General features: G+C 45.5%; 2 protein-coding genes across 5 annotated transcripts; one reads left to right on the top strand and one right to left on the bottom strand.

The window, feature by feature from the left end:
• The first annotated feature begins 22,601 nt into the window (after positions 1–22,601).
• Positions 22,602–37,990, top strand: ARFGAP2 (ADP ribosylation factor GTPase activating protein 2). Of its 2 annotated transcripts, XM_050955358.1 has the most exons (17): positions 22,602–22,719; positions 23,293–23,411; positions 25,905–25,977; positions 26,568–26,699; positions 26,784–26,864; positions 27,706–27,808; positions 28,528–28,584; positions 29,274–29,318; positions 30,079–30,131; positions 30,648–30,784; positions 31,366–31,497; positions 32,019–32,147; positions 32,234–32,365; positions 34,263–34,389; positions 34,545–34,638; positions 34,814–34,932; positions 35,514–37,990. In XM_050955358.1, exons 1-17 carry the CDS (start codon positions 22,648–22,650, stop codon positions 35,532–35,534), a joined length of 1,626 nt encoding a protein of 541 aa, XP_050811315.1. In that variant the 5' UTR covers positions 22,602–22,647; the 3' UTR covers positions 35,535–37,990. The 2 variants fall into 2 exon arrangements, with proteins under 2 accessions (XP_050811315.1, XP_050811314.1); XM_050955357.1 differs by lacking the exon at positions 29,274–29,318 and having other exon boundaries at positions 22,603–22,719.
• A 7,772-nt stretch (positions 37,991–45,762) lies between these two features.
• CSTPP1 (centriolar satellite-associated tubulin polyglutamylase complex regulator 1) lies at positions 45,763–206,462 on the bottom strand. Of its 3 annotated transcripts, XR_007774680.1 has the most exons (10): positions 206,300–206,430; positions 174,591–174,693; positions 144,404–144,534; positions 67,630–67,714; positions 58,424–58,509; positions 56,585–56,780; positions 54,653–54,762; positions 48,212–48,275; positions 47,154–47,442; positions 45,763–46,078 (listed from the first exon to the last, which is right to left on the bottom strand). XR_007774680.1 is itself a non-coding variant. In XM_050955455.1 (9 exons), the coding sequence occupies exons 1-9, from the start codon at positions 206,343–206,345 to the stop codon at positions 47,277–47,279; spliced, it is 987 nt and encodes a 328-aa protein (XP_050811412.1). In that variant the 5' UTR covers positions 206,346–206,430; the 3' UTR covers positions 45,763–47,276. The 3 variants fall into 3 exon arrangements, 2 of the variants coding, with proteins under 2 accessions (XP_050811412.1, XP_050811413.1); XM_050955455.1 differs by having other exon boundaries at positions 45,763–47,442; XM_050955456.1 differs by lacking the exon at positions 174,591–174,693 and having other exon boundaries at positions 45,763–47,442; positions 206,300–206,462.
• Positions 206,463–222,532: the final 16,070 nt, after the last annotated feature.

The raw sequence follows: 222,532 nt of genomic DNA, 5'->3' as shown, positions 1-222,532 counted from the left end.
GGGGGTGCTCTGGGCTCCTGCAGGGTAAGTGGAGCCAACCAAGATCTTGAGGTTCAACTGAGTTTCCCATCCTAGTCAATATTTATGCCAGACAGCTGGGGGGATGCTGAAGTGTCACAAAATATGTCCCGCGTGTCATCAGACCAAGGATGGTACACTCTCTACTTTCCTACTATCTGGCTGGGACTGGGAAGTGGATGATGTACCTTTTTGGAGCCTCTGACAAGATGAAGTTGACGTAGGGGAGAGGAGGCTTGCTACCTACCCCACTCAAGTTCATGGCACTTTTAGTTTGAAGTGGGTTTTTGGATCCTTGATAACTGTAGCTCAAACTACCTTTTCTGTCTGTAAAGGTACTTATGAGCACTTCTCACATGGCCGAGACCCTCTCCCACATCCTTCAGACCCCTGACTTGCAACTGGATGACTGTATTGCACTCTACATGGGGTTCAGTGCTTGCAGACCATTTAGAAGCAATATATGGTATAGAATGCACCTACCTGCTTCACAACAGAAGCTACCTTACCCCAGTTCCACTAGCTTCCCAACTATTTCCAGGTGCCATTCAGTGATGGTGATTTATAAAGCCTTTTATGGCCTGGGTAGTCTCTCCATCTTTGTTCCACTGGGGCAACTGAGATCAGCTCGGGGTCTGAAGTTCATGGTGTTAGCATTCAGATATCATGTGGCTAGCCTAGGGTCCTCGATTTTGGCCTACATGTGACCTAATAAATGTAACAGGAGACATTTGAAGTGCAAAACTAAAGGCGAGATTGGAATTAATTTTTCACTGTAAGATTTCAGTCCTGGGCAAGTGAATATCACTGGGATACAGAGGCAAGATTGTAAAAACAGCACTTAGAATTTCACTGAGGAAGGTAACTGCACTTACACACGAGGTGCTTGGCCCATGAAAAGTTGAGAAGATACCTGCCAGAGTCAGAATAACTAATGACAAACTTGGGCCAAACATGAAAGCGAGAACTGGAAAACAGGCACGATGCATTCTGGTAACCCAGATGTTATACAGGCCAACAAAAAAGTTCTAAAGTCTTAGACTAGAAAAAGAGCACTAAGACATTCAGAGGAGAACCAACAGCCAGGTTCACTTCTTTAACTGTAGAGACAGAAAGCAGGGTCAGCACAGAGTTTTGAGTCTGCCTAAGGAGTTACCAAAAACACAAGTAGTAAAATGTCTGCTGTGATGGTAGAAGCCAAATTCTTCATCACAATGGATGTATTGACAGGGTTTAGGAGATAGCCCTGGCCACAAAGCTTTGATATTTGCATTTCCAGTGCATCATTAGGTTGCCTTTTGGGATATACACCTCTATCCCCATATAACGGGGTCCTCTGGAGACAAATCTTACCATGCTATAGGTGAGAGCACGTTATATCGAACTTGCTTTGGCCCCCCTGCTCCTTGTCCCCTGACTGCCCCCTCCAGAGACCCCTGTCCCTAATCATGCCCAGGACCCCACCCCAACCCCCCTGCTCCCTGACTTCTATCCACACACACCCCCCCCCACCTCCTGACAGGTACTCACCGGCAGCAGCAGGAAGCGGAGCAGCCCAGCTCACTCCACTCCACCAGCTCCCAGCTGTGGCGCTCTGCTTCCTGCCACCAGTGAGTGCGTGGAAGTTGGGGAAAGGACGTCCCCCCGTATCACCTGTGGCAGGAAGCGGAGCACCACGACCTAGGCCCACTCTGCTTTCCTTGCCCCAGCCCCAGCCGTGTCACTCAGGGGGGGCAGGGGTGTGTTGAGGGAAAGGTCCCGCACTCACTGGTAGTGGCAGGAAGTGGAGCAGCCCGGCCCCAGCCCGCTGCACTCCACCAGCTCCCAGCCGTGGCTCTCTGCTTCCCACCACAGGTGAGTACAGGGGGCGTCCTTTCCCCAACCTCCCTATGTTCACTGGCAGGAAACGGAGTGCTGAAGCTAGGAGCTGACACCCTGATCCGCCGGAGCGCAGCATTACTGCATTGTATGCGAACCTGTGTTATATTGGGTCACGTTGTAAAGGGGTAGAGGTGTATTTGGCACCAGGAGGTATTTCTCTGCATTGTGCCAGGTTCAGGAAGGTGTCTCAGGAGTGAAAATGTACATTGATGCCATCATAATCTGGAGCAGCACCATTCCTGAACTTCAGGAACAACTCTAGAGGGGACTGGAAACCATAAGAAGTAACAACCTTCAAGTGAATGAGGCTTAAGTGTCCATTTTAAGTTACTGAAATTGAGCAGACTCGTAAGATTCAAGCACTAGTCAATATGCAGAGACCCAAAGCTAAAGGAATTCTGAGACTGCAAGGCATGTTTATTTAGCTCAGTAAGCTTGTACCTACCTATGCAGCTCAAACAACTTCCAGTAAAATCGCTTCAGAGATAAACAGAATAGATTTGGATGGCAGAGTGTGTCAGAATTCAAGCCTAGCATAGAGCACTACTCTAGCAATGCTTTGACTCACAGGAAGAGTCTCTAAAGAGATTTCAAAAAGAGTGGGACTGATGGCTCCCTACAAGGAGCATGCTTGGCAGAAAATGTCCCACTGAAAAGATGCTAGGCCTTGCCGATCACCATAGAGTTTGACTAGAGAGAGTTATGAATCCTCAAGCTGAAATGGAGCATAAACCACTGATTATGGCCTACAGAAGGACATGGAGAGGTGTAAGCAGGGATGCAGCCATTCCTTTACCATGAGCCTGAAGTTCCAGCTAGGGCATCGCTTAGTAAATTGCATGTGCTCCCTTCACTGACCCGCAGCCAGATGACCTAGAACAAATAGTGATAGTACACATGAACAGGATAGAACAGGGGTTGGCAACCTCTCAGAAGTGATGTGCCGAGTCTTCATTTATTCACTCTAATTTAAGGTTTCGCGTGCCACTAATACATTAACATTTTTAGAAGGTCTCTTTCTATAAGTCTATAATATATAACTAAACTATTGTTGTATGTAAAGTAAATAAGGTTTTTAAATGTTTAAGAAGCTTCATTTAAAATTAAATAATTAAAAAATAATACATTGGAGATATACCTATCTCCTCGAACTGGAAGGGACCTCGAAAGGTCATCAAGTTCAGCCCCTGCCTTCACTAGCAGGACCAAGTACTTATTTTTGCCCCAGATCCTTACATAGCCTCCTCAAGGATTAAACTCACAACCCTGGATTTAGCAGGCCAATTCTCAAACTACTGAGCTATCCCTCCCCCCAAATTAAAATGCAGAGCCTCCCCAGACCCAGGCAGTGTGAGTGCCACTGAAAATCAGCTCGTGTGCCGCCTTTGGCACACATGCCATAGGCTGCCTACTCCTGGGACAGAAGTATCCTAAACAGGAACATGAGATGAGCTAGAGGGAAAACAGGCCAAGTATAAAACCCTACAAAACAATACATGTATGTAATAAATGGAGAAATCTAGTCTTCCCACCTATATATTCCTAACGTATATAACAGTTTTCATAACCATTCACAGAAAAGGACAAATACGCCTTCCCACAGTGACAAGGAAATATTGGGAAGAACATAGGAAGGGCAATTTCAAATGACAGTCCACAATTCTCCTTTTTAAAAATTGTATTCTGGCCAGGGATGAAGAGTGACATTGAAAAAATGGTGACTGTATGTGAAAGATGGTGGGAGGTACCGAGAAGCAAAGCTGAAATAACCTGATACAGAATGAACAACTTGCACCTCCAGAGGACAAAGTCTGAACAGGTTTTGTTTGTCCTGAGAAAACATGACTACTTGATCATAATGGACTGATTGCAACTTTTCAGTAATATCAACACTTAAATACACCACAGCTTGTGTGACCAGATCCAGAAAATCAAGTTTGCACACTGGGAATTCCATAAAATGCCAAGGACTGTATTAATGGACAAGAGGCCCACACATTAAGAATGAGGAGGTTTTGGATCTTGCTGGAATCTGTACTTTGGCATGACAGAGTATGAGATTCTTATAAACAAATGGATTAACAGAATATAGAGCCTAAGTAGTGAAGAATTTAATTAAAAACAAACCAACCCTACTTAATACATCTGCTGGTGATTGCCCCATAGTGCAGAACTCTGTACAAATAGCTGTGTGTATACTTGTTTACCAGACTGATACAATTACAGCCTGACAAACTTCTGATGTTGTCAGAGATCTGACAAATCAAAATGGATACAAAACTATAATGGAGCCAAATGCCCTTTGCCATAATTGGTTAATGTGGTTTGGGGTTCTTAAACCAGAAATCGTTTTAGGAATCTGTCTAAAACAGATACAGAAACCTGTTGAAAGGTTCAGAGTTAAATGCTTGGATGATGTTAAACTATAGCCCTGTTTGTGTTAAAACTTGTCCCATTCCTCCACTGAATGGAAAATGAGCTTTAATGTTAAGATTCAATCAGGGACTGTGAAGCTTCCATAGGCCCTATCCCAATCCACACTGTCACACCATGTGGTTGCATGTGATACTCTGGGAGAGCCAAAAAGCTAACCAGGAACTAGTTGCTGACACTGAGATTTTGAATACAGCAAAATTAAACAACAACACACCACCATGGTACTAACTACATTATTTCTTAAATAAATTGTATTTTTCTATGCAAGTGTTTTTATATTACCTATGCCCCCAGGCACCACAGGATGTAAGTGCCTTCCACATGAAATCAATAACAATAGCGAAGCCCTTCTGGGAAAGCCTACCTTGAGTTAGCAGTGAAGGCTTCTGTATGCTGGGAAGGAGAAACCAGTGCCTGGCTATCCTGGCTGGTATAGGAGGGCCTGTGAGCCTGCTTGGCAGAAGTAGTAGAAGAGGGTATGATGATGATGATGATCACGTCTCTTTCAATAGCTCCACAATAAAGCAGCAGCTGACTTAGCTACCACCTGAGCTGGTCCATCTATTACTGTGGCCCATGCAGCAGCCCCATAGTATCTGGGGTGAGAGAGGTTACTGTGAAACCCAGAACCAGCTGGGAAAATTGTTTCCATCTATGGGTGGGGGTTGATAGGGGTAATTAACATACACCAATCATCCTATGGATAATGGATAACCCAGGTCCTTCATAGCACTTGGTGCTGTTGCTTGTTGCAGATAGGATTTAAATTTACAACCTCCCCATCTCTTTCCCCCCCACACACTTTGTGTACTTGTTCTTTTGTAGATATGTCAAAGTTGATGAGCAGCAGATGAGCACTTTCCTGTGGATCTGTAGCAGCCCCAACTGGGGCCCTATGGAGCACCTGCTGCAGCTGGTTTCTGTGTGGTAGGGTTGCTTGGCACTAGGACTGTCGCACTGCAACAGGTGTGAGAGCGTGGAAACCTGACCAGCACCCCAGTGAACTGTTGCAACAAGCCATATCTACCCCTCACCCTCTGCATTTCTGCTATTTATTGACCTAGCCCAAGGCCATAGCCACTCAGTGCTGGATGGTGGCTTTCTCTGACTGAAGGTCAGGCTGTGTTATTAACTAGGGCTGCCTCAGCTCTGTTGCTCAGGCAATTAGACTCTGCCCATGTGCAGAGGGCAGCAGAAATCAAATGACCTGGTAGCCAGGTTAATGGGCCGAAGCTGTGCAGGTGAAGTTCTTTTTTGCCAATGGCAACAGCAGCCCCAGAGCAGGCTGTAACTGGATGATGATAGGCTGATCAGAGGCACTTCATGGAAGGGACTGTACCAAAGCTGCAACTAAAGCCACTGGGTAAGATCAGTGTAGCTGGATAGAAAAATCCATGGAGGGAGTGGTGAGGAGAGTTGGCAAGGGATGAACCAACCGAAAATGGGATCGGAAAGATCGAAAACAGCACAAGAATGACCTGACTTAATAAAATGAGGGGGAAAACCTGCAAACTGGGTTTAAAGACACCTCCCAAAAGATGTAACTAGAGCCTGTGAGCGAAGGAACAACTCCAAACCTAGTGCAGTGCTGCCATTAGGGTGAGGGCTGGAGGACAGTCATGCAGGGAGACTCTCCATATTTGTACTAGGCCACCCAGGCTCCCAGGGAGAGACTAAGCAGAGGATGAATGGAAATGGTGTATTCAGAACAGGCACTTGCTGTGGGGAAGGAGACAGTGAGAGGAAATCAGGTATTTAGCATGATGTGTCTTTAAGACAGGTCTCTGGTCTAAGCAAGGTCCCTAATGAGATTTTCCTGGCCAATTTCACAACGGTTAGCCTTCTTGACCTCCTTGCTGCTTTCAGTACCATCAACTGCATCCTCTTTCAACTTTGGCTGGCCTCTACTGATTGTCCCCTGATCTCTGCTTGCTTCACTGCACCATCCTTTTCCTCACAGCATCTCTCACTGGGTTTGCAGATTCATGTCTCCCTCTATGCAAGCCTTCATTTCAGCCTGTCTTGCACTCAGTAGGTTAGAACTGAGCTCCCGCTCTTTCCCTTTTCCACTAGCAACATTCCTATCCCATCATTCTCCTTTTCACTTGGGCCTATAAACTGCTCTCTTCAATAGCTCTCTCTCCCTGCACATCTAGGCTGAATCCAAAATCTGCCACTCCTTCCTCCAAGATCTTGCTGCATCCCACTCCTTGAAACGCTCATTCCAGCCCTTGTCATCTCCCACCTTGATGAGTGTAACTTCTTCATTGCTGGATTCTCTGCCAGCCCCCGTACAAGTGGCCATTTACTGCTTTCACCTCCTTAGCTGTGTGTTACACTCCTACCCTCTAGTGCCTGCCCAGCCTATGGCTGGGGATCCTGCCTTCTTCCTTATTTGGAAAGTGCCTCACACACTGTGGCTGCTACTAGAAAGTGGAGTAGAGGGTAGATTTGGAGAACTTGAAAGGATGGGGTAGGGGAGCTCAGATAGGTCTCTTGCCTCTGCTAAAAGATTTGGAAGGACTGAGTTTGAAAAGAGATGATAGTGCTGTGGTTAGGCCTCTGGACAGACACTCAGGAGATCTGAGTTTCACTTCTGGCTCTACCACAGTGCATGTGACCTTGATCAAGTTACTTATTCCCTGAGTTGTAGTTCCGTATCGGTACACAGAGATCACTTTACTTCCTGAGCTCCTGGGGCAAGGGGTATTGTGAAGCTCAAAAACTAGGGTGATGAGGATCACTGAAGTGCTAGGCAACCATATTGCTCTGGAGCTGCTATACAGGCTATAGGAACAGAGTATCCATTCTGTTTCAAGGAAAGAATCTCTTTACCTTCTCTCACAACAACCGTCTTCTCCCTCTAAGGCAGTTGGTTTGACTTTGGCCTGTTGCTCCAGTTCTGCAATTAAAACCCCTGAACAAAGGAAGGTTGATACAAAAATTGCATTTAAAACACTGTCAGTTTCTCAAGGTCTTGTTAAACTCTGCTGCTCAGAATTCATAGCCTAAATAGGATCTGGGCTGTGAGCCCAGCCCGCCTCTCCTGCAGCTCAGACTGGCCTTTCTCCCCAAAGTCCAGTCAACTGCTCTTCAAGGAGCATGAAACCATTGTTTGAGTCCAGGTGTCTGACAGGACCAGTTCCTCCATTGGCTGCTGGCATTGCCCTGGCTCTGCTCACTGTTAGCTTCCTTGGAGCAACTTACCCAAATGGACTGTCCCAACTCTGGTCCCTGTGCTGCCCCCAACTGTACTGAATGCAGCTCCAAGAAGATTCGCACAAGACCCTGGAGGATAGTGACATAGTGATTGGAAACGAGCATGTTGCTTTCAAAGAGATGATCATGAAGAGATGGGAAAAGGCCTCGCTCCTCACTCACATCTGCCAAGATGGCCAGCTCTAGCACCAAGCCCCAGCTTCTGTGCTGCCTGGAGTCTCTCAAGAACCATGTGGAAAGGCCAAAAATCTTCTTTGCCCTGCGGATCACCCTTTGAACAGACTCTGCAGGGAGGAACTGCCTTCCCTTGTTCTTCACACACATTAGGGCACTGCCTGCAGGCTCCACCCCAGAAGGGGACATCAGGGCTGCTCGACACTCAGCGCAGGTGAGGAGCGGCAGGAGTTTCCGCACTACAAAACATGAAACATAGGTGGTTGTGTCTTCCTCTAACCATGAAAGGAGGGATGGAGATAAGTCTATGGCATTGGTATCCTGTCTGGAACCTGGGCACCAATGATTCAGCCAGACTTGCCCCTTTCCCACTAGCCAGGAGGCCTGCAGTTGGAGGCTGGCCCGTCTGCTCAAGGACATGTCCAGCAGATTGAGTGTATTGTGTCGCAGCCCAGCAAGACCCTTGCACAGGATATGTCTGTATGCAGATTGGAAAGCCTGTGCTGTGGTAATCCCTCTCTCCTCACAACCCTGCCGAATGGCTCCCCAGCACCACTCCAAAGGGTCCAAGCTCCACCAGCCGGTGAGCAAATATGGCACAGGCCTGTCCTCTGCCTCCAGATAAGTTTTTGCCATCCACTGCAAGCTGCGCAGGTTTATCAGGAAGCCCAGAAAGCCCCAGCGATGTCTGCTCAGCCCTAGCAGCTCCCCAGTGCCATTGCGCAGCTTGCGCAGCAGGTTCTCATACTCGTTGCAAAGGTTACTGAGGGAGTCATAACTGGCGAGGGACAGCGGCGCTTTGGGACCCTTAGCGTGGACGCTCCGACTGCTGCACACATCAAACACTGCACTGAGCAGGGTGATAAAGTGCGATGTGGTTTCGTGCCCCAGAAATTGGGACAAGCCTAGGCTGGCTGCAAAGTGCAGGGCCTGGGCCGTGCTCTCACTGAACAGCTGTGCAGCACCGTTCCCCCACACCCGCTGCCCAGATAGGCTGACCCCACTAAGCTTGTGGGCAGCCCGGAGCACCTCCTGCTCCTGCAGAACCCCTAGGTGCAGGACATAGTCCCAGCAGATGGCCTTGCTGCACACCTGGAGGCTGCCATATACCTGCAGCGTGTTGTGAACCAGTGTGAGCAGATGGCAGGGGTCAAAGAAATATGCGATTTCCAGTGCAGGGTTGGCAGGGTGGAAAAATGTTGACTTCACAGAGACTCCATCCACCAGCACCCCCAGCCGCCTGGCTGTGTCCACATTGGGGGCCGTGGCATCTGAAGTAACAGAGACCACCTGCAGGCCAATGCTGTACAGTTTGAGGATACAGTGACGCAAGAGCTGGGACTGCACGTCACCAGTGAGCGTGGCAAGGAGGAAATAGCCGAGAGGAGCTATCCAATGCCCTTGGAATCCTACTGCCACAAGCATGAGGGCTTCTCCTGCTGCTGGCACCTCATCTGCATCATAATTCCCAGCACCAAAGTCCACGAGCCCCTGCATGCTGTTGGTGTGCTGGTCATACTGGATTCTCCTCTCCAATGACATCGCACCAATGAGCAGAGAACAGGACTGGAAGTCTTTGTCCCCTGCCTGTGATCTCTCTGCCAATTCACTAAAGACTTGCTGGCTGAACCCTGGCCTGTAGTCTGGGTTTGAGAGCCACCTGCAACAGAGAACACAGAGGATGGTTACCCAAGAGGGAAGCTGCAAAAGCCCCATACTGTGATAGGAACAGGACGTTCATTGGCAAGTAATATAACTTTCAGAGAATACGAAAGGTGAGGATGCAGCCACACACCTGGAGGGGATTCTTCCCATGGGATCTGTGAGGGAAGAGACACAAGCTGGTGTTTAAGCTAAACTCCCCCACCCTTGTCATCCCCACTGAGGACAAGAGAAGCAGAGGCAGCCTGAGGCTAAGCTCCCTTCCGTCTCTCACTGGTATTCAGACAACATGCATGCTCCTCTCTCATAAGCCTCTTTCAGTTAACCCTCCTTGGGTTCTCCTCATCTGTCCTGCCCTCTAATCCCAGAACTGTCTTTCTGGTTTGTTTGCTCTTTTTTCTTCCCATTTTCTTCTCGGGTGTGGAGCTGAGAACTGCACTTCGTGTTCTGGCTGCCCCAAGACTAGGGAGAGCAGCACTGTTACCACTTTAGTATTACATGCCATTTGCCTAGAGACACATCTGAATGCTACTGCACAGTACCCCAAACTTCTTATTCTCCATCCCATCCCATCGGCTCTTCAGACTAGTCACCCCTCCTTCTCTTCCCCCAGTTTACACCTGTGTCCTCTCCCCTCCCTGGGTGTAAGGGTGTCTCAGACTGATGCATCTTTGCGTCTTCAGCTCTCGCTGTCCCAGCCCCTTCAGCTGTTTGCTCCCCCTGTTTCCTATGTGTCTGCATCAGGGTTGTCAGTAAATCTGATACCACGCCAGCCTCTAGGTGGCTGGCTAGAAAGCCTGTCTCTGATCCCTGCTGTTTCCACTCTTTGCTCCCCTCACCACTTTGTGGTTCTCTATTAATCTCTGTGTGAAGCTGCACTGGTCCCTCTCTCTCTTGTGGCTCATTAATGGCACTGGAGGCTGACAATCCCTCTTCTCATTAAGCCCAGTATTTGCCTGTTATTGGCCACATCACCCAAATGTTTACATGTCAGCTCCCTGATCCTCAGCCTGGGACAGGGGTGGGCAAACTATGGCCCGTGGGCCACATCTGGCCCTCCAGATGTTTTAATCTAGCCCTCGAGCTCCCACCAGGGAGCAGGGTCCAGGGCTTGTCCCACTCTAGCCAGGGAGCAGGGTCAGGAGCTTGCCTCTCTCTGTGAGGTTTCCAGAAACAGCAGCATGTTCTCCCTCTAGCTCCTACACATAGGGGCAGCCAGAGGGCTCCACATAGTGTCCCTGCCCAAAGCAACGCCCCCGCAGCTCCCACTAGCCAGGAACCATGGCCAATGGGAGCTGCCAGGATGGCACCTGCAGATGAGGCAGCGTGCAGAGACGCCTGGCTGCGTCTCTAGGTAGGAGCCAGAGGGGGAACATGCTGCTGCTTCTGGGAGCTGCTTGAGGTACGTGCCGCCCAGATCCTGCCCTCCTCCCTTGCCCCACCCCTGATCCCCCTCCCATCCTCCAAACCCCTCAGTCTCAGCCTGGAGCCCCCTCCTGCACCTCCAACCCCCCTGCCCCAGTCCGGAGCTCCCTCTCGCACCCTGAACTCTTTTCTGGCCCCACCTCAGAGCCCATGCCCCCAGCTGGATCCTTCATTCCCTTCTGCACCCCAATCCCAATTTTGTGAGCATTCATGGCCTGCCATACAATTTCCATGCCCAGATGCGGCCCTTGGGCCAAAAAGTTTGCCCACCCCTGGCCTAGGGCCAATGTCTAAGTAACTGACTGGCAGGTTCCTGCTTCTCCCTTCTTGTCCTTCTTGGACACTGAAACAATGGTCCTCTGGCCTCCAGCCCTGCTCCCTGGAATAAGTGAAGGTTGCTCTCATAGCTCCTGCACTTTCTTCTCTTGATTTTGTATGTGTTGCCTAGTGCTGTGGTTTGGCTTGATCTGCCACACTCTCCCATGAGGCCTGAAAGAGAATCCAGGCCCCTCTGCAAGACAGCAGGGTTCAGTTCCGAAACATTGCCTCTTGTAACTGTGCTGAGAGGTGCTGGGACCTCCCTTGCTCAACAGCCTCTCGTAATTATGTCTTCCTAGCAGGCTCTGTTTATCAGAGACAGAGCTCAAGAATGAGACTCTATAGGCCTGTGCCCAGTGCTGGTGGAGATTTCCTAATAGCATTTGTCCAACAGCGGAGGGTATGATGCATGTAGGAGAGACGCACGCATGCAAGGTGATGGGTTCTGGCAGCTGGAAAGTCCTTGCCACGCACTCATAGGCCTTGGCTGAGAACAGATGAAGCGAGACGGCAAAGTTGCGCATGGTGGCCGGGTAGCTCCCACGCTGGGTTCCTTCATAGCACAAGTCAAGCTGCAGGTCTGCTAGAGCAAAGAGATAGGTATTGGGGATGGGGTAGAGAGTATGGTGAAAGCCCCTGGGCTGGGGCTTATTTTGTGGGAAAGACCTGCAGAGAGTAGGTACCCTTCTCTGCTGCAGATTGTGGCAGAGAGCAGGCATGGGGCCCTTTCCCTGAGGTATACTTAGCGTTCTAGTAGGTACAAGGCCCTAGAGCTCCAAAGGGATGAGGGGCAAAGTGGGTACAAAAACCCCACCCCTGGGTTTGCTGCCATCAAGGGGGGAGGGACAATATCTAACTGTCTATAGGAGAAGAAATGTGCTGTTCACAGGCCAGGAGCAGCTTGTACTCCCCGAGGCCAGAGTCAGGTCTCACCCCCTTCACTGTGCTGACTCCCATGTCAGGCTGAGGCTCTGACGCAGGACAAAACACATGGTCTCTGAAAGGGCAGCAAGGTCCTCATCAGTATTCCCAACCCCTCTGTTCCCGTCCCCCTTGTGTACCAGTAAACTGGGCTCTCAGCATGTGCTCCGTGTCCTCGCAGAGCAGGTGTTGCTCCCGCAGGCTCTCCAAAACACTCTGCAGCTCCAGCCGATAGTAGGTGAGGCGCCGCTGAGCTAAATCCTGCTCCCGCTCGCTCCCTAGCACAGGGCTTGGGGAGAGAGGAGATTTTGTTCTGCCCTCCATCAGGCTGTACTGGTGCTCAGCATGGATGAGCTCCACCTGCAAGGACACAGAGGACCTTCAGTCACCCTTCCAACGACCTAAATGTCCTGAATTCCTGCTGGCTCAGCTCCTGGCCCTCCCACCCCAGCCACTGTGAGAGCCAAGGACATTTTTACACGGTGTGATAAGTTAATTTTTAAATTCATCATCGTTGGCCGCTGTGGTCTTCTCCCCTCCCCAGCTTCCTGTCAGAGGCCAGCCTGAGTGCTGAGATCTATGAAGCCTGAGAGGCAGGAAGCATTCCTCTTACTGCCATCTGTGCCTCAGTCATACAAAACTACTCCCAGCTTCCCTTGTCACAGGCAATAAGTACTGTCTTAACTGTAGTCTGTAGGCCCCATGGGATGGGACCTCTGGGCTTACCACTTTGGCTTGAGCTGGAGAGACATCTGCTGGTGAAACAGTCTCACTAGCCCCTACTGATGGTACATTGGCACCCATGGCTTTAAGGGATCTGGGTGGACATTGCCCTCTGGGTGATTTCTGTGTGGAGCAGAAGTTCAGATCATTCAAGCAGCAATAAATTCATGACTAAAATGTGTGACCCATGTGCAGGGAACAGGCTCAGGGTACATAGCTGACACAGATCTTAAGTGGCACAGGCAGGAGCAACAGCCCTGGAAGACTCAGTCATTGAGGAGGCCAGTGCAGATGAGGGACTCAGCCAACAGGGCCACAACCCCAGTGCTATTAATGGAAGCAGCAAAGAGTCCTGTGACACCTTATAGATTAACAGACGTATTGGAGCATGAGCTTTCGTGGGTGAATACCCACTTCGTTGGATGCATGCTTTTACAGATCCAGACTAACATGGCTACCCCTCTGATACTCGAGTGCTATTAACAATACTCTGCACTGCCTGGAACACATTAATTCAGCTTCCCAGCCCCCTGGAGATATTTATTACCCCCATTTTACAAACAGAGAAACTGAGGCTCAGAGAGGGAACAAGACTTGCCCAAGGGATCCCATGCTGAGTGACTGGCAGAGCTAGGAACAGATCTTATAGGTCTCTACTCACCTAGTCCTCTCCTTCAGTCATAGAACCATACTCCCTCCTTTAACCCGTAAATTCCATCAGCTGCCCTGGCCCAGGTTCTGGCTACACCTAAAGAGTGATGTAGAAACTCCAGAGGCCTGTGAGCTGCTGGAAGGACAGGAGCAGTGCTGAAGATGCTTTTGCCTGCCAGCAGGGCTAAGAATGGTTAACAGGGAGACCAGAAATGATTGCTTGATCACCCAATCATCCCCCTCCACAATCGTTCATTCTCCCCACAGACATCGGACATAGCCTGTTCTAGGATCTTTACAGCGCTCAGCCCCCTGTTCCCTGATCTACTGATCATTCCCCTAATAGCCAGCCTAAAACTTACACACAGAAACATTCTCTTCTTAAATGAAACAACAGCCTGAAGCTAGAATAAAACACTGGAGAGGCTCAGAGGCTGCTCCTGCCCCCTACTAGTCTCCTTCCAAAAATAAACAAACTTCTCTCTTGTGGCTTTCTTTCTCCAATGCTCCTAGCCATTCTCTGTTCTCTTTCTTTGTTGCCATTCTCTGTTTTCTTTCTCTTCCCTAAACTGCAATGGCTTTTTCCACAGGCAGTTGCTCTAGGGCTATGGAGAACAGTGGCATATCAAGAGCTATCTGCTCACTCTGTTTAGCTGGAGAAAATCCTCTGGCTAAGTGTTTTTCCTTCTCCTCCTCTTCTCATTGTATGGCCATGCTTTCTCTCTCCCTCTTCTATCACTGCAGCCAGATTCTGGCCTGGCTGAAGCCACCCACTCCCTTGCCTTGGGGTCATTTACTGAGTTCCATCCTGTGCTTGCTGCTGTACAAACAGGAAGGAGACAAGCCCTGCCCACACAAGCTCATAGGAACTCAGTCTTTGATTAATACAGCTGGGACCCAGAGAAGCCATACAGTGAAGGTACAAACTGTGGGCAGTGCTGGGTTCGTGTAACTATGGCTCAAGTATTCTCTAGAGGCATCTGGGTGGGGAAGTTGAAAGGAGCTGGAACCACAAGAGTCCCTTCAAAGGAGGGGAACATCACTGATGTCCAAACCTAGGTAGGGGAAATGATACTAATAAATTTTCTTGGGCTGGGCACCAGTGTTCATAGGGATGGATACTACCAGGACTAGCTGCATCAAAGCCAGAAATGGAGCTGTCCCTTTCCTCACCAGTGGGCCAGCAGAGCTGGGGCTAGGAAACTTGGTAAGGCTAATCCCAGAGAAAGGATTTGTCCACTTGCAAGGACTCCTGGGAAATCTCTAGTGACTACAAAAATGCTGTCTGAAGACCAGCAAGTGGGGTAGCTTCTCAGAGCAGACAGCTCCACAAACAGCCACCTGAACCTCTGAGTGGATAACTTGGGGAAACCACCTAGCTAGCTAGTGACATGTTCTAGGCAGCTAAGCCATTCAGGTTTGGGTTTGAGAGGTTTAGTTACTGTCCCTCTCATTTTAATGTACTATTCCTGTTTCTAGCAATCCTGTGATATCCATGGGCTGGAACCACCTATACCAGGGGTCAGCAACCTTTCAAAAGTGATGTGCCGAGTCTTCATTTATTCACTCTAATTTAAGGATTGGTGTGCCAGTAATACATTTTAACGTTTTTAGAAGGTCTCTTTCTATGTCTATAATATATAACTAAACTATGGTTGCATGTAAAGTAAATAAGATTTTAAAAGTGTTTAAGAAACTTCATTTAAAATTAAATTAAAATGCAGAGCCCCTCGGACCGGTGGCCAGAACCCGGGCAGTGTGAGTGCCACTGAAAACCAGCTTGTGTGCCACAGGTTGCCTACCCCTGACCTATACCAAAAGACAAGATCTAGCCATGGAGCAGAACTGTTCTTATCCCGGATGTGACACTAACTTGCTGGGTGGCTTTGGCTAACAGAGACTTCCTGTCTCTGCACCTTCAGTTTGCCAGCCGTAGGATGGGTTGGTGCTGACCCCTCTCCTGGGGGTGTGAGGGCTTGTTACCGTTTGTAAAGTGCTTTGAAGATACAAAGTGCAAGGCTTGCATTAATATTGTTTCTGTCCCCTAGTCCCAGGATAGACCCCTTGGGCACTACCCATTCCATACTGTGTCCCATGGAGAGTTGCTCCTTACTGAGGTGTTTTTCGTTGTTTACTGAATCCACAGTAGCCCCTTTCCTGTGTATCCTCTCTGACACCTGGTTCAGTAATGGCACAAGAGGCCAGCATCTCTGGTTGGCAGGGCATGTCTCTAATCAGCACAGGAAGTCTGGTTATTGGCCATCTCCTGAATGTTCCTTTCTCGACACCCTGATTCTCAGCCCAGTGTACACTTCCGCCTACTGGGTTCCTGCTTCTCCCTGCCCATCCCTCTCAGGAATAAATGTTGTTTTTCCCAGGCAGGCTGCCCCCACTCACTGAAACACATGAAGGTTATCCTTGGAGATTCTCCATTTTTCTCTCTTGGGCCAGGCCCTGTAAATTTGGGGTAGATTCTGTTCCCATTGCTCCACTTCCACCTTTGCTCTTGGCCTCTGAAACTGTTGTCTCTGATTATTTCCCTGCTTCCTGCACAGGATTCTTGGATTTCCTCTTTACTATTCATCTTTATATTGGAATCTCAGCTCAAACTCCTATTTACAGCAGGACCTTTTATGCCGGGAAATGCCCTCAACCACACAGCAAGCATCAAGAACAAACCTTGTCACCTTTTGCTTGTTTTCCTTCATGTAATGGACGCCGTGTCAGGCCATTGCTTCCTGAGCGGGGCTGGGAAACAGCAAGAAGAACTGAGATTAGGAGGCTAGAACTGGCTCCTGATCTGCTTTAATAGCAGTTCAGAAAGGAGTGGGGCTCTAAACACAGAACAGGGGCAGAAACCAGATGCAAGGCAGAGGGACCTGGAAGTCAGGGGGTGAGGGACAAGCTGCTGGGTTGGAGCTCCAAAACCTGGCATTGAGGGACTGATCATCTGACCAGTCTGAGATGTGAAAGAAATAACTACAGGAAACAGAACTGCCCAGTACTTATGTGACAGCGGTCACTTCCAGAGAAGAGTCTCAGGCAGGAGATCTTTTCACCACCAGGGAACAAAAAAGCTGAATATTCCTACTGCCAGCGACTCACTATTCCTGCTGCTTTCATGGAAAACCTATAGATAGGATCAGAAGGTATCATCCTGAGCAGAGAAAACTCTGTCAAGAGCTGGGCCAGCAACAGGGACAGGAAGGCTTGCAAGGAACTTGATGGAGAGAGACTGCGAAGTTGTTCCTGTTGGAACCTAGAGGCCCCGTTACTGCAGCACAGCCCATGTGACTGCACAATAAATCTAGGCTAGCCAAAAAGAGATTCAAGCCTGTAGTGCCTCCTTCCAAGCTCTCCTTGGGAATGCGACATATGAAGTGGCAAAGTACGGAACTGACTCACTGACCTCTGATGCTGTTTCAGCCCCTAGGTTGTTCTGCTTCAGTGAGCTCAGGAGGGATCAGTGCAGTGTCGTTTTAAGCTGAGTTAGGAACACACAAATTGTCATACTGGATCAGACCCCAGGTCCATCTAGTCCAGTATCCTCTGTCTGATAGTAGCCAGCACCAGATGCTTCTGAGGAAGGTAATCGCTAGTTCCAAAGGTGACTGCCCAGCAGAAGGGAAAGTACTGAATGTGTTACATCCAGTTTCCTATAGCTGTTCTGGTCCCTATTCACTATCAGGTATTAAGTGATCTGAAACATCCTTTGCAGTTTGGCTCATGACCACCTGAAAGAGATCACTCCCTCTGACCCCAGAAGCTGAGACCAGCTGGGGTGCTTTTTTGCTGATCTAAAGGTTTGAACACCTAGGGGCTGCTGGCTGGGTATTCTCACTGGGGCACAGGGGGGCTCTCAACTCTGGAATTTACTTTCCTCTGGTCTGGCAAAACCTGGAGGTGTTGGCCTTCATAACACACTTCTCCTAGGTTTTTGATCCAGGGTCTGGGGTTTGGAGGTTAACAGTAGGTGAAGCCATCACTGCCGAGAGAGGTCATACATGTACAGTGCTAATTTTGTTCAGAGGCCATAGTTCGCATGCTGGGTAAGAGGATACTTCATTGACTTGGTCTTTGGTGCTTCCCTCACTATGTTGCAAAATGCCCATTATGTGTGGGCTACAGGGACAGAGAGTCAAGGGCAGTAGCTCCCTTCTATGCCATTTATCTTAAATAACTTCATCATTATAATCTGATCTCTAAACATAGACCACCTGTGGAATGGAAGAGTCAGTAGGAGTAATGGAACAGAGAGCATCCCCCTACATCCACAATCATTGATGAATGGCCACAGCAAGAAGAAGAGACACATTGTAATAGTGTGAGGTCAGCCCTCTTGTGACAGAATGAAAAACACTTTGAGAAGAAACTCAACAAAATGACACTCTTACTTACTTATGCAGAGATCTGTGAAATAGTTCTCAAAGGATAATGTGCTGAGGATGGAAGACTGGTTGGTGCTTCATAAAAAAGGGTAATAAACATCAGGGTCTCAAGCTGCGAGGAGAGTACTGCCAGAAGTTTTATCTGGAGCAGATACGTCCAGTCACAGACCTACACTGGGAGACAGTACTGGGGAAGTGATATTGGTGAGCACAGCCTAGGGGAGGGAATGGATGGAAGGCCAAGTCTGAATCTGCAGTGAGGTATGGGGCTACATATTCAGAGACATCTTTCTCATCATACTTTGTCCTTCTCTAGCCTCATTCAACTGAGGATCTCCACACACTTCCTCTCTATCCCCAGCACATAGGGAAATATCACTTTTCCTGTGTTACAGACAGGGAAACCATGCCTCACAGACCTTGCTCAAGGTACCACAGAAGTCAGCAGCAGGATCTGCAACAGAAGCCAGAGCCAGCTTTAGGCCGATTCGCCCGATTCCCAAGAATCGGGTCCCACGCCTACAAGGGCCCTGCAAGGTAAGGAAGGACCCTCTGCTGAAGCGCTGCCAGAAACAGCGGCAACTGATTGAGCTGCCGCCAAATTGCCGGTATCTTCGGCGGCAGCTCAATCGCTACCGCTGTCTTTGGCAGCATTTCAGCAGCAGCTCTTTCAAATTGGGCCCTGCATGTCCCAAAGCCAGCCCTGCCACAAGTCCTAACCTTTAATATCATACAGTCCATCTTTTCTTCATACCATGACATTGATCAGAGAGGAAATAATCATGCTACATATGCCTTTGGTGCCAGGCAGGCAGAATAAGTGATACCATCTCTTACTCTAAAACTGGACAACATCCTGGAGGACTATATAGGCTGCAGGGAACACTCCTGTCCTTGGGCAAGAGGGCAGATTTGTTGGGGACCTACTACGGCTTTGCCATTTCTGACTTAGTTTACAAATATGAAGGAGAGATGCTGTAGCCACAAACAGCAATCATCAGCAGGATTGAACCTAGGACCATCAGCACCCAAAGCACAAACACCTACCATATGAGCTAAAGCAGAAACTCTGTTAACTGGGGGTACCAGTCCCTGGAATAGCCATGATTTCATTCACATTAAGGCCCACTATGCCAGAGGCTGTCTGGGCAAGGGCTGTTGCTGGATGTTGGTCTGTGAAGGGCTACATGCACATACAGCTCCTCTCTAAGGTGGCTGGCTCTGTGATCACCACCAGGCCCTCTCCTCTCCACAGTACCTTAAAGGAGAACACAGATGGGATCACACCAGCTTTCAGCCGCTTCTGCCCTCCGTAAAGCTCAAACTCATCCTGGGTGAAGTGCTGTGAGCAGAGGCAGGCTCCAGCACCTGGGATCCACAGCCTCCTGGAGCCAGGCTCGATGCGCTTCACAGCCAACATCCACCTCTTCCTCAGCTCATGGGCTTTGGGGAAGCTGCAGAGAGACAGGTGAACTTCTCAGTCCTGTTATGTTACCATGGGAATGTGTGAGACACGGCACACGACAGACATCATCCTGGTTCCCATGCCCAGGCCTGCCCCATGGCACCCGCCATCCATCCCAGTCCCCATGCCCAGGCCTGCCCCGTGGCACCCACTGTCCTGCTGGCCATAGAGCCATAGGTTAGGGTTACCATACATCCATATTTTCCCGGACATGTCCGGCTTTTTGGTTCTTAAATCGCCATCCGGGAGAAATTTTTAAATATCTAAAAACATCTGCGATTTTGCCACTATTATTTTTACCCAAAGAAAAGTTGATCATTCGAGAAAGAGAGTGAATGTTGATCACTCAAGAGAGTACCCGCTTTTCCCCCCTAGCCTCTAGCGCTTGCACCATGAAACAGCTGTTTCGCGTGGCTGGGAGGGAGGGGGGAGGAAGGGGAACACAGTGCACTCAAGGGAGCAGGCGGGGCTGGGATTTGGGGAAGGGGTCCAATGGGGCAGGGAGGGGGCAGAGTTGGGGCGCAGACTTTGGGGAAGGGGTTGGAATGGGGTCGGAGAAGGGGCAGGGAAGGGGTGGAGTTGGAGCACGGGGCCACGAGCATCCACCGGCGCCAGGGAAAGTTGGTGCCTAGCCCTATGGTTCCAGACAGGTATGATCATTTTTCCATAGTGGCGATAGTGCAACAACTCAATAATTTCAGTGTCTTTTCTGAGTTTGTACCGTGCACAGTAGTGTTTCCTCAAGAGCTCTTTATTTGATATTTTATTTTACTACCCCCAAACACAATGCCAAAACGAAAGTGTAAATTCTCTGCAGAACTAAAGACGAAATTCCCGTGTTTTCAAAGTGGTAGAGAAGAATGGGAAGCTGAGTGCTTGGCATGTAGACTTGGTACTTAGGTCTCTGTGAAAAATAAAGGTGCTAATGATTTACAAACTCATGTGGACTCAGACAAGCACAAAAAAGCAGTTTGAGGAGAGAGCTCATCAACAAAATTGACAGATTATTTTGTAAAACCAGGCAGCAAATCAGAGGATGCTGTTACTGCAGCAGAGGGTGTTTTTGCATTTCACACTGTTGTGCAATCCATTGACTTAAAGCTATTATGATGCTTATCTGTCTCACTGAAGAAGATATTCCCTGATTCTGAAGTAGCACAGAAATTTTCGAGTGCTAGAACCAAGACAGAAGCAATTGTTATCTCTGGGCTTGCACTGCATTCTCTTGATGTTGTTCTGAAAACATTTGAAGAAAATGACATAGCTTACTGTGGAGTTGCTACAGATGGAAGCAATCATGGTTCAGTGAAAATATTTCCAGTAATTATTCAGTATTTTGACTGGAAGAATGGTGGTTTGCAATCAAAATTGATTGAGGTCCAGAACACACCTAATGAGACGGACAACATGATTGCTCACTACGTAAAAGAAACGCTTGAAAAAAATGGTTTCTTCGAGAAGTGTATTGCATTTACAGGTGACAACTGCAATACAATGTTTGGAGGACCCGGCGTGATGAAGATGGAAAGAATGTGTCTGCAATCTTAAAGAAGTTGTTGCAGAAGCGAACATTAATTGGTTTGGGTTGCCCAGCACACATTTTGAACAACTGTGTTCACCATGCAGCAGAAAGAAGGTTGACGCTGAGAACATTATTTTTTAAATTTACCAGTACTTTCATATCTATACTGTCCAAACTGAGTGGTTGAAGGAGTACTGTGAGTTTGTTGATGTTGAATACCAAAAGCTGCTTTCTCATAGCAAGACACGATGGCTGTCATTATTTCCAGGCATTACAAGGCTGATACAGATGTTTCCGGCCTTGAAGTCATTCTTTCTGTCACAGGACAAACCACCCACAGTGCTTAAGACATTTTTTGAGTATGAATTAAGTGAGATTTGCCTCTGGCACATGCATTCACTCATGAGTGTATTCCAAACTTAATCCAAGAAATCAAAAGGGAAAGCAATTCTGTCATGGAAGTGCTGAAAAGTCTGAACATGGTTCATACTATCCTTCTTGAATGCAAGACTCACAACTTAATGTCCCTGAAAGTTAAGGGACTATTGGCACAAAAGCTCATGGAAGGAATTGATGAAGAGTGTGACAAATTCTGCGCTGAAGTAGATAATATGTACAGCAGATCCTTGGAGTATTTGGAGAAGTGCCTTAGACCCCTGCAAGACTTCTCTTGTTTCAGGTGGATTATTCTGAGTGAAACACCGAATTGGAGTGATGTGGAACCTTGTATCAAGTACCTGATAGATAAGGGGGTGCAAATTGATGACATAAAGTGTTTTGATCAGGTCAGCAACCTGAAGAAGTTTACAGAAAATTGCAACAGCGATGAAGAGTTCAGTAATTACTTGCCAGCACACCAGAAGTGGACCAAATATTTTGAGAAATCCAAAAACACTGAGTGTCATTTAGTTAAAGATTGCACAGTTCTTCACTATTCCTTCTCACAATGCAAATGTAGAGCGAATTTTTTCACTGATGCAAAACCAGTGGACAAAGGAACAACCTGAATACTGAGTCTCTGAAAGGAATTCTATTTGTACAGTACAACTTCAGACAAACTTCTTGTAAACACTTTCATGCCTTCTTAAAAAGCATTCAACCTCTGCTGAGAAAAATGCGATCTACAGAGAAGTGTGTGTGGACACAAGAGGAGAAAGAAAACTGAAGAGCTGGTGAAAGGAAAGGACTCACTACATATAAAGAAGTACAGCTAACTTTAAATAAGTAAACCTCACTTTTGTGGCCACATCACTAGTTCTTATATATACTCAATATAGACAACATGTAGCACACAGCAGATGTAACAGTATAACAACACATTAATACAACACGCGTTAGAAGATACTGGTGCAAATAGCCCCTCCATAGAGCGTCCTCGTTTTTGAATGGTCAAACACGGTAACGCTACCATGGGTACAACCATGCGGGCAACTAGCCCTAACCCTCCCTTCAGGAGCCGAAGCCAGACTCCGCCCCCCGATACTAGCCCCGCCCTCAGGGATGCGAGCCCCGTGAGGCCCCGCCCCCAGGGAGACCAGCCCCCTCCCAGCGGCATGAGGCCCCGCTCCCGCTCCCGCTCCCACCTGTGGAAGGAGAGTCCCCGGGCGCGGTTCTCCCGGGTGTCCCGGTTCGGACAGTTTATGGCGGAACAGGCCTTGGGCATCGTCCGGCAGAGCCCCGGGGGGATCGAAATCCGCACACCGCCCTGACTACTCTGCCTCGGGTGTCATGGCGGCGGTGGAGGTTGTGGTTGGCCCCGGTAGGGACCCGTCGTCAGTTCCGCCCCGCGCGGATTGGACCCGGCGGGGACCCGTCACCCCGGTCTTTTCTGGGAAGGAGAGACCATGGCGGCGGAGCCGAGCAAGGTGGAGATTCAGACTCTGTTCAAGCGGCTGCGGGCGGCGCCGGCCAATAAGGTACCGGAGCGGGGCCGGGCCCCATCCGTGGCTGGGTCCTCCCGGTCGGGACTGGGCCCCCGAAGCCGCTTCCTGCCTCTCCTGCTTCCGGTGGAGCTGCGGGGCCCGGCTCGGCCCCTGCCGGCTTGCGGGGTGGTCCCCGGGTTGTGCCCCAGCCCGGCCTCGGGTGTCTGCGGCCTGGCAGCGAGACAGGCCCGTTCTCCCCTGGGCTGCCCGGCCCCTCTGCCAGGGCAGGGGCAGCTTCCCGGGTGGCTGGTGGCCAGGGAGCTGAACCGTGGTGCTGGGGGCGGGCGGGGCTTTGATCCGCTGGAAATGCCCCAGCGTCCCAGGGACGTCACAGCCGGGGCGGTGTGAACGGGGAAGGGAAGAGGGTGGTGGAGGCTGCCCAGCTGCAGGGGACGCTTTTTATTTTAGCATTTAATTTGCCGGCTCTTCTGCTGCTGCTGCTTTCGTGCGGAAACGGGGATACAGCCCCAGCCAGCTCAGACCTCCCTGTGGCTCCTCAGTCTGATGCTAGGGCCACCTCTCAGACCCTCTGTGACTTCCTTACTCTTCACTCTGATTTCCCCTTAGGCCTGCTTTGACTGTGGTGCTAAGAATCCAAGCTGGGCCAGTATTTCCTATGGCGTATTTCTGTGCATTGACTGCTCTGGAGTCCACAGGTCACTGGGCGTGCACCTAAGCTTTATCAGGTTTGTATGTTTAGCACAAGAGTTGAAAGGGGGTGGGGATGCATTATGGGGAAGGGAGAGATGTTTTGATCTGCAGATCAAGGATGCATTCACTCATAGCATTTGCTTACCTTATCATTATTGGAATTAGCTGAGGTTTGTTTAGCAGGAGGACTTCTGTCAAGCAGGAGGCACTTTATTCTCAAAAGCGCACATTTTTCTGTATAGTTTGCTGAATGTGTAACACTTTAAATTTGGCTCCTAGTTCTTTTAACATATGAAGAAACTCAGTGAAATAGTCCTTAGAGCACCAATGTGTTATGTGCATTACCCTCAAAGGAAGAGCATCTGGAGTATTCTGAGTAAGAGCTGGAATACTAGCAAAGAACTTCACCCTTTTCAGCGATATTAGTAAGAGGGGAAATGAAGGATGAAATTAGAGCTAAGATGATAAATGCCTGACTGAAATGGATAGACATAAGTGGTGTAGTTTGTGACAGGGAGATACCAGTAAGATTAAAAGAGAAAGTCTAAAAAAAAAATGGAGGCTGTCCAGTTTTAATGTATAGTGCTCGTGGAGCAGCATAGAAGAAAAATGAGCAAATGATCTGTTCCACAGAAAAGCAAATGTTGAGGTGGATGAGTGGTGTAAGGAAGAAAGGCCATGTCAGGAATGTATGTGTGAGAGACTTACTCAAAGTGAGACCCATAAACAAAAGAATGAGGGAGTGCAGGCTCAGATGGTTTGGTCCTGTAAAGTCCAGTCTTGACAACTATGTGGATAAAAGAGTCCAGCAAAATAAGGCCAGCCTAAAGGGTGGAGGGATGTCATAAAGGAAGAAGATGTATTGGCATGTGGTGTGATAGAGGCTGAGACACTGGACACAACTCCCAGGGCACTTTGGAGGGAGAGTGCTCATAGCGCAGACCCCATTTGATGGCATTAGGTCAAGGAAGAAGAAGAGTAAGAGATGGTGATGTACTGGACCTATCCAGACCAACCCCCGCGAAGTAGGTCATCACTGAACATTATCTGGTGTTTTGTCCATGTCTCAAATGATAGGACTTCCAACCTTTCCATTGCACAGATTGTTCCTCAGTCTCACAGGTCATGCTATCTTGGTGTTTCTCATGGTATTTAAGCTTCTTAAGACAGCGACTGTCTTTTTGTTGGGTCTGTACAGTGCCTAGTGCAATGGGGTCCTGGTCTATAACTGGGGTCTCTAGGCATGATTGTAATAGAAATTACTATTTATTAGTCCAAGTTTTCCCACTTCTTCCTGGTACTCTCTCTGCTGTTTACACCCTTTGGATGTTTACAGACTGGTCTCTCCTTAAGTCATTTCTTAACTAAAGTAGACAGATTTAGCTCTTCATCTTTGTCATAACTGAGACCATCAGCCCTTGGATCACTGTATTGCTCTTTTCTGATCTGCATCCGGTTTACCTTTTTGGCACTTGGATGCCAGAACAGAAGGTCATATTTCAGGCACAGGTGCACATGCACCAGAGCCATGGAAGAAAGCTGTTCTCTCCCTGCTCACTGATATGAAACTTCTGCAACCTTTTTGGCTTGCTATAGTGAGTGACCCTTCTGTTAAACTTGCCATCTACTGTCTCCCTGAGAATTTCTACTTTCTAGGTTTCTCTCTCCATTTAGTATCTGTTCCAGCATGTGCTCCTCCAGATGTGTATTAGCATCACTTTCAGAGCAGAGTCTTGTTTTGTTGTTTTCTGTCCATGTTTATAACCTTCCTAGATCTGTTTTTGTTGCTCCTACGTACTACCAACACAAGTGTCCTAAACTTGTACCTGTTTCACTGGGTCCCAGGCTAATGTCCAGATGCTCAGTGCATTATCATTGCACTCTCCAAAACTTGTATGCTCTGCCCTTCAGGAGGACTTAACAGTCATTTGTTATGATGGTTGAATAAGTGCCCTGTTGTGAGATCCACACCTCTATGATACCTGACTTTCTTCCAATCAGGGCCAGGGCTGTAGCTGGTGTCTCTTTGCATACTGTTCTAGCATAGGATGAGAGTGTGGATCTCGCTCTTCATTCTACTACTAATGTTTCTGCAAGTATGCAATGCCCTTTTATTTTGAGTAGTGCCTTTGATATGGCTTGTAAGCCCACCCCTGTGCTTTAAAACATAATGGGGTGGGCTGAATATATGCGTCTTCCGTGGTGTGGTAGGATCAATTCCTGGAGAACAGGAGATGCTGGCTGGGATCCCCCTCTGAGTGCAATGCCATTGGGAGACATTTTTACATGGGCATTATATATCCAGTGTGGGGAGCAAGCCAGTGAGATCAATGACCATTACAAACTCCTCTTAACTCCAGTTACTGGGTGGGAAGTGAAATAGAAAGGCTACAGAGATCCCACATGCTCCAGAATGGTGTGACTAAATTGCAGTGAGATGTCAGGCTCTGGCTCTGCTGGCTGATAACATGCTTCTGAATCCAGGACACTTACACCTTCTTGATATAGCTGATTTTGTTCTTGTACAGGTCTACAGAGCTGGATTCAAACTGGAGCTGGTTCCAGCTGAGGTGTATGCAAGTGGGCAGCAATGCCAATGCGGTGAGGAACCTCTATAGGCATTTTGTTTGATTTCTGTTTCGGCTGTGAGCATTCTCTGCTTCCTGTGTGCCCAGCTCCTCCTGGCATGGCTTTCTTGGTGCTTGGGTACTATTCTCCTCTCACTCTCTCTGGATACCTGCAGGAGAAGAGAGGCACTTTCATTTTCCATCTCCACTTAAGGGGTCAGAACAGTAACCCTGGTAGAGATTAGACTCCTGATATATAGGTCTGTCATTTTCCTAGATCTCCCTTACATGAGATCTGAAGGGTTTTTTAAAGATAAGGGAGTTCTGCTCAGGAAGAGCCTAGAAGCCCTGCCCCATGCTGTGATTCAGAAGCACTCCTCCCTGGGAAGGGCTGGTAGTGGGTTCTTGAATCTCTGGATCCTGGAAGAGCAGGATCCAGGTGAAGGCGGAGTTGAACAGTAGCTGGTATATTTCTAGGGAAAAGCACTTTACTCCCCCTACACCCCTCATTCTCTGGGAAGTTCCCTGCTCTTGTTACTGCTGCTGTCAAGTTGGTTACTGATGTCTGATGCTTGTGGGAGTTTGACTTGGCTGTCTGTAGACTGATTATCCCCTTTTCCTCAGACTGCCTTCTTCCGCCAACATGGCTGCACCACCACAGATGCCAATGCCAAGTATAATAGCAGAGCTGCCCAGATGTACAGGGAGAAGATCCGGCAGCTGGCGAGTGCTGCCATGGCCAAGTATGGCACCAGTGTAAGTGCTGACCAGCCTGTACCACAGTGGGAAAGAAGCATGATGCTGATTGCTGAGTCATATGTGATGTGGTCTTCCTTTCAGCTCCTGGTAGATGGACTGAGTGGAACCCCAGGCCATTCACCTGAGAAGAACGATGCTGACTTCTTCATGGAGCACACACAGGTGAGACAGATCAGCTAGATATCACTGTCCCTGTTGAAAGCTGCTTTGTCAACTTGCCAGGAGCCTGCTTTCACACCTGGTTTGTATGAAAAAGGCTGATTGCAACTGGCCTTGGTAAAAATATGGAGCTGCAGCCTGTGAAGACTGCAGTTCCCAACCTACAGCATGGTTCAGGAGTGGAGTATTGCAGACTGGAACCTCTGCCTGCTGCCACTCTGCATTGTAGGTGCACCACTGGGGAACTCTATCAGCTCCTTTTGGCCTATAGGCCTTGTTTTGGCTACCCCTTTATTACGTAGACTCTTTTTTAGACTGTTATGCCAAGTACAGGTAGCCAGCAGGAGCTTGTATACAAATCATCCCTGCTGTTTGGAGGCCCAGGTCTGTTAGATTTGGGTCACTGCTCATAGTGGGTGGAGTAAAATGGGAACAGACCTGAAGGAATGTAGGATAATCAGCATAGACGAGTCTTCTACCCTCCCTCGGGGAGCCAAGTGGGGGTTATCCCCTGAAATATGGGCAGTCCTTCATCTCAGTCGAAATTGTGATGGCATCCCTGGTTTATCTATCTCTTGAATGAGACCTCTTGTCTCTCCAACCCCACTGCATCCAGCTCAGCTCCATTCTCCCTCACTGGTGATTTCTTGGAACTCCTGAGGAAATGCTGACTGGCCCCTAACGTCACCACTGTCTCTGGAGAAACTATGATATGTGCATGGGTACATGTTATCCTCTTTTGATCTATAACTGGGTGGAGTCACTATTCACCTGGGGTGGGATTGGTAACTGTACTGGGTCATTATCCCTTTGAGACTCATTGTAGCATGTTTCAACCTTTAAGCTTTCCAGTACCTGGGATGTGGCAGAAGCTGCTCAGAATCTAGCATTGTCCTCACTGGAGTCTGAGAGCGCAGCAAAGCCATTGGCAACCGGCGAGATGCCACGTGAGTTCACTGCTAAACAACTTTTCTCTTCCAGCAAAGAATCTCATTGGGCTGGGGTTGAAAAGGCTTAGATTCTCCCTTGCTCCCTGCATGGGCAATGAGTGGAGGTTCCATGCAACATTGTTTTGGAGTTCTGGTGAAATGGATCTGTCTGGGAAACCCATTCTGCTCCCAGATCAGAGAGATTATGCAGTTCTTTGCTCTTCTTGCAGCATGTGCATGGAAACAGGATCTTTATGACTTTGGGTTTGCCTGACATTTTTTCTTGGTGCCCATGTGCAGATCTCAGAATCATTTCTACTGCAGCCTTCTTCACTGTCCCTCGCAATAGATGGGGTCTGCATATGGGGTGCATGGAGCAGGTGAACACAGAGTTACAGAGATTCTGTTTCTAGGTAGATGTTGCAGGGAGGGAAGGGATTTGGAAGAAGTGCTGCTCTTTGAAAGAGCTTCATATATTTCCCTGTAAGCTGGCGCTCCATGGTTTCTTGACTCACTTAATGAAGAAATTTTAGAAGGAGTAACTTGCTGAATGAAGACCCTATGTCAGCTGCTGTGAAGAGTCATCTGTGCTCTGCAGATGTTGCAGCTTTCTTAGAAACATCTGGAATGCATCTATTAGGATAGGGGTACTGTGAGCCCCGTGTCAGGCGGGAGAGGGTGTAAATCTGTAATCTTCTTTCCTCACTATAGTCTGACTGCTCATCTTGTCTCCATAGAGTCCAACCAAGGCCCATCTATTGACCTGTTGAGTGTTTCTCCTAAAGCTCCTCTGGGTAAGTGAGAGAGTCTTCTGGTTTGTCCTCTCCCTGTTACCCTGTCCCTGGGAGTGAGTCATTCTTGTTTGGCTCTAGCTGGCTCTGGGCCTGGCACAGTAGCTGTCTTTGCAGGTTTTCTCTAGTGAGATCAGTAGAGCTGGAACTGGCTTGAGCCCATTCTTAGTTCTATAATAGAAATTTATCCTCCTGTGGAGTCTGCCCTCAGGGATCTGTTGTTGGCTTTCCAATCACATTGTGCTCTTGGCGCTCATTAAGTTACCCAGAGGGCCAGACTCTGCAGCCATTGATTCCACTCTATGAACTGGAGACTTCCTGCCCCATTCACCCTCCCCTTCCAAATTTAAACATGCATCTCATTCCCAACAGTTTGCTCCAATTGTAGGGTTTAGCACAGATGACTAGAGCTTGACTGCCCAAGAGACACTCTCATAATTTTCTAGGAACCCAGTGACAGCATATAACTGGCATACAATCAGCTCACTTCAGCCTCCTCTTCAGTATGGAGGTGTGGCTGACGGGCGGCAGGTCTCATGATACTGTCCTCCATCTGGCTCTGTAGTGTGTGGCCATAGCCTGCATTTCCCTATTAGGAAATGTGTGCTCCTGGCCGCACTGTGCCCAGGCCTGATGTAAACCTTAGTCCAAGAGTAAACCTTTCATTCCCCGTGTTTGTTTTTCTCCCTCAGACGCGTCCATGTGTCTGTCTGCACAAGGGTCTGCTCCTGCCAGAGGTAACTGGCTAACAAATAGCCTGCACTGGCTGCTTATGGCACCTCTGCCTGCCCTCTTCTTTGATTCTGCCTTCAGCCCTAACGTTGGATTCCTGGGCAGCAGAGTTTATCCAAATTTCTGCCTCCGAAGTGGCAGATTCCAGATGGAAGGAAGTGTGTGAGGGAAGCTGCTGGCTGCCTCTCTGCCCTGCTAGGCTTTAGGACCCAACTAGCCTCCCCAGGCACAGTGGGTCAGTGCCCCCTCCAGATGTCTCCCTGCAGCCAGGGGCACAGCTATGCTTCCTGTTGCTTGGACTCTTCTGGCTTTCTGGATGACTCTCCCTAAAGGCATCTGTAGTGGGCACCGACCCCTCTTCCCCCCACCTCTCCCTTTCCTTTCTGAGACACTGCTGGAGCTCTCCCAACAGACAGATCGAGTCTTTGTCCATTGACCCCACCTTCACCACCAAATACAGGACACCAGCTGCATGACATGTCACTTACTGGTGCAGCCAGAACTTCCCTCAGAGTGACATGCCTCCCATCCAGGCCCAGCCTGTGTGCCTGGAGCTTCTCATTCTTCATGGTGGTCTCACTGCTTCATTCTTGGCTGGGTGGAGTCGCCTGGGCTGTGCTGTGAAACTGCATGATGTGCCCTGGACTTTGTTGCAGCTAGGCTGTGGATTTTTGTGTGTGGGCTGCTGCCCGGGCTGTTATGTACTAATCCTAGCTTGTTGAGTGCTTTCACTCCTGCTCACTCACTCCTTCCTTCCTGTTCCAGAACTAAAATCTTCCCTCATCGGAAAGAAGAAGCCAGGCACTGCCAAGAAAGGGGTACGTCTGAGCCCCTGTTACAGGGGGCTATCCCTTGCACCTTATGCATCCCTGCTCTCCTTCTGCTGGTCCCGGCTTGTTCGCTGGCACCTTGCTTTGCTACCCTTATTGAGGCTCCCTCTGAACCTGGCCCTCCTTCTGAGGTGTCTGATGCCTGCTGATGAAACTTTTTCATTCTGCGTGATTAGCGAGTTGATGATACTCTGCTCTACTGGTTCTTCCTCCCCCCGCACACTCAATGCTTTGCTAAGATGAAGGCAGTGAAACTATCAAGCCTTGTATTGTGAGTTCCATGGCTGGGCCCAGAATGCACCTGGCTAATCCCGTACTGCACTGCACAGGTAGTTCAGTTCACCCTTTATGAGTGCTCTCCCTCTCCTCTGAAACATCAGTCGCTTGCTGCTATGTGGTGTGGGGCACTGAACCAGAAAAGCTGAAGGCCTGATGTGCTGGGTATTTCTGAAGGGCCCTGGACGTCTTAGGGAGAAATTCTCACTCTGGGTCTGTTTTATCCAGCTGGGTGCAAAAAAGGGGCTAGGAGCCCAGAAAGTGAGCAGCCAGAGCTTCAGTGAGATAGAGCGACAAGCCCAGGTGGCTGAGAAGCTGAGGGAGCAGCAGTCGGTGGAGTCGAGGAAACAAGCTGAGGAGTCCATGTGAGTGTCAAGCCACAGTTGTGGGCTGAATACTTGTTTGCTAGGGCATTGAAATTGGCATGAGGTTGATGCTCTCTACCCTGAGAATTCTTAGCCTGTAGATGCTGAACAAGCAGCAAGATAGCTCCCTGGGCAGGAGCAGGAGGTCATCTGAAGTAGTTGTTGTCCCTCCAGGAAGGCAGAAGCAGCATTGCTGTGACTGTATTTGATTCAGTGCCTCTGAAAGGGGTTTGGGTGGGTAGGTGTGGCAGTTCCCCGGTGCTCCATTGATTCTGGCTCTGTTCCACTAATGCCATTTTTGGGCCTGATCCAAAGACTGGGCTGGGATCAGGACCTGCTATCTGTGCTCATAGACTTTGTACACTAATTAAAAACATGTCTCTTATAAGAAAGTGAACACGATATGAAATCCTAGTGTAGATCAAGCTACGCTGAAAAAACTACAGCATGCCCTTTCTGTGCTAGGATTTTACAATTTGATCATTTTGTTGCATAAACCTACTGTTTTTCCACCCCACCTCTCCACAGTATCCACCTTGGGGGAGAGGTGACCTTGTATCCACTACTGTTGTTTCCCTTAGAGTTACTTCAATGCGACTGGCCTATCAGGAGTTGCAGATCGATCGGAAGAAGGAGGAAAAGAAACTTCAGAACCTGGAAGGGAAGAAACGCGAACAAGCTGAGAGACTGGGCATGGGATTGGTGTCCAGAAGGTATTTATTTTGGGGTTGCTTGGGGTGGTACTTTGCTGCAGGAAAGACTATCTGGGGATGCTTTGCTCTGGCTTAGACTTGTGCGGGAGCCTGCTGCCATCTTAACAGATAAGTGTTTGAATTTTGATTCAGAATGCCTGTGTGATGAGCCATGTCTGGAATCACTTCCATCCCTGGAGAGGATGAGGCAGGCCCTGCACTCTACTCAAAGCCTATAGGTCTCTGACCCCTGGGCCTCGTTGGTGGCATTTGCCATCCTGCATCATCACTGGGTTATAGGGAGGTGAAATAACACTTGGTATCTCAGTCCAGCAGACTTCTAGATGGAGATGAATTTGTCCAGTTGCATCATGGGATAGTGCTGGAGCCAGGCTCTACTGGCTCAGGAGTCTTAGCACCCTCATCTTCTCAGGGTTGGCCAGTTCCAGTTGAAGCAAGATGCTGTAGGGTTGCTTGGATGCTGTCACCCCCTGATTGGGGGTTCCTGAGGCTTGAGCCTTGACTCCTTGCCTTGTTGTTAGTTCTGTCTCTCACTCCGTGCTGTCTGAGATGCAAGTGATTGAGCAGGAGACACCAGTGGCTGTGAAATCTTCTCGCTCCCAGCTGGACTTGTTTGAAGATACCGGAGGTTTCACATCTGGACCCCCCAAGTAAGGCTGAGCCTCATTGTGGTCTTTGGCTTAGTCCTGGATTTCCTATGGCTGACCTAGCTGAGTCCCTTGTACTTGGTCCCTAGGTACAAAGATAATCCCTTCTCACTGGGAGATGCCTTCGGCTCGCGATGGGAAACAGATTCCTCCTGGGGTGTTGACAAAGGGGAGGAGGAGGCCGCAGTGACCATCTCCAGCATCCGGCCCATTGGAGAGAGGTAATGGGCACCACCTTGCTGCTGCTGGAGCTCAGACTCTGGATACAAGGGGCGGGCCTTGCAGTGAGGTGGAACTAGGCTTAAACCCGAGCCCCACAAGCCTCTCCCATGCCTCGCGCTATGAGCAGGATCTATGGAAACCTCATCTCCATGGGTACAGCAACCAAAAACAAAATAGAGCCCTTGGTGTGTCACACAGAGGAGTCCCTTGGGCTAGTCACTGAGACAGGAAGTACCTAGTATCTACATTGGCTCCTTCGTGAAAGGGACTCTGGCCTTTGACTCTCCTAACAGGGAAGCCCATGGCCTGGTGACACAATGGGAACTCTTGTACTGATCTCAAGGACCAAAAGACTAAAAGGTGTTTTATAAACTTCCACTGTCCATCATTAGAACAGTGATGCTTAAGTTTGGGGGTTCTTTCTACAGTGGGCTTGGTTCCTTGGCAAACACCCCAAAGCATTCATTCCGGCGTTGAAAGTTCAGGGATCAAATCCAAGGAATTATAACAGAAACATTTACAGTGAAACTGGAATTGCAAAACAAACTTAATTAAATCTATTAAAATATTTTTTTGGAGGCAAAATATCAGAGCCTCTTATTTTCAAAACAACCTTTTTTGATGAAAAAGAAAGGGTTAGTTGTACTCTGTCCTGTGGTATAAAGGCTGTTTGCTTCTCTTTTTTTCTAACAGACACAAGGTAGAGGAAAGAGGGAATAGAAAAAGTAGGAGAAATACAGCTGTTGTTGATGTTTTTTTGGAATACTTGATGGCTGGTCAATTATGAATACGTGCTTTGGCTGTTTGGCTGACCACAGTACCTGTTGCTTGGACGCCAGTTTGTTCTGGTCAGGGATGTCTCCTGGTTGGGTCTTGTTTCCTTAGACTGGACAAGATTATGGTCATCTCATCTTGCTGTGCTGATGCAGTGCAGTTGATTTCAGGATTTGATGAGAGGGAGAGGGAGAGAAAGAAAAGAAAATAGGAGGAAGGAAGAGGGGTCAGAAAACATGCCAGGAAAGCAGGCAGCACGCAATCTTACCTAATTGCCAGCACTGCATAGGCTGGAATTCCCACTGATGGGCTGAGGACTGGATGTCATGATGGTATGATTTTCAGGACTCACAAGTGAAAAACAAAGTTCCTTGAACAAGAGCAAAGCCTAATGGCCTTCCTCTTACGAAGAAAGTCTTTCAGTTTGGTCTGCTCCTTCTGTCACAGGATCAGGGAAGATAAGACGAGACAAGCTGGGGATGTAAGGTGGGACAGGAGAACGATTTGTTTATTTTCAAGGTCTCTTTTCAAGAACCCCAAAAAAGGGGGAAGACTTGATGGCATAGTTCTTTCCCCCCCCCCCCCTCATTATTTTGTCCACCAATCAGGCCTAGTGTTCACCATGCCAATTTTAGTTCATTAACTTTGGGATCCACATCTTCTGTTTTTACCAACCATGGTTTCAACAGTCCTTGAACCATATCAGCAGGCCCTTTTTCGTTTGCACTAATCCAGTTTCTCTGTATGGTTCTCTTGCACTTGTTTAATAACATTCATTATTGAAAACATAACATATTTTCCATGATTTATTTTCAAACAGGCAGAAAGTTATGGGTTATTCTGGCATTTATTTATGAACGTACCCATACTTTTTATATTTGAGCTACAATTGGGATAAATGTTTATGGCTACTAATCACAACAGGACCTGATGACTGCCAGGCAAACTCAGCTTTGCTAAACTGCCCTCCAGAAGCAGGGGGATCAGCAGTGGCTCTTGCCTGTGGCTTTGTAGGTTTGCTTTGAGCAATGTGGGTGTCAGCGGAGTGGACCTGATAAGCTGCCTTCCTTGCTGTGAGCGCAAAGGTTTAGTGAGGTCTCTCTCCTGTCTCGTCTCCCTCAGACCCACCAACAGGAGGGAGGCAGAGAGCAGGACATCTGCAGTGGAATCAAATGAAGCTCGGCAGAAGTTTGCCGGGGCCAAAGCCATCTCCTCAGATATGTTCTTTGGACGGGAAGCAGATGCTGAGGTAAGTGCCACACTTACCCCCGCCCCTGCCTTTCCTGCTGTACTTGGACTGGTACTTGTCCCCTGGCCTGACCCTCTCCCATCCTGTCTCAAGCCCTGGTTTTATCCCTTTTTGTTGTAGCTGAGTCTGAGTCTTCTGCTTTCTCCTTGATGCAGTATGAAGCCAGGTCTCGATTGCAGCAGCTCTCTGGCAGCAGTGCCATCAGCTCCGCAGACCTCTTTGGGGAGGCTGAGAACACGCACTCAGCAGGTTTGTTAGTACCTAGCGAAGGGAGGGGAGCAAGCAGACAATGGCAGACTCCTGGATCTAAGCCTAGAAGGGTCATGGTTGAGGGGCTGCTATGGAGCTGAATAAGTAGGGCCTGCTGGGAGGGGGCTATTCTTGCCCTCAGGCCCAACCCACCCCTTTTGCTGGCTCTTGGCAGGTGGTGTGTCAATTGGGAACGTGCTGCCTGCAGCTGACATCACCCAGTTCAAGCAAGGAGTAAAATCTGTTGCTGGCAAGATGGCCGTTCTAGCCAACGGTGTGATGAACTCTCTCCAGGTGAGGCAGGGGGTTCCTCACTGTGGCCAGGGGTTGGGATCTGAGTGTCCTACCTACTGGGTATGTTCAAATGAACAGCAGGGTAAATTAGTTGAATTTGCACCCTGTGGATTTCGGCCTCCTAGGTCTTGCCTCATCTGTAGGGAGCTGCCTTCCCTTGTCCCCTGCTTGGGCTGTGCATATGGACAGTGGGTTTGCAGGGATCAGTTTCTGTGCAGGCATTTTCATGCTACAGTTAATGACAGCTGCCCTCCAGTAGCTGAGATCATTCCATGCCACTGTAGTAATCCGTTTTGGGGCTGATTTCAGAGCACCTTCTTGTGCTGATGAAGACTTCCCTTTATAGCCCTAAGGTCGCCGTCCCCACATAGTGCATCCCTGGGCAGAGTCCTTCAGGGTGGGGCTGCTTTCCTCTGACCTGTCCTTTGGGCTGGCATCCCAAATGTTTGTGATTAGCTCCATGCTGGTCTGTCTCTCAAGTCCCTAGGAATGTTAAACATCTCAGTGTGTCCCTATCTCCATCTGTCTCCTCATAATGTGAGTGGTTGGGACAGTGACTTAAGGTGTGTTTCCTTCCTCAGGATCGCTATGGCTCATATTGATGACCCAGGGACTGCAGCTCAGACAAATGCCAGCGAGAGGCACCAGTCTCACCTTGAGTTGCTTGGAGTTATGCTGCAGGATTCTGTTTTAGTTTGTCTGGAGCGGGGTGGGTGAAGTCAACAGAAACAGAAGAGGATGAGGAGATGCCTATGCCCAACATCCTTTCCAAATAGCTCTGGAGTCTCATCTGTATTAGAAACTAATAAGCCCTCAAACCAAACCTTCTGCCGCTAGGGTGGGAGGCCTTGTCTCAGAAACCCCACATTGCTGTGAGACAGGAGGTGCAGGTAGCTCCAGCCCGCACTGGCCCATAGCTTGTTGTCTCAGCAAGTGACTCTGTTTAGAGAGTTCCCACTTGCCCTGTCATCAGGTCCACAAGGAAATGACCCTCATGTGTCTTGCTCAGTGCTGTCACCCCTTCTCCATACATAGGCTAGTATGGCTGGGGAGGGAAGCTCTATTCAGTCACCACATGGCAGGAGCAGTGGGAAATAGCAGTAAATGTTGTTGTGAAAATAACATTGTGTTTTCATAGGACCTGCAGGAATCTGTTTTGGTAGCCTAGTAAGTGGGAGCCATCTCCCTTCTGTAAATTAAGTCACACTTGCTGATGTTTCTGTAAATCAGCATAGATAGAATAACCCCAGCAAAACAATAACTTAATCTTGTTACATCAGGAGGCCAGGCTTAGGCCTGGACTCCACAGGAAGCTGAGCATTGCAGAGGTATCTACAGGCTAGGTGTAAAAACCCATGATGTCTTGTTTCCCAGGCACACCTCTTGTTCAACTTCTTCCAGCTAAGCGGAGGCTGTGATAGGGATGCCAGTTTTGGTTGGACATGTTCCTAGAGTTTTCATCACATGACATTATCTTTAATTAAAGACTAACCTTTAATTTCTGGAGACTCCAGGACAATACTGGAGGGTTGGCAACCCTAGGCTGTGCTTGCTTTGCTTGAGGAACAGATCAGAGCCTCTTGGGGGGGGGGGGGGGGTGAGGTGGCCTGGGGCACAGAGAGGAATTGTATAATGTCTAGTGTCAAAGCACCTTGCCTTTTGATGACTCTCTGCTCCTCACCAGGAAGTGTCAACTATGTTAATACCCACAGGTCTCCCCTAGAAGGGGTCCTTGAGGGCTGGGATGAAGGCACTTCGCAATGAAAAATGGGCTCAACACTCTTACACATGAAAACTAAAATTCTGTGTGGAAATGGAGGCAGTAGCCATTTGTTCTACTGGCCCAACTTCCACTCAGAGTAATTCAGCCAGCATAGCTGTACCCAAGGCCAAGTCCCCCAGGTGTGCCGGGCCTCCTAGACTGGTTTGCACTGACTTATGCTTGAATTTCATGCCCCAGCCCCCTCTCTGGTTCCACTTGTTCTGTGCACACAGAGATGGAACAGCACGAGCTGGACTCTGTTCCTCCCAGCACAATGGTTCTGGGCCTTTTCCTTTTTGAAGTCACTTTAGCTGAGTAACTCTCTCTGTGGGTAGAAGAAGCAAAGAGCATTCCCCCTTTCCTTTCCCTCCCAACAATGCTGCTTTGATGCCCAAGTAGCAGGGGCGTGGCACCAACCAGGAGCATAGTGCAGAGTATGCTGAACCTCTGTGTGCAGCACACCTACCTGGAGCTTCCCCAGGCTGAGTTCCTTCACGCTGTACTACTGAAGGGCAGGATCTCTTCATTTTGCTGAATTCTCCCCTAATTTTAACATGAGAATTAAGTTATGGTTCAATGCAGTTGTTTGGTTTTTTTTTCCCCCTGAGTACTTGCTGGCAGAGGAATAGCTACGGATGGTCCTCACGTGCAGACTCCCCTATGAGTCTGTCAACCTGCAAGGTGTAGCAGCACAGTGGTTGCAGGTTGGACCTAATTTCCTAGTAGGGCAGTGACTGTTTCCCTCTCACATTCTAATGTGTGTTTGGTGCCTAGGTCCTACAGTGATGGGGAGATTCACTGGAGCGGGGAAAGCTCTAGCCATCTGACTTAAAAAACCCAGCAGGTCTTACCCACCCTCCTTCCTGTGGTTGTTCATTGTACAGTGCAGACACCCGAATTTAACTTGTACAGCTGCAGGATCTAAGCATCTGCCTGCCTTGCCTTCCTACAGTTCTCTCCTATCCCCTGTGCACCTCCTCCAGATCCTGCTCACTGGGCTCTGAAATATGCACTGATGCTTAGATTTTAACTATTAAAATTGTCTTGGAGCAAAGCAGTGGCAGCCTCTCCAGCTACTCCCTGTCTGAGGGAGAGGATGGCAAAGGCTGGTGCTATGGCCTGGTGCTCCTTCTGCTCTGAGATGGGAAGGGATTTCTCTTCTCTGGACTGTTCATATTATTTAGGAGATAATGGTATTAATGAGCTGTTTATGTCTGGGCTCAGGGCTCAGCCATATGAGGGGAAGTGAAGTGGAACACTTTTCCCCTCAACTAAATAAAATCTAACATCTGTGTGTTCTCTGGCTCATCTCTTTCTAGAAAGGGCCTGGGGTGCTGGGTAGGTTTGTACAGGGAGGTGTGAGAGGGTGCAGGCTTGAGCACATGTGGGCAGCTCCCGCTTCTGTAACATGGGCTATATGAGGGATGCTCTGTACGGGGCTAGGACTGTGTTCTGTTTTGGGTTCTCAGATCACTAACTCATCTGATTCTTTCCTGCTGGGCTATGCAGCTTACTGGAATGAGGCAGCAGTGAGTGGAGAAGTGGGTGGTGGGTACAGCAATCCACTTACTAGCAACGTTCCACCCTTGCTTTGGAGCTGAAGCTGGCTTGTTTGTTGTAGGGCCTGGCCAGGCGAGGCCAGCCCCGCCCCTGTGTGTTACACACTAGTGTAAGTGGCAGCTGGACCTGGCTCAGGCTCTGAGAGTAAACTGCAAGTAAACATCAAGCCACCAGCTGGGGAAAGTGATGCCCTGCTGTTCGGGATTCCTGGAGAAACTAAGCTTAGTTTAGTCTTAGAGCTAAGAGCTTAGAGCTAAGATTGAGAGTTTAGAACAGTATCTTAGAATAAACTATATTAAAGGGATGTTGTAATTATCTCAAAACCAAGTGTGTTAAACCCTGGAACGTCAGAGTTAGGTTTTAAGTTTAACCACTACATTAATTTCCTGAGTTTATAATTCTTTAGGTTGGGATGATTATAATATTCCTCTAATGTAGTTTAGGGTAAATTACTGATCTGTGCTCAACCTTAAATTTATTTTATTGTAGCTTTTGGTTGGGAGAAGGGGTATTGACTGAGCTTGTGAAGTCTTGGTGTTGAGTGTATTTCTATGTTTAGATGTAATATGGTAATTCTTTTGGATGCTGTATTTGATCACTTCCAAAATGTCAGGGACTATTTTAGCTATCCATCTGCAGACCTCTGCTGATTTTGGTGAGAATCAGTAAAGTGGAAGGGGCAAAAGGGGACAGGGGAGATGCATGGAACTCCTGGCATCTTGACTAGTAGGGCCATTTAGCTTCATCCAGGTGTCTAATTGTCTACACATACTAGGAGCATTTCAACACATTCCATCATACTAATATCCCCATCACATCACTGTCTATCCTCTTTGAAAGAGAATGTAGGATAAGAATTTGAGGGGTGGAGGAGAATAGGGGCCTGGGGTACTGTGAAGTGATGGGGTGTAGAGCCCCTGGGGTGGGGTTGAAGGGAGTTCCTGAAATAGAGGGAGATGGGAGGATGGCATGCAGGGAGCTTGGGAGGAAAATGGAATGATGCAAGGAGCTGCTGATGTGTGCAATGAGCTTGGCCTATAGAAGCTATGACATGAGCCAGCCTGGTGTAATATGTGACCACTGAACAAACTCAATGTTACCATGTGCTATTTCTAATCAATAGAAAATATGAAGTCAAAATTAAAAATGATTTAAGGCTAACTTTTATAGCTAGATTCATTGGCACCCTCTGGAGGCAACACAGCAGCTGATTCAATTAATCTGGGTTTACAGCTGCTTTGGTTTGCCAGAGCAACGCAAATCATCTGGACTCTTTACGCCCCTTTTCCCTTCCTTGCTGTCCTCTCGATTCCCACTGTTTCTCACACCTTACACTCCTATGTGTGAACACCAGTTTTCTCCTCTCTTTGCCATCTCCCATATTACCCTGTGCACATGCCTACCTCAACTTCCCCCTCTCTCCTGCCCTATCTGTTAAGGGATCAGCTGCAGTGTGTAACTTTTGAAAAAATATTTCGGCTCGGTGTCTATATTTGCTGCTGTTCTCAGTAAAGGTCATCATGCAGAAGTGTCTTGTTTCAAAATGGCTGCCAGCAGTGGGACTGAAGCCACAGCTAACATCAAGGAACGTTTTGTTTGAGAACAATGAGTGACCCTTCTCAAAATGGCTACCAGCTGAGAGCCACTGTGGCTCAGGCCTCTACGAACAATGGGAGATGGCAGTCATTTTGAAAAAAGGGCAGTTCTTTGGAATTCTGATGGAGACCATTGTATGCTTCTCTGCCAAAGGAGAAACTTTCAGCTATGAAGAATAATATTAATCCTAAAAGAAAATATTCAAATTCAGCTGTGGTTCAAGATTTCAGTGAGTTTTAATTATAGGGATAGTTGTAGAGTCTGTTACTCTGTCATTATTGGGGGCAAAAAGTTTTGATCGCTAAATTTCTGAAGGACCCATTTTTAATTAAGTTTAATTCCTAAGCTAATTGAGAGTTTTACTTGTAAATTCTCAGGAAGTTCATTCCTTACTCAGACTGCTGTACTTTTTGGAGGGATGTTCTGTATCTTGCATACATAACAAAAAGACTGAATCCCTTTTGAGTTGAATTTTGCACTTAAACTGAACTATAGATTTGTTACTGAGTTATCTATAATTCAGTAGGGAAAAGATCTACCCGAGGTGTTAATGCTCCTTTTGCTGCCAGTGCAGAGGTTTCAAGTTATACTGTCACTCTGAAGCTTAGGTCTGAACTCTCTGGAGGTCTTCAATCTCTAGGTTTGTGACTCTGGTTTCTTTTTTTGTTTTTTGTCTTTTTTAATACAAACTCTGGGTTTCAGCAACATTAAGTTTCTTCCTTAGGTCACCAGGACATCAAATGAATGTGTTAATGTTAACAGTGTGACCGGAGGGCTTTCTATTGAGTTGTAGGAGAGGTGGGGAGCAGAATCCATTGTAGTACATGAGAAAAAACCCTAAGTCTCTCCTGTCTTTAACTAATTTGCTTTGCCTCATTTGGCCTCGGACACCAATTCTACCCCTCCCTGCCATGTTCAGTTCTTACTGGGCACTATACCCCATGCCCTTGTAGAACATATCTCCACGCAAGTGTGGAGGAGGAAGTCACTCTCTGCTTCCACCTCAGCCAGCAGGAGAGCGTAGCTGGTGCAGCATTGGCCTGTAAGAAAAGCATGCCAGAGACACAGCCTGAAGTGGCCTGGGTGACCTGATAACTAAAGTTCAAGGGGGAGGAAGTTGGTAGAGCAAACTTCTAGGCCAGAGATAGAAGAGGAGATATCTGGGCCTAAACTAAAGGAATCAGCAGTGAAGCCCCCACAAGGCTCCCCTTAATTCCATATCTTCTTAATAAGAGATGCTGCTGCTCCTTAAGTTGTAACAGGAGGCAGGCAGAAGAATCAGCATGGTCAGACAGTGTACCTGGCAGTCTCTGCAAAGTAACTAGGGTGGGGAGAGTCAGAAAAATCCCCTGAAACAGCTACACAAAGTAGGAGTTAGGCTGATACTTCAGAGCCAATTTCAGGGCCTTGCAGTGCTGAGGCAATTCTGAGTACTGGTTTGGGGGGGTGAGTGTAGCAGGTGTCAGGCTTATGGCTCTTGGCACATTGGATGAGGTAGGGTCTGAGGTGCCACTGGAGGTTGTAGGTGGGCTCTGCTGTGCTAACCAAGGTCCAATCAAAGTCTGGCATGTGGCTGACAAACCAGCTTTGGGAAAAGGCAGAGGCCCAAGTGGCTGGTCCAGGCCCCCTTGAGAGGGGCAGGAGGTTGGCAGGGGAGGACGGGCGGCTCTGGGGACTGGGAGGCCCGTGGCCAATCAGCAGGGAACAGGCCCGCTGGGGCCCAGCGTCAGGGAAGGTGGTGACGTGATGTGGGAGAAGCCCTGGCCTGGGCTCACTTCCTCTCCGCGGGCCATTACTGGGGGTCCCGGCACCTCCAGCCAGGGGCGCCCCGAGCCGAGCCGAGCCCGGAGCGGAGCTTTTGTTCCCTCCCTACGTGCCCGCCCGGCCCCCAGCTCCCCGTCGGCCCTTGCCGCGCTGCCCGGGGCCGGGGGAGAGGCGCACGCGCGAACGCAGCGTCAGGCTGCTGCGGCAGCTGCCCCATCCCTGCGCATGCGCAGGTGTGACTGTGGCGCCGCGTGAGCCGGGAGGGGGACGGGGCGCGCTGCTCTGGGGCTGCGCCCAGGACGCACCAGAGCCCAGTAACTGCGGCAAGTGGACGAGGAATTCTTGGCGCCCGGTAGCGCCACAGCTGTGAGCTGGCGCCCGGCCCATCGGCGTCTACTGAGCTGTGGCTAAGGGAGCCCCTGCGCTCCCCTGGCTCAGCTGACTCGGGCTGTGGCGCCAAGAGTGCAGGGTACTCATGGGGGTCAGAGCCTAGGCTCCAGCCCACGCCTCGATAGCTACACTGCAGCTTTAGAGCCCCCAGCCTGGGCCAGCCCTGGCAGAGCCACAGTCTTTGACTGCAGTACAGCTGTATCGTGGGGTTGCGGAATGTGTGTGTTGCGGGTGGCTACACTGCAAGGAGAGGCCAGGGTTCAAACTCAGGTGCAAACCTAATTTCCCCCAATCCATCTGCACACAGATCATGCTAACTCAGGGCTTGGACTACATGGCATTCATGTACCCTGCAGATTTTTTTTCCATATAGAATACAGTAACTCCTCACTTAATGGGCCTAGTTATGTTCTTGAAAATGCAACTTTAAGCAAAATGATGTTAAGTGAATCCAATTTCCCCATCAGAATGAATGTCAATAATGGGGGTTAGGGTCCAGGGATTTTTTTTCGCCAGACAAAAGACATTATATACATATACAGTATACACTTTAAATCATTTAAGTAATTTAATACTGTACTCACCAATGATGATTGTGAAGCTTGGTTGAGGCAGGAGCATAGCAGGGTTGGGGTACGGAGTCTTGCCTGCTCCCTGGCTGGAATGCCAGGCTGGTGGAGCAGGGCAAGTCTCCCCATGTTGTGACCCTGCTCCCCTTGACTCCCCCAAGCCATTGCACTGCTTCTGAGGGGTGCAGGAAATGTTTCTGTATTGTAGTTTAAATTAATTATTACTCAAAGTTCTATATTAATATGCCTAGTAAGGAATTTGTCAAAAACATGTCCTGAATCTTTTGTTGGTGTCTATATTGTTACAGACATACTTGCTGACAGGTATTTTGAAATAAATTACCAAAATAATTGAAACAGGTGTGACTGTTTTGTTATTTTGACAAAATAAGCAGAATTTTAAAATACTGAGCACAAATTTAAAAAAAAAAAATCTTGGCACAGAATTCTCCCAGGAGTAGCTTGGAATCAGGGTTGGAGGGTCCAAGCCTGAGTCAAGTGGAGACCTAGGCTTTATGCCCTATTGCTTTGCCCACTGGCCTAGTGTTCTGGGAGTTAGCCAAAACTATCCCACAAACCCACAGGCTTCCTTCCTTTGTTCTCAAGTTTGGTGGCCAGTCCAGGTTTTCTTCACACTGCACCATGAGTGAACGGTTAGAGCAGCCACATTTTGGGAGGGACTAGAAAGTCTGGGATATGGGTGGTTGGACCAGGCAATCCCCATAATGCAGTATAGACATTGGAGTCACAGGCTGGGACTCAGGGTTCAATAATTCCTAACCTGGAGTTACAAATGAATAGAGATGCTCAAGCCTCAGGTTAACAAACTCTGTGTCTGATAACTTCAGTTGTACTAGCCTTGGACTTACATTGCTATGTAGACATAACCCCTAGTGCATGAGTTCAGGGTGGGCTGCATCTACACTGCAAAGCAAAATGCTTGATCCCTGGATCCTGGCTTGACTCAGGCTTGGACGCCTCCATTCCCATGGGGTCCTGGGATGCTGGCTCTGAGCCCTGGCTTAGTATTTGCATGTAGCTGGAAAGGGGAGGTTAGGCTTGGGCTTGAGTTTGAACCATGGATTTATACTGAAGTGTAAACATGCCCTAAAAAAAAAATCCCATGGCTCTTCATTGATCTTCTTCCCTTCTGTGGTAGTGGGGGTCAGAATGCCCAGGACGTGTATTTGAAGACTTTGGCATCTGCCTCACACTGACCCTGTTGATGAAACAATGCTGAATCTCTCCTCCTCCTGGCCTGAGACATCTCCTTCACCCCCCGCACCTGCACCCCCTGCTAAGGATGCAGCTCATGCTGTGTGAAGTGATTCATCAGAGTGCTGAAAAGAGGCAAACATTCAGGTCTTCCTGGGTATTGCAACAATTGCTCTGTATGCACCCTATACGAGAACCAGTAAGTCAGGTTATTTGAAGCAAAGCAGAACCTGGGCCTGAGTTGAAAGAGACAGCTGGATTTTGGCTGTGTGGTTACTAGAGACCTAAGCTTGTGGATTAGCCTCAGTGGTACCACTAGAGTCAGGGTGTCCATGCCACCAAGGCTGATTGGGTGCTAGTACTGAATAACAGTTACTACACTGTCCTCTGGGGAGGTCTAGTCCCTGTCACAGCTCACTAAAGCAGTGGTTTCTGGAAGGTTTCTGGGAACGCAGGGGAATTGTGGGAAAAGGGATCAAACGCTAGGGAAGCTCCCATAATTCCCAGAAGAAAGCACATTAAGCCCTAATATACTGTCACCATTTCTTAGAGCATCCCCCCACCCCCAAAAAGGAGGCTAGAGTGAATGCTGAGCTCAAGCGTGGTGAGCAAAGTTTCCTTAGGAGCTGCTGAAAAGCAGTCATGCAGTATCTGAGGCAGCTGTGGTCAGGCAGTGCAGAGTGTTCTGGCAGGCCCCGTGGAGCGACATACCAGCAGCTAATGGTGGTTTTGCTGGAATGGCTAATACATCATAATACAGGCTCAAAATTAGTCTTTCGTTAGTGAGCGCTGAATAGAAACACATTGTAGACCCATGCATAACATGAAAAAAAAGGATAAGGGGCAGATTCATCCCTGCAGTAGTGCTAGGGCCACTGTAGGGACAGAGGGAGGTTGCTTGTGCTCTTGCCATAGAGTAATGATGAATCAGGCCCTATATGTGTCCATATCAATGACGCAGCCGCCTTTAACTCTGTAGCTACCAAAGGCTACATCTACACTACAGCATAAAATCGAAATTACTAAAACCGGTTTTATAAAACCGATATTATAAAATCGATTTTATGCGTCCACACTGGGCACATTAATTCGGTGGTGTGCGTCCATGGTCCTAGGCTACCATCGATTTCCGGAGCGGTGCACTCTGGGTAGCTACATTAAAGGAATGAGACCAATAACTTCGATTTCCATCCACACTAACCCTAAATCGATATAGTAATATCGATTTTAGGGTTACTCCTCTCGTTGGGGAGGAGTACAGAAATCGATTTTAAGAGCCCTTAAAATCGATTTAAAGTGCCTTGTAGTGTGGACGGGTACAGAATTAAATCGATTTAACGCTGTTTAAATCGATTTAACTGTGTAGTGTGGACCAGGCCAGAGTTGAGCTAACAGAAATTATACATTAAAACCAATCTATCGGTCAGAGTTAAGGTTCTTGTGATGAACAATGCAACTCTTTGTGCTGGATAAGAATCATGTGTTTATTATATAGGAAGTGTAAAACCCTTAATTACTCATGTCTTCCTTGCTTTTAACTGTGTGCGGTTTATACGTGGTTGGTAAGTACATTGTTCTCAGAAACTACCTGGTTTTTTAAACAAGGTTTTGGTATTCAGAAGTATGTTTATTGAGCGCTATCAGTGCATTTCATCCAGTACAGAATATAGCGAAAGACATGGGCCTTCTCTAGTATCGAGTTGACACAGAGAGAATAGTCCAAAGACTGTTCACACTGCACAGCCAGGGAATGTGGACACCCTCCCATATTTTCTGCTCTCCTTGGGAACATGATCTCCACATGCGTTGGCTCCTTTATTGCCACTTTGCAGGTTATACACTATCACTTAGGTTAGCTGGGTGTTCTGACACCTTCCTCCATTCAGCAAACACCATGCTGTGAGCTGCAACAGCTAATGTGTTTGAGGGTGCTGACTCCTTCAGAGATGACACAGCAAAGTGGGAGCCCCAGACTTAGTATTCACCTTGCACTAAGTGCTTTATTCCCTGGATGGTGTAGTTACTCAAAGACAGACAGGACTGTTACAGCAGTTTAAATAAAATAAATTACAATACATAAATACCCTACCTACCAGCTCTTCTCAGCTGGGGCAGGTGCAGGGGCACAGGCAGGGGAGGATTTGAGCAAGCTTATTTTTATAACAGATTGCTGTAGGGCCAAGTCCATTCTGGTTCCATTAAGTGGAGCCTAACTCTTGGCTGCGTAGCATTGCCCAATTTAGCTCCAAACCTCAGATGAACTGCTCCAGGTGTTCTGCACCTCACAAACCTAGGGGAGGGGGAAAGACTCCCTGAGAATCAGGAGAGTGAAACCCCGGGGAGACAACTGGCCTGTGGGGCAGACCAAGGCAAACTATGAAACGCCAAACTCTGCTCCCCCCATTTAGGCCTCCAGGGCAGTGGAGACCAAACTGCTACAGTTCCATAATAGTCTGATTATCCAGTAATAATGCATACGGGAGGGGGATTATTTCCTGTAGGGGCAGAATTCAAGTGATGTTGACGCCACTGCTGCTATATTAATGCCTGCACTCTCACTACCGGTAACTGAGATTTAGTGAAGATAACTCTCACCCTTGCTTTCCCCCTACCCCCAACACTCCATCCTATCTAACACAGCAGCTAGGACACTATGTTTGTGGACCACAAGGTCTGTGGCCAGGGAATTTATATGCTGTGTTCTTCTCCTTAGATGATGTAATTATAGAGAGGGTGGTCCCAGGGAGACAGAATCTAGAGAGAGTCCTTCGAGAGGATAAACTAATACAACAGATGAGCCATACATCTATATTACCAACTACAACATGAGTACTACAATGGTGTAGTACTTGTTAACTGAAACTTTGTGTCCTTTTACTTTGGCATCTCTTGGACACTCCTCTGAGGAGAAAACACAGATGGTGTGAAGAGGACAACAGCTAGGTCTTTTCTAATTTTAGGAACTTCTCTCACTGTTCTAGCACAGGTGCAGCTCTGCCAGGAGTAATTATAGTAAAAGCACTAGTGTAGACCAGCTTCTAATCACCAGATTGTCTACACCAGGTCTGAGGAGTTACACAACAAAACACCCACTGTTGCTAGCACCTGTCCAACTGCACCAGAGTGAGATCAACAGTAGGAGAATTTCCTACCACTCTTTGAGTAGAGGAAGATTGAGTGGAGAGGTCTTCCAGGAGCATTCTTCCACTGGTTTGTCTGATTTGCCAGCAGAGGGCAGCATAACTCTAAAACTGGAAGTGGCCCCTGGATGAGAGCTGCCTCAGCTAATTAGGAGATAGGAGAATGGTTTTGTTTTGACTGGGATGGGATTGGTGGTCCTGGTAATGGTGTGGATGTACCTGTACCTAGATGCAGGTGCAGAATGGGTGGGCCCCATCTTCAGAAGCAATGCCCATCACTTTTCAGCATCTGGAATGAGGTGCTGTTCCCCCACATCCCCATCAGTCTAGGGGGAGCCAGGAGGAGGATTAGTTCTCAGAGGATTCTGTCTCGTCGGTGGAGCCATCGCTCTCTATATTCACTTTCTGGCGGTGGTGGAGAGGTTTCCAGGGGGAGCGGCGGGTAGGTAGGTTGGCAATATCCCCACTGGAGCCGGCTGGAGTGGAGATGGATAGCCCTGAAACCTGAGATAGTCTGAAAGAGAAATGACAAACCCCAGGTGGCCTAGATTGTCATATTCACCCCTTACCCAGCAGCTGGTCTGGAGCAAGCCCGGGATAGGATCACAGATCCAGAGCTGATCTCACAGAACTAGTCCTCTAACATGAAGAGGGATGCTTACAGCAGACCAGGGAATACTCTGCAGTGGCACCTGGCAGATGGACCCTGTCTGGGTTTTGATTTTGTGACTCCTTCCTCATGTTTCAATAGGTCAACCTCTTGGTCTAGGTGTCCCTAAATCTCTGTCAGAAGCTGGGACTGGATGGCAGGGGATGGATTACTGAATAATTGCTCTGTTCTGTTCATTTCCTCTGAAGCATCTGGCATGGGCCACTATCAGAAGACAGGATACTGGGCTAGATGGACCACTGGTCTGACCCAGTATGGCCATTCTTAGGTCCCTCTCCCCAAGTCACAGCCTATACTACCCCAACTGTCCTGCTATTTTCACCACTGCATAAGACTTGATCCTCCACAATAAAAGGTCCTTTGCTTGGGGTTCTCCACTGCCTCTGTGTCTCCCTGCAGACAGGTCTCTTCTCTGCATGTGAAGACCATCCCAACAACTTAGTCTGCTACACCTAGGAACACTCCACAAAAGGGCCTTTGCTGCCTATGCTGAAGGACTGCTCCACTGTCATACGGCAGGGTGAGAGGAAAGGGGACAGCTCCCAAACCCAGGCTTCCATCATGTTGCCTTAGATCTGCCACCTTCCTTCCCATTCTGGACAACTGCACTTACAGTTTCTCCAATTCCTGATCCATGGGAGGGTCGAGAAGCAGGTCTCCTTTATCTGGCAGAGCCCCTGGAAAACAGCAGCAACAAAACACTCAATGCAGAGTGTGGCCAGGTGGGAACAGGCTCCATGCACAACAGAGTTCAAGGACTCTATGGCACAGAGCTATTCAGTATCAGATCTACAGAAGAGAGGAGGCCCTCCTTCCCACCTGGTCCATAGTTGTATACTGTTCAGCCCAGCTCAGACCGAATGTAAGGTGTTGTCTGCCTAAGGCATGGGAATTTTTGTGACCTGTGCATGGCACACTCCACTGATGCGGCACAGCAGCCTTTTTCACAGTACAGCCATGTGTCAAATGTGTTTGCACAGTCACACTCACCAGGCTGCCTGACTGTACTGGTATCAGAGCATTCTGAGAAAATCCATGCAGCTACCCCAAAGTGCAGCAGCAGGGGACAGAATACCCAGAGGACATGCAAAGAGAGCAGGACTAGCAGTACATGGGGCAATGGACTCTGGGATGTCCTACCACACAGAGAGCTGAAGAAAAGGGGACCAGCCAAACAACTTACACAGGCATGATTGGGGGTCTCAGTCACTCTGCAAAATAACAGTACAAGAGCCTGGTCCACTGACAAATGCAGCACACAGTTAGCAGCTATGGTCACTATCAGGGCTGGCGCTTCCATTTAGGCGACCTAGGCAATCGCCTAGGGCGCCAGGATTATTCGGGGGCGGCATTTTGCCGGGGGGGGGGGGGAGGCAGCAGGCGGCTCCGGTTGACCTGCCGCAGGCATTCCTGCAGATGGTCCGCTGGTCCCGCGGCTCTGGTGGACCTCCCGCAGGCACGCCTGTGGCAGCTCCACCAGAGCTGCGGGAGCAGCGCGCCGGGTGGTGAAATGGCCATGCACCTAGGGCGCTAAAAACACTGGCGCCGGTCCTGGTCACTATCAGAGCATTGACCTTGTTCTGTGGTCACAACCCGGCTTCGGAGCAAAGTATGCCACTGACTGGTTACACACTCAATTAGCAGTTACAGCATACAGACAGGGCTGAATCTGAGCCGCTGAGATTTTCATAGATTCATAGACTCTAGGAATGGAAGGGACCTTGAGAGGTCATCGAGTCCAGTCCCCTGCCCTCATGGCAGGACCAAATATTGTCTAGACCATCCCTGATAGACATTTATCTAACCTACTCTTAAATATCTCCAGAGAAGGAGATTCCACAACCTCCCTAGGCAATTTATTCCAGTGTTTAACTACCCTGACAGTTAGGAACTTTTTCCTAATGTCCAACCTAAATCTCCCTTGCAGCAGTTTAAGCCCATTGCTTCTTGTTCTATCATTAGAGGCTAAGGTGAACAAGTTTTCTCCCTCCTCCTGATGACATCCTTTTAGATATCTGAAAACTGCTATCATGTCCCCTCTCAGTCTTCTCTTTTCCAAACTAAATAAACCCAATTCTTTCAGCCTTCCTTCGTAGGTCATGTTCTCAAGACCTTTAATCATTCTTGTTGCTCTTCTCTGGACCTTCTCCAATTTCTCCACATCTTTCTTGAAATGCGGTGCCCAGAACTGGACACAATACTCCAGTTGAGGCCTAACCTGCGCAGAGTAGACCGGAAGAATGACTTCTCGTGTCTTGTTTACAACACCTGTTAATGCATCCCAGAATCATGTTTGCTTTTTTCGCAACAGTATCACACTGTTGACTCATATTTAGCTTGTGGTCCACTATGACTCCTAGATCTCTTTCTGCCATACTCCTTCCTAGACAGTCTCTTCTCATTCTGTATGTGTGAAACTGATGGTTCCTTCCTAAGTGGAGCACTTTGCATTTGTCTGTATTGAACTTCATCTGGTTTACCTCAGACCATTTCTCCAATTTGTCCAGATCATTTTGAATTTTGACCCTGTCCTCCAAAGCAGTTGCAGTCCCTCCCAGTTTGGTATCGTCTGCAAACTTAATAAACGTACTTTCAATGCCAACATCTAAGTTGTTGATGAAGATATTGAACAGAGCCAGTCCCAAAACAGACCCCTGCGGAAACCCACTTGTTATACCTTTCCAGCAGGATTGGGTGCCATTAATAACTACTCTCTGAGTACGGTTATCCAGCCAGTTATGCACCCACCTTATAGTAACCCCATCTAAATTGTATTTGCCAAGTTTATCGATAAGGATATCATGCGAGCTAGGAGAGCAGATTTGTTGGTGCTTGTGGCAGCTTTTAGCTCAGGCCTGGGGCTAAACCATTCCGCACCCCGGAGCGCACCTCTAGTACATTCCCAGGGATAGGAAGGCTGTCAGGCCCAACCCTGGTTTTCTATGAGGTCTGAGAAACTGCAGATAAGTGGATGAGCCACACTCTGTCAGCAATTGGCCAGGGTGTGAGAGGGATGGGCCCAGTAGGATGGGTCAGAGATCATCTCCCCCATTTCTCACTGTAAGACCAGGATATAGACTAGAGCATGTTAACTAGGGCTGATATATCCCTACGCAGGATGAGGGACGTGCAGTGTGGTCAGGTGACTCTGCCTGTTGATGCTTCAGGGTTCACACTTAGGCCATGTCTACATCTAAAATTTTGCAGCGCTGGTTGTTACAGCTGTATTAGTACAGCTGTATAGGGCCAGCGCTGCAGAGTGGCCACACTTACAGCAACCAGCGCTGCAAGTGGTGTTAGATGTGGCCACACTGCAGCGCTGTTGGGCGGCTTCAAGGGGTTTCGGGGAACGCGAGAGCAAACCAGGAAAGGAGACCAGCTTCGCCGCGGTTTGCTCTCGCGTTCCGCGAACCACCCTGCAAACCGCAGGGAAGGAGACCTGCTTGCTCGGGTTCGGGGAACGCGAGAGCAAACCGGGAAAGGAGACCAGCTTCGCCGCGGTTTGCTCTCGCGTTCCGCGAACCACCGTGCAAACCGCAGGGAAGGAGACCTGCTTGCTCGGGTTCGGGGAACGCGAGAGCAAACCGGGAAAGGAGACCAGCTTCGCCGCGGTTTGCTCTCGCGTTCCGCGAACCACCCTGCAAACCGCAGGGAAGGAGACCTGCTTGCTCGGGTTCGGGGAACGCGAGAGCAAACCGGGAAAGGAGACCAGCTTCGCCGCGGTTTGCTCTCACGTTCCGCGAACCACCGTGCAAACCGCAGGGAAGGAGACCTGCTTGTTCGGGGAACGCGAGAGCAAACCGCGGCGAAGCTGGTCTCCTTCCCCGGTTTGCTCTCGCGTTCCCCGAACCGCCGAGCAAGCAGGTCTCCTTCCCTGCGGTTTGCAGGGTGGTTCGCGGAACGCGAGAGCAAACCGCGGCGAAGCTGGTCTCCTTCCCCGGTTTGCTCTCGCGTTCCCGGAACCACCCTGCAAACCGCAGGGAAGGAGACCTGCTTGCTCGGGGTTCGGGGAACGCGAGAGCAAGCCGGGGAAGGAGACCAGCTTGATTACCAGAGGCTTCCTCAGGTATGCTGGGATACCTGCTTATTCCACGGAGGTCAAGAAAAGCGCTGGTAAGTGTCTATACTTGATTACCAGCGCTGGATCACCAGCGCTGGATCCTCTACACCCGAGACAAAACGGGAGTACGGCCAGCGCTGCAAACAGGGAGTTGCAGCGCTGGTGGTGCCCTGCAGATGTGTACACCTCCTAAGTTGCAGCGCTGTAACTCCCTCACCAGCGCTGCAACTTTCTGATGTAGACAAGCCCAAAGTTACTGGGAAGGAGGGCAGGAGCCTGTTAGGAAGTCCTCTCTTCTAAATCTGTGGCTAACTCCCCCCATACACAGATCCAGGAAGGGTGTGGGCCAGGCCAACACAAAGAGGATAGGAACTGCCTTGCCCTGGCCAGGATACTGCCACAGAAAAACCCCAGGTATAAACAAGGCTTCAGAACAATTGCAGAGCTGGACCAATGGCTCAGTGGGGAGTGCTCTGCTGTGCATGAAACCTAGAGAAGCCACTGTCAGTGTCTTTGGGGTAAATGCTTTATACTAGGATGTGGGAGATCTGGATTTGGTTAATGGCCTTGGTTTCTTGTTCCCCTGGGAGGTAGGACCTGGGGATTCATGCACTCCTATGCAGGAGCCCTGAGAGAGGCATTCAGCTACTGCAGTGATAGGCCCCAAATAAGAACCCACACCAACAGACACCTGACTCTCAACTTATTCCAGTTTTGGGTCCGCCACAACCACCAGAGAAGCCAGATGCTCTAGTGTGCCTGTCACCATGACCGAGAAGCCCAGGAGTGCTCCAACCTGCTGCTTGCTATGGGCTTAATTAGAAGAATAAGTCAGATAAAGCCTGGGCTTGTTTCTGCATTTGCAGAATGTGTAGTGAGGTCTCTGGGGCACTTGAATTACTTGGACGCGTTGGTAAATAACACTCAAAGGGGTTCATGAATCAATATTGACACTGGAGTTAGGCGGCAGATTCCAATTTGCCTGACAAACTCATCAGTGGTGCCCCAGCCAGAATAAACCACTCTAATCCCCATCCCTATTCTACTAGCCAGGCATCCTGTGAGGCCCCAGTGAGACTAAAGAACACAGGGCCCTGATTGAAAGCTCCTTTGCCTCTGAAGCTCTTACCTGGAACTGCCCTTGCTGCAGGGCATTGGGGAGCCTGCGATCCCCGGCAGCCCAAAGACTATTCAAATCATTCCCAAGAAAGCTTAAAAGAGAGTAGGAGAAGAATCCTTCCTTGCCAAGATGCTGCACCTGTTAGACTTGTGGCTGCTACACCTCCCGTGAGAGGCCTCAGCAGGAGGCTGGCAGGGGGCCAGGGGCCAGGAGCCAGGGCTGTGTTAATGGAAAGGAAAACCCACAGACTTTGAACATGGTACAATGGAAGCTGTGGGCAGGGATTTCTCAGCCCATCTGTTTTCTTTCCACCTTGCTGGAAGTGGATTTCATAGAGCTAAGGGAAAAAAGGCTTGCTTGGTGCAATCACCTTCTCCAGTGAATACACTGCTTTCTAATTCTGTTTGCAGAGGGGATTGCTGGGTTGTATTCATGTCCCTTTGATATATAATCTCTGTGTTGCTGGGTAAACAGCCCTGCCTGAGAAGAATATTCACAGCTCAAATAGTCTATAGAGGGCGGAGGCTCAATGAGGGAGAAGACAATTCTGCTCTCTGCCAAGACACACACCTGTGAGAAGGAGCAGGCATTTCAGGCAAGGGAAGCTACTTTCCTCTGAGGCTCGTCTCTGAAGTATGGGGACTACTGGAGACTCAGCCCTAGAACTAGAGGGAGAAACTGTCCAATAGGATGGAAGTCCCGTTGATTGGGTCTCACCATGTGAAGGCTAAGAGGTGAGAGCCCCAGGCATCCAGATATTCCTCCTAGGCCCTGAGACAGCCCTGGGATTACAGATTCAGCCCTGCTAAACTCAGCCAACAAGTGAGCTCTCTGTTCGCTTTTGCAGGAAGGGAAGGGGAAGCACAAGCAAGGCACAGGAGCTCTGCATGGAATAAAGGGTTTGAAATCTATACAAATGAGGCATAGGCAAGGAGCAGTCCAGTTCCCCTGCTCTTGGATAACACTGACCTCTGCAACAGAGGAATGGGTCTGAGCTGGGAGAGCCAATGTGCTCTTCACCACCCGGGGCTGACATTTTACAGCCAACCCCCTTCTTCCCCGGGGTTCTAACCCAGTCTGGGGCAGAATTCTCCAGCAGCTTCACATCTGTTCACAATGGGAGGATATGACAACCTTAAATATGACCCTGAATAAGCCAACCAGTTCAGTTTTCCTTGTGCCTTTTTCTGATATTAAATTCAATGTATTTTACACTGGCCCCAGATTTTCAATATGGCACAGGTTTTTGTACTGACAACTGCCTTTGAGGGGTTATTTGGGAAAGCTGCAGGCTTAGGCAGTTGGGGTGGGAGACAGTTGGGAAGGTCTGGGAGATAGTTCGGTCTTTGGCCCCAAGGAGGTATTGGGGATGAGGATGCATTTTTTTCTTCCTTTTCACTTGTAGTCAAGGACGAAGATCATTTAAAATTTGGGGAAAAGGGGACCTGAACTCAGTTCCCCACCCTGGCAACTTCTGAGAGCAATGAGCTGTCTTACTTGCCCCTTAACGCAATACCCATGCCTTCCACATTAATGGATAAACACATTAAATAAGATGGACATTTCTGTTAAAATGATCAGCAAGTAAACAGTTAACAATATTGCTATTATAGGTGTCAATGTCAACATCTCAAATCTCAATACCTCCCTAGACCTATTGTTTCAGGCACTCTGCAGACTCAGACAGATGTTGCTGCATCGGACTATGTTTTCATTTGTTTCATAAGGTTTCATTTGTGACCACAAGAGAGGGAGACCTTTATTTTCAAAGACAATTTAAAATCTGCTGCATGATTCTACAGCAAATTCCACAAAAAATGCAGAACCAGGAAAAACCTAGGGCCATATCCACAGGGCTCTGTTCCTCCCCTTACCTAGGGCTCTGTTGATCCCATGATGCTTTGCAAGAGCCATAAGGAATCCATAGAAGGTCAGTCTCTGTACACTGCTCAGCACCTCTTTGACAAGGGCAGATGGGGGACAGCTAGATAGGGAAGAAGAAAGAGGAAAATAAAACCTGGCATGAGTCATAGAACATCATCATACTTCTAATTCCCTGATGTCTGACCACCCTGAAGCAGCCCTAACTGTGCTCCCTGACTGTGTCCTCCTGGAATGGATTGGGGGGGAGTAAACCCACTTCTACCTGTTGCCTTTTGCTAAGCAAGACTTTCAAGCTAGGGTAGATCCCCCAAATCAGCCATAATTTCCTCCAGTCCAAGGACAGGAGAAAGCCTTCTGGCAGGGCACTCCATCTACCTGGACATGTAGGAACCTGAGCAGATGAGGCTACAGAAATCTGTATCTGTAAGGCCTGGTGTTCTTCTATGCTGTGCTGAAGGAAATATAGTCGTGTAGACTGGGCACCAGACTGTGACTCTGGTGATATGGGTCTACTGCTTCCTCTGATATACTCCCTTGGGCAAGTCACTTGTTTGTTCTGTCTCTGAACTTCTCATCAGTACAATGGGCTAATTATAGTCCCAAGCTCCTGGGGCTGTTGTGAGAATAACTTCATTAATGTGCCTGGGTGCTCAGATACCAAGACAACGGGTACCACTCAAATACTTTCCATAACTAAAGCATTCTTCTAACAGCATCTTTGTGAGATGTGGCCCCTCCCTGCAGTGCTAGTTTGCTGCTGGAGCAGTACGCTTGAAAGCCTTTTGCTTCCCCACAAGCTGCCTGGTGTTATACTTAGGACCCAACCAAATTCACGGTCCATTTTGGTCAATTTCACAGTTATAGGATTTTAAAAATTATAAATTTAATTATTTCAGCTATTTAAATCTGAAGTTTCATGGTGTTGTAATGGTAGGGGTCTTGACCCAAAAAGGAGTTGTGAGGGGGTCAAAAGATTATTGTAGAGGAGGTTGTAATACCACTACCCTTACTTCTGCACTGCTGCTGGCGGTGGTGCTGCCTTCAGAGCTGGGCAGCTGGAGAGTGACGGCTGTTGGCTGGGAGCCCAGCTCTGAAGGCAGAGCTGCCACTAGTAGCTGCACAGAAGTAAAGATGGTTTGGTATGGTATTGCCACTCTTATGTCTGTGCTGCTGGTGGGACACTGCCTTCAGAGTTGGGCGCCCGGCTAACAGCTGCCACTCTCCGGCTGCCCAGCTCCGAAGGCAGCACAGAAGTAAGGGTGTCAATACTGCAATCGCCTTAAAATAACCTTGTGACCCACACCCCCTGCAACTTCCTTTTGGGTCAGGACCCCCAATTTGAGAAATGCTGGTTTCCCCTGTGAAATCTGTATAGTATAGGGTAAAAGTGCACAAAAGACCAGATTTCATGGGGGGAGACCAAATTTCATAGTCCATGACGTGTTTTTCATGGCAGTGAATTTGGTAGGGCCCTAGTTACACTGTACACTGCATCTTAGTGACTAGCTACTGCACCTATACAAACCTCTGCAAACTACTCTGATGCTAAGAGGCCTTTCCTACCACTTCTACCTCCAGGAAGTCAACAGTGTTTTGCTCATTCCCTATTATGAACACACTTTGCCCACTGAGCCTCTTCCATAGGCAAGGAGGTCAGGGCAGAAGAACAATCTCCAAAGGAAAGCATAGCCCCAATGGGAACCATTTACCTCGATGATCAGCTAACCCCCTCAGTGCTGATGTATGTGAAATAATTTCTCTTTCTTTGTTAGGCCTGTTACACAGAGTTCTCTCCCTTCACACCCACTGAAGGAGACTTAGAAGGGTTCATAGCTGATGCAAAGCCCTGTAGTTCCTCAGAGCTCCACCCTTCCTGAGATAATCTTCCAGGTACTGGCTGTGAGTCTGCCCCCACTTCTTACCTGTATTTTGACCTATCACACAGGGACTCTAGGCAGTGGTAGAACAGAGATGCCTCCACCCCATCAAGTGGGCTGCACTCACTCGGAGCCAGGCGTGAACGGTGCTGCCCAGAGGATGATGTTGGCACAATCACAGTGTTCGGATTCTTACCAGTCAACAGATCTTGATAAATGGCAGCAACACTATCTAGGAACTCTGCAAAGCAGGAGGATGGCTTAGCACTCAAGACTATGATAGAATTGACAGTTAGAACATTCACTTGATCTACCAGGTTCTGGCCAGAGCTGGGACTAAACTGTCATCTGCAGCTGTATGTAAGACCAGTATGACCTGAACAAATGTACAGCACTGAGGCATCCTGCCTGTTTACATCACATACCATACAGGCCCATGTGCTGCACAAAGGCATCTTCCATATAAACTGCAAGTGTGAAAAGCTGCAAGGGAACATACCCGAAGTTACTACAGGTAGCCACCCACTCTAATGTAGTTCATCTAAGGAGGAAAGGAAGCTACATGTGGGTAAAAAAGTAGGGTGTGGGAGCTAATGTTAATGCCACCCTGCCAAATTAGTTTCTAAACCACAAAAATCTCCACTCCCCTTCCATTTCCACTGAATGAAACATCACCCAAGTTAGGAACTGAATGTTAGGAATTGCAGTAGGAGCCGAGGGAGCGGGTTAGCCAGGCTCCAGTCTGCATCCCAGCCTGCCTCAGCACAGCTCCAAAGTAAATACTACATGGGATCTAAAAGAAAGGCCAGGATGGGCCAGAGCTAGAGCTGGCAGAAAGTGCTTTCCTCAGGCTCCCAGTTCTGCCCACTGTTTACTGCAAGAATCTAATTTTAAACAAGTTTGTTTATGGATGTGGTCAACAGTTTACAAATCTAGATTCCGCTTGGAGTGGTTTGCATGTGTGTGGGTTGATGGGAGAGTGTGTGCGAGTGAGTATGTGCACGGTGTGCATGTGCTAACAAAAATGGGGTGGTATGTTTTGGGTGTGTGTATGAAATGCACGTGTGAATGAGACTAAGACCATGTGTGTGTGGGGGCAATGGGGTGATTTCTGAGGCTGTGTTGAGGCTCTGTAGCTCACTGTGGAAATATCTGCTGTATCAAGGGAAGTTTTTCCAACCACATGCCATTTCTCAGACTTTTCCTATCCTTGACTCAGGACACTCCAAACCTATTTCAGTCCACCCGTCACAAAACTAGTACCCTGAGCTGCTTCACCTTGATGACATGGTCATGGATAATGCTGGGCTTCACAGAGGGAATTCACAGCAGGAAAGACCTCATCAGTAAGTATGCAGAGAAATAGTCTTGAAAAGGCAGATGTTTGTACTATGGACAGGGGCTGAATCTAACCGCACAGCTTGGAATATAGGAATTGCCATACTGCATTAGACTAGCAGGCCATCTAGTTCAGTATCCTGTCTCCAGCAGGGGCCAGTACCAGCTACTTCAGAAAAAGAAGTCCTGCAGTAGACAGTTATATGAAAATCTGCCCCCTAAGTCCGAATAGTTAGAGGTTGACATATGGCCCAAGGCTTAACAGTTTATATCCCTCATAAGGATCTTTTAAATATATACATATTTACCGTTATAACTCTCCATATTAACGTATAATTTCCTTTTGAATCCTGCCAAGCTCCTGACTTCAGTGATATTGTGTGTCAATGAGTTCCCCAGGCTGCGTGTGTGTTTTGTGTGAAAAGTATTTCCTTTTATTAGTTTTGAAAGAGTGCAAGAGACACTTGGGGGCTGAGAAGCTGCAACAGAAAGAGACAAGCTAGGGCAGATGGTGGAGGCACCAGCCTCCCAGCAAACTGGACTCACCTGAGTAGTAAAATTGTATCTGGAAGGCAAAGAGGAAATCAGAAAAAGACATCAAACAGTCCATGGCGTCATCCATGAGCACAATCCTGGGAGCAAGAGGAGGAGAGAGAGAACTCAGCAAACACAAGGTGACAACACTCTGCAACTTGCTCCTTTTTCTTATAATGGGTCAGAAAGTTCAGACCTTGGAAGAGGATGGTCCCTCAAGGGGAGCTTCCCAAACCCAGTGGGAAGAAGCCCATTAAGGGAAGTTGGGAACTCCCAGATCTGTGTGCATCACCAGGGGTGTCAGATGAGGAAAGCTTGGTAACTCAGACTCAGGGGAAGGCTCCTGTCTATTACTGCTAGTAGCTCAGCTTCCATGATTGTGAACAGGGCCTTTGTCTCAGAATGCAGAACAAATACCAAGCAGCAATTGATTCAAATTGCATAACAGGATGATGGGCTAATATGGAGACTCCTTTACACATCCAGGGCCTGATTCTCCTTTGACTTACACCAATGTTACACCAGTGTAACTTCATTGTCCTTAGTTCAGTTACTCCTGATTTATTCTATTTCAGATCAGAACCAGGCCTGCAATTTTTGTAAACCTGTGTGATTGCCAATATGCATTCCACCATGTCCATTTTCCATTCCAGGGTGAAGATGAAAACGATGAGAGACTCCTACTCCCAGGCCAAGCAAATCCCATTTCTATAAAAAGGGAAGTAGCATGCTGTGCACCTGGCACAAGGAGCCTCCTTACTGCACTATGTCTGAAAACTTCCTGCCCTCCCTCCCTCAGGTATGAGGTTGTTTCTCCCTGAATGTCATCATGACAGGTCTCTTGGAGACTGACCCCTCTTTGGGCAGGGACAATATCTTCTTTCTTTCTGCAAAGCACCAGGCACAGATATGGAGCTATATACACCACGTGTTGCATCATACATCATAAATACAGGCAATATCAACCAAGGCCATGGAGGCTGTAAGGATGGGGCTGAAATGGCAGCAAAGTAAACTCCTTTTAGGGACACCTCTGTTCAGGGGAAACTCTGGATTCCAGAGCCATGCAAGAACAAAGGCCAGCAGGGGCTCAGAGGTGAAACCCCAGGAACAATACTCTTACCACTGCTGCTATGCGAGGAGAAAGAGGCCAGACTCTGAAGGTGGGAAGGTAGAGGCGGGAGTCTGACAAAGAGAGAGGAACCAGCAAAGAAAGAGGAGAGAAAGCTAAGCTCCGATACCCAGGTCGGCCTGGGAGTCCTCAGTGTGCACTAAGGGGCTCGGGGAAGAAGCTCTAGGAAGCTGTGTGGGAGGTTGAGTTTAAAGAGCTATAGGACCCGTCTGTGCAAGAGGCTTCCCTCCCTGCCACTTGGACCCGCTCAATTCACTGTGGCATAACAAGCATGCATGCAGAACAGCTTGAATTAATTACCTCAAAGAAGAAACACTGGGGCTAAGAGGGTCCCCAGGAGAAAAGTCACTGTTTAAAACAAAACCCTTTGAAGATGTCAAAGTGCTTCTAATTTATTTATTATGTCCCAGAAACCTCCTCCTGTCTAGAGCAGCAGTAGCTTCAGTTCTTAATTCTCACTAATAAGCATGTTCCCGAGATTGTCAGTGGCCACATCAAGGAGATGGCTTTGAAGCTGGCAGGCAGAGCATCTTCATCTCCCAGGCAATGCAGCTCAGCCACTGGCATTTCAAACCACTCTTCAAGCACTGGAAACGCTACAGGCCACATCACTTAGAAGTGGGACTCCCTCCCTTCACATCCTGATCTTCATGCCAGACAACCTCAACACCCCGACACCAACGCTTTTGCTAATACAATTCTCCTTCCTGCACAAGGTGGGCAATGGTAGGAGTATGCTATGCACATTTTCTGTGGAGAGGGGATACCACATCACCTCTGTGACATCCAACTCATTTCACTTGTGAAATCTAAAGCTGCAGTGTCAGTGCCTGAGCCCGTGCAGCAGCAAGACTCTCTCCCCGACTTACAGAAGTGCAGCAGGGAGTTGGTATTAGTTTGGGAATTTGCTGAGATGTTTGTGGCTGTTAAATAAGGACACAAAGCCAGGATATAAAATTCTGCTGCCTGAATCTGAAGAGGGAAGTGTCTGACTGGAAGCAGGTGCACTCTGGTGCTGGGTTACTGACTCCAGTTGTCCATGGTGTCTGCAATCCAGAGAGACCGAGAAATGTGTAAATCCAATACAATCACTTTACTGGCCTGCAGCCCTGCTATGTCCCCAAACAACCAGCTGACTGCACAGCTGGGAAGCTAGGAAAGAACCATCAGCAACATGTCTGCGCATCTCTCCTAAAGTGCTTGGTGAGACGAGAATCTCAGCCACAAAGGGTCTGTAACCCAGGCAGCATGCCCTGAATTTGGAGCCAGGTCTGACAGTCTGAAAAAGGGACTCCTGGGAGCTCTATTGGGGGTTATTTTGGGGGAGATTCTTCATTCTCTCTTTCTGTTGTTTGAACTGGACTGTAAGCTCCTCAGGGCTTTTTACATGTGTGAGTGGTACTTTGCACACTTTAGAGAACTCAGGTCCAGATCCTCAGATTTTAGGTGCCTAATTCCCATTGATTTTCATGGATATTAGGAGCCTAAATACCTTTGTGGATCTGGCCCTCAGTGAATCATAATAATCACAATAATGAAGATCAAGGGAACAAACTCTTTGGAAAGGGATGAAGAAAAGTGCCTCCAACTGAGGGACCTTGTGATGGGTGTACCAGGCTATCAAGGTTCAAGTGGGTTTGTTGGGTAGGAGGGCCTTGTTACTCTGCCAATGAAGGAACTCTCTGACCTGCTGATTGTGGTTAGGATCTCAGAAGCCCAGTCCAGCCAGTGAGGCCCCAGGAAGGGCTCTAGCCCAGACTAGTGGGAAGGAAGATTCCTCTCAGTTTTGACTGTGCACTTATCTTTGCTGCTATTAAAGACTAACAGACACAGTGGGTTGGTCTACATTGTAGAGTAAGCCCAGGGTTTGAACTCAGGCTCAAGCCTAACACCTCCCTTCCATCTACACAAAATTGGGTTAACTCAGGGCTTGGACCCAACATTCCAGGACACCCTGGGGGCAGAGGGTCTCAGCCCAAGTCAAACTGGGACCCAGAATTCAGGCCCTGTTGCTTTACAGTGTAAATGTAGCCCCACTGGACTCGTGCCCTGGGAGTCTGCCCAAAGTATACCACAATCACCTTCCTTTGTCCTCTGGACAGTCTTGGAAGGGTGCTAAGAAGTCTAAGATATGGGTGGTTGGGACTCAGGCCCACATAATGCAGTGTAGATGCCGGAGCCCCAGCTTGGGACCCAGGATTCAACAATTCCTAACCTGGGATTCAAATTAATGTAGATCCTCAAGTCCTAAGTTAACAAACTCAAGGTTTGCTAACTTGAGTTCTAATAACCCTGGGCTTAAACTGCAGTGCAGACATACCAAATTTGCCTAAGGCAGAGGGGGCTTGGGTCTCATGGGGTTAGATTTGCTTTCTGCTGTTAAGACCTTAAAATACACAGAGCATCCTAAAATATCAAAAACCAAAATGGAGAGGTTTTTTTTAAATTAAGCATAGGATCTGATGCCTCTCTTTTGAGAAGGGAAGTGTGGGCTCAGATACAGTCCCTGGCTCATGATCTCAAACAAGAAAATCTCTCTTCTTCACACCTTTCTCCAAGTCAAAGACTCTGCAAACTAGACAACACCTCTGAAGACAAAATCCTTTAACTTGTCAGTGGCTAATGCCCTGCTGAACACGAGCGCATCCAAGGCATCTGACTAAGGTATATAGCCACTAGTGTGGTTCTGCCTTGGATGTGCCAGAGGCATATGCACTGCATCTCGAACAGAGGAACTGTGTTCCTTGTGTTTTGATGCCAATAAAACCTGTATTGTTGTTGCCTCTGTTCTTCTGTCCTGACCTCTTTCCTTTCCAATGTTTGTTATCAGTGCATAGCAACAGCTCCTGGAAGAGCAGAGCATGCAGTGCCATGAGATCATCTCAGCCATACAGCTATGAGGTTACCATGAGAATGTTCTCTTACTAACAGTGCCTATGATTTCACAGTCCCCAGCTTTAACAATGAATGCTGTTACTGCCACCACCACTGCTGTATTCACTCCTCTTCTCAAAGCAAAGCAATCACAGAGCTGTCTGGGTGCTCAGACTGAAAGGGGCCAATCTCACAGGTCTGTCCGTGACACCCACACCCTGCAAGGAACCAATCAAATGGGACAGGAGAAATAATCCACTGAAATTTGTATGCAGTGTAGTTGTAGATATGTTGGTCCCAGGATATTAGAGAGAAGGTAGGTGAGGTAATATCTTTTATTAGACCAACTTCTGTTGGTGAAAGAGACAAGCTTATTTAGCTGCGACACTCTGAATTAGTTTTCCAGACCTGAAGAAGAGTCCCATGTAAGCTGAAAAGCTTCACTTTCTCACCAACAGAAGTTGGTCCAATAAAAGATAATGCCTCATCCACCTTGTCCCACTGAAATTTGTCTTTTTAAACCGTAGAAGCTAAAGGGCAGAGTGGGTAGAGCAACATAACTAGAGGGGAATTCAGACAGAGACTGAAAAAAGGGATGCAGATGTGGAGGAAAGAGCAAGTTGGTTTTAGATTTAAAACAAGTTTTATTGCACTCACTTAACTAGATTATCGTGTAACAACAAACTAATAATAATAATGTGTGTCAGGAAGGAAGTGAGGTCATCCCCACCTGAGCCTGGGTGCCTCAGCCAGAGATCTCATTTCTCCTGCACACCTGTTACAAAACCCCAGCCTGTCTGTGTCTAAGACATACACACAACAGTGCAGTTATGGGAAGCCTGCCCCTGAATGGGGCCTCTAGTTTACAACAGCCTTGCGGATTAAATTCCTTTTCGCAAACATCATAACATGTAGACGCACTGAAATCTCACTTTTATGCCCTGTCCCAAATCTCTGCTCAGCTCAGCTGGAATCTGTGGAATACAGGCCCATGCATAGGACAGTGCTTTTGTACCTCCATGAAAGGCAACGGCAGCAGATATGTCCTTGCTCTACAGTTAGTGCTCCATCATGGTCTAATGCTGGAGGCCAGAGACTTACATTCAGGGGAGCCAGGAAAACCAGGATTCCTCACCAATGAGCCAGAGGGAGCAGTGCTGCTCTACTTCTAGTTTTAACTGGACCTAACACAGCATTAACTGCACTTCAGTTGTGACAGCAGCACCCTGGGAGCCAGCGAGGCACTCAAAGGAGCCCAGCAATGTGGAAATATTGGCAGATGAGAATACACATCTCTTGCTTCCTCGCGTTCTCTCTCTCTCTTTTTTTTTGGGGGGGGGGCGGGGAATATATATTTTTCATGGGAATATGATGCTGGTGAAGGCACTAGACCAGGGGTAGGCAACCTATGGCACACGTGCTCGGCACACAAGCTAATTTTCAATGGCACTCACACTGCCCTGGTCCTGGCCCCCAGTTTGGGGCCTCTGCATTTTAATTTAATTTTAAATGAAGCTTCTTAAACATTTTAAAAAATCTTATTTACTTTACATACAACAATAGTTTAGTTATATATTATAGACTTATAGAAAGAGACCTTCTAAAAATATTAAAATGTATTAGTGGCACGCGAAACCTTAAATTAGAATGAATAAATGAAGACTCGGCACACTGCTTCTGAAAGTATCAGAGGGGTAGCCGTGTTAGTCTGGATCTGTAAAAGCAGCAAAGAATCCTGTGGCACCTTACAGACTAACAGATGTTTTGGAGCATGAGCTTTCGTGGGTGGATACCCACTTCGTCAGATGCATGTAGTGGAAATTTCCAGGGGCTGGTATATATATGCAAGCAAGAAGCAAGCTAGAGATGTCGAGGTTAGTTCAATCAGGGAGGATGAGGCCCTGTTCTAGCAGTTGAGGTATGAAAACCAAGGGAGGAGAAACTGGTTTTGTAGTTGGCAAGCCATTCACAGTCTTTGTTTAATTCTGAGCTAATGGTGTCAAATTTGCAGATGAATTGAAGCTCAGCAGTTTCTCTTTGAAGTCTGGTCCTGAAGTTTTTTTGCTGCAGGATGGCCACCTTAAGATCTGCTATTGTGTGGCCAGGGAGGCTGAAGTGTTCTCCTACAGGTTTTTGTATATTGTCATTCCTAATATCTGATTTGTGTCCATTTATCCTTTTCCGTAAAGACTGTCCAGTTTGGCCGATGTACATAGCAGGGGGGCATTGGTGGCATATGATGGCATATATTACATTGGTGGACGTGCAGGTGAATGAACCGGTGATGGTGGGGCTGATCTGGTTAGGTCCTGTGATGGTGTCACTGGTGTAGATATGTGGGCAGAGTTGGCATCGAGGTTTGTTGCATGAATTGGTTCCTGAGTTAGAGTTACTATGGTGCGGTGTGCCGTTACTGGTGAGAATATGCTTCAGGTTGGCAGGTTGTCTGTGGGCGAGGACTGGCCTGCCACCCAAGGCCTGTGAAAGTGTGGGATCATTGTCCAGGATGGGTTGTAGATCCCTGATGATGCGTTGGAGGGGTTTTAGCTGGGGACTGTATGTGATGGTTTTAGCTGGGGACTGTATGTGATGGCCAGTGGAGTCCTGTTGGTTTGGTTTCTTTCTTGGGTTTGTCTTGCAGTAGGAGGCTTCTGGGTACATGTCTGGCTCTGTTGATCTGTTTCCTTATTTCCTCGTGCGGGTATTGTAGTTTTGAGAATGCTTGGTGGAGATTTTGTAGGTGTTGGTCTCTGTCTGAGGGGTTAGAGCAGATGCGGTTGTACGTCATTGCTTGGCTGTAGACAATGGATCGTGTGGTGTGCCCGGGATGGAAGCTGGAGGCATGAAGGTAGGCATAGCGGTCGGTAGGTTTTTGGTATAGGGTGGTGTTACTGTGACCATCACTTACTTGCTTCGTGGTGTCTAGGAAGTAGACCTCCCATGTAGATTGGTCCAGGCTGAGGTTGATGGTGGGGTGGAAGCTGTTGAAATCATGGTGGAATTTTTCCAGAGTCTCTTTCCCATGGTTCCAGATGATGAAGATTTCATCAATGTAGTGTAGGTAGAAAAGGGGCGTGAGTGGACAAGAGCTGAGGAAGCATTGTTCCAGGTCAGCCATAAAAACGTTGGCATATTGTGGGGCCATGCGGGTGCTCATAGTGGTGCCACTGATCTGGAGATATATATTGTCATCAAATTTGAAATAGTTGTGTGTGAGGATAAAGGCACAGAGCTCAGCAACCAGTTGTGCTGTGGCATCATCAGGGATACAGTTCCTGACAGCTTGTATTCCATCTGTGTGGGATGTTTGTGTAGAGAGCCTCTACATCCATGGTGGCTAGGATGGTGTTTTCTGGAAGGTCACCAATGCATTGTAGTTTCCTCAGGAAATCAGTGGTGTCACGGAGATAGCTGGGAGTGCTGGTGGCATAGGGTCTGAGCAGAGAGTCTACATATCCAGACAGTCCTTCAGTGAGAGTGCCAATGCCAGAGATGATGGGGCGTCCAGGATTTCCGGGTTTGTGGGTCTTGGGTAGTAGATAGAATAACCCTGGTTGGAGCTCTAAGGTATGTTGATTTATTCCAGTGTTAGTGTAGGGAGTGTCCTGAGTGTTCCTAACACCAGAATGTAATATGTAATATTATGTAATATACGTCATCATATGCCAGCAATGCCCCTCTGCTATGTACATCGGCCAAACTGGACAGTCTTTACGGAAAAGGATAAATGGACACAAATCAGATATTAGGAATGACAATATACAAAAAACTGTAGGAGAACACTTCAACCTCCCTGGCCACACAATAGCAGATCTTAAGGTGGCCATCCTGCAGCAAAAAAACTTCAGGACCAGACTTCAAAGAGAAACTGCTGAGCTTCAGTTCATCTGCAAATTTGACACCATCAGCTCAGGATTAAACAAAGACTGTGAATGGCTTGCCAACTACAAAACCAGTTTCTCCTCCCTTGGTTTTCACACCTCAACTGCTAGAACAGGGCCTCATCCTCCCTGATTGAACTAACCTCGTCATCTCTAGCTTGCTTCTTGCTTGCATATATATACCTGCCCCTGGAAATTTCCACTACATGCATCTGACAAAGTGGGTATTCACCCACGAAAGCTCATGCTCCAAAACGTCTGTTAGTCTATAAGGTGCCACAGGATTCTTTGCTGCTTCTGAAAGGTTGCCAAACCCTGCACTAGACTGACACGTAGAGATTGAACACTTCTTCATCCACAGACCAGAAAGAACACAGGCAGCAGCCAATGTCCTGCCAGTGTGCCTATACGCTGACCTGGAAGGGCAGGGAAGAGAGTTCAGCCTCCCTGACCTCTCTCTGTTACAAGCAAAGAGACCATTTATTTCTTTGACCTTATTGTTAACATGTAGATATGCTCACTGGGATCTGGACTGACACCCCCTCCCCATCTCACCTAGAAAGGCCAGATGGTTAATAATGAATAATATGGTCTGGATTGGAACCAGTGAATGAGAAGTGGAGGGCTTCATATCATGTTACCAATGTCCCGAGACATCTGCCCCCTTTAAATCTTGTCTAGGGTCTGAAAATAAATTGTTTTAAAACAGATTGGCTAACATGTTTCTAACTAACATGATTTTAAACAATATTGCAGAAAGGGTTTAGTATAATGTGTAGCTGGTTGTGATCAACCTTAGAAGGGGTAGAAACACATTTTAAAAGATGTTAAATACAATAATGTTTAAAATCGTGTTAGTTAAAATATGTTAGCTACCACTGCTTTATACACAACTTATTTTCTGAGTGTAGACAAAGTCAGAGACTGCAGTGTTGATATATTAGCATCATGCTGGTTTTTCGTTCCCAGCATATCCTAACAAACCACTTCTATTTGCTAAGGAAAGCTCCCCTTCTCAATCACAAATCTTGGTTCCTCTCGCCCTAAAAGCATTCCGACCTTATCTCTAAGGGTAGGTCTACACTGTAGCTGAAGGTGTAATTTCCGTCTTGGGCAGATGTACACATGCTAGCTTAGATACAGCAAGTGCGCTAAAAGTAGCAGTGTAGCTGCTGCTATCGTGTGTACTTCTAGTTGAGCTAGAAATTATACCTCCAGCTGCAGTGGAGACATACTCTAAATGTCCTTACTCACATTTTAACCCTTTCAGCACCAGGGACTAAAGCCATTGTAGGGCTGATCTACCTATCAAGAGAGAAATGAAGACCCACCTTGCTGCCTTCTGAGTAAGTTCCATTGGGAAGTCAGGGCAGAGCAGCTGCAGCAGACAGTGGTACTCCTTCGCTGTCAGCAAATCTGCAGCAGAAATAGACAGGAGAGCATCAGAATTATTTCTGAGATTGTTCCTTCCCTTCCCGCCCTCCATGCCCAGGCAATATGTCTGCTCTTATTCTCTTCAGGAGTCAAGATTGATAAGGTTGGTATTCAGGACAAAGGAACTGCCATTATTTTTGTAGAGATGCCTTTTAGATGGAGAGTCCAGCAAAGCAGGCAGTCAGGAAGAGGCATGGCAAAAGGAGAGAGCTACTGAAGTGAATCCAGCAGACAGAACTGGTAACAGGTAGAAAGTAATTCAGGGAGAAAAGGGGTAATAAAGCAGGGGAAGCTCAAGTGTCAACTCAAGTTCATTTAATTAGCTGGAAAAGAGAACCATTTCAAAGCTACTTAAATTTGCTGAAATTCATTGGCACGGCAACATTCACCACAACATGCCTGAAAACCATCCACAGAACATCTGGTAGCAGTATGGAGGGCTATGGAGTATAAACCCACAAACATTATTATTTTGGCATCCAATAATGCAGCTGGATAGCTTCTTTAGGAATAGCAAGTACAAATCTGGTCACTGTATTATAGGACACACAAAGCAGAGATCCAAAATATACAAGAAGGGCAACCAAATGATTCATGTTTTAGGGAGCTGCTTTGAAAGACACTGGTCAAAAATGGTCTCTGTGGTTCAGCAGGAGGAGATTGAGAGAGGTGAATCTCAAGGAGGTTTATAGGATCCCAAGGGAATGGAAACACAGTGATGTCAAAAAGCTCTACATGATTGTATGTTCACAGTCCAAAAGTCTGTGGACTAAAGTTAAGGAGCGGACTAGCTGAACAACAGCAATTTTACAGTATTTCCACTTACAGAAGTATGCAAAGTATGGAAGAAAGAGCCAGTGGTAGAATTAGAGCCAAGCAGCAGTCAGGAAGGGAATCCAAAGGGCAAAGGCATGAGCACTGTAGTACAGGGCTTGGGCTCTTTTACCACAGTTAGCTGTTAGCTCTCTGTAGCCCACAAAACTTCTGATCCAAATATTCAGCTGATGCATTTTCTAATAAATGGCCTCTCCCTTATCCCTGATGATGGCCCCAAGCTCCCTCATCAAAGGTTCCGGAAAGCCTGACAGCCTCACAAGACAAGAGAGACAAAGGGAAAATTCTACTGATTCTCTGGACATCAAAGAGGCAGATGTGGTTTCACTGTAGTGCCTCAGGCAGCTAAATGGATATTTTCCTATATTCAAGAATGACTAAAGACACATTCCTGGGGGACTCTCAGCAAAATCAGATCCCAACCTTTTCCCTTAGCTCCCCCTTACTGGGGGTGGGGGTTTGTCCTAACAGATTTCCCATTTTTCTTCTCAATTTAAGAATCTCTTTCTTGCTGAGAAAGGCTGGCTGATGCCATCAAAACTCCTCTGCATCCACTAATTAGGGTTACTAGAGAGTCGTGTTAGGTGCTGACTTTTCCCAGGGGCATAACATGCAGTGCTCCAAGGGAATATAGACCTTCCTGTGTAGCACCTGAGAAATGGCACCTGCTTCAGCTTCCTTCCACAAAGCAGCTCCTCTAGGTTCAAATACAGACACTTTCTGTTTGTGACTGGGTAGGCCACTGGGTTTGATGCCACAGTTGCACCGTCACAGTTGACGTGGTGTTGGGCCCCAATCACACCGGTGGGACCTGGGCGAGGAGCTAAATGGTCCCTCCATACCGGAGGCATCCTCTTCCAGCAACCACAGAGGAGCCATCAATACCTAGGTGTGCCTGCTAACGGTTGCCGTCGGAGACCAGTGACCGGAGCAGGATGAGTGGTGTGGGTACTGGGGCGAATGGTAGCGGCATCTGGGAGACCGGAGCCTGCATGGGGATCATTCCCATGTGGCAGGTGACGGGGATCTTCAATAGGAAGCCAGCCGGTAGGAGGACAAGCGGAGCCAGTAACACGGAGACTGATGTCAATCTCTAGGTGAACCACGCCTGGGTGGCAGCGACCGCAATCATGGTGCCAGTGACTGGGGATAAACCCCAGAGGATCTGGGCTGTGGCTCCGGGGATTTGGGTCCCTGGGGTGAGGAGCACTGTCTCGTCTCAGAGGATTGTTGGCGATCCACTATCTCCCCAGGAGTCACAGTGGCTGGCTTGCCCTCTGGGGGAGCCTTTGCCGCATCCTGCTACTTCTGTTGTGTTGATGGCACCATTTGAGGCCTCTGCTTTCTCTGCGCCGGGGAGGCCTGGGCAGGTGCCAGTGCCGGCAGGAGCTTGTGTCCCATACCAATCTCTTGAGTCATAGAATCATAGAATATTAGGGTTGTGTCCCATACCAATCTCTTGAGTCATAGAATCATAGAATATTAGGGTTGGCAGAGACCTCAGGAGGTCATCTAGTCCAATCCCTTGCTTAAAGCAGGACTAACACCAACTAAATCAGACAAGCTAAGGCTTTGTCAAGCCGGGCCTTAAGCACCTCTAAGGATGGAGAGTCTACCACCTCCCTGGGTAACCCATTTCAGTGGTTCACCACCCTCCTAGTGAAATAGTGTTTCCTAATATCGAACCTAGATCTCCCGCACTGCAACTTGAGACCATTGCTTCTTGTTCAGTCATCTACCTCCACTGAGAACAGCCTAGCTCCATCCTCTTTGGAACCCCCCTTCAGGTAGTTAAAGGCTGCTATCAAATCCCCCCTCACTCTTCTCTTCTGCAGACTAAATAATGCAAGTTCCCTCAGGCTCTCCTTGTAAGTCATGTGACCCAGCCCCCTAATCATTTTCATTGCCCTCCACTGGATTCTCTCCAATTTGTCCACATCCCTTCTGTAGTGGGCGGGGGGGGGGGTGACACCAAAACTGGATGCAATACTCCAGGTGCCGAATAGAGGGGAATAATCACTTCCCTCAATCTGCTGGCAATGCTCCTACTAATACAGTCCAATATGCCGTTGGCCTTCTTGGCAACGACGGCACACTGCTGACTCATATGCAGCTTCTTATCCACTGTAATCCCCAGGTCCTTTTTTGCAGAACTGCTGCTTAGCCAGTCGGTCCCCAGCCTGTAGCAGTGCATGGGATTCTTCCTTTCTAAGTGCAGGACTCTGCACTTGTCTTTGTTGAACCACATCAGATTTCTTTTGGCCCAATCCTCCAATTTGTCTAGGTCACTCTGGACCCTATCCCTACCCTCCAGCGTATCTACCTCTCCCCCCATTGTAGTGTCATCTGCGAACTTACTGAGGGTGCAATTAATCCCATTATCCAGATAATTAATAAAGACGTTGAACAAAACTGGCCCCAGGACCGACCCCCTGGGGCACTCCGCTTGATACAGGCTGCCAACTAGACAGCAGGCCGTTGATCACTATCTGCTGAGCCCGACAATCTAGCCAGCTTTCTATTCACCTTATAGTCTATTCATCCAATTCATACTTTTTTAACTTGCTGGCAAAAATACTGTGGGAGACCGTATCAAAAGCTTTGTTTAAGTCAAAATATATCACCACTGTCCAGCACTTTCCCCATATCCACAGTGCCAGTATCTCATCATAGAAGGTAATCAGGTTGGTCAGGCATGACTTGTCCTTGGTGAATCCATGTTGACTGTTCCTGATCACCTTCCTCTCCTCCAAGTGCTTCAGAACGGATTCCTTGAGGACCTGCTCCATGATTCTTCAGGAGCCTGAAGTGAGGCTGACCAGTCTGTAGTTCCCCAGGTTCTCTTTCTCCCCTTTTTAAAATATGGGCACTATATTTGCCTTTTTCCAATAGTCTGGGACCTCCCCCAATCGCTACAAATTTTCAGAGATAATGGCCAATGGCTCTGCAATCACATCAGCCAACTCCCTCAGCACCCTTGGATGCATTAGATCTGGACCCATGAACTTGTGCACGTCCAGCTTTTCTAAATAGTCCTTAATCTGTTCTTTCACCACTGAGGGCTGCTCACCTCCTCCCCATACTGTGTTGCCCAGTCCAGCAGTCTGGGAGCTGACCTTGTCTGTGAAGACCGAGGCAAAAAAAGCATTGAGTACTTCAGCTTTTTCCACATCATCTGTCACTATATTGCCTCCCCCATTCAGAAAGGGTCCCACACTTTCCCTGACCTCCTTCTTGTTGCTAACACACCTGTAGAAACCCTTCTTGTTACTATTTACATCCCTTGCTAGCTGCAACTCCAATTATGCTTTGGCCTTCCTGATTACACCCCTGCATGCTCAAGCAATATTTTTATACTCCTCCCTAGTCATCTGTCCAAGTTTCCACTTCTTGTAAGCCTCTTTTTTGTGTTAAACTCACCGAAGATTTCACCGTTAAGCCAAGCTGGTTGCCTGCCATATTTGCTATTCTTTCTGCACTTTGGGATGGTTTGTTCCTGCACCCTCAATAAGGCTTCTTTAAAATACACCCAGCATTCCTGGACTCCTTGCCCCCTCATATTAGCTTCCCAGGGGATCCTGCCCATCAATTACCTAAGGGAGTCAAAGTCTGCTTTTCTGAAGTTCAGGGTCCGTTTTTGGCTACTTTCCTTTCTTACTTTTGTCAGGATCCTGAACTCAACCATCTCATGGTCACTGCTGCCTAAGTTGCCACCCACTTCTACTTCTTCTACCAATTCTTCACTTTTTGTAAGCAGCAGGTCAAAAGGAGCATGGCCCCTAGTCAGTTCCTCCAGCACTTGTACTAGGAAGTTATCCCCAACGCTCTCCAAAAACTTCCTGGATTGTCTGTGCATTGCTGCATTGCTCTCCCAGTGATGTCAGGGTGATTGAAGTCCTCCATTAGAACCAGGGCCTGTGATCTGGAAACTTCAGTTAGTTTTCTGAAGAAAGCCTCATCTACCTCATCCTTCTGATCGGGTGGTCTATAGCATGCACCCACCACAACATCATCCTTACTGCGCTCACCTCTAAACTTAACCCAAAGACTCTCAACAGGCTTTTCTCCAGTTTCAAACTGGAGCTCTGAGCAATCATACCGCTCTCTTACATACAATGCAACTCCTCCACCTTTCCTCCCACACCTGTGCTTACTGAACAGTTTATACCCATCCATGACAGTGCTCCAGTCATGTGAACTGCCCCACCAAGTTTCTGTTATTCCAATCACATCATAGTTCCTTGATTATTCCAGGACTTCCAATTCTCCACGCATTCACCTCCACAATTCAACGGTCCCTACCTGGGCCTTTTCCTTCAACAGGAGTCAACGATGGACCTTCCAAGGGGCTCAGATCCCCAACAGGAGAAGTGTGCACTTGCGGCTCCTGTGTGGCCAGGCGGACCGAACTAGGTCCCTGGCCCAAAGACCCTTGGGCCTTTTTGCCTGGTGCTGGGGAGCTGTGCTTCGACACCTAGGCACCAGAGATGTTGATTGGTGCCGGGTGGAGCCTGATGCTAGGGGTGTGCTATGCACCAATGCTGAGGTGCTCACCGATTCTTGGTGGGAGGGCTTGGAAGCTGGGCAAAGGCTGACTCCATAAGAAGGGCTCCGAGTTGGATATCCCACTCCTTCTGAGTTCGTAGCCAAAAGTTTTTACAAATACGGCACTTCTCTTTGATGTGCAATTCGCCCAAGCACTTGAGACAACTGCCGTGGAGATCGTTAACAGGCATAGGCCTATTATAGTCCATGGACGGCTTGAACCCAGGGGACTTGGGCATGTCCTGCTTGGGGCAAAGTCCCACTGGGGACTCTAACTCTAACTACAACTATAAGTAACTATCAAGAACCCTATGTACAAAGCCCTAAGGCTGAACAGCTCTTCATGAGGACAGAAAACTGCTAACCACTTGCAAGGCAAGGGAGATAGGTGCTCTGACTAACCACCACAGTCGGTAAGGAATTGAGAGGGTGTAGAGCCAGCGGCACCTGATATACCGTGGCATGAGCATGGCACTCCAGAGGGTGCCACTGCCGACCCTAAAGATACCACTATGGCAAAAGTCGACCGTGCATGTGGGAGCACGCACACCTAGAATGGAATTGACATGAGCAAGCACTTGAAGAAGATCTAGTTCATTCTCCTTCCTCAGTGACCAGGCCAGGAATGGTTTCTAGAAACTATTCTTCTAGGCTTGATCCAGTCTAGTTTTAAATGACTCTAGCAAAGGAGTTCCCACCACTTCTCTGGAAAGACTATTCCACAATCTAAACAGATTGCACTATCTGGAAGCTTTACCTAATATTCAACCTGAATTTCCTTTGTTTAGTTTCAAATTCCTCTCATTTACACTGTCTTATATCACTCTATATATTTTCTTTTGCTCTCTGACGTTCCTCCCTTTCACATATTAGTAGGCCATTATTATAACTCCGTCCTCTATCTATACACACCTTAGGTTAGCCAAGCTATTAGTTCTTTTAATCTCTCCTCCAAAATCTCTCTTTCTGGCCCCCTAATCATTCTGAACTCTGTTCAGTTTTTGGTACTGAGGTGCCAGGAAAGGAACACAGTATTTAAGATCTGTTCACAGCAGACATGTACATATACATAGAGAGGATAGCCTGTCAGCCTTGGATAGGATACTTCTCCCCATGCAGGCCAAAAATCTCCACTGGGGAGTCAGAGCAAAGCATCCCCATTTTGTAAATTCTGTATTTTTTAACAATGTTTTTCTCAATAGTTCAAGGAATGATAGCAGCAGCAGCAGATTTCCTGCACAGCATCAATGATCCCCAGCCGAGGCAGCCTGAGGAACTGACTGAGCACTACTTATGCCTCAAGTGAACCCTCTAACTTGCAGGAGTGAACCTTCTCCAGATTTTTAATATGTTCATAATTTCTGCACCTTTTTCTCTTTAAAGCCTGATGTTGAGTGACAGCAGTTTCATCATTTCTGCATCAGGAAACCATCAAGAACAGTGTAGAACAATTGTAAATCTTTGCTCAGAAAAACTCTGGGAACATGCTGGCAAAGAAACTGCACTAGAAGAGATCAGCGCCATTCTTAGAGATGCCTATTCCCAATGAGAATAAATTATTGTTTCAGTCTAGGAGCAAGTGGCCCATCTAGGTCAGGGCTGCATGCAATGAAGAGAGCAGAGAAACTCAGGTGTCTGACAAGGAAAAAGACTTAATTCCCTGTTATGCCAGGGGAGCGAGCACTGCAAACCCCGTGATCAAAGTGGGGATCAGTCTGAGCAGACCCTTTTGGAATGCAATGCAGCTCAGCACTGGTACATCTCAAGGGACTGACTAACAGAGCATATCAATTTCACTGACTTAGATGGATATTCGCTACACAGGAAAGGAATCACCACAGGCCTTAAGAGGTGTCTGCAGTTTGCTGTGATGACTGTTTTCGTATTCACTGTAATGGGGTCACTGAGTACCATGCGGAAAAATGACACTTGCCCATGCACCCATCCTGTCTGCCAAGAGCCATTCAGAATAAACAAGGGCAGTTCTGGTCCACGACCACATTGCTCCTTCCTGTCTCCAGGGCACAAAGGCTCAAATCCAGGCCACAGCTGAGTAAATAGTCTTCATTGCTGTGCTGTGTGGAAAGACAAAGAAGATGGAAGGAAGGACGGAAGGTAATAGTCAGAATGAATGAAAACTGGAATCCCCAAGGGCCACTTTTGGTTGGTACCACAAAGTACTGTATCTGAAATTCCAGTAACAAACAAACTACATCATGGTCTTCAGACATATTCAGTCTACCATATCCCCCAAACTGATATGGCCTCTGAAATCCCAGATACCCAGGGAGAGAACAAGAGATACTGAACTTTGTGTGCTAACCGTATTTAGTTACAATGGAACACAACAACATTCCAGGGCTGCAGAACCAGGGAAAGCAAGGGGGGCCAGTGATCCCACAACGGAAATATTGTGGGTCTTTGGCCTCATGTAAATCTGCGCATACCCAAGGTGGGAGGGGAAGAGATGAAAGCATGAACAGAGAAGCTTTGCATGCTGGGAGAGTTTCTGCAGGCCAACTTTCTGTAGTACCATCAGTGTTGTTAACTCCAGACTCTTAAAAGTCATGCATCAAGCTCCAAAAAATTATGAGACTGGCTTAAAGATAATGAAATATTAAAATAATAATTTGGGGGGGGTTGCCTTCTGAATCTTTAGGGTGCACTTAAGTCATGTTTTCAGCTTTTTTTCACAGCCACGAATGCTAGAAACTTTGTTTTCTAATGAAAGATGAGATAGTCTTGTAATCAGCTGCCTCCAGAACCTGGGGCTTCAAGAAAAGCATCAATATCATAATAAATGAATGAGAGATGGTAACACTGGCAACTCCACGTGACACATTTGGCCTGTGGGCTACTCTTTGGACACATCTGGCTCACAGGAAGGCTGCAGCATGGCCTCCCCAGCCTTCTGTACATTTACACACAAACAACAATCTGAAAACCAAAAATTCTAGGAGATTCCATGCCTTAAACTTAAAAAGCAAAACATATTTGTGTTTTTAAAAAAGCTTTAATTTGAAAAAAGGTTAATATTAATCCTCCCTCCATGCTTTATTATTTATAAAGTTTGTGTTGAAATATTTTATGAGCTATTAGATGATAGAACTGTTTCTGTTAGATGTGGGGTTTTTTCAATAAGAACTCTGAAGAAAATAAAATCATACAAGTGTTCCTTCCTTGACTAATCTGCTTTTTCCACTGACAAGAACAGTTATAAAATAAATAGAAGCCAGGGCCAGAATGTGCATTTGTCTTACTTTAAAAATTGATCCTCCTCCTTTTCCAAACAAACAAAAACAGTAACAGCAGCTCACACACTTATTCCCACTATTGAGACTGAAGGTTACACAAAAGACAAACTAAAAAATGAAGAATAAACATCCACAGTTCTGCCTGAAAGTGTGTATGTGTGTATGTGTGAGTGCATATAAACACAAGGGTCCACTCTGAACTTGATGCTCACGCACAACTCCGACAATGGTTGGAAAGTAGACCTAAGAGCCTAGGGAAATGAAAAGGAAAACTGAAAAAGGGAGAGTCAAAGAGATCCCCAACTCTGGCTACATTTGAGTTATGGTTGATGGAAAGATGTTAGCAGTCCAACACTATCCTGCAGTATTTCCAGAGCCGAGACAGGAGTCTCTGTGCAGAACATTGCGATGTCATGCCAGCAGCCCTCTTTGCAAGCCACAGAACAAAACAATTCCCAGTTGCTGCTGGCAGTTGTGCAGCAGCTGAACACGGTGGAGCACTGTTTCTGGTCCCAGGAAACAAGCACTGACTAGTGGGATCACATCATTGTGCAGCTATGGGATGACAAGCAGTAGCTGCAGAACTTTCGCATGCAGAAGGTCACTTTCCAGAAACTTTATGCAGAGCTTTCCCCAGCCCTGAAGCACAGCAACACTAAAATGAGACCTGCTCTGAGAGTGGAGAAGTGAGTGGTGATCACTCTGTGGAAGCTTGCAATGCCAGACTGCTACTGGTCAGTGAGGAATCAATTCGGAGTTGGTAAATCCACCCGTGGAGCTGTTGTGATCCAAGTGTGCAGGGCCATTAATTGACTTCTGCTAAGAAGGGCAGTGACTCTGGGAAATATGCAGGACATAGTGGATGGTTTTGCCATGATGGGGTTCCTTATCTGGGGGGGAGAGGGGAGAATAGCTGGCACGTATATCTCTATCTTGGCACCAGACCACCTACCAAAGACTAAATAAATCATCAGGGATACTTTTCAATGGTATTGTAAGCACTGGTGGATTGCAGGGGATGTTTCACCGACATCAACATGGATGGTCAGGAAAAGTTGCATGATGTGCATGTCTATAGGAACACAGGTCTGTTCAGAGAGCTGCAAGCAGGGACTTTCTTTCCAGATAGCAAAATAACCACTGACAATGTTGAAATGCCAATAGTGACCCTGGGAGACCCAGCCTACCCCTTGCACCCATGGCTTATGAAGCTGTACACTGGCCACCTGGACAGAAGTAAGGGCCGGTTCAACCATAGCCTGAGCAAGTGCAAAATGATGGTGGAATGTGCCTTTGAATGTTTAAAGGGGCACTGGCGCAGTTTGCTGAGTAGGTTAGACCTCAGCGAAAGCAATATTCCCATTGCTGGATGCTGTGTGCCCCATAATATCCATAAGGCAAAGGGAGACAAGTTTCCACACGGGTGGGGTGTGGAGGCAGATAGGTTGTCAGCTAATTTTGAGCAGCCAGATACCAGGGTAATAAGAGCCCAGCAAGGAGCTCTGTGTCTCTGGGAGGTTTTGAAAACCCATTTCGGTAATGAGCCTCAGCAAAGTGTGCTGGTTATCTGAGTTGTGCCTTTCTATACCATCCCCTCCATTGCATCAATTTCCTTGGATAACGCGCCCCCCCCCCCCCATGGCCTCATGATTGGAATAAATAAAGAGCATTTCATTCTCAAAACGTTGACTTTTATTGCACAAACATAAAGCAACTGAAAGAACAGGAAAATAGTTTAACCTTGCACAAACAGTGTGATAAAATTGGGATGGGAGAAACCAAGTCAGCTTGTCTGAAAGCACAGTAGTCTTGCCCATCATAGGTTTCTGAATGGCCGCCTTTTGTTCTTAGTACCCTCTCCGTGTGTTGAGCGGAAGGGATACTGAACTCCCCAACCCTAACCCCCGCCTCCTGGAACATTTCAGGGGAGGGAGATTGGGAACAGGGTGATGCTTGCAGGCAGTTCTGCAGGGACTGCAGAGGGAATCTAGCCTCAAGCTTCTTTTCTTGAAGCTCAGCCAGATGCCTCAATATGTCTGATTAGTCCTTCATAATCTGCAGCATCTCATCCTGGGTGGCATGCTTATGCTCTTCAGATACTCTCCTGCTCTCCATTCCATGACCAGTTTTTCAGATAATGAAATCCTCCAGGGTATTTGCTCCATGTCAGCTGTCCCAGAGGCATTCATTATCTCACTGAACATGTCATCACACATTCTTTTTTTCCATCTTCTAATCTGCGAAAGCCTCTCTGCCAGTGTGGAGGATGTGCTGAAGGCCAAGCTCTCCACTGCAAGGCATTCAAAGCACAAGGCAACCATTGTCAGTGAATACCCTGGGTCTGGTGCAAAGTTGCTATTTAAAAAACACTCCTCTTATTACACTCAACTGCAAGACAGAACATATTCATAATCCCTAGCTAGTCAACAAAATGGTTTGCTGTTCCAGCCATGGTGAGTATGGCCCAGTGGCATGGGCAATGGGCCTTGTGATGCAATTTGTGGGAAACCCGTGTCAGGAGCACAGGTGGACAATGCCCCCTCCCCTTGGCAACGTGTTGCTTTGAGACCAGGGACCAGTGTTAAGTCTCCCAAATCGCGATCTTTGTCCGAGGTGGCTCTAGGGGACAGGGAAGACAGTATGCAGCCACAAAATAACGCAGGAAGACCCCCCTTAAAGTTGCTGGTAATAGTTGCCCTGGACTTGCAGAATCTGAGGTCAACACCAGTCCCTGCCAACCAAACCACTGGCATGTTAGGGACAGCGTGGTTGAGGAACCTGGAAGTCACCATGTATGGTGGATCACAAGCTCTACTGTTTGCAGTCCGAACACTTGTAATGAAAACTTCCACTATCTCCCCTAGATGACCCTATGTGATATCAGTCTCCTGAGGGTAACAGAGGCAGCAAGGGAATAAATGCTGCAAGCGTCTGGGTACAGACCCAGTCCTTATGTTGCTATGCTGTGTACTGCAATGAGCCAGCAGAGTTAATACTGGAGTTGCGTGGGAAAGTGTCCTATTGTGGTGGAAGAAATAAAGCAGCCCTCCCCAGACACCTTCTGCAAAGGACTGCAGGGTATCTCCATGAAAGTTTCCTAGAGCTTGCCATGGAGAATTCCCAGGCCATCCCTGTACACATAAACAGTCTTTACCAATGGACACCCTCTGCATAGCTGGAGCAGCCACTAGGAAGCAGATACCCACTGCACCTCACTTTTTCTTCAGATTAAACATCAAATATAAGAGCATGTAACCCCTACAGTTTGACTGGAATTGCATACTCACCAGAGGTGCTTTCCCAGGCATTACGCTCGGCCACTATGCTGTCCTGCGACCGACTGGGCTCTAGGGTTAAAAATAGTTCCTGGCTCTCATAGATAATGAATCCACTGTTCATCTGTATCCCACTTTCCTCTTCCTCCTCTTTCTCATCCAGAATGTCCTCCTCATTGTTGCCTGAGGTGGCTCAGGACTCAAACTCCTGGGAGGTATCCATGCTGCATTTGGGGGTAATGGTGGAGTCGCCAGCAAGAATTGCATACATCTCATTATAGAAGTGGCATGTCTGTGGTGCAGACCCAGAACTGTTCACCTCTCTTGTCTTCTGCTATGCCTACCGAAGTTCTTTGATTTTCACGCAGCACTGCTGCATATCCCTGCTGCAGCCCTTTTCCCCCATGCACTGTGCAATCTTTTCATAGATGCCTACGTTTCTTTAGCTGGATCAGAGCTGTGCCTGCACAGACTCTTCTCCACACAGACCAATAAGTTCCACCACCTCCTGTGTACTCCAGGCTGGACCACGTTTGGGGCATTGAGTTGCCACAATCAGCTGGTCTGGCGAGCTCTCTATGCTGATCAAACAGGAAATGGCAATCCAAAAGTTCCCAGGGCTTTAACAGGGGAGGAGCTGTTTCCTGTGTACTTGGCTGCTGTGCAGCAGAGTTGAAAACGATTTCCAGAGTGGTCACAACAGAGAATTGTGGGACACCTCCTGGAGGCTAACTTAGTCGATTTACACAACGCTGCATTTACACTGCCTCTCTGACAACCAATCAACACTGAATTAAGTGCTATGCCTTTTGCAGAGGTGGAGTAATTAAGTCGACATTACAGGTGAGTTAGGTCTGCAGAAAAGATCTGATAGTGTAGACACATACATTATTAGGTCGACATAAGACATCTTCCATTGACCTAAGTTTGTAGTATAGAGCAGGCCTGAGAAGTAGTTCAAAGATCTGCACCGTAACAAGTGGGCTGGGTGCAACAGCCTAACAATCATTACGGGCAACTGTGTGATACAACTCCTCCAGTCCTCAAAACTTAACCCGCTAGTCTGAGATACTGCCTTTGGCCTACAGAGCAAACCTGCAATTCAGGGGTCTTTAAAGGGCACATTAGACAGAACAATATCTTCCTTTCTAACATTAAGGATGAGTGTGAGTTAAAGTTTACCAAAGCCAGGAAACTGCAAGTTAAGGGTAGGGCTGTCACATCATTCTGACTCACCCTGTTGTGCCTAGGTGTTGCATCACAATCTGCAGCACTAATAATATGACTGTTGCCTGACAGTACTAGTCACGGACATGGTGCAGTTTTCTGGCTTTGCTAGGATTTTGCATCAGAACTTTAATGTTATTTGTTTACAGTTTTCTGGGGATTGTTTAATCCTTGTATCAGAATAATTGCCAGGAATACGCCAATAATAACAGATGCCTGTTTATTCTTAGATAAACATCAGTTCAAGCCAAGATATGAATGTGGACATCTCTCTTTGAAGGCAGCTCCTGCACATAGGGTGCTCTTCATCTTTCTCCCATATGCTGAGGCTGCTGGAAATGACCCCTCTAGTTAAAAGAACATTTTCCACCAATGGATAAGCAGTACATCCAAACTATCCAAGTGGCCTAATTTTCCAGTGACATGGTTTTGCCAGTCCAATAGTCAGTGAAGATCTGGAGTGAAGTATGTCACCTCCACTGAAAAATGCATGATAGGACCAAATGTTTAAAACACATTTTATCTATTCAAGTCTCATTCAGTCACCTCCATACCTTCTTCTATGTACCTATTAATGGTATGACCTCTCTGGGCTCATCTGCAAGGCCCCTATGCTATCCATATTTAAGTTCCTCTTAATTATTCACTTCTGCTGTTCTGCCTACAGTGATTCAAGTTAACTTGTATTTTTAAATTGCTTATTATTATTCCTTTTCCCCTGACCTCTGTCTGCTTGATTGTCTTAAGCCTGTGAGCTCCTCAAAGTAAGGAACATCCTCCTTGGGTGCTTATTAGAACATGCTTAACACATAGTGGACATTATCACTAATAAAATAAATAATAATAATTATTACTATTTTATCATCTCTGAAAAATCACAGACTACCAAAATATAATCTTAATCTACTTCATGCACAGATTTATAGAGTTAAAGATAGAAGGGACCATTAGATTATCCAGTCTGACCTCTAGTATAACACAGGCCATTAAGTTTCACTCATTTACCCCATATTGCAGCAGATATCTTGTGTTTGACTAAAGCATAACATGAGTTTGGTTAACGCATGTCTTCCAGAATGCATCCAATCTTGAATAGAAGACATCAAGTGATGGAGAATCCACCATTTCCCCTGGTAGTTTGTTCCAATGGCTAATCACCCTCACTGTTAAAAAATTGTGTCTAATTTCTCATTTGAATTTCTCTGGCTTCCAGCCATTTATTCTTGTTCTGTCTTTCTCCACTAGATTAAAGAGCTCATCATTACTGAATATTTTCTCCCATGAAGGTATTTATACACTGTAATCAGTTCACCTCTTAATCTTCTTTTTGATAAAGAGATTACGCTCTTTAAACTTGTCACTGTAGGCATCTTTTCCAGCCACCAAATCATTTTTGTGGCTCTTTTCTGCACCCTCTCCAACTTTTCAACATCCTTTTTAAAACGTGGATACCAGAACTGTACACAATATTCCAGTTACAGTCTCACCAATGCTGTATACAGAGGTAAAATCACTCTCTACTTCTGCTGTAAATATGGTGTTGACTAGAAGCATATTCTTTTCATTCACCATAGTATCTGAGTATTGGCCAAACAGAATTAAAAAGGTTGTGGCAGACCAACTACAACAGCATCCAATATCCTCAAACTCTTTGGATCCCACCCAGACCTGTTTTAGACCCGAGCATGGCATGTAAACAGCATTAAGTGCAGTGATTCACTTTTAGTGTAGTTCCACACATTTCTCTCAGTGCAATCCCAAAGGGTGGTGCTGGATGACTGCTCCTCTTGTCCAAGGACTTTCATTTGAAGAGTCATACAGGGTTGAATCCATGCTTTGGATACTTTGAGATTGATTCACTGCAATAAAATCTATCAGGGCCCAAACATGAAAGCTACTTAGAAGTCTTGGCTAGTACAGAATGAGGATCCTCACCTTCTGGATAAGGAGGACCACTAAGAGCTGATTACATCTATGTGCTGCATTCTGCACTGTCTTCCAGATCCCTTCTGGGTGACATTCAAGATGCTGATTATGACCTAAATGGCCCAGGTCCTTGTTACATGAGAGATAGCCTACACATTTTTGTGCACCTCTGTTCATCTGGAACACTTGTTATCTGACCCAAGGGTGAACACTCTTGCAGGAGATGGAGGCCAACTATATGACTAAGTCTGAACCTGACCACTTTTAGAATGAACTGAAAAATATATCTGTACAGCTTTCCCACTAGCCATGGGCACTGAAATACCAGGCACCTAGGCTATTGGCCACGTTTCTCCATCTCACTTTTAAACAACTTCAGTGCTGAAGCAGGGAAGGGAGAGAAATGTAGTCTATGTACTTCATATGGGCCTCTAAATCAATAGTCAATGGCACTACTCACACGCGTGAATGTTGAAGAATCTGTCCCTATATTCAGGAAATTATATTTACTCTTACTACAAACCTTTGTAAAGTGCATTCAGATATTATGGCCCTGGTCACCTTTGTATACAGGTGTAAAAAAATGGTAAGAAAGAAAACTACACTCAAACCAAAGGAATTGAAAGTAGAACTGGATGGGGTACTGAATGGAGGAAGCTGAGATAGGGTACATGACAAAACTGATGGAGGAATCATTAGTTATCTAGGAGCAAAGACTATGGAGCATGTAAGCTATGTAGAGAATACTTGAAGCCCATTACAATATCAATGAGCTAGGGTAATGATTATAAATGACTACACACAGCAGAATTAGCATGAGTGCACAGCAGCATGAATACATTCAGACAGAAAATAAAACAAAACAAGGATCCACGCAAAACTACCCCTTCTAAGAGAATGTTTTTTGGCTGAGATTCTTTAATCTCTCTCTTGCTTTCAACTCTTATGATATTACAGTAAGTACAGTTTTGCCCTAACAATAAAGAGGAGTAAATGAGTTTTCTTTCTGCATTTCAGAAGAGTAGGTACATTCTTTACTATAATTTTATTTAGTTTTTGCAGTGAATGTCTGTGCTAATGAAAGTGAAGTGTGTCGTACTGCTTCAAGCTTCAGAGGAGAATACAGGCAGATACTCTGGACTTTCCTTTGCGTTAAACCTTGAGCACAGAAGAACCTCAGATATTAGCTGATGAAGGCAATATAAAAACCTGGACAGAACAGACTGCCTCCTACTCTGAGAGTGGAAAGGAATGTGCTCTCTAGGATATTTTCTTGTTGCTCCAGATAGCCTTCCTAGAGAAAGCAGAGGCCATCTACTGCAGTGAAAATGTGGAGATGGATGTCCTCTACCCCCATAGTCCTTGCTACTGCAGCCTGTAAACAGATAGTATTCAGTAGTTTAATCTCCCGTCACATGATGAGGTGAAGATACTGAACTGAAATGAAGGGCATGTCTACACTGAGATATTAGGTCGATTTTATAGAAGTCGATCTTTAGTAACCGATTTTATACAGTTGATCGTGAGTGTCCCCACTAAGCGCATTAGGTCAGCAGAGTGCATCCTCAATACTGTGACTAGCATTGATTTATGGAGTGGTGCATTGTGAGTAGCTATCCCAAGTCCCTGCTGCCCGTTGGTATTCTGGGTTAAGCTCCCAATGCCTGATGGGGCAAAAACACTGTTGCAGGTGGTTTTGGGTACATGTCATCAGTCTCCCCACTCCCTCCTTGAAAGCAACGGCAAAGAATCATTTCATGCCTTTTTTCCTGGGTTATCTGTGCAGATGGTATAGCATGGCAAGCATGGAGCCTGCTCAGCTTCACACTGCTTTTGAGAGCATTGTAAACACCTTGTGCATTATCCTGCAGAATGTGCAGAGCCTAGCTAGGAGCCACCAGCATGAGGAAGATTATGAGGAGGACATGGACACAGACATTCCTGAAAGCACAGGATGTGGCAATTAGGACATCATGGCGGCATTGGGGTTTGTTGATACAGTGGAACGCCGATTCTGGGCCTGGCGAACAAGCACAGACTGGTGGGACCGCATAGTGTTGCAAGTATGGGATAATTCCCAGTGGCTGCGAAACTTTCGCATGCGTAAGGCCACTTTCATGGAACTTTGTGAGTTGCTTTCCCCTGCCCTGAAGCGCAAGAATACCAAGATTAGACCTGCCCTGTCAGTTGAGAAGTGAGTGGTGATAGCCCCGTGGAAGCTTGCAACACTTGACTGCTACCAGTCAATCGGTAATCAATTCGGAGTAGGCAAATCTACTGTGGGGGCTGCTGTGATCCAAGTAGTCAGGGCAATCAATACCCTTCTGCTAAGAAAGATAGTGACTCTGGGAAATGTGCAGGTCATCCTAAGTGAGATAATTTGCACTTGTCTTTATTGAATTTCATTTTGTTGAATTCAGATCAGTTCTCCAATTTGTCAAGGACATTTTGAGTTTTAAACCTGTCATCCAGAGTGCTTGCAACACTTCTCAGCTTGATGTCAACTACAGATTTTATAAGCATACTCTCTACTCCTTTATCAAAGTTATTAATGAAAATATTGAATAGTTAGAACATAAGAACATAAGAATGGCCCTACTGGGTCAGACCAAAGGTCGGTCTAGCCCAGTATCCTGTCTTCTAACAGTGGCCAATGCTAGGTTCCCCAGAGGAGATGAACAGAACGGGTAATCAGCAAGTGATCCATCCCCTGTCGCCCATTCCCAGCTTCTGGTAAACAAAAGCTAGGGACACTATCCCTGCACATCGTGGCTAATGGCCACAGATGGAACTATCCTCCATGAACGTATCTAGTTCTTTTTTGAACCCTGTTATAGTGTTGGCCTTCACAACATCCTCTGGCAAAGAGTTCCACAGGTTGACTGTGAATTGTGAGAGGAAATACTTCATTCTGTTTGTTTTAAACCTGCTGCCTATTAATTTCATTTGATGACCCCCTAGTTTTTGTGTTATGAGAAGTAAACAACACTTCCTTATTTACTTTCTCCACACCAGTCATGATTTTATAGACCTCTATCATATCCTCCCTTAGTTGTCTTTTTTCCAAGCTGAAAAGTCCCAATCTTATTAATCTCTCCTCATATGGAAGCTGTTCCATACTCCTAATAATTTTTGTTGCCTTTCTCGGAACCTTTTCCAATTTCAATATAACTTTTTTGAGATGGGACGATCACATCTGCCTGCAGTATTCAAGATCTGGGAGTACCATGTATTTATAAAGAGGCAATATGATATTTTCTGTCTTATTATCTATCCCTTTCTTAATGATTCCCAACATTCTGTTAGCTTTTTTGACTGCCACTGCACATTGAGTGGATGTTTTCAGAGAACTATCCACAATGATGCCAAAATCTCTTGAGTGGTAACAGCTAATTTAGATCCCATCATTTTATATGTATAATACCAGATCCAGGACTGACCCCTGAGAGGAATACTAGATGAGCCCTCCGAATTTGACAGCAAACTATTGATAAGTACTCTTTCTTTCAACCACTTGTGCATCCACCTAACAATAATTCCTAGACCACATTTCCCTAGTTTGCTTATGAGAATGTCATGCAGAACTGTGTCAAAAACCTTACTAAAAGCAAGGTATATCACATCTACTGCTTCCTTCTATCCATGAGGATCTATCCACTATCCACTCTATCAAAAAAGGAAATTAAGTTTGTTTAGCATGATTTGTTCTTGGAAAATCCATGCTGACTATTCCATATAACTCTATTATCCTCCAGGTGCATACAAACTGACTGTTTAATAATTTGTTCCAATATCTTTCCAGGTATTGAAGTTAGGCTGACTGGTCTATAATTCCCTGTGTTCTCCTTGGTCTCCTTTTTAAAGATAGTGTTCGTAACAGATATTTGACCCTGAAAGGATGGAGAAAATATGTCCCCCCACCGACCACCATGAGCTTTGAACAGTTCAATGAACAATTAGAACTGAAAGGAGACTGCAAAGCTATTCAGCTGTTTCAGAGATACAGAAGTGATTTTCTGGGCTGGCACATTCAGCTATAGGTTCTGATTTCCTAGACCAATGGAATGCTGAGACCCAGGGTGATAGGCACAGGGAGCCCTGAGGGCCTAGGCTGGTGGGCAATGAACACTGAGATAACAGTGTTGCAGTCTGAGGCTGGCATTAAGGCTGCCAGGTTATCTGTACTACATGAAACATATTTGGAAAGTCATTGTCTGTTTAATTACATGTTTATCAGGAGAAAAACAGATCTTCTCATTATTTACTTCACTTTCCTTTTAGAAGGAAGCTTTCTGGGGTTTGTCAATGAATAAACAAAGAGATGGAGAGGCGAGTAGGGAGAAAGCCTGTGTATACAGCCTGTTTTCAATCTGTATACACAGCTGTGACTGTCTTGGATTCAACTAGGACAGCCTTTTGCTGTGTGGAGCCCAAAATACAAGCAGATGAGCTATCTTCATAGCCAAATGGTTAAAGCACTCATCCTGGATGTGGGAGTCTAGATTCAAATCCACCCTTTCTGAGTCAGAGTAGGGACTTGAACCCAAGTCTCCCACATCACAGAAAAGTGCCTGCTCTAGCGTGGTATAAAGTATTCTTAGGTAGCACTGTCTTTCAATGTCACCTGTTAAAGCTGCTAAAAGACAACTATTAACTAGAGCAGGGACTGGAACCCAGGTCTCGGAGGTGAGTGTACTAACTACTAGCTTCTGGAGCTGGTCTGAGGACAGAGAAGCAGCATCATGGTTTGTTGTTTTTTGCCTGTTTGTTTTTTCAAGAAAGGGCTGAACTCACTTAGACACTTAACTCTAGGAGAGTGTTCATGGCTGTGAATCCCCTGTGGAGATAGGTATCTTGATTTAGGTTGGTGTGACGCATGACCAGAGAGAGTTAAGCATCCTGAAGGATGAATGACAAATTCAACCCCTAGAGACATATGGGGAGATAATGTTTGTGTTTTTGTGTATTTACATATATATTGGTAGTGGTTAACAATATAATCAACAGTTCCTGTCTATGCTGTATTCAGTTAAGTCAGAGATCAAAAGAACATCTTAACATTTAAATGAACTGTAAACACAGGATGTGGCTGTATTCATCTCTCTTTGAAATGTATAGCAAATCATCTGCGAATGGTGGAAGCACAGGCAATTGCCTTATGTTAATCTGTGTGAATAACTGCCGGGCCATGCTTAGGAAGTAAACCTACTTCAAAGATGCCCTTATTTCCTATTGTTTACCCAGAACTGTATGGTCACGTGGATGCTAGAACATTGTATAAAAGACCCTTTGGTCCTGATCCTGTCATCTCAGGTCTGCTTAAACTTCATCAGGGGAAGCTTGAGTCACAAGACTGAGATCCCACTTAAGCTGGAACACCCTGAATATGATATTGAACATTGGACTATAACCTATGACTAAATTCTAAAAGAACTCTATGCAACTACAAAGCTCACCATCTCTGCTATGAATCTGAACCTCAAGAATTGAACTCATGTCTGTATGTATATTGATCTTTTAACCATAATCTCTCTCTTTTCTTTTTTAATAATTTTAGTTTAGTTAATAAGAATTGGCTGTAAGCATGTATTTGGGTAAGATCTGGGATATTCATTAACCTGGGAGATAATGTGTCTGATCCTTTGGGATTGGTAGAACTTTTGCATATGATGAATAAGATTTGCATTAATCCTCATTGCATCTGACTTGGGTGTCTAAGTGGAGGCCTGAGACTGGGTTACTTTAAGGGAACTGTGTTGACGACTTCTGGGTAACCAGTAAGGTAATAAAGAAACTGTTTTATGCTGGCTTGGTAAATCTAAAGGTATTGGAATATCCGCCAGCTTTGGGGATTGTCTGCCCCATTCTTTGCAGTTCATCCTAATTGAGTGACCTCAGCTGGCTCCCCTCAGGACTCCAGTCACACTTGAATTTAGCATATAACGCCTTTTGAGGGGCAAAACTTACGTCCCATTCCTTTCCTCAGAATTTCCTACTGGTTAGCTTAAACAGCACCAACTCACTGCGCTGGCTTTTATGAATCCCATTCTTAGATCCTCTTTCCTCATGCACAGTATAGGGAGCCTGGGTGCTTAACTCAGGAATGAGGATTCCACTAGTTAGCAGGACACCTAAAATTAAGTGTTGCAATATTGAGCCTAAGTCCAGTGGAAGACAGGTAGATACCGGGTCAGCAGGTATATGGTAGGCTGGTTTATTGTTGTCCCTCTGGAATGTACATTGGCCAAACCGGACAGTCTCTACGTAAAAGAATAAATGGACACAAATCAAACATCAAGAATTATAACATTCAACAACCAGTTGGAGAGCAAATCAATCTCCCTGGCCACTCGATTACAGACCTAAAAGTTGCAATATTACAACAACAAAACTCCAAAAACAGTCTCCAACGAGAGACTGCTGATTTGGAATTAATACGCAAATTGGACACCATCAAACTGGGCTTGAATAAAGACTGAGAGTGGATGGGCCATTACCCAAAGTAAAACTATTTCCCATGCTTATCTCCTCTCTCCCTCCCCCCAACCCAGTTCCTTACATCTCCTTGTCAATTGCTGGTATTTATTACCACTACAAATAGTTCTTTTTCTCTCCTGCTGATAATAGCTCACCTTAACTGATCACCCTCCTTATAGTGTATATGGTAACACCCATTGTTTCATGTTCACTGTGTGTGTGTATATATTTTCCACTACATGCATCTGATGAAGTGGGTTGTAGCCCACAAAAGCTTATGCTCAAATAAATTTGTTAGTCTCTAAGGTGCCACAAGTACTCCTGTTCTTTTTGTGGATACAGACTAACACGGCTGCTACTTTGAAACCTTGCTAAAATCTGTTTTCCCTGAAATACTTTAGTTCTAAATAAACACTATTTTGCTGTAAGGAGGCTGTTTGGTCACTGATTATCACTGCCATCACTCTCAGAGGGAACAGAACTGCAGGACCTGAGCTTAAATCAGACCTACTGAGGTAGTCCTGTTTAGTACTGGCTGACTGTGATCCAGGGCCTGATCTGAGAGTAGGAGAACTGTTCAATCCTCCCCTGAGCCAGAGGAAGCTAGAGGTTTTAGCCCTGAGAGGGGGGATGCACTCAGCAGGACTAGGAGGGGTGAGATGTGCAGTTAGCCCAGAATCTTATTCACCCTTAGTGCCTACCCAAACTCTGCTGCCTTGCACATAGGGGGTAGAGGATGAATCTCCTCCTCTTCTGACAAAAGACGGTTACTCACCTTTGTAACTGTTGTTCTTCGAGATGTGTTGCTCACATCCATTCCAGTTAGGTGTGCGCGCCGCGCGTGCACGTTCGTCGGAAACTTTTTACCCTAGCAACTCCAGTGGGCCGGCAGGTCGCCCCCTGGAGTGGCGCCGCCATGGCGCCCAATATATATCTCTGCCGGCCCACCCGCTCCTCGGTTCCTTCTTGCCGGCTACTCCGACAGTGGGGAAGGAGGGCGGGTGTGGAATGGATGTGAGCAACACATCTCGAAGAACAACAGTTACAAAGGTGAGTAACCGTCTTTTCTTCTTCGAGTGATTGCTCACATCCATTCCAGTTAGGTGAATCCCAAGCCATACCTAGGCGGTGGGGTCGGAGCGAGAAGTCGCGGCATGGAGCACTGCAGATCTGAAGGCCGCATCCTCTCTTGACTGCTGGACCAGGGCGCAGTGGGAAGCAAAGGTGTGGACCGATGACCAGGTCGCTGCCCGACAGATTTCCTGGATGGGCACACGGGCGAGGAAAGCCAGCGACGACGCCTGCGCCCTGGTAGAATGCGCAGTCACACGGCCCGTAGGGACATGGGCCAAGTCATAGCAGGTCCTGATGCAGGACGTTACCCAAGAGGACAACCTCTGGGAGGAGATAGGAAGCCCTTTCATGCGGTCCGCTACTGCCACGAAAAGCTGGGGGGATTTGCGGAAGGGCTTGGTCCTCTCCACGTAGAACGCGAGAGCCCTACGGACATCAAGCGAGTGGAGCTGCTGCTCCCTGCCTGAGGAGTGAGGTTTCGGGAAAAAAACCGGGAGGAATATCTCTTGGTTGACGTGGAAGGCTGAGACCACCTTGGGGAGAAAAGCAGGGTGTGGTCTCAGCTGCACCTTGTCCTTGTGGAAGACTGTATATGGGGGGTCTACCACAAGAGCCCGGAGTTCCGACACCCGTCTAGCTGAGGTGATAGCTACTAGAAAGGCCGTCTTCCAAGAGAGGTAAAGCAGGGAGCAAGTAGCTAACGGCTCAAAGGGGGGCCCCATGAGCCGGGACAACACCAGGTTAAGATCCCAGGTTGGAGCAGGGGGACGGACGTTAGGGTATAAACGTTCCAGCCCCTTAAGGAATCTAGACACCGTCGGGTGAGAAAAAACAGAGCGACCATCCGCACCCGGGTGAAAGGTGGAGATAGCTGCTAGGTGGACTCGCAACGACGATATGGCCAGACCTTGCCCTTTGAGGGACCAAATGTAGTCTAAGATGTCGGCTACCGAAACTCCAATAGGGCGGAGATTTCTCTCCACGCACCAACAGGAGAAGCGCTTCCATTTGGCCAAATATGTCGCTCTTGTGGACGGCTTCCTGCTGCCCAAGAGCACCTCCCTCACCGGCGTGGAACAGCGCAGCTCAGAGCCAGTCAGCCACGCAGGAGCCACGCCGCTAGGTGCAGCGACTGCAGGTCCGGGTGACAGAGGGTCCCGTGCTCCTGGGTAATCAGGTCCGGATGAAGGGGCAGGGGAACTGGGTCGGCTATGGTCAGGTCCAGCAGCATGGAGTACCAGTGCTGTCTGGGCCATGCCGGGGCTACCATGATCACGTGAGCCCTGTCCCTGCGCACCTTCAGAAGGACCCTGTGGACCAAAGGGAATGGGGGAAACGCATAGTACAGGTGGGTCGACCACTGGATGAGGAAGGCATCCGCTATCGACCCGGGCTCCCTGCCCTGAAAGGAGCAGAACGCTTGGCACTTCCTGTTTCCCTTGGACGCGAAGAGGTCCACACGGGGATAACCCCACCTCCGGAAGATGGAGAGGGCGACGTCTGGGCGAAGGGACCACTCGTGGGACAGGAAGGATCTGCTCAATCGATCCGCCAGCGTGTTCCGTACTCCGGGGAGGAAGGAAGCCATGAGGTGAATGGAGTGGGCTACACAAAAGTCCCAGAGTCGTATCGCCTCGTGGCACAGGGAGGAGGATCTGGTGCCGCCCTGCTTGTTGATATAATACATGGTTGTCGTGTTGTCGGTGAACACCGCGACACAGCGACCCTGAAGCTGATGACAGAACGTTTGACAAGCAAGACGGACCGCTCTCAACTCCCGCATGTTGATGTGTAGCCCCACCTCCTCCTGGGACCACAGGCCCTGCGTCCTCAGGGTCCCTAGGTGGGCCCCCCAGCCGAGATCTGAGGCATCCGTTGTTAGGGACACCGAGGGCTGAGGTGGGTGGAAGGGGAGACCCGCACATAACACCGACTGGTCTAGCCACCAGCCGAGGGAATCTAATACCCTCTGGGGGATTGTGATTAACATATCTAGCGGCTGTCTTGTCGGCCTGTAATGACTGATGAGCCACAACTGGAGAGGCCTCATGCGGAGCCGAGCGTAGTCGGTCACAAAAGTACAAGCCGCCATGTGGCCTAACAGGGTTAGACATGTCCTCACTGACGTTAAGGGGTCTGTCCGCAGCCGTTGCACGATCGCCGACAAGGCCTGGAACCGCTGCAATGGCAGCAAGGCCCTGCCTACAGTGGCGTCCAGGACGGCCCCGATGAATTCCACCCTTTGTGTGGGAACCAGGGTGGACTTGTCTGTGTTTACCAAGAGGCCCAGAGTGGCGAACATGTCGGTGATCACGCGGACATGGCTGCAGACTTGTTGTTCCGACGTGCCCCGAATCAACCAATCGTCCAGATACGGAAACACGTGGATACGACTGCGCCGAAGCTGCGCCACCACAACTGCCATGCATTTCGTAAACACCCTCGGGGCCGTGGACAAGCCAAATGGGAGGACTGCAAATTGATAATGAAGAGACCCCACAACGAAGCGAAGGAAACGTCTGTGACGTGGCCAGATGGCAATGTGAAAATACGCGTCCTGCATGTCGAGGGCGGCGTACCAGTCTCCCGGATCCAGGGATGGGATAATGGTCCCCAAGGATACCATGCGGAACTTCAACTTCACCAGGTACTTGTTGAGCTCTCGCAGGTCGAGGATAGGCCTGAGGGCCCCCTTGGCCTTGGGGATCAGGAAGTAGCGGGAATAAAACCCCTTGCCTTTCTCGTTCTCCGGCACCGCCTCTATAGCTCCTTTCCCGAGGAGCGTCTGCACCTCCTGCCGAAGGAATTGCTCGTGAGAGGGGTCCCTGAAGAGGGACGAGGAAGGGGGGCGGGGAGGAGGAAATGAAACAAACTGCAGGCGGTATCCCGACTGCACCGTGCGTAAGACCCAGCGGTCTGATGTTATTAGGGACCACGCTGGGAGGAAAAACGAAAGGCGGTTGGAAAACGGGGGGGAAGGATCCATTGGGGAAACTGTTACTGCGCCCTCGGGCGCACCTTCAAAATGAAGGCTTAGGTCCAGGCGGGGGCTTAGAGGAGCCTTGGTTCTGCCCCCCTTGGTTCCCCGAGTGCCTGCGCCTTCCGTTCCTGCCACGGCGCCTGTTAAGGTCCTGCCGCTGGCGGAACTGGGAATACGGCCTGCGCTGTTGTTGTTGTTGCTGCGGCCGGAAGGGTCTGCGTTGCGTCACTGGTGTGTGCATCCCGAGTGACCGCATGATAACTCGGTTGTCTTTCAGACTCTTGAGTCTGGGGTCTGTCTTGTCCGAGAATAAGCCTTGGCCTTCGAAAGGAAGGTCCTGTACAGTGTGCTGGAGCTCCGGCGGAAGGCCAGAAACCTGCAGCCAGGAGAGGCGACGCATTGTTACCCCCGACGCGAGGGTACGGGCAGCCGAGTCCGCAGCGTCCAAAGAGGCTTGCAAGGACGTGCGTGCGACCTTCTTGCCTTCCTCCAAGATGGCCGTAAACTCTTGGCGAGCATCTTGTGGCAGCAGCTCCTTGAATTTATCTGCTGCCACCCAGGAGTTGAAGGCGTATCTGCTCAGCAGGGCCTGCTGGTTGGAGACCCTGAGCTGCAGCGCCCCAGCCGAGTACACCTTACGGCCGAGGAGGTCCATCCGCCTGGCCTCCCTGGATTTGGGGGCTGGAGCCTCCTGGCCGTGACGCTCTTTATCGTTTACCGATTGGACCACCAGGGAACACGGAGTCGGGTGCACGTGGAGGTACTCGTAGCCCTTAGAAGGAGCCATGTACTTCCTCTCGACGCCCTTCGCAGTGGGAGGAATGGAGGCCGGAGACTGCCAGATGGTGTTGGCGTTGGCCTGGATGGTTCGTACGAACGGCAGGGCGACTCTGGTGGGAGCGTCTGCCGAGAGGATGGTCACAATTGGATCCTCTATCTCCGAGACCTCCTCGGCTTGCAGACTCAGATTTTGAGCTACTCGCCTGAGGTCCTGGTGCGCCCTGAGGTCCAGCGGGGGGGGGGCTGTTGGAGGAGGTCCCAGCCACCGCTTCATCCGGGGAGGAGGATGAGGAGACCCCCGGCAAGAGAGTGTCTAACGGCGGGTCTCCTTCGGCCCTCGCCTCTACCTCAGGAGCCAAAGCGGAGTCTTGATGCTTGGACCCTTCCTCCCCATCCGGGGAGGGAGGGGGGCGAGACAACGAGGCTTCAGGTGCCCTGCGCTCCGCAGTCGCCGGCCTAGCAGGGAGCTGTTGGGGGCCCTGGGCCTGATGATATGCCCAGGGTGTCCAGAATCCCCATTGTTGCGGGCCTTGGTCCTGCTGTGGCGGATCGCTGAACAGCGCCGCCTGCCGGTCGGTGCCCAGCGCATACCCACTGTCCGTTAGCGAAGATACGGACGGCTGTCTAGAGGGCCATGGCGGGGCGGACCCTGGATGGTAAGGGTCTGCGCGGGCCGGCACGGACGATCGTCTCGGTGCCGGGGACCGGTGCCGGGAGTCATATCGGTGCCGGGACCGGGACCGGGTTCTGTCACGGTGCCGGGATCTGGACCGGCACCGGGCGCCGCTTCGGTGCCGGGATCGGGACCTGCCACCAGCTCGGTGCCGGGAGGTCGACCGGGACCGGGACCTGCCACCAGCTCGGTGCCGGGAGGTCGACCGGTGCGGCGAATGATGTCTGGATCGGCTCCTGGAATCGCGGTGCCGGTATTGGCGGCTGGAGACCGACCGCGATCGTCTTGATGTCGACCGGCGCCGTGAGTGCGACCGGTACCGCTGAGGGGAGCGGTGCCGGGACTGCGAGCGGCGGCGGGATCTGGAGCGACCGTGGCGTCGGGACCTGGATCGAGAACGTGAGTCCCGAGACGGTGCCGACATCATAGGCTTGCCTCTGGACACGACCCGCACCGGAGGTACCGGGGGTGGCAGCTGAGTGGGCTCAGTCATGGCTATGAGGTCCCGTGCCGAGGCGAAGGTCTCTGGTGTGGATGGCACCACTATCTCAACCCCAGATGTCATGGGGGAGCTTGGCGGCACCGGACTCGACGGACCCGCCGGGCCCGGAGTCGACGGTGCTGGCGGCGCCGCGGCCGATGTTGTGGCCGGGCGCTCCAGTCGGGTCTGCCTGGCCGGAGTAATAGACTTCGACGGCCTAGGCTCTGTCCCCGGTGCCGGAGAAGGTCGGTGCCGGGGAGTCTTCTCGGTGCCGGTGCGATCCGGTGCCGGCGCCGAGATCACGGCCTGCGAAGCCGCCGGGTCAAGTGCCGCTTCCATAAGGAGAGTTCGGAGCCTTTGATCCCTCTCCTTCTTTGTCCTTGGCTTAAAAGCCTTGCAGATGCGGCACTTGTCGGATCTGTGCGATTCCCCCAGGCACTTCAGGCACGCGTCGTGGGGATCGCTGGTAGGCATGGGCTTCTTGCAGGCCGCACACTGCTTGAAGCCCGGCGAACCAGGCATGAGCCCGGTGCCGGGTGCCGGGAAGGGCTAAGCCCCCGGCGAAGAACTATTTACAAACTACTTAACTACTACTATCTACACTTAACAATCTAATTAACAACTACAATAGTGCTAGAGATAACGATAGAGAACAAGGAGAGCTAGGGACGTGGAGGACAGCTATGCCGCGCTCCACAGTTCCAACGACCGACACGGCGGTAAGAAGGAACTGAGGAGCGGGTGGGCCGGCAGAGATATATATTGGGCGCCATGGCGGCGCCACTCCAGGGGGCGACCTGCCGGCCCACTGGAGTTGCTAGGGTAAAAAGTTTCCGACGAACGTGCACGCACGGCGCGCACACCTAACTGGAATGGATGTGAGCAATCACTCGAAGAAGAACTTGTTCATGCATATTGCGTGTACATTCCTTTTTACCCCTCTGCGCCCCAGCCAGAATTGGAGCAAGACCTATATGGCTGAGCAGGGTAGAGATTGGAATTTATATCCCCTTACTCCATTGCATGGCTACATAGGACCAGAGCACAACCTTGACCTAGTTTTTTAAAGTAAAGTTTTTTTAAAAAGAAACTCTCCTAAAGCAATGGAGCCTAGGTCAACTCCTGGCTCGTCAGTGTTCTCATGATTCATTGGCTCTGTGAATGACAATCTCATGGACTATTAAATGGGTCTAGACTAAACTTATTTTATGAATTCCCAACTCTTATATGAGAAACAGGCCTCTCTAGGAACTGGGCAGTTTGATTAGCTACCCTCCATTAACTAGGATACATCATCTGTAGAAGGCAAGCAGTGAGAGATGTGTTTACACAGATATTCTAATGCGGGCATGAGGGAAGATGCACTGACTGCCTTACAAAGGTCCTGACTGTGCCAGTCTTGATTATAACTGCATGAGATTATGATTTATCCAACTGTTACCAAAACTTTTAATCAAAGCAACACACTTTCCAGAAAGTGTTGTTTTGCAAGAGGTCTATGTTTCACAGCACACCAAAGGCATGAGTGAATCCATTGTAGCCACAGGCCTGACTATGTGTTATTGCCAGTAAAGTCTGAGACATCCATGGGGCATAACCACACAGGCAGACATAATAGTGAATCCATTTCAGTTGCAATTTAAATATCGTGGTGTGTTTTTTTTTTAAATCAATAAACTTCCAACTTTGAAATAAATGCTTTTGGGTGTTCTAAGAAATTAAGTAAACTAAGGTCGCTGTAAGAACCCCAGACCTCTTTGTATCGCTGTTTTTATGTTGGACAGTAAAGGAGTTTAACACCTTTAACTCTTTTGACCTTTGAAATACAACTATATACTCAGGGCACCTCCCCACCACCTGTGCACCTGCAGCTATACTGCCATTTTTAACATAATAGCTCAATCAGACTAACATAGGCAGGCCTACCTGAGCTGGAAATTACACCTCCTCTAGCTCCAATGTAGACACACACTGAGAAGCTGCCTCTTGCCCTGTACTGTGCCACTGCAGTTGCAATCAGCATAAGTGCTTTTGCTATCAGTCCCTAGATTTAAACATCCGAAACCAGGCTGTTCTAGAAGAAACCTTGGCAGTGGAATTTGCTTTTCCCACTGGTGTGGCTCAGCCCAAGTCTGATGCCCTTGAGCACACAGTGTAAGATACATCTCTTTTCTTAGGCTTTTGTCTGTGGGTATATTTAGACATTTTGGGATGGTGTAAATATGGCTACAGCCTTAGTCCCAAAAAAGCTCTTTTCCCACAACTTAGGAAATGCGAAGAGACCATAAAGTTGCCTTAACCAGCAGCTGAGGATTTCCACAGTTTGAGCTTGTGTAAAATACATGGTACATTTTGACCAAAATCCTCCATATTCCTGTTGTAAATTTTAACATACAGCTGATACTTGGATGAAAATATAGACAGCGATATTCCTGAGAGGTCCAGTGAGTGATGGCCTTTTGATTTTTTTGTAATGGGTTCTTGAAATATTACACTGTTCTAGTAGTTTTGGGAAGAACAGCGGATCCATAAATTGACAAGAAGATAGTTAAAAAATCCTGTATGATGTGAACTAAAACTGATAACACCTTGGAACATATATAAAGTGCAGTGAAAGTCTCCAGTTTCTGAAATCAATTTGATTCTAGATTGCACCTAGAGCCAGTATGCTGTCTTTCTGCTTTGTATCCTGCTTTCCGAGTGTGATCAGTAGCACCTAGACAAGACAAATTCAGTTTGAGCTGTCCATAATTTGCTAACTTTGTAGACAGCAGATACAAGGTTTATGACAATACCATGACCCCCCTGCAACTCCCTTTTGGGTCAGGACTGAGGCCTGGTCTACACTACGCGTTTAAACCGATTTTAGCAGCGTTAAACCGATTTAACGCCGCACCCGTCCACACAACGAGGCCATTTATATCAATATAAAGGGCTCTTTACATCAGTTTCTGTACTCCTCCCCGACAAGAGGAGTAGCGCTAAAATCGGTATTACCATATCGGATGTGGCCGCAAATCGATGGTATTGGCCTCCGGGCGGTCTCCCACAGTGCACCACTGTGACTGCTCTGGACAGCAATCTGAACTCGGATGCACTGGCCAGGTAGACAGGAAAAGCCCAGCGAACTTTTGAATTTCATTTCCTGTTTGGCCAGTGTGGAGCTCTGATCAGCACAGGTAACCACACAGAGCTCATCAGCACAAGTAGCAATGCAGTCTCCTGAGAATCGAAAAAGAGCTTCAGCATGGAGCGCACGGGAGGTACTGGATCTGATCGCTATATGGGGAGAGGATTCAGTGCTAACAGAACTCCATTCCAAAAGACGAAATGAAAAAATATTTGAAAAAATTTCCAAGGCTATGATGAAAAAAGGCCACACCAGGGACTCAGTGCAGTGCAGAGTGAAAGTTAAGGAGCTCAGACAAGCCTACCAGAAAACCAAAGAAGCAAACGGAAGGTACGGGGCAGGGCCGAAAACATGCTGATTCTACGCTGAGCTGCATGTAATTTTAGGGGGCTGCGCCACCACTACCCCACCCCTGTCCGTGGATTCCGAGGTGGGGGTTGTAATCTCAACTATGGCTGAGGTTTCTGGGCAAGGCAGCCTTGTTCCGTCCACCATGGTAGGACACTTTACCACGCCATGCATGTAGCAAGTAGTCTGGTATCATTGCATGACAAAGCATAGCTGCGTATGGTCCCGGTGATTGCTGGCATTCAAGAAACATCCGTTCTTTATCTCGCTCTGTTATCTTCAGCAGAGTGATATCGTTCATGGTAACCTGGTTGAAATTCAGGAATTTAATTAAGGGGACAGAGATGGCCATTTTCCTACTGGGCTGTTGCTTAAAAGAAATCCTTCCTTGCACATAGCCAAGCGGGGAGAGGGGAGGAAGGATAGCGCTGAGCTTTTTTGCGTTTGGCTAACAGGAACCTTCCCAGCTACCAGCCACGCGGTGAGGAGGGAAAGGGGGGTGATTAGCAGTGATCTTCCACGATACCAGCCATGTGATGGGGGGAAGGGTAAAGCAATCATCCTAGAGAATTGGATGGGGGGGTTGGCTTCTGCTGCTGCATGCTAACAGGAAAGAAACATCAGAGGGCACTGTGTATATGAAGGCTGGAGAAGCCGAAAGACAATGGCTTAGCATGGGCGCATGCAAGCTGAATTCTGATGCCCGGACCTGCGTCTGTGAGATCTGTATCACCAGAGTCGCAAGCACTCAATATTAAGATGCAAAATGCAACCTTGTAGTGAAATCACATGTGCTATGTAAGGTGAATAGTGTTGTTCACTGTGAAAGAGTATAACCATTGTTCTGTAAAATGTATCTTTTTAAATACTTCTCTCCCTTTTTTCCCTCCCTCATGCAGCTGCACATTTTTCAAGTCTCCCTACACCATCCCGAAGGCTATCTCAGGTAAGGCGGAGGAAAAAGAAGGCGCGAGACAAAATGTACTTGGAAATCATGGAAGTAACCCGCAATGAAAGAGCTCATCTGAATGAGTGGAAGGACGTGGTAGCAAAGTACAGGAAAGATGCCAGCGAACGTGAGGACAGGAGGGACCAATGTGAGGATAGGAGGGACGAACCAGAGGATAGGAGAGACGCTCGAGATGAGAGGTGGCGACAGGAAGATCAGCGGTATAGGCAGGAAGATCAGCGGTGGCGGGATGCAACTCTGTGGCTGCTGCGTGATCAAACTGACATGCTCTGGAATCTGGTGGAGCTTCAGGAACAGCAGCAGGATCACAGAGTGCCACTGCAGCCCCTGTATAACCACCCTCACCCCTCAGCATGTTCCACATCCTCCTCACCCAGACGTGTAAGAACGTATGAGGGGAAGGCTTCATGCACCCGCCCACTCCACCCCCGTGGACAGTCCAATCAAAAGGCTGTCATTACATTGAAATGTGTTTAATGGCCTTTTCCTTCCCTCCTATCTTCCTCCCAAACCACACCTGGGATACCTTGTCAGTTCTCTGCCTCTTTTTATAATGACTTTTTAATAATGAATACATGATTTTTAAACGATAGTAACTTTATTTCCTTAAGCAAGCTGTAATCAAATGGGGAGGGTGGGTTGCTTACAGGGAAGGAGTCAATAAAAGGGGGGGGGTTCATGAAGGGGAAACAAACACAGCAGTCACACTGTACCCTGGCCCATGATGAAACTCGTTTTCAAAGCTTCTCTGATGCACACCGCTTCCTGGTTTGCTCTTCTAATCGCCCTGGTGTCTGGCTGCGCGTAATCAGTGGCCAGGTGATTTGCCTCAGCCTCCCACCCCGCCATAAAGGTCTCCTCCTTACTCTCACAGAGATTGTGGCGCACACAGCAAGCAGCAATATCAAAGGGGACATTGGTTTGGTTGAGGTCTGATCGAGTCAGTAATGTGCGCCAGCGCGCCTTTAAACGGGCAAATGCATATTCTACCACCATTCTGCACTTGCTTAGCCTGTAGTTGAACAGCTCCTGACCACTGTCCAGGCTGCCTGTGTGCGGCTTCATGAGCCATGGCATCAGGTAGGCTGGATCACCCAGGATAACTACAGGAATTTCAATATCCCCAACTGTTATTTTATGGTCTGGGAAGTAATTCCCTTGCTGCAGTAGTTTAAACAGAGCAGTGCTTCTGAAGACGCAAGCATCATGAACCCTTCCTGGCCATCCCACGTGGATGTTGGTGAAATGTCCCTTGTGATCCACCAGTGCTTGAAGCACCACTGAAAAGTACCCCTTGCGGTTTATGTACTGGGTGCCCTGGTGCTCTGGTGCCAAGATAGGGATATGGGTTCCATCTATTGCCCCCCCCACAGTTAGGGAATCCCATTGCAGCAAAGCCATCCACTATGACCTGCACGTTTCCCAGAGTCAAAACCTTTTGTATCAGCAGCTTAATGATTGCTTTGGCTACTTGCATCACAGCAGCCCCCACAGTAGATTTTCCCACTCCAAATTGATGCCCGACTGACCGGTAGCTGTCTGGCGTTGCAAGCTTCCAGAGGGCTATTGCCACTTGCTTCTCCACTGTGAGGGCTGCTCTCATCTTGGTATTATGGCATTTCAGGGCAGGAGAAAGCAACTCACAAAGTTCCATGAAAGTGCCCTTACGCATGCGAAAGTTTCGCAGCCACTGCGAATCGTCCCAAACCCGCAAAACTATGCGGTCCCACCAGTCTGTACTTGTTTCCTGGGCCCAAAATTGGCATTCAATGGCTAGAACCTGCCCCATTACCAGCAGGATTTCCAAAGCGCAGGGGCCCGCGGTTTGAGATAATTCTATGTCCATGTCCTCATCACTCTCGTTGCCGTGCTGCCGTAGCCGCTGCCTCCTCCTCGCCTTGCTTTGCAGGTCCTGGTTCAGCATAGACTGCAGGAGAATGCGCAAGGTGTTTACAACGTCCACGATTGCGGTATTGATCTGAGCAGGGTCCATGCTTGCTGTGCTATGGCGTTTGCACAGTTCACCCAGGAAAAAAGGCGCGAAATAGTTGTCTGCTGCTTTCACGAAGGGAGGAGTGAGGCTGTACCCAGAACCACCTGCGACAATGATTTTTGCCCCATCAGGCACTGGGCTCTCAACCCACAATTCCAAGGGATGGGGGAGACTGCGGGAACTATGGGATAGCTACGGGATAGCTAACCACAGTGCAACGCTCCAGAAATCGACGCTAGCCTTGGACCATGGACGCACACCATCGAATTAATGTGGTTAGTGTGGCTGCGTGCACTCGACTTTATACAATCTGTTTACAAAACCGGTTTATGTAAAATCGGAATAATCCTGTAGTGTAGACATACCCTGAGAAATGGGGAAAAACTTGCTTTCCCTCCAAAGGGAAAAACTCCTTATTGAATGAGTGCCCTATGCCTCCTATTACATAGCCAACTTGTGAATGAATTCAGGATCTTCTTAATTAAGGGTAAAGGAATTATTATCTTTGTATCATTCTTTTTAATAATCCACAACAAATGACTTTCTCTATCTTTTGTAGTAACTTGAATTTGAGAATGTTTTTATTAAATAAATAGGAACACCACTGGCCCTAAGCAAAAAATCATTAGATCCAACTAGCCACACCCTGCCTCTCTAGAGTGCTCGGCTTTCTGACTGGGAGAGGCACGTCCCTTCAGAAGTGCCATGTCTACTTTAAAGTTTTCATTTGGAAAAATGAGTCAAAATTTTATTTTGCGTAACAGCATTATTTATTCCTTTGAAGTTTAGAGGGTTTTTGTTTTGTTTTGTTTTAAAGAATTGCTTATGATTATCAGGGAGTTGAAAAAAGGCAATTAATTTTGAAATTACCAGATCCATGTATCTCATGGGGTCCAACAGGGGTTCTTCCAGGGTTCAACACTAGTCAACATTTTCATTAATGACTTGGATAAAGGAGTGGAGAGTATGCTTCAAAAAGTTTATGAATGACACCAATATTATAATAACCTATAACTAACCATTTGCCAATAATCAATACTCAATTGATAACCAGTAATACATTTTAATTGAGAATATATGTTTAGTTAGAGAGGTTTTCTCAAATGTGGATTAGCTTAATACCAAACTTGGCTAAATCAGCTTGACTGGATTTACTGATTATTAGTTAGCAAAGATAGCACCCAGAGAGGCAACTAGCCACAGCTGTTAAAAAATCTTTCCTTGTCATTGTCCCTGGCAGCCTGTGTCCAGTCTACTGATGGTCTCCTCCCATTCCACAAATGCTTAGTACAATTATAACTTCTTACCCCTTCTTGTTTACATGACAACACTTATCTACCTCCTCTTTTTGGTACTTGTCATAAACAGATAAGTAAGAGTTAATAGAACAAAAGTGCTTCATATCTCTTTTGCCTTGAAAGGGTTAACAAGAACAGTGAGCCTGGCTGTCACCTGACCAGAGGACCAATCAGGGGACAGGATACTTTCAAATCTTGAAGGAGGGAAGTTTGTGCATGTGCTGTTAGAATTTGGTTGTTGTTCACTCTGGGTTCTCAGAGGGACTGGACGTGCAACCAGGTTTCTCTCCAATCTCTCCAATACAGGCTCTTATAAGATCAGAATAGTGAGTACTAGATAGATAAGGCGAGCTAAGCTTATGTTTGTTTTCTTTATTTGCAAATGTGTACTTGGCTGGGAGGAGTTCAAATTTGTATTTTGCTGAAAGGATATTAATTTGTACTTGAATACTTAGGCTGGGAGGGTATTCCCAGTGTCTATAGCTGAAAGACTAACATATTCCATCTTAAATTTACAAAGATAATTTTTACTGTTTTTTCCTTCTTTAATTAAAAAGCTTTTCTTGTTTAAGAACCTGATTGTTTTTTATTCTGGTGAGACCCCAGGGGCCTGGGTCTGGATTCATCAGGGAACTGGTGGGGAGAAAGGAGGGAAGAGGGAGAGAGAGGCTAATTTCTCTGTTTTAGATTCAAGGAGTTTGAATCACAGTGATCTTCCAGGGTAACCCAGGGAGGGGAAGCCTGGGAGAGGCAAAGGTGAGGGAAAGGGTTTACTTTCCTTGTGTTAAGATCCAGAAGGTCTGGGTCTTGGGGGTCCCCAAGCAAGGTTTTGAGGGGACCAGAGTGTACCAGGCACCGTAATTCCTGGTTGGTGGCAGCGCTACAAGTACTAAGCTGGTAATTGAGCTTAGAGGAATTCATGCTGGTACCCCATCTTTTGGACACTAAGGTTCAGAGTGGGGAATTATACCATGGACAGTACTTATTACTTCTTAGGTTATTTCCTGATCTTTCTGTTCCCTTATAACTTTCCAACTATCTTAAGAGCAGGTGATTAGTCATTGTCTATCCCCTTACTCAGACAATTTTAGTCATTATACATTTTGCCCATATTTTGTACTTGGTAAATTCAAAATGTACTAAAAGTTACAGCTCACTGATATTCCACTCTTTAAAGCTGGATTAACTCGAAAGCATCAAGGGACTTTTGCTCTCAGCAAGCCTAAGGCCTTGTCTACACTACGGGGGTAAGTCAACCTAAGTTAAACAACACCAACCACGTGAATAATGTAGCTGGAGTCGATGTAGCTTAGGTCGACTTACCTTATGCTTCTTGTTCTGGTGAAGTACCAGAATCCATGGGAGAGCGGATTAGACCTGCCAAATCAGAGATGAGCAAACTACAGCCCGTGGACCGAATCCGGCCCCAAGGGCTTTGGATCTGGCCCGCGGGATTGCTCTCTATGGTGCCGTGAGCCCCACGCCGCTCTATAGAAGCAGCTGGCACCACTTCCCTGTGGCCCCTGGCCAGGGGGAACAGAGGGCTCCGTGCTTTGCCCTTGCCTCCAGGCACCGCCCCCCGCAGCTCCCATTGGCTGGGAACAGGGAACCACGGCCAATGGGAACTTCAGGGGAGGTACCTAGAGATGCAGCAAGGGCAGCACATGCAGAGCTCTCCACCTCCACCTCTCAGGGACCGCAGAACTTCCTGGAGCAGCATCGGGCAGGGGACAGGGCAGGCATACAGGGAGCCTGCCCTGGCCCCAGTGTGCATCGCTGCCACTCTGGAGCTGCTTCAGGTAAGTGGTGCCAGGCTGGTGTCCGAACCCTGCCTGCCCCCCATCTCCCTGCCCTAAGCCCCCTGCGTGCACCTTGCACCCCTCCTGCACGCCAACTCCCTCTCCTGAGCCCCCTCATACACTCTGCACCCCTCCTGCACCCCAACCTCCTGCCATGAGCCCTGCTGCACCCTGCATCCCTCCTGCACCCCAACTCCCTGCCCTGAGCCCCCTCCTGCACCCCAACTCCTGTTCTGAGCTCTGTGCACTCCAACACACTGCCCTGAGCCCCCTGCCCCACCTCTCCTGCACCCCAACCCCGAGCCCCCTCCCACAGTCTGCACCCCTCCTGCACCCCACCCCCTTCCCTGAGCTCCCTCATATGCCCCACACCCCTCCTCTGCCCCAATCCCTTGCCCTGAGCCCCTTCTTGCACACCGCACCCCTTCCCACACCCCACACTCCCTCACGCACCTCAACCTCCTGCCCTGGCCCTGCATACTATTTCCCCACTCAGATGTGGCCCTCAGCCCAAAAAGTTTGCCCACTCCTGCGCTAAATCAACCCCCAGTGCATCGTCAATCTGTTGTAAGTGTAGACATGCCCTTAGATTCTCTCTTCCACTTGTTTAAATATCAACACCAAGCTGGAAAACATTCCAGCACTTCAGAAGATAGGATTAGAATTAAAAATGACCTTGATCAGTTTGAGAATTGGTCTGAAATCAACAAGATGAAATTGAGTAAACGGAAGTGCAAAGTGCTACACTTAGGAAGGAAAAATCAAACGTGCAAATAAACCTTAAGGAATAACTGGCTAGGCAGTAGTACTGCAGAAAAGGATCTGAGGGTCATAGTGGATCACAATTTGAATATTAGTCAACATGATGTAGCTGTGAAACAGTCTAATATAATTCTGGATGAATTAACAGGATTATTGTATGTAAAACACAGGAAGTAACTGTCCCACTCTGCTCTGGTGAGACCTCAGCTGGAGTACTGTATCCAGATTTGGGAGCTACACTTTAAGAAAGATAGGAACAATTTGGAAAGAGTCCAGAGGAGAGCAACAAAAATGATAAAAAAAAAAAAAGTGCTAGAAAACATCAACAGGAGAGAATAAAAAAACTGGGTATGTTTAATCCTGACAAAAGATGACTTGAGGGGGACCTGACAAGAGTCTTAAAATATGTTGAGTGATGTTATGAAGAGGATGGTGATTGGTTGTCTCCTAGGTCAGGGAAAGTAGAACAAGAAATAATCAGCTTAATCTGCAGCAAGGGACATTTAGTTAGATATTAGGAAAAACTTTCATACTATAAAGGACAGTTAAATACCAAAACAGGTTACCAAGAGAAGTTGCGGAATCCCTGTCATTGGAGGTTTTTAAGAACAGGTTCCAACGGTTTTTGACCTATTTATCACTGTGGGCCACAGGTTGAGAACCACAGTACCCCCCCAAACTCCTCTCCCCAGATTCCTATGCCCACTGCTGAAGTTCCCTCTAAGCTGTGCGGACATGCAGCAGACTAGAAAGGGCCACGCAGGCATGCAGCCACAGGGGCCTGTTTGGGCGGGGAGCAAATTGAGGCATGCAGGGCAGCCACGGGCCTCTCCCCCGGAGCCACTGCTTCCAGCAGGAAGAGGGTAGGGGAGTCCTCTGACCCCAACCCCGGGGCAGCCTGCAGCCCAAACTCCTCATCCCTGCCCTACTCCAGAGCCTGCACCGTCAGCTGGAGCCCTTACCCCCTTGCCCCAGCCTTGAGACTCCCTCCCACACTCCGAACCCCTCGGCCCCACCCCGCCACACATCACCTCCATATTAGTGCACATAAAATTCATTCCGCACATGAATATAAAAAATTAGAGGGAACATTGCAAAGCACCCCCCCCGGCCCAGAGACCCCTCCACAGAGTGGGTCCAGGAGCAGAGTCCCAGATGCAGCGCTGGGTGGCAGGGGCCCCAGGCCCTGCTGGGCCGGGCAGTAGCCCTGACCCCCATTGTGTTGGGTCAGGCTGGGCGGCAGCCTCAATCCTGGACCCCGTTGTACTGGGCCAGCCCCGACCCTGAATTCTGCATGACTGAGCGGCAGGGCAGACCCAAACCTGCAGGACCAGGAAGCAGGCCTGACCCCACTGGGCAGCTAGGACCCAAGACCCCACCATGTGGGTTGGGCGGAGTTTAGCACACAACTGTGTGCTAATTGGGACATAGGTTGAGAACTACTGAGTTAGACAAACACCAGTCAGGGATGGGCAAGGTATACTTGGTTTTGCCTCAGGGCAGAGGGCTCAACTAGCTGACCTCTTGAGGTCCCTTCCAGCCCTATATTTCTATGATTCTAAACTCCTTTGTATAGAGCTGGTTATTAATAGCTGAAGTGTACCAGAATTCTGAATATACACCCATAACTGGTTTGACATACTAATCCATGACATACTTTTCAGATATGGTCAGGTTCTATTACTGTTTACAGGGACCTTAGGTACGACAGTATCAGGCACCCCCTCAACACAGATAATCAAAACATTACAACTAAAGTGTCAGCCACAAAGATTCCAGACTCCAAGGGTAAGAGCCACAATATTTAAGTGCCTACATCTCTTTTAGGTGGCTAGGACCTAGTTCTGATCACTGTAATTCACAAAACTCCTGCCAAACCCCGTAGGCAGTTAAACTCATTCAATGACTAAGTTTTTCATGAGCAAAAGTTCCCTAGGTACCTATGTTTCTGTCTCTGAGCATGTGCACTGCTGCCTTCTTCTAGGTGTTTGGACACCTCTCTCTCACCTAAGCCCTAGAGCAATTCATGAACCAGGGAAGACAGGTGTTTAGTTTCCTAAATCCTGTCCAGGGGCTAATCCAGTACACGTGCTCAGAGGTCACCCAGTGAATTCGAGCCCATTCAAAAACCATCAGGAGGGGGATGAGGTGCTGGTCACCACTTTATAACTTTTAGCCCAGTGGCTAGTCCATTCACTTAGGATGTGGGAGACCCAGGTTCAACTCCCCAGTTCTGCCAGAGGGGGAAAAGGGAAACCCCTGTTCAAATGCTACTTCTCAGGAGACTGCTCTCACGACTGAGTTATGGGACATTCTGATGTGGGACTTCTGCAATCTCTCCGGTTGAAGCTGTTCCATTGTGCATAAATGATGAGAGTGGTTGGATCGGGGGCTGAACTTGGGGTCCTACACTTCCTAAGTGCACACCTTAACCACTGAACTATAGCCATTCCCATTCTCGTTCTCTGACCTAATGACTATTCCACTGTGGATAAATACTTAAACAGTCACTGGAGCGGGGGCGGGGGGGGGGGGAGGGAGAGGGAGAGGGAGAGAGAGAGAGAGAGTGTGACTCTATAATCTAGTGTTAGGCCACTTACCTGGGTGGCAGGAGACTCCAGGTTGAGTCTCCCTGCTCCAATCACTAATTATTATATATTAACCTCCTTCATATTGTCCTTCAGTATATTAGGAACAAAAGGAATCTTGGAGTACTTGTGGCACCTTAGAGACTAACAAATTTATTTGAACATAAGTTTTCGTGGTCTAAAACACACTTCATCAGATGCATGCAGTGGAAAATACAGTAGGAAGATATATATATACACAAAGAGGACATGAAAAAATGGTTGTTGCCATACTAACTATAATGAGAGTAATCAATTAAGGTGGGTTATTATCAGCGGGAGAAAAAAAAACTTTTGTAGTGATAATCACGATGGCTCATTTCCAACAGTTGAAAAGAAGGTGCGAGTAAGAATAGCGGGGAAAAATTAGCATGGGGAAATAGGTTTTACTTTGTGTAATGACCCATCCACTCCCAGTCTTTATTCAAGCCTAATGTAATGATGTCCAGTTTGCAAATTAATTCCAATTCTGCAGTTTCTCGTTTGAGTCTATTTCTGAAGTTTTTTTGTTGGAGTATTGCGACTTTCAGGTCTGTAATTGAGTGATCAGGGAAGCTGAAGCGTTCTCCGACTGGTTCTTGAACATTATAATTCTTGATGTCTGATCTGTGTCCATTTATTCTTTTGCATAGAGACTGTCCGGTTTGGCCAACGTACATGGCAGAGGGCCATTTTTTCATGTCCTCCTGTGCGTGTGTGTGTGTGTGTATCTATATATCTACCTACTGTATTTCCACTGCATGCATCCGATGAAGTGGGTTTTAGCCCATGAAAGCTTATGCTCAAATAAATGTGTTAGTCTCTAAGGTGCCACAAGTATTCCTGTTCTTTGTGCTGATACAGACTAACATTGCTACCACTCTGAAAAGGAATCTTATCACTGGTATTGGTCCATTACTAGAGAGACATTGTAAAACTATCAATACTAATGCGGAACAGGCAGAAGTATTAAAAAAACTGTTCTTCATAAAAAGGAGACTGATGTATTCATATAATACTTCCAATTCCAACAGTAATTCAGAAGGATGTTAGAAGAACAGCAACTAAAAAGTTAGACATATTTAAATCAGCAAGTCTGGCTAACTTGTATCCAAGAGTTTTAACAGAGGTAACCAAGCAGTATTCTAGCCTAGTGATTTTCAAACTGTGGGTCACGACCTAGAATTGAGTCGCAGAATGGAAGGGACTGGGTCATGGTGGCTCTGGTTAGCATCACCAACCGAGCTGTTAGTAGTCCTGAGGGTGGTGCTGCCCAGGCAGGCTAGTCCCTCCGTGTTCTGACACCGCACTGCACCGTGGAAGTGGCCAGCAGCAGGTCCAGTTCCGGGGGGGGGGGCCTGCACGGGACTCCACAAGTTGCCCCTGCCCCAAGCACAGGTCAGTGGGAAGGGAGGGGGTTGAGGGTGCTGCCTGTGGGTGAGAGCCACGCAGAGTTGCTTGCAGGCCTTCGCCTAGGAGCCGGACCTGCTGCTGCTGGCCACTTCCAGGGCACAGCACAGTCCGCAGTGCCAGGATAGGCAGGAAGGCTGCTTCTGCATCCCCACGGCGCCGCTGACCAGAAGCCGCCCAAGGTAAGCCCACACCCCAATCCCCTGCCCCAGCCCTGAGCCCCCCCACAACCCAGAGTCCCTTCCTGAACCCCAAATCCCGCATCTCTGGCCCCACCGCAGCACCTGCAGCCCCACCCAAGACTCCTGACCCCACTCTCGCACCCTGAAACCCTCATTCCGGCTCTACCCTGCAGCCCTCACTCCTACACTCCAACCCTCTGCCCCAGCCCTGAGTCCCTCCCACACCCCAAACCCCTCATTCCCAGCTCCATTCAACTAGGTAGCCAGAAAAGAAGTTTGAAAACCACTGTTCCAGACAATTAATGTTGATTTTCAGTAAGTCTTGGAACACAGGAGGAGACCTGGAATGGAAGAATGCTAATGGTATGGCACTATTTATAAAGGGAAAATGGATTGACCTGGGTAATTATAGGCTTTCCAGCCTGACATCAATCCTAGGCAAAATAATGGGACACTGATAAAGGACCCAGAGAATTAATGGATGGTAATATAATCAATGCCAACCAACATGGATTTATGGAAAATAGATATCGTCAAACTAATCTAATATTTTTGAGGAGATTCTAAATTTGATTGATAAAGGTAACAGTGCTGACATATTAAGATTTCTATAAAGCATTTGACTTTGTACCGCATGACGTTTTGATTAAGAAACTAGAATACAAATTAAACTTGGTACAGACTAAATGAATTAAAAACTGGCTAACTCGGTGTTTCCCAAACTTGGGACGCCACTTGTGTAGGGAAAGGCCCTGGCGGGCCGGGCAGGTTTGTTTACCTGCTGTGTCCGCAGGTCCAGCCAATCGCCGTTCCCACTGGCCGCAGTTCGCTGCTTCAGGCCAATGGGAGCTGCTGGAAGCAGCATGGGCTAAGGGACGTACCGGCCGCCGCTTCCAGCAGCTCCCATTGGCCTGGAGCAGCGAACCACGGCCAGTGGGAGCTGCTATCGGCCGAACCTGCGGATTCAGCAGGTAAACAAACCAGCCCTGCCTACCAGGGGCTTTCCCTACACAAGCGGCATCCCAAGTTTGGGAAACACTGGGCTGATAGGCCCCAAAATGTAGTGGTAAATGAGGAACCGTCACTGAGTGGGTGCATTTCTAGTGGGGTCACGCAGAGATTGGTTGTTGGCCCTATGTTATTTAACATTTTTACAAATGACCTGTATCATGACTATATAATCATTATTGACGAGTCTGCAGATCACAAGAAGATTGGTGGAGTAGTAAATAATGAAAAGGGCAGGTCACTGAGAGAGATGGATCACTTGGTAAGCTGGCACTTGGCACTACCAGCCAACATGCATTTAAATATGACCAAATGTAAAGTCATATGGGTAGGGACAAAGAACAGAGGACATATTTACAGAATGGAAGACTCTATCCTGGGAAGCAGAATCTTTTTACTTGAGGGGTCAAGATGGACATTCAGCTGAACTTGACCTCGCAGTGCAATGCTTTGGCCAAAAGGACTAATGAAATCCTTGGATGTATAAACAAAACAACATCAAGAAATTATTAGCTCTGTATTTGGCATTGGTATGACCACTACTGGAATACTCTGTCCACAATTCAAGAAGGATATTGAGAAATTAGAAAGGATTCAGAGAAAAGCCAAGAGAATGATTGGAAAACATTTCCTACAGTGATAGATTCAAGGAGCTCAATCTATTTAATTGAACAAAAGAGAAGGTTAAGGGGATTTGGAAAAACTGACCTATGAGGAAAATAAAAACTCTGGATTAGGCTTCTAAATAAGGTTGTGAAATCCCCATCATCGGAGGTTTTTAAGAAAAGGTTAAACAAACACCTGTCAGGGATGGTTTAGGTTTACTTGGACCTGCCTCAGTGCTAGGGGTAGGACTTGATGACTTCTTGAGGCTCCTTCCAGACCCACATTTCTTTGATCATAGTCTATAAGAATCGATATGGAGAACAAAAATTTGATAATGGGCTCTCCAATCTAGCAGATAAAGAACAGGTCTCAGCGTGCAGTACTCCATCCTGGTCTGAGCAGTTTATCCCCATTGCTTATTGGAATACACAGAATTCATGGTCTGCCCATCCATATTATAGAAAAAGTGGGGTCATAGGTAGAATCATAGGATAGGAGTGGTTACAATGGATATTGGACAACTCTATGGGATATGCTTTGGCCACCCAGCTTTTTTCCATCTGTTGAGACAAACTCAGTAATCTGAGAACATTAGAAGCATTGTCAGGTTCTAGGATCAAGTGACAAATATTCGATTAGGCCCAGGAATTAACCCTTGCTATCTAATAGCAAGGTCACTAGTAAATCTATTCACAGATACAAAAGTGCAGCACTTTCCCAGCCAGCAGTAGCTTTTTGAGGAGACTATTAATATGAATACTATGCAGCACTCTACACCATTTGAAGTTTATTTACAACCATTCTTCTCATATGCTAATGAATGATACATCTTCAAAGAGAGGGGAGAGAATTCACTTCTCTTGCCAGCATATCCTTGGCAAACTGTCCCTTGAAACAGAAGTTTTCAGTGAGGGATTGCAGTCAAAGAGAGGGAATGCTGGAGAAGGCAGAATGATGTGAAAAGGATGTCTGCAATTTTACAGGGAGAGGGACCAAGCTGCTAGTAATTCAGAGGTTGTTACGTTTTACACAATATGACGTTATTCCACCAAGCAAACAATAAGGGTGTCAGAAAAGTTCCAGGATAAAGAGGTAGCCTACACTATCCATCTTTAACCCTGAAACCTTGTGTTTTGATATTATATCATTAAGTTGTAGAAAAAGCAGTGTAACATATTTAATGATGCAATTAAACAGGCATAAAACATTTTTACTACTGTGTATTAATTAGGCTACTTACTAGACAAAGACAAATTTAATTTTTTTATTTTAGTTAATGTTTAAAATTAAATATACACAAGTTAAGAGGGAAGGTACTGTACATCTGGGGTCAGGCTTGAGTTATGAGGGATTACAGGTATCAGTTACAAGGATCATGAGATACATATGTATCACATAACCAGCATACACCCAGACTGGGGTGTGGGAGTTTTAAAGCGTCAGTGGATAAGTGGGCTTGGGTATGCCACCCATGGAATGTATAAAGAGTCCAAGTCAGTATCAGTGTAGCGATTAAGTACATGCGTGGGGTGCATCCTGTGGTTCGTCAGGAAAGGAAGTGGGTTATTTCCCTGGTTGGTGGTCTTGATTACTCAACGTGGTGTTGATGGTGTCCCGTGATGTGTTCCGTATAGATGTCTCTGGACCATCTGATGGTGTCGGACACCATGAGCTGTCTCATGAGCTGGGCGTAGCATTGCCCGACTCCGCACGGTCTCAGTACTGGCTCAATGTGGGGGTCCCACAAGCCCAGGGCTCCCACAATCAGGGCGTGTATCTGGACCTCATAGCCCTGGGCTCTCAGGGTGTTGGCCAGCAGAGTGTACTTCAATGCCTTCCGTGCTCAGGCCTCGTGGAAGGCCGGTGACCTGTTTTCAAATGGTACCATGACGTCTACCATGAGGACATTCTTCTTTTCTGCGTCCATCACGACAATGTCGGGTCGCAGTCGGCTGTCTGTCCTGGGGATGGCGGAGTTGACGGTGATCTTCCCCAGGGACGGCAGGATGGCTTTCACCAGCCAGTTCTGGATGGTGTTGTGGCAGTGCCACCAGGCTCTGGAGTGCTGTTTGCATCCACACAGGACATGGGGCAGAGTCTTGTTTGCGTAGCTGCACTTCCTGCAGTGTTTGTCCTGGTTGCCACAGTGGATGGCTCTGTTGAGGGGGACGCAGTTGAGCTGGGTCTGGGGACGAGGCTGCCCCTGGGGAGGAAGTAGTTGCTGGCATCCCACTTGCTGGACACCTCAAACACCTTGCCCTGGTCCGGCTTCCGCTTGAGGTTCTCGGCATAGCAGCAGAGGATGGCGTCTTTCAGGGTTCTTTCCAGCATCGTTCTGGTGGTTGGGGTGATGATGGTGTGGTCTGGGGTCTTTATGCGCAGCACCAGTAATCCCAGCTGTGTATTAATTAGTCTGCATGCCAGACAAAGACAATCCTACATTTGATCTTAGCCAAAAGTCCAAGAAACAACAAAGAAAATGCAAATCATTTATTTACAAAAAAGGAAACTTCAGCCTGCGAGACACACCTGGAAGTAGGTCTCATCATCCAGGGTGAGAAACAAACAAAACAAAAATCTAAAATCCTGGCAGGATCCAATGAGAGCCAAGGAAGATAAGCCAATGAGCATGCTTCCCCATCTACTGCCTCTGCCCCACCCCGTTACCAATTTCACTGCATCTCTTTCAGCCCTTCATTTCTATCTCTCATTAATGGGCACTGTTTCAAAGCTAATGGGTTCAATATTCTAGTTCTTCTGGGATAAATTAGGTGCGTGAGCGTGCCACAGATATACTGCAAAAATTTATGCACAATTGAGAAATGAATGCACAATCCATGAAAAAGTAAACAATCCATTTTATTACTGTCCTAATCTTCCAGTGGCAGGTGTTTCCTAGAGCTTCTGGCATAGAAATATGAAAGGCACAGCCTATGGTAATTGGGTAAAGAAAGAGAAAGTATCTTTTTCATAAAGGACCCAAAGTTAAGAAAAAGGGCAATGCTGCAGATAGAACACACCCTCAAAGGGCCCCTGCATTCACTGCCATGTCTGGAAGAAAGCAAAGTAGTTTATGTTCAAGTAATAGTTCATCCTGTCCATGTAAAGCTAACAAGAAAACAACTGTAATGATATTCAAAGATCGTAAACACCTACAGCTCTCACTGATGTTGGTGGGATTTGTGAATGCTCAGCGCCTTTCAAACTTAGACCACATGACGTTTTGGATAACAAACTCTCTCCCAATCAGCTAATCCACCAGCCTTGATTTTGAAGAAAATGGTCTGACAGACCCTGATCCAATGTCCAGAGAAGACAATGGCAGCCTTTCTATTTAGTTCAATGAGGTGCTGCATCCTGCTTTGATCCAGAAGAAATACATTCACAGCACTAATCTTTATAAATCTCTAGTACACTCACACCTTGAATACTGTGTGCAGTTCTGGTCACCCCCTCTCAAAAAGGATATATTAGAATTGGAAAAGGTACAGAGAAGGGCAACAAAAATTATTAGGGTTTTGGAACTGCTTCCATATGGGTCAAGATTAAAATGACTAGGACTTTTCAGTTTGGATAAGAGATTACTGAGAGTGACACTCTGTACCTCAGAGTAGCATCCTGGAACCCCCATATTCACCTCTGTAATATATGTTTTGTACAAAGTATGCCTAGTGAGGTATTTTAAATGTCTTGATCTGTTGAACATTAATATCCTGTTGGATTGTATGTGCTATCATTGTATATGAGGTTATGAAATATTGCTCTGTATGTAGCAAATATGTTGTGAGGTTGGGAATACCGTTCAGGTACAACAATGGAGTAGCCAAAAAAAGGTAAATGGCTCATTAATACACATCAAGGAAAGAAACCACTATCCCAGGAATAGTATACAATGGAGACTTCTCAGAAAGCACATGTAGACAATGGAGATTGCTAGACCAAGGGGGACTGCTGGATTCCCATGTCAGAGCAAAGGTCTTTCCAGCAAGAGGGGAAGTGACATCATCACTTAGCCCAGGGATCGGCAACCTTTCAGAAGTGGTGTGCCGAGTCTTCATTTATTGACCTCTAATTTAAGGTTTCGCATGTCAGTAATACATTTTAACCTTTTTAGAAGGTCTCTTTCTATAAGTCTATAATATACAACTAAACTATTGTTGTATGTAAAGTAAATAATGTTTTAAAAATGTTTAAGAAGCTTCATTTAAAATTAAAATGCTGAGCCCCCCGGACCGGTAGCCAGGACCCAGGCAGTATGAATGCCACTGAAAATCAGCTCATGTGCCGCCTTCGGCACGCGTGCCATAGGTTACCTACCCGACTTGGCCTCATTCCTCCATAACTCAAACACCTGGAAACACACCTGGAGGACAAAAGACTTTGAACTGGAAGAGGGTGGTCCTGGGCTGGAATGCATTTCTACTGAAGATCTATAACCTGTTTGTACCATCTGTCAGGGTGAGACTCTGCATGATTCAAATCCTGTTTAGTTTGTAGACTGCAAATGTATCTTCATTTCTTAAGTAACCATCTTTGATCTCTATGCTTGCAACTTATAATCACTTTAAATCCCTATCTTTCTGTAGTTAATAAATCTGTTCTATATTTTATCTAAACAGTGTGTTTTGGTTGAAGTGCTTGGAAATTTGCTCAGGTTACAAAGGCTCCACTTTCCTTTTGTAGAAGTGGAGAACTGGATAACGAACTTATCGTGGTCAGGCTTCTGATCAGTGCAATATGGTACAGTTTTGGGGTACAAGACTGGGAAGCTGAGGGGAATTGGCTGGAGCCTCTCTAGTGTTGGTTCATGAATGGCTGGGGAAAGCATTCACGTAACTTAGTTGAGTGTGTCCCTGTCTGTGGATGTCTGTGTAAGTGCTGTACTTGCCAGAGGTTTGTGGCTTGACACAGCATCAGAGTGAGAGATACACCTCAGGTTCGTAGGACTGAGGGCTTAGTGGTCTGACAATCCAGGCTGCACCCCGGGAATCCCATCACCACGACTAAGGGGACATAAAATAGGGGTCTATAAAATAATGAATGGTGTAGAGAATAAGTGTTATTTACCCCTTCAAATAACACAAAAACCAGGAGTCACTCAATGAAATTAATAGGCGGCAGGTTAAAAACAAACAAAAAGGAAGCATGACTTTATATTATATTATGGAACTCATTGCCAGGGGATGTTGTGGAGATCAAAACTAAAACTGGGTTAAAAAAAATAATTAAGTAAGTTCATAGAGGATAGGTCCACCAGTGGCTACTAGCCAAGATGATCAAGGATGCAACCCTGGGCTGTGGGTATCCTAAGCCTCTAACTACCAGAAGTTGGGTGTGGACGACAGCAGATGGATCACTCGATAACTGCTCTGTTCTGTTCATTCCCTCAGAAGCATCTGGCATTGGCCACTGTCGGAAGACAGGACACTGGGCCTGCCGTTCTTAAGTTCTATGACATTTTCAATGGAAAAAACACAACATAGTAGTTCATTCCTTCTGAGTGGCCACCAAAAACCCAAGTCCAGGGAACTGCAGGGCACAATGTTTTGTTTTTTGTAAACAATGAGACTTCATATTAATTCAGAATTGCAAAATAGTAAAAAAAGAAAATCTATTGCCTGATGCACAGGAACATCCAGTCAGAGGCTGTGTTCAAAACCGCTAATGTAATCCTTGGTGAAGAGCCTCAAGAATGATTAAAGGATTAGAAAACATACCTTACAGCAATAGACTGAAAGAGCTCAATCGATTTATAAGTTACAAGTTTATTTTTAAGTATTAATTTACATTAAAAAATCCAATATTTTTTTAAATCTTCAATTTTTATTCACTCTTACTTCCACCCATTAGATCTTGTTATACCTTGCTCTGCTAGACAGAAGAGCCTACTGTCAAATTTTTACTCCCCATGTAAGTACTTATAAACTATGGTCAAGTCATCCCTTAACTTTCTCTTTGTCAAATTAAATAGATTGAGCTCCTTCAGTCTAATGCTGTAAGGTATGTTTTCTAATCCTTTAATCATTTTTGCAGCTCTTCACCAAACCCAAGGATTACATTAGTGCTTTTGGACACAGCATCTCACTGGGAGCTCAGTTTTCTTCAAACGTTCCAAGAATTGTTTTAAATATGTAGTCTTTGTTTTGCAAACACAATAGAGATATTTCAGTCTAAAAATCAGTGTTTTCAAAAATCTGTAATAACCTGAAAGTAGGGGCTTAGAAAAGATGTGGTTTCACAGCTGCAGAACCACTACTCAGTGGAGAGCAAACTCACCTCAGAAATCAGTAGAAGAGACTTAATACATCACTGAATTCATTCCCTGCCCATTCAGGATTTCCTCCTACAGTTCATTTATTGGTGCAATCTAATTTTAAACTGACCATTATTGAATGATGAATTTTAATATAAAAATCCAAGTTTGCCAAGTTTGACTCCTTGTGTTGCTTGCTACCATATTACATACAAATGGAAAGTCACAGGTACAATAAGCACTTTCCTAAGATGTACTAACTTGGCAGCATATTAAGTGTTCAATAGTTTGATGTTTTTGTAAATATGACAGAATATTTAGCACTTACCTAAACCCTTTTTCATCCTCAAAGCAGTTTACAAACATTAACTAATCTGTCAGTACAACATTCCTAAGAGAAGACAGTGTGCTGGGGGCTGTATTCTAGAATAAAGTTCGTCTCTGCTTGTAACATACATGTGTTTTGATTGGTCAGTTTTGATGGAAGGAGGTTACAAAACCATTACAGGTTACCTTTACAGCATCGCATCTCATTCACACCACCCTGCCTTCCAAAGACAGGGGGACAAAAAACATTCCTTATTTCCCCTGCATGCCTGGACCCAGACCCAGCTATGACAGGTGCACTTTCTGATTGACAGTATCAGATCTGCAAACCAGCAAGGTCTTGAGACTACTCCACAGAAAAATACTCATCTTTAACATTGCATTTGTTGTGTAGGGTGCAGCAGACCATAATCACACAGATGGCATTGGCCACAATGTCATCCAAACAGTTTGGTGGGTGGTGCCATCTTCTCTTCTGCCTGCCAAATGTGCACTCCACTACCATCCTGCAACTTTCAAGTGTGTAATTGAACCTTGTCTTGCTAGGCCCTCTGATATCAGGGTATGGATTCATGAGTCATGGCAGAAGTGCATAGATGGGGTCCACCAAAAAAACAGTGGATGCTAACACCCCACTGATAATGTCATTAGGAGGAAATAAGGTCCTTGCTTCTCCCAGCAGGTAGACCAGATCTCCTAAGCACCTAGGCCTTGTGCACCTTGACAGTATATGTTAATGAACCTGCTTCTGGTAGATCAAGGCCTGCAGAATCAGGGAGTACTACCCTTTGTAATTGACAATCACTTGCCCCTTCTTGCAAGCAAATTATGGACACATGTATGCTATCAATGGCCTCAGCATAGTTTGGAAATCTCATCCTCTGAAAGCCAGCAATTATTTCAGGCACATTTTTAATGCCCGCCACCCATGGGTATCCCACAATGTTAACTGCCTCACAAATCTCCATTACTGCAACCTCAACAGTTGCCTTTTCAATACCAAAATGGTTCACAGCATACCTGTAGCTGTGCAGGGTAGAAAGCTTCCATAGCGCAACTGCAACCGATTCTGTACTGGTAAAGCCTCCCTCAATTGAATGTTCTGACACCAGATGGTCACGGCAAGCAACTCACACAACTCCATGAAGGTCTGCTTCCTTTTGTGGAATATTTGGAGCCACTACTGATCTTCCCAGTCTGTGTGATGATGTGGATCCACTATGCTGTGCTGGTTGTTCTGCACCCCATGCACCAGTCTACATAGAAATTGCAGCATTCATCATTGCTGCCATGAATGAACCCCCTCCGAGTCCCTTCCGTATCTCAGAAAGTGCTCCTGAAATGTTGTCCAGCATCTTGCCTAACAGCGACTCTGGTACTCATCCACAAGCAGAAGTGGCTCGTCTAGTGTCCATGGCTTGTCCCCCAGTTGAAAGGAACAGAAGTGAGAAGTGTGCAGAGCCAGAAGTGCCTCAGCTTAAAAGCAGAGAGCTAAAATCACTTCTGCACAGGAGTCTGGGAAGGACAAGTTCTCCCACAACGCAACATGAACCGATTCTTAGAGCAATTCAAGCTGGTGAGGCACTAAGAACCCTGGGATATGCCCCCAGAAATCCAAGCATTAAACAAATATAGCTGTAATGTCAGTATGAACAAGAATACACTGTGTATGGCATATGTGGCTCTGCAGTGGAATAGTGTAGACAGGCTTGGCTAAAGTGTGACCCAGGTCGCAGGCACACACTGCATGTAGTCAGAGCCTAAGTGACTTGCCCAAGGTCACACAGGAAGTAGCTAAAACACAGAATAGAACCTGATCTCCAAAGTTCCAGGCTATCACCCTAACCATTGCACCATCTTTCCTTTTTCATTTATGCCACCAGAGCTACTCTGGATTTTAACATGTGATCTCTGGCATCGTGATAGTCATGCCTCTAAGCCACCAACATTATTCTTTCCATTTGGCAACTGAATCCCTAGCAACAGCTGATTACTTCCCTCCCTTATGTATTAATTTCCTCCCCTACCTAAGTCCTACCTCTCTCTGGCTTGTGTCTTATAAGAGTTCAGCTTAGCTAGCCACGACAAGTCTCTCCTTACAACACTGCTTTAAAAAGAAAACATCCCCCTCCCTCCCTGCGGTTTACCCCAGTTCTAGTAAAGTTTGCCAGGTCTCAGAGGTACATCTACACTACATTTTAAAACCCTCAGCAGTGAGTCTCAGAGCCTGGATCTACAGACTTGGGCTAAAGCAGCTGTGCAGACATTCGGGCTTGGGCTCTGAGGCCTAGGGATAGGAGGAGGCAGTGCAGACATACCCAGATGGCTAATAAGACTACATAGTGTCGCTGCAATTTTCCTGCAGCTGAGCTGCAAGTAATAGACAGAAGCTGTACTTTCATAATCTTTTATCTATTCTGTTTTGTATAGTTTTGATTTAAAAAAAACAGGATTGGACCTCAAGGACTACTATTTATAACCGACTTTCCTTTGCCCAAAAAGTGCTTTTAATACCATCTGAATAACTGTTAAAATTAGGGATTTTCCCTTTAAATGACTAAACCAAAATACATTTAAGTTTTATTTATCTTTTCTATTTCAAATGCTTTAATCATTTCCCCTAGCTTTTTCTGTGTATTTATAAAGGGTTAAAATATTTTTATGGAGGTAAGCCAACTGAAGCTTTGTGCAAATCCCTAGCTACAACTGTTTTATGTTGTTACAGTAAAACAGGGGTTTTATTAGCACAATTTATAGGGCATCATTAGGTGGTTTCAACTTCGGCATCCTGAGCCAAAATTGTGGGTTCAGAGCCCATCTGGTTCAATACAACAGTGAGCAAGCATCCTCCCCAGCTTACGCATTGATAAACTGATGCATGTCAAGTTTAAGTGGCATGCCCAAAGCTGCAGAGGGCATTCAGGATTAGACTATAGGAGTTCCCAACTTCCACTCTTTTGCTCATTCCACATTTTATCATCCCGTGACCACAGAGTGGAAAAGTTGACATCTTGGGCTTCTCAAATTAAAATCTGTGTCATAAACTTAGGCACTAGTTCTCTATACTTTGTTTCACTTCAGATGGACTGAATTTATCTAATTTATGTCCTCACTTAAAACAGAATTTCCCCTCAGAGCATTCAACCTCTAGTCTACTTTAATTTGAATTCTCTTGCACTACAACAAGAACACAAACCACAGTGAGTTAGCAATGCAGAGAAAATGCACCATTCTTTCAATAAGAACAGGTCAAGGGAAACAAAAAGAGAATAGCCCTTACTTTTTAGTGCAAATATGTACTATAGATGAACTGTTTCCCTTAGTAACCATGTCTAATTGCTGCATCTGCTAAAGCTGTAGTGTTCATTATCTGAAAAATAGCTGGATAGCATTTAACTGGAATTTTTCCCATAACATTAGTTCTGCAGGCTTTCCACAGATGTCTTAACTGGGCTTCCAAAGGAAATAGCTCAAGAGATTATAACTTGATTTTAACACCTCTCTACTGATGGCTTTTAACTCCTCCTGTTTAATGTGGTACAATGGAGCATTCCCCTTTGTTTCCTCTGGTAAATTGCTATTGTAAAAAACTGTAAAATGGAGGAAAGTTCACCGGGGAAGAAAGTCATCTCAGCAACGTATCTTGCTCAAGCTAATTCATGAAGATTAGAGGGGAATACAAAAAGAAAAGAATTTAGCATTACCAGAAAGACTTTCCCTGCTTAGGGTTTGATTTCATAGAATATCAGGGTTGGAAGGGACCTCAGAGGGTCATCTAGTCCAATCCCCTGAGAAAGACTTTCCCTGCTTAGGGTTTGATTTCATAGAATATCAGGGTTGGAAGGGACCTCAGAGGGTCATCTAAGTCCAATCCCCTGCTTAAAAAACAGGACCAATCCCCAGACAGGTTTTTTCCCCCAGATCCCTAAATGGCTACCTCAAGGACTGAACTCACAACCCTGGTTTTAGCAGGCCAGTGCTCAAACCACTGAGCTATCCCTCCCTGCAGTACTATGAATCAGGTATTCTCCTCCTTTGTTTCCCAGGTAGTCATTTTTATAGACATTCCTTGAGCACCTGTCCAAGGGGAAGGGGAGCTGGAATAAGTACCTTGTTCTCCAAATTGTGTCTCTTCCTCCTGTCAGAGGCACCTTTCCAATAATTCAGAAGAAGCGCCAACAGGTATGATACCCACAACTGCTATTTCTTAGCTGTATCAGTGCAGCTGCTCTGCAACATAATGAGAGTCTCTTTACAGAGGGCTCCAAAATCCCATCTCATCAGGCTTGAGACCCAAAGCCTAGCCGTAAATGTGCTTTTCCATGAAAGCAGAACTACACTACGCACCTAGTTTAGGCTCTAGGCTTTCTATATCTTGTGATTTAAGAAAAATAACTCAGAAAATGGATGTTCAGGGAACAGACCTGCTTAGGAATCCTTTGTCTAGTCCCTAATATAAGTGAGAAACAGCAGGTGGATTGGCCCTAATGAGAGGGGAAAACAGTGTTTCATACAGTTGCCTCTTGAGGACAGCTGTGCTTTAGTGAGACTATGCTGATTATAAGGCAAGGAATATGCAAACAGAAACATTTCACAAAAGGAATTGTTCTGGTTTTACAATGAAGGAAGATGCATAAACAATCAGATAGCCAAGAGGCATATATAGTACTTGCTACTTTGGGCTCCCTCAGAAAGGGGAATTTATCACCAACCTTGATGGCAGGGAGTGTACTGATCTGAGGGACCACCTTTAGGAGGTGGAATTTTATGAGTAACTAGAATCATACAAACGTAGGACTGGAGAGGTCATCAAATCAAGTCCCCTGTGCTGAGGCAGGACCAAGTAACCTAGACCAGAGGTTCTCAAACTGTGGTCTGTGAGCTCCATTCAGGTGGTCCGCAGATAGTTCCCTCTAAGGTGTGCACCTGGGCGGCCGCACTCAAGAAAATGAAATGCCACCCACCTAATTAGAGTTCCCACACGTGTGGCTCCACTAATTAGGTGCCTGGACCCTGGAGAAGATGCACATGTAAAGTGAGTTGGTGGTCTTGAGGGGATTAGAGGGTAGGTGGGAGGGGGCAGTGGGGTCAGAAGAGGGGGTGGGGGAAATTTGGGATGTGCAGGGCTGTGGCGGCCAGAGAAAGAGGTGACTTTCTCCAGCTACAGGGGCTGTGGCTGGGGGGGAGAGACCCCCCCTCCTTCTCAGCCCCAGCTCAGGGGCTGCTGCGGCAGGAGAGAGAGAGCACATCCATTGCATTAGAAAGGTAAGACTATTGATATTAAAATATGAGTTATGTGCTTTTATTTATAGAACAAAAAAAATTATTAAGGGTTTTTTTATATATAGTGCTTTTATCCAAAGCACTTTACAATAGTTAGCTAACGGTACAAACAACATTCGGAAAGATCATTAAGTGGTCTGCTGAGACCCTCAACAATTTTCAAGTGGTCCGTGGAAAAAAAAGTTTGAGAACCGTTGCCCTAGATCATCCCTGACAAGTGTTTGTCTAACACTTTAACCTGTTCTTAAAAACCTTCAGTGATGGAGATTCCACAATCTCCCTTTATAACCTGTTCCAGTGCTTAAATATCCTTATAGTTATAAACTTTTTCTTAATATCTAACCTAAATTTCCCTTGCTACAGATTAAACTAATTACATCTTGTTCTACCTTCAGCAGACATGGAGAACAATTTATCGCTTTCCTCTTTATAACAGCCCTTAAGATACTTGAAGATTTATCAGATCCCATTCTCAATCTTTTCTCAAAGCAAAACATGCCCAGTTTAACTGCTCCCATAGGTCAGATTTTCCAACCATTTATCATTTTTGTTGCTCTCCTCTGGACTCTCTCTTATTTGCTCATATCTTTCTTAAAGTGTGGTGCCTACAACTGGACACAGAACTCCAGGTGCCTTGGTGCCAAACAGAACGGGTTAACTACTTCCTAGTTCTTACATATGACACTCCTGTTAATACACCTTGGAATGATTATTAATACCTTTAGCAACTGCATTACATTGTTGACTCATTCAATTTGTGATCCAGTATAACCCCCAAATCCTTTTCAGCAGTATTACTGTCTAGCTAGTTATTCCTCACTTCATAGTTGTGCACTTGATTTTTCCTTCCTAGGTGTAGTACTTTGCACTTGTCTTTAGCGACTTTCATCTTGTTGATTTCAGACCAACTTGTCAAGATTAGGGCTGTCAAGCGATTAAAAAAATTAATCATGATTAACCACTCTGTTACACAATAATAGAATACCATTTAAATATTTTGGATGTTTTTTACATTTTCAAATATATTGATTTCAAATACAACACAGAATACAAAGTGTACAGTGCTCACTTTTTTATTACAAATATTTGCATTGCAAAAAAGAAAAAAGTGAATTGAAAAATACTAACAAGTACTGTAGTGCAATCTCTATCATGACAGCTGAACTTACAAATATAGAATCATGTACAAAAAAATCTGCACTGAAAAACGAAACAATGTAAAACTTTAGGGCCTACAAATCCACTCAGTCCTCCTTCTTATTCAGCCAACCGCTCAGACAAACAAGTTTGTTTACATTTGCAGGAGATAACGCTGCCCACTTCTTATTTACAATGTCATCTGAAAGTGAGAATAGGCGTTCGCATGGCACTGTTGTAGCCAGCGTTGCAAGATATTTACATGCCAGTTGTGGTAAAGATTCATATATCCCTTCATGCTTTGCCCACCATTCCAGAATACATGTTTCTATGCTGATGAAGCGTTCTGCTCAATAACAGTCCAAACCAGTACGGACTGATGCACATTCATTTTCATCATTTGAGTCAGATGCCACCAACAAAAGATTGATTTTTTGGGGGGGGCGTGTGGTTCGGGTTCTGTAGTTCCTGCATTGGAGTGTTGCTCTCTTAAGACTTCTGAAAACATGCTCCACATCTTGTTCCTCTCAGATTTTGGAAGGCACTTCAGATTCTTAAACCTTGGGTTAAGTGCTGTAGCTATTTATAGAAATCTCACATTGGTACCTTCTTTGCATTTTGTCAAATCTGCGGTGAAAGTGTTCTTAAAATGAACAACATGTGCTGGGTCATCATCCGAGACTGCTATAACATGAAATATATGGCAGAATGCGGGGAAAACAGAGCAGGAGATATACAGTTCTTCCCTAAGGAATTCAGTCACAAATTTAATTAATGCATTTTTTTTTTAAATGAGTGTCATCCGCATGGAAGCATGTTCTCTGGAAAGGTGGGCAAAGCATGAAGGTGCATACAAATGATTAGCATATCTGGCACGTAAATACCTAGCAATGCTGACTACAACAGTGCCATGCGAACACCTGTTCTCACTTTCTGTTGACATTGTAAGAAAGAAGTGAGCAGCATTATTTCGTGTAAAGGTAAGCAAACTTGTTTGTCTTAGTAATTGGCTGAACAAGAAATAAGACAGTGGATTTGTAGGCTCTAAAATTTTATATTGTTCTGTTTTTGAGTGCAGTTATGTAACAAAAAAAATCTACATTTGTAAGTTGCATTTTCATGATAGAGAGATTGCATTACAGTATTTGTATGAGGTGAATTGAAAAATACTATTTCTTTTATCATTTTTACAGTGCAAATATTTGTAATAAAAAATAAAGCGAGCACTATATACTTTGTATTCTGTGTTGTAAATTGAAATCAAATATTTGAAAAAGTAGAAAAACAGCAAAAATATTTACATTTCAATTGATATTCTATTGCTTAACAGTGAGATTAAAACTGATTAATCACAATTAAATTTTTTGAGTTAATGGTGTGAGTTAACTGTGATTAATTGACAGCTCTAGTCAAGATCATTTTGAATTCTAAACCTGTCCTTCCAACTTGGTGTTATCTACAAATTTTATAAGCGTACTCTCCACTCTATTATCCAAGTCATTAACAAAAATACTGAATAGTGCCAGACCCCTGCAGAACCCCACAAGATATCTCTCTCACATTTGACAGTGAACCATTGATAACTACTCCTTGAGTATAGTCTTTCAAACTAGTTTTGCACTCTCTTATTACCCTATTGGTGTTAGCTGATAAAGTCAATCTTGATCCAAGGCACCTTTAGAAATGGAAAAGACTTATATCACTAATCCATTGCTGCATGGCAAAGAATTCCCATATGGATGGAGGGGATGCAAAAAAGGGGAAGAGCTTTATCATTAATTTGGAACAGACTGACAAAGTGGTGCTACTGGAGAGATAGCAAACAGGACAGCTATCCTGACTTGTGCCTTGTTTGGAGATGGAGATTTTTAAAGGCTCGGCATGGCAGATGGTAAATGTGTTAGAATGTCGAAAGGACTAAAATTAGAACAGGAAAATTCTGAGTGACTTTGAGATTAGCTTTGTACAAGTTTGCTTCCTCACCAGAGCCAAAACACATATTACATCATTCTATCCAAACCATGCATAACCATCTGCAAATCTTAGTGAGCCAAGGATCACTTGAAAGCTTTTTAAAAGAAAACGGAGTGGGCATTTAAAGTCCTTAAAATAATTTAATCTTTGCAATATTGCTTAACAGTAATGGGTGTTTTTCTACTTGTCTAATAGCAAAGGCAACTTACATTAGTAGGTTTGTGGCTAAAGCACAGGACCAGAAGTCCAGAGATCCATCTTCTACTCTAGGTTTTGTGTGATCTTAAGCAAGTCACTTCACTTTTTCATGTTCCCAAAATGTAAAACAGGAATAATATTGATAGGAGTTGTGAGAGACAGAATTCCTTAATACTTGTAAAATGCTTTGAGATTTTTGGATAGCAGATGCTAGAGAAGGAAAAGTGTTATTAATCAGAGTTTTGAAGTTAGAACAGGGCTCACACTTGAGATTTTGTGCGATACAAGTCCTCAGCCCCTTTGAGCCTTAAAGATGATTACCCTGGGTTAGTCATTTCAGGAGTTTGATAAAAGACTTTTTTGATCAGAGCAGACAGCAAAATTAAATTATTTCAGGAAAAGGCTGCACTATTAAATATTCATTATCCTAATTAAGTTGTCTAGTATGGGCTTTGCATTGCAGTTTCCTACAAAAAAGAAGTGCAGTAACAACGATTCTTGTGCAATAACAATGATTCTTTGAGAGGTGTATCCCTATGGGTGCTCCACTGTAGGTGTGCTTGCATCCCTGCACTGCTTATGGAAGAAGCATCGTTACTGCACAGGGCGAGTAACTAATACTTCTGCAAGTAGCGTCCCTATTGGTGCTCACTGTAGGTGACCCCGGATCACTATCCCTACTGGAGGGCTGAGGCTTTGGAGTCAGGTCAGTTACAGATGACAATACTGTGGAAACAAAGATGGCATCTGAGGTGGAGTCTCCAGTGATCGCATAATGTTCTGTGAAGATGCGGAGTGACGCCCATGTCGCTGCTTCACAGATTCCTGAGATGGGGAAAAGCAACAAAGAGTCCTGTGGCAACTTATAGACTAACAGAGGTATTGGAGCATAAGCTTTCGTGGGTGAATACCCACTTTGTCAGACGCATGAAAGCTTATGCTCCAATACCTCTGTTAGTCTATAAGGTGCCACAGGACTCTGTTGCTTTTTACAAATACAGACTAACACGGCTACCCCTCTGATACTGAGATAGGGACATTCTTAAAGAAGGTGACAGATGAAGAGATCGACTTTGTGGAGTATGTGCAAATGCTATCTGGCAGGGTCATATGGCGGATCTGAGAACATTGTCTAATGTAGTTTGAAACCCACTTGGAGAGTCTCTGGGCTGATATTGCTGAGCTCTTAGATCTTCTCACGATAGAAAAAAAAACTTTAGGAGACTTCCTGAAAGCCATTGTCTTATCCAGGGAAAGGCTAGGGCTCCCCTGACATCTAGTGTGTGCAATATAGCGCCCCCTGATGTCACGGTGAGGTTTGGGGTATAAAATGGGAAGGTGCATCAATTGCTTCATGTGGAACGGGGAGGTTACTTTAGGAATAAATTTTGGATGTGGCCTGATCATAACCTTGTCTCAAAAGAATACAATGGGGGGGGGGAGAGATGATGTGCCATCAGAGCCACTTTTTCCTCCTAGCTGAGGTGTTTGCCATCCGGACGGCTGCCTTCATTGACAGGTGTGTAAGCGAGCAGATGGCCATAGGTTTGAAGGGAGATCTAATCAGGCCTCTTAATCCCAAGTTCAGGTCCCATAAGGGGGCAGAATATCAGGGTTGTGGGGGAAAGTTTACTATACCCCTAAGGAATCATTTCGTGATCGGGTGAGATAACACTGGGTATCACTTTACTTGGCGGTGATATGTTGCTATTGCTGCCAAGTGGATCCTGAAGGAGCTCAGAGATAGTCCTAAATTTTTTTAGAGTCAGAACATCATCTAAGATCTTTGGAAGAGCCACGGATGTCTGGGAGATTTGATGGGAAGTGCACCAAATCCAAAACCAGGACCACTTTTTTTAGGTAAGTCCATCGTGTTGAGGACTTTCCACTGTGTAGAGGTTTCTCTTGTACCCCTTTGGAGCAGGAGCTCTTTATACACTGGAACCATGAAGGAGCCAAGCCTTGAGGAGAAGAAATTCCCAGGTTGGGATGTAGAGTGCATCCTTCGTTCTGCAACAGCAGTTCTGGAGTGGATTGGAGAGAGATCGGCGGGCATGCTGTGAGTTATGACAGGTAATGGCACCTCGTCTGTGTCAGCCAAGTGGGAGCAATCAGTATAATGTATGCACCTTCTCTTTTTATTTTTAATAGGACCTTCATCAGTAGGGAGAAACAGAGGAAAGGCACAGAGAAGATCCCTGCCCCAGGGAAAAGAAAAGCAGTGCCCAGGGAGTGTTGCCCCATCTCTGCTCTCAAGCAGAAGCATGAACATTTCTTGTTCAGATAAACCACGAACAGATATCGACCCTGGCTCCAACGTAGTGGAAGTGGAATTCATAGGTGTGGACCTCAATTTGTATTTATTTATTTATTTTTTACAGGCCAGAGCTTTCCTACCTCAATGCAGACTCCTTCCTTTGGCCACACTCAGAGACCATTCAAAACAGCCCACAAATATCAGCCAGACACTGCCTACGACTCTTGGGGCATATGGCAGCAGGCACAGTGGTAATACCACATGCCAGGCTTCACATGCAATGCCACCAGATGTGGTTCAGTTCACTTTACAGACCAGAGACAGGCTAGACCAGGGGTCAGCAACCTTTCCGAAATCGTGTGCCGAATCTTCATTTATTCACTCTAATTTAAGATTTTGCATGCCAGTAATACATTTAAACCTTTTTAGAGGGTCTCTTTCTATAAGTCTATAATATATAACTAAACTATTGTTGTCTTTAAAGTAAATAAGGTTTTTTAAATGTTTAGGCAGCTTCATTTAAAATTAAATTAAAATGCAGAGCCCTCCAGACCGGTGGCCAGGACCCAGGCAGTGTGAGTGGCACTGAAAATCAGCTCACGTGCTGCCTTTGTCATGCGTGCCATAGGTTGCCTACCCCTGGGCTAGACAAACGTCTGTCAGTATCCACTATCCTTAGACTAAAGACCCAGTAAACGTTTGCAAGGGGATCCCCTTTTCACAAACCTCCCCATCTTTTTTTCTCACCATGAATGCATCCCTGATAGGCTGGCACACATCTAAACAACCACACATGGCAGGTTGTTATCCACCCAGATATCCCTCCACATCAACCTTCTCAAAGTCAGGGTGGTCAGGAATACCTGTGCCCATTTCGTCCTGCTGATCAAGGGATCACACACGAGAGTTCTAACAGACAATATAACATATATGTACTACATTATCCAACAAGGGGGAGCCAGATTGCCATACTTCTGTGCAGAAGTAATGAGACTGTGGAACTGGTGCATTTCCCACAATGTCACACTATCAGCGGCTTACCTCCCAGCCACTCAAAACTCAATAGCAGTTGGTCTCAGTCGCAAATTCCCACATGATGACAAGTGGGAGATAAATCCAGTGGTACTTCACAACCGGTCACGAGAGTTGATAGCGTCCACCACAAAGGAGTTGGGTGGAGGGCAGAAGAAGAGGAACTCTGTCTCCTTCACTGCAACATTTTATTATATATATTTTTTAATCACTTGCAGGTAGGCACCACCAATGCTGCGCTCTTCCATATGGCTTTTGTGGGGTCTAGGAGAGAGCTATTTTGGAGGACAAGAAGGATTGTAAGGAGCTTGGGATGAGTGTCCTTGATGTCTTCTAATAGTATCTGTAGAGTATCTGCCACTCTCTTTGCTAGGTCCTGGAAAAGGTGGAAGTCATTGGCCAAGGAAGGTGGCCGAGGCATGATGGCTTCATCTGGGGAGGAAGAGGATATTGGTGGTTCTCAGAGTCATCTCTTCCTCAGTGGTGTCTTCCTTTTCCTCCATGATCTCTTCTGGAGGTTCTGAGGCTTGGGATGGTGTGGCCAAGGGGAGCGTCCTGGGGGTTCTTGGGTGAGGCTAGAAGTCAGAGAAGCATGAGGGCAATACGCAGCCTAAGGATCCCAGTATGGCTACTGGAGGGGTGGTATAAAGCCCGGTAGTGGTGCTCATGGTTGGCTGTACCAAAACAGTGGTGGTAGGGCCATCTGAGGGTATGTTCAGGGGCCTTGTTGATATTAGGCAACATAGGGAGCCTGGCAGGAGTATTGTAACACAGCTTCTTCTGGTTCGCGTGGGACAATAAAACCTTTTTTTGGAGGGAGGGGGAGGGGGGAGAGAAAGTAAAAAGAAAAACTACAACTACTACTGGGGCAACTAACAAGCTGTAGAAATGTAAACAAAGGTAATAGTTGCTAATGGACTGCTAATAGTTCCATCTCTAGCCTGGGCAGTTGAGAAGGAACTCAGGAGTTAGCCTGTGCATGTTGTGGGGCACAAGGAGAGACAGTGCATGTGGGGGACTAACAGACACTGCTACCGAAGTTCTCCAATCAGCAGCACAGGGACACAAGCACACCTATAGTGGAGCACTCATAGGAACACTACTTGAACACAAGGTGACCAGACATCCCAAAAAGGTGTTTGTCCCGCACCCCAACTGATCTTTGGTCAGGACACACTGGATTTTGTGCTCCGCTGGCAGCACTCAGCTTTATTTATTTATTTATTTTTAACCTTTTTTCCCTCCCTGTTCCACCAGCAGACTCCCCTCTACCCAACCCCCCATTGTGTCTCGATATTTTATTCCTCTCATCTGGTCACCCTACTTGAACACTACTTGAAGAACAACCATTCCCTCTGTCATTGCTAGCATGAAAAACTACGTGCTGGTCAGCAAAAAAAGTTAACTCCCTGTGCCTAACAGAAACAAGTTTCTGATGCAGGCAGAGTGTCACACTAAGATTGTTGGTGGCTTGACATAATTACTGCTAAGATGATGTGAAAGGGGTCCTGGAGATAAGGAGAGATGTAGCTAGATGGTAAAAAGGAGTGATGCGGATGAACAACAGACGACATTTGGGATGGCTCAAAGAGGGAGGAGAAGACAAAGGCATGGTAGACTAACTAGCACTGTTTGAGGAAAACAAATGTGTGAAGAAAAGATGATAAAAACAAATACACATGTGGAGAGAAAACCCAGAAGGATGATGTCAGGAAGAGGAGATCAAGTAATAGAATAGGTGCTGGGAAGCAAGTGGGTGAACAGATAAAGAAAATCAAAGGAGTGGGATGTACATGTCACAGGATGAAATCTATATTTCAAGAGCAGGGACTGGAATCAAAAAAGGGGAAAATAGAAGAAAAATTAAAGGTTCTATTCCGATAGCCCCCACAAAAACAAGCATGCTCATACAAGCCTTCTGAGGTCTCTTCACCCTTCTCCCCCACACTCCCATACCTCCCAACCAAACCAAACATTTCCCTTCAACCTTCTCTCATACTCAGCTGAAAGATTGGCTCTCCTTATGAATACAGTGCAATCAGCTCTCTGGCCAAGTATTTCCTTGGACCTATGGTGACTCCCCTTTCCTCCAATTCTTTTCTGCCTGGCCAAAAGCACCACTATGCCTCACTGCCACTACTGATATCCCATAAATTCCATTGCTGACAGTCTGGCAGTTTGTTGAGTCCCGCAGCTGTCAGTTTCCCCATGATTCAGGGCCTAGATCTGAGGTCTGTTTCACATTCTGGGATTTTCTAATCCAGGGAAGCCTAATAGTGGGCAAGACTTAAAAACAGTATTTAGTCCAGCAGAAACTGACAGACTTGGGGGGGCTCAGCTGAGGAGCCAGGACGAGGGGGAAGGGGGGGGGGGAGACTCGGCTCCTTACCTGGCCTGTGGTGGCCAGCAGGACATGCTGAAGCGGGGTGTGGACACTACCACCCTACAGGGGCGAGGAACTGGCTGGCTGGTGTCCCCCTCGAGCCAATAAACTTTACGTGGCCCCGAGCCACTCTCCCTCACCACCACCAGGGTCCGGAGCCCCCCCATCTCCCTTCTGGGGGAGCAGTCCCCTTGCCAGCCCCTCTTGCCCACCCGGTGCTGGAGCTCATACTCACCACCAGCTCCAAGAACTGGAAGCTGCGCCAACACCCCCTCCCTCCAGGCTTGCGCCGCCATTACAGCTGCAAGCCTGGGAGGGAGGAGGAATGCCACACGCTTGGGGAAGAGGTGGGGCCAGGGTGGAGATTTGGGGAGGGATCCAATAGGGGAAGGGGGGGTGGAGTCAGGGCGGGGGCAGGGGAGAGAGTCTCTCTGGGAGGGGAAAATTGCTTGTTTGTCCAGTGTCCTGACCACATATGGGTCGGGACGCGGGACAAACAAGCAAATATCGGGACAGTCCTGATAAAATCAGGACGTCTGGTCACCCTACACTAAGTACATTTTAGTTGACTGCTCTAGTCTGTTCAAGTTCTTCTGCTACTCTCATCAACGTGGTATCTGACTGAATGACTTCTGATTCCTAAGCAAACTTATTTCCTTAATTCTCTTTACTTTCACCTCACTTTCCACAGCCTTCAGGGTGAATGTATTGGAAACTCCAGTGATTCCCCTCATGCCCACACTTTGCAATGTTAGTGAATGAAATGCAGCAGTCAGAGCTACAGATATGTACGGCTGACAGAATGTCTCCTTGACTGGATTGCACTAGGGAAGTAGGCTACAGATTTAAAAAAGGGATTTCAGGTAAGCACCAATTTTCTATTGAGCACCTTTAACACTAACACCTAAAGTACAATTTTGTAGCAGGTGACTGTTCCTGAAAATTTCATGGCCTAACAGGGAGAGGAATATAGTATCTTCATGTTGCAGAAAGTGGCTCCCCCCACCCCAAATTCCTTTCCTAATTTCAACCTCAGGGGAGTGTCTCTGCAGAGAATCTTGGAACAGCAGAAAACACAACAACTTCATTCTGTATGACACCTTCCATACAAACTACACAAAAAAGATCTGCAGACTTAAATAATGCCATACACCAGACAGCAATAATATACATTACGAAAGCAGGGGTGTCAGAGGATAACGAATAAATTTAAGTGTTATGTCATAGAGGCAACAGCAAGGGAGAGAGGAACTAAGAGCCATCAGCATGGGGAAAAACAGATTTTAAGACAATATATGAAGGGAGATAATGATAATTCTCTCCTCAGCACTGACAAAGACCTCAAAAGCAGTTTAGGTGCCAAAAGATGTCTTGAAAAGGAATGAGACTTTACAAGGGGTCCCATCCTCTTACAACTCTTTTCAAAAGGGCAAGTACAGTGAAGGAAGAGAACAGCTTTCATCTTTCTTCTCCTCCTCCACATCTGCTGACATGGCTGCTGCTGCTGCAGGAGTAAGTCTGGGCCAGGGATCGGAAACCTTTGGCACGCGGCACACTAGGTTAAGTCCCCTGGCAGGCCGGGCCAGTTTGTTTACTTGACGTGTCCGCAGGTTCGGCGGATCGCAGGTCCCACTGACTGCGGTTTGCCGCTTCAGGCCAATGGGGGCTGTGGAAAGCAGCGCAGCCCAAGGGATGTGCTGGCTGCTGCTTCCTGCAGCCCTCATTGGCCAGGAGTGGCGAACTGTGGCCAGTGGGAGACACGATCGGCTGAACCTGCGGACGTGGCAGGTAAACAAACAGGCCTAGCCCAAAAGTTGCCAATCCCTGGTCTGGGCCATCCAAAAAGCATGTTGGCGTTCTATACTAATTAATGCAGCTAATTTTTCAAATAACCTCCACTGGATGGTTTCGTACATTCAACTAGTGTGGACATTACCCATAATGGCTTCCTACAAGTGTGGGGAGACATCTGCTGAGAACACTCAGTGAGACATGGTGCTTTCAGATTCATGGTACAGATTACACAACCCAGAATGCATTTTATTCCAGGGAACTTCCCCACATTTTGGATATACTAACTCTCCAGACCACAACACAGTAATGTAATGCTGTGTCTCAGACATCTTTAACTGAAAATTTAATTCTAATGGGTTTGAATATGAATGTTGTCAGGGGGACTGAAAAGTGGCCAAAAGACCACAAAACAAAGAGTAAAAAACAGCCATTGACTGATGGGGAAGTGCCTAGTGGAGTATCACCGCAGTAATCAATGTCTTATTTAACAGTTTCAGTATAACTGGAAGAGGAAGTAAAGAGCACACTAAAAAAATTAACATGATACTAAATTGGGAAAATTGTGAATATCTGTAAGGATAGAGACCTATAAAAAAAAACAGAGGTTAGAAACAGGGAGAAAAATAAAGACTTTTGGAAGAATGCAGCTCCTAATACACCTGGAGAAAAATAGTTCAGTACAAAGATATTCAATGAGAGGAAGAAACTTAGGAAGCAAGAAGAGTGAGGCCTGGTCTACACTACGTGTTTATACCGAATTTGGCAGAGTTAAACCGATTTAACCCTGCACTCATCCACACAACGAAGCCCTTTATATCGATATAAAGGGCTCTTAAAACCGATTTCTGTACTCCTCCCCGACGAGGGGAGTAGCACTGAAATCGGTATTGCCATGTCGGATTAGGGTTAGTGTGGCCGCAATCAGACAGTATTGGCCTCCGGGCAGTATCCCACAGTGCACCATTGTGACCGCTCTGGAAAGCCATCTGAACTCGGATGCACTGGCCAGGTAGACAGGAAAAGCCCCCTGAACTTTTGAATTTCATTTCCTGTTTGGCCAGCGTGGAGAGCTTACCAGCACAGGTGACCACACAAAGCTCATCAGCACAGGTAACAATGCAGTCTCCTGAGAATCGAAAAAGAGCTCCAGCATGGACCGCACAGGAGGTACTGGATCTGATTGCTATATGGGGAGAGGATTCGGTGCTAACAGAACTCCGTTCCAAAAGATGAAATGAAAAAACATTTGAAAAAATTTCTAAGGCCATAATGCAGAGAGGTCACACCAGGGACTCAGTACAGTGCTATGTGAAAGTTAAGGAGCTCAGACAAGCCTACCAGAAAACCAAAGCAGCAAACAGAAGGTCCGGGGCAGGGCCGAAAACATGCCGCTTCTATGCGAGCTGCATGCAATTCTCGGAGGCTCCATCACCACTATCCCACCCCTGTCCGTGGATTCCAAGGTGGGGGTTGTAATCTCAGCCATGGCTGAGGATTCTGCGGACAGGGAAGATGAGGAGGAGGAAGAGGAGGACAAGCTTGCAGAGAGCACACAGCACTCCGTTCTCCCCAACAGCCAGGAGCTTTTTCTCACCCTGGCGGAATTACCCTCCCAGCTCTCCCAAGCCACTATCCCACACAATGAAGCCATGGAAGGGACCTCTGGTGAGTGTACCTTTGTAAATATAAAACATGGTTTAAAAGCAAGCATTTTTTAATGATTACTTTGCCCTGAGGACTTGGGATGCATTTGCGGCCAGTACAGTTACTCGAAAAGTCTGTTAACGTGTCTGGGGATGGAGCGGAAATCCTCCAGGGACATCTCCATGAAGCTCTCCTGGAGGTACTCCAAAAGCCTTTGCAGAAGGTTTCTGGGCAGGGCAGCCTTATTCCGTCCTCCATGGTAGGACACTTGACCACGCCATGCATGTAGCAAGTAATCTGGTATCATTGCATGACAAAGCCTAGCTGTGTATGGTCCTCATGTTTGCTGGCATTCAAGCAACATCCGTTCTTTATCTCGCTGGGTTATCCTCTGAAGAGTGATATCGTTCATGGTAAGCTGGTTTAAATTCCGGAATTTAATTAAGGGACAGAGATGGCCATTCCTTACTGGGCTGTTTGCCTGTTGCTTAAAAGAAATCCTTCCTTGCAGGTAGCCAAGCAGGGGGAAGGGGGGCGAGTGATTGGCGCTGAGCTTTTTTGCGTTTGGCTAGCAAGGATCTTCCCTGCTACCAGCCACACGATGGGGGGGGGGGGTGGGTTTAGCAGCGATCTTCCATGATACCAGCCACGTGGTGGGAGTAGAGGTAAAGCGATCATCTCAGAGAATTGGGAGGGGGTGTGTGTGGTTTCTGCTGCTGCATGTTAACAGGAAAGAAGCAGCACTGAATGGACTTTGCTTGCTATTTGGTAAAGGAGGGCGCTGGATATATGAGGGCTGCAGAAGACATTGGCTTACCATAGCCGCATGCAAGCCGAATTCTGCTGCCCGGATCTGCGTCTGTGAGATCTCTAACACCAGAGCCGCAGGCACTCAATATTAAGATGCAAAATGCGATCTTGTAGTTAAATCACATAGGCTACGTAAGATGAATAGTGTCGTTCACTGTGAAAGAGTATAAGCATTGTTCTGTAAAATGTATCTTTTCAAATACTTCTCTCCCTTTTTTCCCTCCCTCATGCAGCTGCACATTTTTCAAGCTTCCCTACTCCATCCCGAAGGTTATTTCAGATAAGGCAGCAGAAAAAAAAGACACGAGACGAAACGTTCTCGGAAATCATGGAAGTGACCCGCAATGAAAGAGCTCATCTGAATGAGTGGAAGGACGTGGTAGCAAAGTACAGGAAAGATGCCAGTGAATGTGAGGACAGGACGGACGCTCGAGATAAGAGGTGGCGGCAGGAAGATCAGTGGTGTAGGCAGGAAAATCAGCGGTGGCGGGATGCAACTCTGGGGCTGCTTCGTGATCAAACTGACATGCTCTGGCATCTGGTGGAGCTTCAGGAACAGCAGCAGGATCACAGAGTTCCGCTGCAGCCCCTGTGTAACCACCCTCACCCCTCAGCATGTTCCACATCCTCCTCACTCAGACGTGTAAGAACGTGTGGGGGGAAGCTTAATGCACCCGCCCACTCCACCCCCATGGACAGCCCAACCAAAAGGCTGTCATTACTTTGAAATTTTTTTAGTGGCCTTTTCGTTCCCTCCTATCCTCCTCCCAAACCACACCTGGTTCTCTCCCTCTTTTTATAATGAATTAATAAAGAATACATGATTTTTAAATGATAGTGACTTTATTTCCTTAAGCAAGCTGTAATTGAAGGGGGAGGGTGGGTTGTTTACAGGGAATGAGTCAATCAAGGGTGGGGGGTTCATCAAGGGGAAACAAACACACACAGCCGTCACACCGTACCCTGGCCCGTGATGAAACTCGTTTTCAAAGCTTCTCTGATGCACACCGCTTCCTGGTGTGCTCTTCTAATCGCCCTGGTGTCTGGTTGCGCGTAATCAGCAGCCAGGTGATTTGCCTCAGCCTCCTACCCCGCCATAAAGGTCTCCCCCTTGCTCTCACAGAGATTGTGGAGCACACAGCAAGCAGCAATAACAAAGGGGACATTGGTTTGGCTGAGGTCTGATAGAGTCAGTAATGTGTCCCAGCGCGCCTTTAAACGGCCAAATGCACATTCTACCACCATTCTGCACTTGCTCAGCCTGTAGTTGAACAACTCCTGACTACTGTCCAGGCTGCCTGTGTATGGCTTCATGAGCCATGGCATCATGAGCCATGGCATCAAGGGGTAGACTGGGTCACCCAGGATAACTACAGGCATTTCAACATCCCCAACTGTTATTTTCTGGTCTGGGAAGTAATTCCCTTGCTGCAGCCGTTTAAACAGAGTAGTGTTCCTGAAGACACGAGCATCATGAACCCTGCCTGGGGGGAGGGATAGCTCAGTGGTTTGAGCATTGGCCTGCTAAACCCAGGGTTGGGAGTTCAATCCTTGAGGGGGCCACGTAGGGATCTGGGGCAAAATCAGTACTTGGTCCTGCTAGTAACGGGAAGGGGCTGGCCTCAATGACCTTTCAAGGTCCCTTCTAGTTCTAGGAGATGGGTATATCTCTATTATTATCCCACGTGGATGTTGGTGAAACGTTCCTTGTGATCCACCAGTGCTTGAAGCACCATTGAAAAGTACCTCTTGCGGTTTATGTACTGGGTGCCCTGGTGCTCCAGTGCCAAGATAGGGATATGGGTTCCATCTATTACCCCCCGATAGTTAGGGAATCCCATTGCAGCAAAGCCATCCACTATGACCTGCACATTTCCCAGAGTCACAACCTTCGTAGCAGCAGCTTAATGATTGCTTTGGCTACTTGCATCACAGCAGCCCCCACAGTAGATTTTCCCACTCCAAATTGATTCCCAACTGACCAGTAGCTGTCTGGCGTTGCAAGCTTCCAGAGGGCTATTGCCACTCGCTTCTCAACTGTGAGGGCTGCTCCCATCTTGGTATTCTGGCATTTCAGGGCAGGGGAAAGCAAGTCACAAAGTTCCATGAAAGTGCCCTTATGCATGCGAAAGTTTCGCAGCCACTGTGAATCGTCCCAAACCTGCAAAACTATGCGGTCCCACCAGTCTGTACTTGTTTCCTGGGCCGAAAATCGGCGTTCAATGGCTAGAACCTGCCCCATTACCAGCAGGATCTCCAAAGCGCAGGGGCCCGCGGTTTGAGATAATTCCGTGTCCATGTCCTCATCACTCTCGTCGCCGTGCTGCCGTAGCCACCTCCTCCTCGCCTGGTTTTGCAGGTCGTGGTTCAGCATAGACTGCACGATAATGCGTGAGGTGTTTACAACGTCCATGATTGCTGTCTTGAGCTCAGCAGGGTCCATGCTTGCTGTGCTATGGCATTTTCACAGTTCACCCAGGAAAAAAGGCGCGAAACGGTTGTCTGCTGCTTTCATGGAGGGAGGAGTGAGGCTCTACCCAGAACCACCCGTGACAAAGTTTTTTGCCCCATCAGGCACTGGGATCTCAACCCAGAATTCCAAGGGCGGGGGAGACTGTGGGAACTATGGGATAGCTATGGGGTAGCTACCCACAGTGCAACGCTTCGGAAATCGACACCAGCCTCTGTACATGGACGCACACCTCCGAATTAATGTGCTTAGTGTGGCCGCGTGCACTTGACTTTATACAATCTGTTTTTAAAAAACGGTTTCTGTAAAATCGGTATAATCCCATAGTGTAGACATACCCTGACACCTAAGAGTGAGAACGGATAGCAAATTAGACCTGAGTTTACAATAAGATATGGTTGCAAAGGGAGGAGGAATTTAATTTTTGAGGATGCATATGCAAAGGGATCAGATCAGATTATGGAGCAGGAGTCTTCTGAGACACTGTTCAATTCTGTGCACTACATAACCATAAAAGCAATTATAAACTGCAGTTTGGACAATGACCAATTCACCACCTTCAGTCTAGATCACTGTAACACTCTACACAGATGCAATGCAGAAGCTCTGTTTCGATCTTCAAAAGCCATTGATGAGTCAAAACCGAGCTACATCAATGGCCACATTTCAATCCATGCTCCACCAGGACAGCTGTACTTCTCTGGGACAATGCAGCTCACTGAATGCGTGAGAGATGGAGATCAAGTATTCTCCGTTGAGGGGGTCTGGCTGTGGAATGAGCTTCCAAAAAAGATTATACTAAATCTAGAGTCTGACCACTTTTAGGGCATGTGGTAAAACTCTGCCTTTTGAAAAAGCTTTCCCACAATACCTAGAATGGATATTAAAAACAAATTATAACTATAAAGCCTAAATAGATCTTCCTGCAATCAGAAAAGGGGGAGAGCAGAAGATGCCAGGATATCCACTAGGGTCCTCACTATATAGCTCTAATATAGCGAGGAAGTGCCTAGAGGCTATGGTGATGGGTGTCATAGAAAACTAATTGACTAGACAAATTAGATACACAGTTCAAAGAAAGGCAATACAAATTATCATGGATGGGAGGGACTGAATTCAGGAATCACAAAAAGATAAATATGCATAGCCTGACTAAGCAACAAATATAGGGGATACGATAACACTACATTTGAAGGTGTGAACAGAGAGAGAGAGAAGAATTTAGTTTAGTATACAAAGATATAACTAGGGGTAATGGCATGAAAATAAGAAAGAAAAGGTGGCTGAACTGCAAGAAAATCTTGACAGTGAACTGTATTTGGCTGTGAAAGTCTTCCCAGGAGACTGATAATTGAAATGGTTCAATTTCTAACTTCCTCTGAATCATACAGACCTGGTGCTGCCCTAGTTTGTGTTAATATTCTAATCTTCTTGAGGTTCTTTGTAATCAAGAATGGTCCACAGGCCACACACAGCTCTCCATAGGTCAGTCCATATAACAAGCTAATTATAGAGGTGATATGCTTGGTCTATGGAGGAGAACAAAGCATCCCCCATGACAGCAATTTCAACAGCAGTTAGGCTTTTGCCTTCACAGCAGGAAGTAAGGAAGCATGAGGTGGGGAAGATACAAAATGTGAAATCTGAAAAAATTAAAAAGGGGATATAAAATGATGATTCCTAAAAAAAAGAGATGGGCAAAAGCCCACACCGCACTTGCGCATGCACATGCACATGTGTGAAAAGATAGAGGAGGGGAAGAGGACTGAAAGGTAGGGGGAAAGTTACGAAAAATAAAAATCTTTTTCCTCATGCTTGCAGCAGTTTCCTGTTTCAGTGGCTGCAAGCATCTAAAGTAACCAATTTCTCCTCCTGTCTGAAATGATAGCATCCTACATCTGGTCTTGAATATCTATCTACAGGGTATCAGGCAATTTCTATCTTCACTGGAGGCAATTTCACATTGCAGTGACAGCAGCTGCTGGAAAGCTCCATAAATGGGAGCTCTGGAAGGATAGTTTGTCTCTGCACCTTTCCATGCATGTATTCTGATGGTCCTGACTGGGCCTGCCTCCTCCACACATGCCATGCCTGAAGCAGATTCCGCAGAACAAAATGCTTTTAATTGGCTGGAGAGCATTTGAAGGAAAAAACCCTTTAATTAAAACCAGAGAGTCACCAAAATGTGAGAGTCATGCAGTTGGGAGAAGCACATGCTGACCTTATGAAACTTCACAGCAGATCTCTGCAAGGGTTGTTTATACTGAGAAAGCACAGTTTTAATTAAACAGTCCTAGGGAATAAAAACCTAAGGAGCAGATTACCTAGATTCCAAAAGCTCAATTTAAGTATATGCAGAGGAAACAAGACTCCTGGTTATTCTACCTTCCTTAATATACTGTTAATACATAGTTTCTGTGTACAGTACTCAGCATTTGAGCCAGACACCCACCAAGGGAGATGCTGTATGTATCAAACTGGCTATTTAATGGAGCTATATTGACCCCAGTACAATAATAATCAAATCTGTTTGGTAAGCTCTTAAAGGGAAGGAGGAGCACCTAACAAGGCATACTTGACACTCTTAATACTGTTGCTAGATCACATACTGAAATAAACCCTGTCATATTTCCTTTAATGTGTGGAATTCCAGATTTATGCATACTTACATTTATAACTGCACCTCAGCTAATTTTTTAAAGATAGTTGGAAGTCCCATACAAAAAACACACCCAGTACATCACTGTCAAACAAAACCCCTTTTTGTTCAGAATTTAGCAGTCAACACCTCTCCAGATGGTAAAAGACGACCTGTTGAGAGCCACTCTTTCATAAGACTAAGAAATGTGGCCCACCCAAAAGCCAACAATTCCAGAGCAAAAGGAGGTATGAAGGCAATATAACCCCATAACTGGCTGTCAGTAATGCTTTTCGTGATGACACTGAATAACACAAAGTAAAAGCAGCTGCTTGAGTCTAACCAACTACACTTCTGCACAAAACCTAACAAGTCAACAGGCAGTAAAATCAAGAGGATAGGAAACTCAGTGAGGAGGTGGTATCTGCAGCATTCTCCCAAGAGAAATCTTCTTATTGCACCTATTTCCTGTCAATAAATACACAAAGTGTACAAAAGGTTCACTTAAGTCCCAGTATAAATTACTCCTAATCAGTGGGAGACTTCTTCCTCGCTGGCGCTACATATAGCTTTCTGAATGCATAGCTATATGTGTCTGCTGGCTGAGCCAGGAAAGCTCAAAGTGAGGCACATGAATGCTTGTGATAGCATGTTTACTGCAAGACTGACAGACAAACAGCAAATACCACTTGGGATTTTTTCTTTATACAGTGGGAGCTGCTGGCATGCTGGTTAAACTGTTGATTCAGCCCTTTGTTGAGCTTCTAAAATCTCAATGGAAACCCCACTTTCTGTACAGGGATAGCTACTGCTCTGAAATCCCAATAAAAACACACAAACAAAATCTTTTTCTGATCTCAAATTTGTATTTGCATAAGCTTAGGAACTACATTATCCTACATCTATAACCTTCATTCTTCTTTGCCTCACTTTTCCATGGTGTATGTTATATATATTTTCTCATTTGTTTGTCAAGTCCATTACTGGCAGAGAAGGGAGCACCTACTACATTTGTGGGTGCTACAAAATAATAACCACTTACCCCCAAGATAGAAATTCAAAGGCTGAATGGAATGTAAAATTGAGAGCAATGATTGTCAGAAAAGAATTCACTTCCAAACAATAGCTAGACAACAGCATCGGGGACACAGAGGAAATAGAAAACACAGTCCTGACTTACGAAAAGCTGAGAACAGCTTGGAAGTCTTGTCCTGAGTGAGACCTAGGACAAGGCACTGAACCACAGAGTAGAGCCCTGCTCCAGTAGAAACCAAGGAGAGGAAACTAAACCAAAAGAATGGAATCCCAGTTTAGATGAAAAAAGGACAACCCTTTTTAAATTCTGTATGTGGAATTATTGCTCAAATCAACAGGAGTTCCATGCAAAAATCTAGAAGCAATTATACTTTGACCCACTTATTACAAAAGCATCAAGCCTGCACAGACAGAACCTCCCTCTGGTCTCCACAGAGTTTCCTGTCTGATTTGTGTTGTCTGTCCTTGAGGCAGGGATGTCTTTCTAAAACTTGTACAGCTATGAACCCATGTGCTATGGCGATGCAAACTATATAAATAGAGCCTGGATCTCATGCATATTATTTAAACTGTTTAAAAAATACAAAAACTCTTCTTTAAATGTAGTTTTCATAAGGAAGACAGTTTAAAAACTATGAATTATCTAAAAATCCCAGACCAGAAACACCACATTACTGATCACTTTAGCCATTGTACTTAAGGAACCCCTGAGTCAAAGCACCTTTTGCTCTGGGCATCACTTAAATTTCTCAGCTCTAGGTACTTGTGCCCTTTGTAGATGTTTTGTGCATTAAGTCATTGAAGGTCTTGTTTCTGGCCACTGTAATTTGCTGTGCATTTTCACTACACCTTGAGTTCCTCCAACATTCACGAAAAAGAAAAAAAATCCAGTCCCAGACTATCTGAGTGTGAAGACAGCCAGTCCTTCATGCCCCACTGTGGGGTTTGCATGAGTTGGCAGTTTCTGATCAGTAGTCTGGACCTGGTGGAGAATCAACTGGGTGATGTTCTGAACTCTCCTGTGAAACATTCCTAGTGGATGCTACTTCACTGCAAATGCATACAATGGAAATTAAAGTAAGCTGCCTAGAGAACATTGCCAGGGGCTGTGATGTATTTTGGACTGCCTCTTTAAGGACAAGAAGTTTCTAGTAAATAGGATGGAGATGCTTGAAAACAGTATTTACCTTCTGTCTAGGAAAAATAGTGTAAGAGTTTGAAGAACTTTTTTTTGTAAGTGGCTAGATGAATTATTGACAGCGCATATTCCAACATTCTGTATTTCCCTCTCTGCTTCTTACAAACCCCTGTCTGTACAAGGGTACATAAAGTGCACTAATAATTTGAGACTTTCTCAATCAAGAAAAAAAGTTCTTGAATTCTTTGAGGGACACAACCAAAGGGTACTAATGGGCACCTGAGCCTATGCCACACATCTACTCTTGAAGCACTACAGGATTTCATTCTCTTCCCTGATCTATTCAATATTTACATGCAGCTGCTAGGAGTAAAAGTGAGACTTCATGAACTTGAATCACAACATTATTAGGTAATACTACTCTGATAGAGGTGGTGTTGTAGATTATAAAGAACAAACAGCTATTTCCAGTGTCTGGTGGAGATAAGCTTGTGGATATGGAACAGCTGGTAGAAGTTAAACTCCAACATGTCACTATGGTGGTGTTTTCATTGGTGGAGGATATGTCCATTATACATGAAGGGAGTCTGCAATTTAGGGTGGCTTTAATAATGCACGCTGACACTAGGCTCTCACAAATGATGATTTTGGAATGCTTACCTCCATTTTTACCCACTGCTCGGAAGCATCTCCAGAAGGTCCGTAGGAAGGATGCCCTGTTGTGGGGCGTGGCTTGGATGAAGCTGAACTCTCGGAACAAAATGTGAGTTCCTTGACGCACACTGTTAAAACTGCAGAGATAAAGTCAAAATGAGAGTTAGATGTAGTATTAGGAAATGGAACTCAATATGTAAGCCTGGGGCCAGCTGTTATAAACAACAAGGAAACCACAGGCAGAGTTACATTTTGGGAAACAAATTTCTAAACCATATCACAGTTCACATCCATCAGTTTTCTAGACAGAAGTCTAGTTGCATGAACTGGATCTCAAAATCTCAAGTTTGTGATTCAAGGGCTCTTGAAACTCAGATTAATTTATTCTAAAACATCCAGAGGTGCCAGGCACCCAAGAGTCACTGGAAGGTTTGAAAGACTGAATAATCCTTCTCTTTGCCAACTGTGAAATGAGTGACTCTTACAGTTGCTTGTCTGTTCAGAAAATACATTTCCCTCTAGCTCATTTTGAATTGCACTTCCTGTCCCATCACAATTCTCCCTGCAGCCACTCAAGATGCAACTTAATTAGTGATTTTTAGATTTTTATTTCCAGGTTACTGGAATTTGCACATATTGTGGACGTGGAATCTATTTCAGTTTTGGATGTGATGTAAGTGGCAATTCACAGAGTGACACTGACACTAGCACTATGGAGGAAGCATTATTATATTTCACCTTTCAAGCCAAATATAAGCCTTTACATGACAAGTAGTCAGTTTTTCCTGAAGATTCTCATATTCAGGTGCAAGATTCCAATATTTATGTTGTAAACACCATAGGACATCTATTGGCTTAATTAACTATTTTCATTTGATTTTCTCCCCCTTTTTTCCTTTTAGATTTTTAAGAAACATTTTTATTGACCCGAGGTTTTGTGACGGTTTGAAAATACCCTTTTAAGATGCAGTAAAGATCAATATGTGAAGGAAATAGAAACAAGAATACAAACAACATTAAAACCAAAGTCAAAATGATATGGTCTCTAACGAAAACTGAGTCATCCATGCATCTTGCTGTGCTTCTTAGAAGCAGGGAAAAGATTTCATACACTCCAGAGAGATCATTAAGGGATTCCCCTAGGAAAGCAGCTTAGTCCATCTCCTGTAGGAGAGTTAATGAAAAGATTCAAAGTTTATTCTTGATCACAGCAAAGCTTCTCCACAAGTAACTTCTTCACAAGAGCCAAAATCCACTGGTTAGCAGGGAACCTCTTAGTTATTTAGCTATTTTTAAAAACATATCCTGCATTATAACTTAATATTCAAATCACTTGATTACAGACAAAATTCCCTTCAGAGGATAAGAAAGGTCTTTTTTGTGACAGAAAGGCAGTCAGTCAGTCAATCAGACATTCAGAGCTCTTTTGTACAACAGCAGTAGCATGTACTTTCAAAAAATTTAAAATAAGAATTACATTCCTGCCATAGGAGTAGGAAGTCTCTGTTTGGATATAGAATAGGCTTTTACTACCATGATTTTCAGGTTAAAGTTCATTTGATTTCTTTAGATTTCCTACTTTATTGGTATAATTTTAATTAACTCTAGCAACACATCAAGTGACAATGGCATCAGGAGATTTCTGAGCGCAAGAATTAGAAGTCCTGTAAATGGAAATATATAGGCACATAAGCGGTCCAATATGACTTTTTCATTAGTTACCTTGAACTTTAGCAGTGTTGACAAATCTCAATTTTATTGCAAGTCTCACAATATTTGGTCTCTCTCTTAAATGCTTTAGTTCCTGGAGGCGTATGAATACATGGGAATCTTAGATTTCATTAAAATAATAAATTCGTTTCTCATCCTCGTGGTTGCAAGAAAAACCTTGAAAATGTGACTCAAGCGTACTTCAAAGACTCATAAACTGGAAGGCAAATAAGAGGAACTCAAATAACCAGCTTTTGATTTTGGGGGCCTGACTCATGAATTTTGAACTCTTAATGTTGCCAGTACTGTTTCTGCAAATTCTTCAGGCCTAACTATTATTACATATTTATTGAGCACTGCCAGTGTGCTCAGTGCTGTACAAATCAGATGAAGACACAGTTACTGCTCCAAGGAGCTTATATAAGAACATAAGAATAGCCGTACTGGGTCAGACCAAAGGTTCATCTAGCCCAGTATCTGTCTATCGACAGTGGCCAATGCCAGGTGCCCCAGAGGGAGTGAAGCTAACAGGCAATGATCAAGTGATCTCTCTCCTGCCATCCATCTCCATCCTCTGATGAACAGAGGCTAGGGACACCATTCTTTACCCTTCCTGGCTAATAGCCATTTACGGACTTAGCCACAATGAATTTATCCAGTTCCCTTTTAAACATTGTTATAGTCCCAGCCTTCACAACCTCCTCAGGCAAGGAGTTCCACAAGTTGACGGTGCGCTGTGTGAAGAAGAACTTCCTTTTATTTGTTTTAAACCTGCTACCTATTAATTTCATTTGGTGACCCCTAGTTCTTGTATTATGGGAATAAGTAAATAACTTTTCCTTATCCATTTTCTCTACATCACTCATGATTTTATATACCTCTATCATATCCCCCCTTAGTCTCCTCTTTTCCAAGCTGAAGAGGCCTAGCTTCTTTAATCTTTCCTCGTATGGGACCCTCTCCAAACCCCTAATCATTTTAGTTGCCCTTTTCTGAACCTTTTCTAGTGCTAGAATATCTTTTTTGAGGTGAAGAGACCACATCTGTACACAGTATTCGAGATGTGGGGGTACCATGGATTTATATAAGGGCAATAATATAGTCTCAGTCTTATTCTCTATCCCTTTTTAAATGATTCCTAACATCCTCTTTGCTTTTTTGACCCCTCTGCGCACTGCGTGGATATCTTCAGAGAACTATCCACGATGACTCTAAGATCTTTTTCCTGACTCGTTGTAGCTAAATTAGCCCCCATCATATTGTATGTATAGTTGAGGTTATTTTTTCCAATGTGCATTACTTTACATTTATCCACATTAAATTTCATTTGTCATTTTGTTGCCCAATCACTTAGTTTTGAGAGATCTTTTTGAAGTTCTTCACAATCTGCTTTGGTCTTCACTATCTTGAGTAGTTTAGTATCATCTGCAAACTTTGCCACCTCACTATTTGCCCCTTTCTCCAGATCATTTATGAATAAATTGAATAGGATTGGTCCTAGGACTGACCCCTGGGGAACACCACTAGTTACCCCTCTCCATTCTGAGAATTTACCATTAATTCCTACACTTTGTTCCCTTCTTTTAACCAGTTCTCAATCCATGGAAAGACCTTCCCTTTTATCCCATGACAGCTTAATTTACGTAAGAGCCTTTGGTGAGGAACCTTGTCAAAGGCTTTCTGGAAATCTAAGTACACTATGTCCACTGGATCCCCCTTGTCCACATGTTTGTTGACCCCTTCAAAGAACTCTAATAGATTAGTAAGACACGATTTTCCTTTACAGAAACCATATTGACTATTGCTCAACAGTTTATGTTTTTCTATGTGTCTGACAATTTTATTCTTAACTATTGTTTCGACTAATTTGCCCGGTACCAACGTTAGACTTACCGATCTGTAATTGCCAGGATCACCTCTAGAGCCCTTTTTAAATATTGGTGTTACATTAGCTAACTTCCAGTCATTGGGTACTGAAGCTGATTTAAAGGACAGGTTACAAACCTTAGTTAATAGTTCCGCAACTTCACATTTGAGTTCTTGGGTGAATGCCATCTGGTCCTGGTGACTTGTTAATGTTGAGTTTATCAATTAATTCCAAAACCTCCTCTAGTGACACTTCAATCTGTGACAGTTCCTCAGATTTGTCACCTACAAAAGCCAGCTCAGGTTTGGGAATCTCCCTAACATCCTCAGCCGTGAAGACTGAAGCAAAGAATCCATGTAGTTTCTCCTGGACCCTGGGCTCACCGCCTGCCCCCGCTGTCTCCCTACCCACCTTTACATCGAGTGCTTAATTTGTCCCCTGGCTTGCCAGGGCTGAGTAAGTCTGCTATGAAAATTGATATTTGTGCGGCTGTTAATACCACTTTTCACAGTCTCCCAGCTATCTAGGAAGTCTGCTATGAAAAATGATATTAACAAACATACAAATATTACTTTTCGCAGCAGCAACTTACTAGCTAGCAAGTCTCTAAAAAAAGGCAACCAAACACAAAAGAAACAACATCAAAAAGACAAAAATGAGCAAAGCATCTTATTTGTTTTATATTATGTTTAAGACTAGTAAAGAATAGAAAACTATACATTATTTTTATTATTGAGTCTGCAAAAACCCCAACATAAATTTATAATGATTTGGACATGTATATGTGCATATTTGTTTGTTTTTCCTAAAGTATTTTAAGAAAAATTGTCATAGCAGCCACCAGCAACAGTTGGTGGCCGCACTCTGAGGCCACCAAAAAATTTGTGAGAACCCCTGCTTTGGATGACTAAAGATAGATTAACAAAGTGTTGCAACTCTGTTTTGATTTTAAATAACTATAAATAAATACTTTGCCATCTGCCGATCTCAACATACTTTACAAATGTTAATGAAATAATTGAAATTCTTATTGTGTTAGTCCCCAGCTGCCTCAGCCAAGCCAAGCCCCATTGTGCTAGGCACTGTAAAAACATGGTAAATAGCATTCCCTTTCCCAAAAATTTACAATTCAAAAGAAAAAAAGAAAAAAGATATAACAGATGAATGAATCTAGTACAGTTGGGACAGGTTGGAGGCATTAAGGCCAAAGGGTTTACAGTAGTCAGAGTATAATACAATTAGCACTTGGACAAGAGTTTTCACAGTATAGGCAGACACACAAGGTCAGATCTTGGAGACGCTGTGAACGAAGGAGCAGCAAGTTTTAGACAGCCTGGAGATGAGTCAAAAGAGCAGACCATGTCAAAGACAAAGCTGAGGTTAAGTACTTTGAGTAGGGCCATACCAAATTCATGGCCATGAAAAACGCGTCATGGACCATGAAATCTGTTCATGGGGGAGACCACCATTTCTCAAACTGGGGGTCCTGACTCAAAAGGGAGTTGCGAGGAGGGGTTCATAAGGTTATTGTAAGGGGGCCTCAGTATTGCCACCCTTACTTCTGCGCTGCCTACAGAGCTGGGCAGCTGGAGAGTGGTGCAGTTAGCAAGTTGGGTGCTCAGCCCTGAAGACAGCAACCCACCAGCAGCACAGAAGTAAGGGCGGCAATACCATATCATACCATCCTTACTTCTGAACTGGTGTGGCAGTGGCTCTGCCTTCAGAGCTGGGCTCCCAGCTAGCAACCGTCACTCTCAAGCTGCCCAGCTCTGAAGGCAGCACCGACACCAGCAGCAGTGCAGAAGTAAGGGCAGTAGTACCACAACCGCCTCACAATAACCTTGTGACCCCCCCCCCCCCCGCAACTTCTTTTTGGGTCAGGTCCCCTACAATTACAACACTGTGAAATTTCAGATTTAAATAGCTAAAATCATGAAATTTACTATTTTTAAAATCCTATGTCTATGAAATTTACCAAAATGGACCATGAATTTGGTAGGGCCCCAGCTTGGAGTATCAGGATGGTGCTGGTCATTTCATAGACAATAATATTTAGGTTCAAAAAGAGGGGAAGTAACTTGCTGAAAGTCACAGAGGATGCCAGTGACAGAGCTCGGAACAGAACCCAGATATTTCAACCCCAAACCATAGCTGTAAAGTCCTTCTTCCTTTCCCAGTGCTTTGTTGCTAAATTAGGGTGGCAGCCTGCATGGAAGACGACCCAGGCATGAATTTAATGAAGGAATTTAACGAAGAGGAGGCGGATAGAAGGGAAGGAGAGAAAAGAAGCTTCAAAGCACAAGAAGCAATATATGAGAAGAATAATGCAATACTTAGAATAGAGGTTTAGGTAGAGTGAGATGCAGGAGAAATAAGAAATGAAATGAGATGCAGCCAAGAGCATAAGTTTGTAAAGCCTTGAAAAATCAGGTTGAGAAGCCTGAACTTGATATGGAAAAGAAGGCCTCACTGCAAGTTGAGGCAACTAGAAGCCAAACAGCACACCGTGGTGCCACTGGAGAACAGGCAAAGGCCTGGCGACATGTCCTGGCATAACTGGAAAGGAATGCAAAGACTCAAGCATGAATTGAGGGACTAATTTTATGGTAGTACACTGGATTATTATTACTCCTCAGTCCCAGTAAGTCTGCTCACGAGTCACCAGTGTTCTCAGCACAGGATGGATCTGAAGCCAGCAGGTAGAAAAGCATGATAACTCTGTAGGCAACAACATATGACAAGCCATGGGTGAGCATGTCAGAATATCAGGACACCTAGGTATTATATCTGTGCTACTCAACTGGCTGACAGAGTATTTCAAAAGGCACTAGGCTCCACTGTGTTTTCACATTCCTTCATATTGGGTAAGGAAGATGGCAGTAAAGAAATAACCAGTTATTGATCCTGATGCTGATAAGTCAGAACAGACAGGATGATTGTACATGTCTGTCAATAGGCCCCTTTCCCAGTCTGGTCTACACACACAGTCCACTAGTATGAGACCACATGCGTTCCCCTCCCTCAAAGAGTCTAGCTTTCTTAACCAAGACATCAACACATAGACACCATCTCTGTAGGTGCTCCAGGGCTGGAGCACCCACAGGGGAAAAAATAGTGGGTCCTCAGCACCCACTGGCAGCCCCATCGATCAGCTCCTCCCCTGTGCCTCCTGTCAGCTGCGATCACCTGTTCAGTGACATGCAGGAGGCACTGGGAGAGGAGGGAGTGGAGCGGGGACAGGAAGATGTGGAGGGAGGATGGGGCGCACTCAGGGAAGGGGGCGGAATAGGGCAGGAAGAGGCGGGGCAGGGTGGGGCCTGGGGGGGAATGGGCAAAGCAGGAATTAAGCCCCCTTTGGGAACTCAAAGTCAGCTCCTTTGCATCAACGGTAAGGTAACAAAGCTTAGCTCAAACTTTCTCTTCATGTTTAGCTGCTGCTAAGATTCCTCCATTACTGCTCAGCCCATACCCTAGAGCAGAGGTAGTCAATACTCAGATTGAAAGCCAAATCTAGACTGCCAGATGCTTTAGAATGGACCCTGGAATCTTATTTACTTATTTATTATTATTATTTTCTTTGGACTCTGGACCTTGACTATACCTTGACCAATAGATTTGGACCTTGACAAAAAATAATTGACTACCCCCGTCCTAGGAGTCTCCTCCATGGGCCAGTCCCCTTCCCCCTTAGATCCAGGTAAGTGAGCAGTCAGAGTCCACTTGAGGGAATCAACACATCCTAGTAAACAAGGCTATTTCAAACCCAATCATTTTGTCCTCAAGCAGCCAATAAGAAGAGGTTTTGGTTTACTGAAAAGCAGCAAAACAGAAAACACTATCTATTCCTTTAGCTATATGAAGTACTGCTTCTCACCTCTTGTCAAGGTTCCTCCCCCACTTTGAACTTTAGGGTACAGATGTGGGGACCTGCATGGACACTTCTAAGCTTAATTACTAGCTTAGATCTGGTAACACTGCCACCATCCAGAAATTTCAGCGTCTGGAACACTTCCTGTCCCCCCAAAACCTTCCCTTCCCTGGGCAGCCTTGAGAGGCTTTTTCACCAAGTTCCTGGTGAACATCGATCCAACCCCTTGGATCTTAATACAAGGAGAATTTAATCATCCCCCCCACCTCCTTTCCCCCACCAATTCCTGGTGAGTCCAGATCCAATCCCCTTGGATCTTAAAACAAGGAAAAATTGATCAAGTTCTTAAAAAGGAAGCTTTTAATTAAAGAAAGAAATGTAAAAATAATCTCTGTAAAATCAGGATGGAAAATACTTTACAGGGTAATCAGATTCATATAGCCCAAAGGAAACCCCTCTAGCCTTAAGTTCAAAGTTACAGCAAACAGAGGTAAAATCCTCTCAGCAAAAAGGAACATTTACAAGTTAAGAAAACAAAAACAAGACTAACACGCCTTGCCTGGCTGTTACTTACAAGTTTGAAACATGAGAGACTGATTCAGAAAGATTTAGAGAGCCTGGATTGACGTCTGGTCCCTCTTAGTCCCAAGAGCGAACAACCTCTGAAACAAAGAGCACAAACAAAGACTTCCCCCCGACCAAGATCTGAAAGTATCTTGTCCCCTTATTGGTCCTCTGGTCAGGTGTCAGCCAGGTTCACTGAGCTTCTTAACCTTTACAGGTAAAAGAGGCATTAACCCTTAACTATCTGTTTATGACACCTCTACTATATGGTGTAGCCATCTTCATGTGTGCCCTGTGGAATTAAAAAGAATTGCAAACTCTATACTGAGGTGAGCAAACTTTTTGCCCCAAGGGCCACATCTGGGTATGGAAATTGTATGGCGGGCCATGAATGTTCAAGAAATTGGGGGTTGCGGTGTGCAAAGGGGTGAGAGATCCAGCTAGGGCTACGGGCTCTGGGGTGGGGCCAGAAAAGAGGAGTTCAGGGTGCAGGAGGGAGCTCCAGGCTGGGGCAGGGGGTTGGAGTGCAGGGGTGAGGGCTCTGGCTGGGGGTGCAGGCTCTGGGATGAGGGGTTCAGGGTGCAGGAGGGTGCTCTGGACTGAGACCGAGGGGTTCAGAGGAAGGAACGGGGATCAGGGGTGGGGTAAGGGGTTGCGGTACAAGAGGGGTGCAGGCTCTGAGGGGCACTTACCTCAAGCAGCTCCCAGAAGCAGCAGCAGCATATTCCCCCCCTCCAGCTCCTACGCGGAGGCACAGCCAGGCGGCACTGCGCACTGCCCCATCCACACACACCATCCTTGCAGCTCCAATTGGCCGCGATTCCTGGAGCAGGGCAAGCCCCAGACCTTGCTCCCCAGTGGGAACTCGAGGGCTGGATTAAAACATCTAGAGGGCCAGATGCAGCCCCCAGGCCACAGTTTGCCCACCCCTGCTCTATATGCTTCAAAAACCACTGATTTCAGACCTAGTAAGAAGCTCAAAAGTTGCTTGGTTTTTTAAAAATTAATTAAAAAAAAACTTCAAGGGAGGCAAGCAAATTAGCACATTAACTGAAGTTACCATGGATGGGATTCCCGATTTGTCTAGTTGCACCAGAAATTAAACTACAGCCCTCATTAGTTCACTCTAATATACTGTAAGCACTTGTGCTTCACGCCAAAGTTTTTTTTTAGGTAAGTGGGTAATCCTGGCAGTAGTAAAGCTGCCTTTCCCATCACTGCAATGAGTGAACGAGGGAGAGGAGAGAAAAATAAACCCCAGGAACTTGGCTGGCTCCAGAAGTTGTGAAAGGCCTTTGCAGGGAGGACTTCATCAGAGATCTGTGCATTTTCACTCCTTGTCTTTAAATGGCCCAGAGCAGCCAAACTGCTGAAAGGAATCTCCTTAAGATGCCAGTATTGAGAATGATGCATCTTGCAGTGCACTCACTGTGCCTGTGGGATGGGCATGTGGATGTGCACAAGAGGAAGAAAGAGGGTTCAAGAGGACATGGTGATAACACAGCCAAGGCTCTCACAAAAGGCTGTGCTGGGAACTCCAGCACTCAGGTGCTGCTTTTCTGAACAGAAGCAGCTTTCAATGGGGCTTTGTCTTTTGTGTTATTACATTTCGGCATCCTGCCAGAGTTCAGAAACTTTCAAGCACTCTTTTCAAACCTTTGGACTTCTAAATAGATTGCAAAAGACCCAGGATGCTATGGTAACATCCCAATAGAAACCCACCACACTAGTTACTCTCTGCCTGCTGGAAACAGGCAAAGCCAAAATGCACTAAGCAAAGAGAACCTCATGTCCTAGGGAAGGACAGAAGAGCTTGGCAGGTGGCCCCCCTTTGGTTACCAATGTAAAGCACTGAATTAATTCACAGGACCCCTCCCCTATCAAAAGAGAAGCATGGCAAATGGACTGTGGCTCCCTGACTCACAGAGCATTGCATTCATTTTCACCAAGAGCACAAAGCAAAGGTGGCAAGCTATCTCTAAAGGGAAACTCCAGTGTAAGACGAAAGATTAATCACAACATCTAATTACAAAGCAGAGTAAATCATTACAACAAAAGTAAGAGTCAAATAGAAAGAATCAAGCAGGAAGCTTCCATCTTGATTTGATGATGAGAAGTATGACAGAACTAGCTCTGCTAATAGAAAGCATTGGAATCTCAAGGTTTCAAAACTCAGGCCATTTAAAAACAATGTGTGTACTTAATTAATGACTGTTAACTATCCCCACTTAGTGTTAAAATGACAGTGATTACCTTATGACATATCAGAAACCTTCCAATCTGCAATGCTTTAGAATGGTAAAACTGGTCCTTTTCAGCCCTAGTTTGCATCACCCGACAGAGCTCCTGTGGAGAAGTATCATTAAGATGGCAGCGTCCATTGAGACAGACAACATTCCTATTCACCGATGAAGGTAGTGAAATAGTCTCTCTCTCTCTCTCTCTCTCTCACACATACTATTCTTATTTAAGGCCTCAATTCTATAGCTGTTAAATCATTAGAAGTAAATATAATACTAAGTAGCCAATCACTGGAATGTTCATTTAGTTACCTATACTGGAGAAGAGAGGTGGCATATTCACAAACACTCAGTAAAAAACTGTTGCATCAATTGCATTTTTTCCTTGAGCCTCCCACATGACTTAAAGACAATTAAGTCAGCCTCAGGAAAGAACGACATCTTCCTTTAATGCAGTTAATATATTTTGAGGAATTCCTCTAAATCGCAGCAATAATGTTAAGATACATTGTTTTTGAAGATATGAAACAGTTACTGTGGATTTATTTCTGACAATTAGCTTTAACAAAGGAGAAATCCTTACTAAACTGTGGGTAGATGTGAGGTGATAATTAACACATCGAATATTCAGCTTGGTTGGACCACATAGCACTGTAATATCAGGCTTCCAAAGATCTTTCCTTGTCTCACCTACCCACAAGTTTATTTCATCTGAAAAGGGACATGGCTCAAAAAGTAAAAAAATCTTTTTCACGCTGCTTGGCCTGGGCTCACGATAGGGTTTGACTCTGCAGAGAGAACATAGGTGGCATGGAGATGATCCCAAGTAATGTTTCAAGAGGAAATGAACCAGTCGCACCTGTGACACAGCTCAGAGTAGGCAGTGAGCCAGCTTCCTGATGTTGCTTTTTAGCAGAAGGAGCCCTCCAAGCCAAGGTTATGGCTTCTAAAGAAGGGGAGGATTTTAAACAAAAGACCCTCTTCCCCTTTGCCTTTCCTATACTAGGTCAGTAATTTAACACCCTGGGCTCTCAAATCAAAGCTTGCAATGACCTTGCTGTGTTGAATTATTAGCCCAGGGTATTATTTAAAAAAAAAAGAAAAAAGAAAAAACTTCTAAAACAACAGAAGCCTTTTGATCAGAGCACCATACTGCAGCTAGCTGTAACTCAAGCTGGCCATTCTTATATAGCAGGAATTAATGACTCCCCACACCAGGCAAGACCCTATTAAAAGACAATAGCTGTCTGAAAAGGATAAGCAAGCCGATATGGATATAATAGGCCACATACGGGGGACCCTTTTTACTCTGAAATAAAGCTTCTTCTAAGAGTTATAAGCTGGGAAACCCAGTATTCAGGGAGATGGGAGGAGGGTATAAGAGAAAAGGGTGAGTAGCCATGCAGAAATGTTTGAAGGTGCTTAAGAAAAAGCGAAGGGAGCTTCAGAGATAAGCATCAATCATTAAGCACTAGTACTTTCAGACTGATAAGGTGCAATTCCAGGTGGTAATCTAGCACACAGACCAGAAGGGACAGGCTGACAGGATTTTAAAAAGAAAAGTAGCAAAGAATTGAAACTCGGCGGTAAATCACCCACCAGAGACAGGGGGCCACTTGAGTACTGGTGCGGACAGTTTATGGTGGTCACTACAAGTTACGGCCCAACTTTCCCCACAATAACTTACACTCTCCTTACTCCTCCCCAGAAAGCACCAGGCTAATAAAAACTTGCCATTGTATTGCAAACACTGGAGGCTTCTAACCCTTACCAGGTATCTGATGCTTTGTTTAATATACAGCTATGATCCGGCACACTGGAAAGAGAAAAGACCGTTTCTACTTCAGCTGTACAGTGACTTTCACTGTGTGTGGATACTCTTGTGGTTGAGGCACAGAATTGAGAGTTGGAAGATCCAAGTCCTCACTGCACAACTTTTGACAAGTCATAGCCTTTGTACCTCACTTTCTTCATCTATAAAATGAAGAGGAGACTTCCTGGCGTTGCAGGGAGTTAAGAGGATTTGTTTGCAATGTACTCAGAAACTATAATGGTGAACTCCATAAAAATGTCTATTAAAGAAAAATAAATATTACAGAATGGATTTCTGCTTCCCTTCAGTCAGGTGACCAAGGGAGCGAACAACTCCTCTCTGCATAGCATCTCCTGCTGTTCTGACCTAGTCTGTGAAATTCCCAGTGAGCCAAAAATAGTTCACCATCAGTAAAATGCCACCATGATATTTCAAAATATAAAACTTTCAAAACTGAATTAATCAATCTTTGGTACTGAACATAAGATTTCCATCTAGAAAAGCCTAGGAAACCAAGTTCTCTCTTTTCTGCTTTCTGTGTTTTGGCTATATCTTAGCAACAAAATGGCAGATTTCTTGGACTCTGGTGAACACATCTATTTTTTTAGGGTGCATTATTCATGAATCCCTTGTCTTGATGCACTTCAAATTTGGAACAAAAATTCTACTCTGGCCTCAGACAGGGGAGCATATAGGGCAGGCCAATGCAGGAGCCATGAAGTATTTCAACAATGGCCTCACACAGCTCTGGACAACAATCTTTTTTATGGAGAGAAAGAAAAACTCTGTCAATGTGTTCCACAATGTCTCCCTTTCAGAAAACAATAAAACATGTTCTAAAGAATCACGCAAAAGCTATCCTAAACACATGATTAAAAAAAACCCTGTATCCAATTACCTGTTGCTCCTACTTTTTCATATGTAATGCTGCGGATTTGAATATACCTTTGGTGGCTTAATGGTGAAGTCCTTCAGAGCATACATACAGACAACTGTAGAGAATCTGCTCCATACAGCATGTGAGCCAGTGTGACCTAGGAACCCCTTGATGCCAACTGGCAGACAGCACAGGGATGCATACAGATTTACAGGGACCCTTGGATCAGTTTTATCCATAATAATTCACTAAAAGGTGGCATGTGAAGTCTACTGAGAGCCAGTGACACACTGGTCATCATAACCATTGTGAAATGTATGTAAGGGTAATATTTAAGGGAGTTATATACCTCTACTGGAAATTACGTTCTCAGGGTCTGAGAGTTAAAGCAGGTCACCAGAAGGTGACAAAACATGTTCCTTTCACACAGGCAGGAAACATGTATCTGTTTGGTTATATGCAACTGAGTATTGTGTGCTTCACAATGGATAACTATCTGAATGCTAAACTACTAGCTAATCAAGATTAAGAAATTAATAAACGCCTGCAAAATCTACAGGAAAGAACACAGCAGGAAGGTGTCCAGTTTATGACAAAGAAAAATCAAATGATTGTGTTGATATATCAGGGGCTGCAAAAGGTCACCCTTGTATCTTTCACTTAGGAAGTAAGCTGTCAGTGAGCTTGCTTCATGAATGGAAGATCACAGTCAAGCTTGGCTGTAATATACTGGAAGGATGTGGGGACAGTTTTTGATTTTATGACATAATGTCCTATTAGTTACATTTAGGTTCTAGTATGTGTGTTATGATTTTATATGTAACCCTTTGTTTCGTTTCCAGTATTCCTGCTTGTTATAATTTGAATTTTTATTTTTATTTTTTGTTGTTAAATAAACTTATACTTGCTATAGACAAATCCTAAGTGCTGTGTGTTAAACGGAGCTATGTTCTATGCTATAACTGGTAACTCGTACTATTTCTTTGGGAACAGAGGATATGTAGTTCTGAGAGAGTCCAATGGATCAGAGGTTGGTCTCCAGGGAGATTCTCAAAGGACTCAGAGGTTGGACTGTGGTTATTGCTACACTGCCGAGGAACAGCAGAGCCCATGTGGGCTGAGAGATAAATGCTTCTGCTGCCTGTGACTAGTGATGTCAGGAAGCTGACCCCTGGCAGGCTCAGACAAGCCTCTCATGCTAAGGGCAGGTGGCAGTGATGTGCCCTACAAACCTAGGCATCCATGGGAAGAGGCTTAGTTGGTAGGATCTACTCCCAAAACTGTTGGTTAGCTAAGGGCTGGTCTACACTAGGGGAGGAGGATAGATCTAAGATACGCAACTTCAGCTACGTGAATAATGTAGCTGAAGTCGAAGTATCTTCGATCGAATTACCTACTGTCCTCACAGCGCGGGACCGACGTCCGCGGCTCCCTCTGTCGAGTCCACTACTGCCGTTCGCGTTGGTGGAGTTCCGGAGACGACAGGAGCGCGTTTGGGGATCGATATATCACATCTAGATAAGACGCGATATAATCAATCCCCGAGAAATCGATTGTTACCCGCCGATACGGCGGGTAGTGGAGACGTAGCCTCAGTGTCACACTCTGGATACTTTTATACCAGATACTGAGAGATTAACAAGGGAGAACATTGGAAACAAAATGCAAAAAGTTTACATTTATTTTCTGTTCATTCCAGATAAGGGAAACAGAACAAAAGGAGGCCAGAATAAGTAAACCAAAGACAAACTAAACTTAACAGGCAGTATTTATAAAGAAAGACTGTGTACAGCTGATAGCTTGAATGCTGCAGAGAGAAACAGGAATGGGATGAGATCTCAATTCATGGAACATAAACATCAAGATGATGTGAATGAGCCATCCACAGAGCCTGAGACTGAGGGAAGTGCAGACTTATAGAACCAGCCCGGTACGTATTCCAGAATGGCAGCCATAAAGCTCAGACCGGTCAAGTTAGAGATCCAAAGACTGCAGATACCAGCAAGGGCCAGAAGGCTGGAAATAGCAAATAAATAGAAGTGGGAGGACCAAGAAACACAATGAGCATACAAAGGGAAGATTATTGCTTTACACACAGTAGTACAGATTGTGTGTCAAAGGCTATAAAATATTCTCACCACATCTGGATGGAGGCTTGCTGACCTGATTAGGATGGAGGCTCGGTGACCTGATTAAGAGAGCTTTAAACTAGAAATTTGGGGGAGATGGTTGGGAGATGTTCGGGAGATCTCCACGCCGGAATTTAACCTTGAGAGGGAAGTAAACAACGTAAGAGGGGATACAGCCGTGGACAGAAGAATTGGCATAAGGAGGAAGGGTAGTGTAGATAACAGACTAATAGGTGATGTTGGTGGTAGAATGTCTGTGCCTAATAGGGTACAGAATGTGAGTGAAGCCAAACAGCAAAAATTAAGATGTCTGTACACTAATGCGAGGAGCCTAGGGAACAAAATGGAGGAACTAGAGCTACTGGTGCAGGAAGTGAAACTGGATATTATAGGGATAACAGAAACGTGGTGGAATAGTAGTCATGACTGGAGTACGGGTATTGAAGGCTATGTGCTGTTTAGGAAAGATAGAAATAAAGGCAAAAGGTGGTGGAGTAGCATTGTACGTCAATGAGGAAGTTAACTGTAAAGAAATAAGAAGTGATGGAATGGACAAGACAGTCTGTCTGGGCAAAAATCACACTGGGAAAGAAAGCTACTAGAGCCTCCCCTGAGATAGTGCTTGGGGTGTGCTACAGACCGCCGGGATCTGATTTGGAGATGGACAGAGACCTCTTTAATGTTTTTAAGGAAGTAAACACTAATGGGAAATGTGTGATCATGGGAGACTAACTTCCCAGATATAGACTGGAGGACAAGTGCTAGCAAGAATAGTAGGGCTCAGATTTTTCTGGATGTGATAGCTGATGGATTCCTTCATCAAGTAGTTGAAGAACCGACAAGAGGGGATGCCATTTTAGATTTGGTTTTGGTGAGCAGTGAGGACCTCATAGAAGAAATGGTTGTAGGGGACAACCTTGGTTCGAGTGATCATGAGCTAATTCAGTTTAAACTAGATGGAAGGATAAACAAAAATAGATCTGGGACTAGGGTTTTTGATTTCAAAAGGGCTAACTTTAAAGAATTAAGGAAATTAGTTAGGGAAGTGGATTGGACTGAAGAATTTGTGGATCTAAATGCGGAAGAGACCTGGAATTACTTTAAGTCGCAGCTGCAGAAACTATCGGAAGCCTGCATCCCAAGAAAGGGGAAAAAAACCATAGGCGGGAGTTTTAGACCAAGCTGGATGAGCAAGCATCTCAGGGAGGTGATTAAGAAAAAGCAGAAAGCCTACCAGGAGTGGAAGAAGGGTGGGATTAGCAAGAAAAGCTATCTTAGTGAGGTCAGAACATGTAGGGATAAAGTGAGAAAGGCTAAAAGCCAAGTAGAGTTGAACCTTGCAAAGGGAATTAAAACCAATAATAAAAGGTTCTATAGCCATATAAATAAGAAGAAAACAAAGAAAGAAGAAGTGGGACCGCTACACACTGAGGATGGAAAGGAGGTCAAGGATAACCTAGGAATGGCTCAATATCTAAATAAGTACTTTCCCTCAGTCTTTAATAAGGCTAATGGGGAGCTTAGGGGTAATGGAAGGATGACAAACGGGAATGAGGATATGGAGGTGGACATTACCACATCTGAGGTAGAAGCCATACTTGAACAGCTTAATGGGACAAAATCGGAGGGCCCGGACAATCTTCATCCGAGAATATTAAAGGAACTGGCGCATGAAATTGCAAGCCTGTTAGCGAAAATTTTTAATGAATCGGTAAACTCGGGGGCTGTACCGTATGACTGGAGAATTGCTAACGTAGTTCCTATCTTTAAGAAAGGGAGATAGAGTGATCCAAGTAACTATAGGCCTATTAGTTTGACATCTGTAGTATGTAAGGTCTTGCAAAAAATTTTGAAGGAGAAAGTAGTTAAGGACATTGAGGTCAATGGTAATTGGAACAAAGTATAACATGGCTTTACTAAAGGTAGATTGTGCCAAACCAACCTGATCTCCTTCTTTGAGAAGGTGACAGGCTATTTAGACAAAGGAAATGCGGTAGACCTAATTTACCTCGATTTCAGTAAGGCATTTGACACGGTTCCACATGCGGAATTATTAGTCAAATTGGAAAAGATGGGGATCAATATGAAAATTAAAAGGTGGATAAGGAACTGGTTAAAGGGGAGACTACAACGGGTTGTACTGAAGGGTGAACTGTCAGGCTGGAAGGAGGTTACTAGTGGAGTTCCTCAAGGATCGGTTCTGGGACCAATCTTATTTAACCTTTTTGTTACTGACCTTGGCACAAAAAGCGGGAATGTGCTAATAAAGTTTGCGGATGACACGAAGCTGGGGGGTATTGCTAACACGGAGAAGGACCGGGATATCATACAGGAAGATCTGGATGACCTTGTAAACTGGCGTAATAGTAATAGGATGAAATTTAATAGTGGAAAGTGCAAGGTCATGCACTTAGGGATTAATAATAAGAACTTTAGATATAGATTGGGGACGCATCAGTTGGAAGCAACCGAGGAGGAGAAGGACCTTGGGGTATTGGTAGATCACAGGATGACTATGAGCCGCCAATGTGATGTGGCCGTTAAAAAAGCTAATGCGGTTTTAGGACGCATCAGGTGAGGTATTTCCAGCAAAGATAAGGAGGTGTTAGTACCGTTATATAAGGCGCTGGTGAGACCCCACCTGGAATACTGTGTGCAGTTCTGGTCTCCCATGTTTAAGAAGGATGAATTCAAACTGGAACAGGTTCAAAGACGGGCTACTAGGATGATCCGAGGAATGGAAAACCTGCCTTATGAAAGGAGACTCAAAGAGCTTGGCTTGTTTAGCCTAGCCAAAAGAAGGCTGAGGGGGAATATGCTTGCTCTTTATAAATATATCAGAGGGATTAATATTAGAGAGGGAGAGGAATTATGTAAGCTTAGTACCAATGTAGATACAAGAACAAATGGGTATAAACTGGACACTAGGAAGTTTAGACTTGAAATTAGACGAAGGTTTCTAACCATTAGAGAAGTGAAGTTCTGGAACAGCCTTCCAAGGGAAGCAGTGGGGGAAAAAGACATATCTGGCTTTAAGACTAAGCTTGATAAGTTTATGGAAGGGATGGTATGACAGGAGAGCCTAATTTTGGCAATTGATCTTTGATTATCGCCAGATAAGTATGCCCAGTGGTTGGTGATGGGATGGGATGGGATCTGAGTTACTGCAGAGAATTCTTTTCTGAGTGCTGGCTGGTGAGTCTTGCCCACATGCTCAGGGTTTAGCTGATCGCCATATTCGAGGTCGGGAAGGAATTTTCCTCCAGGGCAGATTGGCAGAGGTCCAGGAGGTTTTTCGCCTTCCCCTGCAGCGTGGGGCATGGGTCACTTGCTGGTGGATTCTCTGCAGCTTGAGGTCTTCAAACCACAATTTGAAGACTTCAATAACTCAGGCATAGGTTAGGGGTTTGTTATAGAAGTGGATGGGTAGGGTTCTGTGGCCTGCTTTGTGCAGGGGGTCGGACTAGATGATCACATTGGTCCCTTCTGACCCTAGAATCTATGGTTAAGGATGTGTATCTATTTACCTTTTTGACATGTGGTTTTTCTACAGGGTGACAAGATGTCCCAGTTTTATAGTGACAGTCCCAATATTCAGGGCTTTGTTTTATATAGGCATCTACTCCCCTCTCCTTCCCCGCCCCGCCTCCACTGTCCCAATTTTTCACACTTCCTATCTGATCATCCTATTTTTCTATGCATTCCATTAGTACAGGTGATGAGCAGAGATAAATGGCTTCCCAGAGAGTGAGCTGCCAACATGGAGGTATGCTGCTGAGCAATGACCTCACTGTGGTATGTCTTTTTTCCTTTGCATTATGATGAGTTCCTCACTATACTTCTTCAGTGGAGGGAGGGCAACTGAGATAGCTACTGTTCACCATCTACGGCCCAAGAGCTCCTTCACTTCTCCAACATCACAAATTGAAGGAAAGAAGAGAAGAGCTTTACAGTCAGAATTGCAAGACAGAGAAAGAACTCTCCAATATACAGATCTCGAGGACCACTAGGATATTCACAAAGACAGTAATGAAACAAATATCCAATTTAAATCTAAAAAGAGAAGACAAGGTCTTAGTCTATGAAATGTTTGACTGCATCCATCTCTGAAATAAGTCACTACAGAGAAGTGACCACATAAACAGAATATGCATGATCTTGTATGGAAATGTACATCCTCAGTGCTACTTGAGAAAGCATGACAAAGCAATAGAAAGAATAATATATTGAAGTGTTTGTGTGCCAACACACATCCCTGTTGGACACCACTGAAGATTTCAAAGCTGTCAGACTGAAGGATCAAATCAGACTGAGGAAGACTTGGGGGCAAACAGTTCTCTCTAGGAAGTGGAAAAGGATCTTCCTGATGACTAGGTCAAAACCTTTATAACATCTATGAAGGCAATGTAGAGAAGTTTTCCTTATTCTTGACACTTTTCTTGAAGTTGACTAAGTGCAGAGGTTATGTTGATCGTTGATCGACAGGCACAGAAGCAACACTGACTCTTTGGATATATGCGTTCAGCAAGAACTTGCAGTCTCTTTTGAGAATAATCCATGCAAATGCCGTAGCGGGAACACTAAGGATGGAGATTTCTCTGTAGCTGTTGCAAGCACTCTGATAGTCTCTGTTCTTATATGTTATGCTGTTGACATCCTCATGTCTTCTGGTACCCGTCCTTCCCTTCAGCAAGCAAGACATTATGAAGATGGTTAAGCACAACCTGTCCTCCTTTTTTTCAGTACTTTAGCTGGAATTCCATCTTTTCCTGTAGCCTTTCCCAGTGCTTGGGAGACAGGTGCCTTTTCAAGCTCATTTATAGATAGTGGTAAATGCAAGTCCCAATGCTCCTGACTGTTGAAGAGCTTGATATAGAACTGTTTCTGAAGAAGTGCTTTCAATTAATAGAGTTTGCAATTGTGCTCCAAATAAATTTTGCGTCTGTCTGCTTCTTCAATGATGTCGTCCCCATTAAGTGACTTGAGTGGGACAGTCTTCTTGACTGAAGGACCTATTTCTTTCTTGATTTAAATCATACATACCTCTTAGACCTCCATTCTCAATGGATGTTTGAACCTTCTCGTACAAATTTAGCCAGTATGATTGACCACATTGACTTGATGTTTGTGACAATGCACTCTTAGCCAATCTGCAATTACCACACATCACGAGAAGGGTTTATGTATGAAGCAAAATGCACAGCATATCTCCACCTACACCTGCAAGCACTTCTTCAGAGTATGCTGCAAACCAATCTATCTTGTACAGAGCTTTTACCAAGAGCTGAGGTTGACGTATGTAGATATTCAGTCTGTGCGTGTTCCATGATGCATCTGCATTCAATGAGGAGAGATAAATCAATGACACAGCTTTCCAGAGATTCATAATGAATTGGAGAGACCTTCCTTGGTCTTGTGTCGTTACCATCCGTGCTAAAAAATTTTTGACTGCAGAACCTAACCAATGCTCACTGGGGTCTTGTTTGCTCTTTTCACACTGGAAAAAGGTGTAATGCATCTTGTGTGGGGAGCCTGTGTCAGCTAGTCTGGTTTCAGACAGAGAGCAGTTACACTGATGTCAAGCTTCTCCAGCTCTCTGTCAATAATGGCAGACTTCCTAAGCCACTGAACTCCTCTAGATCATTTGATATACCAGTGCATATTGTTCTCACATTCCAACAAGCAAGTTCAAAGAAGAAATCATTGTACCTAAACTTTTCTGCCTAGGTGTACGTGCCAAAAAAATAGGGAGGTAGAGGCTTGTCTTAGGACCAGAACATCCCCTTCTGTGGTACTGATGAGGCTCAAAGGCTTGGAGTCCAAGACATCTGGAAACAGCACAGATGCAGGAAATGCTGGAGGGCAGAGCTGAGTTGCAGCAAATTTGGTTCAGGGTTTTCTTCCCCTGCCTTTGTTCAGCCAAGAACTAGCTGCAACGTAACAGTGCCACACAGAGTTTCTCCTTTGTGGATATTGCTTTTCTTTCCAAAAGGTATCTGGCATATCCTCCACCACTCAGCAGGTATAGTCACTAAACACCCAAACCACAGCAGCCTGTACTGAATTACACGATACCAGTAGCAGCCTTACATACTGGATGTGACTCCACAAATAAAGCCAATGATGAAATAAATGCATGCAGAAAAGAAGGTTTATTTGCAGTGAGTCTCTCTCTCAGCAGAAAAACAACATGAGAGAGCGCATGTGCGCACACCTTTCAGCAGTTATCTTTACACAGAAAGCACTAGTTAATAAATGAGTGGTCACAGACAGATCTGGAGTACTAACCTTAGGTTTTGGACAATGAGACTTGACAATCTAGCACTCCCAATCAACAAGTCAGAATAATTTCTCTTTTTTGATTTATTTGATTACACATAGCTGGATTCATCTGGACGTTTGTTCACACATAAAAATCTGCAAATAAGTGGGAAGAAGTAGCCTCATTTTCCAATATTTTGTAAATATATTTTGGAGAACATAAAATCTGTACTGGAAAATTGCTGGGTGTTATTCCCATAAACATAAGCAATCTGCCAAAGAAAAGGACAGTGTATTTGCCTAGTTTAACAGGCCAGTACTTATTGGGACAGCTGCTACGGAGGAAGCAACACTGAAGTGAAAAGAGGGCTCCATCACTCTGAACGTGGGATGTGCAAGTTCCTGCTGCTGCTGCTGCTGCTGCTATCAAATTATCCTAGAACTCAGGGGTAGGCAACCTATGGCATGTGTGCCGGAGGCGGCATGCGAGCTGATTTTCAGTGGCACACATACTGCCCAGGTCTTGGCCACCGGTCCGGGGGGCTCTGCATTTTAATTTTAATGACGCTTCTTAAACATTTTACAAACCTTTTTTACTTGATACACAACAACAATAGTTTAATTACATATTATAGACTTATAGAAAGAGACCTTCTAAAAAGGTTAATGTATTATTGGCAAGTGAAACCTTAAATTAGAGTGCATAAATGAAGACTCGGCACACCGCTTCTGAAAGATTGCCAACCCTTGCTATAGCATATGGGTCTCCATTCAGATGGCAAATCCACTCCTTCTGCCCGAAACTAGTTTAGTTTCGTCACAAAGTGAATCTGAGCTATGAACCCCGAATCCATTTCCATGAACATCTGTATAAACCTTCACTGGGAAAAATGTTTTCAAAAAGCAGAGATCGTGAACTGAAATTCAGTTTCTGAAGAAAGCAAATGGCTTTCCCCCATCTTTAAGCAAGACAAAGATACAGTAACCTTCCCATTCCACTCCAAGTGTTCTCTCCATTGGAATCACTGAAAGTAACATGAGTACATTGCAGAGGCCTGCAACCCCTTCTCTACCATACTCTGTGGCAAGATTTTCAGAGGGCTGGGTTAGATCCTCTCTCTCTAAGTGTCTTATTCACATGTGCTGCAAGATTCACCCTTACTCTGACACCTTAAACACAGGAGCAGAACTGCCTGTCTTCATGCAAATTTATCAGCCTCTTTCCACAGACAACTGGAGAGTGAAGAAGTGGCAGACTCCGTCAGCCTCTTTCCACAGATAATTGGAGAGTGAAGAAGTGGCAGATTCCCGCCAGCCAGCGGTGCCCTTAGGGAGCAGCGAATCACAGCTAACACAGCAGCAGACCTGTCAAAAATCAGCAGCACACAATCCCAGTGGAGATTTCTAGCCAAAAGGCTTGTTTCACAGTCAGGTTGGTGACAGCAGTAGTTTCACATCTGTCACATGGCTCAGTGCAGCCAGGCAGTCCGCGTGTCATAATCCTGTCATTTCCTCACTAGAGCAGAAGAGATGCAGGGACCTGGTGGGTGTTTGAGGAGCTGAATGAATGTTGTCATCTTTGCAATAGTTGTGGGGAGAGAGAGAGAGAGAGAGAAGGAAAAACTGCGTATTTGCTTGGGGCTCCCTGGCATAGATCATGTGGGAGAAATTCAAGAGCCTCATCAGCTCCTAAAAATGTGAACCAAAATTTAAAACAAGGCTTTCAATCTCACTAAATAGTTTTAATTATGACAGCAATTGAGCTGTTCGGCTCTGAGGGTCTCTCTTTCCCACCCAAAGTGGATCATCAGTGCCCTGAAGATTTCCCCCCACCAGTCCATTGTCTGTACTGCAGACACAAGCCCTCACCAGGATTGATGCCCCTCATGCTAGGTGCTGTAAAGCACAGAGGAAGGCACAGTCATTGCCCTGAAGAGCTTAAAATCTCATCTCAAACAAGCCAGAAGACATCAGTGATGGAAGGGAGAGGAAAGATGACAGTGACAGTTATAAGAACACATGCTTATACAGGTTAATGGCATGAACAGACTGATGGTTCCAAGTCAGCTGAAAGCGCTTTTCTTTTTTCCTTTTATAAATAAATGAAGTCAGCTGACCCCATCTGCCACTCAATTCAGCCATCGTCAGATGGCTAATTTCTTGTTGGTAACACAACAAAAGTGGGTTACGAGGAGGCATCTGAAGGGGAAGAATGCAGAGTTCTTATATATATATTAATTTAATTCCATGCACGGAGCAGCATGGAAGAAAGCAGAAAGCCATTTGTGGGGGAAGAGAAAACACGAGCAATCAACACTGGCATCACTGGTGAAGCCAGAGATGGGCAAGAAGGCAATATATAAAGGGATGTCAGCAAATAGGTAGGTTGTATGTATCTGATGTGTTGAGGGGGGCTTCTTTCCCCTCGTTGCAGTGCCTTAAATGTCAAGGGAAAGTCAAGATCAAGAAACGACATGATCAATAATGTATAGAAGGAACAAGTCCCTTTTAGATGCATAGAAGTCAAGCTTGTTGAAGTAAAACAACATTAGCCTAATTGCATGGAAGGTTTCAGGAAAGTCTGTATTTCATGGAGATTCAAAAGCAAAGAGATTTCTGGGATTTTTAACGAATAAATACCAGTAGCCTCTCAGAAGATCAGTAAAATCAGGGCTGACCACGAGAGAGGCAGAGCTGTGCTCTTAAAGCTATGAGAGAGAGTTGGATTAATTTGCAAAAGGATGAACTGAGCCCTGTTCCTGTAACAGCCAATAGTGTGTTAGAACAGGAGCCTCAGGGAACTCTCAAGACTGAAAGCAGATGTCCATATGATTGGGACAAATGAGACTAGCGAAGGAGAAAAACCATCCTCCAAGGCTACAGCTCTATTTTCAAAAGATATTTCTGAGCGATAAAGGTTAGCTCTCTCCTGTGGGCAGTTACTGTTAGGCCATGGATAGCAGTGGAATATATATCACGTAACTTCCTCTTACTCCAAGGAAATGGTTCTCAAACTATGTTTCATGAAACACTAGAGGTCTGTTGAGCATATGCTGATCGTTAATATAGACAGCTGGCTGGTCACATGGTTTCCATATTCGAAATAACACTAAAACATGCTAAAATACATTAAATGCTTTCCTGATATTAGTTGCTCACGTAAGCTGTTTCTGTAAATGGCACAAAGATGTTCTGTGATCATGAAGGGGATGGTTAGGAGCTGTGCCATGGCAAATGAGAGGATGGTGCACACTCAAAAGAGTATGGGAACTTCTGGCTCTGTGAGATAATCCTGTATCTCTCATTCCTCCTCACCACACTCACTTGATTCTTTTCCTCTAGGATTTACAAACTTGAGAACACAGGACCTAGGCAGATTAAAAAGTTACAGTACCCAGGCACTTAACACACATACCATTGCTTCTCTAGATTGACCCTGCTGGTCTTACAAAACCCTCGCTTTGTCTCTCATTCTCCACGCTAAAGTAGGGAAGGCTAAGAAAAGCGGGAAAAAGGGGCCAGAAAGCCACACTGTATTGAGTCCTCCCATCTCACCAAAAATGGTGTGCACACATTTCAAAGGGAGTGTTCGCCAATCCTCTCACCTAGAGGAGGTCACAGCAATAGGAGGTTCATTGGAAGGGAGGATAATACTGCGGGGGAAAAACAAGTCTTTCAGATTGAGCATCAATAGAATTTGTGCCAAAGATATTGGAGTTCCTTATCAAACTGACCGGCATGGCAGAGCCCTAGCACATAAGGGACGGTTTACTCTTCAATTGAGAGTGTGACTGCAGCACGTGTAGATATATCTGAACTAACTTTGATCTAGTTCAAAGCTAGCTTGGGTAAGAATAGCAAGGGACAGTACAGGCAGCGCTCACTTGAGTATTTACTCAGGATCCTGGGCAGGCATGGCTAGCCCATGTCCCCCCACTTGTGCTGCCTCAACTCCACTATTGTTGCTCAAGCTAGCTTTGGTCTAGCTAGATCTAAGTGAGCTTGGGTATGTCTACACATGCTGCAAACACCTCCCAATTTCAATGTAGACATACAATGAGCGTAAACCACTGGGCCCAACCTGACCTTGGCTCCATGGGGGATTCCAAAGGGCAGGGGAAGCAAGTGAGATTGGGGAACCAGAATAAGTTATTTTCTCATGATAGACAGCTCCCTACACTGCTGATATCTAGGTCCCTTCTTCTGGTCAATTATGCTCCTTTAAAGTGGAGAAATCTCCCACATTTCATATATCCTACATTGAGAGCTTTCACAACTATCAGAATTACTTCTTAGCCTATTTCTTTTCTGATACCGGGGCACTGAGTATGGCTTGCTAACAATGGCAAGTTCTACTTTAATTACCAGAACAAAAGGGACAGAAGCATCTGATAACTTCTTCCTGTCCTATGGAAACAGTCAACAGCTCTATGGAGTATTCAACATGAACACAAAAGCCCTCTGGTATTTCATATCCCCTTTTCAGGAGTATCAGGGAAACGAACTCAGTTCAGGGCATCTTGATCTTTCAGAGCTGTACACGCTGGCAAACACTTATGTTCTACATTTACAGGCACAAATCATATTTGTTTGAAAATACCAAGAACCAAAAGAGTACCGTAGGCAAGGGTGGAACAAGAGCAGAATGGGAGGAGATGAGAGGGTCTGGGCAGCAGGATCCAACATGAAGAAATACTGCAGAGAAACGTTCTAAAAACAGTTTCAAAGAGGTAGGGAGGGGCTCTTTCATCGTCATTCAATTTTTAAGTTACTGGTGACCAGAAGTTTAAAAGGGCCCCGAGGAGTGAACTTGAAAGGAGGTGCAAACCAAATCTGCTTTGGAAGAGTGCCTGGATAATGCCAGCTGGATGTGTCATAGCCTCCTCCCTCTCAACCATGATAAAAGAGAAGTCTGATTGACAGGCGAAGGTCATAGTTTTGTTCACTCTCTCTTCCTTCAAGTCCTTGCTTATTGAGGGAACTTATTCAGAGTTGATGAGAAAGGTTAACAATCTGAACATCACTTTTCACAGAAAGCCATATGCATCAGTCACAGTATGGTGTCTCCTACCTGTATCAGTTCCACAGGCTGAACCTTAATTTGTCCCAATAACCTTATGACATGGATCCACTCATGCAATCCCGTTAGCAGGGGATTACTTGTGATCCAAGGACCTCTTGATGCCGACTAACAGAGGGCACAGGCATGCAGAAGGGTTAGAGGGATCTCCTGGGTCTGGTAGCTACATACTAGTTTGCTAAAGAGGGTCACGTAAGGTCTCTACTGAAAGCCTGTGTCACATGGATTATCCTAACCATTGTGAAATGTATGTACAGATAATATGTAAGGATGTGTGTGCACGCACACACACACACACACACACCAAATCATGTTCTTAAAGTATGTAAGATAAGTCAAAGGGTGATAAACAGATTCTGTTCAGACAAGGGATAGGAGGCACTTATCTCCCTGGCTGACCATTGTGTGTCTTACACTGGAAATCTATTTGCATATGGAATCACCAACTAATCAAGATTGTGAAGTCAAGGAGATCACAAAATATACAGGCAGGAAGAAATACAAAGCAGGAGGATGTCCAATTCATGACCAAGATCCAAGAAGTAGTCTGATATACCAGGAGAAGGCATGGAAACACCTGAGGTCCTCCACCTAGGAAGTGAACTGACATTGTGTTTGCATCACGAAAAAAGGATCACAGCCAGGCTTGGGGTGAGCTGAACTTAGACAAGGAGTGTCTTGATAGTTAAGATGAATCTCTAGTATGCACTCTCTGATTTCATTTTATATGTAACCTTTTGTTTCCAATATTCTTGCTTTCTATCATTTGAATCTCTGTTCTCTCAATTTCAAATTTGTTCTCTCTATAAACAAATCCAAGGGCTGTGTGTTAATTGGAGCTGTGTTCTATGGTGTAACTGGTAAGCTGTGGTGTATTGTTCCTTTGGGATCAGCGGGTCTGGTAACTGTGTGTGTCCAGCGATCAGAGTCTGGACACTGCAGTAAAGAGAAAGTGGGACCTGCAGAGGCATGGAGGGAAGTGCTTGCGTTGCCAGTTACTAATAAAGTCAGGGAGCTGACAGATGGCAGGCACAGACAAGGCTTTTTCACGCTGAGGGCAGGTGGGGGTGAGGTGCCTCACAACCTTGTGTATCCATAGGAAGCACCATACTTCCATCACAGCAACTTGTTCATGACACAGAAGTATCCACGATCGTGTTATAGGAACCTTGTATTCTTGACACTGGCTGTTCATACAGAGGGACTATTTTTAGGGTTAAACTGTGGGGGGAGGAGGAAGTGTTAACCCCTTTCACTGAATCAAAATTCAGAATCAGGGTTAGACCTGGAGGAAAAAAAAATGGGAAAAAAAGTGTCCTTCAGACATCTAGGCACAACCTAGCCACACCCCCAGCAAAAAGGTCAGTGGCTCAAATTTTCATTGCTTTCTGTCAATCTGTAAGTAAGAGGCCTTCAACTGGCCACTAAAGGCTCACCACCAATGAAGGAGTTGCTGGACCTCCTGTCAAAGCAAGCCAAGGCTCCCCCCATCACCTCCCACTATGTACTAATCTGAATCCAGTGACAGCACCTAACAATGGATTTTAATTTCTGTCTCCCCCTCCCTTGGAGAAATCAACTTCTAAGAAACATCACAATACACAAATAAAATAAAAATTCTTTTTCCATTTTAGAATCAAGACAGACAACTTGAATTCAGGGTTCATGTCTTCTTTATTCTCTACACTACTGAGCACAATACCAGAATTTGTAATGCCCCCTGGAATTCATTTGCATTAATTTTGCCTGATTTTTAAACTCCAAACCTACTGTCTTTTTCCATAATGTGGCAGAGGGAGGAGAGGCTGGCAGCACTTGTTCGTTAAAACCCAGAATGGTGAGGACCAAGACACACATGAGACGTCCTTGTTGAACTTCACCATGAAGAATGTCTGTGCTCTGGTACTAGCTATCTTTTAGGGATTCCACCGTAGCATCTTCTATCAGCAAGAAACCAGACATTAACTGAGGCTGTAAATCCCTCCTCCAGACATTTCTTATTCTCTTCCTCACGCTACTTTCAAAAACATCTTGAAATCTTCTTTCCTATGTGTCTTTAGTATGTGTCTTGTTGATTCCATATTTATATCTTCCATGTATATCTGTTGGTCCCCTTTAATCTTGCATTTTGCTACATCTCAGTTGGGGTCTCTTGAGATCAGTGATCATCAGCATTGTGGGCTATGCTGAGCCATATATAATGGTAACTGGGTCTGGAAGAGCCAGGCAACAACATACCAAGCAAATAAAGGGAGCTTTACAAGAACCAGAGTGTGATGGTCCTCACTTGGAGGTTGGTTGGTAGCTTTGCCTAGTGGTCAGGGCTTAGGCCCGTGACCTGCAGGGGGGATGTTAGTAGGAGAGCTCAAGCCCTCCCACTTCATGAAGCTTCAACCCACAGCCCTTTGAGGGCTATCAGTGATCTGACAGCCAGGGGCTGCTTAAGGCTGCCCTCCCTGGGCCACTTCCTGTCACCCTGCCTGCAACTGTCCCAAAGTCGCTACCTGGGTTTTGGCGTCATGAAGGGCATCCTCTCACCACAAAGGCACCTTCTGGAGGCTGCATGTACCATGGTAGCTCTCTTCCTCTCTTGGGCAGCAATTGCCTCTTTCTGCAGTATGGCCCACCCTCCTGGGCCAGCTCAGGCCTAGGGATTTTCCCTGCTGGGGTAGTCCAAACAAAGTAAAAGGGAATTAACAAAACTGAGTCTTATGAGAGGGAAGGGGGAATGCTTCCCTCTCAGGCGCTCTCTCTCTAGTAGGTTCTCCCCTCCTTCAGGAGGGACCTTTCGGCAGTTGTCTTCAGGAGAGATTCTGCCTTTCCCTCAGCTCTCCTTTGCTGGGGTTGCAGGTCTGCTCTCTTCCCTGGTCTGCCACCAAATGAGCTGCTCCTCTGCTTTTTAACTCCTCCTCCAGTTGGAGCATTTCCTACATATGTGGCAGGCCAGGGCTGTCTGAGTTCAGAGCAGTTCCTTAATCCCTGGCTGCCCAGAGTGGGTTTTGTGTACCCCATCACAGACAGAAAACAAAAAGAACAGCTGGGACAAGACTGAACAGCACAATGGATAATCCACAGAGATAGGAGGATAAAGTGAGCACATCAGCAAGGACACTGATGGGAATCAGAGGGATGAAGTACCACAAGGAACCAGTCCTCTTACCACAGAGAGCTACAATACACAAATGCCTTGAAATATGTCCCATATCCCATTTCCTCTGTTTGGGAATATGACAAAGAAGAGGGCCCGGAGACCTGGCCTGGCAGCTCAATAAGAGTCAGTCTCAACGTATTAAAATGCAACCTTCCCCTCTCTGTCCCAACCCATTTTCTTTCAGAACATCTGCCCAGTCCCACTACAGTCTTCAAAGGGAAAGAGCGTATTGCTGGTACAACTAGAGACTTTCCCTTTTTCCCTGTCTGTGAACGAGAGCATGAATTAAAAAATAAATTGCTCTCAAAGATAGATAATATTTGATGACCCAGATACAGTAGTAAAACAGAATAGAAGTCCTATCTGGGCAAAATTCAGCCTCAAAATAAGCAAGCACAACTAGTGAAGCCAACAGGAGTTGCCCGCTTTTAAATCAGGTCTGAATTTGACCCATTGTCCTTAATAAGCACATCTCTGAAACATGCTCAGGCAGCCCTTGGCTAACCTACTCAACTTCAGCATTCACTGCCACAACATAATCAGCATGTATCCAGTTCCATTCTCCATGTACCCTGCCTGCTTCCAAGAGCCTCCCTCAGGGTGGTCCTATTGGCAGACTCCTGATGTACTTACTATTCAGTGAAGAATCTGGCAATGCCATACTGACTAATATCTTCTCTGTTCTCCAGCAGCTGGCTCACTGCATCCTCCATATACGTGAGGACATGTCTCTGAGCTACAAACAAAAGAGCAAGAGAGAGATTAGAATACAAGGGGCTTTCAAAGCCCAGAACCAGGCCAGGCTATTGGTGTACATCCTTGTCTGGCTATTAGCACTTGTTCTCACCACGTAGAGAGAGACAAGCTGAGGTTCTCATTCTGTTAAGTATTACTCCTGAGGGCATTGTGCCAAAAAATTAAAATTTCTGCATAAAAAAATTAAAAATTCTGTGCATTTTATTTTTCAATAAATAAATGCAGAGGCTCCAGCATAGTAATGGGAAGCACAGGCCACAGGCTCCACGAAGGTGAGAGCAGGGGCGGCTCCATGCCCCAGCACGCCAAGCACGTGCTTGGGGTGGCAAGCCTCAGGGGGCGCTCTGCCAGTGCCGCGAGGGCGGCAGGCAGGCTGCCTTCGTCGGCTTGCGGAGGGTCCGCTGGTCCCGTGGCTTCGGAGGATCTCCCGCAGGCATGCCTGCGGGAGGTCCTCCAAAGCCACGGGACCAGTGGACCCTCCACAGGCAAACCACCAAAGGCAGCCTGCCTGCCGTGCTTGGGGTGGCAAAATGCCTAGAGCCACCCCTGGGTGAGAGATCACCCAGCAGCCTCCCCGCTCTCAGGACACAGACTCAGTGGTGAGGCTGCACTCGAACTTGACACAGCACAAGGCCCGGGCCTGCACCAGTAAAACCCTGGGGCCCTGCCCCTCTGCACCAGGCGTGGGGCAGGCAGGCTCAATCAGGAAGAATCCAAGTGTGGAGGGGCTCAGTATGGGGGGGATCCAGGTGTGGGGTGAGAGGATTCTGTATTGGACAATCTGGGTGCAGGCAGCGGTGGGGGGCGAGGGGGGGGAAGAAATCTGGATGCACAGAGGCTCATTGAGGGGGTTCCAGATGCAGGGACAATGGGACCCTGCAGGCGCTTCGAGGTGAAAGCAGTGGGGGCTCAGCGGAGGGGTCTAGGTGTGGGGGTCTCAGCAGGGGGAGTCTTGAGTGCTGGGGAGTAGGCTTTGGTGGGCTGGAAGTCTTGGTGCAGCTAGTTGGGGATCAGTGGTATGGAGGTTTGGATGTGGGGGCTCAGGGTGGTGCAGGGGTGGGGGCTCATCAAAGGTAGGGGTTTGAGTACAGGGAGCTCAGTGGGAAAGTGGTCTGGGTGCAGGGGCCCAAAGGCAGAGGAGCTGCAAATGCAGGGGTTGAGGTTCAATGAGGTGGGGTTTGGGTATGGAGGGCTCGAGGGGTTCTGGGTGTACAGGGTAAGGCTTAGCAGGAGTGTCTGGGTATGAGAGGTCTGGGTGTGTGGGTGGATGGGGGAGCAGCTCCTGTACAATGACTCCTTCCCCTGAAGCTGAAGAGCTATAGAGGCAGGAAGCAGGGGAGGATGCTGAACTTCCTGCAGCTGGGGAAGGCTTCTGGGAATGGGTCTGACACAGCCCCAGCCACTCCTTGCAGGGAAAGGGGAAGTCCTGTCCTCTCCTGCCTCCAGTCCAGCCAGGACTAGCAGCTGATCCCGGCTCAGGGTAGGAGCCACTGGCTATGTCTCCTTAGCCCTGCAGTGATTTACCTCTCCTCCACCTGCTCCAGATGCCTGAAACAATGTACCTGCGTAGCTAGGGAGTGGTGCATGACTGCTTTTGCCATAGGTGCCAACTCCGTGGGTGCTCCAGGGCTGGAGCACCCATAGGGAAAAATTGGTGGGTGCTCTGCACCTACCGGCAGCTCCCCACTCCAGCTCACCTTCACTCCACCTCCTCGCCTGAGCGCACCGCGTTCCTACTTCTCCCGCTACCTCCAAGCGCTTGCTGCCGCGAAACAGCTGTTTCACGGTGGCAAGTGCTGGGGCAGGGGAGAAGGGAGAATGCCGTGTGCTCCGGGAAGAGGCAGGGCTGGGGCAGGGATTTGGAGAAGGAGTCCAATAGGGGCAAGGAGGGGTTGGAATTGGTGTGCAGACTTTGGGGAAGAGGTTGGAATGGGGGTGCGCAGGGGTGGAGGCGTAGCAGGGCTGGGGGCAAACACCCACCGGCACTGGGAAAAGTTGGTGCCTATGGCTCTTGCAGCTTCCCTTTGCTTCCCTGTCAGAAAGTCATTTTTCTGCAGGGAAGCAAAGAAATAAGTGGGGGGCATGAATTCTGTGCAGTACTATAGAATTCCCTCAGGACAATAAATATGGCTGGTGAAATAGCTCACTTAAATTCTGCTTCTCCTCTCTGGCTACACAGAGTTACCCATTTATGCACTGATGACCCTTCTTTAATTTTTCTAGGTTTTGGAAATAAGGGGGCAGATGAGGGTTGCAGCACTGCCAGTTTTGAAACTGTGCACCATTAAATGCCTGGTAGGGACCCTCTAGAAGCCCCTGAATTCCTTTTCTCTGCCCTGTATTGCAACAACCTTCCCTACACAGATTATGAATACCATACTGGTAGAATTCTAGTACGATTGCTGCAGAGCTTACCGATGTCCTCCAATCTCACCTTTCAGGGGCTCTGCATTGTTTTAAATGCTGGTCTGTAGAAAAAAAAATTCTGGAAGACACAAATCAAAGCACTTCTGTCCTCCTGAGGGATGTTCTGAGGATGACAGTTAGGGAATTGGATGCAGTGCTGGGTGATATCTACACACCTTGACAGGAGTGCTGGATCTGTCATTAGCTAACAAAATAATGCTTCTTGTCTGTGATAAACACCGGGGACAAGGACAACTTGGTACAATACATTAACCACTCACTGCTTCCACAAAGGGCAAGGAGAGCACAAGCAGTGCAGATACCAAAGGGAAATAGTGTGGATCTGTCACTAAACCTTTATGATGTTGGCTAGAAGTGAACCAGACCAGCAAAAAGTCTGGGCTGATGCTCCACCTAGCAAGAAGAAGGGTTGCCAGATCCATGAGTTCAACAATCAGGAGCCAAACCACAACAAACAAAGGAGAACCATTCCCAACCTAAAGCGCACACGAACCCTGTTCCCAAAGTACACACTCCTATCCCAAAAAAGTACATTACAGCACCACTGCAAGTAGCAGCCTGTCCTAAAAAGAGCAGGAAAATATCCTCAGGGTAGGGATGGCAGAGGCTGTGCTTGCTCTTTACCAATTTGTTCCAGACTCAATGGCATCACTCCTTCACCAGCAATCAATCTGCTTTAGAATCACATCCACAATCCACTTAAACACAAATTCAAGCCCTTGGTAAGTATCAAGCATGTCCCACCCACACTCAGTACATTTCATCTTGGTGTGGGGCAGGTAGAGCTCAAAAGATGTCTGGAAAACATTATTCCGAACAGGTACAATGATTAAAAGTTCACACCAGCACTAACTGCTGTCAGGGGATTTCTCTGCCTATAACGCTTTTCAGATTTGATACAATGGCAGAATGGGTTAAGCATACCCTGAAAAATACCTTGCAGCTGATAGTAAGATGGTGAGCCAAAGGTTCAAAGATATTATCTGGCAATAAAAGATATAGGGCGTAACTTTATTTAATTATTTTTATGCAAAGGAACACTTTTTAATTTATGTGAGTGATTAAAGAAAAATAGCTCTGCGCACCTGTGTCCCCTGAGGGAGGAATGAGTCTGTGCAGCTCAGTCACACTCTTAAGATAACAGCAACTGGGAAAGACTGTTTTTCATTCTATTCCATCACATCCCTTCCTCTTCACTATGTGGCCCAGGCTATGCTCCAAGACCCTCTTCCCAGACACTATCACACTTTCCCTTGTCAAAGCACCACACAAATATTAATTAATTCCCACCGCCCACATCTAAACCCTCATAAGATTTTTAGGTATTATCAGGGTCCCTTATACTCCCTGGTGCAATGAGACCAAGTTCCATAGAAAGCAGACCTAGAGTGTATGGCAACAACTTCTAAATTCCAGATGAAAGTTGTTTCATGATGATACACTAAACTGCCTCCCATTCCCAGCTCCTCACAAACACACAGAGCTACAAATGGCTCAACACTGAAAACTGTCTCTGACATAAAATTAATCAATGGTCATTTCTGGAGAGATTTTTTGCTACACTCCTCAGGTGATTTGACTCCCAGAATATTGTCTAAGTGCCTTAGCACAGCACCTCCTTCTCCCCATGTGTGCCAGGGAAGGGGATGGAGGGTGCTTGTGGCCTGTTTTTGAGATCCATCTCCCTAACTCCCCAGCTGCTGTGCTTTTTTCCAGGTTGCCCAGCTCACCAGCCTATGTTACCAGTTCCCAGAGCTTTCTGGCTGCAAACTGGACTCTAGCTCTGGCTCCCAGACCTGCTGCTGCCTGGCTCCACAGAACAATGCAGGGTGCTTGCTCTGCAATCCAGTTAACTCCTTCTTGTGGGGGAAAACCGGAGAGCAAGTTGCAACTGCAAGCAGGTCCTAGCAGGACAGCGAGATAAAACAAAATGCCAGGTTCCTGACAGTAGCAAAATGGTGATTTCCATGGTAAAATGCTGAATTTTCCATTTTGAAGGTTCACCAGTTTCTAAAGCACAGGATTATGGAGTTCCATAAAGCCCTGTTTGAGATGAATGGGACAGTTCACACTTCTTAGGACTGTTGTTTCATGCTCTTTGAAAAATCAGGTATCAATTTACACTGCTCTCGTGTTCAAGGTTCTCTCTGCAACCACAAGGGCTAGAAGCATTATGATGTTACACCCCATATTCCTCATAGAAATATGATTGTGATATGAATATGGCCTAAGATATATTTTATGCAAGATGGGTCTTGTAAGGTATCATTGGAAAGGTTATGTCCTACTGAATGTGATTATCCAATTTGTATGCATCTATCATTTCTGTATTTAAAGTTTGGAATATTGACTATGTAACGATTACAACTGTGTGTGTATTTGGTAGACACCCACCAAACAACCAGCCATCACAGCCTTGATAGGCCATTAGGAAGAAACAATAAGACTGTGAAGATACTAATCTCCTTCCTCAGAGGGATAGCTGTGACACTACCAGGTCACCTGATACAAAATACCACTTTGGACACAGCTGGGGCCATGTCTACATCTAAAGTTTTGCAGCGCTGGTTGTTACAGCTGTATTAGTACAGCTGTATAGGGCCAGCGCTGCAGAGTGGCCACACTTACAGCAACCAGCGCTGCAAGTGGTGTTAGATGTGGCCACACTGCAGCGCTGTTGGGCGGCTTCAAGGGGGGTTCCGGGAACGCGAGAGCAAACCGGGAAAGGAGACCCGCTTCGCCGCGGTTTGCTCTCTAGTTCCCGGAGCCACCCAGCAAACCGCAGGGAAGGAGACCTGCTTGCTCTGGGCTCTGGGAACGCGAGAGCAAACCGGGAAAGGAGACCCGCTTCGCCGCGGTTTGCTCTCGCGTTCCCGGAGCCACCCAGCAAACCGCAGGGAAGGAGACCTGCTTGCTCTGGGCTCCGGGAACGAGAGAGCAAACCGGGAAAGGAGACCCGCTTCGCCGCGGTTTGCTCTCGCGTTCCCGGAGCCACCCAGCAAACCGCAGGGAAGGAGACCTGCTTGCTCTGGGCTCCGGGAACGAGAGAGCAAACCGGGAAAGGAGACCAGCTTGATTACCAGAGGCTTCCTCCTTCCACGGAGGTCAAGAAAAGCGCTGGTAAGTGTCTACATTGGATTACCAGCGCTGGATCACCAGCGCTGGATCCTCTACACCCGAGACAAAACGGGAGTACGGCCAGCGCTGCAAACAGGGAGTTGCAGCGCTGGTGGTGCCCTGCAGATGTGTACACCTTCAAAGTTGCAGCGCTGTAACTCCCTCACCAGCGCTGCAACTTTCTGATGTAGACAAGCCCTGGTACTTTTCCTCTGTAGGGGGCTGGGGATCAAACAAAGGTTTCCCACTTTAGGTAAATCCTTTTAAGGCTGAGAAGGGGGTTAATCTGGACTCTCCTCCACTGCCTACCCAAGAAGAAGGATGGTTGAAAGTACCCGAAGGGACAAAGGAACTAACCTGAAGGGAAAAAGCAGTGGTGAGTCCAGACTGAGACAGGGGTCCAGTCTGTAAGAAGAAATAACTGGAACATGAAGCTACTGAAACTCTGCAATGTGCCTAAAATAACATTTAGGGTGACAAATTACTTCTTGAAACCAGTCTCTTTAAGATGTTAAGCTTATTATAAACAATGAGGAGTCCTTGTGGCACCTTAGAGACTAACAAACTTATTTGGGCATAAGCTTTTGTGGGCTAGAACCCACTTCATTAGATGTATAGAGTGGAAAATACAGCTTGGTATGCATATTTTGTTTTATTTGCTCAGTAATCTGCTTTGTTCTGTTTGCTAACCCTTATAATCACTTAAAATCTGTCTTTTATAGTTAATAAAATTGTTTTGTTTATTATTAAACCCAGTTTGTGCAATTTCTAACTTGGGGGGGGGGAGATAAGTTGTGCAAATCTCTCTTCACACTGAGGGAGAGGGCTAATTTTTATGAGCTTGTGCTGTGCAAGACAGTATTATTTATACAGCGCAAGACAGTATTATTCTGGGTTTATTCACCAAAAGGGATGTGCGCATGAGTGCTGGGTGAATCCTCTCACAAAGAATTGACTCCAGTCTGCATCTGCAGCTGGGTGTGGCCCTACCTGTTTGCGTGTGCTGCAAGAGGCCAGAGAGCCAAATTCAGCAAAACAGGGAGAGGGAATCCAGGATGGTGGACCAGGAGGGGTTCAGTGAAACCCCAGTACATCAGGTGGCATCACAAAACGGGAGGTCCAACCTGTCACACACACATACATATTGAATAAAATTAAAACATTCTGGAGCACAATTCTGTAGTAAGGAGTGAAAATTTCACGCCCACGGAATACATTATCCCTGCTCCATAGATGAAGAAACTGAAGTACAGATAGACTTAGTAATATAAAGTCAGACAGTGAGTCAATGGTAGAGTCAAAGTTTAATGTGACAAGGGACCACCAGATCTAGTTTAATAGCCGGCTGAACTCTGAAGCATGAGATTTTAGGAACACAAGACAAATTAAAAATGAGCCAAACTGGCTGCTGAGCCTGCCTTCCTACTATCACAAGCTACCCCATCATATAATTGCATTCATAAATGCATCCAGTTCTTCATAAATTTGTCCATACTACAATTCGTATACGACCAGTGCCCAGTTCACTAGAAGATTTTGCTACTTTGCTACCACTACCTTCAGAGACCCATTTCCTCCCTGCTGGAACTCTAGCATCCTGCAACTTCCAAGCAGGAGGCTTACTGGCGGTTTTTCTCCCCTCATCTCTAATACTAAGTCTTTCATTGTTTGAGGGCATCACACAAGCAGTTTGGTGAAAACATTTTAGTATCCCAATATCCCTGGGATTGTCCCGAAGACAGTTTCCATTTTTCCCTTCATCACTCTCAGGGTCCCATTGCATCTCTCCTTCTAGCGAAAAGATAGCAAGATGGGGTTCCCAGTCAGCACTGCAGAGCAACATGAGGCACTCTCTACACCTTTGCCTTCCAGAGCCTGAATTCATTCTGCCCTCACATGTCTGATCTGACAACCCAGGGAAAGAGACAGTGACGCTGGAACAATTTGTATAATGGGGGTGCTAAGAGTCATTGTACCAAATTGTAAATCCTATATATGACGGAAAACACTTCAACCCAGACAGTGAGGTAGCACCCCCAGTCCTTTTAGTTCCAGCTCCTATGGAGAGAAACCAGGATCAGGGAATCAAACTCAACTCACAAGCTCTCTAACTGTAACAAGCACTAAGAGAAAGCCCTCATCTTTCTTCTTTGAAAGGGACACAGTATCCACCACCACACATTCATATACCTCAACACTTCATCACATTTTGTTATCTAGAATCTGTCTCTTTACTCCTGCCAGAGTCTTGGGAGAGTTCCACTCTATTGAGAATCTGCCCACCTCCATCTGGTCCACAAACTGAACTTATATCCCACTTAAAAAGAGGGAGTGAATTAAGGACTTGCAGTAAGCTAAAAATATACCAGGTGGTCAAGGGCCAGGAAAAGAGCAGCAGAGAGAAGGAAGTTATGCAGGACAACCATTGCCAAATCAAAGCTATGGAAGTTGGATCCCCCATTTAGACAAAGCCTGCACAAGCTGATAGTTAATCATTCAGTTCCTTCCTGAAACACATCATATAACTGCCAAAAATAAGTTTATACAACGTCCCTGTATGCTGAGCACCTGGTCACACTGACAAGCTACTGAACAGTTTTGGTGGAAAGAGGAAAATTTCATGTGTCAAGGCAATTTTACACTGGAGTCTTCTGGATCCAAACATGAAATAGCTGAAATCCAGATGTTAAGCTGAGGATGTACTTATTAGCCACATTCTTGACAACTTTGCACAGAAAATCTTAATAGAAACTTAATTGCTGGGTGACACTTCCACATTAATATATAATTTCTGTACAAGCATTAGCACTATACATAACACTGCTCCTCCAAATTCAACCCTTTCTTTCTCCTCCCGGGGGGGATGGCTTTCTATACTGAATATACTTTATATATTGCATATGTCGTCATTAGTGTCAGGTTCACATGCCTAGCCTCTACATGCCGTGGTGTGTGCACCCCTTAGGGGGCCATGAGCAAATACTGGCACTAGTACACTTTGGCTTCCAACCAACTCAGAATTTAGCAACATCTGTTGAATTCAGGGCTGGTCGACAGTTTGAACAGCCCGCAAATATAGCGTTAAACTGGATTATTACAGTTAAAAAGATATGGGTTAGTCCTGTTCTCCACTCCATGATGGATTTTAATCTGGTTATGATGTAGCCTTTTCCAAAGAGGCTGCACCAAACTGAGCTAACTCTTCTCACCCTCAATACCACACCTTTGTTTATGCAGACAAAGGCCTAAAAATATTGCTGTTAAAACAAATGGAAGCTGTATTTCAGTCTTAATTATAGATGTTAATGCTGAGATCTGTGGGGTTGGTTACGATTGTAAAAAGGAAATCTGATACTTGAGCAACTTGGAAAGAAAGGGATATTCAATGTAAAAAATACATATGGTCATGAAACAGCATGACTGAATTTAAATGCATGAAAAATCAGGACATTCAGAAAAATCCCACAGCACTTTTCACTTAGCCACATTGCACACACAGTATTTTGTATTGCTATAGACACTCAGGTACTATGGTGACAAAGGCCACACACACTGTATTTTGTATTACTATAAGCACTCAGGTGCTATGGTGACAAAGGCCATGTAAGTATCTAGGCAAAGAACTGTTGAAGTACCTTCGAATATATGGGCATTGTGTGACCAAGTTAACCATACTTCAAGAATTAATTTCTTGATGTTTATGCATTTAAATACACAAACTTCATGCTGCTTTTACAGGGAGCTTCTCTTTCTGCACTGAATTTCCCTGTTCTCAAACAAAATAAAAAATATCAAAGTAAACGAATGAGAGACAGAACTTTCTTGGCAGGGGGTCCACCACTACAGCACAGCAAGGGAAGCTGAAAGTCAGGAGTGAGCTACGCTGCATCATCAGACTGATCTTTGTTCATTATTTGCCACATTATGAACTGAAGTGTTGAGAATATAAATATCTGATGCAGAGTAAGAAAAGTTGCTCTATAGTCTTTCTGTTTAAACTATAGGGAGTTAGTTAATGTTAGAAGTACTGTAAAGTGGACCTTAAAATAGATAAATATCTCCAAAATAAACTAGGGGTAGGAGAACATATACCTAGGAAGCAATGCTTAGATAAGCCACATTTTAGAACAAACTGCTGAGAGCATAACAAGGCTCTGTTGCACTATCACAAAGAAAAGGCACAGCAATAGGAGCATGCATGCATATATTTTACAGACTATGAACAGAACTGTTTTCAAGATGGATTGGTTTAAAAATCGATGCAATTTTAACCATTATTTAAATCACCAAAAGCATGAAATATTGTTGTAAATAATCAATTTTAATTGTGTTTTGATTTGTACTTTTTAGTTATTTTCCTAAAGAAAGGTTCAATCCTTTCAGTTGTTATCCATCAAAACATGTTGATTAGCAATTAAATACAGCCTTTACACTAAATTGGGTATGACATTGCAGTCTATATGGGTTTATAAAAATATGGTAATAGGTGAATATAATGTAACTGGAATATGCATTATGCAAAAGTATCAGGGGGTAGCCGTGTTAGTCTGGATCTGTAAAAGCAGCAAAAGAGTCCTGTGGCACCTTATAGACTAACAGACGTTTTGAAGCATGAGCTTTCATGGGTGAATACCCACTTCGTTGGATGCACGTAGTGGAAATCTTCAGGGGCAGGCATATATATGCAAGCAAGAAGGAGGCTAGAGATAACGAGGTTAGTTCAATCAGGGAGGATGAGGCCCTCTTCTAGCAGCTGAGGTGTGAAAAACAAGGGAGGAGAAACTGGTTTTGTAGTTGGCAACCCATTCACAGTCTTTTTTTAATCCTTAGCTGATGGTGTCAAATTTGCAGATGAACTGAAGCACAGCAGTTTCTCTTTGAAGTCTGGTCCTGAAGTTTTTTTGCTGCAGGATGGCCACCTTAAGATCTGCTATTGTGTGGCCAGGGAGGTTGAAGTGTTCTCCTACAGCTTTTTGTATATTGCCATTCCTAATATCTGATTTGTGTCCATTTATCCTTTTCCATAAAGACTGTCCAGTTTAGCCGATGGACATAGCAGTGGGGCATTGCTGGCATATGATGGTGTATATTACATTGGTGGACGTGCAGGTGAATGAACCGGTGATGGTGGGGCTGATCTGGTTAGGTCCTGTGAGGTGTCGCTGGTGTAGATATGTGGGCAGAGTTGGCATCGAGGTTTGTTGCATGGATTGATTCCTGAGTTAGAGTTACTATGGTGCGGTGTGCAGTTACTGGTGAGAACATGCTTCAGGTTGGCAGGCTGTCTGTGGGCGAGGACTGGCCTGCCACCCAAGGCTTGTGAAAGTGTGGGATCATTGTCCAGGATGGGTTGTAGATCCCTGATGATGCATTGGAGGGGTTTTAGCTGGGGACTGTATGTGATGGCCAGTGGAGTCCTGTTGGTTTCTTTCTTGGGTTTGTCTTGCAGTAGGAGGCTTCTGGGTACACGTTTGGCTCTGTTGATCTGTTTCTTTATTTCCTTGTGCAGGAATTGTAGTTTTGAGAATGCTTGGTAGAGATTTTGTAGGTGTTGGTCTCTGTCTGAGGGGTTAGAGCACATGCGGTTGTACCTCAGTGCTTGGCTGTAGACAATGGACTTGCACAAATACAGACAGATATCTTCTTTCCAAATGCAAACGGATGGACATCATACCAAATGGACTAAAGGTAAAAAATCCACTGCTATCTACATACTATACAGACCACAGTGAGAGATTATGCCATACTCTATCAAAGAAACTGAGGAACCACCTGATCAGCATCCTATACAGCAAACAGGAAAACATCAAAAAAGAGCTCTCCAACCTTGGAGACTCTCATAAATAACCAAACTTCCAAACAAACGGACTTCATTAAAATTAGACAGGAGATCTACATTACTCACTTCACCTCTCTACAAAGGAAAAAGTAGTGTAAGCTGTCTAAACTCCTACCTGCCAGATGGGGCCACAACCGTGGTACCCCTAATCCACCCAGTAATATCCTCAATCTATCCAACCACACACACTCAGCCCAGAAGAAAAGTCTGTCCTATCTCGGGGACTTTCTTTCTGCCCTGCCACTCCCACTAATATGATACAGTTCTGCGGCGATCTGGAAGCCTACTTTCGCCGTCCCCGACTCAAAGAATACATTCAGGATAACACTGAACAGCCCACTGATACACAGTTACCCTCCCACCAACAGCACAAGGAATAAAACTCCACATGGACTCCTCCTCAGGGTCGAAATGACAGTCTGGACCTATACATTGAATGCTTCCGCTGATGTGCACAGGCAGAAATTGTGGAAAAACAACATCGCTTGCCTCATAACTTAAGTCGTGCAGAATACAATGCCATCCACAGCTTCAGAAACCACCCTGACATCATAATCAAAGAGGCTGATAAAGGAGGTGCTGTTGTCATCATGAACATGTCTGACTACCAAAAGGAGGCCGCCAGACAACTCTACAATACCAAATTCTACAGGCCACTTCCCTCAAATCCCACTGAGGAATATACTAAGAAACTGCACCATCTACTCAAGACACTCCCTACACTAACACCGGAACAAATCAACATACCCTTACAGCCCCGACCAGGGTTATTCTATCTACTACCCAAGATCCACAAACCCAGAAAGCCTGGACATCCCATCATCTCGGGCATTGGCACTCTCACTGAAGGACTGTCTGGATATGTAGACTCTCTACTCAGACCCTATGCCACCAGCACTCCCAGCTATCTCCGTGACACCACTGATTTCCTGAGGAAACTACAATGCATTGGTGACCTTCCAGAAAACACCATCTTAGCCACCATGGACGCAGAGGCTCTCTACACAAACATCCCTCACACAGATGGAATACAAGCTGTCAGGAACGGTATCCCTGATGATGCCACAGCACAACTGGTTGCTGAGCTCTGTGCCTTTATCCTCACACACAACTATTTCAAATTTGATGACAATATGTATCTCCAGATCAGTGGCACCGCTATGGGCATCCGCATGGCCTCACAATATGCCAACATTTTTATGGCTGACCTGGAACAACGCTTCCTCAGCTCTTGTCCACTCATGCCCTTTCTCTACCTACGCTACATTGATGACATCTTCATCATCTGAACCCATGGGAAGGAGACTCTGGAAAAATTCCACCATGATTTCAACAGCTTCCACCCCACCATCAACCTCAGCCTGGACCAATCTACATGGGAGGTCCACTTCCTAGACACCGCAGTGCAAATAAGCGATGGTCACATTAACACCACTCTATACCGAAAACCTATCGACCACTATGCCTACCTTCATGCCTCCAGCTTCCATCTCGGGCACACCACACGATCCACTGTCTACAGCCAAGCACTGATGTACAACCGCATGTGCTCTAACCCCTCAGACAGAGGCCAACACCTACAAAATCTCCACCAAGCATTCTCAAAACTACAATACCCGCACGAGGAAATAAGGAAACAGATCAACAGAGCCAGACGTGTACCCAGAAGCCTCCTACTGCAAGACAAACCCAAGAAAGAAACCAACAGGACTCCACTGGCCATCACATACAGTCCCCAACTAAAACCCCTCCAATGCATCATCAGATATCTACAACCCATCCTGGACAATGATCCCACACTTTCACAAGCCTTGGGTGGCAGGCCAGTCCTCGCCCACAGACAACCTGAAGCATATTCTCACCAGTAACTGCACACTGCACCATAGCAACTCTAACTCACGAACCAATCCATGCAACAAACCTCGATGCCAACTCTGCCCACATATCTACACCAGCGACACCATCACAGGACCTAAACAGATCAGCCCAACCTTCACCGGTTCATTCACCTGCACGTCCACCAATGTAATATACACCATCATATGCCAGCAATGCCCCACTGCTATGTCCATCGGCTAAACTGGACAGTCTTTATGGAAAAGGATAAATGGACACAAATCGGATATTAGGAATGACAATATACAAAAACCTGTAGAAGAACTCTTCAACCTTCCTGACCACACAATAGCAGATCTTAAGGTGGCCATATTGCAGCAAAAAAACTTCAGGACCAGACTTCAAAGAGAAACTGCTGTGCTTCAGTTCATCTGCAAATTTGACACCATCAGCTAAGGATTAAAAAAAGACTGTGAATGGCTTGCCAACTACAAAACCAGTTTCTCCTCCGTTGGTTTTTGCACCTCAGCGGCTAGAAGAGGGCCTCATCCTCCCTGATGGAACTAACCTTGTTATTTCTAGCCTGCTTCTTCCTTGCATATATATACCTGCCCCTGGAGATTTCCACTACATGCATCCAGCAAAGTGGGTATTCACCCACGAAAGCTCATGCTCCAAAACGTCTGTTAGTCTATAAGGTGCCACAGGACTCTTTGATGTTCATGCAAAAGGTCTCTTGTAAGGTATCATTACAAAGCTTATAACCTATTAAGTGTGATCATCCTATATGTATAACTCTACCACTATTGTACCTGGGACTAGAAATATGAAATATAACTGCGGGCCATTGTAATTATGCAAAATGTGGGCCATTAATGGTGGTTTGGAATCTTAATGGCTCCACTCAACCAGGACAATTGACTGGGGCTCTGTTTGCAAGCAAGCCTTCCTGTGAGTCAGGTTGAGGGGAATGAAGGCTTGGTGTCTTACAGTGACATGTGGTCATGTCACATGAACTGGAATCCATCTTTAACCTGGTGCTTTTCTAGTGAGTGGGGGTGGAAACCCAGAAAAAGACAAAGGATTCCTGCCTTATGCAAAAGATATATAAAAGGGTGGAACAGAACAGAGAGGAGAGCCATCATGAAGAATCCCCTAGCTACCACCTGAGCTAGAACAAGAGCTGTACCAGGGGAAAGAATTGTGCTCAGGCCTGGAAGATGCTGAGGGAAAAAAATTACTGAAGCATCTCTGAGGGTGAGATTATCTGTATTCAGTTTGATTAGACATAGATTTGTGCATTTTATTTTCTTTTGTTTGGTGACTTACTTTGTTCTGTCTGTTACTACTTGGAACCACTTAAATCCTATCTTCTGTATTTAATAAAATCACTTTTTACTTATTAATTAACTCAGAGTAAACAACTGTTCATCTCTATCAGTGTTGTAGAGGGCGAACAATTTATGAGTTTACCCTGCATAAGCTTTATACAGGGTAAAACAGATTTATTTGGGTTTAGACTCCATTGAGAGTTGGGCATCTAAGGCCTGGTTTACACTACGCGTTTATACTGATTTTAGCAGAGTTAAACCGATTTAAGGCTGTACCCATCCACACAACGAGGCCCTTTATATCGATATAATGGGCTCTTTAAAGCAGTTTCTGTACTCCTCCCCGACGAGAGGAGTAGCGCTAAAATCAGTATAACCATATCGGATTAGGGTTAGTGTGGCCACAAATCGACAGTATTGGTCTCCGGGCGGTATCCCACAGTGCACCATTGCTGTCCAGAGCGGTTGCAATCTGAACTCGGATGCACTGTCCAGGTAGACAGGAAAAGCCCTGCAAACTTTTGAATTTCATTTCCTGTTTGGCCAGCGTGGAGAGCTCACCAGCACAGGTGACCAAGCAGAGCTCATCAGCACAGGTAACAATGCAGTCTCCTGAGAACCGAAAAAGAGCTCCAGCATGGACCGCACAGGAGGTACTGGATCTGATCGCTATATGGGGAGAGGATTCTGGGCTAACAGAACTCCGTTCCAAAAGACTAAATGAAAAAACATTTGAAAAAATTTCCAAGGCTATGATGGAAAAAGGCCACACCAGGGACTCAGTGCAGTGCAGAGTGAAAGTTAAGGAGCTCAGACAAGCCTACCAGAAAACCAAAGAAGCAAACGGAAGGTCCGGGGCAGGGCCGAAAACATGCCGCTTCTATGCTGAGCTGCATGCAATTCTCGGGGGGTCCGCCACTACTACCCCACCTCTGTCCGTGGATTCTGAGGTGAGGGTGGTAATCTCAGGCATGGCTGAGGATTCTGCAGACGGGGAAGATGAGGAGAAGAAAGAGCTTGCAGACAGCACACAGCACTCCATTCTCCCCAACAGCCAGGAGCTTTTTCTCACCCAGACAGAATTACCCTCCCAAGCCACTAGCCCAGACAATGAAGCCATCGAAGCGACCTCTGGTGATTGTACCTTGTAAATATAAAACATGGTTTAAAAGTGTTTTTTAATGATTGATTTGCCCTGAGGACTTGGGATGCATTTGCGGCCAGTACAGTTATTGGAAAAGTTTGTTAACATGTCTGGGGATGGAGCGGAAATCCTCCAGGGACATCTCCATGAAGCTCTCCTGGAGGTACTCCAAAAGCCTTTGCAGAAGGTTTCTGGGCAAGGCAGCGTTATTCCGTCCTCCATGGTAGGACACTTGACCATACTATGCATGTAGCAAGTAGTCTGGTATCATTGCATGACAAAGCCTAGCTGCGTATGGTCACGGTGTTTGCTGGCATTCAAGCAACATCCGTTCTTTATCTCTCTGTGTTATCCTCAGGAGACTGATATCGTTCATGGCAATCTGGTTGAAATTCAGGAATTTAATTAAGGGGACAGAGATGGCCATTCCTACTGGGCAGTTTACCTGTTGCTTAAAAGAAATCCTTCCTTGCAGGTAGCCAAGCAGGGGGAAGGGAGGCGGGGAATGGTACTGAGCTTTTTCGAGTTTGGCTAGCAGGGATCTTCCCTGCTACCAGCCATGTGGTGGGGGGAGGGGTAAAGCGATCATCCCAGAGAATTGGATGGGGGGGTGGTTTCTGCTGCTGCATGTTAACAGGAAAGAAGCAGCACTGAACGGGATTTGCTTGGTATTTGGGAAAGGAGGGCACTGTGTATATGAAGGCTGCAGAAGTCGAAAGACAATGGCTTACCATGGCCGCGTGCAAGCTGAATTCTGCTGCCCGGACCTGCATCTGTGAGATCTCTAACACCAGAGCTGCAGGCACTCAATATTAAGATGCAAAACGCAACCTTGTAGTGAAATCACATGTGCTATGTAAGGTGAATAATGTGTTCACTGTGAAAGAGTATAACCATTGTTCTGTAAAATGTATCTTTTAAATACTTCTCTCCCTTTTTTACCTCTCTTATGCAGCTGCAAATTTTTCAAGCCTTCCTACTCCATCCCGAAGGCTCTCTCAGATAAGGTGGAGGAAAAAAGATGACGCGAGACTAAATCTTCTCAGAAATCATGGAAGTAACCCGCAATGAAAGAGCTCATCTGAATGAGTGGAAGCAGGTGGTATCAAATTACAGGAAAGATGCCAGTGAATGTGAGGAGAGGTGGGACCAAAGTGAAAGGAGAGACACTCGAGATGAGAGGTGGTGGCAGGAAGATCAGAGGTGTAGGCAGGAAGATCAGCAGTGGTGGGATGCAACGCTGGAGCTTCGGGAAGAGCAATGGGGTCACAGAGCGCCGCTGCAGCCCCTGTGTAACCACCCTCACCACTCACCATGTTCCATATCTTCCTCACCCAGACGTGTAAGAACGCGTGGGAGAAGTCTTCGTGCACCCGCCCACTCCACCTCCGTGGACAGCTCAACCAAAAGGCTGTTATTACTTTGAAATTTTTTTAGTGGTCTTTTCCTTCCCTCCTATCCTCCTCCCAAACCACACCCGGGATACCTTGTCAGTTCTCTCCCTCTTTTTATAATGACTTTTTAATAAAGATTACATGATTTTTAAACGACAGTGTCTTTATTTCCGTAAGCAAGCTGTAATCGAAGGGCGAGGGCGGGTTGCTTACAGGGAATGAGTCAATCATGGGGGGAGTTCATCAAGGGGAAAAACACAGCAGTCACACTGTACCCTGGCCCGTGATGAAACTCGTTTTCAAAGTTTCTCTGATGCGCACTGCTTCCTGGTATGCTCTTCTAATCGCCCTGGTGTCTGGCTGCACGTAATCAGCGGCCAGGTGATTTGCCTCAGCCTCCCACCCTGCCATAAAGGTCTCCCCCTTACTCTCACAGAGATTGTGGAGCACACAGCAAGCAGCAATAAGAATGGGGACATTGGTGTGGCTGAGGTCTGAGCGAGTCAGTAATGTGCGCCAGCATGCCTTTAAACGGCCAAATGCACATTCTACCACCATTCTGCACTTGCTCAGCCTGTAGTTGAACTGCTCCTGACTACCGTCCAGGCTGCCTGTGTATGGCTTCATAAGCCATGGCATCAAAGAGTAGGCTGGGTCACCCAGGATAACTACAAGCATTTCAACATCCTCAACTGTTATTTTCTGGTCTGGGAAGTAATTCCCTTGCTGCAGCTGTTTAAACAGAGTAGTGTCCCTGAAGACGCAAGCGTCATGAACCCTGCCTGGCCATCCCATGTGGATGTTGGTGAAACGTCCCTTGTGATCCACCAGTGCTTGCAGCACCACTGAAAAGTACCTCTTGCGGTTTACGTACTGGGTGCCCTGGTGCTCCGGTGCCAAGATAGGGATATGGGTTCCATCTATCACCCCCCCACAGTTAGGGAATCCCATTGCAGCAAAGCCATCCACTATGACCTGCACATTTCCCAGAGTCACAACCTTTCATAGCAGCAGCTTAATGATTGCTTTGGCTACTTGCATCACAGCAGCCCCCATAGTAGATTTTCCCACTCCAAATTGATTCCCAACTGACCGGTAGCTGTCTGGCTTTGCAAGCTTCCAGAGGGCTATTGCCACTCGCTTCTCAACTGTGAGGGCTGCTCTCATCTTGGTATTATGGTGTTTCAGGGCAAGGAAAAGCAAGTCACAAAGTTCCATGAAAGTGCCCTTACGCATGCGAAAATTTCGCAGCCACTGCGAATCGTCCCAAACCTGCAAAACTATGCGGTCCCACCAGTCTGTGCTTGTTTCCCAGGCCCAAAATCAGCGTTCAATGGCTAGAACCTGCTCCATTACCAGCAGGATCTCCAAAGCGCAGGAGCCCGTGGTTTGAGAGAATTCTGTGTCCATGTCCTCATCACTCGTCGCCGCTCTGCCGTAGCCGCCTCCTCCTCGCCTGGCTTTGCAGGTCCTGGTTCAGCATAGACTGCACGATAATGCACGAGGTGTTTACAACGTCCACAACTGCAGTCTTGATCTGAGCAGGTTCCATGCTTGCTGTGCTATGGCGTTTGCACAGTTCACCCAGGAAAAAAGGCACAAAACAGTTGTCTGCTGCTTTCACGGAGAGAGGGGTGAGGCTGTACCCAGAACCACGCACGACAATGTTTTTTGCCCCATCAGGCACTGGAATCTCAACCCAGAATTCCAAGGGGTGGGGGAGACTGCGGGAACTATGGGATAGCTACAGGATAGCTACCCACAGTGCAACGCTCCGGAAATCGATACTAGCCTCGGTACATGGGCGCACACCGCCAAATTAATGTGCTTTGTGTGGGCGTGTGCACTCGACTTTATACAATCTGTTTTACAAAACTGGTTTATGTAAAATCGGAATAATCCTGTAGTGTAGACGTACCCTGAGTGCTAAAGCAAGCACACTTCTGTGAGCTGTTTTCAGGTAAACCTACAGCTTTGAGGCAAGCAATTCAGACCCTGGGTCTTTGCTGGAGCAGACAGGAGTGTCTGGCTCAGCAAGGCAGGGTGCTGGAGTCCTGAGCTGGCAGGGAAAACAGGAGCAGAGATAGTCTTGGCACATTAGTTGGCAGCTCCCAGGGGGGTTTCTGTGATCCAACCCGTCACATTGGGTATTTCTGGTTAGCAACAAGAATAATACACTATGCCTATACACATTTAAGCAAATATACAGCTTAATTTAATTTATTCAGATTCTTTATTTTTATATTTTGTGTTATGTTAGAAAATGGTGACTGGTGCATTTCTTATTTTCTAGATGATTATTAGTTTTTTTACTTGTGATTTATGTTAGAATGAAAGTGTACAAAACCAGCATTTTAATTTTTTTTATTAAATAAAACCACCTTAAAAAGGCTGAATACAGAAGAAGAAGTTTATCACAACATTTTGCATTTAAAATTAACTGATTTATTTATTTACAGCAGTAGTTCTTAACCTGGGGTGCACACACCCACTGGCAGTGTAAGATGCCCTTTCTGGGGGTGCGAGACATGCCAGATTTTTTTTAGAAAGTAAATAATCGAAAACACAAATTAAGAACAGGCACGTAAGTACAACTACTTTGTTTCATCACCTCCTATTTATTAACATTATACATTTTTTAACCATTATTGTGTTAAATTTTAACTGCAAAATTAAAATAAATATATAATTCTCTCTTTCATTCTATAGTTATGATATATCTAGGTTGAAAGAATTGACCTACTTCAACGATTTTTTACAAGGGATGCGAGAACATTTTTGAGAACCAAAGGGGTGCAGGCTGCAGCAAAGGTTAAGAACCACTGATTTACAGTATAGTATAGTTAGTGAATTGAGCTGATTATTTCTGGTTACCATGTCTTTCAAGATTTTAGAACTAGTAGATCTCACCCTTTCATGCCCGTTTTTTTCATAAACTAGAAGGAGAAAGCAAAGAATACAATACAAACTTCTGCTTTTTCAACTCAGAATTGGTTTCTTCACTTTTAACGAACTAGTCACTGAAGAAATGAAATTTTTTTCCTTCTCCACCTGCATAATAGGCTACTGCTGTCAAAAACTTGTTTAGCACTTCTATAAACTATCGAGTAACTTCCACCATTTCAATGGTTTGACATTCTTTAAAATTGGGCAAACGTGCTCCTTAATAGTTTTTGTATTTATTTTTAATTTTTTATAGCAAGTTTAGACCTGAACATAGTTTATTTTCAAATGTAATTTTAAATAGGTCTATTTTAAAAAATATGTTTTTAATTTACATAAAAAAATCCAATTTAAATTTAAAAAAGCTGGGGATTTTTGTGTTTGATTTTTAAATCATCCACTTTTATCCACTGAGTTTGTCTCTGTAGTTTTTCAACATCAGTAGATCATTCCAAGATATTCTTTTAATCACTTTAAACATTGCTACAGAGCAGCCTAAACAAGACAGACATGCCTTAAACCAAAAGCTAAACCACTGTCCACACTGCTCGCACCACTCAGAGCCCAGCATGATTTTTTTGACAGAGTAATTTCTTTATTAATAGTAATATCATTTACTGTTAAGGAACAAAGTTCCCCTACCATGTGGTACAATGTGTCAGTACAAGGGGTCATAGCACAGATAACATTACAATGCACGGCATGTGCTGTGGCTGCTCAGGGAGATGTACTGAAAGGTTACACAATCCAACAGTGAAATATTTTTAACACTTACGATTTCAAAACCACTTGGGACAAACAGTCTAAATTAAGATTCAAAACATTTCTTGGTCTTGAGAACTACTGAGAACAAATACTCTTACAATAAGACAGCATAACGATTACAGTACAGCATTTACTCTATTCCAAACCTGCACACAGATTGGCCTCTGTGTCCTCTTAGTTTAGTGTCTAATGCTCTCCAACAGGTATCACACCTCTGATGTGACAATAGCACAGCAGCTGGCAGGGATGAGACTCCTCTGAAGTGCACTGCTATGTCAAAGCATGATCAGTATTAGTCATTCCCTTAGGAAGCAGCACATTGTGAAGACCATGCACTTAAATACCTGCCAGAAGAATAAACTGGAGGGGAGGCTTACTAGTATAATGGATTAATGCATCCACTGTTGAGCCCTAGAGATCCGAGATCACTTGTACATCACACACGTTTTAATATCTCAAACTAGACCCTGAAAAATATCTGTCTACATGGCAAAGCCAGTGCGTGATTTGACAAAACTGACAGTTTTCCACAAAAGAGCAAGGATTGCGAGGGGTCAGAGGTGGATACAGGCAGCAGGTACAGTTTGGCATGCATTGGAAAAGTAGTGGTTTAAACTTGCAGAAGGCCTGCCTGCATTATTAATTGACATTGGCGACTCCATGCTATCCAGCCCCTCACTTTTACAATCACAGATAATACTCACCCTGATTTGTACTGCTGATTAATGTAGAGTACTGAACTGCCTCATTAATGATGCTCATTCATACAATCAGACAAAATTACCATCCAGCTTTCTACATTAACTAGCTTGGGGTGGTTTGTTTTTAAAAGAGACACAGTCATCATAAAATTTAGCCAATTACATTTTCTTATTTTAAAAAAATTCCTTCCACATTGCTGTGTGGAAATCCAGTACAAAAAGGGAAAGTCACTGATCACGCAAAGGAAACAGAACAACGGACTCTAAACGAAGTGCAGTAAAAGGTATAAACAAATGGGTTGAAAAACAGAAACATTTTCCTTTTAACCTCTTTCATTTATAGTAACCTTAAATGTTAGAAGTAGCAATGGAAAGTAAATACTTTTCATACAAACGTGAATTTTAAGGTGACCGTGGTCCTTTAACAGGAAATTTCCTCTCAAGCATTGGTCCCTAAAGAGAGGTAACGCCAAATTCACTGAATTAAAAGGTGGGATGGTATTTTTCTTTTTACAATGTTGCACAGTGACAGGATTTGAAAAGCAGAGGCAGAACTAAGATGATGAGAGCCTTAGAAATAAAGTAAGCTAAATAGTTATGTAACAAAGCAGAGTAATTCCAGAGTCAGGTTCTTTTGGCTTGGCCTGCACCAGAATTCTAGCAGTGGTGCAGGAAGCAAAAAAGCCAGACATCAGACTTGTAACAGCATAACTAGAGCATGGGAAGAACACCAAATTGGGCTTACCTTCTCAGAGGAAGATTTCTTGTTTTACTTTATCAAGAAGACAGAAAGATTCCTCTTATTGTCATTCACATATTTAACACACACAAGCATGATAGTCACATTGATGTTCACATGCTCTAAGTTGAGGAACATCTATTTGGCTGTTATTTCTGCTTCCTGTGTGGCGTTTGCTACCACAATGTTATAGAGAACTGTGTTCTAATAACAAATTTCAAGTGTGCCTGTCTCCTATCTATTCAGACAGAAATTGTAATGCAAGAGCTCCATTACTCTCCAGACTCCCATATTTCTGTACACAAGGAGGATGAGTAAGAAGATAGGGCAGGCACCGGGAAAGAACTGCCCACTGAAATGCAAACATCTCTTTCTCATTCTGAAAATAAGGAACTATTTCCATCCACTTACCCTGACCTTATGGTAGCAGCTATATTTAAGGTTCTCTTCAAACCTTTCCAGCTGGGATGGTGGTTCCAGTAATACAACCACAGCTCTGAGATGAAAGATGGCTTTGTGATTAAAGCATTGGACTGGGACTCAAGAGATCCAGATTCAATTCCTAACTCCATCATAGACTTCCTATGTAACGTTGGGCAAGTCACGTACTCTGCATTTCAGCTCCCTATCTGTAAAATGGGGATAATATTTCCTTTCTTTTCTATATAGAATGTGAGCTCTTCCAGGCAGGAACCATCTTTTATTATGCGTTTATACCATTAATAGTATAATTGGTCCCAATCTCGTTTGAGGTGTCTAGTTGATTCTGTAACACAAATATAATTAACTAAATATTTCAGTTAAAGAAAATAATTATGTCTACATCCCCCAACCAAATACTTCAAAGACTGTGTAGAGGGATGTGGGGCCCTGGCTGTCAGAAAACACTCCACATAACTGCAGTTTCCCCCTGAAAAAAGTGTTTCAGTACTGCAAGAGTCTGGCAGCTCTCTGGATGCCAAGAGTAGAAAGATTCTCGCTCCTCATCACTTCTTGGTTCTCTTTTCTCACCGCTGCTTTGTCAGAGGTCTGTGTGTCTAGCACTAAACTGGGCCATGTTTTACAAGGTGCAGATTTTCCCTGGCACAGGGTTCATGTTCTCACATGCCTGCAGTTGGCTAAGGGTGAAGGGAAAGAGCTTTGGGGGTGGGAAAATGGATATATATCACAAAGTGCTATAATCCATTAAATCTCTTTTATAATAGAAGAGTACCTTCCACTACAGTTTGAAGCTGCTATGGACAATATTCTAAATGTCTAATCATCTTCCTCAGACTTAGAGATATGCTTTATCAGCTATAAACAAAGAATATTAAACAACGATCAGTCACAGAACCGTAAAAGTCAGGGCTGGAAGGGACTTATTCAGACTATAGTTACCTCCTCTGTGGTTTCCCAGAGTGTCAGCCCTACAGAATGTCACAGAATGTTAACTACACCCAAAGGACCTCATCCACAACTTCAAATTGCTTCTCACTGACTGCAGAATCCAGTTTTTAAAATGTCCTACTTGTTATAAGATTCATCACAGACTCACATGCACTTAAACGAAAGCCTCACCTTCCTAGTTTAAACCCATCCCCATTAACTGAGCTCTGGCCTCCTCTGCTCCTCTACACAATATCACCATCACTGAAGCAAGAGCCTTAACATCTGCAGCTCCTGGAACTGTCTAAGTACTCCTTGTTGTTTTTACTGAATACTCTTTATTTCAAATCACTTTTCTTTCTTTCAAATGCCTAATTTCTGTTTGTTACTTTCTATTTAACTCTGAGCAGCGATACTTCTCTTTAGAATCAGGGCCGCACAGAGAGGGGGCAAGTAGAGCAATTTGCCCCGGGTCCTGCAGGGTCCCCCAGAGAATATAGTATTCTATAGTATTGCAACTTTTTTTTAATGGAAGGGGCCCCTGAAATTGCTTTGCCCCAGGCCCCCTGAATCCTTTGGGCGGCCCTGTTTAGAATATACATTTAAACTGTACTGCTCTTTGCACGAGATGGACATCATAGAATAATCTCCAATATGAAAAAACATTGAGACACCAAAAAGACATGGCATATAATGCTGCACTGGACACTCATTTGACCTGTCAGACATTAGCTGCACTGGACACTCATTTGACCTGTCAGACATTTGTTTGCAGTGGGGGCTTAAAGGCAGCTTGCCTATCCCAGATGAGAAAAAAGCAGAGAGCAGGCTGATCTCAGATTCTCGTCAAAGAACACCTGATAGGACTTCCTGGAGCAACATAGACTACTGAATGAGATTAGAGAAACCTAATCTTGTTTGTTTTTAAATCACAACTACCTGTAATCTCACAACCAGATAATGGTATTAACAAGACCCTGTAACACACCATAGGGATGGAGAAAGGTTATCTTCTCTAAAGAATCAGGCTTTTACACAGCTAGGTCAATGTAAAAAAAAAAGAAAAAGGCTCAAAGGTGCTTTCTAAAGCGTTATTTACTTATACTAGGTTTCTACTAGGCAAACAAAACTCATCAATAGCTTTTGTGAAAAGCATATTTGGTAATTTCAGAATAATTGCGGGGGTTTTTTAAGTAATCATTCATTTTCAAGTGCCTCTTAAAGGGATAAGTATTGATTCTTACATAGTGTTACCATACGTCCGGATTATCCTGGACATGTCCAGATCTGGGGGTTTTAAATAGCCATCTGGGAGGACTGTAAAAATCTAAAAAGGTCTGGGATTTCCCTCCCAATGCAAAGTGCAGCACGGCTGACAGAGCGGCTGGACCGGATTCAGCCGCTTGGGGCCTCCAGCAGGCAGAGCCCCTCCCCTGCTTCTCCCTCCCCTGCAGTTTCAGTGCCGCACTGGCAGAGCTCGGGGGGAGGGGGCTGTGCACTCCACGGGGGAGCGGGCAGCGTGTCTGGCTCTGTGTGGAGCCAGACACGCTGGTCTGAGCGGCACAGTAAGATGGCTGGGGGGGTTGGAGAAGGGGTAGGGGATCCCAGGGGGCAGTCAGAGGGCAGGGAGCGGGGGGGTTGGATGGGTTGGGGGTTCCTGGGGGGCTCTCAGGGGCGGGGGTGTGGATTGGAGTTGGGGCAGTCAGGGGACAGGTAGGGGGTAGGGTCCTGGGGGGCAGTTAGGGTGGGGGTCTCAGGAGGGGGAAGTCAGTGACAAGGAGAAGGGAGGCTTATATAGGGGGTGGGATCCCAGGGGGCAGTTAGGGGAAAGGGTCCCAGAGGAAAAGATAAGGGGACAAGGAGCACAGGGGTTGGATGGGTTGGGGGTTCTGTGGGGGGCAGTCGGGGCAGGAAGTGGTAGAGAGTGGATAGGGGGCAGGGCTATCCTGGCCCCATGGAGAGTCTTCTTTTTTGAAAGTTCAAATAAGGTAACCCTATTCTTACACCTTCCCTCCTACCTCCCCATTTTTAACGTAAAAACTAGTTATTTAGTGTCTTGAAACTATTATTAATTTTCTTGACTATACTTGTCCAACAATAACTAGCTCATTAAAAAAATTAAAGCCTGCTAATTCTTAAAAAAAATCCATTATTCAAGTTTCATCTTAGAACACCTCTTTGGAGTAGAATTATAAATCCCCTCCAGAAGGGCTTAGATTGAAAACGTTGAAATGAGACAAAAGCAAAGTGACCAACCAGCAAACTGGCTTCAGGGCACAATGAGCTTCCACGTGAGCAGGAATCAGTGTTCAGCCACTTCCTCCTAGACCTGAGGAGGCTCCAAATGCTGCAGAGATAACATATGAATACCCTAAAGAGAGGAAGCACCACACATCACTCTAGTGCAGGGGTAGTCAATAGGCAGGCCACAAGGCAAATCCAGACTGCCAGACACTTTTGAACAGACCCTGAAATATTTTTCTTTACTTTTTATTATTTTCTCTGGAATCTGGACCTTGACCAAGAAATGTGGACCTTAACAAAAATAACTGACTACCCCTGCTCTAGTGAATCCCTCCAGATGATGGACACAGTTGTAGGAGCTACATCCATATCTCTTTGGCTGAAGAGAGGGTTCTCCTGCAGCATTAAATCTTTGAAAGGAAGGAGAACTATATCAGAAGATCCCCCCCTCCAAAAAACAAAAACAAAAAAAACAAAAACCCAAAACTACCAAACAATTTATGGCACACAATTGAGGTATGGTAAGGTATGCTACCTGAGAAACACATCTATCTGTGCTTAAGTGCACAGCCAATAGGACTGAAATAACTAAGTACTGAAAGTTATACTGAACCCAAGTCCTGGGCCAGCCATATTTGGTCCTCGAGTGCCAATAACGTATAGTTAAACCGAGGAATTAAAGACTTGTTTTTGAGTGGGGGGCACACTACCTTGTAAATTAGGTTAACAGAGCTAAATACAAATGCTAATATATTTGGACAAATTCAGTAAGATAAGGCCTGGGTCAGCTATAAATATTTTACCCTGACATCAAACCCATGCAAAATAATGGAAAAGCTGATATTGGATTCAACTGATAGAGAATTAAAGGTTAGAAATATAATTAATGCAAGTCAAAATGATGTTATGCAAAACAGATCTTTTCAAACAAGACTTATTATTTGAGGAGATTACAAATTTGGTTGATAAAAGTAACTGCGCAGAAATATTATTTAGACTTTTGTAGGGCATTTGACTTAGTAACACATACCTTTCTGATTAAATAATTACAACTACACAATGTAAATAGAGCACATATTAAATGGGTTAAAAACTGGATAGCAGACAGATCTCAAAAGAATGAGGAATCATCATTGAATGGAAGTGCTTCTAATCAGATTCTGCAAGGATTGGTACTAGGCCCAGTGCTACTCAACATTTTCATCAACAATCTGGAAGTAAATTTAAAATCAGCGCTGATAAAATTTGCAGATGACATAAAGACTGGCTGGCAGAGTGACAAATAATGAAGAAGACAGAAAACTGGGCCCATTCAAACAAAATGTGTTTTAATGCAGTCAAAGGCAAAGACAGACATCTAGGAATAAGGTATGCAAGTCATATCTACAGAATGGGTGGCTATATCTGGAAACCATTATGTGAATAGGATTTAGGGGTCATAGTGGACAAGAAACTCAACGTGTGCTCTGTGCAATGCTATGGTATAAAGGGCTAAAGAGATCATTGGTTGTATAAATAGGAGAGTGCGGAGTAGGGAGTGATTTTACCCCTTTATACGGCACCTATGAGACCATAACTAGAATACCGTGTACAGTTCTAGTGTCAACATCTTAAAAAAGATGTTCAAAAATTGGAGATGGTGCAGAAGATCCACAAAAATTATCTGAGGGATATAAAAGATGCCTTACAGTGAGAGACTTAAAGAGGTCAATCAGAAAGAAGACTGAGAGGTGACTTGATTACAGTGTATGAACGCCTTCAAAGGAAGAAAATATCCAATACTAAAGAACTAATTTAGTGGAGAAAAACACAACAAGAACCAGTGACTGAACCCTGAAGCTAGACAAAAATTAACTTAGAAGTTAGGCATATATTTTTAATCACTGAAACAAACTAACAATGGAAGTGGTAGATTCTCCAACTCTTGAGGTCTTCTAATCAAGATCAGATGCCTTCTGGAAGATATGCTTTAGCCAAACACAAATTACCGGGCCCATTACATTTCTCCCAGTTGGGTCTGTAATAGCATGTGATATAAAAGAGGTCAGGTTAGAGGACCTAATGGTCCCTTTTGTCTTTAAACTCTATTAATCTATAATTTATAGATATTAAAAATCCAGAAAAGGGAGTTAGCTGGCAAAATCTGGAGAAGACAAAATTATTTAGGTTAATCAACTGCAAAGAGGACCATGAGGAACTTCAAAAGGACATAACCAAGCAAAGTGAAGGGGTAATACAACAGCAGAAGAAATTAAATGTTGATAAATACCAAGTAATATACATTAGAGAGAAAAACTAGAGCTACTCGTTCACCTTACAGGTTTCTAAATTAACTATCATTACTCAGGGAAAAGACCTGTGCATTGCTGTAGACAAAAATTTCTGCTCAGTGCATAGTTGTGGTCAAAAAACACACAAAACGTTAGGGTACAAAAGGAATGGCTTAGTGTTTACTATGGAAAATATATTTTTATATAAAATCAACGGAGCAGCCTCATTCGAAATACTGTTTTCGGTATTGGTCAGCCTAGCTCAAAAACACTACTGCCATTTTAGAGGGAGTTCAGAGACTAACAACAAGAACGATTAGGGACATGGAAAACATTTCATTTGAAAAAAAGATTGAAAAGACTGGAACTATTCACTTTGGAGAGAAAACAAATAAGAAAGGACAAGGTAAAGCATACAAAACTAATGAATAGTGTTTAGAACATACATCAGAAACTTCTATTCATCCTCTTGCATAATACAAAAAGCAAAGGGACGGTCAAACTAAAAGGTGGCACATTCAAAGGCTAATTACATGTTGTGTGAAAAAGTATTTCCTTTATCAGTTTTGAAACTCACAGCCACAAAAAATTGTTGAGGCCAAGAAATTTGCAGGATTCAATGAAGGACTAGATAATTATATGGGTAACAAGAACATGGAGTTATGAAAGAAAATACTAAAAAAAAGTTTTGGAAGGGCTATAAAACTTCATATTTCAGGAGTTAAGTCCATCTCTTACTATTAGGGGTTAAAAAGAGATTCATCCAGGGGAGAGGGATGTAGATTATCCCACACCTGCCTACACAGAGTTTCTTGTATCTTCCTCAAAAGCATCTGGTACCGTCCACTGTTGCAAACATGATACTGTACTAGATGGACCAAGATTCTCCAATCCAATAAGGCAATTTTTATGCTCTTACCTACCTAGCCTTGGGTATTCACAAGACAGCATGATATGATTTCAAGTCCTAAAAATTACCATCCTACTTCCCTCTCAGTTCAGTTTCAACACAATTTTAGCAGTTGCTACCTTGGGAACTGCTAGGGATCGAATCCAATCCATACTTTGTGAATGTTTGGCACACTGGTGGTTAGAAGTGGGGCATAGTTTGTTTTTTTTTAAATGCAAGATTGTGATGTTAAGGACCAATACCTTGTGACTTGCCAGGGCTGAGAATATGATGATGGGTCCAGTGGTCAAAACAAAATCACTCTGATTCTTGCCCTTTTGTATAAACGAAGCCTCTGTACTCTGGACAAACAAGCACACTAGCTACTAATACACAAGTTACCCTGACTTCAGAACAGCCCTAACCATCTGAGGGCAGCAAGCCAAGGAGTTTTGAATGTAAAAGTCGTAAGGGGTTCAAACATTAGGCAACATTTTCCAACCTCCTTTTGTCCTTCTCATCCCAGCTTCTCTCTAATCATTAAGTGAAGTCATATATTGACTTTATTTTTACCAAAGTTACTTCCATTCAACACACTGGTGCCAGAACCCTTTGCGCTTTAGTCCAATGAAACATTAAGCAGTACCACAGACCATACTAGGCTCAGTCTAGAGAGGACCAACACCCACAGCAGGGGAAAGAGAAAAAGCAGTTCCTTAGAGCATTGCTGCAGGAGATTTGTAATCTCTTGTTATATTTGACAAAGGGAGAATCACAGAACAATGTTACTGAGTTTCATTTCAGTGGTGGATGAAAGTTTCTTTCAAGCCATGTCTGCCAACTCTTGCAGCTCCCACTTCAATGTGGAGACACCTGAATCAACAATGAGCAAAGGAAGGGAATCTGTATGCAGAGTAGATAAAGAAATACAGTAGGCTGCGTGGATTTTATGTTCCACCTTGTCATAGTATGAAAGCAGTAAAAAACATTTGTTACTTACCCTAGAAAATAAATAACTGAATTTAGAGAAGGGGAGACCACACTTTCCTTAACTGTGGCTTGCAGCAGCATCCTGCCAGTAACCCAAGGGCTACACCCAAGGGCTATGAAATGTACATACTTTTAAAAACAAACAAAATATGACCAGAACCACAACATGGTGTTTCTTGACTCTTCCCTGACAGATCAATAGAAACTGGTTGTTTTTCTTTCCCAGCAATAAAACCTCCTGTTACTCAACCTTGTCACCCAAAAAGTGAATATAGTACATGGATAAAAAAAAAATTTGATCCTTGAGCACCACTGGTTTCAAAGAACACTCAAGAAATGGAGACAGAGCGCCCATCTAGTTATCTAGAGTCCACTTCCATTAAAAAAAACAAAAAAAAAACCTATATGCTTCAAATACCCGCCCACTCCTACACCAGTGGAGCTCTCTTCCCAGGATGGAGGCAGCAGGCACAAGGGAGCAAGTCAGGGACTCTAGCCTTGGAGAACAAGATAGACCTTTAGAAAAATACCAGTTACACCTCCACTCAGCTTGTGAACAACACAGTCTCCTTTAACTGGTCATTTCTCACATATTACAAAAAAAAAATAGGACACTAGTATGAAAAAAACAAAAAACATGGTTAACTGAAGAGAAAGTTGTGACTATCAAACAAACCTTGGGGGGTTACTCATGATAGTAGCATCATTTATACATATCAAAAACACAAACATAACATAAGAACAGCCATACTGGGTTAGACCAAAGGTCCATCTAATCCAGTATCCTATCTTCCGACAGTGGCCAATCCCAAGTGCCCCAGAGGGAATGACCAGAACAGGTAATCATCATGTGATCCATCCCTGTTACCTATTCTCAGCTTCTAGAAAAAAAGAATAATCACCTGCCCAACCCTGCTAATAGCCATCGATGAACCTATCCTCCATGAATTTCACTAGTTCTTTTTGGAATCCTGTTATAGTCTTGGCCTTCACAACAGCCTCTGGCAAGGAGTGCCACAGGTTGACTGCATGTTGTTTGAAGCAACACTTCCTTTTGTTTGTTTGTTTTAAACCTGCTGCCTGCTAATTTCATTTGGTGACCCCTAAGTCTTGTGTTATGAGAAGGTGTAAATAACACTTCCATATTCACTTTCCAGGCTAGAAAGACTGGAAATTAGGTTACTTTCCCAAACATAGAGTGACTGACAGCTGAGGTCGCCTTAACTCGGCCCCTCCAACTAGGAAGCCACAAAACAAAACCCCAGAACAAAGACTCCCTTGGCAGCCTCCTGCCCGCTCCTAACACCCAGCACCTCCGTGCCAGGCCCCCGGGAACCGAGCGCTGAAGACAAGGCTGAGCAAGGCCTGGCTAGAGACCATCGCAGGGGCAAAGGGAGCCCTGCCTAGAGGCACCGACAGTGAGGTTCCCGTGGGGCCTGTGCCCGGGAGGCCAATTCCCCGCCAGCTCCCCTGACACATGGGGCAGAGGCTGTAGGAGCAGCCGCGCTCACTGCCCCTCGCACAGGCTCCGCAGCGGGCTCAGAGCCCCGCCCTCAAACTGCCCAGCCTCTCTCCTCCGCTGCCCTTACCCAAGTACTCGGGCCCCGGCAGGGACAGGCGCTCGGGGCTCAGCATCTCCCCAGCGCGCGTTGCTCCTTCCCGGCCTCCGTCCGTCTCCAGGACGCCAGCCGCCGTCGCGGGGTGGGGGAAGAGTCATGATTTGAAACTCCGTCTGGAAACAGACCCGCACAACTCAGGTTCCGGGGGGAGGGAAACGCATCAGCGTCACACCTGGCAATCGCCCCCTCCGGGGACCTCTCCTTGTCCCGCCCCGCGCCCTCTGCCAATCCCAGCAGCCCCGCTAGGGAGGGGCACGCAGCACAAAGGGCGGGCCGCGTTGATTGACAGGCACGAGATGTGCCCTGCTGAAAGCTCTGACTGGGGAGTCGCGCGCGCGGGCCCAGTGAGGGAGGCGCAGTAAGGCGGGGACAGTCGTGACCGATTGTAGAGTGCGCGCAGCTCTGGCCACCCCCGGGGCAGCGGCAGCGGCACGCGGCAGCGGCAGCAGCCAGGGCCCGAGCTGGGCGATGAGGGGCGGGAGGAGGCTGTGATTGAAGAGAACGGCACTGCATGCGGGAGCGGGGAGGCGAATAACAGGGCATGGTGGGGGGGTCCGTGTCATCAGGCCCGGTGTAGAGAGAGCAGAGCAGGAACTCCTAGTCACGCTTTCATCATACAAGGACAAGGAGACGGTCTCTGAGGTTGAAAGGTAGCACATTTGAAACTAACAACACTTTTGTATACACCAGTTAGCTTGTGGAACTCACTGCCACAGGAGAGCCTTGAGGCCAGGAGCTCAGCCTAGTTTGAAAAAGGATCCGATATTTTGGATAATGAGAACATACAGAGTTGCATTAGTATGAATTAAAATGAAACAAAAAAAGCCAGAAATTTCGAAGGAATGCAAACTCGTATGTGTCAGGACACTGGCCAGTTATCTAGCTGATGGGAGTTTGGAATATAATTTTTCCTTATGAGTAAATTATTCCATAACTGCCTACTTTGGGGTTTCTTAAATCTGAACCATCTGCTACTGGCCACAATTGGAGATGGGACAGTGGGTGAAATGGACCCCCAGTCTGAGCCGATTTAGCAGTTCCTATATTCTTAAAACTGGCAATGATTGCTACTGTCAAGACCAGCTAAAATTATCTGCTACTAGAGCAAGTCAATTTAGCTGCCACTGAAAAGCCAAATCTGAAAGACTTGCCTTCCATCAGCTGCCAATAAACTCGGGCAGGAGGAAATTTCTATGAGTTGTACACTGATCCTTGGTTATTCTCTGTAAACCACAAGCTCTTCTGTCAACATCTGGAGCCCTCATTTATGAGAGGCCTTTTAAGTCCAGTTTAAATGTTATGTTCTAATATTTCTCTAATTCTCTGGGATTCTTCTGTTACTTTTTGGTCTCTGTGGATTGGATTTTTTTCTTTTTTTAACTAGCTAAGGGAATAAATCTTCCTTTTGGACACTAAGAACATTTGCGGTTGTAATAATGATATGTTACAGCACGAGTGGCGCCTGACTGTTAATGACTCAAAGAAAACTATATAAAAACAAGATGTCATTTCTGGAGCCATTCACAGAGTTTCCCTTAAGTCACTTGCCCCTTGTCCTGCTGGAGCCTGGCTCGGGTGACCCACAGGACCAGCTGTAGGACTCACCTGTTCTCCCAGGCTTATCTGATCAGGGGGCAGAGTTACTGAGATAGAGCTTATTTTTAGGACTGTGGATGTTTGAAGCTAGTTTGGGATTGCAATGTCTTTGGGACCAGTTCCTTTATTATGTGAATTTAACTTTATACTGAGCTTGGAGAACTCTGATGGGCTCAAATTGAAACAAAGGTAAATAAATAAACACAAAATCCTTCTATATTAAGCAACTGTTGGGACTGTCACTTGTCATAGTTATATTGAAGGAATTTGTAATGGACTCCAGTCGAGTAGCAGGAGACTTAAACCGTTCTGGAGAATCAACAGCCTTATAAAGAGGAATCTCTTGTGCTTCAGTACTATTTTTTCTAGACACTTCACCTTCAATTCTTGTTTTTCTTTTCTGTCACTGTATTTAAGGAATTAGGAGTTATAATAATTTCTGTTCATTAATAACTTTGCTACACTGAAGCTAGTCCCATGCAGAGAACTTCAATTATAAGAGGATTCTGGGAGTTGTAGCTTGGTTTCTATTTATAGAGTCGCAAACATTAAAGGCCTATTGGGTCAGACAGTCCATCTCCCAGGCAGAGTAGGTGTGACATCAGGGTCCATACACACCAAAGGGAGAATAAGGGTCTGAACCCTCAATGAAGAAGCAGTTGAATCAATTGGTTGTATACGACGTTATTATGTATACAGCTATGTCAAGTAATGGTTATTATGAGTTATGTATACAGAGTGTGGTTGTGAATTTATGTATTTGTGTAGATATAAAGCTGTGCTCAATTTGTGCTGCAACATTCAGCTCCACCTCACACCAGGGAGGTGGTCAGCCAGGTGGGTAGGGGCTGCCTCCCCAAACCGACAAGACTAGCTCCAAGAATCTAGCATTTTACAATGCAGGAAAAGACAAATTATGGACCTTTACAGTTAATGTAAAGACACTGACACTGAAAAGAAAACCCCAGTCTTGGAAAACTAAAAAACGGGGAAGTTTCCCCCACTCTGAATAACCATGAGTCATCCTTCCAGGAGAGGAAAAAAGGGCAAAAATCTTTTTCAAAGCAGGCAATTGGCTGAAATTTTATGTCCTAAACTGAAGGACAGTCTCAAAGACAGTGAACACTGGATCCCATTTTAGGGCTAGCAGGCACACTGGGAAACTGTTCAGAGGCAATAATAACTGGCATTACAAAAAACAATTTCTCTAATACAGAAGTGTAGAGCCTGAAGTTGTGTCTTTCTGTTTATTTTCTCTGTGTCCATTTTCCTTGCTATTTCACCTTTGAATGTATAGTTTTTCTGTTAAATAAACCCTTTACTTATTTTTAGCCCCAAAACAGATCTCTGTTGTACAAACTGCATGTTGCAAAGGGAACTGAAAACTTGTGAACAGTGTTCACTCCTTCAGTGATGACGATCTAGCGGGGAAAAGTCCAGGTTCCTGGTAGTAAAGAACTCAGGGTAGACAGATTTGGGGCAAATTGGGACTGGAAGGGATGTTGAGGTCACCCTGCAAGAAGTGATGAGGCTGGTGGAAGCCAGCTGTAGGCTGGCTACAGGTGTCAAGGTTCTGAGCCATATCAACATAGCATTAAGGCACCCAGAGTTATAAAGCAGGCAGTGAGAGAACCCTTCACTGGTGTGGGAGATCCCCAAAAAATCACAGTAGGATTGTTTATGACTATATTTTTTAGTGTTTTGTTCAGACTAGTTTGAATCGTCCACTGTGGTAGGATTCCATCCCTTCATTTGGGAGACTTTTACATCACACATTAGCCTCTGATATCTCCCAGGGAACCTTTTCTGATGTTCATCCTACATTATTTCTTTCTTAATTTCTTCCTGCATCCTACCCCAATAATTCCTCTCTTCTCGATTTCTGTACCCTTTAGGAACACCTCTACCCCAATATAATGCCACTTGATATAACACAAATTCGGATATAACGCGGTAAAGCAGCGCTCCGGGGGGCAGGGCTGTGCGCTCCAGCAGATCAAATAAAGTTCGATATAACGCTGTTTCACCTATAACGCGGTAAGATTTTTTGTCTTTCGAGGACAGCGTTATATCGAGGTAGAGGTGTATTTGTAGATTGTTGTCTCCCCTGCATGCCCATTTAATCATCTTTTAGACAAACATGAAAGCAGCTCAGACTTAACAGAGATTCCTGCAATATCCCCCTATAGACTTCAACTCAATATATTGTTGTTTATCGTTAGCTTTTGTTTTTGATTCATCAGTCAAATGGACCATAATCTCAATTACAATATTCATAGCTAAAACCATTTGAATTAATTTTGAGAGTAAGGTTTATGAGATGCTGTATCAAATACTTCATTAAAATACAAATGTATTTAATATCGCATGTACTGTTTTCTATTCATCCACTCATGTTTTAATTCTATTAGAAAAGGCAATCAAGTCTATTAAGCAACATTTGCTTTTTATAAATGCCCTATGCTGTTTATTGCTTGTGGTTCCATTAGCTGGTCAGTGAATTTCTCCATCCCATATGTTCATCTATTTTACAAGGGATAGAAGTTAGATTTACAAGATAATAACTGTCAGGATCACTCTTCTTCCCTTTTGTGAAAACCAGTACCTCATGTACTCTTCTCCAATCTGCGGGTACCTCCCAAGCTCTTAATTACTTAAAGAAAAATTGTCAGTGGTCTAGTAAATTTCTTAGCTAAAGTCATCCAAGTACCTAGAGTTATAAGTGTTTTAGATAATTTCCTTGATATCTTAGAATATGTAGCCTCAATTTTATGTCAATATTATAAATGTTTCTCAGCAAATTAATTATCAGACTTAGATCAGACTCCTTTGCTTTCATTCATTCAAACATATTTTGGGTGCACAGCTTAGTTTTCTTCTTACTGTTTCTCTCTTTGGCCTTTTGTTTGGTGTTATCAAACCCAAAGAGAAACCTCTTTCCCCTCATTAAAGTTCTCCTGAACAGGAGCTACTCATTCAGAAAAATAGGCTGTGTGTCTTATAAAAAATAATAAATAGAAACAGATATCAAGCAAAATTTCCAAGGGAAATGTTTTGTTTTAAACAGGCTCCATCACTGAAAATGTTTCATCTGGCTCCCACATCTTCCTCTAAGATTAAAACATTGTAAATGCCTAGGACTTTGGCAATTATTTCTACAATAACTACATAAACCCTAACTATGCTGGAGGGAGAAATGTAAGTGATCTTCAAGGTCTGTGGAATAGTCTTGAAGCAAGAAGAGCGATAGAAACCCCTTTGCTTAAAATATTTACAACTAAGATGTACAAAGAACCAGAGAATACACTGTAGGCAGTCTCTAGTCCTGCTTTGGCTCTAACTTCTATTAAATTACTGTACACTAGGTTCACAAGAAACTTTGGGAACAAGTCTCTTGCCTCTAAGGGTATGGCTACACTCGAAACTTCAAAGCGCTGCCGCGGGAGCGCTTTGAAGTGTGAATGTAATCGCAGCACCAGCGCTGGGAGAGAGCTCTCCCAGAGCTGCACATATTCCACCTCCTCATGGGGTTTAGCTTGCGCTGGGAGCCGCGCTCCCAGTGCTGGGGCACTGTTTACACTGACGCTTTACAGCGCTGTATCTTGCAGCGCTCAGAGGTGTGTTTTTTTCACACCCCTGAGCGAGAAAGTTGCAGCGCTGTAAAGCGCCAGTGTAGCCATGGCCTCAGGTGATCTTTAAGCTCCCACTCTGATGAGCATAGCTATGGCCTCACTTCCTGCACCACTTAGGGTTTGGCTAAACTTGCAGCTGTACAGCGCTGGGAGTTAAAGCTGTCTTCGTACAGCTGTGTAGGGCCAGCACGGCAGTGTGGCCACACTGACAGCTACCAGCACTGCAGCGTGGCCACATTTGCAGCATTTGCAATGGTGTTGGAAGTGGTGCATTATGGGCAGCTATCCCAGCATTCAAGTGGCTGCAACATGCTTTTCAAAAGGGGGGGGTGGGGTGGGGTGGAGTGTGACAGGGAGCATGGGGGAGACAGAGAGAGTGGATTTTTGGAGCTGACACTGTGTCAGCTCCCTGCCTTGCAAGTTCTAAGGACTTGAAGATACACAGCACCAACCTTCAATCATTTTAAAAGTTTCGACCCCTTCCCCCAACCCTCTCTCATTCACTAAATGCAGCTAGCCTTCAGACCAGATAAGCAGCTACTCCAAAACGGACCCCGCCCTTCCCACCTCCGGCTACTTCTCTCCTTAAGCAAACACTAGCTGTGGACATTCATCCCCCTGCCTGCCTCTGCTTGAGCAAACAGTAGTTGTGTTTATTTTTTAGATAAGCAGCTCCAGAGCCCGGAGTTCACAACAAAACAAAGAGAGGCATCACAACAAAACAAAGAGTGTTATCTTTACTTAAAAAGCATTATGGGAAGGTTCCGGAGGTCAGTTACAGCGTAATAAGATTAATCACTGTTTACACTGGCACCTCAGAGCTGCTTGCAGTGCTGTTCTCTTTATTCCTCTCCTAGAGGTGAAGTACATGCAAGTGTAGCCACGCCCTTAGTTTTTGTTGGTGGTTTCCCATCCAAATATTGACCCAGCTCTACTTAGCATGTGAGATTTAGCAAGGTGACAGGCCAAAGTGGTACAGAAACCCATCAGCCTAGATAGCTTCTGCTCAAACCTTGACATGCTGCCAGTATCTTGGGCAATGACTTGTATTGTTTCAGCTATCACTATGTAAAGGGGCATGTAATTGCTCCTTCTCTTTACCCTGATAGAAAGGTACTTAGTACACCCATCAGCTTTAACCATGTCTTAACTGATGGCAGCCATTAACACCATGGAGCTCAACAGTATTCTGGTAGGATAGGCAAGGTAACAGACACTGTTCACACACACAAGAAAACAGTCTCTGCCTCAGACAGCTTCCAGTCTAAAAAAGGCAGACAGACAAAGGGTGGGTAAGAGGGGTAAAACACAATCTATTTTAAAAAATCAACTAACTTAATTAGTTAGTTATTCTTTTAGCCTTGGCAGCAAAGATAAATCTTGAAGAGGGATAGGAATCAGCAGAGAAGTGTGGCTTTAGAAACTATTATTTGTTATTTGTATTACAATGTGTTTATAGATAAATAGATAGATTACATTTAATTATTAGTGGTCCAGTGTTAGGTGGTAATAAAATAGTGCAACAGGAGTAGTCAAGCTTGATTGCCTTTATTAATAAAGTTCCATTTATTCTTTGGGAATAGTGAATAATAAGAACAGATATACAATACTCAGTCCTTATGGAACCAAAACTTACAGCTGATGATAGTCTGATCCCAGTCCTGTCTAGTTCAACCAATAACTCAAACTTACAGTTATTTATAGATAGATTGTTGACAGCCTATAACTTCCTTTTTTAAAAACATACAAGACAGTTACGCATATCCCCTTTTGTCTGTTACATGTTGCAGATTTCCAGGCTCATATTAAAATAATATCCAGATTTTCCATACGAATGTGGTTAGTGCATTTGTGGTTAACAACACTTATTCTGATCAACTGGATAATATACTAAACATTAAGAGTTTTGTTGCTTAATAAAGGTTAAACAACTTTATATCATTATTACAAATTATTCCCAAAGCTTCCTAGGGTTTTCATTTACTTAACAATAGGTCATTATTTAGCAATAATCCCTTTTGGTTTAATGGTCAAATGGTACCTAAAAGGTTCAGCTGAAATCAGGGTCCCATTGTTCTGTGCACTGTAGGAATGCGTACTAGCTGAGGCAGGGTGATTAATTTATGAGAGGCATTGTGAAAATGGCCTAGAAACCCTTGTGGAATTACTGATTTAATTGTTGAAATTATAAATATGCTTACCAAATTCCCTAAGCACATTCACTAAATAATAAAAAGATGAGCAAATTGACTTCATGTCAGTTAAAGGATTCAGCCAAAAATCCAGTGAAATGACTTCATGGAAATCCCTACCCTGTAGTAATAATGAACTCTCAAGAGACAGGTTGGTTGCAGAGAAAGATTGGTACTTGACTCATTCTGAGCCTGCTCAAGCTGCAGGAAACATCTAGATCACATTGGACACAACCCTTAGCTTAGTCACTCCTATGCTAGTTGTTTGATGCTACTCCTTTAATATCCCTTCAAAAGAAACCTCATCCATCTGAACTCACTTTCTCAGGGAAAAGGCTGGGCAAATAGGAAGGCCTTGCATTGTGCTCTGGACATCAACAAACTTCAGGGGAGCAATGGTCCGAGTCAAAGGTCTTTCACAGCCAACAACTTGCCAGAAGTTATAATCTGAAGGCTATTAGCACAAGCATTTTAAGGATTCTCAACTAATGGAAGAGGTAACTATGAAAGATAACACATCTCTGAAGCAGCCAAGATTCATACCATAAAGTGCTTCAAATTTAACACTTGCAATTGCACCTAGGGCTCTTGTGTCAAGTGCCGATTTCACTACTAATATAGCAGAAGCAAATAGAAATCTGCAATACCTTCAAAATTTTCCATTTTTACTTACTCACCTGGATTCTTTATGGGTTGGAACGAGTTTTATTTTGTCCCCTTGGGCAGGTGAATAGAGGGAACCTAATTGGAGATCTGATGTGCCCATGAACATAGTTGTTCTCATTTTAAACTCTATAGATTGCTGGAACCCTACATTCATAATGCCTTAGGTTTAATATTGTTCCCAGATCATAACACAAGAACTAGGGGTCACCAATGGAAATGGAGGATACGTCCATCAATGGCTATTTGCCAGGATGGGCAGGAATGGTGTCCCTAGCCTCTGTTTGCCAGAAGCTGGAAATGAGCTACGGGATGGATCAGTTGATGATTACCTGCTCTGGTCATTCCCTCAGGGGCACCTGACACTGGCCACTGACGAAAGACAGGATACTGGGCTAGATGGACCTTTGGTCTGACCCAGTAGGGCCACTCTTAAGTTCTTACATTCAAAATATAAATTGCTAAAAAAAAATCCTGAAACATTTTTCCTTACCCCAGATCATGGATATAGCTTTTAAAATCTGTGTGATCTGTTTAGGTCAAGAGGAAGCATTGTATGCTGGGGAGTGTAGCTTGTGCAAGCTGCATCTTCATATCAAAGTTGAGGGTAGCTGCAAGCTGCATTATAGATCTCTAACCTACATTAAGAATAGAGCCCAAACATTGGCCATCCCTGAGTTCAAGCCTCAGCAAAGAAAATTGGCTTTTTTTCTGTGATGGTAAATTGGAGGATAATCTCTCAATAGTTTCTGTTCACATTATCTCTTCAGAAAGGAAAAGGCAACATCTTTTAAAGTACTTAAGTACCAAGTGAGTAACCCTTCTCTGCTGGAATGCTGCCCTGCTAATGATGCAGAGAAGAAAAACAGCCATTTCTGGCAGAGTTTACAGGATCTCTCATGCCAAACAAAAAAGTCTAAATCGCCTGGTAAAAATAAATATTGCTTGGAAATTCTGGCATGGGAAACATTTCTGACGGCCAAGGCTTAGCTCATCCTGGGGGGTAACCCAAGAAGGCCTGTGCTTTTCATTCTTCATTCTTGACTGCTGAATATTCCCTGTAACCCTCAGCAGCCAGGACTGTCTATCCACTGTGTATGTGTGTGCCTGTGCACACAAAAGAGATATAGATAGAGGTTGAGTGTGACTGTGTATGAGAGAGATGCAGCCTCTTGGGCTGTAATCAGGTAATAATTCTGATGGATTATGCAGCCTGTCATGGAAAAGAAGCCTGTTTTCTGTATACAGAATGGAGAATATTGAATAATGTGAAGGGGACAACGTAAGGAATGCTCATTGTCTCTCCTGCTGGTTATACAGCACCTGAGACATTTTCAAGAGTAACAATATTTGTAGTGCTATATGGAGAGAAAGTGGGAGCCAGAAAGTTTTGTAGTAGTTGGGGAGCTTAGAAAAGAGAAACTGAGATGTACATGTGTGATGTTCCCCTTTTTGTTATCTGGACCGGTGATCCGCTAGGTCACTCCAACCCTTGACTCTGGGAGCCATCCTTACCCTGCTCTGCTGTGAGAATGAGAACCCCCCATCCTGGGCTGTTCATGCACAGCCTCTGGCATGTAAGCTGCTCCTTGGATTGTGCAACCGAATGACACTAGCCAATATCTCCGGTCCCAGACAGAACTCTAGGAACCTCCACCTTGCAGTGTCCAGTTATGCCCACTGGACTCTGCAAGCTTATATGAATTTGTCAATGTAACAAAGAAATTGGTACGTACCAGGTTTGTTATCCCAAGGGGAGACACTGACATGCTTCAAAGCAAAGGCACTGCTTCAGGTAAAATAAACAAACAAATTTATTAACTACAAGGATAGATTTAAAGTGATTATAAGTCAAAGCATAAGTTGGATTTGGTCAATTGAAATAAAAGCAAAATGCATTCTAAGCTGATCTTAACACTTTCAGTGCCCTTACAAACTTAGATGCTTCTCACCACAGGCTGGCTGGTTGCCCTTAAGCCAGGCTCTTCCCTTTGATCCGTGCTCAGTCACTTGGTGGTGATGTCTGTAGATGGAGGTGGAAGAGAGAAGAAGAGCATGGCAAACACCTCTTCCGTTTATCATGTCCTTTCTTCCCTCTTGTCTTTGCCCTCCCCCCTTCAGAGGCAGGTGAACATTACCTCATCGTAGTCCCAAACTGACCAAAGGAAGTGGGGTGACTCACTCGAGAGTCCAACAGATCCTTTAAAAAAATGAGGAGTCCTTGTGGCACCTTAGAGACTAACAAATTTATTTGGGCATAAGCTTTCATGGGCTAGAACCCACTTCATCAAATGCATGCAGTGGAAAATACAGAAGCAGGTATAAATACATGAAAGGTTGGGGGTTGCTTTACCAAGTGTTAGGTTAGTCTAACAAGATAAATCAATTAACAGCAGGATATCAAGGGAGGAAAAATAACTTTTGAAGTGGTAAGAGAGTGGCCCATTACAGACAGTTGACAAGAAGGTGTGAGTAACAGTAGGGAGAAATTAGTATTGGGAAAATTAAGTTTAGGTTTTGTAATGACCCAACCACTCCCAGTCTTTATTCAGGCCTAATCTGATGGTATGCAATTTGCAAATTAATTCTAGTTCTGCAGCTTCAGTTTGGAGTTTGTTTTCTAAATAAACAATGCAGCACACACTCAGATACACTGCCTCAGATTGTCAGAATTTTAATATACATTTTAAATATGCAGCTTTCCCCTCCAGCCATTTCACAAACAGGTTGTACAAAAATATAATGGGAAGAATTTTTCACTCTCCTCATTATCAAAAGCAAATCAACTATTTTTGCTTAAACAATCCAGAAAATTCACCCTTGGGCAGAGACCAAATCTTGAAAATTTCAACACAAAATGTAAATATTTTGCAAGTTGATGAGTGCCTAAAATAGGGATTTATAATGGAAACCGTTTGTATCCTTAACTATAACGGTTGCTGCCTCTCCAACTCTGAGTTTTAAATTAAAGGATTTGTGTGGCTGATGCAGAGGCCAGGCAAACTTCACAGCCACAGAGAAAATGCTAGAAATACAGAATAGAGAGAGTTTTATTGGCAATACAATGTTTAGTCTTGCACCCCAGGTCACCAGTTCAAAGTTATCCCATGATGGTAGTAACCAAATCTTACCTGTTTTCAGTGGCCTGTATGAAATGATGGGGGCAGGAGAAAAGATTCCCACTGGACTGGTAGCCCCCAATCCCAAAATCTTACCATTACAATCAACATTTTAGCCCTCTTGTTGCAGAGAGACAAATAACTGAATGAGACATGGGGATTGTATTTTTTCTTCCCCCATTAGAGGTAGGCCCTCTCTCTTTCAGGATTTAGGCACACCGGCAGGGGGTAGATGTGAGAAAATATGCACTACTGGTACTGCCTTTTCTGTGAATAAGCAGATGATTCCATCTCTAGGACTACCTAGATGGTGCCTTGCATGACCACTAAACTCAAGTATAATATTTTAAATAATAACAATCAGACCTTTTACTATTAAAAAAAACAACCCAGTGATCTAATGTTTGTGTGTAATGAAGTCCCAACTCTGCAGTGACCTGTGTGAACATATTGGATGCAGGTATATATGGCTGGGAGGGAGTTTAGATGCGTGGGGAGCGTGGCTGATCTCAGACACGTGTGTAGACATGGAGGGTGTGTGCAATTGTGTAACTTACCCTCATCTGTGACTTCATGAATCTCCAATTTAGTGCAGGCAAGAAGCAATTAGTTGGTTCCAATCTTCTCTCAACCACTTTTATCAAGAGCTCAGGTGAGAAATGGGAGAGGTATGAAGAGGAATCTCTGAGTCAGCCATCTGATGGGAAGACAGAAGCTTGACATGCTATATCTCTATCAGACAGACCTAAGGGTTCTGTCTTTTACATGTTGGCAGCCCTTGGCTAGCCTACCATGCCAAAAAAGTAAAAGGACTGATTCATTTCCAAGAAAGCAAACACCCACATATTTCTGTCAACATTTTTACATGTCCCTCATCACCACAGTAGCTGAGCTCTTGCTAACAAGAGGCCTATCTCTGTTACTGAGCAGGTTTGTGGGCTGAGAGAATTATATGTTGGTGCCTTTCACTTCCCTTTCCTTTCCATGAGAATTTGCCGAGCACTAGCTTCCCTCTGAGATCCAATTCATACAAATCAGTATTTCAGGAATAGGGAGCCTTATCTCATCAGGCACAAGAGCACCCTGCCTCAGATGCTTGTTTAGGATAAGGCAATCTCCTCCTCTCTATGTAATGTGATGGAATTCCTCCACTTAGCCTCTCAGCCTAACACTGTGACCAACATTTACAAACTAAATCAGTAGCCTGAAATCAAAGAGACTTGTAGGTGCTCAACTCCTTAGAAAAATCAACCCACTTTTCTAGGTGCTCAACACTGGAGTTAGGAGACCAACTTTATTCTCATACATTTGAATGCATAAGGCTGTGAGGTTAGGGGCAGCTGGACTTCCATCCTTCAAACTAAGTTCTCAGAGTGCCATTGCTAGCTCTTAGATGAACATCTCCCTTGTTTACTCTTTCCTTTTTGCCAGTCTCAAGGCAGACAATTGTGATGTGCCTGAGGCTAGACTTCAGGCTACATTTGCAACTTTAAAAAAAACAATGAGGAGTCCTTGTGGCACCTTAGACACTAACAAATTTATTTGGGCATAACCTTTTGTGGTCTAGAACCCACTTAATCGGAAGCATGGAGTGGAAAATGCAGGAGCAGGTATAAATACATGAACAGATGTGAGTAATGCCATACCAAGTGTAAGGTCAGTCTAAGGAGACAGTTCAATTAACAGCAGGATACCAAGGGAGGAAAAATAACTTTTGAAGTGGTAATGAGAGTGGCCCATTTCAGACAGTTGACAAGAAGGTGTGAATAATAGTTGGGGGAAATTAGTATTGGGGAAATTAGGTTTAGGTTTTCTTAATATGTGTTTGGTTTTGCAGATCTGCAATGTAAAATATAGCATTGATGGTTGAAAGCAGTACACAGGAAAGCAGTAGAGTTTAACTGACAACCATAAGCACATCTTATAAAAAACATCAATGGTTAGAAAACTTCAGGGAAATCAACCAAGGGAAGAGGTGAATCCACAGTATAAAGTATTCACATGAAGATGCCAGAGTCAGGTATATGTATATTTAATATACTCCTGGAGATGTGGAACTCAAAGGTTGGCTCTTCAACTCCAAAACCCTAGGCCACTCAAGCTACGATCTTTTTGATCACTAGAGATGTCACAGGCAAGGGAACTGAGATGCATGTTGTAATAATGTAGTAATTATGAATAATAATGTTAATACAAGTAATACAGGAAATCTTGAATTTTGACTGGTCAAGAGCCATAGCACTCTGGACCCAACTGCTCTGTGTGGAACAACTTTTTTCTTTCTTCATAGACTACGGTCCCAGTTAATCAATGCTCCACCTACTGACGAACTGCTCTTGACCAGTCACAATGCAAGATTTCCTAATAGACTTTCTGATTAGTTATATATAAATTACATATTTATTAACATCTCAGGGAAGATTTGTGCACATAGCCCATGGCAGGATTTGTAAAAACACTTTGACAGATAACACATAAAAAACATTTTTACGTACTCCAATTCTTCTTTCCTTCTGCTCATCAAGGTTTCTCTGTAGAATACTTATGTATTCGACAATGTGTTTTACAAGGTGCTCTCATTTCTCTGCTAGTTGCCTTACCTGCTTATGCCTCTGTCCTTGCTTCCCAAGCACAGGAGTTTACCCTCTTGGTCATATTTTGCACTTCTCTAGTGTTTTCACCAGAGAATCTCTACATTATTTACAAAGCATAGTAAGCATAATTATCCCCATTGTACAAATGGGGAACCTGAAGTATGGACAGGCCTAATGTCATCCACAGAAAAGGTGACAGAAAAAGTGACTAGAACCCAGGTCACCTGATTCCCATAATCCTAGTCTAAACATATTACTTTTTGGAAGCTCAGTAGGTGTCCTCTTCCTTTTATAGCATGACTTTGTAAACACAATGCAACCACATACAAGGGAATAATAAATTTCCCAGGAGAGCGGAGGGGACAAAAGTTTACCAGGCTTATTTGTTTATTAAAGGTCATGACAAAGTATTTCTCAAAAGGATTTGGTTTCATGCACAGGAAAATGCTTCTGTCTCAGTCCTTCAGAAACTATTATACAGCCTGATGCATGTCACCATCAGGAAGTTCTATGTCTAATCGATGTACTTTTACCATACTCAGCACTGGTGCGTCTGAGCATCCTACAAACTTCTGTGGACCTGATCATGGAACTCAACAGAGCTATGCTGATTTACTAGCTGAGGCTCTTACCTTATAGATCCTCCAGGGAGTCTAGACATAAACAAGATTTGGGTCTGTTCTTCTTTCCACAAACAGGTAGAAGTATTTTTGTTATTGTGGGAAATGGGTCTAATTTTATTCTGAAGCTGAGGAGGTTTCTGGCTAAATTAAACCAACATGTTCTTAACTCCATCCCATTACTCCTAATTCTACCTCTTGTTTCACCATAAACAATACCTCTCCCTCCTTGGAGTTTACACTCTTCAAATATTTGCATGCTCTTCATGTCCCCCCACTGCCTCAGATGTTGCTTAGCCACAGTAGGCATATCTAGCCTTTTTCATCTCTCCTCCTGCATCACTTCCTCCAGCTACCTGATAAATTTTTGTTGCTCTTCTTTGAATTTCCTTCAGTTCATTAATGTATCTCTAGCGAGGAAGTAATCAGAATAAAATTCAGTTTTCCAGGTCCAGTTGTACTAGACCCATATAGAGGGAATGTGTCCCCTACTTGCTCAGGGATGTGTTGCTTTTACATATATAGACAAAAATTGCATTGGCCTGTGTAGCAGCCACATCATATTTAAAACTTTCTGACTTGCTACTTACCTCAAGTTTCTTCTCGACATTGAGACTCTGTTTTAAATTAAGTCTTTCTAGATGCATTAGCTTAATTTGGCCAGAGTGAGTCTATTTTTTCTTTTCTCACCAAATTTCTAACAACATTCTTTCTCCTCACTTTTTTTTTCCAATTCCTTCTAATTTAGCATAATTGGCACATTTCACTGATCTGTTGGTTACTCACTCTGGCAAATCATTAGATCGTGATCCTTAGAGGAGCTGAGCATCTGCAGCTCCCACTGACTTCATATTAATGAAGATGTTAAGTAAGACCATTTCTACCTCTGGCCCAGTGGTACCAATTTAATACAACTCGCACCTCAGCCTGAAGTTCAGACCCTTTGTTTAGGGTCTCTTAACCAGTTATTCATTCACATTAATGTCATAAAGCCAACTAAGATTGATTTTTTCAGCTAAAGTTTATTGTAATGTAAATACTCAGAGTTAAAAAAAGCCTGAGTCAGGCTCAAAAAAAATCATGAGATTTGCTTAAAAATTGAGTTTACAAAAAACCCTAAACGAAACAAATACACAAAAAACCCAAACAGTTTATTTGCCTTCTGGTTTCTGAGTCTTTAGGGGGCACTTGGATCAGATTTTTAAGTGCTTCTCCGCAACTGTGAGGGCTAGAAACATTTATTATTTATTTGTAATGAAATTTAAGATTTTCACCTAATCAGCTTTCTCTAGAATCTGAGGGTTTAAGAAGAACACTGAATTTAATGAGACTCACAATAAAATAAAGAGATTGAAATATGGTATCAGATATTTCCCATGAGGACATTGCAGCATGCACTGAGTAATGGGTTCAGGAAAGTGATGGATGAGCAAGGGCTAGAGGGGAGTATTCACGTTACAGATGACACAAAGCTTGGTGAGATGCACTAGGGGCAAAAGGGGGATGCTCCAGGGAGAAGGTGCAGGACTTTGCAAAATAGTCCAGATAAGAGTGTTCAAGAGTACTGTAAACTATGCAGAAATCTCAGAGAATTGGCATATAGCTCTGGTACTAAGATAGGTATCTGAGGGATGGAGATATACATGGCAATGCACTCAGAAACCAGAGATGCCCTGTGGAAGATCTAGTAGGATGGGCTGCCAGACTGCACCATGCATTGCAGATGTCTCAGTGCTCTGGAGGAGGGGATTGTCCTGAGGGATGCACTGTTGGAGGACTAAAGGGAA

The sequence above is a fragment of the Gopherus flavomarginatus genome, chromosome 5, assembly GCF_025201925.1.
Source record: "Gopherus flavomarginatus isolate rGopFla2 chromosome 5, rGopFla2.mat.asm, whole genome shotgun sequence".
Taxonomy (NCBI): Eukaryota; Metazoa; Chordata; order Testudines; family Testudinidae; genus Gopherus; species Gopherus flavomarginatus.
The sequence above is the reverse complement of the archived record's forward strand: the minus strand, read 5'-3'. Positions and strand labels throughout refer to the sequence as shown.

Coding starts and splice junctions, on each gene's coding strand:
- ARFGAP2 (XM_050955358.1), top strand. CDS start 22,648: ATGGCGGCGGAGCCGAGCAAGGTGGAGATTCAGACTCTGTTCAAGCGG. Junction 31,498..32,018: donor ATGGGATTGGTGTCCAGAAG/GTATTTATTTTG, acceptor CCTTGTTGTTAG/TTCTGTCTCTCACTCCGTGC. Junction 34,639..34,813: donor TGAGAACACGCACTCAGCAG/GTTTGTTAGTAC, acceptor GGCTCTTGGCAG/GTGGTGTGTCAATTGGGAAC.
- CSTPP1 (XM_050955455.1), bottom strand. CDS start 206,345: ATGCTGAGCCCCGAGCGCCTGTCCCTGCCGGGGCCCGAGTACTTGG. Junction 58,510..67,629: donor CTTACTCAGAAGGCAGCAAG/GTGGGTCTTCAT, acceptor TCTTGCTCCCAG/GATTGTGCTCATGGATGACG. Junction 47,443..48,211: donor GATCAGGAATTGGAGAAACT/GTAAGTGCAGTT, acceptor TTTCTCTTTCAG/ACTATCTCAGGTTTCAGGGC.